Here is a 243,793-nt window from a genome sequence, read left to right on the forward strand (position 1 = left end):
ATAGCCAAAGCAGTCTTAAGGGAGAAAAAGCGAGCTGGAGGAATCAGACTCCCTGACTTCAGACTATACTACAAAGCTACAGTAATCAAGACAATATGGTACTGGCACAAAAACAGAAATACAGATCAATGGAACAGAATTGAAAGCCCAGAGATAAACCCACGCACCTATGGTCAACTAATCTATGACAAAGGAGGCAAGGATATGCAATGGAGAAAAGACAGTCTCTTCGATAAGTGGTACTGGGAAAACTGAACAGCTACGTGTAAAAGAATGAAATTAGAACACTTCCTAACACCATACTCCAAAATAAACTCAAAATGGATTAAAGACCTAAATGTAAGACCGGACACTATAAAACTCTTAGAGCAAAACATTTCTCTTTGACATAAATCACAGAAAGAGCTTTTTTGACCCACCTCCAAGAGTAATAGAAATAAAAACAAAAATAAACAAATGGGACCTAATGAAACTTAAAATTTTTTGCACAGCAAAGGAAACTGTAAACAAGACAAATAGACCACCCTCAGAATGGGAGAAAATATTTGCAAATGAATCAATGGACAAAGGATTAATCTCCAAAATATATAAACAGCTCATGCAGCTCAATATTAAAAACCAAACAACCCAGTCAAAAAATTGGGAAGAAGACCTAAATAAACATCTTTCCCAAGAAGACAGACATACAGATGGCCAAGAGGCACATGAATAGCTTCTCAACATCACTAATTATTAGAGAAATGCAAATCAAAGCCACAATGAGGTGTCACCTCACACTAGTTAGAATGGGCATCATCAGAAAGTGTAGAAACAACAAATGCTGGAGAGGGTGTGGAGAAAACGGAACCCTCTTGCACTGTTGGTGGGCATGTAAATTGATACAGCCATTATGGAGAACAGAATGGATGTTCCATAAAAAACTAAAAATAGAAATACCATATGACCTAGCAATCCCACTACTGGGCATATACCCAAAGAAAGCCATAATTCAAAAAGACACATGCATCCCAATGTTCATTGCAGCACTATTTACAATAGCCAGGTCATGGAAGCCACCTAAATGCCCATCAAGAGACGAATGGATAAAGAAGATGTGGTACAGATATACAATGGAATATTACTCAGCCATAAAAGGGAATGAAACTGGGTCATTTGTAGAGACGTGGATGGGCCTAGAGACTGTCATATGGAGTGAAGTAAGTCAGAAAGAGAAAAACAAATAACATATATTAACACACATATGTGGAATCTAGAAAAATGGTACAGATGAACTGGTTTGCAAGGCAGAAATAGAGACACAGATGTAGAGAACAAACATATGGACACCACTGGGGGAAAGCGGGGGCAGGGGGTGGTGGTGGCAGGATGAATTGGGAGATTGGGATTAACATATACACACTTATATGTATAAAATAGATAACAATATGAACCTGCTGTATAAAAAAATTAAATTTAATTTAAGAAAAACTAAGGCAAATTAAAGATTGTTTAAGATATGAAACAATAGAAAGGCTAAAAGAATTAATTAGCAGGAGACCTACGCTACAAGAAATGTTAAGAAAGTCCTCAGGGAGAAAGAAAATGATACCAGGTTGAAATACAACAGAATGAGGAGATCTAAAATGGGAACTGTGTGGGTAAGTGTAAAAGGTTTTTTTGTTATCACTTAAATCTTTTTAAAAGATATAGACTGTTTAAACAAGAATGATAATAATGGAGTATGGGCTTATACCATTTATACAAGTAAAATATATGGCAATAATAGCACACAAGTTGGAAGGGGAGAAATAGAACTATAATATTGTTTCTTATGCTATATATGAAGTAGTATATAATATCACTTGGAGGTAGACTGTGATAAGTTAAAATCAGTAAGAATATGGAAAATTTGAACAATACCGTTACCAACTTGACCTATTTGACATTTCTAGAATATTCCATTAATGTTTTATGATGAAGAGCAACATGGAGAGCAAATACACATTCTTGTCAAGTACATGTGGAATATTTACCAAATTAGATCATTTTCTAGGTCATAAAACAAATCTCAATAAATTCAAAAGGCTTCAAAAAGTTTCAAGTCATACTCTGATCACAGTGGAACTAAAGAAGAAAACAAAAATACATCCTCGGAAAATCTCCAAATGTATGGAAACTAAATAACACACTTCTAAATGACCCATGGGTCAAATAAGAAATAAAATGGAAACCTTGAAAGTATTTTTCATGAAATGAAAATGAAAATACACATACCAGAATTTTTAGGATTCCACTAAAGCAGTGCATAGGAGGGAATATATAGCATTTGTTGTAGTGTTTAGTGGAAAATTTTAACCTATATTAAAAAAGAAAAAAAGTCTCTAATCAGTGACCTCAGCTTCAACCTTAAGCAATAAGAAAAAAAGGAAATTAAATCCAAAGTAGGTGGAAGAAAGGAAATAGTAAAGATTAGAGCAGTGATTAATTAAATAGAAATTGGAAAAACAATAGAGAAAAAGCCATAAAACCAAAAACTAGTTCTTTGAGATGAATAAAATTGATTAACCTCTAGCCAGACTGATCAGAGGAAAAAAAAAGTTGCAAATGACTAATATCCAGAATGAGGAAGGTGGTATTTACTACAGATTCTAAAAATACCAAAAGAATAATAGGAGAATATTATGAACAATTTTATGCCAGTAAATTCAACAACTTAGATTAAATAGACAAATTCCTTGATAGACACAAGCTATTAAAGCTTACCAGGAAGAAATAGATAACCTGAATTCCTCTATATCTATTAAAGCAATTACAATTATAGTTTAAAAACATTCACACAAAGAAAACTCTAGGCTCAGATGACTTCTCTGGTTAAATCTACCAAACATTTAAGGAAGAAATAACACCAATTCTACACAGACTCTTCCAGAAAACATTACATTAATACTAAAACCAAACACATTACAAGAAAAGAAAACTATAGACTAATATCCCTCATGAACACAGATGCAAAAGTTTATCAAATTGAATCCAATAAGTTTTTTTAAGAAGGATAATATATCATGACCAAATGGGGTTTATCCCAGGTATGCAAGGTTGGTTTAACATTTTTTAATTTTTAATGCAATTCACCATTTAAAAAAATGGAAATAAAACACTTTGATCATCCCAAAAGATATGGAACAAACATATGGACAAAATCCAATACCCACTTCTGATTAAAAAAAAAAAAAAAACTCTCAGCAAACTAGGAGTAAAAGAGAACTTCTTCAACCTGATAAAGGGTGTCTATAGAAAAACCTAGAGATAAATATACTTTATGGTGAACGAGTGATACAACCTAAATACTCAATTATTGGGATGATTAAAATAATCACCATGCATCCATGCAGTAGAACATTTTAAGGGTATTAAAAATCAGGTATTTAAAGAATATTTAGAAGCAAAGAAGATTGTTTATGATATAATGCTGAATGAAAAAAAGACCTATATAAGCACATGATCCAATTGTGTTAAATACAGAGAGAAAGTAAAATCAAAAGGACATAGTATATACATGTTAACAGTGATTAACTCCTGCTGGGGAAAGGAAGAATGATATTATTATTAATTTGTTCTGTATATACTTTTCTGCATTTCTAAGTTTTTCTATCTTTAAAGTTAGGAAAATTAATGTTACTAACTTTTAAGAAAAAACTGACAAATAGTAGAGTGGAAAAAGAAAAATAGGGAAATTTAATGACTCCAAATTTGTATCTTCAATCAGTTCCCCTCAGCCTCTTCCAATATTCACAACTGGATGTAGCTCTTCTCAGATAGCTACAGATATTGAAATTTAAGAGGTCCACAATTAATCTCATGATATTGTTTAATACAGTTACCAACTCATTAATTTATCTATTCAACAAATATATTGAGCGTGTACTATGTGTCGGGCACTGTAGTAGGCAGTGGACATACAGCAACAAATAAGGTATGGACCCTGCCTTCAAGAATCCTCTGACAGGGCTTCCCTGGTGGCGCAGTGGTTGATAGTCCGCCTGCCGATGGAGGGGATGTGGGTTCGTGCCCTGGTCCAGGAGGATCCCGCGTGCCGCGGAGCGGCTGGGCCCCTGAGCCATGGCTGCGGGGCCTGCGCGTCCGGAGCCTGTGCTCTGCAACGGGAGAGGCCGCAAAAGTGAGAGGCCCAGGTACTGCAAAAAACAAAAGAATCCTCTGACATTGTGATGGAGATAGGCAATCATGCTTGTATTGCAGAGTAAAATGTAAGTGTTACATAATGGGAATATGAACAAGGTGCCACAAAACTATAGAAGAAAAACAATTAACCTAGCCTTTGGTGGTCAGAAAAGTCTTTCTGTAGCAGAAAATATATGAACTAAGTCACAAAGGATGAGAGGAATTAGGCAGGTAGCATGTAGTAACTTATCCAGGAAGAGATCTGTTTACACAAAGGCCAAGAGACTCACTCAGAGAACTGCAAGCAAACACTTGAAAATATAGGATCCTGATCATAAAAATCCTTGAAAATCATCAAGGAATTGGGACTTTATTCTATGGCAATGAGAAACTATTACAGGCTTTCACTAGCACCAAGTACCCATACATTCATGCAGTTTTAGATTCTGAGAAGCAAAGCTTCCTCTCCTTCTAACACCCTACTATTTTTGAGTCCATTAAGTAGGGCTAGATGGCTCATAAATGGGTCAAGTTATCAGCAGAGTGTGCCACCATTACTGGCCTCTGCCATGTTGAGGGTAATGGTAACTGTGCCAAAGATCTGTAATGTCACCACCTGCTTTGGGACACACGTCCCTGTTGATCACACTAACCTCTGATGCATTCAACCTTATAATAGCTCTATTGCTGGACAGTCTATTGTGAAATGAGAGAGAAAATTTCTCCCCTCCATGTGATGCTTTGGTGGGAGAGGGAGGGTTATCCTCACAGCAGGGTGGTCCGAAGATGTCACAGAATTTAGCAAGACTGCTTTGTTTGTTTGTTCACATGGCCATTTTGTCCTGGGAAACACTCCCACCACAGAGCGCTTGGGTCAGAAAAGTTTCAAGTAACAGCTATCGTTATGTTCCCAGCACAAGTGGCTGTCTTCAAATGCTTAGAACCTACTGTGGAGTCTGGATATTTATGCCAGACTCTTTCTTCCATCAGGTGGCTCTCTCGCAGGTAACCTTTTCCTCATTTTGATTTGGCTTGTTTTAGACATCCAGGGTCTACCATATGGGATATATCTGAATGTAACTTGCAAAAACCCTCTGAATACTTTCCCTAGCAGTTTCCCCAGCCCCCTTGGATGAATAGAGCTAAATAGATACCAGAAATTAGAAGTGGAGGGGACTCTCCTTGATCCAGGCTGCATCTGTGTCTCGGCTATGGCCTAACCAGGACACAAGTTGATCCTTACACAGTGAAAAGTATAAAGGTTACAGATCAAATGCTAATAATAGACAACACTGTGCCGTGGAATTTAGGGCGATATTTTTGTTCTAGTTTCTTCTTTTCATTTTCTAAGTTGTTTCTCAAAGACCATAATTACTTGTGTAAGAAATTTCGTAAAAATTAATAAGTACTACTATGATCAACAAGGAAAGGGTGGGGTGAGTATCGGTGAGGAGTGGGGGAAATAAGCACTCTCATATAAGTTAGAAGGGAGTGCCTTTTCTTTGAGAGCCATTTGGCAATAGCAGTCAAATCTTTGCCACGCTCTATGACCATCAATATATATATACCAATATATCCTGCAGATATATTCCCTTAAAACTGTACAAATAGATGCATAGGGATGTTCAAGGCAGCATGGTTTGCAACAGCAAATAACTGCAAACATCCTAAATAGTCATCGACAGAGAAATGATTAAGTAGATTTAGATACATCTATATCAGGGACGTGGTGCTAAAAATAATGAAGGAGATCTCTATCTACTGATTTGTGTTGTATTCAAGATGTATTGAGAAAAGGTAGGTTGCAGAATAGTTATATGTAGTGTGATATCACTTGAGAAAGATGGATAGGTGGATGAATAGATAGATTGATAGATGACATGATACATTGATAGATAGGTAGATAGATAGCTAGATAATTTGAATATGCATAGCAAGTGTCTGGAAGAATTCAGAAGAATGTTGTGACTTTTTACTCATCATCTTGCACTTTTTATATGGTGACTCATTTGTACTCACCCCATGGACCCTGAGTTCAGGCCAGTATTCTCCAAGACACCAGGTCTTTTCATGAACACTTACACATGCTGTTTCTCCTACCTGAAGTGCCTCCCATCTCCTCCATCCTCTCACAAACTCCTTTTTTTCCAGTAAGGGTCCAGCTCCATGTCACCTCTTCAGATGCTGTGTTTAGAGCTCCTACCCTGCTTTCATTATCTGTTAGCACTTTCCACATCTTAACGTCTTTTTTTTTTTTTTTTTAACATGCCTGTTTCCCTCACTAAAAGGGAAGCTTCTCCAAACAGGAAACCCATGACTTTTATTTCAGAACCTAGGTTTGTATTTCAGAATCTAAAGCCATGCCTGGTACCTAATAAATACCTGCAAAATGTTTGCTGTTAAAAAAAAAAAGAGTGACCTTTCTAAATATGAAAGTCTAACCTCCTAGAAAAAAGGAATTAGCCTCAGCACCCTAATCTGTTTATAAATCTGGAACTTCTTTTAAAATAAATGCCCATCTAAGGAAAAAAGAAAAAAAAGCCTGAAAGTCAGGAAGATATTGAGGTCTAATATTATTGAAGTAAGGTTTAATCAAAATGGATGCTTTGAATTAAGTGAATATCTTGAGTAAATGTTCAGACTTAGTCATTACTTTAAAGAAATTATTTTGTGTTAAATCTCAAGAATCATTTTCCATTTCAGCTAATTTCTCAACTTTTATTTATCTACATATATATATTTATTTATATATAAGATAAAGATACAAATGACTGGATTTTATTGGCATTTATCATTTCTAATTATAGATCTTATTTTTAAAAGAAGCATATAATCACAGCTTTGGTTAAAGGTTATATATCCTGTGATCCTTTCTTTTAAATGTCGAAACATCTATTCTTGTCTTGTTCTCTACTGTAGTTCAGACATTAGGAAAGGGGTGATGAAAGGAGCAAAATTTGATTGACAGCAAACACAAATGTTAACCAACCCTCCCCAAAGAGACTACAGTGAAATGTGAATAATGATATATAAATCATAATAGAAAGTGAAATGAGTCAGTTTCCACATATGGTATGTGCCGCTTGGTTTCCTGAATGCAGGAAGTGTTGGGATGATAGATGGGTATGTGTTGTGTGTTGTGTGGATCAAAGTGAAATGTCTCAGTCACCTCTGGCTTTTACAAATCACAGTGGAGTCCTTTTGTAATGCTAATAATGCAGTGATACAGATAAATGACAATGGACCCTGAGATTTCGCTGGACAGTTGTGATTTCATATATTTTGTCCAATTGACCCCTGAATATATCTTCCATACCATATGTCCCAACTTTTATTTCTGAGAACATAGCTTACTGGAGTTACAAACTAAATTAATACATAGTTTTGAAGGATATTGTTTTGTTTGGGGAGATAAGATTAGATCTGTTCTATTAAGTCTTCTAAATAAACTGTGGGACTCTTCTGTAATAAAAAGTGACCTTCATGGAAGAAATGGACTGTCCACAGATGACGGTCACTCCTCATCACTGCATATACCCTTAGTATTTAGTACTATTCCTTACACAAAATAGACTTTCAGTAAGTATTGCTGAATTAATTAAAAGACTGGAATTAAGGAGAAATGTCTCAAATCCACAAAGTGAAATTAATCTTCTCTTCTAATACTACTCTCAGCAAATGGCATTTGCTGAGAGGTGATAAATTTCTGGGGTTGTCATATATCTACTAGGACTTAGGCATTCGGTCCTACTCAATTCATTTCAAAGCCAGCAGAGAAGTGCTTGGAATTTCAACATACCAACACCCACAAACTCTGCCACCCACTTCCCACCCTGCTCACTGGGCCTCAAATAATTTCTTTGATACTCCATCCTTTTGCTTTTGTGGCATTTGTCCTAGAAATTAAAAAGTGTCTTTGTTCATGCTTTTATTTGATTTCAAAATTCAAATGTCTGGCATGGGGAAAAATATTGCTGAAAGTAAACTTTCTCTGCTTTGTCCCTAAATAACCCAAGGAAGAAATAGGATCAGCCGAATGTGACCTTTGACTTGTCATTTCTTACAAAGAAATCGTAAGCTTCCTCTGAGTTTTGGAAATTAAGAAAATTTTGGAGTGAAGATGTGTAATTGAATTTTTTTTTAACTTTCTATCATGATATGCAGATTTGAAAACTGTTTCACACAGCAGCCCAGGGGATCTCTTTAAAAATCTGATCACAGCTCTCCACTGCTTAAAGCTTTTCAGTGGTTTCCCATTGACCCAACAATATTCTCAACTTCTCACTGCAGCCTTGAAAGCCTGTGTGTCCCATCCCCATCCAATTCACTGGTCTCATCTTACCCTTTCTCCTCAGCCTGTGCACCCAGCCAGAGAAACCTCTTGCTGCTAGACATCCTTCTGCTAAAACCTCTGCCACCACCTCCAGCCACCTTCACGCCTTCCCCTGGCTGACTATTCAGCCTTCACCTCCTCACATAAAACGCTTTTGTTTCCACAGATTAGCAGTTCCTAATGCATCTAGAAGTTTCCCTTCACAATTTCTGTAATGTCTGTCTTCCTCACTGAATCGGATATTCTCTGAAGCTGGGGATTGTGCCTAACCTTGGCATTAGGGTGTCTTTAACTCAAGCGAAGTGCTCAGCACATAGCTGTGTAACAATGAATGAGACAATACTACTGCAGATGAAATACTAGAAACAATCGGGGTTTGGATGTGATACTTCTGTGTTTTAATCTAGATCTAAGTGACGGACAAACACTAAATAAGATTTTTCATCTGCCCATGACTCAATGCTTAAAGTCACAGTTGACTGAAAGGGGCTAAAGTCCTTGAAGCTGTGAAAAACAACAAGCCAAAATAAAAGAATAAAATCTTCCTTTAAAAAAAATTTAGCCATTGTCTACCTGCTGAGAACCCACAGACTTCAGCATTGCTTTTTAGTTTTTATTTAACTTTATGATGAGCTTAGTCACTTTAAATATTTCAGTATTTGGGGGATGAAGGAGAGGAGGGAAGTAACACTCTTCAAAGTGAATGTTGAGTCTCACTCACCTTGAACCAAAGACAGCTAGGTCTGTTGGGGACACAGCAGCCACACGTATCTCTGTGGGTATGGCTTCACCCACGGCTCTTACAGAAAGCCATAGATCTACCTGCTAGTCTGTGCACTCCTAGGACAGGAAGGGTTGGGACATTTGGTCTTTGTATCCATATGACTATCAAGGAAGCACATGACAAATGCTTGGGGAATAGTTTTTACTATACTGTATATCTGTTTCTTAGTTTAAAAAGTATATATAGCTTGTGTGAGTAATGTATATATAAAGCATATATATCTGTATGTATACCTTATATAGTAACAGTTTGTCAAGATAGAATTCACAAACCATACAATAGATCTATTTAAAGTATGTAATTCAAAGGTTTTTAATATCTTCATAGAGTTGTGCAACCAGTATCTCAATCAATTTTAGAATATTTTCATCACCCTACAAAGCAACCCTGTATAGATTAGCAGTCACTTCCCATTAATTTTCAACCCCCCAGCCCTAAGCAACAATTAGTTGACTTTCTGTCTCTATAGATTTGCCCATTCTGGACATTTCATATAAATGGAATCATACAATATTGTGCGCTTTGTGACTGGCTTCTTTCATTTAGCACAGTGTTTCATGATCCATCCATGTGGTAGCATGTATTAGTACTTCATTCTTTTTACAGCTGAATAGTATTCCATTGCATGGATATGCCACATTATATTTATCCATTCATCAATTTATAGACATTTGGGTTGTTTCACTTTTTGGCTATTATGAACAGTGTGGCTCTGAACATTCATGCACATGGTTTTGTGTGGGCCTATGTTTTTAACATGTCTTAGATATATGCCTAGGAGTAGAATTGCTGGGTAATATGGTAATGCTATGCTTAACCTTTTGAGCAACTGCCAGACTTTTCCAAAATTGCTACACTATTTTACATTCCCACCAGTCATGTATGAAGATTCTAATTTTTCCACGTCTTCACCACTACTTCCTACTGGTTGTCTTTTTGACATCATTCTACTAAGCATGAAGTGGTATCTCACTGTGGTTTTGATTGGTTTTATTTCTGATGGCTAATAATGTTGAGCATCTTTTAATTTGTTTTTTTCTTTGCCATTTGCATATCTTTTTGGATATAGTCTTCCAAAGAAAGCACTGTGCAGAAGGTTTTTCTCTCTCAAGGTTATATGCTAACGCTTTCCCATTACATATGATACATATGGTCAAAATCCATAAGTATACTTTGGCCTTCTTTCCTAATTTTATCTACATTTTCTACAAACTATGTATCTATTTTGAGCACCAATGTTATATCTCCTTCCTTATTGCTCACTTTAGTGTTTAAATATCTTTGGTGTCCAGCTTGGCCTCTGACTATTTTCCAATTCAGAACACCCTGTGGGGAAGGCAGGGTGGACTACTGCCTAAGTATTGATAGTAGACTGTGATATCTAGCAGAGAGAGTCTCCTTAGTTCCTAATGTCCCTCACTTGTTTACCAATTCCAGAAAATTGTTTACAAAGGACCAAGATAACATTGAATACAAACAGGAAACATGTTTGACTTTAAATTTATTGTTAACTGGAAGTGCATTTAGGTGAAATCCTTTAAAACTGTAAAGTATAATAAAAATAGTTTTTAAGATACACAAAAACAATAATAAAGTCTAATAATAATTTTTAACCATTAACTGTAGACACATTGAGCATCTGACATGGAAGGTAGTGAAAACAAATAGCAAAGAGGGGGCAGAATGGACATCTGTGTGATGGGGGAGGTTCATGGAAACAAGCAAAATATATAGGCTGAGGGTCCTAAAGATAATCTTTGACTAAGAAACCAATTTGCCTAGGAGACTAGATAGATAGATATGTAGGTAGGTAGGTAGATAAGTAAGTAGATAGATAGAGTCTCCTAGGCAAATTGGTAAATTTAAATTATAATGTATTATGTTATGTTATATTATTTTACTTAAGCAGTAGTCCACCCTGCCTTTCCCAAAAGATGTTCTGAATAAGAAAATAGTCAGGGCCAAGTTAGATACCAAATGTATTTAAATGCTAAAATAAGCAATAATAAAGGATATATATATATATATATACACACATACATATTCTTTATTTATTTATAGATACATATTTCATGAAGATAATATTTATGATTGTCTACTATATGCAAGGCACTATTCTTGACCCTGGGGGTATAGCAGTAAACAAAACAGAGGTTATATTATATTATATTATATTATATTATATTATAGTGGGAGTATAATGTTATATTAGATTTTACTGACCACAGCACCTAGCACAGTGCTACATCCTCTGATTCTAATGTGGAATGTTATCTGTATCAGTCAGGGCTTGGTGAGGGGAGCACAGTTCCCTAAGTATTATGGAAGAAGAGACCTCATGGAATTGACCTAATACAATTGTGAAGAGCTGGGGAAATGAAGGTCTCGTGGTGGATTTAGTCTAAGACACCAGACTCCTGGCCAAGAAGTGGAGCTGACCAGAGGCTACTGCCTTTGTGCAGCTATTGCCTCTGCAAGCTTTAATCGGCCTCTGGTGATGGCCCTGGGGTAGCTGTTGGCCAGCAGTTGGAAAGAGGAGCCAGACCAGCTGGAACTGGCCAGGCAGTTGCATATCAATCCATCACTGATCTGACCATGACATCCAGCAGAAAGTAATGGCCACCCCATCCCTTCTGCTTTCCAGCCTTGTGCAGCTTAACTAGGTTGACACAGCACAAAACTCCACACCTGCCATCAAGATAACGGTATGTTGTATGGATGTATCTCAGGGTCGTCTTCATGATTCCTACCTCCAGATGTCCACACCTTTGTAAAATACCCTCGACCTGAGTGCAGGTGGGACTTGGGACTTGCTTCTAATCAATAAAATACAACAAAGGTGACAACGGTCGTCACTCCTGTGACTATATTATCTTACGCAAGACAGTCTTAGCAGACTGGAGTGAGAGAGACTCTCCAGCTAGCCTTGGAGTAGCAAACAGCCATATGTTGTGAGCTACCTGTAGCAATCATCCCTTGCAAGGAGCAGGAAATCACGAAAGAAAAGTCCATCGCAAATTCTCACTTTTCAGCTTCTAATGGCACCTTTCTTGTTTCATCCTAGTACAGGGCTTTTCCTTCTTGGCACTATTGACATTTCAGGCTGGAGAATTCTGCGTGTGGGGAGCTGCCCTGTGTATTATAGGAGGTGCAGCAGCTCCTCTGGCCTCTACAAACTAATGCTATTATCTCACCACTCTCCCCCAGTTATGACAACCAAAAATGTCTCCAGACATTGCCAAATGTACCCTGAGAGGTAAAATTGCTCTGCTTGGTAACTACCATTCTAGTGTAAGAGCTATTGTAGCACTAAGCTCTGTGTCGCCAAAGGGAATTCTTAAAAAAGAGAAAGATAAGCCTTGGGCACAGTTAATTCACACACTAGAAAATCTATTTTCTAACCACACACCTTCAAAAGTCAAAGCTGGTGCTTGCAGCCCTAGGTCCAATGGCTTTTTCATTTTGCTTGCCAGCTGATAATGAAGAAAGTGCTCATGTGAACACATTACAAGTAAAATTAGTTTGGGAGAGAAAACTATATTTTTAACAATGCCTGTATAGGCATTTGACTCAAGCATTAAATAGCACAGTATAGATGTAAGTTTTATTCCAACAGCTCCTGTTCTGTGGGAGAATCTATGAAAAGACAGAACTTGGGAAACTTTTTATAAACAACTCATTATACAGTAGATCTTTCTGAAATATTTGCTTGGGGTTCCAGAATCCATTCTCATCATTATATTTTGGCATAAATTGTCGTGCTACATTAACTATTGTGGCCCAGGTAATGTGATAGGATATTAACGCTAATATGAAATCCTAAGCACAGAAATATCTTGAAACAGATGCCCAAAATATAGTGCTATTAGCTTAACAAGCCCTCTGGTAATAGAGCTTTTTTTTAAAAATAAAGTTGACCAAAGTATGGATGAATGAGTGAATGAATTCATTCTTGCAACCTGCCTTTCTTGAGAAACTACTACACATCAGGCACTGTGGTCATTGCTAAAGACATAATAGATAAGGGGAGAGATTTAATGGTTAAGGTTACAGGAATGCCAGGCTACTTGTTTAATGGAAGAGACAGAAGAATAGATGAATGAATAGATGTGGTATTATGATAACATCATGCATAGGGTACTGGCGTAGCAGGGAGAGAAGGCACCTAACTCAGCACGGAGATCACCGAAGTTTCCAGTCAGAAGTAAAGAATTTATTTGCATCTCTCGAGGGAAGGAGCTAGAAAAGTGTGCTCCAGCATAAAGAATGACATGAGTGAACTTGAGAACTGTGATACAAAAGGTGTATCCAAGCCATCGGAAATGAGTCTGTGGATTTCACACAGGGCTGTGACATGGTGGCAATTTGCGTTTCTGGAACAACTAGTCTGACTGAGCACGGACAGGACCTGGACGAATCCTGAGTCAGGAAGACTGCTAGGCAGCTAAGGCACAAATAGTGTCAAAGATATTCATGAAAGCTAGCACGGAGGCAGCAGAAATGGCGAAGAGAGGATTTGGGCATGTTCTCACCTCCTGGGGGTGGGTCTGTAAAGAGCCTCCCTCTCAGAAAGGGAAGAAAGGCGGAACGAGTTAGCCTACTTGGGTTCTACAGGAGGCGATACACATATACAACAGTCCTACACATCTTAAGTACTTAGAAATACACATCTAGAACACGTTCCTAAATGTCTTAAATAATTACTCATATGATAGAGAGTATAAATTTACTACCCCCATAAGAAAAGATGTCGTTTGGAGGACATATTCATTAAGAAGGAATTATCATGCTTCATGGAGTCCATCTGTCTGCGATTGTCAAATGTTGCCCTTTCTCTGAGGAAAATCACCAATGTAGACACGCATGTACACCACACTTCATTTTTCTCTCCTAAGTCTAGCTTGTAGACATCATTCGGTATAGCAAACAATAGGTAATCTATTTTATACATTCATGCCTAATAAAAATTGCTGGATTCAATTATATTTCAAGTGGCAGAGCAATAACATAAATGGGGAAAGTAGCAAGATGTTCAAATGAAGTAGGCAAACACAACTTTTCAGGAATATACTTATTGTGGATGTCAAGGTGCTCTTCTGCTAAATAAAAATCTTGTTTAGGTATATCATGCTACTGACTTGGCACCAGTTTGTAATTTTAAGCGAAGAGTTATTCCTCACCCATTTCAGGCCCAAGAAATGGACTCATTTTTAAATGATGGGAAGCAGAGAAAGAATGTGATAGCCTTGCTTATATAAATATAGCCCTGAAAGATTCAAGCATTTAGAGTTGGTTTGCCCAGAAACCACTAGAGCTATATTTACCAACACCTAAGTCATTAGAAATGAAACACATTCTAGATCAAGCCTGAACTGGCAGAATTGCCCCACTTGTTTCTATTTTCAAGTTATCTGGGCTGATCTAAAGTTTAAATACTTTTCAAGCTTAATTAGATGAAACACTTAAGTTATACAAGCATTTAATACTGAGTTGGAAATTGAAAAACAGATACTATGAAATCCCTAGGTAAAAAGAAAAATCAAGCAACATCTGCAAGTCCCATTTCTCTATCACTTGGGATGGATGTGTTTATACAGATCCAAATCTTTAAATAACCAAATGCCTCTGAAATGATTTTTTTTAACTTTTTGCACAGTATTGCTGATCTGTGGAAAGGCCTGAAGATCCTCACACAGCTGTTGTCAAAGAATGATTTGTGAAGGCGTCAGGAGGAGGTAGTACCCACTACAGGTGTTCCGATTATCGCTTCTTAGAATTTGGAAACTCTGGGAAGGTAGGAGAGCTCATGGGGCTGTGCCAGCATCCAAAGAGTGCTTGCTATTTTTGGTGTGAGTTTTATAGGGATCCATTTATGAAGATTTTTCTCCCTGACATTTAGCAGGGCTGTTTTATAGTCATGAGAAATGAGAGTGATTTTAATAAATTACGGGAAAATTATAGCACAGTGACTTACACTCACTCAATGCACGTTGCTGAATGAATACATGAGAGCACCCCTCCCTACCAGTAAAGCATAAGAAACAGAATTTGAAAACTGTAAGAAGCTTTAAAGATCATCTATCTTGGCATCCCATGGCACCCACAGATACCCAGTTTTACAGATGAATAAACTGAGACCCGGGGACTTTAAATAATGTGCCCAAGGTCATACAGTTAATTTAGTAGTGAGAACAAGAGATGCCAAACAAATAAGAGGATATTCATTTATTTGCTCACTCACCAGGGAGTCTGCTAACTTATTTACTTTTATAGATCACTAGGGCCTTCCTTTAGCCTGCACATTATAGGTACTCAATAAAGCCCATGAAATTCATTCATTCATTGTTTATTCATTCATTTGTTCATTCATTCAGTTAATCTTTATCTGAATACCTACTCTGTGCCAGGTATCAGGTATATGATCATTTGGATCATTTTCTCCTTCAAATAAAATGTATTAGAATCAAACACATATTTTCATTTTTTGAGTAAGAATTAATATTCCTATGTCAAATCATATCACTAGCCTGTCTAGTACTACACTCTGCCCCCAGCAGGATCTTCTAGCTGGGATTCTTGTAAGAAAGTTGAATCTCCCCATCCCAAAGCTTATTTAGCCCATTATGCAAGGCTGCACGCAACCATGAGGTCCTCGACTGACTTACTACCTCAGGCTGTGGGTTAATGCTCTGTTTCATGAGATTTGACTACCCTTGTTATGGTGGTTTATATAACCACAGATGTTCCCTGGTAACTGCAAAAGAATCCAGCTCATTCAAAATTGCTATAATGTTAATTCCACGAACAGCTCACTAAATTCCATGGTAATCATAAAATAGAATGTTTCTGTTTACCATTGTTATTTACGGCATGTGCCCTTTGATGTCATTACTTTTTTCTTTTATCCATCTTCCCTTTTTAATTTGATAAGTATTCATCCCTGTCCAGTTTCCACCTTTCAAAGATCAGATAGCCTAATTTAACACTTTATCATCATACATATTCTTGCTTATAATAACACAGTTTTTATTTCAAACATTATTAAATACTTTTCATTTGACATTGTAGCATTTCATACTGCATCCTTGTGAGATTACCACAAGCAAAGAGGTTTTATACTTCTTTGCCCTGAGTCATATGGTTCATTTAGGTTAACTTCCTATATCAAAGATAGCTTAAAACATTATAAAAAAGAATTCTATGTCTGTCAAGATGATATTAATCACTACACTTTTATTCCCTGTTAACCAGTAGTTCCCAAACTCATGAGAATCACCTAGAGGGCTTGTTAAAACACAGATTGTTAAGTGGAAGCCACCCAGTGTCCACTGATGGATGAATGGATAAACAAAATGTGGTACACCCATACAATGGAATATTATTCAGTCTTAAAAAGGAACAAAATTCTGACACATACTACAACATGGATAAACCTTGAAGAAATTAAGCTAAGTTAAATAAGCCAGTCACAAAAAGACAAATACTGTATGATTCACTTATTTGAGTTACCTGGAGTAGTCCAATTCACAGAGACAGAAAGTAGGATGGTGGTTGCCAGGGGCTAAGGGGAGGTGAAATGGAAAGTTGTTGTTTAATGAGTATAGAGCTTCTGTTTGCAAGATGAAAAGAGTTCTGGAAATGGATGGTGGTGATGGTTGCACAACAATGTGAATGTATTTAACACTAGTGAATGGTACACTTAAAAATGGTTAAAATGGTAAATTTAATATTATGAATATTTTATCCCAGTTAAAACACACACACACACAGTCCCAGATTGCCAGACTTTTGCAGAGATACTGATATTGTAGGTTCAAGGTGGGGCCTGAGAATCTGAATTTCTAACAAATTCTCAGGTGATTCTGTTGCTACTGGTTTGGGGTCTATAACCTGAGAACTGCTGAGATACACAAAGTTAGTGACAGCTCTAGAAGTTCTATATAAAAAGGGTTTATGGGTAATAATCTGTTGTAAGAAAGATGAGGGGATTTGCCTTTCCAGTTTTCATAGTGAGCACACTGCCTTCAGACTGCATGTTTATTTGGAGAAGCTTTAATGGGACAGCTGAAGAAAAAGAAACCTGCTGCCCACACCTCTGAGCCACCTCTTGGTGACACAGCTGTACCTACCTAATTGCTCAGGTCATCTCGTAAATCCTAAGTGTAAAGGGGAAAATTAAAGAACTTGACATTTTTGCACTTAACAGATACAATCTCTTTCTTTAATTTTACAGTTTTTCTTTTAAATTGGAAAAGAGCAAGTAGGCATTTTTTAAAAGAATAGAGGAAAATATGAAACATTAATCAAGTGAAGAGCCATATGTTGAGTACCTGGGCAAATTAAGCGTGAAGCAATGTGATAAGCTCTATCGAATTAAAATTCCTAATACTCCCTGGGGTGTGGTAGAACAGCAGTCTCATCAACTGCTGTAGGAAGTGCATACCACAAATACCCTGGAAAGATTTGACCATATATGTCGAATATCCATATCCTTCCACCCAGTAATCCCACTTACAGAAATATTTTCCTAAAGAAATAAAAATGTAGGATATCAGAATACTTACCACAACATACCACTTGTGGGAGTATAAAATGTCATAATCCTGATGGAAGGAGATTTGGCAATATCTAACAAAATTACATATGCATTTACCTTTGATGCAGCAAGTTCTAAGTCCTATCTCAAAGGTACAGCAGCAAAAATATTAAGACACATGCACAACACAAGCCTATTAATTTCAGTATATTTACAACAGGAAATGTTTGGAAACAACCTAACTGTCCATCAATGGGGGACTGATTAAAGAAACTAAGGAACATTCACACAATTGAATACTATGCAGAAGTAAAAAGAAATGAGGACTGTCTTGATATAGTATATTACATGGGGATCTCCAGGATATATAATATAAGTGAAAAAAGTAATGTGCAAAACAAAAACAGTGCTACCCTTTGTGAGATAAAAGGGTGTGTGTATATATATTTCCCCCTTTTTTGCAAAAATTAATAGAAGAATAAACCAAACACTAGTACAAATGATTAGTCATCAGGGAAAAACAAAAGTACAGTGGGATACCTACAAGAACAGATAATATTACTAAGACAGAAATTATCAGTATTGGCAAAGATGAAGAACAAATAAAACTCATACACTGCTGGATGAAGTGTAAATTGGAACATCCACTTTTAGAAACTCTTTGGCAATATATACGAAAGTCTGAACACACACATACCACATGACCCAGGAATTCTACTCTTGGGAATGTACCCACCAGCAATACATATGTGCACTAAGATGCATATATAGTATACCATAATTTATTTATCCATTTTGCTGTTGATGGAGAAAAGAGTTTCTAGTTTTTAGCTTTAACAAATAATGCTTCTTGAACATTCTTGTATGTGTCTTTTAATATAATAGAATACGTTAACAGCAATGAAAAAGTGAATACTTCTGCACACAGCAACATGGATGGATCTCATAAATAAATATATTGTTGCATTATCTTATTTATATATAGTTCTACATATGGCAAAACTAACCTAGTATCTGAAGTCAGGAGAGTGGTCGTCTCTGGAGAGAAGAGTGACATAGGAGTGGAAAGGGCACAAGGGCAATTTCTGGGGTGCTAGAAATATTCTACACTGTGGGTGCATGGGTATATTCAGTTTATGAAAAATCATCAAGCTGTATGATCATGATGTGAATATTTCACTGTATGTATAGTACACTTTTTAAATGATTTAAAAGCATAAAATTATTAAATCTAAAGGGAGGGAGGAAGCAGGGTGGAGGAGATGGCTGGAAAGCAAGACCTTTCTGAATCTATCTTGTATAGTTTTGCCTTTGGAATCAAGGACATGTTTTACATATTCAAAAAATAAATTCAATGAAATAAGAAAAATGTACAGATGAATGTATTAAACGGAGGTAATTTAAACTGTGTTTTCTCAGATGTTAAATAAATTCTGAGGTAGATAGATATAGATATAGATAGATGATAGATGTAAATAGATATAGATATATTTTTAAGGGTACTCTATGGCAAGCTATTCTTTCAGTATTTAACATAACTCTGAAAATGAACAAAGCCAAGTCCTCTGAAATGCTCGAATGATAATTCTAGATTTGGTCTAACAGCTTGAAAAAAAGTGATGAATGCTAAAAGCTCAAAAGCTCAAGCTGTAGGGAAACAAAGAAGGAAGATAGAAAAATGAACAGCTGGAAAAGCACTGGTTACTATCCAAAACAAAGAGATGTACTGCGGTTAGGCACATACTAACCTAATGGCCTTTGGAATTGACAAAAATGTGTTTGAGAAGCTGTAACATCATGGCAGGTGGCTCTGTGAGCTAAGCAGTAAACTAAATGCCCAGACAGAGCCCCCATTCGCTTGGCCTTGGCTGAGTCAGTTCAGAACATTTAATACTGACAGCTGCAGAACTGTGCAAAATGGTGAGTAAAAAGCAAACAAACAAAATGGTCAAGTGGTTCATAACTGTTTTCTATTATGAAATTTAGCAGCTCCTTCCAACTACTTCATGCCCAAGATTTTCCCAAATGGTCCTAAGCTAATGGAGGTGGGAGGATACTTGGAAGAAGCCTAGAATCCTCATCTTGGGGAGAGGCTAGAAATATAATTGTGTATGCAGTAAGCAATCTGATTTTAATCTGTAAAGAATTCTGACCCCCAGTGGATCTTATGCCATAAATGGGGTCAGAAGTTTGAACATCTTTCTAGTTTGGGGGTTCACATATAACTCTGCACCTTACTAATTTTGTGACCTCAACCATCTCTTTAATCTTTTTGGACTTCAACTTTCCTCATCTGTAAAATGATAAGGAACCCTGTTGGGTTGTTCTAAGATTAGATCAGATAAGGTACATGATGTATTTAGCACAGTGTAAGTATTTAAAACCAGCTAACATTTTACCATGCTACCACACTCTATCTTTTCCTCATGCATTACTAACTAGAAAAGAAGTGAGTGGAATGGATTAACATTTATTCACCACCTATTATGTGCTAGATGCCTCACTAAACATTTAAATAGTATAGTATAATTTTTGTTTATTTTATTTAATCTTTGCAAAACTCTCATGAGGTTACCAATAAGGTAATGACGTTCACAACTCCTATGTGGCAGCACAAGGATTTGAGTCCATGGTTCTCTGACTCCAGAAATTACTTCTCTGTGTCTACAAGAAAGTAATCATCAGGATGAAAAGAGAACCATATCAGGGGGATAGTCTGTGACTGCCAGGAAAGCATTGATTAGTCATTCATAAAATAGCTCAAACACACACTAAGAACTAAGCAAAGGGCTTACTCCCTCTTAGACTAGACAGAGACAGTTCTCTTTGGAAGATGGAGGCAGGCTGAACTGGACAATGTGTGGGCAAGTTGAAGTTGGTGACCTACAGAACAGTGCCTGGTACAATAAGTGAGTGAATGAGGACATTTAATATGGAGAAAATGTTCTTCAGTCACTATACGTCCTCTGGATGAAGCTGAGGTCAGAATTTAGGGGGCCAGGGAAAACAAGAGGACTTAGACCAATGAACATATATTCTAAACCAAAGTCAGGGATCATAGAATAAAATATTAAAATTGTCCTGAAAAATCCAAGCAAGACTAACAGTTGCTGTAATTATAAGAAGTAGGTGAGCTCATGTTGATGTTGAGAGCTCAAGGCTGGACAAGGGTCATAGGTGGAGGAGGAGACTATGAGTAAGGCATAGACCAAGGAAGTTCAGACTGGGCAATGGAATGAACAGAGAGGGAGGAAAATATAGACTAAGCAGGAAAGCACAATTAGTTTTCACCTATGGATCCCAGGACAGTGGCTGTTGGCCTATATTTCTGGTTTTAGGTAATTAATGTAATAAGAGTAGGTATTATTTCATGAAACTTTCAATGTATGCTCTGGATCACATTATAAAATGTATTTTTTTACTATGGGCCATGAAATCTCCTGCTTTAGGGAATTTGGGACCTACTTGAAAATTATACTCCTGTTAATGGTAGTTAGGGAAATAAGCTACAGCTGTTGATTAGGAAAGACCCATGGTCCAGATATGCCTCAAGGGGCAGCCTTACCTTGATAAAATCACCGTGTTCCAAGGTCTATTTCACCATTCCATGGGCAAAGGAATTTGATTGTGCTGCCCATGAAGAGATGTCTAGTATCTTAGGACTGACTCATGTATTAATATGCAAAGAGAAATATGGCTACATGAAGCTATTTTGATTATGAGACATGAGAATGTGGCTTGGTGCACATTGAATCAGAGTAACAGTAATTAGATTGATCATGTAAGTGGTAGTGATATCTGGGTGTGAAACTCTCTCTGGTAATAATAATTAATAACAGCTAGCGTTTATTGAGAGCTTACTGCATGTCAGACATTGTACTCAATACTTTATATCTCATTTAATCCTCACCCTGAGATTTTTCACTGAGGAGATACACCTGCCAAGCAGATGGCATGTTGATGTCAATTAGTCAACCTACCCTTCTTCTGAACACTTGCTAACAAATTGTCTCTTTGACTCCACCTTACAAGACTGCTAATCTTGCTTGATAACACTGTTCCCACACTTGCCTAAACAACACTCCTGAAGTCCCTGCAAGGAGCATCAGTGGGCACACAAGCCCTAGAATAACATGGACAATTTTCCAGAGAATCAATCTTCCTTGATTGTAAACAATTTCAAATATTTTATATGAAACAAACTGGGTATATTATGAAGCACAATACAAAATTTGAATGAATTGTAATTTCATCCTTAAAGTAAAAATCTTGATATCTCTCTTTTAGGGTACTTGGTGGAAAAGTTTTAAAATCATAGTCCAAGGGCAGCACAAAGCAGCTGAATGGGCCTAAATTTCCTGAATTATAATCACATATTTGCCACATTTCCTACTGCACTGCCCAGCTCACCTTGACTGAATTGGGTGGTTTAAATTTCATGAGCCCCATATTGACAATTAGCTCTTAGGTTCTGTCTATAGATAGCTAATTTTATCCAGTAATATTTTTTTCAAAATTAGAATGTATTTTCTTTCTCTGACTTAAAAAGGAATGCAAATTTATTGTAGAAAGTTTTGAAGATATAGAGACACATAAAGGACAAATCTTTAAGTGCCTTAAACTCACCAATATGAAGGAAATAAGATTGTTAACATTTTAACAAACAAATATTTTTGAGTATCTGCTATGTGTCCAGCAACTATTGTAAACTTTGGGGCTACACTGTGAATTAGACAAAGTCCTTGCCTTCAAAGACATTCTACTTCTTCATCCTTATAGATATAGATGATAGAGATAGAGATATAGAAATATACAAGTATATTTTTATAAGGCTGGGATACTACTCACATTCTTTTATTAGGTGGTTTTTTATTTAACAGTATGTTATAAACATGATTTTATTTTATTACACTTTCATCTACACCATAGTTGTTAAAAGCTGCCCAGTAACTTAGGGACACAAAATTTATTGTCTAATAAACCTCCAACTTATTGTTAGAGTTTAGGTTGTTTTCAATTTTTCTTTCTTATAAATATACAAAGATGAATATTTTTACAGACAAATTTTTGTGTATATCTATGATTATTTCCTTTGGATGAATTCTTTTCAGATTAACATCATCTTCTTTTGGGGTCAAAGACCATGCATATTTTCATGACTTTTAATGCATTATCAGAAAGAGTTTTACCAGCCTATATGTTCAAAAGCAGTTTATGATAATGTCTATTTTCTCATACCTCAACAACATTATGTATTATTAAAATTTTTAAACCAACTTGTAGGTGAAAATTGGTTTCTTGTTTTAATATATATATTTTTAAAATTTCTCATGAGATCAAAAACTCATTGGCTTCTGCAGTTCATCTTTTGTGAATTGCCTTCTCATGTCTATGCTTTGGCCATTTTTTTATTGGGGGTGGCTATTTTTTTTCCTCTCTTATTTGTAAGGGGTTTTCCTTTTAAATAAAGTATTTAATGACTTTTTGTCTGCCACATATGGTACAGCTATTTTTCAGTTTATAACTTGCATTTTAATTTATTTACTGAGTTGTGATGTTGAAGAGTTTTAAAATTTTATGTGGTCGATAATTTCATTTTATAACTTCTGGCTTGTAGCTTAGAAAGGCCTCTCCCACCTCAACACCTACTACCTTTTTAATTCTTTCTAATTCCAAAGGATAACATCACAAAATGTGTTGGACATATTCTGAATATCTCTCAGATTTGAGGGAAGAAATATGATCTTTCAATTTTCAGGAAAAAAACTTGGGGGGAGAGAAGGGTCATAGAGAGAGAAGAGGGGTAGGTAGTGCTTTGAGACATGCATGTTACTGTACCATTTTCTTCCCAGAAAGCAACTAGACTCTAATCCAGTGGTCTTGGGTAGGGCCCAAGAATTTGCATTTCTAACAAGTCCCAAGGTGAAGCTCATGGCTGCTCTAGTCTATAAAAATAGGTGAGAAGACTGGAATTCCTTAATATAACAACCAATTTGAATTGATTTACTTCATCCTTTTTCTAATCTAATAACTTTCACTAATATAACACAATAAGATAAATTTAAGAGTCTGAGCAAATTTTCTCTAGTGTACCTGTCCCCACTCAAGACCTGGCCAAATGAGAAAGACTGTATCCAGACACTGAATTTCCAGAAGGTCTCCATGGCTCCCTGAACACCTGAAATTCTCCTGAGGTCACTGGCCCACATCTGGTTCTGACTGAGCACTAGGAGAGGGTCCATTCTTTTCTGCTTTGGTAACTACTTTGTAAAAGTCTCTGTGGTGAATGGGATGTCAAACTCTTCTCTGAGTTACAAAGTGGGTTTTTTTCCTTTTTAAGTAGCAAACCAAATTCCCATGTCTGAGATTTATATTTGTTTTAAAACAAAAAATATTATGCAAATCAGACTTCAAAGCCAGCTAATACCACCATGCCTCTCATCCTCATCATCCTTATATAAATGCAAGCTCCCAAGGGCTTAATCTTCAATCCTCCCTTCTCTGTGCTTCCTCTCCAAAGACTGCTTTGCCAGGGCTGCTCACTTTCGCCATCATTTCCATTATGTTTTTCTGAAATCCTTTGTTCTACCCCCAGATAAGCTCTTCTACATCCTTCCATGTTTTTCCCACAGCTGGGAGTCATCCCAGACCCGTTCCTCATTCCCCACATCCAGACACAAGATCTAGAAGACCATGTCATCTCAACATCTCTCAAACCTGTCCATTCTTCTAATCCCTGTTGTTATTACCTTAATTCAAACCCTTAGGATCTGTCCCCTGGAAAGGCTACGTGGTACAGAAATGAATACACAAATGATTTGGTATCAGAGAGACTTGTTCTTGACTCACATCCACTGCTTATTAACGGCCTGACACTGGAACAATAACTTGACGTTTCTGAGGCTTCCTCCTCTTTAAAATGGGAATCGGCTCCATCTCGCAGGCATACCCTCTTGTATGTGAGAAGCTTAAATGCTGCTCCACCCACTAAGTCGTCAACAAATATGGGTTTCCTTCCCTACTCAGTCTTTAGTTCTTTGATTTTGATCAGTGTTTGCTCATGGGTCCCCTGTTCTCCAAAAGAACATTCACATTATCACCAGAGAAGCCTTCCTGAACCAGAAATCTGCTTTTCTTTTTTAAAGCAATTAGGGTCTTAGCATTGCTGGCAGGACAAAGCCACAGCAGAGGTGCTCCAGACACTGTCCTCCATCTGCCTTTACAGGCTCATCTCCTTTGTTTCCCCCTCTAGATGCTTCCTGAAGTGTGCACACTCCTCATAACACACCCAGCAGCTTCATGCCTTCCTGACTTCCCAAGTCTGGTCCCCTCTGGTCCCCATGGCCAGTATTCTTCTCTTTCCCCAACCCTTTTCACCTGACAGCTCCTTGCTATTTATTCCTTAAGCCCCACCTTAAGCATCTTAAGAAATTTTCTCTGAATTATTTATACAATTGATCTTACCTCCTTTTTTAAATCACTACTATACTTCATATAAAACGTGATTACACCCTTTATAACATAGTAGTATGTTAATTATTTGTATGTCCATTTTTCTTCCAGACTCTGAGGTCATTGAGAATTGAGATCACATACTAGGTATCTTTATAGAGCCAACACCTAACAAATAGAACCATTAACTTCAACTCTTCTAGACCTCCTCACACTTTGTATTGCATATATTAAAATGAACTCACATCACACAATTAATATAACTCTTTTGCTATGATATTTTGAAAGGATTTTATAATTTTGCTTTTAAAATTATTTAGCTACAAATGAGTGGTTTAATTCTCAAAGGGCAATGGTTTCTAGGCAATCATTAAGCATAATCATAATTCTCCCAAAGTGGGAAATCTGACCTAGAAATTACTTTTAAATATAATGAAATACTAAATTAACAATAATATTTTGCAGATATTTAATAAAATACTCATTTTACATTTTGTCATGTTTTTTCTTTCCATTTTTTTGGAACCAGTAGTGAACTTTTTCAGATCTCAAATATTTCTATACTGCTGAAAATTTTGTGGGCCAAAAGGACTGTTCTTATGGTACGTAATCAACACGGTACTTCTGCCAATACATACTAGGTGTTAAATAAAGAATAAGTATTTTGGTGAATTAATAAATAGCTCTGTGCCTTTTTTATTTTTTGCTACCATTTAGTTAGCCTTTGCCATGTGCCTGGCCCTGTGCTGTTATTCATATATATATTAACTCAATTGATGCTCACCATCATCTCCATTTTTATAGATGGAAGCACCTGATCCCTAAGGATATCAAGGAACTTATCTACTCAGTGCAGTGATGGCAGAGCCAAGATTCACTCTAAGGCCATGTCTCAACCACTACACTATATCATCTAAGGCCATGTTTCAACCACTATACTATATCAATCTGACTTACAGCTTCCTTGCCCATAAACTAAAGATAATTATATGTTTCTCAAAATACACATATATGAAAATGAAATGAAAAACGACTAGCATAGTACTTAGAACATAGTTACTATACAATAAATAACTTAAATAGTTTGCTAGGGACTGAAAATAATTCTCCTATGCTGAGATAACAGTAGGAGTGCTCAGAACTCCTATTATGTGCTCCCATAGCAGCTGGACTTTTCCTAAGGAGCACCTGTGTTGAATCTAATATATTTGCTTAATTGTCTCCCTGTCTAGACCATGAGCTCCATGAGGACAAGAACCATGCCTTCCTAGTCACCTTCATACTCAAGTTCCCAGCATATTATCTGACAGAAATATTAGCTACTTGAAATAAATATTAGTTGAATTGGTTAATTTAGTAAGCACCTACTTGGTGTAGATAACTACCAGGAAAGAAGTAGAAATCAAGTCTTTTGCCCACAAGTAGCCTATACTCTAGTTGGGTTAAAAAAAATCATAGCACAGTATTTTCTTTTCTTTTTTTTTTTTATTAGTCTCTGCTTTACAACAAAGTGAATCAGTCATACATATACATCTGTTCCCACATCCCCTCCCTCCTGTGTCTCCCTCCCTCCCACCCTCCCCATCCCACCCCTCCAGGTGGCCACAAAGCACCGAGCCGATCCCCCCGCGCCACGCGGCCACCCCCCACCATCCATCCACCCCACGCCCGGCAGTGTATACACGTCCATGCCTCTCCCCCACCCCGTCACAGCTCCCCCCATATCCCCAAGCCCACCCCCAGTAGGTCTGTGTCTCTATTCCTGTTTTACCCCTAAGTTCTTCATGACATTTTTTTCCCTTAAATTCCATATATATGTGTTAGCATACGGTATTTGTTTTTCTCTTTCTGACTTACTTCACTCTGTATGACAGACTCTAGGTCTATCCACCTCATTACAAATAGCTCAGTTTTGTTTCTTTTTATGGCTGAGTAATATTCCATTGTATATATGTGCCACATCTTCTTTATCCATTCATCCGATGATGGACACTTGGGTTGTTTCCATCTCCAGATAGCACAGTATTTTCAAAGCAATATGTACTCATAATTTGTATAGTAGCATCTCATAAGACCTTGCTGCTTTTTCTATTAATAGAATCCCATAAAGGATATAATATGAAAAGCATTCTCATAATTCTGCTAATATTCTTGCTAATATTCTTTTAGCATACTAAGATATCGTTAAGATGTAAGAAGAGGACAAAAACACATCAGGCCCATAATGATATGCAAATGATATTGATCTAATCAGTCATGTTTGCTGCCATAAAGAAGTCCACATGATTACAAAATATTTCACATATTGTGTGAACATTATTATAGACTACATCATCATCATTAAACACCCATCTGTGTGAGGCACCCCGCTAGGTACCATGTAAAATGCTTTAATTAAACAAGTACAATCTCTACACTTTGAGAATCAAATTTACTCAAATAATCCTCTCTTAAAAAAAGTTCTCTGATACTCTTAAAGTATTAAATTTAAGGAATAATTTAAGGAATAATTTAAGCAACTGGATCCTATTTTATTGACACTTTCATTAATTTTCATAAATTATCAAGTGTACAAGGTAAATCCTAAAGAATACGGATTCAATCAAGCTTTCATTTGTCATTTATTAATTTAAACTAGATCTGGTTATTTATATTTATACTGATTTTTATATAGTCTTTATGAGGACTCAAGACTTTGTCATGGCTTTCAATTTTATTTCTGAATTTATCATTTGATTTTCAACTTATTTTATGGCATCCTTTTCTCCAAATAATGTCATGCAGTCACAGTTTTTAGTCTTTTGATGCAGTTTCTGTCTTGCTGTAATGGTGTATTTTATTTTCATTCCTCAAATGGTTTAATCTTTTAGATTTAAATCTTCAGTTCATCTGGAATTTATTTTTTGGAAGATATTTTTTAAATGTTTTGCCAATTATCTTCACACCATTTTTTTCAAACTTTATCAATTATAAGTAATAACTTTTGCATTCCCAAATTTCTATATATACGTGGATCTATTTCTTGACTCTTGGTTCCATTCATTTATCTATTCTTTCTCCAATGCTGTATGTTTAAATTACCATGGTCTTATATCTCAGTTTCTGGTATGACACATTTTTGTTGCTATCATGAATAGGATATGCCCTTTTTCAGTTTAATTTTCTATCTTGTTATTAGGTCTGTGGAAAACCAATTGCATTTTATAAGTTTTGATCAGATTTGACTATATTTCAAGTCTTTCCTTTTAGTTCTGTTAGCTCTTTTAGTTGATTATATTTGGTCTTTTTAAAAATTTATTAATTTATTAATTTATTTTTGGCTGTGTTGGGTCTTCGTTTCTGTGAGAGGGCTTTCTCTAGTTGTGGCAAGTGGGGGACACTCTTCATTGCAGTGCGCGGGCCTCTCACCATCGTGGCCTCTCTTGCGGCAGAGCACAGGTTCCAGATGTGCAGGCTCCGTAGTTATGGTTCATGGGCCTAGTTGCTCCGCGGCATGTGGGATCTTCCCAGACCAGGGCTCGAACCCGTGTCCCCTGAATTGGCAGGCATATTCTCAACCACTGTGCCACCAGGGAAGCCCTATCTTCGGTCATTTAAAGAGACAATTTCATCCTCTGTAAATAATGATAACTTTGTCTCTCTCTTCCTGTATTAATACCAGATCTCTTTTCTTTTTTATTCTCATTGCACTGGCTAGAACTTCCAGATAAATGTTTGACAATAGTAGATACAATGGAAAATTTATCTTCTTTGAGAGGAAAGATAATCTAATTAAGAGCATTCTTAGCTCTTAATTATGCACTAGAGATAATTAGCAAATGGCCATGTGCTCTTCTACAACTATTGTGAAAATAATAGTAGTCATAATACTCTCTAATACTCTAATACATAATACTCTCTTCTCTGAGCAAGCAACTGTATCAGGCATTTCATAGGTTTAATTCATAATCCTTAAAACATCCTTCAAGTTAGGCCTATTACACCCATTTTGCAGAAGAGGAAAGGAAAGTTCTTATCTACTGAATAACTTACCCAAGGTTACCCAACTCATAAGTAGTGAATTCAGAAATATAACCTAGAGCTTTCTGATTCTAACCTCTTCTTTTGAACCATATTATCTGCATTATATAAATAGCATAATGACTTAATTCTGAAATATGTAAATGGAAATATTTGATTGGACAATTGGTGTAGGTTGCAATGATACACTTCAATATATTTTAAGTAAGTATTCAAGTTGTGAGGATTATATATTGACTTAGAATGAGATAAATTATAGTCATCACTTCTTAGTTTAAAAAAAAATTGAAATGAATTAATCTGATAAGTGTTAAGTACACACAATTAGTATCTTCATAATTATTTACCTAACTGTACCATATAAGCATATATTGATTGTATTGTGCCTTAACATTTAATAGATGCATAACTTCTCCCACAAACAGATTATGTATGTCAGAAATCTTGATAGAAACCCAACTCAAAAAGTGTCTCATGAATTTATGTGACCAGAAACACCCAGAAGTAAGGCTGACCTCAGGCATAACTAAATCTCCCTTTTCTGAGTTTCTCCAAGTGTTGATTTGAGGAAAGAAAAAAAAATTATCTTTCTCTTTGCTGTAATATATTTTTTTAGAAATCCAAAATTTTCTTGATTTAGGTAATATGCCTACTTCTTGGACCAATCACTGAGAGGATGAAGTCCTCTGATTGGCCAGGCTTGGGTCACATGGCCACTCCTATGATTTGAGAGTGTGGGAAGCATACCATGATTAGCAGCCCCACCAGAATCCAGTGCAATGAGTAGTGAGGGAGACATTTTCCCAAAGGAAGAGAGGGGAAGGAATACTGGTTAGATAAAAATAATAGGCATCCCCATCATCAATTGTAAGCTCTTCTAAGTCAACCAAGTCTCTTTCACCTAGTTGTATTCCCTCATAGCAAGACACAAAGTGGTAGATAGAAGACATTCATACAATGTAAATACAGACAGACAAAATACACATACAAATAATTGAATAGATTCAGAGTCAGCCATGAACCTCTGTTGAAACAATTGCATTAGCTTATAGGACTTGATTATGTTTTCTCCCTAAGGTAAAGAAACATATGATGTATGAGTCAAAGCCTTTCCTGTGTCACCTGGTGGGTTCTCTGAAAGGTGGACTCTGAGACAGTTCAGTGTAGGTATACTTGGATGAACACCTGTGAAAGGAAGGCAAGTAAGATTTGGCAGAGGGAGAAATCGATGTGGGACACAGGCCTGAATAACAGCCTCAGCTGTCCCCACGGTAGACTCTGGAGCTAAAATGGCCTCTCAGACTTGCTACATGGGCTGAAGTGGCTGGGCCTTTACATGTCCCTGCCCCATCTGTCATTTAACGTGGACCAACCTGTGAAGGGCTTGGGGCACATCTTTGGGCATGTGGGTTTTCTGCAGCTGACGTGATCCCCAAAGGACTGACAGCTGGAGTTCTTCTGACAGCTCTTCTGCAGCTGGGGCAACAAGTCTTTCCTTAAAAGGAGATTTGGGGAGTGCATCTGTACAGCCATCATGTTTTCTAAGGAAATTGAAGTTAACTGACAATGAGGAAAAAAACTAGAGTAATAATGTTTCAATGCTCTACTGTAGACAATTTATGTAAGTTGTCTTTTTTTTTTTTTTTTTTTTTTTTGCGGTACGTGGGGCTCTCAGTGTTGTGGCCTCTCCCATTGCGGAGCATAGGATCTGGACGCACAGGCGCAATGTCCATGGCTCACAGGCGCAGCCGCTCCGCGGCATGTGGGATCTTCCCGGACCGGGGCACAAACCTGTGTCCCCTGCATCGGCAGGCAGACTCTCAACCACTGTGCCACCAGGGAAGCCCTATAAGTTGTCTTTTAAAAGTATTTCATTTACTCTTAATGTTATTCTTTCCTGGTAGGGAAGTGGATTTACACATAGCGAAGCTGAACTGATGCTCTCCATTCCTTTTTCACTTAGTAAGTCCCCGTGCTACAAAACTATGTCACTGCAATATGTTGACAGCTAAATAATGACCGCGTACTACTAAATGAGTAAAAGAAACTCTTTTCTTACTCTTTTTAAATGTGTTTTTTATTTACTATTTTGTTTATCACTTTTTTATTTCTTGAAAGACAAGTTCAGAAAAATGTGCACTTTTCTATAATATAGTTCTACTGTAACAAAAACTACAAACATAGATTTTCCACAAATCCTACATTGTTAAAATATGCAGTAAGTTTGAAAATCATGGTGATGAGTCTGAGTTAAATAACATGTTATGGAGAACCCTTAATTGTGGTGACTTGCACTATAATTCATTCTGGTTGAATTGACCTGAGAGTTACAAAGCACTCTGTGTATGAAGTGTGGGAACGAGCAGGAGCTTTGCACTTGACCTGACTTGAACACTTCATAGTTATGGAGTCTTGGGCAGGTTAATTTAACCCCTCTTCACTTGTTTCCTCATTTGTAAAGTGGCGATGAAAATAATGACTCAAATAGGATATAAAGGACATAAAACACTGCCACATAGGCATGAGCGCAATAGATAATTGTTATTATTCACTATTATTACCAAAGCAGGATTTTTAAAAGACCTGGTCTTTCATATTTATAAGCAGCTGATATTTTAAAGAGGAATGAAGTGCCCTTTACTCCCTACCATGAAGATGGCATCACTTTAGAATGGACCATCAAGTTCTTGGATTTTTTTTTTTTTAACAGACAAAACAGTTTGCCCTGACTATCCCCAAGACACACACACACACACACACACACACACACACACACACACACACACACACACACACACACACACACACACACACACACACACACACACACACACACACACACACACACACACCCCTACTTCATCTTTGTTCCCAGGCCCCTGATCCTGATCATGTTTCATTCATTTGTGTAACAAAAGTGTCTTAGGGGCCTAGTATGCACTCTCTTCACTTGGTTTTGCCCTCAAGTCTGCCCTCCAGTATTCTGGAGGAGCATCAGACTCAGAGAGTTTTACCCTTTGCTTCTGTGCTTAATGGCTAATTCAGACACTCTTTTTTACTATAATGCCATAAGACTCCTCATAAAGACCTCTGCCCTCCAGGACTTCATGCCTCTCTGCCTATCCAATGAGCCTAGGATACCATATTGACACCATATATATTCACAATCTTTAAATTTTTTTTCTGTTTTCATATATTTAAAAATCTACTTTTGGGCCTCCCTGGTGGCGCAGTGGTTGAGAGTCCGCCTGCCGATGCAGGGGATACGGGTTCGTGCCCCGGTCTGGGAGGATCCCATATGCCGCGGAGCGGCTGGGCCCGTGAGCCATGGCCGCTGGGCCTGCGCATCCGGAGCCTGTGCTCCGCAACGGGAGAGGCCACAACAGTGAGAGGCCCGCATACCGCAAAAAGAAAAAAAAAAAAGAAAAAAAAATCTACTTTTGATGCCTGAGTAAAACTATTATTTTTTTTTTAGCTCGTATATAAATAGGAGAGCTGGAATTTGGAAGCCAGTTTGAAATGAGACTCCCAAAGGGTTAATTAGATATAGCAGCTGGCTGCTGTCTGTTAAACTCAAGTAGCTCAATTAGGGTCCCTGCCTGAAATCTGATTGCCCTTGGAAGAGCTTCTCAGCTGTAGCTTGTATATTCAAGAGTAAGAGTTCACTTCTAATTAGCAACATTTTTTCGCACTTAATTAGCTTTAATTTTAGAAGTCCACCAACTAACAACTTTATCTGTTTCAATACATGAGCCCCTACTATGAGTAGTATTTTGCCAAGTATTCCTGTACACAGCACCCTGGATTCTTATCTGCAAGTAAGTAGGAGATGGGGCTGGCAGTTGTGGTGAAAGGAGTGTTAAGATAAATATTCAAAAACAAATGATGCTATTGTGAAGCAGAATAGATAAAGGGCTGTAAGAGATAAAATGTTACAGGAATTCAAATGAAAACAGTTGCCTCTGTTTAAGGTGGAGAAGATAAATTGTAGTGGAAAAGGAGGATGTGAGATGGGCATAAAATCTTGGATTTGGGCCAGCAGAGATGGGAAAGGCATTCCTGCCAAAGCAGAGGGGTGGAAATGTAAACGTGCAAGATATGACTGATGTGTAATATCCCCACATGGGGGCGGGGGAGTCTTGAAGATTTTTGTGAATGACCTTGTGAATAGAGTCCCATAGGCAGTGAGGAGGCAGGGATGATATGACTGACATCTGGCATTCAGATGCACATGGGACTGGACAAGGAGACTTTCTGTAGGGCCAAAGGAAATGAGCAAGAGAACCCACTCCTATGAATGATATTGAAAAGGCAAATTTCAAGGGACCTGGGTGCAGGCTGTATCTGTTAGGGAGAGGGTAAAAGAGGCACAAGGGAAACCTGCAGGAGGGATAGAGCAGGGGCGTAGAAGCGATACATTTTATTTTAGATGTTAATTTGAGCTGTGAATGGGTTATCCAGATGGAGATATTCAACAGGAAGCTGAAAACATGCCTCAGGGGAGAGTAAAACTGTAGATACAGATGTGGAAGCACTGAAGATAGAACCCTAAGGGTCCATGAGATTCTTGAGAGAAACAGTGGTCTCTTCTCTGTCTACACTTTCTCCCTCAAAAATCTCTTCCATTCTTAAGTGGAACATTTTCATTTAGGAAGTGGGAGAAGATGACACGAGTTAAGAGGGCAGAGAAGGAACAATCAGAGAAGTAGAAGGCGGTCCTGGGTCGTAAAGTGTCAGGGAAATAGCAGGAAAGGAGAGGTTTAAAAGGTGGAGAGGCTAACCTCCTCAGACACTGCAGAGAAGTTGGATTGCTTGAACACTAAGACGTACCCTGCCACGATTCCATTGTCTGGTTAAGACTCCTGACATAGCATTTATCAGGTGATAATTTAATTGTTTATTATTCTCCACCATTAGGTAAGGGTAATTTGGTATTGTTAATTGTTTTATTACCAGCATTTACCACTGATAAATGAGTGAATGAATGAACAAACAGGAATGAAAATGTCAGTTGTGGCAGCACTAAAGCCTAGTTTGGGTTGAGAGGTGGGTGTGGAAGCCACATTCCGATGCCTAGAGTACATGAATGGTGGAAAGGACAGGGAGATCAACCGAGATATACAGGCTGTTTTTAATTTTTGTAAGAAACAACAACAAGAAAAAAACCCCAAACATGCAAATTCTTACAACTGTTGGCTTTAATTGTGGTGACTGAAAAAACATGAACTGCCCTTGTGTCAGGGAATGTTCTTTCTGGTGGGCAGGAGAAAGTGCTGCTAAGAATAACATTTCTGTTTATTTTGAGATTGTCTGTTAACCTAGTGGGACTTCAGAGAGATTTAGATTACAAGTAAGCCTCTGACAGATATCTATGAAAGCTAGATTAAAACAACAATACACACAATCAACTGTGGTCCAAGGGCTTGTAAACCAGGGCCAGTTGGAATGCTCAGAGAATTGGGAACAGTGATCTTTAGGCAGCCAGGTGAGACTAATCTGGGGAAGCTTTAGGAAGGAGATAAATTTAAGTTGTTTTGAAAGGGAACTATTCTAGTCAATTGGCAGAGTCTTATAGCACAGGATTAGGTATTTTAATTTGATTACTTGAGGTAATTTGGAGCCACCCCAATATTCTGAGAAGACTTGGTATAAAATGTTGTTTTGAAGATGACTCATTTCAGTAGTTTTTAACTCTGGCTGTATATTAGAATTACCTGGAGAGCTTTGAAAAATCCTGGTGCCTAGGCTATGGGGCAGAATGGTGAAACCTAGAGTTGGGACCTGGCTGGCAGTGTTTTTGTTTTTTTTTTTTTTTTTTTTTTTTTTTTTTCCTTTTTGCGGTATGCGGGCCTCTCACTGTTGTGGCCTCTCCCGTTGCGGAGCACAGGCTCCGGACGCGCAGACCCAGCGGCCACGGCTCACGGGCCCAGCCGCTCCGCGGCATATGGGATCCTCCCAGATCGGGGCACGAACCCGTATCCCCTGCATCGGCAGGCGGACTCTCAACCACTGCGCCACCAGGGAGGCCCGGCAGTGTTTTTTTTAATGTTTTTTAATTTATTTTTTGTTTTGTTTGTTTGTTTAAATTCTCTGGATTATTCCAATAAACAGCCCAAAGTGAGAAGTACAGCTCTAAGTGTAGAGAAAACTGCAAGCGAGAGAGAGAGACTAGAATTAGAAAGGTTAGCAAGGAGGCTGGAAATTGGTATCTGACCTAGCTTTGTGAACAGAGATAAAAGGGGTGAAGCTAAATAAAGTATTCTGGAGGAAAGCTTGGTTGGACTTTGTGGTGCGTGTCAGTTGCAATTTTTCATAAAGCTATATTCCAGGAGCATCGCCGATCTTATTATGATGGATTAGTTGAAAAACAAACAGGTAGGACATGCTAAGATTTGGGGCTTTTATTATTAGCAAAATTCTCAATTTCTGAAGTGCCAAAGCAACTCAGAAGAGAGAGAGAGAGAGAGAGAGAGAAATCATATTGAAAGTATAGAAGATTTTGTTTATATTTGAAGGCAGAAATAAAGCCAATGATAGATGCTCTGGAATTAAGAATCAAAATTCAGACTTTAAATTGAGTTACAGTTAGGAGAGATATTGGTCTGTGGCAAAATTATGATCCTCTTAGAGTAACCTTGAAGAAAATGAAAAGCCAAACCATTAAGGACACTAAAAGGAGGATTCCCCATCGTTTTCAATCATAACATTCCACTTTCTTGGAACAAAGAATTTGTAACAGGTATGGGAAATGGATGGGTAGTGTCTCAGAAATGATGACCTCTCAGAAAGGTGGGCTGGCAAGCAAAGTTCATATTAAATCACTTTAAATTTATTCTGGCATGTCCCACCTTTAAAGTTTAGAGGAAGGGCAGAATGTTGTAAAGTGGCACTATTATTTATAAAAGGTAGTGTTTTATAATATATCGTATTTGATAAAATATAGGCACTGAAAGAGAAACTTCACTGCCAAGAGCATCCTGAAGACAAGCAATTGAAGGCAGGTGTGGAGCAAAACCATTTTTTTTCTGTCTCTGAGGATGAGGCTGAGTCTTACAAGCATGGTAAGTCTCCATGTAATAGCTTTCATTAATTAAAGAACAGACTTGGAACTGTAAATGAAAGGTAATTGTTCCTATATTCCTGTTCCCAAATGCTGGGTCCCTGGTACATGCAGGGATAAGGGAGTTGGCTAGGACTGGTCCCAGCTGTAAGTCTGGGAGGGAGGACTACATGTGCTTTGAGGGGCAGAGACTCCCCTATCTCTCCCTCCCCAAAACTTCCTCAGTAAACTTCATCCTATTTTCAGGGACTGGGGGTGGAGTAGAGGGTTAGTACCTTGCTTCCAGAAGGCCCTCGAGAAAATAAAAGAAACACACCAGAAATGACGCTCATCCCCTCTCCCTCAGAGGAGCTCAGGGCACTCCCTGGGTAGGAGGGGGTGTCCTGAGGTTGAGCGTCAGAATGAAGAAGAGAATCGAAGTCCGCAGGTCTGGGTAGGGTGCAGCAGGGATGAGCCATCGGGTCTCCCGTGGGAAGCTAATGGGTCTGGGAAGCAAGGAGGAGGAAAAGGAAGACCTGAAAGTTTTGCTGATTCTCTGAGAGGAGAAACCTCATTCTTCCCTTCTGCATCTGCCTTGCCTCACTCTTGGGCATGGGGCACTCTCTACTTCATCTCATCCAGCTGGCCTGACTATGAGGGAGTGGGGGGGGGGGCTCAACATGTGTCCACAATTACTCTGTATCCCTTAGTACATTCAGGTGTCCTTAAATGCTTCCCATTTCCCTTCCTCAGGTTTGCTGTTCCAGGAAAGAAGGTTCTAAATTAATAGGCTACAAACTCCCCCTGCATGTTGGTTTGCAAAATTAATGATCCTAACGGAAAAGTAAATTAATCTTTGATGCTTGGTTGAGGCTAAGAGAAAAATCACTGTTTTGGGGGCTGGGCCTTCTTAATACACCTCACCCAAAGTATTCTCTCCCTCCCTTCTGTGCTAACCACACTCACAGAAATTGGGTGGCCGAGGGCTGTGGGGGGGCAGGGGGGGCTGTGGAGGGGACGGACACAGTACAGCTTGAAACTCCATCTCTGAATCCAAAGGGCCATGTTGCAAACATTTATCAAATGCCTGGTTTGTGCAGAACAGTTCAACTGTGCCCAAGAGAAGCCAGGAAAGGCTGCATAGAGGAAGCCACCTGACGGGATGTTCCTCCCATGTCAAGTTTTACTTGCACTTTCTACATTCACGGTTTGAAAAGACTGCAGTATACATTTTGTAAAATGTAAAGAACACGTTCATAGTTTCTTCAGTTTTCGGAAGAACAGCTTTGCCAAAAGCCCCCATCACAGGTCTGAGGGGTCACAGATCTCTTGGGATTAGGTAGATGTTAAGGGAATCAGAAGTTCTCTGATTGTCTTGCTGTGTTTTTCTAGCCAGAGCCTCTGCTGCACTGCATTGCTCAGTTTCTTTCAACTGAAAAAGTAAATCTGCGCTCCTGTCAAAACGTATCATCTGTACACCTGGTCACTCATCCCAGGTCACCAAGCTCTGGGCAGAGTCGAGGTGGAAAGGATGGCAGTCCCCATTTCCGAAGTCTGGGAAGGCCAGATGTTTGGGAGGATCTGAACAACTGGTGTCCTGGGAGTGTCCAGCAAAGCCGGCCCCGGGAGTTCCACGGGAGACCCGGGGCTATGAAAAGAGCTAGTGTCCGTCCATTTCCTAGCGTGTGAATCAGCCGGGTTGGGCCTTCGGGAGAAAATTCGTGAAGGACATCGTCAGAGCTATAGAACCTGCCAAATACACGTCAGAACCAGGGGTGTGAGTGTGAAGGGGGAGGGGGGAGATTTTCAGAGGCTTTCCTTCGAGGTCTATTTATCCTTTGTGCCCCACGACTGGTGGGCTCTTAGAACGTAAACTCTTGGTAAGGGCCGGGAGGAGCCTCTTTCGAAAACGCCGTGTCGGGGGGAGTACCTTGCTCATCAGTAAATGCTGAATGACAACGGCAATTTCGATCTGGAAGACCCGGGTCTGGTGACCCTCTCGCGGGCGCGGCTCGGGGCCAGGACCGGGGAGACCCAGGAGAGGCGTCGGGGTGCAGGCGGCGCATCCGGCCGGGACGCCGCCGTCTGCGGGCGCTCGGAAGGGGCTCCACCTGGTCGCCGCGCCGCGGCCGGAGGGGCGGGGCCCGGCTTCCCCGAGGCGGCGGCGCCTCCTCGCTCCCGAGCGCGCACTCCCCGGCGTCCGGCGCACGCGCGAGGCTGGGAGGGAGCGCGCCGCGGCGGCGGCGGGAGCGGGAGGGGAAGGAGGAGGAGGCGGCGGAGAAGGGCGGCTGAGGGGAGGCTGGCCGCGCGCGCGGTGGTGGCGGCGGCGCCGGCGACCTGAGCCGGGCGGAGTGGAGAGCGACGGAGGGGGCGGAGAGAGAGGGAGGCGGACGGGAGTGAGAGCCGCATTTCCAGTTCCCAACTACGAGTCCCGAGTTTGTAGATGGGGCTGCTCGGCGGCGTCTGCGGCTGAGGAAGAGCAGCGGCGGCGGGAGGAGGGGAGCGACGGCGGCGCGGAGGAAGCCGAGGTGCGAGCCGGTGAGTTGCCGGGGCCCCCACGTCTCTTGGGTAACGGTCTCGCCGAGCTGGCCGGGGGGCGCCCTGTTGCTTGCGGCTTCGCGCCACGCGGGGACCCTGGCCCGCCCCGCCCCCTCGGCACCTGGGCTCGGGCGGGCGACGGGGGCGGTGGGGGCTGCTCGGCTTGTCTCGCGCGGGAGGGGCGCGCTCTGCGGGGCCCCCGGTTCCCGGGCTGCGGGCGTGCGGGCTGGCCGGCCGAGCGCGGCAACGTGTCTGGCCCATGCTGCCGGCCGCCGCGCCCCGCTCTCCGCCCGCGCTCTCCGGCGCGGCCCGGGCGGGGGCAGGGCTGGGGCTGGGGGTGCGGGGCCCCTCCGAGAGCCGGGCGCGGGCGCCTGCACCCTCTGCGGCGAGAGTGGCGTTAAAGCATGAATGGAGAGCCGCGCCGGGGACGGCGGTTGCCGTGACTGACACCTTCGGAGTCGGTCCCCAGTGGGGGCGACTCCGCCGGCCTTTGGCTGCCTCTCGAGCTCCGAGTTCTTGGGTGAGGAGGCTTTCGGCGAGTACTGCTGCCACTTCCGAGGCATGAGACTCCAGTTGTTTGGCCAGAGTGGTTTGGGGCCGAGCACACGCTGCTCCGGAGGCGTTTGCGGCTGAGGCAGTGCTTTCCGATTCTGAGTACGTTGGTCTGGAACCAGAAAGGTGCTGGCTTTTTTTTTTTTTTTTTTTTTTCCTGGCTTTTTTTGGCGGGGTGGAGGGCCAGGAGCGAGTCGATGGAGGGATTTTACGGTCGGCTTGATGACAGGATGTGGATTGGTTGGTGGGTGTTTTGGCAGAAGGACTTTTTAACACTTTCTTGGGAGTTTAGTCTTAATCTCCCCAGCTCCTGGGATTACGGCTCGAGATTACATCCATTCAACTTCCATCAGGTGGGGCACGTAAAAGGGGTTGGGGCAGGCGAGGAAGGTAATTGAAGGCTGATGAGGAAGCTCAGGAAATTCTCCGCATTACTTATAAACAGCTGGTTAAGGTCAAGCTAGCCACGTTGTACTCTTTTTCAATGCCTTTGGGGACGGTTGAAATTTTACTTTGTGTTTCCTGACTTGGTCTTCTTGTTATATGGCTCGGAACAGTGGAGGTGCGTTAAAATCGCTCTTCAATGGGAGTATGGTTTAGCAGCCATTTCTTCCAGTGAAATCTTTCAGATGGTCGTTGGGAAACTTCCGTATGCCGAATATTTTAGGAGAGGTAACACGCTGTTAACCAATGCGGAGATAGTTGCAGTACGCAGGTGAAAACAACAGACCTCACGGTATTATTGTATCAGGCCTGATTATAGTCATGTCTTCTGAGGCCTGATTACAGTAAACAAAGAACTTTTGTGGGTTGTGTCATTTTGAGGTCATCTGTATCTGAAATCTATCATGTATTTAAATTCATGTTTAAATAAGCGTTTGCACAATGTATTACTCTTTAAGGTCTATGCTTCTTTTAGTTTAGACTAGGGTTACATAATATACAAGTGGCAACATTTTTAATAGCTCTGTTTTTGTCCTATAGAGATTGCACACTAAATATCTTTATGCAAAAAAAAAAAAAAAAAAAAAAAAACCATTCCGGGATGTGTGTGTGTGTCCTTTTCTAATTGATGCCACTCAGTTGCTTTTCCACTTGGAATTTCAAAGTGAATTTTTTCTTTTTTTACATTCTAAATTAAATGAACACTAGAAAAATTAGGGGCTTAAGCAAGTCTGGTAGCTCTATATAAGACAGCGTCATTTTTTGTTGTTCTGTAGGCCAACTGTTGGATTTTTTTTTTTAACGAATCATATTTTTCTTAAACATTCATGGGAGCAGTTTGCATTTTTCCTGAGTCTCATTTAAGGCTGAAATTGTTCCAGAAGACTACACAGCCTGCTTCTCTTTCTCCTCCCCCCACCCCCTCTTTTTAGCTTGGGATAACCAAGAAAATCATAATTGTGAGACTCCGTGTATGTTATCTATATTCTGCTTTTAAAACTGAAGTTGTTTGAGTATTTACCATCCCTTTATATACTTTACCATTTAATAATAGATGGTCAGCAGAAGACAACTGAGATTTTAATTAAATGCCCTTCACTTTTTTTGACATCCAAGCTTTGTTCAAAGTAACATCAGAAAATTATTGCAAGTTACAAATAATACAGGGTTAGTACTGGTCAAAGGCTACCTAATTACAAAAACACCGAGAAAATAAATATTAAAAGAGGCAAGAGGAGCCGTTTGTACTTTTTATGTCCCTTGCTGTATTATAAACTACCTAGTTCTAGGTGGGTTTTTTTTTAAAAGAGTGTCTTGAAAATTAGACATTAGGTTTTTAGCACTGGTTATAATTTTCTTTAACAAGGTGGTTCATTTGGTAAGTGACTAAATTTGTATCAGAACATCACTTCAGGTAGATGTAGTTAACTTGCAAGGGATGTGCTCGTATTTATTTCTGGGGGAACGAACACCTGCCCATTAGATAAAACAAATACTGGGCTGAGGATATCATTAAATTATTCCTAAAAAATTGTACTGAGAAAAAAGAACCTATAGATTCTTTCCTTCCAAAAATAGTGTTCACATTTATGATATCATAAGAGCAGAAAAGCATACGAGGTCTCTTCACTGATATGGTGCTAGTATTGAATTAAAGATTTGATTTCTTCAAATCTTTAGTTACCAGATTCTGCATAGATTACTTTTGGTCAGTCTCAACAGAAGCTGCGATCATTTCCCAACTCTTCCTGTTATTTGTATGTGAGACCACTGGGGGGAGACTTTACAATTTAGGTTGACCATATCCCTCCCTCCCATACACCGCTACTAATCATCCCTGAGCACTTTGCCAAACCGCTGGAAATATGTTGAGGAGGATGCCCTCAGAATCAAGTCTTGATCAAGGTGTCTAAATGACTTTTATTTCTTTAACTCACACCGCACTCAAAAAGTACCTCTTTTTATAGATTGTGTTATTAACAGTCTACTTTTTGGTTACGTGGGCTAACTAAATATCTAACATAGTGAAAGATGAGATTCATGAATACATTAGAGCTTTCAAAGATCTGACTTTACTGATATTAATCTTAGAAGCAGTGCAGGTTTAATTACTTGCTTTGCGTATATAGATATTAGTTGTCTGGAAAGGTCTGGAGAGAACACCATCTTATGTGAGCTGTACTGTATCCAAACCTCTTAAAGCTGATTGTTCTCCTAATTTAAAAAGCTTTCAGAGGAAAAGATATTGAAGCATCCTTTGTACCTAATTTTTATCACATAAGGGAAGTTCTTCCTTTATCATAATAATAGAGATAAGATCGAAACCCACAACTTTGTTGACCATTAAGCTGTAGCTATTCTCAAGAGGTACAATAAAGTCAAAGAAGTCTAGTTTCCAGTTTTCTCTTCTGACAATATTTAACTTTGTTAACGTCCAATTCAATAATAGTGAACTCAGCAAAGGATGTTATTTTTATGGCAGCTTAGAAAGGACTTAAGTTTTAAAGTTCTTCTTTAAGACCTTTGTGCAATCTTGATCATAGTATATAGATTCATTCACAGTATAATAAGTAGTACAGAATTTGAAGTAGTTTCTACCATCTTTCCTAGTTTCTTCTTTTTTAAGATGGCTTTGCATTTTTTTTCTTAAAATATTTCATAATCCTCCAGAAGAGAGATTTTCTGCTTAGGAAATGCTCATTCCTAGCTAACCTCAACATTGTGTTTAATACTTGGGTAGTAGTTTCTAAAGGTCTGTAAAGTTATCACTGATGCAAAGCAAAATGAGAATTAAAGACAATGTAGTGAGTTTTTCATAAAGCTGAAGTTATTTTCAAATCCTTTCCTCTGCCTACTAGTTCCTATACATGATCTGATTCCTACTTACTTTACCAACTTACACTTTTTCCTCTTAGGTCAATTACTCCATTACCACTTCTTTATCATTCCCCTTTGTTCACTATATTCCATCTATACTGCCCTTCTTTTTTTCCCTCAGAAATGACATGGCTTGTCCCTGACTTAGGTCTGTTCCTTCTGCCTGGAATTCTCATCCTAAAACACGACACAACTGTCTCCTCATCACTTCAGGTTTCAGTTCAATTACGTTCTCAGATGAGCGTTATTATCTAACCACCCTGTCAGAATGGCACCATCCTCATTTCCCTGTATCCCATTACTTAAATTTTTTTTCTGCAAACTGTTTATCATATCTGAAATTGTACTTTTATTTTATTTGTATACTCTCACTAGAATGCAAGGTCCATTAGAACAATGATTTTTTTCTCTTGTTTAACAGTATATGCCAAGAACTTAGGCTTGTTCCTGGCACACAGCTGTCATTAAATATAAATATTCTTTTTTTTTTTAAATTTGAGGTTCTATCCCTCCTGAGGCTTTGGTGTTAAAATGTTCCTTTATGAAATGATTTGAGTAGATGATAGTTGTAGTAAGTAGGCCACTTTTGGCTGTAAGTAATAGAAATCCATTCTAACTGGTATGAACAAAAAGTGAGATATACTGTAAAATGCAGGAGAGTCTAAAGGAATCCAAGGGTTCGGACTCTGGGACTCCAGTGCCAGCAGGATACACTTCATCTCTTCTCTTTACTATTCACTGTGCATTTGCTTCACGTCTTCTAATGCTGTACAGGACCACTTCCTAGTCCTCGTAATAGATGGCCACCAGCAGCTCCTAAGTTTTCCCTGCACCAGCCCAGACAACAGGAAACAGATTCATCCAGCACCCATCCCTCGCCTGTTCAACAAACTACACCATGTTATTAGAACTTGTTTGTACTTGCTGTAATCATGTGAAATAGGATTGGGCAGTCAACCCAAATAGGTGCCCCAGTAATAATTCATTTTCACCCTTGACCCCCCCCCAAAAGGCTGGTTTCCCCTCTCTTAAATTTTGCTGCTATATGTAGTTGGAAGATTAGAAAAGCACTGTCCTGGGTTTATATAAAAGAAATGTCCTTTTATGGAAGGAATTTACCATTTGGTTGAGGATAATATATACATGAAGGAAAGAAACAAAGTGGCATGAACTGAGGAAAATATTTGCAACTTGTATTACAGACAAAAAGCTAACTTCCTTAATATATGAAGAGTACCTGCAAATTGATAAGAAAAAGACCAACTATAAAGTGGGCAAAGATCATGAACAGATTATTCACAGAAAAGGAAATTCAGATCGTTCTTAAACATATATATCAAGATATTCAACCTCACACACAATATAAATATCAAAAAATTTAAACTATGAGATACTATTTTCACCTATTAGATTGACAGATCAAAAAAGTTTGATAGTACATTTAAAAATATTTTATATTGGAGTATAGTTGATTAACAATGTTGTGTTAGTTTCAGGTGTACACAGATTCAGTTATACATATACATGTATCCCTTTTCAAATTCTTTACCCATTTAGGTTCTTACAGAGTATTGAGCAGAGTTCCCTGTGCTATACAGTAGGTCCTTGTTGGTTATCTGATAGTACTTTTTTTTTTTTTTTTTTTTTGCGGTACGCGGGCCTCTCACTGTTGTGGCCTCTCCCGTTGCGGAGCACAGGCTCCGGACGTGCAGGCTCAGCGGCCATGGCTCACGGGCCCAGTCGCTCCGCGGCATGTGGGATCCTCCCGGACCTGGGCACGAACCCGCGTCCCCTGCATCGGCAGGCAGACCCTCAACCACTGCGCCACCAGGGAAGCCCCTGATAGTACTTTTGAAGAGGATAGAGACTAACAGATGATCTCACGCATTGCTGGTGGAAGTATATATCAGTAGAATTTGATGTGATTGAAATTTCTGAAGATTACTAAGGTAAAAAGAACTACCTGGGAATATGTATAAATTGGTGTAGCTTTTTATGGGAGAGGAAAGAACTAACTTATTTACCTGAACACTAACTTGTGTTGCTTTATTTTTGGCTTTAATCATGAAATATACCCAGGCTAAGGTAAAGCCAGCAAGATTCTAAAAAAAAAAAAAAAAAAGGGCTTCCCTGGTGGCACAGTGGTTGAGAGTCCGCCTGACGATGCAGGGAACACGGGTTTGTGCCCCTGTCCGGGAAGATCCACATGCCACAGAGCGGCTGGGCCCATGAACCATGGCCGCTGAGCCTGCAAGTCCGGAGCCTGTGCTCCGCAACGGGAGAGGCCACAACAGTGAGAGGCCCGAGTACCGCAAAAAAAAAAAAAAAAAAAAGGTTACACACACACACACACACCCCCGCCCCCCAACACACACACAAAGGAGATTTTTTTCAAAGGATCATATTCAGTTCCCCTTTCCAGATAACCTTTTCTTCTACCCTAGTACTGGTGAAGTTTGTCTAAATCACTGAGATTTCCATATACTTACTTTGTATCTTTTCAGAGCCTTGTACTTTGTTAGCTACTTAGTAACACTTAAGTAAAGATTGAAGCGAACAGGGCTTAGCTTATTAGCTTTTTATAGCCACTTCATAATTTTATGCTTTTGGAAATCTTTTGTAAAAAATGATTTATAATTTCACTTAATATATGTACTTCAGATTTTATTACAATAAATGGTCATAGAACACTTTTATAAGTTTATTATATATTAATGGAACTTTTACATGGTTACTTTGTTCTATGAAATATTGTTAGATCTTAGTTGGGTGGGGAAAATGTTGTGGAAAGATGGGGGAGGGCAGCTGAAATTCGTGGACCTTTTCTAGAAAAATTCGTGAGAAAGCGTGAGGAAGATGACTGAGCCGATCAGGGCCAAATGCTTAGGAAAGGAAAAGTAAAGAGTGAGGGATTTATAGAAAGTCTGTGGTGGAACCCAGAGGGGCCACATCTTGGGAGAAGTTTCAACCTAGGAAAGTGCTGTTGATTTAGTTGAATGCATACTTTGAGGATACATTATATTCTTCATGAGACTTTAATTCTGTAGGTCTTTTGCCATGAATTGGCTCTGATACAGGGGTTCTCTACCTGAGTGGGTATCAGAATCCTTTAGAGTTATCCCACACCAAAGGATTCTAATTAGTAGGTCTGGAGTGGGGCCAGAGCATGTTTATATTTTTTAAACCCCCAAGAGCCAATATTTGTAAAATAATACATCCTATAAAATATTCTTTTTAACGACTGAATCAGTCAGCATAGCTTTTATGGTCCTTTACCATTTAGATAACTAACCTCAGAAGGTCTGTCTCACCTTGGTCTCTACTTTAGCCAGATTGATAGCTCTACAAGCATCTAATTGATTTCGATTGCTCACTTTCATGCTTTCCCCTTCTTTGCCCCCTTGTTTCTTCTCTGCTAATAAATGTTTAAGCTTGCCTCCCCCAAGAAGCTGTCTTTGGCTGGCCTCATCCACCATTTATCTTTTCAGTATAGGACAAATTATAACATAACACTGACATAGCTGGTAGGTACACATCATATGAGGGGCTGATTCATGTGTTTTCACTCCTGAGTCTTGTGTATGTATTCCCCTGTTTTACTGTTTGAACATCCTTATTTTTTCCTCTTGCTGCCAAGAGCTTGGAGCTTAGACATAGTTGGCTTAGTATCGATCATGGCTTCAACAATATATTTGAATGCTTACTATGTTTCAGGAGCTTTGCTAAGTGTTCTCCACGCATTATCTCATTTGCTCATCAACAGTTTTTTAAAAATCAAAAACCCTTTTCTGATTGAGTTAGTTTCCTGTGGCTGCTGTAACAAATTGCCACAAACTTGGTGGCTCAAAACAAAAGAAGTTTATTCTCTCACCGTTTTGGAGGCCAGACGTCTGAAGTCAGTATCATTGGGCCAAAACAGGGTGCTCCCTGCAAAAGCTCAAGAAAAGACTATGTCGCTTGCTTCTTCTACAGTTGCTGGTGGTGCCAGAATTCCTTGGCTTGTGGGTGCATCACTCCAGTCTTCAAGGGCAGAATTTCAAATCTCCCTCAGCTCTGTTCTTCTCATCACATTTTCCTGTGTGGGAGAGAAGGAGAACTCTCTCCTTGCCTCTCTCTTAAGGACACATATGAGGCCCCCCCTACTGATCCAGGATAATCTCCCTGTCACAGGATCCTTAACTTAATCACAGCTACAAAGATCCCTTTTGCAAATAATGTGACATTCACAGGTTCCAAGGACTAAGACATGGATATCTTTTGGGGGGCCATTTTTCATTCTACCACTGTGATAATTCAGATGGTCCAGAAAAGGAGGGCTGGTAAAAGTCTTCTTGCCCCACCCTCATTCCTCTCTTTCTATATCAGTGTTTCTAAGCTAGAGACAATTTTGCTGTCCCCTCAGGGACATTTGACTGTCATAACTGGGAGGAGGTTGCTGTTGGCATCTATCAGGTAGAGGCCAGGGATGTTGCAGACAATATACAGGACAGGCCGTCCCTCACAAAGAATTATCCAACCCAAATATCATAGTGCTGAGGCTGAAAAACCTTGTCCTAAAGGTAGTTTAGGACAATAGTTTCTTGTATATCATTCCTGAAAAAAAAATCTTATATTAGCATATATGATGAGTGAAGCCCTCTGATATGATTTGATTATGTCTGGTGGTAGTTTTTGGTTGATTGAAAGTTGATTTAAGTGAAGAGTCATAAAAAATGACTCAATATACCTGAAATAACATTTTCACTTTCAAAATATAAATATACATGCATGCACCAATCTTTTCTTTGAGTATGTATCTTTTGACTGGAGCTCTGGGTCAACATTCTTATATAAACTTGTGTATTATCACCGATCCTAACTTAGGAGCAAAAACTTAAAAGTTTGTGAAGGAATCTGAGTGTAGGATCCTTGTAGTGTTTTGTGACTCCTGAATTGTTTATACCTGTCTTGCTTACACTTAATTATACAGCAATTTGGACTTTTTGTTTTCTTGTTTTGTCACTTGCTTTCTTTGGGTCTTTCCAAAGCATTCAACTTGGTTTTCACATGAAGAATAATATAACTCTCATGGCCGTGTATCAAATACAACATATATATATTTATATATATATATATAGGATGTGTGTTGCACGCACACGTGTATGTGTATAAAGAAATCCAATTTTGTACAGAAAAGAATGGCTCTCTAAGATATTGCAAGTACATCTTCCAGTTGTAGCTCATTTAAATAGCTTCTCATCTGGTGATACGGTGAGAGCTAATGTCACAGTTACTTCCAGATTTTGGGAAGTTTTAGAAAATTTTGTTTTAATACTATAATGACAGAGTTTATAAATTATATGATATTACCATAAATACTTTATTGCTGTTACCATCTTAATGCTTGAGTTACTTTTCATTAACTGTAACAAATATTTGGAGTTTCGCTTACTAGCAAAACATTTTCACTGTTTCTTATATAGTGAAATGATACAGTTTCTTGAAACCGGGTACTTTATTATTTTTTTACTCAGCAAGACAAGAGAGTTAGCAATATGGGTTGTAATTCCAGTTTTTCCAACTTCCAGCTCTTTTACTTTGTTCAGGACACAGAGCTCTGTGTGGTATAAACAATACGCTTGCTGGCAGAGATTATGGTGTTACTACTAAACTAAATATACCTTATCTCTAAAATAGGGATTATAACATCTACTTTATAGGATTGGTGTAAGATTTTAATTGGATAATATATGTAAAGTGTCTAGCACAGAGTCTGGTACAGTAAATATCAGTATCCTTTTCTTCTCTTACTGTTTGGTACAGTGTTATGTGTATGGTGGATAATATTTGTTGAACAAATATGTCTTCAGTGCCTTTGCTTGCTTCATACGTTCACTTTTTTCTTTCCAGTGTAAGAGCTATGTCTGTTAGTAAATATTTTTTAAAAGAACTTTGCTTTTAAAGTAGTCCAGTAAGTTATGTGCTGTTGACTAAAGTTAATAAGTCTTATTTTTATATGACATTTCAGTGTGTTTACAAAGGCAAGTTAAATATTGGGTGGAAAGATGACTATGTTACCTCAAAAATCCCTTCCAACGTAATCTAAAATTTTCATAAAATTCACACAATCCTGAGTTTTCCTCCTGCTTTCCCCTAAAATCTAAAGAAGTAAGTAGTGTTTGAAAATGTAGCACTTTGTTTGGAAGGAAGAAAGTGACCATACTTATAATATGTTCATAATGGTCCATTTATCATGTAATAGGAATTCTTTAGTATTTGGAATGAGTGTTGCTGTCTTCAAGTGGATTTGTCTTTTTATTTTACCTTGAATATGTATTTTTACATACATATAATAAAATGTTTTACGGGAAGTTTCATTTTACATAAAACTATTTGCCTTTTTATTCATCTATTAAATATCCTGTCTGGGACTTTGGTGTAAGAAACTAGGGTAGCTGAGTTAAAGAAATTTAATTCATTGAAGTTGCTTATTTTAGAAACTAAATGATGTTCATGCGTAATTTTATATAAGTTGATTCATATGTTTTTTTTTTTTTTTTTTTTTTTTGCGGTACGCGGGCCTCTCACTGTTGTGGCCTCTCCCGTTGCAGAGCACAGGCTCCGGACGTGCAGGCTCAGCGGCCATGGTTCACGGGCCCAGCCGCTCCGTGGCATGTGGGATCTTCCCGGACCTGGGCACAAACCCGTGTCCCCTGCATCGGCAGGCGGACTCTCAACCACTGTGCCACCAGGGAAGCCCGATTCAGATGTTTTTAATTTTCTTTTTTAAACTAGTATTTTGGAATGGGGGATAAATGAAAAAAAAAATTAAACCACGTTTTTAAGAAGGTTGGAACACCCTGGGAGGCACATGGGCAAAGCCATCATAGTATGCGCTTACCATTCTTAGCACTGGATTCTTAAAAACCCAAGGTAGAGAAATTTTCCCTGAAGGAATTTAAACTGGGGGAAATAGGATTAAGGAGTCTGAGATTGTGAATGAACCCTTAAAAACCTTATAAACTTTTAATGTCCTCCCAGTTAAAACAGCAAATATATCAAACAAATTATCAATGACATTTTATGCAATTCAGTTTGGAGATACCGGGTACTATACAACTAGTTTCCATTTACCACTACTTCCTTGAAAGAAATGTTTCAGGATTTCCAGTCTTGGGGTAGCGGGGGACAGGAAATGCTTCATAAATCCTAAGAAGCATTTTTAGGACGTCTTATTCAGAGCCTTTCTTATTTTCACTTAAAGATTACTAACTTCAACTTCTGTTTCTAACTATTGTTTTAGAGATAGCCTAACTTGGATATTTGAGGTAAAAGAATAAGCTTTTAGTAACCTTTATTTAACTCAGCTCGCTATAGCCAAGTGGGTATTTATAGCTCCTTTCGGTCCGTGGTAACTTCATGCCAGTTCATGTCAGAGCATGACATAGTGGGACACTGAGTTGGCTCTGATTGTCCTTCCATTCTCATCTCTGTTCTCTCCTTCCCAACAGACTGTGATTCTAGATCGAAGGCTGGAAATTTGTTTTGTCTCTGTTTCTATTTCTTTTAGGAGTGCCCAGCAAGTATCTTCTACTCTGCCATCTCTTTATTTCCCTTCCAAACCTGCAGTTCCCTCTCTTCCAAAATATCTCCAGAAATAACAGCTTAGAATTTGTTACACTGAAGTAGAAATCTTTACCAAAAGTAAATCTGTGTATATATGTATATACTGGAATTTCACATAATATAAAAGTTACTTTATATCGCTATTTGAGGGAAGAAATGGTCTTTGTGTCCCCTCAGCCAAGCATTGTCCCATGATTTTAGGCAATGCTTGATATTTATTATTGAGCAAATTAGGAAACCTCAGAAATTAGCATATAAGTAGTGGTTTATCATGTGCAGCAGACTGTAAGTTTTGAGATAGTTTAAGAAAAGAAATTCTTATCTGTAGGGAGGGACTTGCTGCTCATTTGATTGGATTAATTTTTGAGATAAGTCCTAAGATGCTTTTAGCTCTAAAACTTTGAATGTAAAAAAGCAAGAAGGGGGGGCTTCCTTGGTGAAGCAGTGGTTGAGAGTCCGCCTGCCGATGCAGGGCACACGGGTCCGTGCCCCAGTCCGGGAGGATCCCACCTGCCGCGGAGCGGCTGGGCCTGCACGTCCGGAGTGTGTGCTCCGCAACGGGAGAGGCCACAACAGTGAGAGGCCTGCATACCGCAAAAAAAAAAAAAAAAAAAAAAAAAAGCAAGAAGGATGCCATCAATTGATTAGGTATTGAATAGCCAAGAAAAAAAGAATATTGTTGGATGAGGTAACATGAATGAAGGCATTTGGGTGGGAATGAGGTAATGTGGTTGTAGGTATAGGAAGTAAAAAGATCAATGTAGGGCCTCCCTGGTGGCGCAGTGGTTGAGAGTCCGCCTGCCGATGCAGGGGACACGGGTTCGTGCCCCGATCCCGGAGGATCCCACATGCCGCGGAGCGGCTGGGCCCGCGAGCCATGGCCGCGGGGCCTGTGTGTCCGGAGCCTGTGCTCCGCAACGGGAGAGGCCACAGCAGTGAGAGGCCCGCGTACAGCAAAAAAAAAAAAAAAGATCAATGTAGTCAGGACAGAGTTTGTATTAGAGAATAGAGGAATTCAGTTGAATAGATGGAAGGCTAGATTTTTAAAAGAGAAATTTAAGCATTTCCAGATGGCAGAAAGCCCTATTTTTCTAATGCAGTATTGTCATTAAAATAATGTTTTAAGGTGATCTGTGTGATAGTCTTATGCTGAGTGGATTACAGCAAAGAAGTGAATAGTAATAGAAGACTTGCAGTTGTAATTTAAAGGTGAAGCAGCGAGAGCTTGGAAGACAGGTGGCAGAGAGAATGGGGAGTATAAGATGAATACAGGGAAATTGTGAATTCACTGTGGCTGATCAAATGGAATATAGAGGTATTTTTCAAGGTAGTTTTCAAGGGATTCCTAGGCAAAGGACAGTCCCTGGATTTTCAGGGTTTGGGGATCTTTTCCCAAGATAAGCCCTGTTGTTTTAAAGGTTCATTTAGGTTCTTATTTTTAAGTAAGTTGCTACATTCCTTAGCTTTAGGCAGGCTGTTCTCAACTATATTTGACCCTTTTTATTATTATTAAAGGATAGAAAAGTTCTTTTGAGACCACTTACCTGGGTATTAATTAGTAAGTCAAATTTCATTTGGACCAGCATGATATACTGTTAACTTTCAAAGGAAGGGTATTTACCATAATGATGATGGAGGCGCTGTGTGCATGTTGTCCTGGAGGGGAGGGACAGAGAAACTAAAAATTAGGAAAAGGGGAAACTTAGAAAAGCAAGATGCTGATAGTACTGATGAAGATGATAAGAATATTAAACCAGTAATATTAAATTTTAAAAGCATTCAAATGCCTGATAAACAATTAAAACAGTGTTAGAAGTTGTGGGGAAATACGAGAAGTATGTGATTTGATTTTTATTATCAGAAGGCATATATAAAGAATGGTCATGGGCCTTCCTCTCTGACCTTTTTTTTTTAATTCATCAAAAAATCATATAGTAAATACCTCTTGCAACCATGGTCATACTTTCTCTAGAAAGCCAAATTATTATGAGACATTTACTGGGTGATCAAGAAAAGTGAGGTGATTTTGATGCTACAAACGTCAAACTTTATTAGCTTGGTTTGCATTGTATTTCAGTGTATGTTGTGTAATTGTGTATATTGTATTTCAGTGTAATCAATGTATATTCTAAAATATACCACTGATTCTTTAAGGGGGGCAGTTTTGCTTCCCACGGGATATTTGGTAATATCTGAAGATTTTTGGTTGTCACAATTTGGATAAAGGTGCTTACTAGCATCTAGTGCTTAGAGGCCAAGGATGCTACTAAACAATTCATAGGACGGTCCCCCATAACAAGGGACCAAAATGCCAGTAGTGCCAAGATTGAGAAACCCTGGAATATGGAGTAGGCAGGTTCTTCCCGGGGAATTTTAGAGACCTGGTCAATTTATCATTTCCTTTTTTCTAGATTTGACGAGGTATTGCCTTCTGTTAATGCACTTTCTTCCCACAGCTTACAATACACTTGATTGTCACTGTTTTCTTTATTGTGTTCTTATCCTACGGCTATATCTTGGATACTTTGATTAGACAAATATTTCCAAATAACTTCGACCTGTCTTCTCTTAGGGTGACATTTTTCTGCTAGGCCTATGTATCTTGTGTTTCCTTTTACTAATTTAATTCTTGAGGGATCACCCTGTTTTCAAATTCTGAGGGCCTCTTGATACGATTTCTTAAGTACTTTCTTTTGTAAGAAGGCTTTTTCATGTGCTTCAAGTTCCAGGTCTGGGTTGAGCTAGTTCTTGAGTCCAGGTTTTTTTTTTTCTGATGATGTTTGTATCCATTCTAATATTTTCGTGCAAGGTAATTTTTTTTCTGACAATATTTGAAACTGTTGTAATCTTTCTGTTATACAAGTTCATTTAAATGAAATGTTTAACTCCTAGAAAAACCATCTAGGAGTTATTTCTTTTAGAATAATTTTATCCCTGCTTATAGATGAAGATTACCCTACATAAAACAGTTGCATATAAAGAGGTATTTTAAAAGGTATTTTAAAAGGTATTAGAATGGTTTCATAATGATAAGTGAAAAATATTAGGAACCGGTTTATTTTTTTCCTTAACATACCTCAATTTGATGTTCATCTAAACATATTGGCCATTTAGTAAAATATAAGTGCAGTATGCCTGTGTGTACAGTTGACCCTTGAATAACGTGGTGGGTGGTGGGGTGGAGGGGCTGATAGTCTGTGGATATTTATCATTGGCCCTCTGTATCTGTGGTTCCTTGGCACCTGTGGGTTCAACCAACCACGGATCGTGTAGTACTGTAGTATTTACTATTGAAAAATATCCATGTGTAAGTGGACCCACACAGTTCAAACCCCCATTGTTCAAGGGTCAGCTGTACTAGCTACTCGGTGTACAGGAAAGGAATAAGGAGGGAAAGCAAAAGTATAAAGAAATTATGGAGGGAAAGCAAAAGTATAAAGAAATTATGTAGTAGTCAGGATGTGATGGATCCATATTGTGTGTGTGTGTGTGTGCTGAAAATTTGTCATCTTTGAGAAGCGAAGTTCTGCAGTAAGTGTAGGGGTTTTTTTGTAGTAAATATTTTCTGTCTACTTGTAGTACACATCACTTATCTCTTAATCTTCCATTTTCATCTGTGCAAATGTTTCATTAATTGACCTTCCATCAATCTAAAACTGATCTGCCTCACTGATAGATCACTTGTTAAAAAGAGGCTTTCATTGGCTTGTTAAGCGACATATTCTGGAACTGCACAACGGAACCATCCTACCCCACCACTTCAAATGTGCGTAGTTATTGTTTTGAGTCTTGACTCCTTCCTTGGGCTTCTGTCAGCCGTGGAGAGCACTGCAGTTGCAGCTGCTGCCTCACAAAAGAGGTTTAGGATCCTCACTGCATGAGCACACAACCAGCATCGGTAAGTCTGTCTTAATTCAGGAGATACTTTGGCTAAGAAATATTTAAATGCTGGAAGAGACTGCTCTTCTGAGTCTAGGAATTGTAGGGTAGTCTGATGCACTGCTTTTATCCTTGGTGTGCTGAACAACCCAGTTTATCTAAAAGGAGAGATTTATGTTGACTGATGAGCAGGACACCTGTCCCTCCCATTACTTGTTTATATAAATTTCTTTTTAATTTTTAATAAATACTAATGATAAACAATTAAAATAGTACAGAAGGATGAATGTACAATGAAAGTTTCAAATTTTCTGTTCCCAGTTTTACTTCATAGAGTTATTCGTTGATAATAGCTTCAGATTTAGTCATATCAGTAAAGTGTTTCTCAACAATTGCTCTTTGGCATTTTTGGCAGTACTGTGCTTTGTCTTGTGGGATTGTGCTGAGCACCACTTAAAGTTTAGTGCCCCTGTTCTCTACCACAGCCATTGGAGCATCAAAGATGCCCTCACACATTTCCAAGTGCTCCTGGGGAGGGGAGCGGTACTTATCCTGGGTGAGAGTTTTGTAAATTTTAAAATTACGCTGTGTGTCTTAGAAAACATGTGTCTATTTTTTCAACTTTACCCAGTAACTATTGACTCTACTATAAAAGAAGAATATTTTGAGCACACATGCACTTCTCAAGGGAGGCCCAGAAAAAAATCCACTTGGGAAGAACTGCGCTAACCTCTGATGGCTTAGATTACAACATTTATTCAGTCTTACCTGCATTCCTTTATGATAGTATTACTCTTGTGTTTTCAATTACCTATCTTTTTTTTTTTTCTTTTCTCATGAGTGTTTTTTGTTATTTTCGAATTGTGAGCTCATGCTTGGCAGGGTTTTATTCAATGGATTCTGTGCAGCCTGGTTAGGAGACACATTCCTCCAGGGAAGATTTGCTAAGGGTTTTCTTTGGCACCTGTGTAATTTCTCAGCTTGGGGTTTTCTGAACTAGGTAGGTATATAGAAACCCTGGATCCTTGAGAGTAGGCTGTGGTTACAAATTCTCAGGTGGTATTTGCCCCCAAATACAGGCTCATTTCCTCATTGTCTTCCTTGGCCAACAGGGACATCTTTGCCAGGCCACTCTTTTACCAGGTGGGGCTTAGTCCTGTAACGTCCCTGATCTATATGGAGGGGTCTAATTGGCAATTCTTCTTTTTGAACAGACCAAGGCCTATACTGCTGCTTCTGAACTAGGTACTGAAATCTGAAAACACTCCATGCAGCCATGACTCAAGCACATGCTTACCAGTTTGTTTTTATCCTCTTCATGTTGGCCCATGAGGAGTTTCTTGAGGACTTACTCTTGTACTTGAGAGGATGTTTTTGGTACTTTGGTTACCATTCCTAGGCATTTTGTGAGAGAATTACTTTAGATTTTCAAGTCCATCTTTTTGCTAGACATGCAAGCCTCTTCACCAGCTTTCTGACTTCTAGTATTTCCTAAAATTTCTGGTTTCTAATCTTTCATTTGTCTCCCTTCTCACCTCTAGTACTGTTGGTGTTCTATTCTTTTTAAAAAGCATGGATTCTGTCATTTCAGTGGGACCTCAGGAGGGAGACGGTGTAGGCATGTGTGCTCAGCCTTCCATTGTGTCTGGAAGCTTGTCACATAGTTTTTAGATCTAAGCCCATCGATGCTAACTGACCTGAAGAAAAATAAATCTCTGTAAATGCCTTTTCATTTAACTGTGACTTTTTTTTTTTTTAAGTTTGAGCTTAAAGAGCTTGATGTTTGGCTATAAAAGAGGTGAAAGGACAGGGATGGAGGATGAAGTTCAGGCCATTAACTGTGCAGTTGAGCAAGGCCTTCCTGGTGTGGGGAGCAGTGTGGGGATCTTACCATGAAGTCTAAATATATAGGGCAAAATTACATTACAACAATGAGAAACTACAATTTTTTAAATTACATGCAATAAATGTTAACTGCAGTATGTTTGGCATAATAATAAAAATTAGAGTTCAAAGATAAATAAGATGCCATTTCTGCCCTCAGAGAACTCACTAATTTTGTGGTAGAGATAGACATGTAAATGCAAATACAAGCATTTCTCATTATTCATTTTTTGTAGTAGTTTTGTTCTGTAAGTTCTCTGTGAACACTGAATTAGGGAGTACTGAGCCATTGTTTCTAGACTAAAAGAGGGTTAGGTTCCTACAAGCCTCTGATCACATTTTCATTAACTGGTCAATACATAACCTTGCTTTATGTGTGTTTCTGTTTAAAGACACCTTGATATATATATATATATATATATATATATATATATATATATAGTTGATTCATTAACATTGAATGGCCAACAGCACTATAATTTCATGCCTGAAGGAAGCTCATCAGACACTGACATTTTCTCTGTAAGGCACATCACCCTACTTGTTTGTGCTTAGGAACAATGGACAGCACTTAAGCACTATGATTGGGAGACATTTCAGACAGTGAAATCACCATGAAAAAGCACAAAAATTTGAAAAATGTGACACTAAATAAACCATGAAAAGGATACTTGTTTTTGGTGTGAGAGCTGAAACAACAAGGTGGAGTGTTGCCTAATTGGACCTAAGCTGGGGATGCACACACTGGGCATGTTGTTTTTGCTGCTCGTGTCTGCATATGACAACAAAAGCACTGTGAGTATTGACTTTGAGGCTTAAGGTAAATTTTAACAAGTGGATGAATTCATAAATACAGAATCCGTGAATAATGAGGATCAACTGTACTGTTCATTCAGTAAGTGCTGTATGTTCTAAATCTTCTAGGATGGGTCAGGAAAGGCTTCATTTGAGACTATTAAGATAAAGTCACAGCAGTATGAAGCAATAGGTTTATGGATAGCAAATGGCTTGGTGTAGCTGGAATTAAAAGTGCCCCTTTAAGGGGGAGCAAGAGAGGATGTTTGAACAGTTAAAGGGGGGAATATAAGGTCCTTATGCCTCATATGGCCCTTATGCCATGTTAAATAATTGGAATTTTATAGGTGGTGGGGAGCCAGTGAATGATTTTAACCAGGAGGAAACATGGTCATATTTGTATTTTGGAAAGCTCACTCTGATGGTGGTATTGGGGATAAATAAAGTAAGAAAAATAAGTAGAAGGTGTTAGAAGTTAAGGTGAGAGAGGATGAGAGTATGAACTAAGGAAGTGACAGTGGAGATAAAGAAAAAGGGATGTGTTTGTAAGATATGCAAGACAACAGATTGAAAGGTCTTGGTGGCAGATTAGGTAGCAGGAATAAAGGAAATTGAACAGGTGTACCTGGGTGCCATTAATTGAGATAGGGAATACTGGAAGGTGACCAGCTTTAAGAAGTAATTTGATGAGTTTTGGGCATGTTGAGTTCATTGTGTCTGTGGGATATCTTTACAGAGATCAGGCAAGAAAATATCTGAAGCCCAAGAGATAGAGCTTTGAGAGACATTAACATATATTTGTTAATTGGTTGATGAATATCTGAATGCTGTCCTGTGTCAAAGCACTGTCCAGTGCTGGATGAGATAGAACAATGAGTGAATTTCTAGCAAGGGAGACAGACAACAAGCAAAGATACTTTCAGATGAGCCCTAGGATGAAAACAAAACTGATAGGAGGGAGAATGACTGAGGATGTGTGTGAGGGAGAGGAGCTTCTTTAGACTGGGTGTTAGGGTTCACTTTCTGGGTGACATTTATACTGAAACAAAAATAAAGAGGTTAAGGATATGCATGTGGGTATCTGGGAAGATCATTTCAAGCAGAGAGAACAGAAGATGGTAAAGATGGGAGATGAGAAATGGGAAATAAACTGGGCATGTTTGAAGAACAGAAGAAAGGCTGGTGTGACTAGAGATGAACGGACCATGGGGAGAGAGTTGTAGCAGATGAACTCAGAGGGATGCGCGGGGTGCCAAGTCATGAAGGCTCTAGGTCATGGTCAGGAGTTCGGATGTTTTTCTAAGTGCAGTGGGAAGCCTTTAGATGGTTTTAGCGCAAGAGTAACAAAATCTGTTTATGTTTTAAATGATGGTTCTAGCCAATCTGGAGAATATTGTTGAGAACTAGAGTGAAAGCAGGGGAGCAACTGAGTGACTACTGAAGTAAATGAGCAAGAGATGGTGGTGGCTTAGAGTAAAATGATAGCCGCCAGGGGAGAGTTGGATTTTGAGTCAGTTACTTAAGATTATGTACTTTTCTTCTATTACCACCATCATGGCTGAATTTAAAAACCACTTTACCATTGGATCTGTTTTGAATTCTACATATTTTTCTAAGTGCATGTAAAAAATAAGTGTTATCTTGAAAAAACTACCAATGAAATTTACTCTAAAATAATCTAGTTTGGGGGATACTAAAAAAGATTCAAATTTGCATATTTAATACAATCTGGCAGTGATGCTAAAGTCATATTTCATGTTTATTAGTGCTTACTGTATAAAAACTTTCAGACAATTCTGTTGGTTCAGTTATAATACTATGTATTTTCTTATAAAAAACCAATGGAGCCTTAAACTGCTTTATTAATTAGTGCTTAGGTCAGTAAAAATGTACTAAAAGCAGGGCTACTGCATTGTGAGAGCAAATTAGGAGCAGCACTATTTGAGCTGTTTAAAAAAAAAAAACTCTAGATCTAGCTTTTCTCAGGATGAGCTCTGTACTTTAACAAGGATGCTTCTGGACACAGCATGGAGCCAGGACCAGGGTGGGGAAAGATTAGAGATCAGTAGACCAGTTAAGAGGCTTTTAAAATAGTCTAGACAAGAGAAGATGAAAACTCTAAACCAAAGGTCAGAGGCTGGAAATTGTGATGAGGATGAATTTTTGAGACTTTTGTGTAGTAGAATGAGAAGGATTTGGAGAATTTGATGTCTAGGTTAGGGAGAATTTTAAAAAATCGGATGATTCTGAGATTTTAAGCTTTGGAGACAGGGTGGATGGTAATGTCATGATAACAAGAGCTAGAATCTCTAGTTAGGGTGAGTGACTAGTTTTGAAAATGGTAAATTGAAGGCACCATCTTTGGGGTTCCTGGGGAAAGTACAATATGTTAAGAAGGCAGTTGGGGAAAAGTGCCTGCTGTAACTAAGATTTGAAAATCATATTCAGATAGAAACTGGTTGAAGCCCTAGAAGTAAATATCATTCAAGGAAAGAATGAAGATCTGAGGAACACCAACAGGAGTGACAGCCTGCCCTCAGGCAGAATGTGGACAGAATATGTGCTTGATTTTTCAGTTAGCTTGTTCCTAAACATAGTTAGGAAGTTTGAGGAGAGGGGTGGCTAGGGAAGCCAGATAGCAGAGGCTGAATGGGAAGGTGGAGAACTGAAGAAAAGATGCCCAGGGTGAACTACTCTTTAAAGAAGCTTAGTAGCTGTGATGGGCAAAAGGAGAGAGAGGAGGGTGTGACTTAAGTGAATGGGGGGCTTCCCTGGTGGCTCAAGTGGTTAAGAATCCCCCTGGCAGTGCAGGGGACACGGGGTTCTAGCCCTTGTCCGGGGGGATCCCACATGCCACCGAGCAACTAAGCCCGTGCACCACAGCTACTGAGCCTGAGCTCTAGAGCCCGCGAGCCACAACTACTGAAGCCCATGCGCCTAGAGCCCGTGCTCCACAACAAGAGAAGAAACCACAATGAGAAGCCCGTGCACCACAATGAAAAGCAGCCCCCTCTTGCCGCAACTAGAGAAAAGCCTGCACACAGCAACAAAGACCCAATGCAGCCAAAAATAAATAAATTTTTAAAAAAGTGAAATGGGGTTCAAAATAGAGATTTAAAATATCATTACTGAAAGATGAGGAAGATATTAAAACTTAAAAATGTGGGAGTTATAAATGAAGAAAAAATACTGAAGTTACAGGAGAGGGATAACCCATGGGTCATGGTCCTACAGTGGGTGGAGGGACTTGATTCATCACACAGACAGCAGCTTTGTAGAGGACTAGGGGCATATTTTCTTGTGAGATTCGAGGAAAAAGAGGTAAGGAATGGTGCTGATACAGTTGATTCTACAAGTGGAGAGGAATTTCAGTAAATCATAAATGATAGCCTCTTTTTCTTTCCCTTCTGACAAAATCATCTGCTGACTAGGGTAGTAAATGTTTGAAATAGAGAATGTGAGAGAACCAAGGGGCAAGTAATAGAAGTGTGAAGCAGTATTTGGGACTTTGCTGATTTGGGGGGAAATAAGGAAGTTTGAGCATATTGAAAAAGCTGGGGATAAGAATAGGAAGGAGGGCACTGAAAGGAAGGAAAGAGCTGTGGAAATCAGAAGTGAGGGGAGATGAAGACAAACTTGATTCCCAGATAATTTTGTCTAGGGCTACATTTATTGAAATGAGTGCAGACAAGCTGTACCCAGGCTAGTGGGTGAATCTTTTCACTAAGTCTTAATGTAACTACACCATTAATGCAATTTTATCAAACCAAAGCATATGAAGGAAATTCTGTTAAAGCAGAAAACTGTCATTACAGAAAAGGACTTGTAAAAACTTTCTGCAATATTTGAAACAATATTTTTATGTAACCTTTTAAACATTTATGAGAGACACAAATTACCATATTTCTAGTTCATTTTGTTACCAGTGTTCTCAAAACATTGTATCCAGCTCCTTAACTGCTAGAACTGAAGGGCTGGCAAGGATATCCAGTTGTGTCTAGTGTTTATGCTTGCCATAAGGAAAATTGCAATGAGAAAAAGACTAAAATAGTACCAGGATTCAGTTGTCATTTTATCTATTTAGAATGTTATTTCACCACTTTGAACATATTGCATGTTCCTCAAGTTTCTTACAACCAGAAAGTCTTCCAAATAAGAAATGTGAGGTTAAAGCCTAAAATAATCTCTTCATTTTGGATAGGATATAGCTGCTCTCACCGAGGTAGGACTTCTTTGGGCTTTCTAAATTTCTAAAACTTTAAAAATAATTAGTAAGGCTATTCTATGCAGGGTTTCCATCTGGACATATAGAGTGAAGTTTTCTAATATTGTAGATTATGTTTGACATTCCATACATGGACTTCCTATGTGGGGAGACTGTGTTCCCCTGTCTTCTTAACCTGAGCATTCCTGCCCAGGAGACCTAGTTGAGTGGCATTATACCTTGGAGAAGAGAATGTTTCCTTCTTCTTTTTCACTGTTAGTAATATATATTGTGCTTATTTTTAATGCAGTGCCTTGTACTTTTATGTAATGTTTTGCTCAGTGCTTTAAAGGCTGATATAAGAAGAAGTGAACAAAAGCCTGAGAGTGTTGAGTGAGATAAGAATATTCAAAATTGATAGCTAATTCTAGTAGCTTATAAAATATTTTTACATTGAGAGATCTGTGTCATTTTAGTATAACAGTACTATAATCTGAATTGTATTTGATTACAAATCAGTGATTTTTGAGCCCCAGTTCCTAGTTGGAGTGGAATTAGTGGTATGTGAATTAAGGAAAATGATTTGGGTTAAAACTAGATAAACATGCCAGTAAATAGAAGAAGCAGTTTTATGATGAATTAAATAAGATTGATTAAAAAGTTTCCTTTTGTTAAAGTTATATCTGTACACTTATGAATGCAGAGAAAATACATAGCTTTTGAAAATTAAAAATATTCTTTATAGGTTTTTTAAATATTGATTTTAAATGTTATATTTTAATGGAATGTTTTACTAAAATACATTTCATATCATAATATATACAAAGAAGAATTTAATGAAGCATATCTTCCAAAGATGACTTGGTGTTTCCAGGCTTTTTCGCCTTCAAAGAAAAAGTCCTATTTGTTTTTAACTCTGCAAGAACAGTTGTAATTCTGATCTTTCTGTGTTCAAATCGGTTACTGTTTATACACAAGAGGCATATTTTTTGGTAGGTTTTCATATTAAAATTGTTAATGCATGTACAGATCAAAGACTGTCTTGCTCTTTATCTCTATTTCTTGATGGCTAGAGGCTACTACTTTGAACTTTTTAGCTGATTCTTTTGTCACTGAGCTCCATATCATTTATGGTATGCTTATGTGGCTGATTTCTTGATTGTTCAGTTTTAACTGTTACGGAAGATGAGGATTTAGCTCTTTTTTCCACTCTACCCCCTACTTTCTCTCTCTCTATATATATACACACACTTCTCATCCCTCAATTCTCCCAACATAATTATATTAATATTTTTATTAAATCAGTATTTATTAATTGACCCATTAGTAAATTGTAGTTACCTTTTCCATTCCTATGTTTTTATTTTCTTGGAGTTAATAATTGTTTGCTGAGTTTTCCATATATACTGCTTATCAATAATTCAACCCCCCAAATCTCTGCTAGTTTTTTAATTCACCTTTCAGTATGTTTATCCAAGTTTATCAACTTGATTTTCTTGAAGAGGTTGCTCCTGGGACCTTCTCACTGTCCAGGATAGACTCCTTATTCTCCATACCTGATACACACTTGTCACCATCTTCCTGAGAGTCACTTTTGCCTTTCTCATGGATTGCGTCTTCTAGTTCTTTTATCTCATATCTTTCCCTTTTCTATTTTGCCCCTTTGTTACATGCTCAGAGGGCAGCATATCTTTTTTTTTTTTTTTTTTTTTTTTTTTTTTTTTTTTTTGCGGTATGCGGGCCTCTCACTGTTGTGGCCTCTCCCGTTGCGGAGCACAGGCTCCGGACGCGCAGGCCCAGCGGCCATGGCTCACGGGCCCAGCCGCTCCGCGGCATATGGGATCCTTCCAGACCGGGGCACGAACCCGTATCCCCTGCATCGGCAGGCGGACTCTCAACCACTGCGCCACCAGGGAGGCCCAGCATGTCTTTTTTTTTAAATCTTTCTAAGAAAAAGTGTTTGTGGTAGAGTAGTTTTATGAAACCTTATAAACAAGTCTGAAAATTAATTTTAACTGTCCTCACGATTGATAGTTTGGCAGGGTAAAGAATTTTAGGGTGGAAATGTTTTTAGATGCATCATTTCATCATCTTTTATTTTTAGATGTCATCATTGAAAAGTTCAAAAGGAGTTTGATTCCTAATTCTTGACATGTGATTGTGGTTTTTTTCCTTTGTCTCTAGTGTTCTGAAATTTCACAATGATGTGTCTTAGTATACCTCTGTTTTCATCTGTTTCACTGCGTGCTGTATGCCCCATTTAGTCTAGCAACTTACCGCTTTCAGTTCTGGAAAATATTAAGTGTTTCATTAATGTTTTTCTCCCTTCTGTTTTGTATATTCTTCTTCCTAAATAATTCCTCTTATTTAGATGCCTGCTATTAGTCATCTGACTTTTTTCTCTTCTGTCTTTCTACCTCTAAACTTTTCTACTTTTTTTGGTATTTCCCCAAATTTATCTCCCATGATTTATATTGCATTTTTTATTTCTACTTTTGCATTTTTATTTTAGAAGCTCTTCTGTTTCCCCTGGATGTTCCTCTCCTACAGCAGTCTTGTTCTAGTTTGATGAATACAATGTTTTCATATTTCTCTGAGGATTTTAATGATTGTTTCCTTCAGCCTTGAATAGTTTTATTATTACAAGTAGATTTTACCTGTTTGTTTATTCTGGTCTCTGTCACTCAGCATCTGAGATCCCAAGGTTAATATCAGTAGCTCATTCTTTCTTCTTTTCTTTTTAATAAGCATGACTTTTAATGCATTTAACATTTATGTACCCTTAGGAACATAAAGAATCAGGTTTGTTTTTTTCCTTTCCTTAAAAAAATTTTAACCAAAAAAAAAAAAAGTACCCAGTTAAAAACAAGTAAGAGTAGAAAGAGATATATAATGAGAAGTCAAATTTTCTACTTCAGATCTGTTTCCCACGTCAACCACTATTAGTATTTTCTTATATATTCTTACATAAATATAAGCACACAAAAGCATATATAAATATGTAAGTGTGTGTATTACTCCTTCCCCACCTTCTTTTCTTAAACAAATGGGAGCCCAGTATACTCACTTTTTTTTTTTTAACTGTAGATGTTTCATTTCTGTAAACATGAATACAGCCCATTCTTTCCACAGGTATATATATTATAACTGAGCATACATACTATGAGTATATATATTATGACTTATTTAACCAGATTATTTCTAGTCTTTTGCTTTTTTTTTTTTTTTTTTTTTCTTTTTGCGGTATGTGGGCCTCTCACTGTTGTGGCCTCTCCCGTTGCGGAGCACAGGCTCCGGATGCGCAGGCCCAGCGGCCATGGCTCACGGGCCCAGCCACTCCGCGGCATATGGGATCCTCCCAGACCGGGGCACGAACCCGTATCCCCTGCATCGGCAGGCGGACTCTCAACCACTGCGCCACCAGGGAGGCCCGTCTTTTGCTTTTATAAACAATGTGGCATTGAAAATCCTTGAAGATACATACTTTTTAATTTATGTAGAAGCTGCCCCATTGTGTACCCCCAACTCCGTTACCAAACAGAGTTTTTGACCTCTGCATTTCTCTTTGGTTAACATTAGTATCTCACTGTTATTTTGATTAGCCATCCTCTATTTAGTTCCACTGATCTTCCCATTTCTACCTGAATGAGTACTACCCTGTTTTGATTAACACAGCCTTAAAATACATTTTAATGTCTGATAGGTTCAGTCTCCTTATATTTCTCTATAAAAGGATCATTTAAAAAATATTTTTAGGACTTCCCTGGTGGCACAGTGGTTAAGAATCCCCCTGCCAATGCAGGTGACATGGGTTCGAGCCCTGCTCCGGGAAGATCCCACATGCCGCGGAGCAGCTAAGCCCGTGTGCCACAACCACTGAGCCCACGCTCTAGAGCCTGTGAGCCATAACTACTGAGCCTGCATGCCACAACTACTGAAGCCCACATGCCTAGAGCCCATGCTCTGCAACAAGAGAAGCCACAGCAATGAGAAGCCTGTGCACCACCACAAAGAGTAGCCCCCGCTGCCTGCAACTAGAGAAAGCCCGTGCGCAGCAACAAAGACCCAATGTGGCTGAAAATAAATAATATAAATAAAAAATAAAATAAAAAATTTTTAGGACATTTCAGATTGCCTTAATGACAGACTGACCAGCACAATATAGTTATGCTCTCAGTATATAAATCCATCACAGACCTTGGAGATATTGCGGGTTTGGTTCCAGATCATCACAATAAAGCAAATATCACAAGGTGAGCCACATGGATTTTTTGGTTTCCCAGTGCATATAAAAGTTACATTTATACTATACTGTAGTCTAGTAAGTGTGCAATGGCATTATGCCTACATATCTTAATAAGGAAATACTTTATTGCTAAAACATGCTAACCATCATCTGAGCCTTGAGCAAGGTGTAATTTTCTTGCTGGTGGAGAGTCTTGCCTCGATGTTGATGGCTGCTGACTGATTACATTGGCCGTGGCAGTTTCTTAAAATAAGACAGCCATGAAATTTGCCTCATTGATGGACTCTGCCTTTCATGAACCATTTCTCTGTAGCATGCAGTGCATTTGACAGCAGTTTACCCACAGTAGAAGTGCTTTCACAATGGGAGTCAGTCCTCTCAATCCCTGCCGCTGCTTTATCAACTAAGTTTATATAATATTTTAAATCCTTTGTTGTCATTTCAACAGCCTTCATAGACTCTTCACCGGGAGCAGATTCCATCTTAAGAAACCACTTTCTTTGCTCATCCTTAAGGAGCAACTCCTCATCCATTAAAATTTTATATTTGTAACGGATAATGAAAAAGTTTGAAATTTTGCAGTTACCAAAATGCAACACAAAGACGCAAAGTGCAGTAGCTCATTCTTAACAGTAGAGAACTAAAACCATGGAACTCTGTTGGCATGTATGGGCTTCACTGTAGCCATTCTGTGACTGGATTGTTTGGGGGTAATGCCTGATCTTGATGTCTACGTCTTTCCGCTTAGGCTGGTCATATTCTCTAGAGAAGACTCTTCATATCTGCCTGGAGGGTAAAGATATGAAGGGTAAAGGCTTTTGATAGTCAAGAGGTAGAAACAGGTGGAAGGTTTGTCTCATCATTCAATAATCCCGTTTTCCATATGATTTCATTGTCCTTTGTCCAGTGACACTTCTTACCTTACTCTCTCCAGATCAACCCCTAGTTTTCAGTCCTGCATGGGTGAGGGTGAGGGGCAGCAAGTACCCTGCAAGGAGGGTGGGGTTGAATTATTGATAAGTAGTATGTATGAAAAACTAAGCAAATAAATATTAACTTCAAGAAAATAAAAATACAGGAGTGGAGAAAGGTAACTTCGGTTTACTAAGGGATCAGCTCATGAACACTGACCTAATGTTATCTGAGTCTCCTCATTGTAGTTCCCCTCACTTCGTGTACCTTGGGCTGCTAATTCCTCAGTCTTTGGAAGATTTTGTTTTGTAAATGAAATGATTTTCTGCTTTTCCTGTAGCTTGTTTAGAGTTTGACCTCTTGGGTCTGCTAAATCAGTTAATCCTTTATCCCTATGTTTTACAGCTTCCAAAGTCAATTTATCTCTAATTCTCCACATCTTTGTGCCTTTAAAAATAAAATAAAATCACACACACACATCTTTGTTACATTTTAGAGAGATTTTAGGTGAGAGCAAAAATAGATGAATTCAGTTTATTTTAACCTGGAAATACTGATATTTGTCCTCTTGAATAAAAATATTTGTTCATTTTACTTTTATTTTTGTATTTAATATTGTTTCAAGCTTGGCACTTAAATTTGTCAAATCCAAATATGCCAAAATGTTGGAGCCTGTCAGAGAGAAGGGTTTCTGCTTTCTAACCATGTTTATTTTTAATTTTTAATTATACCTTGGGTAAAAGGGTCTGTGTTGAAGAACACCCTTCAGCTTTCCCTTCCGAAAGAAGATTGTTTGCTCTAAGAGACACTACAGCTATCCATGCTTTGCTTTAATTTGAATTTTTCTTTAGACCTCTTCATTGTTAACACAAGAAATTAACAAGAGTTGGTTCCTTTGGGTACTGGTGCTATTTCAAACTCAAAGTAATCCCCAGGTGACTTTGTATTTTACTTTGGTATGTGTCAGTTGTTGATTATACAAACTTTTATCCCCAATCAGAGCTGAAAGCTAGGTAATATAAAGGAAAAATAATTCAGAGCGTTAGTTAAACACTTATTAAACATTTGTTGAGTACCTATTATATACAAGGCTCTCTACTGGGAGCTATAATGGAAGAGAAAGCTCTTGTTCTTGGAGAGGTTATCACATAACAAGGAGAAACAGGGAACAAATATGAAATAATGAATGCTGGAAAACCATTCTTTCTGCTTGTTTAACCAGATGTTAGTATTTAAAAATAATTAGGAAAATAGGAAAATTAATTATGAATGTATGTATTCCCTTTGGATCTTGACTTCGTTTTTTAGACATTATAATCTTTTTTTGGAATTATGTAATGTGGAGTGACATAATTAAAATCTGTACCTGTTAGCACTCTTCCTTCAGCATTTCTTGAATTCTTGATAATTGTTTTTAACCCTAAAAGATTACCTTAAGCAAAGAATATGAGAGAAAAAAGAAGGTCGGTAATTTGCAAAAAAAGGAAATGTTTTATATTTAATATATACTTTTTTCTTCAGATTTCAATACATACATTTGATTCCATGACTGTTTTATCTTTCACAATTCAGGGAGAAAGAGAGAATAAAATAGAGTGGTGAGAGAAGTATCTTAACCCACTGTTGGTCTGTAGCATCCAGCATCCCTGACTTCAAAGAGTTTCTAATGACCATTTCTGACTATTAACCTGGAGTTTTATTTCAGTCATCTGTTGTTCTTGCAGTCATTTATTTTAGTCATCTGCTGCTCGTGAGCATGTTAGTACTGGCAACTCATTTTCTTCCATCTTCCTGAACTTTGCAACTGCTTCCAAGTTTCACAAGGATATTTCTGATTCCATTACTGTGTCCAAACACTTGGCATGGCAGTAGAAATGATGAGAGATGGCTGGTGTTGACCAGTAGAAATGTGTGGCTACTATTTCAGGGCTAAAATCATAATAAAGTCATACTGCAAAGTGGCAAGACTGGGACTAGGAACTGCGTTTTCTCATGCCCAGTGTTCTCTCCAGTGACCAAACTGAATTGTTTCATGAGTTTTCTTCATATCTGCCACTTGTTGAAATGCAAGCCCTCTGTGACAGAACTCATGTCATCATACCCCTGTGCTTTTGGCCAGTCCCTTGCAAAATGTTCTGATTTGTTATCCTTTCAGTCGCTTGGACATTTCCCTTCTTTCTGTTTAGGGAAAATATTGAGAGTGATTTGTAGAGGGATCATATATGGGAAATAATCTGTGATTACAGCTGGGAAAGATGAGCATGGTTTGGGGCCAATCATTTACATTTATTATATGTAAATATGATGTACATATTTTTTTAAACTATTGACTTACCGCTGGTCAGTGTCTTAAATTTTGGGGCCTCATCTTTAAGATGTATAAGAGGGTATAATACTTATACCCTCCAGCTTATGGCAATTTTTTGAGACTGAAATGGGATAGAAAATGTAGGAAAATGTAATAACAGTGGTATGCAGGCTTGATTCAATGATGGAGGAGTTGTAAAGAGTAAGGGATTTAAGACTTTTATACTGACACCACTTGATGGCTTTGATTAAATTAGCGTGTGTGGGTGTGTTATATGAGCAGAAAAGCCTAAAAGAGCTTTTACAAAAGGGGCTCCTTAAAGCAGCAATAGTAAGAAATTCTTCCTTAGTCACTTAGTACAAATAGAAAAGATGGTCTATTTTGTCATTTTACAGTTGTGAGAGTAATACAGTATTATAAAAGAGAAGAAGCCTGATAAATATTTATCAAGAATCAATATAGAAAATCTTAGTCATCTCATACCAAATACCCTGGAGCTACATGCAGAAATTACAGTTTTCATTGTGTGTGTGCATGGCTAACAGTGGAAGGTAAGTTGTTTTCATTTATTCCCCCAGTGGCTTGGAGGCTTTGTTTTGAAATTTATAAAGGTCGTGATTAAGGTAAAAATGGGAAAAAAATATCTGATTTGTAGAATGAACATGTAAAAAATTAAGAGCAACTGTCAGTGAGTTTCATTCATTGTAATGCTTAACTCTAGGCATTAAAATAGTCTCATCACTTAAAGTGCTCTTGTTAAAATTATGAAAAGGTATTATTTAATGTGACATGGACTGAAATGGCTTACTAGGAAAGAAATCCATGATAAAAAGTACAAACTAATACATAAGGCATGAGGTATTTAAGGGATGAAGTGTTCTATATAAGGAGATTATCTTTGGAGAGACAAATCCATGACTTGAGAAATGAGGCTAAGCATTTTTACCTAATAAAATCTTGTATATAAGGCTACTTAATTTTATTAGGTAAGGTGGTTTCCTTTAATCCTTATAAGTCTGTACAGAAACCTCTAGGAACCTTCATGATATTGACTCTCCAGATATACAGTTCATAGTTTGAGCAGCTCATTTGTTCAGTCATTGTTTTGTTACACAGGTATGCATAAATATATTAATTTGGTAACAATTTTAAGATATTACCAGGTAGAGCCAAGAGCCCTTTTAACTAACCCTTCTTTCAATCTCTGCTCCTTCCCCAGGGGTAATACCTGTTATACTTTGCTTTATATCTTTCCAGACCGATTCCTGTATATTTGCATATTTGTACTTGTGGAAAAGATAAAGTTTTATGTGCTTCATTTCTCTCTATATGGCACAATACTATCTTTATGACACTTACTGTTTTCCACGGACAAACGTGTTTTGGAGGGTTTTACATGTGAGTGCATATAAAATCACGTTCTTTTAACGGTTGCAGATTATTCATAGGATGGGGATTTAGGCATTCCTCTGATGAGGAACATTGAGGCTATTTCTGTTTTTCCCATGTTTTCCAGTAACATCACAATGAGCATCCTAAAAAGGTGCCTCATTAGAAGCAATATTACCAATTATCATGACCATCTTTCACTTGATAATAAGTTGTGATGATGAAGGTTTAGTAGAGTTAAAACTTTGATTTTTCTTTTTAATTAGAAACATTACTTGAATTCTGGTAATGGTGGCATGAAGAGGCTGGCAGTTCCCCTCTGCAGAAAGTAAATAGAAAACCGGACAGAATTGTCAAAAACATCCATTTAGGGGTATTGGAAATTGATGAAAGGTAGTTAAAAAAACTTGATCTTGCACAACTGTTAGGGCTTGGGGTGAGAACAGTGTGAGTCTGTGGCCTTCTGGCCCGGGCCCTTCCCAGATACCTCCTCAGGCGTGCCCTGCTGTCCCCACCCTCCTCAGCTGATGAAAACTGAAGCTTTACCAGCTTGGGACTAGCTGAGAAACCCAGCAGCTTTGCTGCCAAAGAGGTGGCCGTGGGGAAGTAACTTGATTCAGGGAAGGGAGGAGTAAGAGGGGACACAAAAACCTGTGGCTTTGCAAGTACAGAGTGGTGGGTCCGGATGGAAAGAGAGGGAGAAAACCTGCTGCCTTGCTAGCTCAACGCTGTGGACCTGGTTTAGGGTGAGCAGTGGACCAGAAGAAATTTAATAGAGAAATTCCAGAAATGAGAGAACCATAGAAGGGCTGAGGTAAGTTCTCCATACAGCTCTGGTTGACTGGAAGCTACATATGTGAAGGGGAGACCCAAGAGAGGGGAGACCCAAAAAGTTCAACCCAAAGGAGACTAGAGAACTGGCTGCAGTGTTGAATGCATTCCCCAGTCTATACACAAATCAACTGGCAGAGGCTGGACATCTTACAGGCTTGAGGTGTTTGAGCACAACCATTGCCCAGGTCATTGGCTGACCATTAAGCTATACAGACACAGGCACACCCACTAGGAAGCCAGGCTAAAATATAAAAGTAAGAATTAAAAAACTGAACAGAGACGTCCCAACTGCATACAATGTAGGGAAACTGATTCTTCAGTTCAAGTCCAGATGAATTACTAAAAAAGCACCAGCATCTCTGAAAAATAAAATAAATTAAATTACCATAATATATTAAAGGTTCAGTTTTCAAACAGAAACTGCTGGACGTGGAAAAAGAAAAAATAAAACCTAGGAAAACGTGACACAATCACGAGAGTCAGTGGAAACTGACTGTGAGTGGGCTTGATGTAGGATTTAACAGAGACTTTGAATTGGCTGTTTTTAATATGTTCAAAGAATTAAAGGACAGTATATTAGCAACACTTAACAGAGAGTCCCAATAGAGAAACAAATTAGAAAAGAAGAATGAAATAGAAATTTAAGATTTCAAAAGTACAATAATTGAAATGAATAGGATAAGATTTATTTATCCAATAAATCTGTTATTGGATAGGCTCAATAACAGATTTGAGATGTCAGAGAAAACTTGAAGATCAATGAAAAGTACTCCAAAGAAGAGAGAGAGAAAAAAAATATTGTGAAAAGTGGACAGAGCCTCAGAGACCTGTGGGACAATGTCAGACATTTCAACATAGATGTAATGAGAGCTCCAGACAGAAAGGAAGGAGAGAAGGGACAGAAAAAATATTTGAAGAAATAATGGCACCCCCCCCCCAGATTTGGTGGAAAATAGTAAAAAGGGTTCCAGTAAGATGGAGTAAGCACACAATACCCCGTCTCTTCCACTGAATGCAGCCATAAACTGGACAGCATACAGGAGTAGCTATTTGCAGACTCTGAAAAGTCAGTAGTATCAGCCGGGTTAGAGAAGACAACCAGAAATTTAAGTACCATTGAATCAACGGTGAGTTTACTGTTCTTTTGTTTTGTTTTGCTTTGTTATCCCTGGACCTAACCCCAAACCCTAGAGCATCAGAATGCACAGCTAGAACTCCAAAAACTTGCTGGTTCTGGTTTAAAGAGCAAGATGCTCAACAGGAGTGCAGAGATCAATCAGTCTCTCTCTTCCCTCTTCCTCCCTCTTCCTCCCTCTTCCTCCCTCTTCCTCCCTCTTCCTCCCTCTTCCTCCCTCTTCCTCCCTCTTCTCTCTCCCTCCCCCCCCCCCTCTCTCCCTCTCCTTCTCTCCCCCCGCCCAGCCCCCAGGAAGTCCTTTGGCAGCATTGTTGAAGCAGCTACAACAGCTAAGGGGAGCATAACTAAAACTCCAAAACAAGAAACCTTCCTCTTCAATTGGAGGATTGTAGTTCCTGTCAGGTTTTTTTTTGTGGGTTTTTTTTTTTTTCCCCTCTGTTCTCTGGCTGCCTGAACCAGGTCATGAGCCCATTTATAGCAAGTACACTGCAGAATGGGTTAACTTATGCCCCAGATTTCTGGAGGATCAGGTAAAGAACATCCCAGAGAACCCAAAATGCCAGGCAGATTGCAGAGGAGCTTTGGCAAGAGACTTCTTAAAGTTGTTATGCACTCCTAGGCTCATCCTTGAGAGGTGCATATGTGGATCTGACCCTAAAGAACACATATAGATGTTTAGTACTGAAATACCAATAGACCACCAACTAAGTCCCAGACTGGCTAGTGAGTGGTACATATATGGGACTGATCAAATAACACTGCAGAAATTTTGAAGTTTACTGGTTTCTTATAAAGTTAAATATACACTTACCATGTGATCTAGCAATCCCATTCCTAGGTATTTACCTAAGAGAAATGAAAACAAGTTCACAAATAAGGGTGCAGATAAGCATGGACAGCTAAACTAAAATGGCACTGGTACCTTAGAGGGTCAGAATTTAGCTGAGTCAATTGCTTGCTGAAACAAAAATATCAACTCTCTCCCTAAGATTTCAACAAGACAGTCTTTATTTATTTATTTATTTGGATGCGTTGGGTCTTCATTGCTGTGCGCGGGCTTTCTCTAGTTGCGGTGAGCGGGGGCTACTCTTAGTTGTGGTGCGTGGGCTTCTCATTGTGGTGGCTTCCCTTGTCGCGGAGCACGGGCTCTAGGCTCGCAGGCTTCAGTTGTTGTGCCCCACAGGCTCTAGAGCGCAGGCTCAGTAGTTGTGGCACACGGGCTTAGTTGCTCCATGGTATGTGAGATCTTCCTGGACCAGGGCTTGAACCCATGTCCGCTGCATCGGCAGACGGATTCTTAACCACTACGCCACGAGAGAAGTCCAGCAGAGTCTTATATTATTAAAAATGTACAACATACAGTCCCAAATTCCTTGGCATATGGAGAACCTGGGAAACCTTAACTCAGATGGGCAAAGATAATCATGAGACACCAATACTGAGATGACAGAGATGTGGGAATCATCTGAGAAAGATTTAAAGCAGGTTTTATAAATATGCTACAACAATTAAGGGTGAGCTATCTTGAAATGAATGGAAATATAGAATGTCTCAGTAAAGAAATAGGAAAAAGAAAAACCAAATGGGAAATTTGGAACTGGAAAACATGATACCAGAAAACCTACTGGACAAGCACAAAAGCAGGATGGAGATGACTGTCCATGAACTTCAAAGTAGATCAGTAGAAATTTATCCAAATTGAAAAACAAAGAAAAAAATAGTTGAAAAAAAAAGATAATGAGAAGAGCTCGAGGGACCTATGGGATGATACCAGGTCTAACGTTATGTTTCATGAGACACTGAGAAGGAAAAAAGAAAGAATATGTACAGAAACAAGTGTTTGAAGAAGTAGTGGCTGAAAACTTCCCAAATTTAGTGCAAGACATTAATTTGTAGACTCAAGAGGTTCATTGAACCTTAAAAGGCATAAGCCCAGTGAAATCATGCCCAGAAACAACATAATGGAATTGCTGAAAACAAGACAAAGAAAAAAATACAGAAGGCAAAAAACAGAAAACCAGTAATAGAGTAACTATTTGAATGAATGTGGATGTCTCATCAGAGACCATAGAGGCCAGAAGGAAGTGAAACAATATTTTAAACATACCAGGGGTGGGTGTAAATCCAGTGAAACTATTCTCCAAGAACCTGCTGCTTTTTTTTTTTTTTTGAGAGGACTTCTCTCTGAAAGCATTTCACATAATAGAAAATTGTTTCTAAGTAAGAGTGCCAGGAAGTTACACTAGCTGCTTTTGCAAGGCATTTACTTAGTTCATAGTAGGAAGATTGATAAGTTCATTTAAAATGGTAGTTCACTTTCCTTTCTGAATTAAACTTGTCATCAGAGGATGACAGTACAAAGTGGGTCAGTTAACATTAAATTAGAGGGAAAACCCAACTATGTTCATTTAAAAAAACCATTGTTTTTAAGGTGGGAAAATTGTAATAAATTGCTGTTTTCAAGATTCATTTTTCACTGACAATTTAAATAACAGTAGTCACGATGAGAGATGGTTGAAGAGATTGAATTGCAGAGTGTTAGGTAAAGCAGAATATTTAGCATTTATATGTTTTTAGTAGATCAGTCATTTAAATTTATTGTATAACCTCATGAGTTATATCAATCTCATTTCTTTTTTTACAGATAAGGAAATAAGTATGTAGTTAAATTTTTCTTCAATGCTATAATGGAGAAAAAGATTAAAATTCAGAATTAAGCTCTGTTTTAATCACTTTTTGCTGCACATGTTCTCAGCATTTATATTGATATGTCTTTATGAGGCAATTCATTATTATTATAACAAATAATGAAATGAGGACCTCTTAATGGAGATGTAATTGATACAACCTGTTTATAAAGGACAGTTTGACACTATCTGACAATTGAAAAATCACATATCCTTTGATCTAGCAATTCTACTCTTAGTATTTACTTACTAATGATGTGTATGTAACTATGTATGTGTGTATAATTATAGGTGTTGATTGTAACACTGATTATAACAGCAAAAAATGGAAGCAACCTGTATATCTTTCAATAGAGGACAGACTAAATAAATGTTGATGCATCCATATAGTGAAGTGCTAGATATAATGAAAAGAATGAACTCCAGTATGGAAAGATTGCTAAGATATTTTATTAATAAAACAATCATTCATGTAAATAAAAAAGAATATATTCAAATACAGGGATAAATTTTGCTGGGACGGCTAGAAAGAAAATCTCTTTGGAGAAAATCAATTTTTATATTTATTTTAAAATATTTCAATATAATTAAACTGCCTTTCACCATGCATGTGTGTATATACACACATATACACATTTGTATATATATACATGTGTAAATATATATTGAGTTTTTAAAAATAGCATATGTAAAGTTTTTTAACTCATTTTTCATCAAAACTTTGACATTGTTACTCCATTATCTTCTGGTATTAAATATTACCAGTAATAAGTGGCATGGAAGTCTGATTATTGTTACTTTTACAAACTCTTTTCTTTCTGGAAATATTCATCTCCCCCTTTTTAATCCTCAACATTTTGAAATTTCACTTAGGTGTCCAGATCTGGGTCTTTTGCATTCATTCTGAAGTTTTGTTTGTCATTTAAATTCAGAGACATTTTCTACTATTATTTCTTCAACTATTTCATTCCCATCCTTGTCTCTGATCTTGTCCGATGAAACTCCTGATGTGCACTGTTGGATTTGATTATGTATTTTAAGTGTCTCATATTTTTCATCTTCTCCTCTTTGTTCTGCATTTGGGAGTTTACCTTGACTTGATTTTCCAGATTAGCAGTTTCAGCATTGTCATGCTATCATTTAGTCTGCTGTTTGATTTTTTTTTAAATTTGACAATATTGTTTTTAACTGCCAGTAACTTTTTCTTCTTTTCTGGTTGCTCCATTATCTGCCTCTTAGCAGCCTGTTCCTTTATGAATGCAGTAGCCTCTCTCATATCTTTGAGAATGCTAATAAAAATTAAAAATTTAAGTTCTATTCTCAGCATCATCTGTTTCCCCTGTAGTTTAGTTTGTTCAACTTTGTCCCTTGTCACTGATGTTTTCTTCAGATGTCTGGCAGTCAGTAATGGTTGGTTTATATTTATATGAAGGACTAGGTTGCTTAATCCAGAATATACCTCTGTTGAGGACTTCCTCTGTAGTTGTATAGGCTGTCCCCCCACCCACCAGCCCTCTGTCTGGAATGGCGGGCTTCTCCTTCAGATATCTAGGCAGAGAACTAGTGAGCAAGTTGGGAACCCTCAAATAGCTAAATTAAGAAGGAGGAGGAATTTACCCTGGCATTGGAACATATTGGTACAAGGCTGTAAGTTGGAAGAACAGAAGGGGAGAAGGCAGGGCCACCCCTAGGAGTGTTAGGCAGTGTGGTGAGGGGAATTTTTTGGTTATCAGAAAACCTGAGGAACACTGTAGGCATTTGGTGGAGAACAATCCTCTGCAAAAAGGATTATGCCAATAGTCTCCTGTTTGAGAAATACTGCTTTAGAGCATTCACTGTGGGATAGTCTCCCCTCCCCCTCCCCTCCTCATCTAGTGTCTGTTGTGAAGAACCAGATGCACCTCAGCCTCTCTGCTCTTTGTTTAGGCCCCACATACATGTAAGGAACCCTTCCCATGCAAGATATGTGCCCACTGTCTCTGGAAAGAACTCTGTGGTACTTAGGCCAAAAAGTGTGCCCTTGTGTATGGGGTTCCTTAATTGCTATGAGTGGCTGCCCATCCACTCACTGTGCCTGCCCTTTTCTTTTGTTGGCTCCAGGCTTAGATTTTCTCTAGGAATGCTTTGGGAAATAGAGCTCCATGTTTTGTTTCAAGGTTTTAAACATTGATCATAAATTTAAGATTTTCAGTAGGGTGAACTGTTTGGTTCTTTGCACTGGGATGCCTTCCACTGGGTGTCTCCCATTTTATCATCCCACCACTCCCATCAAAGAACCAGTTAACCTTTTACTCCTTTCCAGTATTCACTCAGTGTTAATAATGCACTAGAAGGTATTGTTGCAGGAGTTGCCACGTATTACTTAGTTGCAACAACCCTGTAAGAATAGGTAACTATTGCCGTTCCCCATTTAACAGATGAAAGAAACTGAATTGGAGAGGTTAAGTCATATACTCAGGTTTTCAGGACGAGTTAAGTGGTAGTGTCCAGGCCTTTAACCACTATGCTATATCACTTAATTCTCTGATTCCTTCATAGTGTTCTTATCATCATGCTTTATTCATTTGTTTACACATTTTGGTCTACTCTGCTAGATGTAGTTTTTGGAGGAAAGATAGTGTGTCTCTATTTTCTTCAGCATCAACCATCATGCCTGGCCTATAAGCACTCGGCTAATGTTGAGTAAGTTAGCTGAGCACATTTAAAGTTTAACTTTCTTCTTTGATTCAATATAACTAAACTAGAATTTCGAGATACTATTTTGAGAACTAAGGTATTGACTGCATATTGTCATTTTATAGAAAACAAGTGTTTTTATTGACCTAATGATTTAGATGAACTCTTGCTGTCAAATCAGTCACACGAGTCATGTGTCAAAATTTTATCATAAAGAAACCTAACTTGATCCAAATTTTTTTTTAATTTTTATTTTATATTGAAGCATAGTTGATTAACAGTGTTGTGTTAATTTCAGGCGTACAGCAAAGTGATTCAGTTATACATATACATATATCTATTCTTTGTCAAATTCTTTTCCCATTTAGGTTATTAGAGAATATTGAGCAGAGTTCCCTGTGCTATTCAGTAGGTCCTTGTTGGTTATTTTAAATATAATAGTGTGTACATGTCAATCCTAAACTCCCAATCTCACCCTTCTGCCCTGGTAACCATAAATTTGTTCTCTAAGTCTATGAGTCTGTTTGTTTTGTAAATAAATTCACTTGTATCATTTTTTTAAGATTTCACATATAAGCGATATCATATGATATTTGTCTTTCTCTGTCTGACTTACTTCACTTAGTAAAATAATCTCCATGTCCATCCACGTTGCTGTAAATGGCATTATCTCATTCTTTTTAGTGGCTGAGTAATATTCCATTGTATATGTGTACCACATCTTCTTTATCCATTCATTTGTCAGTGGACAGTTAGATTGCTTCTTTGTCTTGGCTGTTGTAAACAGTGCTGCGATAAACACTGGGGTGCATGTATCCTTTCAAAACATGTTTTTCTCTGCATATATGCCCAGGAGTGGGATTGCTGGATCATATGGTAGTTCTATTTTTAGTTTTTTAAAGAATCTTCATACTATTCTCCATAGCAGCTGTACCAATTCACATTCCCACCAACAGTGCAAGAGGATTCCCTTTTCTCCACACCCTCTCCAGCATTTATTGTTTGTAGACTTTTTGATGATGGCCAGTGTGACTGATGTGAGGTGATAACCTCATTGTAGTTTTGATTTGCATTTCTCTGATAGTTAGTGCTGTTGAGCATCTTTTCATGTGCCTGTTGGCCATCTGTATGTCATCTTTGGAGAAATGTCTATTTAGGTCTTCTGCCCATCTTTTGATGGGGTTGTTTGCTTTTTTTTTTTTTTTTTTTTGCTGTACGCGGGCCTCTCACTGCTGTGGCCTCTCCCGTTGCGGAGCACAGGCTCCGGACACACAGGGTCCGCGGCCATGGCTCGCGGGCCCAGCCGCTCCGCGGCATGTGGGATCTTCCGGGATCGGGGCACGAACCCGTGTCCCCTGCATCGGCAGGCGGACTCTCAACCACTGCGCCACCAGGGAAGCCCTGCTTTTTTGATATAGAGCTGTATGAGCTGTTTGTAAAATTTGAAGACTTATCCCTTGTCGGTAGCATTGTTGGCAAATATTTTCTCCCATTCTGAGGGTGGTCTGTTTGTCTTGTTTATAGTTTCCTTCGCTGTGTAAAAGCTTAATTAGGTCCCATTTGTTTATTTTTGTTTTTATTTCCATTACTTTAAGAGACAGCTCACAAAAGATACTGCTGTGATTTACGTCGAAGAGTGTTTTGCCTATGTTTTTTCTCTAAGAGGGTTATAGTATCCAGTCTTACATTTAGGTCTTTAATCCATTTTGAGTTTATTTTTGTGTATGGTGTTAAAGAATGTTCTAATTTCTTTTTTTTTTTTGCGGTACACGGGCCTCTCACTGTTGTGGCCTCTCCCGTTGCGGAGCACAGGCTCCGGACGTGCAGGCTCAGTGGCCATGGCTCATGGGCCCAGCCGCTCCGCGGCATGTGGGATCTTCCCGGACCGGGGCACGAACCCGTGTCCCCTGCATCGGCAGGTGGACTCTCAACCACTGCGCCACCAGGGAAGCCCTAATTTCATTTTTTTACATGTAGCTGTCATGTTTTCCCAGCACCATTTATTGAAGAGACTGTCCTCTGTTGTATAGTCTTGCCTCCTTTATCGTAGGTTAATTGACCATAGGTGCATGGGTTTATTTCTGGGCTTTCTATCCAATTCCATTGATCTATATTTCTGTTTTTGTGCCAGTACCATACTGTCTTGATTACTGTAGCTTTGTGGTATAGTCTGACATTAGGGAGCCTAATTCCTCAAATTCCATTTTTCTTACTCAAGATTGCTTTGGCTGTGCAGGGACTTTTGTGTCTCCATACAAATTAAAAAATTTTTTGTTCCAGTTCTGTGAAAAATGCCATTGGTAATTTGATAGGTGTTGCATTGAATCTGTAGATTGCCTTGGGTCATATGGTTATTTGGACAATATTGATTCTTCCAATCCAAGAACATAGTATCTCTTTCCATCTGTTTGTGTCATCTTTGATTACATCAGTGTCTTATAGTTTTCGGAGTATAGGTCTTCTGCCTCCTTAGGTCAGTTTACTCCTAGGTATTTTATTCTTTTTGATGTGATGGTAAATGGGAGTGTTTCTTTAATTTCTCTTTCTCATCTTTTGATGTTAGTGCATAGAAATGTAAGAGATTTCTGTGTGTTAATTTTGTATTCTGCCACTTTACTGAATTCATTGATGAGCTCTAGTAGTTTTCTGGTACCATCTTTAGGATTTTCTATGTATAATATCATGTCATCTGCACACAGTGATGGTTTTACTTCTTCTTTTCCAATTTGGATTCCTTTTATTTTCCTTCTCTGATTGCTCTGGCTAGGACTTCCAAAAGAATGTTGAATAAAAGTGGTGAGAGTGGACATCCTTGTGTTATTCCTGACCTTAGAGGAAATGCTTTCAGCTCTTCACCATTGAGTATGATGGTAGCTGTAGGTTTATTATATATGGCCTTTATTGTGTTTAGGTAAGTTCTCTCTATGCCCACTTTCTAGAGAGTTTTTATCATAAATGGGTGTTGAATTTTGTCAAAAGCTTTTTCTACATCTATTGAGATGATCCGATGGTTTTTATTCTTTAATTTGTTAATGTGGTGTATCACACTGATTGATTTGTGGATACTGAAAAATCCTTGTATCCCTAGGATAAATCCCACTTGATCATGGTGTATGATCCTTTTAATCTATTGTTGGATCCTATTTGCTAGTATTTTGTTGAGGATTTTTGCACCTATGTTCATCAGTGATATTGGCCTGTAATTTTCTTTTTTTGTGGTATCTTTGTCTGGTTTTGGTATTAGGGTGATGGTGGCCTCATAGAATGAGTTTAGGAGTATTCCTTCCTCTGCAATATTTTGGAATAGTTTTGGAAGGATAGGTGGTAACTCTTCTTCTCTAAATATTTGATAGAATTTGCCTATGAAGCCATCTGGTCCTGGACTTTTGTTTGTTGGGAGTTTTTTAATCACAGTTTCAATTTCAGTTCTTGTGATTGGTCTGTTCATATTTTCTATTTCTTCCTGGTTCAGTATTGGGAGATTGCACCCTTCTAAGAATTTGTCCATTTCTTCCAGGTTGTCCATTTTATTGGCATATAGTTGCTTGTAGTAGTCTCTTATGATCCTTTGTATTTCTGTGGTGTCTGTTGTAACTTCTTTTTTTTCATTTCTAATTTTATCAATTTGAGCCCTCTCCTTTTTTTTTTTTTTTTTTATGAGTCTGGCTAAAGGTTTATCAATTTTGTTTATCTTTTCAAAGAACCAGCTTTCATTTTCACTGATCTTTTCTATTGTTCTTGTCTCTATTTCACTTATTTCTGCTCTGATCTTTATGATTTCTTTCCTTCTACTACCTTTGGTTTTGTTTGTTCTTTTTTCTCTAGTTGCTTGAGGTATAAGGTTAGGTTGTTTATGTGTGATTTTTCTTGTTTCCTGAGGTAAGGTTGTATTGCTATTAAGTTTCCTCTCAGAGCTGGTTTTGTCGCATCCCATAGGTTTTTGGATCGTTGTGCTTTTGTTTTCATTTGTCTCCAGGTATTTTTTTATTTTTCTCTTTGATTTCTTCAGTGATCTAATAGTTGTTTAGTAGCATATTGTTTAGCCACCATGTGTTTGTGTGTTTTACAGTTTTTTTCTTGTAGTTGATTTCTAATCTTACAGTATTTTGTTGGGAAAAGATGCTTGATCTGATTTCAATTTTCTTAAATTTACTGAGGCTTGCTTTGTGGCCCAGCATATGATCAATCCTGGAGAATGTTCCATGTGCACTTGAGAAGAAGGTGTATACTGCTGATTTTGGATGGAATGCTCTATAAATATCAATTAAGTCCATCTGGTCTAATGTGTCATTTAAGGCCTGTGTTTCCTTATTGATCTTCTGTCTGGATGATCTGTCCATTGATGAAAGTGGGGTGTTAAAGTCCCCCAGTGTTACTGTGTTACTGTCGATTTCTACCTTTATGGCTGTTAGCATTTGCCTTATATATTGAGGTGCTCCTATGTTGGGTGCATATATATTTACAATTGTTATATCTTCTTCTTGGACTGATCCGTTGATCATTATGTAGCATCCTTCCTTGTCTCTTGTAACATTCTTTATTTTAAAGTCTATTTTGTGTGATATGAGTATTGCTACTCCAGCTTTCTTTTGATTTCCATTTGTATGGATTACCTTTTTCCAACCCCTCGCTTTCAGTCTGTATGTGTCCCTAGATCTGAAGTGGGTCTCTTGTAGACAGCCTGTATATGGGTCTTGTTTTTTTATCCATTCCATCAGTCTATGTCTTTTGGTTGGAGCATTTAATTCATTTACATTTAAGGTAATTATCGATGTGTATGTTCCTATTTCCATTTTCTTAATTGTTTTGGATTTGTTTTTGTAGGTCTTTTTTCTTCCCTTTCTCTTTTGTTCTCTTGTGATTTGATGACTAACTTTAGTGTTGTGTTTGGATTCCTTTTTTGTGTGTGTGTATCCATTGTAGATTTTTGGTTTGTGGTTACCATGATGTATTGGTATAGCAGTCTATATATAAAAAAGATTCTTTTAAGTTGCTGGTCTTTTAATTTCAAATGCATTTCCAGTAGCCTGCATTTGTGCTCTCCTCTTCTCACAATTACTGGTTTTGATAACATATTTGTGTTCAGATGTTTTCCTACCTTTACTTGATGTTGCCTTTACTGGTGAGCTTTTCCATTTAATTTTATTGTTTCTAGTAGTGGCCTTTTCTGATTAGATAAGTTCCTTTAGCATTTGTTGCAAAGCTGGTTTGTTGGTGCTGAATTCTCTTAGCTTTTACTTGTCTGTAAAGCTTTTGATTTCTCCATCAAAACTGAATGAGAGCCTTGCTGTGTGGAGTATTCTTCATTATAGCTTCTTTCCTTGCATCACTTTAATATATTGTGCCTTGTTCTTTTGGTCTGCAGAGTTCCTGCTGAGAAATCAACTGATAACCTTATGGGAGTTCCCTTGTATGTTACTTGTTGCCTTTCCCTTATTGCTTTTAATATTTTCTCTCTGTTTTTACTTTTTGTCAGTGTGATTACTATGTGTGTTGGCGTGTTCGTTGTTGGGTTTATATTGCCTGGGACCCTGCATTTCTTGGACTTGGATGACTATTTTCTTTCCCATGTTATGGAAGTTTTCAGCTATTATTTCTTCAGACATCTTCTTAGGTCCTTTCTCTCTCTCTTCTCATTCTGGGACCCCTATAATGTGAATGTTGGTGCATTCATTGTTTTCCCAAAGGTCTCTTATATTGTCTTCCTTTCTTTTCATTCTTTTTTCTTTATTCTGTTCCATGGCAGTGATTTCCATCATTCTGTCTTCCAGCTCACTTATCTGTTCTTCTGCCTCAGTCACTCTGCTATTGATTTCTCCTAGTGTATTTTTCATTTCAGTTATTGTATTGTTCATCTCTGTTTGTTTTTTAGTTCTTCTAGGTCTTGTTAAACAGTTCTTGTATCTTCTCAATCTGTGCCTTCATTCTTTTCCCAAGATCTTGGATCATCTTCACTATCATTACTCTGAATTTTTTTTTTCTGGTGGATTGCCTATCTCTACTTCACTTAATTGTTCTTCTGAGGTTTTAGCTTATTCCTTCATCTGGGACATATTCCCCTGCTGTCTAATTTTGTTGAACTTTTTGTGCTTGCAGTTTCCGTTCTGCAGCCTGCCGAATTGTAGTTCTTCTTCTGCTGTCTGCCTTCATCTAGTGGATAAGGCTTCTTCTCTCTTGTTGCCAGTCCCCCAGGCTGTGAAGACTGACAAGGAGCTCAAGACTTTCAGTCCTGTGGGAGAACTTCTCTGGTATAATTATTTTCCAGTTCATGTGTTGCCCACCCAGTGGGTGGCCTACCATCTTGTTGTTGCTTTGTCTTTGGATATAGGGTATCTTTTTTGGTGGGTTCCAGAGGTTTTTTTTGTTTTTGTTTTTATTTTTGTCAATGGTTGTTCAGCAATTAGTTGTGATTTTGGTGGTTTTGTAAGAAGGGGTGAGCCTTCTACTCTGCTGTCTTGCTGGCAAGTCAATCGAAATTTCAATTTCAATCCAGTTTTCTGTACCATTTCCTGGAAATGTATTTAAATTTTTTTTTCCTGCTGTATTGAAAATACATTAGAAGTAGTCCAAATGACTTAGATAATTCCTTTAAATTTTTGCTTAAATATTTCCAAATGCACACAGAATAAGGTTTTGTTTTTCATTTTCTGAATCTGCAAATTATGCAGTATGGTTCTGTCAAAAAAACTGTTATTCTATCTACAACGTATAAGAGCAGAAATAATTTTTAACATCTTACGAAAACTTAATTTACCTGTCATATTTTGATTGGGGATTTCAGTTTGTTGAATTAAATGGGAGTGAATATACCACAAATGTGATTACAAAAGGATTTTTAATACTGAAATAGACTCTAGTCCTAATTTATTAAAAACAGTTCATTTAAGTACTTATAGTTCTAAAACTGGGAAGAAATGCTTTTGTAAAACAGCTGTAGAAAGCTTTTGGAACAGAATATATGTGGGTAAATACCATTCATTTTATTAAATTTGTCTTCTTACTGATCTATATTGTAGAAAGTTAGAAATGTATTTATATGTAAGAAGTTCTGTAAAAGCTTGCCATTTTAGTAGACTAAGCATTGAAAGATATCACTTCTATCTTTGTTGCTTGTTATACAATTTGTGGAAAGTTAATAGCTTTAAGATTACTGCTTTGTAACCCATACCACATTTCACTGATTCCAAGTATTATACAGACATTTTATTTATAAATAACAATCTATAATTTGAAAACTATTCTTCATTTTAGTAACAGAAATATATTACATTTTTGTGACTGACACTCTACTATTGAGGACTTGTGATGTACCAGACTGTGGGCTAGTTGCTGGGAATATAAGTTTGAACAAGACAGATAAGATTTCTGCACTCATCAGACCTAAGAGTTTAGAAAGAAAATCATACATTAAATAAATAACAAAATATTTAATTACAGGTTGATCAGAGTTATAAAGCATAGACTACTACAAAAGTATATATTAGGAGAATTTATACTAATTGGTGCTGCCAAGGACATAGAAATTGTGCTCCTGAAGGATGCGTATGAATTAGGTACACCAAGGTGGTGGTAAGTTGGGGGGAGGACTTTGCATCAGGACAGGGGAAGGATTGGTGTGGCTAAAGCTACAAAGGGTGGTGCAGATTGTTTAACCTAGTAGTGTATTTTAAAGGCTCATTGACCATAAAATTTACATTTTAATTAATTGCTTGTAGGTGAGATATATATCACTGATAAGAAATCTGTATTATGTAGGAAGCTCTTGTATAGTCTGAGCAAGAAATGATGATGACTAGGACTCATGTTATTTGATTCCAGAAATATTTAGGAGGTAGAATCTACTGCTTCTTTGCTCCAAGTTAGTTTCTATTCCTACCACTTACATACTTTCAAATATTTTTGCTATTTTTTGGTCCGTTTTTCTTCCTCTTTTGCCATTCTCTTTTTTCTTGTGGGTTTTCCTTTTTTAACCTTTATTAATACTTTGCTGCTGTTTTAATAGAGATTCTAAAGGGAAGGACTATAAACTCAAGTAGTCAATCTACCATATTTAACTGAACCCTACCTCCCACTGATTTGAAATGTCACCTTTTGCATATATTAACTCCTATTTAGTTATGCAAGATTTCTCTGTTGCTGTCCCAGTACTGCACCAGTTTAATTTATAGTGTTTTTATACTTAATAGCACAGGCACCTCCTTTACAGTTATGCTTTTTTCCAGATGTATTGGTTGGTTTTACGTATTTTCTCTTTCAAGTAAATTTTAGAAAAACATTACCCCAAAATCCTGTTGGGATTTCTTTTTTTTTTTCTTTTTTAATTTATATTTATTTTTGCCTGCATTGGGTCTTCATTACTGTGCATGGGCTTTCTCTAGTTGCAGTGAGTGGGGCTACTCTTCATTGCAGTGCCCGGGCTTCTCATTGCAGTGGCTTCTCTTGTTGCAGAGCATGGGCTCTAGGCCCGCAGGCTTCAGTAGTTGTGGCTTGCGGGCTCTAGAGTGCAGGCTCAGTAGTTGTGGCGCACCGGCTTAGTTGTTCAGTGGCATGTGGGATCTTCCTGGACCAGAGATCAAACCCATGTCCCCTGCATTGGCAGGCAGATTCTGAACCACTGTGCCACCATGAAAGTCCCCACCCATTTTCTGATTGGGTGGTTTTTTGGTTTTTTTATATATTGAGTTGCATGAGCTGTATATTTTGGAGATTAATCCTTTGTCAGTTGCTTCATTTGCAAATATTTTCTCCCATTCTGAGGGTTGTCTTTTCGTCTTGTTTATGGTTTCCTTTGCTGTGCAAAAGCTTTTAAGTTTAATTAGGTCCCCCCCCTTTTTTTTCATTACTCTAGGAGGTGGGTCAAAAAAGATCTTGCTGTGATTTATGTCATAGAGTGTTCTGGCTATGGTTTCCGCTAAGAGTTTTATAGTGTCCGGTCTCACATTTAGGTCTTTAATCCACTTTGAGTTTATTTTTGTGTATGGTGTTAGGAAGTGTTCTAATTTCATTCTTTTACATGTAGCTGTCCAGTTTTCCCAGCACCACTTATTGAAGAGACTGTCTTTTCTCCATTGTATATCCTTGCCTCCTTTGTCATAGATTAGTTGACCATAGGTGCATGGGTTTATCTCTGGGCTTTCTATCCTGTTCCATTGATCTATATTTCTGTTTTTGTGCCAGTATCATATTGTCTTGATTAATGTAGCTTTGTAGTATAGTCTGAAGTCAGCGAGTCTGATTCCTCTAGCTCCATTTTTTTCCCTCAAGATTGCTTTGGCTATTCAGGGTCTTTTGTGTCTCCATACAAATTTTAAGATTTTTTTGTTCTAGTTCTGTAAAAAATGCCATTACTAATTTGATAGGGATTGCATTGAATCTGTAGATTGCTTTGGGGAGTATAGTCATTTTCACAATATTGATTCTTTTAATCCAAGAATATGGTATATTTCTCCATTTGTTTGTGTCATCTTTGATTTCTTCCATTAGAATCTTATAGGTTTCTGCATGCAGGTCTTTTTCCTCCTTAGTTAGGTTTATTCCTAGGTATTTTATTCTTTTTGTTGCAGTGGTAAATGGAATTGTTTCCTTAACTCTCTTTCTGATCTTTCATTGTTAGTATATAGGAATGCAAGAGATTTCTGTGTATTAATTTTGTATCCTGTGACTTTACTAAATTCATTGATTAGCTCTAGTAGTTTTCTGGTGGCATCTTTAGAATTTTCTATGTATAGTATCGTGTCATGTGCAAACAGTGACAGTTTTACTTCTTCTTTTCCAATTTGGATTCCTTTGATTTCTTTTTCTTCTGATTGCCGTGACTAAGACTTCCAAAACTGTGTTGTATGATAGTGGTGAGAGTGGACATCCTTGTCTTGTTCCTGATTTTAGAGGAAATGCTTTCAGTTTTTCACTATTGAGAATAATGTTTGCTGTGGGTTTGTCATACATAAGGCCTAATGTCTTTTTTTTTTTTTGCTGTACGCGGGCCTCTCACTGCTGTGGCCTCTCCCGTTGCGGAGCACAGGCTCCGGACACACAGGCTCCGCGGCCATGGCTCGCGGGCCCAGCCGCTCCGCGGCATGTGGGATCTTCCGGGATAGGGGCACGAACCCGTGTCCCCTGCATCGGCAGGCGGACTCTCAACCACTGCGCCACCAGGGAAGCCCAGGCCTAATGTCTTTTTAAAATAGTAGATTTTTGAAAGCCTTTTTAATTTCTTCTATTATGATCTGTTTTAATTTTTACTCTTTTTCCTAAATTTCAGTAATTGACATTTTCCTAGAAAATCTCTACTCGACTGGATTTTACAATAACACTGTTCACTGTGTTTTCTTTTGAATCTTCTTTATGCCTGCAGTTATTTTCTCAGTGCATTCCTAAGGTTATTTGTGTCTTCTCTTTTCTTGATCAGACTAGCCAAGTATCAGTCTCTTTTTATTGGACCTTTGAAACAGCCAGCAGGGATTGATCAAATCTATGGGGTTTTTTTTTTTCTTCTTGGATTAATTTCTGCCTTCTGTTTTAATTCTTTCTATTTTTGGATCTCCCATTACCTTGGAAATTTTGTTCTTTCATGATCCATAGCAGGTTTCTCATACTTTGCCCTTTTCTAGTGGGAAAATTCTTCAGTTTGATCCCTGATATTCCCACCCACAACCCACCCTATGATTTAACCTTTTTCTTTCTTTTGCTCTTTCTTTTCTTTTGTTTTAATCCCCTGGTAGATAGTAAGTCTGTTTCTTTGGCAGTTAATATTTATTTGTTGAATTTGATGAGTTGCATTCACGCTTTTAGTATTCATGTGTAGTGATCCTTGATGTGTAGTGATCATATTTGTAATTGAAGGGTCTAGATTAAATATATTAAATTTTCTCCAGTTTAAATAGGAACCCCATTTGTATGTCATTGAATCTGGCTTCTGATTAAAGAGTCCATCCTCCCGTAATTAAGGAGGAGGAGTGGAACTTGGAGGAAACTTACCTTCTGAGTTTTGGGACTTTCCTTTCTTCCTGGAATCTCTGAGTAAATTGGGACACTTCCCTGCTTCTCTGGCTCCAGCTCAACTTTGCAAGGTTCCCACTACAGAGAGCTTCCTGTTTCATATATTAAGCATTCACATACAAGAGTTGCCTTTTGGTAATCCGTGTCTGAGTGGTTATTATAGACTTAGTTAATTTTTTAAAATTAATTTATTTTATTTATTTTTTGGCTACATTGGGTTTTTGCTGCTGCGCACGGGCTTTCTCTAGTTGCAGTGAGTGGGGCTACTCTTCACTGCAGTGCATGGGCTTCTCATTGCGGTGGCTTCTCTTGTTGTAGAGCATGGGCTCTAGGCACACGGACTTTAGTAGTTGTGGTTTGTGGGCTCAGTAGTTGTGGCTCGCAGGCTCTAGAGTGCAGGCTCAGTAGTTGTGGTACATGGGCTTTGTTGCTCCGTGGCATGTGGGATCTTCCTGGACCCAGGCTCGAACCCCTGTCCACTGCATTGGCAGGCAGATTCTTAAATACTGTGCCCAGGCAAGTCCCAGATTTAGTTTATGTTTTAATATTTTATGAGGTTAATTCTCTCTCACTGCTCTTTGTTGTAATTTTCTCATATTGTTTATTTTTTTCATATGCTTTTAGGATGATTTAGTTAAAAAGAACTGTTGTATTTTTTTTGATAGTTAATGTTATTAGATAACTAATTTATAAGCCAGTGAGTTGGCTTGTGAGGGGCAATTATTTCTTCACCCTGTCCCATAATATCCCAATAAACGTGGGAGATTGGGATTATGCCAGGTGTTCGAACGTTATTAATTTTATTCATGACGGAGTATGGAGTAAAGGTGTTAGGGCAGATCCTTGCATGCCTGGGAAGTTATGCTAATGTTTGACATCCTGGTGTAACCGGAGCACCAGGGTGGGTTGTTCCACACTCACCCACCCCCTCACCTAACCTCCTCACCAGTTCCTGTCTGCTTTTCCCACCTGTCAACTCTGGGACTCCCTAAACCCAAATAGTTTCCATTCAAAAGGGGAAGATATGGAAAATAGCAAGTCCCCTCACCCCAGCTCTCACCTTTGGAATTAAATAGCCTGGAACGGGGAATTAAATAGCCTGGAACAGGGCAAGTGAACTGAGGACTTTTTGACAGTAAACATTAAGAATAAGATCTGAATTCAACTCCAGAAAAGAGTGCTACCAGGGGAAAATCAAGTCTTAGCACATGTTCTGAAACTGCCTGTAAAAAAGGGCTAGGGAATGATCCTCTAGGTATGAGCTCTAAGAGCTCTAGACTCAAAGGGGCTTCAGCTGGCCCACTCTGGGCCTGCAGAACCAGATGACCTGTGGGCTGCCTGGCAAGCACACTGCAGTGTGTCTGTCTCTGTCTCCCATGAGGTCCTTCAGTTCCATCGCAGAGTACTCCCCAATGTGTTATACAGTTGAACCTTGAACAACAGCACCCACCCTCCACACAGTGGAAAATCCCCTTATGCTGTCTCCACAGTTCCGTGTTGGCAGATTCAACCAACAGCAGATGATGAGTACTGTAGTACATGCTTACTGACGATAGTCCACACATACGTGGACCTGAGTAGTTCATATCCATGCTGTTCAAGGATCCACTGTAGTTGTCCTTAAAGCTCTTTGGTTTGAGGAAGTGTTTGGCATGTTTACTCTTCTGACTGTAGAGGAGGTGTGTCACTTGATGGCTGTTGGGAGACTTCAGGAGACTGGGTTAGGTCTTTGGCTGATGACGGAAGTGTTGCTGAGAGCTCCCACTTTGAGCTTTGACCACAGGGCCAGCTCAGTCAGGGCCCCCTGTTAGCACAGGTACTCTCTCCGGCCACAGACCCATGTCCCATGGCAGGCTGTCTCAGCCATCCAGCAGGGTATCAGTGAAGGGCTTGCAGACACCCTTGAAAGGATTACTAGTGTTTCGGAAGATCTAGCAGATAGGAGCCAAAAATCTTGCCCATTAAGGAATAGGGATGCCAGCCTTCAGCTCGAAGTGGGTTTTCAGAGGCACAGATGGTGTCCGTAAGTTTCATCCTATGCAGGTAGTTGTAGCAATTCTGACTTCCTTGGGTTTCCAGCTATAGCAGTCTTGGACCATCCTCCACAAGGAGTCAAGGTTTGTACTTGATATCCCAAAGTCTGGACAGTAGAATATCAGTCTCCTATTTGAAGATTTGGGGGGCATGTACCCCTCAGGGACATGAGGTCCCCTTCAAGATTTCATTGCGAAGCTCATGATTTACTTCTTCACAAAAATAAATGGCAGTAAAAATACCAGATTCCTGTCGACCTTCACCAGCACAACATTCACTCCAGACTGGCCTCCTTAACCTGTGTCGAGCTGCATCAGTTTACCCCACTGCCCTGCCTCCTCAGCCCAAGTTCCCTGGAGCTCCCCAGCCAGGCTATTTCCTTAGTGGAGGGAAGACCAAGCCAGAATTGGCCTGAAAACATGGTTCTATAGGGGGTCTACTGTATTTTTATTAAAGCTCCATTAAATATACCAATTAGTTTGGGAATGTTTGGCAACTTTATAATCTAGATTCCCTTTTCAGGACATGGGGTATTGACAGACTTACTAGTTTATAATTAAATTTCATATATTAAAGAATCAGTAACAACTTACAGAGGTCTTCAAAATAACCAAGGGTATATTTCACAATCTCTGCCACTTTTCTTCCCACTTAATTAAGCACAGATATAAAAATTCAAATGCCGCAAGACCAATATAGAAGATACATTTAAAAAAAAAAAAATCTTCAGTACAGGGCTTTCCTGGTGGCACAGTGGTTGAGAGTCCGCCTGCCGATGCAGGGGACACGGGTTCGTGCCCCGGTCCGGGAAGATCCCACATGCCACGGAGCGGCTGGGCCTGTGAGCCATGGCTGCTGAGCCTGCGCGTCCGGAGCCTGTGCTCCGCAATGGGAGAGGCCACAGCAGTGAGAGGCCCGTGTACCACCAAAAAAAAAAAAAAAAAAAAAAACTTCAGTACAACTGGAAATTTGAACACCAGCTATATATTTGATGATACTAAGTAATTACTGTTATTTTGTTAGGTGTGCTAACAGTATTGTTACATTTTAAAAAGAGTCCTGATCTTGTAGACATAAACACTGAAATATGACATCTGGGATTTGCCTCAAAGTTATGTAGGTTAGAAAGTATATGGGGGTATGAAACAAAATTGGCCATGAGTTGCTAATTGCTAGAGCTGATCATTGTTGGGTGTGTTATTGTCTCCGTTTGTGTATGTTTGGAATTTTCCGCAATAAAAATAAAAATAAAGACATACATAGAATCTCAAAGGAAAGAAAAAAGTAGTCATGAAAAGTAGAGTTAACTACGTTTATAGCCACAGGGTAAGAATACTTCTACAGATTGTTGATTCTTTTGTTCCCTGCCCAGAGTACACTTTGGACTTCAAGCAAAATTATGAAGTATACTTTGCTTATATTCTTTATTTCCTAGTGTCTTCTTTCTTCATCTTACCTCAATATCAGTTTTCCTTCTGCTTGCTGTAAATGCACATTTTTCTCCTGTTTACCTCTTTACTTCCAAAATTGTCACTCATTTATACATACTGAGAAGGAGACCTAAAAATGAACCTGTTCCAATTAAAGTGCGACAGAAAAATACTTGGGAGAGAGTTCAGGGTTAGAAGTCAGGGAATAGTTCTGATATTTGAGCATTTGGAAAAACTGATAGAATTGGGAGAAGTTTGTTGGAGCATTTGGGAAAAAACTTGTAGGAGTCCTATATGAAAAGCACTAACTGTTGATTTTATTTTAAAAATTGCCAGTCTGGGGGCTTCCCTGGCGGTCCATTGGTTAAGACTCTGCACTTCCAGTGCAGGGGGTGCAGGTTCAATCCCTGGTCAGGGAGCTAAGATCCCATATGCTGCATGGGGTAGCCAAAACAAATAAATAAATGAAAATAAATAAAAATTGCCAGTGTGGAGATAGGGGGAAGTAAAAGCATCACAGTAGTACTATTCTAACAAAAATAAATAATGTATAAAATGGGTAAATCAAAAAGCAATATTAGCACATTACCCAGAAATACAGCTGTGATTAAAAGAAACAACAAATTCAAAGTAGTTGCTTCTGTAGAATAGGATAAGTTGGGAAGGAGGCTGACAGCATGGAACAGAGAACTGCTGTATTTCATTATAAGCCACTTAGTAATACAATCTGACTTTTGACAACGTTTTATTTTAATAAAAAATGAAAATATTAAAAACAAACAACTATTAGTAGACTTATTCTAAAGAAGCATCAAGGGAAAATAAAATTAATAAAACTAATCTGAATAAAATTAATGCTATGATATTGAATGAAGTAGGGGTCTAGCTGTACCTTCTTCATATGCATATCCAGTTGTCCCAAATTCATTTTTTGAAAAGACTGTTCTTTCTTCCTTTGAATTGTCTTGCCACTCTTGTTGAAAATCTAATGACCGTAAAGTGGATTTATTTATGGACTCTCAGTTATATGTCTTTTTTTTTTTTTTTTTTTTTTTTTTTTTTGCAGTACGGGGGCCCCTCACTGTTGTGGCCTCTCCCGTTGCGGAGCACAGGCTCCGGATGCGCAGGCCCAGTGGCCATGGCTCACGGGCCCAGCCGCTTCGCGGCACATGGGATCCTTCCGGACCCGGGCACCAACCCGCGTCCCCTGCATCGGCAGGCGGACTCCCAACCACTGCACCACCAGGGAAGCCCAGTTATATGTCTTTATGCTAGTACCACACAGTCTTGATTACTGTTGCTTTTTAGTCAGTTTTGAAGTAAGTGTGAGTCTTCCAGCTTTGTTCTTTTTGAAGATTGTTTGGCTATACTGGGTTCATTGCATTTCCCATATGAATTTTTGTATCAGCTTATATAACAGTTTCTACCAGAAAGGGCGAGGAGAGCTGAGATTTTAATAGGGATTGCATTAAACCTGTAGATCAGTTTGAGAAATATTGCCATCTTAACAATAGTAAGTCTTCTATAGAATCCATGAATATGGGTATCTTTATTTAAGTCTTCTTTAATTCTTTCAATGATGTTTTATAGTTTCACTGTAAAAATCTTACAGTTCTTTTGTTACATTTATTTCTAATGATTTTTATTGTTTTAATGCTATTATAAAAGGAATGGTTTTCTTAATTTCATTTTCAGATTGTTCATTGCTAGTGTATAGAAATACAATTGATTTTTGTATTTTGATCTTCTATCTTGCAACCCTACTGAACTCATTTATTTAGTTCTAATAAATCTTTTGTATATATTCCTTAGGATTTTCTATATATGAGATCATGTCATCTGCAAAAAGAGATAGTTTTAGTTATTCATTTTTCATCTGGATGCCTTTTATTTCTTTTTGTTGCCTAACTGCCATGGCTAGACCCTCCAGTACAGTGTTGAGTAGAAATGGCAAGAGTAGACATCCTTGCCTTGTTCCTGATCTATGGGAAAGCATCCAGTCTTTCACCATTAAGTATGATGTTAGCTATGGGTTTTTCATAGATGCCCTTGAGGAAATGGAAATTTCCTTGTACTCCTAGTTGAATGTTTTTTGTTTTTGTTTTTTTATCATGAAAGGGTATTGGATTTTGTCAAATGCTTTCTCTGTGCCTATTGAGATACCATGTGGTTTTGTTTTATTACTACAGTGTATTACATTGATTGATTATCATATGTTGATAAACCACCCTTGCACTCCTGGGATAAATTGTACTTGGTCATTGTGTACAATCCTTTTTCATTCGTTGCTGGATTCAGTTTGCTAGTGTTTTATTAAAGATTTTTGCCTCTGTACTTGTAAAATATTGGCTGTAGTCTTCTTGTGATTTCTTTGTCTGGATTTAGTATCAGGATCTCACAGAATAGTTGGGAAGCGTTCCTTCCTCTTTTACTTTTTTTTGGAAAACTTTGTGAAGTAATGGTTTTAGTTGTTGAATTCACTGGTGAAGTCATCTGGTTCTGGGCTTGTTGGAAGTTTCTTGATTAATCTTTTTTTTATTGCTTTTTTATTGCTCTATTACAATTTTATCTTTCTTCTTGAGTAATGTTTTTAAATTTGAAAAACAAAAAACAAGTATAAGGTTCTAAGTATGCATTATATAGTCTGGTAAACCCCAAATTGCATGTAAAAACCTATCCCGCGGCTAATTCATGGGAAGTCCACTTGAAATTTCTACTGTTGAACAATTCAGTTCTTTAAATGTGACTTTTCAAAAGAGTGTTAATTGATAATGTCTTTTCACTTGAATTATTTTATAGTTGTATTCCGTAATAGCTTGGAATTTAAGGTTTGCTTTTTTTTTTTACTATTGCTTTTATCTCAGCAGCAATGCAGCAAGTGTTGGATAACCTTACGGAGCTGCCCTCATCTACAGGAGCAGAAGAAATAGACCTAATTTTCCTCAAGGGGATAATGGAGAATCCTATTGTAAAATCACTTGCTAAGGTATATTGGTTTATTCATAAGATAACTAAATTATTTTTTTTTATTCTTTTTACAGAGGTCTTTTCAGATTACTGTTTTAGAACCTGGTTAATATACCTTAGGCTTTGTTAGCAAATAGTAACAGTTAACAGTTAATGAGATCTTACTGTACACAGAAGTTAGACCACTTTTGCCTTTTCTATGCTGACTTTAAAGTTTTAGGGAAATAATAACTGAACAGTCATATTATAATGGAGGTCTGTGGAAAAGATTCTGGTCCTGTCTCCGTTTTCAACAACAAGGTACCGACTTTCTTCTTTTACATTGGACCATGTACCTGTTTTTTCATTTCAGTTCTTGACTTCCTATATATAGTACTTTTTGAAATCTTGTTTTTTCTTGGTAACCCTGACATTTTGAGTCTGTTTCCATAATCAACTCTCTAGTAATCTTTTTAACTCATCCATAAATATATTTTTACAACCATTTTTGGCCCAGTTTCATTTCAGTTATACTATTTCCCTGTAATAATTTTTGTAAATGTCACTAAAGCTTAGTGTATTAACTGTTTCACAACTGTGCTCTTCCATTCTTCAGATGATTCTTGCTTTCAAGAACCTGTGCCATATACCCTCTCTGACTTTTTCTTTTCTTCCCTTTTATTTCTCTTACAAGATACTGAATATAGTTCCCTTTGCTATACAGTAGGACCTTATCGTTTATGTCTCTGACCTTTTCTTCATGTAACCATCTTGTCATTCCTAAAATGTTGATTTCACCCTCTCCTGTGATCATTTTTTAGCCAAAGTCTCTTACTTGTCTTCTTCTAAGAGTTCTGAAAAATCATACTTTTTACAAAGTGTTCTATTAGTAGGAGTGAGTTAATGATGCAGATTCTTCATTTTATTCATCAGTGTAATCATTCTAAGGTCATATGACATAAAAGCTTTGGTTTCTAAGTAGAAACTTATCCACTTGCATATCACCTAACTAGAATTTTTATTTTAGTCATTTTTGATTGTAGTCTTTCAAAAATTTATTAGATATTCCTTTAATAATAATATATAAGATATGATTTTCCTTCAGATACAAGCTTCTTGTCACAAATATCAGTCACTATACTGTGTTGAGATAAAGTAATAGTTTCAGGGTCTGTTGAAATAAGTAAGGGCTGTTTAAGCCTGTTAATTAAATTGCTCGCCCTGAGCTCTTATTGCTACTTTAAAAGTAGTGTTTACTTCTCCCTTGATATCATACTTACTGTTGGTTGTCAGTTTTTTATTGCCAGTGTATCTATTACAACCCATCCCCATGTTTATTTAATTTACAACTTTTAGATGTAGATTTCAAAACTAGATAATATTATGTAAGGCATCTTACAATGTGCTTATTGTTTATAAGGGTTTTTAAAATATACCGTTTCATCTTTGCAACAACTTTATGAATTGAAAACTAAGTTTTAAAAATAGAAAAATTATTTGCCTAGGGTCACTTAGCTAGTAAATGACAAAAATATTTAGGCCAGATCTTGTTTCTTCAAGTTCTGTGCTGTTTCTACCACAGCACAAGCTGTGTTTGTGTGTCTCTCTGTGTGTGTGTATTCCTAAGAATTTATGTGCGTAAAAAATTATTGGCTTTTGTGTCACTGATATTGGCCTTTCAGAAGATTATCTTGTTCACTGTTCTTAACAAGTGAAATGGCTGGATGACTTTTGCGCAGCTGAAGTGCTACTGTAATCTTTTGAAGATAAAATTGAAATTAGGAAGAGAATCACCCAGTAGTATCCAACATTCAAGCAGCTTCTCACAAAATAAAAGCAATGGTAGTTGGGTATTCCTTACATTGAAGGCACAGAAATCCCAGGAGGAAGGGAGGACCTTCTTCCAGGAAAGAGAAAATAAGTCACAGCAGGCCAACACTCCCAGCACAAGTAGGGAGAAAAATGGATAAATTGCTGAGGAAACAGCGAGCCAAACATTGCTAGACCTGTGGAAAGGCAGGAGCATGTGACTAATAATCATGAGGAAAACAACAGAAGCAGTCCCATAGATGACCCTTTTATTAAAGTTTATAAACAAAGATTTTTTTTTTTTTTTTTTTTTTTTTGCGGTATGCGGGCCTCTCACTGTTGTGGCCTCCCCCGTCGCGGAGCACAGGCTCCGGACGCGCAGGCTCCGGACGCGCAGGCTCAGCGGCCATGGCCCACGGGCCCAGCCGCTCCGCGGCATATGGGATCCTCCCAGACCGGGGCACGAACCCGTATCCCCTGCATCGGCAGGCGGACTCTCAACCACTTGCGCCACCAGGGAGGCCCATAAACAAAGATTTTTAAAGAACATATTTTTTTAAGTGATACCTTGTTTTTGGAGGCTTGAAAAAATATTTATTTATTTATTTGTTTGTTTGGCTGCACTGGGTCTTAGTTGCTGCGTGTGGGATCTTTAGTTGAGACATGCGAACTCTTAGTTGCGGCTTGTGGAATCTAGTTCCCTGACCAGGGATCAAACACCGGCCCCCTGCATTGGGAGCTTGGGGTCTTAGCCACTGGACCACCAGGGAAGTCCCTAAATAGCATTTTTTTTTTTTTTTTTTTTTTGCGGTATGTGGGCCTCTCATTGTTGTGGCCTCTCCCGTTGCGAAGCATGGGCTCCGGACGCGCAGGCTCAGCAGCCATGGCTCACGGGCCCAGCCGCTCCGTGGCATGTGGGATCTTCCCAGACCGGGGCACGAACCTGTGTCCCCTGCATCGGCAGGCGGACTCTCAACCACTGTGCCACCAGGGAAGCCCGCATATTTTTAATAGAAGAAAAAAGCGGGAAAAAATGAAGACATTTAAAATATTACTAGAAAATAAGAATCAAAAACAATCAAATGGTTATTCAGGGACTCAAAAATACAATATCTGGTTAAGAGCTCATTTGATGGGTTTAATATTGGGTTGGCAAAAAAGTTCATTCGGTTTTAAGTAAAAATAAAAGACACATTTTTCATCTTCACCAGGAATTTTATTGAATAACATATTTGTTAACCGAATGAACTTTTGGCCAAGCCAACAGAAGATTAAACACAGCAGAAAAGAAGATTAGTGAATTTGAAGACAGGTCAACAGAAAACATCTAAACCGAAATTCATAGAACAGTATGTCTGGAAAAGACAATATATGAGGCATTCTCAAAAAGATCAAATACACATGTAATTAATATCCCAGAAAGAGGGAGAAGGGGAATGCGACAGAAGAAATAGTTCAAGACACAATGGCCAAGAATTTTCAAAACTAATGAACAACAACATCAACTGATAGATTCAAGAAGGCAGGTGAACCCCTGGCAGGGAAAATACAAAGCAAAACATTCCTCAGAATATCACAAACTCCTGAAAATCAAAGATAAAGTAAAAATTTGTAAAGCAACTGGAGAAGAAAGACACATTAAGGAGAAACACTAAGACTAATGGTTAGCAATAAAACAGGAACTATGGAAGTCATAACAGAGTGGATTGAGATCCTTAAAGTGCTCAAAGAAAAACACTGCCAACCTCAAATTCCCTTTTCAGGGCTTCCCTGGTGGCGCAGTGGTTGAGAGTCCGCCTGCCGATGCAGGGGACATGGGTTTGTGTCCCGGTCTGGGAAGATCCCACATGCCATGGAGCGGCTAGGCCTGTGAGCCATGACCTCTGAGCCTGCACGTCCGGAGCCTGTGCTCCGCAACAGGAGAGGCCACAACAGTGAGAGGCCCGCATACTGCAAAAAAAAAAAAAAAAGAAAATCCCTTTTCAGCAAAAGCGACCTTCAGAAATGAAAGCAAAATAAGGATTTTCATTTCAGACAAAATCTGAGAAAAATTGTCTCCATTTACTCAACAATAAATGCAAAAGGAGGTTCTTCAGGCAGAAAGAATGATAAAATAAAGGGAACATTAGTGAGTAAATATAAAATAATACTGATTTTTAAGATGAAATAATAGTAGTGTCTTGTGGCATTTATAGCATGTATATAAATGAAATATGTGCAGATGATATACCAAAAGGAAGGACTTAGTGATTCAGACAATTGTAAGATGCTCTCATTATTCAGGAAGTGGTAAAAGTAATGTCTTAATGTCTTAAGTAATGTCTTTAATGTTGTATAAAAAGTCAGGGATGCGGGGCTTCCCTGGTGGCACAGTAGTTAAGAATCCACCTGCCAATGCAGAGGACATGGGTTTGAGCCCTGGTCTGGGAAGATCCCACATGCCACAGAGCAACTAAGCCCACACGCCACAACTACTGAGCCTGTGTGCCACAACTACTGAAGCCCGCACACCTAGAGCCCATGCTCTGCAACAAGAGAAGCCGCCACAATGGGAAGCCTGCGCACTGCAACCAAGAGTAGCCCCCACTCGCCGCAATGAGAGAAAGCCCACGTGCAGCAACGAAGACCCAACACAGCCAAAAATAAAATAAATTTTTTAAAAAAGGGATGCATATTGAGATCTCTAGGGTAGCCACCAAAAGTAAAATCATAAGAATGAATAAATTCCACCCAAGCTGTAAGGGAGAGAAAATAGACTTGAATTACCCTCACTCCAGAAACTAGAAAAGTTAGCACAAAGGTAGAGGGGGGTGACAATCTTCAGACGTGGGACAACAGGCAGCACAGGATTGTGATGCCTGAGAGAAAGGAAAGAAATGAGGTGAGCATTATGAAACTGAGGGTGGTTTCCATGCTGCAGTGCAGAAAGAAGAAGCACAAACAGCCCAGCAGTCTTAGTAGAGTTTGGCATTTGGGGAGGTGGAGGTGACTGGAATTTGTGTAGCAGAGTATCAGGGAGGAGGAAGCTAAGTAGATTTGCTTAGGGGTGTCCTCAAATCTCTGGCTGAGTGCTGATTGTGCATATGTGAAGCACAGCTCTAGAGTCCAAGGAAAGACCCACTGGAAAGCACAGTAAGCCAAACAACTTCCAGGGCTCAAAAGGGATGGAGAGTAGTTTAGTTGGCATTCCCACCACCCTGAGTGGAAAGTCCTCATAACATGCGGGACATTGGGCAGAGTTCACACTCAGTTTGTTATAACAGACCTAGGAAACTAGTACAGATTACAGCAAAATCAAACTAAAAATTAATAACAGTTATTCCCCAAATCCCCAAATATATGGAAATTAAACAGCATACTTTGAAATAGCCATGGGTCAAAGGAGAAATCACAAAGAAACATAAAAAATATTTTGAATTGAATGAAATGAAAATACATGTCAGAACTTGTGGGGTGCAGCAAAGCAGCGCTTAGAGGGAAATGCCTATATTAGAAAAGAACAATATTTAAATCAATGATCATGTGTATACCTTGAGCAAATAGAAAAGACAAATTAAGCTCAAAATAAGCAGAAAGTAGTAAATAATAAAGATGAGTGAATATAAAAAAGACAAATAGAAAAAAATCAGTATAACTCTTAGTATATTAATACAATTGGTTAACCTCTAGCTAGACACAAATTATCAGTATCAGAATGAAATAGAGGACGTTGCTACAAATCCAACAGACATTGCAAGAATAATAAGAAATAAGAACAACTTTATGGCGGCAATAAATATGATAACTAGATGAAGCTAATTTCTTGACAGATACAAATGACTAAAACCTAGATAAGAGTAGATAACCTGACTAGCACTATATCTGTTTTTTATAATTGAATATTTGCAGTTTAAAACTTGAAGCTCCATGGGCTTCCCTGGTGGCACAGTGGTTGAGAATCTGCCTGCCAATACAGGGGACGTGGGTTTGAGCCCTGGTCTGGGAAGATCCCACATGCTGCGGAGCAACTAGGCCCGTGAGCCACAACTACTGAGCCTGCACGTCTGGAGCTTGTGCTCCGCAACAAGAGAGGCCACGACAGTGAGAGGCCCGCACACTGCAATGAAGAGTGACCCCTGCTCGCCGCAACTAGAGAAAGCCCTCACACAGGAATGAAGACCCAACACAGGCAAAAGTTAATTAATTAATTAATTTTAAAAAAATAACTTGAAGCTCCAGCCTAGATGGCTTCAAAAGAAAATTCTATCAAACATTTAAGGAAGAAATAATCCCAATTCTACATGATTTCTTCTAGAAAAAAGAAAGAGAAGGGAACATTTCCAATTTTGTTTTACTAGTCTTGGTGTTACCCTGATAACAAAACCAGCTAAAAACAGTTCAGTTAAAAAGAACTACAGAATAGTATCCCTCGTGAACATAGACTTCAAGTTCTTAAGAAAATATTAGCAAATCAAATCTAGCAACATACAAAAAGGATAATACCTCATTACCAAGTGAGTTTTGTCTTAAAAATACAAGCTTCTTAACATTTGAAAACCAATAAATGTCACCATTTTAATGACATGATAAGCAAAATCATTTGATGATGTTCATAGTTGTGGGAAAAACATTTTACAAAATTGAATATCCATTCCTGCTAAAAACTCAGCAAACTAAGAATAGAAGAAAATTGCCTCAACCTAATGAAGGGCATCTATGAAAACCCTACAGTTAACATCGTAATTCATGGTGGAAGATAGAATGCTTTCTAAGATCACTTCTGTTCAACTGTTATCACTTCTTTTCGACTTTGTACTGGGAGTCTTTGCTAGAGCAAAAAGGCGAGGAAAAAAATAATAAAAGGCATACGGATTGAAGAGGAAAAAATTAACTGTCTTTATTCAAGGATGACATTATCATCTATGCCAAAAATCCTAAGAATCTACCGGAAGGAAGAAAAAAAAAAGAAAAACCCTCTAGAACTAATTAGTGAGTTTAGCAAGGACACAAGATAAAAGAATAATCTATATAAATCCATTGTATTTTTATATACTAGCAATGAACAATTGGAAATTGTAATTTACTGAAAAAGAAATAAATTTTTAAAAATATGTGCAAGACCTGTACACTGAAAACTACAAAACATTGCTGAAATTAAAGGCATACATACATACATAGGGCCTAGCCGCTCCATGGCATATGGGATCTTCCCGGACCAGGGCACGAACCTGTGTCCCCTGCATCAGCAGGCGGACTCTCAACCACTGCGCCACCAGGGAAACCCCTCAATAATCTTAAAATGTTAATTCTCTGGAAACCGAGCTAAAGATTCAGTATAATCCCAGCCAAAATTTCAGACTGACAAGATGATGAAGGACCTAGACCAGACAAACAATTTTGAAAAAGAACACAATATGATCTCTTCCACAACCTGATTTCAAGGATTACTCTTGTCCTACAGTAATGAAGACAATGCAGTATCAGCATACAGATCAATGGCACAGAATAGAGTCCAGAAAGAGACTACCACTTACATGGTCAACTGATTTTTGTTAATAGCACTATGATAATTCAATGAAGAAATGATAGTCTTTTCAATATATGTTCCTGAAACAATTGAATATTCATATGCAAAAAAATGAACATTATCTTTTTCCCCACTCTATATGCAAAAATTAGCTAAAGATAGATCATAGATCTAAATGTAAGAGCTAAGACTAAAAAAATTCTAAAAAGACGCATAAGGGAAAAACTCCTTGTGACTTTGGATTAGAGAAAGACTTCTTAGATAAGACATAAAGAGCATAAGGCATAATGAAAATTTTGATTAATTAGATTTCCTCTGCAAAAGACACCATTAAGAAAATGAAAAGGTGAGCTACAGACTGGAAGAAAATATTTGCAGAACATATATCCTAAAAGGGAAGCTGCTCATTTATTGGTGGTAGCAGTGCAAAATGGTATAACTACTTTGGAAGACAGTCTGGCAGTTTCTTACAAAGCTAAATATAGTGTTACCATACAATCCAGTGATTGTGCTCCTTGACATTTACCCAAGTGAATTGATAATTTGTGTCCACACAGAAACAAACACATGAATGTTTATAGTAGCTTTATTCATAATTGCCAAAACTTGTATGCAACCAAGATATCCTTCAATAGGTGCATGGATAAACAAAGTGTGGTACATCCATAAAATGGAATATCATTCAGCAATAAAAAGAAATAAGCTATAAAGCCATGAAAAGAGATGGAGTAACCTTAAATGCTTATTGCTAAGTGAAAGAAGCCTGTCTGAAAAGGCTACACACTGTATGATTCCAACTATATGACATTCTGGAAAAAGCAAAAGCTATCGAGACAGTATCAAAAAAGTCAGTAGTTGACAGTTTGGGGAGTATAAGGGAGGGATGACTAGGTGCATCACAGGACATTTTCAGCAGTGAAACTATTCTGTATGATACTTTTAAGGTATATGAGTGACATTATGCATCTGTCAAAACCATTGGAACTGTACAACATAAAAGTCAAAATCCATGGAAATGTGAACTATAGGCTTTAGTTAATAAGGGTGTATCAATATTGGCTCATTAATTATAACATTTCTCACATTAATACAAGATATGAATAAGGGAAACCAGGGGTAGGGGAGCAGATATGTGGGAATTCTCTGTATTTTCTGCTGAGTTTTTCTATAAATCTAAAGCCTTATTAGCTAAAGTCCATAGTTTACATTAGGGTTCACTCTTTGTGTTGCACATTTGATGGGTTTTGATGCATGTATAATAACATGTAATGTCTTTTTTCTGGTTTTGGTATTAGAGTAATGCTGGCCTTTATAGATTGAGTTAGGAAGTGTTTCCTTTGCCTTCTAGAAGAGACTATAAAGAAATGGTATAATTTCTTCTTTAAATGTTTGGTAGAATTTACCAGTGAACCCATCTGGACCTGGTGCTTTCTGTTTTGGAAGGTTATTAATTATTGATGTAATGTCTTTAACAGATATAGGGCTACTCAGATTATCTGTATCTCCTTTTATGAGTTTTGGTGGATTGTGTTTTTCAAGGAATTGGTCCATTTCATCTAGGTTATCAAATTTATGTGCATGGAATTGTTCATACCATTCCTTCATTATCCAAGACATCAGTAGTGATGGCCTCTTTCATTTCTGATATTAGTAAATTCATGTCTTATCCCTTTTTTCTTAGTTAAGCTGGTAAGAAGTGTATCAATTTTATTAATCTTTTCAAAGAACCTGCTTTTGGTTCTTTGATTTCATGTTTTCAGTTTCATTAATATCTGATCTAAATTTTATTATTTTATTTAATTTGGATTTAATTTGATCTTCTATCTTGAGTTTCCTAAGCTGAAAGTTTAGATTATTGATTTTAGATCTTTCTTCTTTTCTAAATATGCATTCAGTGCTATAAATTTCCCTTTAAATACTGCATTCACTGCATCCCACAAAATTTCATAAGTTGTATTTTCATTTTCATTTAGTTCAGATTTTTTCAAAATTTCTCTTGAGATTTCTTCTTTGACTCATGTCTTATTTAGAAGTGTGTTGATTTGTCTCCAACAAATGTTGCTGGGATTTTTATTATACTTTTTATAATCTTTATTCTTATAAACTTGTTAAGGTATGTTTTATGGCCCATACTGTAGTTAATCTTGGTGAATGTTCCATGTGAGCTTAAGAAGAATGTGCACTCTACTGTTGTTGGATGAAGTTGATTGATGGTGCTGTTCAGTTTAACTCTGTCCTTTCTGATTTTTCTGCTTGCTGGATCTGTCAATTGCTGATAGAGGAGTGTTGAGGCCTCCAACTACAATAGTGGATTAATCTGTCTCTCTTTGAAGCTCTATGAAATTTTTCTTCACATATTTAGATGCTCTGTTGTTAGGAGCATTTACGTTATAGATTGTTATGTCTTCTTTATTATGTAATGTTTCTCTTTGTTCCTGATAATTTTCCTTGCTCTGAAGACTGCTCTGTCTGAAATTAATATAGCTACTCCAGCTTTCTTTTGATTAATGTTAGCATGGTATGTCTTCCTCATTATCTTTACTTTTAATCTACCCATGTCTTTATATTTAAAGTGGGTTTTTTGTAGACAACATATACTTGAGTCTTATTTTCTTATTGTTTGGTCTTCTCTTTTCTGCCATCTCTGTTTTAATTGAGCATTTTATATGATTTCATTTGTTTCTCCTCTTTTAACTTATATCAGTTGTATTTTTTTAAAAGATTTTAGTGGTTTCCCCTTGATTTTGCAGTGCACATTTACAGCTAATCTAAGTGCACTTTCAAATAACACTATATTACTTCACTGTAGTATAATAATACAGTAGTTACGTGAAGTAACTACCTCATAACAGAGTATTTCCAATCTCTCCGTTATAGCAGGCTGTAAGTCATTTCATTTATCCATAAGCTGTAATCATCAAATACACTGTTGCTGTTATTTTTGAAGAGTTAATGTACTAGATTAATTAAGAATTTTTTAAAAGATTTTATTACTTTCATGTATTTTTTCTCTAATGCCCTTTTCTTTACGGAGATTTGAGTTTTGAACCTATATTCCTCTCTCTGAAGAACCTCTTCTAACATTGTTTTCAAGGCAGGTCTACTAGCAACAAATTCCCTCAGTTTTTGTTTGTCTGACAAAAAGTCTTTATTTCTCTTTCACTTTTGAAGGATAATTTGACTGTATAGATATAATTCTAGGTTGGTAAGTTTTCTTCATTCTACACTTCTTTCCTATCTGAATGCCTTTTATTTATTTATTTTCTTTTTTTTTCTTTGAAACATTCTTCATTGGTTCTTTTTTATTTATTTTAATTGAAGTATAGTTGATTTACAATTTTGTGTTAATTTCTGCAGTACAGCAGAGAGACTCAGTTGTACATATACATTCTTTTTTATATTCTTATTTGGTTTTCTCTCGACTAATTGTCCTGGCTAGAAGATTCAGACAAATGTTCAATAGAATGATGAGAGCAGACATCCTTATCTTGTTCACAATCTTAGGGGAAAAGCACGTGTTAAATATAATATTATTCACTACTAAATATAATAGTAGCTGTGGGTTTATACTTTCTGTTCTAAAATTTGATTTTTTTTGCATATGATTCCATATCAGTACCTACAGAGAACCTTCATTCTCTGTAAAAGTGGCATAATATTCCATTGCATGAATATAACAAAAATTTTTTAGTCAAACTTCTGGTAGATATTTAGGTGACTTTTTCACTTACAAGTCATGCTGTAATATGCAGTCTTGCTACATGTTATTTTGCATATGTATGTATATCTCTAGGATAAATCTTAAAAGAATCATTGTAATTTTGGTAGATATAGTCAAACTGCTCACTAGTGTGTTCCCACCAGAAAAGAATGTGTGAGAATGCCTGTCTTCTGCCATATTCTCACCATCATGGTATGTTACCAGAATTTTATCCTTGCCAATCTCATTTTTTAAAAAAAAGTATTTCAGTGTAGTTTTAGTTTGCACTTCTCTTATCATGAAGGAGGTTGTATATCTTTTCATATGTTTAAGAAGTATTTGAATTTCCTTCTTTGTGAATTTTTCATATTCTTTGCCCATTTTCCTTAATGTGTTGCTGATCTTTTTCTTACTGGTTTATAGAAATCCTCGCTCTCTCTCTCTCTCTCTCTCTCTCTCTCTCTCTCTCTGTGTGTGTGTGTGTGTGTGTATTTATATATATGAAAATTAACCTTTGGTCTGCAATATGATTCATAAGTATTTTGACCCTAGTTTGTCATTTGTATTTTGACTTTGCTGATTTTTGACAAGAAGAAATTTTAAATGTTCAATTTTAAATGTTCAATGCAATTTATTTTATTGGGCCTGTTTTTGTTTGTTTAAATTATAGCTTCCGGATTTGGCATTATATTTTTGTCTTTCCCACTCAGTGATTATAAAAAGATTCTTTTATATTTTCTCTGAATACTATTAAAGCCAAGCTTTTTAAAAAGCCCTTTCTCCTTTTAAAAAGTATAAGATTCCCATTTTTAGTTTTTTGACATCTGTGTGGGTCTCCTAATTCTACAGGTATCTCTGAGAGTGGCTTAGCTCCCTGAGAGCCTTGAGATATAGTTTATCTAATCTAAGAATTTGAACTTTCTTTGGTTAACTAAATGACAAGTTCTTTACTCATTAGAGAATTCAGTTCTAATTTAGTTACACTTATTTCATCCATTTTTTTCAACAGAACAGATCTCATCCTTTTTGATATCATGTATGCAGAAGCAAAATAAAAATTGAATTCTCCATTCTCTCTGTCTCATTTCTACTTTCTGCTCAAATTCTTATTTTTTGGTTACTTGTGAACTTCTCTTTATCTTTTTTCAAAAGTCTCTAGAATAAAAGAAGAGGATGTCTCTTGACCACAGTCAATCTTATCTCCTGTTTACTTAGCTTTTTCAAGAAATACTTAATGAGCAACTACAATATACTTAACCATGTTCTAAGAAGACAGAAACAAAATTAATGATATTTTTGTTTTTAAGGGAGAAAGATAAGGTTACTACACATAATCGCAATTCCATTATCATTACCAGTTATTTGTCACTTATAGTGCATAACTTTTGTTAAAATTTTTTGTTTGTTTGTGTGCAAGCATAGATGGACTGTGCTTGGGTAAAATACCCAGAAGTTTTTTTTTTTTTTTTTTCTTTTTGCGGTATGTGGGCCTCTCACTGTTGTGGCCTCTCCCGTTGCGGAGCACAGCCTCCGGACGCGCAGGCCCAGCGGCCATGGCTCACGGGCCCAGCCGCTCCGCGGCATATGGGATCCTCCCAGACCGGGGCACGAACCCGTATCCCCTGCATCGGCAGGCGGACTCTCAACCACCGCGCCACCAGGGAGGCCCAACCCAGAAGTTTTGAAAGAACTTTTCTTCTCTGCAGTTCATTTTTCTAAAGTGCAGTGGTGAATAGGATTCTCAGAACTGGACATACAAGAGGGCTTAGGCTATATTTGTATCAACTCCAAGTCTACAAAGCCAGTCATGGCATGTTCTTCCAAGCACTTGTGGCAGGTGACATATATTTTTATTGAGTTGTGCTAGCTTTCTAATAATGCTTTTTCTTAAAGGAAGCAAGTCCCATTTATTCAAATAGCATGTGATTCATATCTGTTTCTCTGGTCCGTTTTCAGTATTTCCTTTGTCTTTTTTGTTTGTTTGTTTGGTTAGTTAAATTCAAGTTGGTACTTGCCTCTTGAAAGCTACTAAATAAATTCTGACTTTAAAGTGAATAAAGGTCTCAACTTCTTTCACATTATCCTATAACTTAAAAAGTTACATATTAACAAATATGGACCTGTATTTGCTTTCTTGGAAAAACTAAAATTGATCTTGATTGAACCCAACAATATCTCAGAAATTAATTTTCTGTATTAATTATAACTGCAGTTTCACTTAAAAACTTTTTCTTCCTCTGAGAATTTATGTATTGTGTGGTGAGATTTTTTTTCCTACCATAAAACCAGTCTGTACCAGGTTTTTGATGTGCAAAAACCTTCAGGTATATTTGTTTTTATAGCATAATCTGCCCTCCACTTGACTTCCTCTTTCTCTCTTGCCATCAGTCTTTCCACATTCCCTCCTGTTCTCTCCGAATTTGGGAGCAATAAGGTAAGTGAACATAGAAAGGAGGGGAAGTGTATTAGAGTTTTCAAGTCAATGATCGATTCTGTTCCTTTACTTTTCCCAAAGACTTGAATTTAATCAAAGTCTACCAATATGTAAAGTAACATAGGATATTGTAGAAACTATATTGGCTTAGTACCTGAAAATTTTAAGCCAGTCATTATCTGTTCCCTGGAGAAACAGGTGATCTTTATAGCTCTTTGAGCAAACAGGTGAAGGTTGAAAAGGGTGGGTGGTATTCTTGAACCATAAGAGTATAACTTAACACATCTAGACTGGAAGAGCCATGCTAAGAAGCAACAACTCAACTAGCAGTCAATGAGAGCATATATCACACATTTAAATGAGTGAGAGTAATGCATAATGTTTTAGATTAAATAACTGCAAGATGATGATAGAGTAGCTGGCTGTATAGTGATAAAGTTGAATAAGCTTTAGTATGTAAGAGCTCAAGCCTTGATGTTGGACTACCTGACTTAGCCACTTACCAGTAGTGTGAACTCAAGCTATTACTCTGTCTCATTTTGCATCATCAGTGTCTGTGTCTATAAGGTAAAGATGATAATAACATACCTACCTTTGCTGAATACACACACACAATCTCATACTGTGCTGAGAATATAGTTCCTGGCACAAAACAAAAGCCCTCAATAAATGTTAAAGTTCTTTTCTTCCTTTTTTTTAAGATTTCTTATGCTACCATAAGAGTATTAAAAGTATTTGCAAGGTTAACGATGCTACATTAGATTTATTAACAACGAATATTTGTATTAAAACAATTAGCAATTCTAGCTTGTTTTGTAAGAGTTAAGTAATTGTGTACATTACTTTTTTTCCCAATGGTGATAATCATTCCATGATATATGTTGAATGTCTTCATCATCCTGTCTTTATTAGGCTTGTATTACACTTTAAGAAAATTATAGATTTACCTATTCTCACTCTTTGAGGCATTCTCTAGTCTTCTTAATTTTTTTCTTATCTAAATCTAATACAAACTCATTCCTCTGTTTAAATTACATTTGAGGGCTTCCCTGGTGGCGCAATGGTTGAGAGTCCACCTGCCGATGCAGGGGTCACGGGTTCGTGCCCCGGTCCGGGAAGATCCCACATGCTGCAGAGTGGCTGGGCCCGTGAACCATGGCCACTGAGCCTGCGTGTCCGGAGCCTGTGCTCTGCAACGGGAGAGGCCGCAGCAGTGAGAGGCCCGTATACCGCAAAATAAATAAATAAATAAATAAATAAATAAATAAATAAAATTTGGTCTTTTGACATTTTTCTTTGTTTTATAACAGTTATAATTTCTTCTGTATCAGTTTATTTTCGTATGACTTAAAATTTCCTTTTCAGAGGTGTTTCTTTAAAATGTTGCTAATGTATAGCCCCTCTCTTCTACTTAAACTTATTTCAATCTTGTGAATTACCTGGAAAAATACATTTAAATGTAAAAATGCATTTTTAAAATTAGAAAGTGTATCATTTAGAAGATGACATACAAAAACCAAGATTGTTAGATGGCTCATTAAAAATTTTACATTGATACATGTGAAATGATATTTTTGTTTAAATAAATATAATTTAAAAATAAAAAACATTAGAAGATGTGTTAGAATTCTGAAGGATCCACTCTGTATGGTAGAAATAACATCTAAAGTATTATAGGGATAAGTTAAAGTTTGATACTGTTGCCGCTTGAAATTTGGATTTTTCGTCACTTACTGAATAGAATCTTAAAATGTTAAGTGTGGGATTTGTCATCTTGCATGTTTTCATTTATAAACTAAATCTTTATAGTTATGCTCTACCTGTCTTCAAAATCGGACAGCAACCATTTATCAGAAAAACAACACTTAAAAGATAGAGACTGCTTAGTGTTCATTCTAAGTCTGAATTTAAAACTCTGCTTTACTCCCACTATTAAAGGATAATTAGGACTACGTATTTCCTGTGACAGTATGATTCATGGTTCATTTTCTTTGGAAAAGGTTGTGAGATTAAAAAAAACAGATCAGCATAAGATATGGAGACATAAGGAGATCATTCCCCTAATGAGATCATATGGTCCTTCAAGGCTCAGTTCAAGAGTTGCCTTTCCTGAATTGCCTTTTTCTGCTGAATTTTCAAAATTGGAAAATGGTAGCTTTAGCATTATCATTTGGGGTTCTCAAAATGATTTTCATTATTTTTTAATGACAATCCATATAATGATTACGTTCCTATTTTTTATTTTTATTATGCTTAATCATTTAATAAAGCATAAACAGTATCATTTAGAGTTTGAGTCTGGACTAGAAAGTCATTAGGAAATTCTGTCAGGTAGGAAATATAATACATTTTTTAAATTATCATTGGCCTATTCAGTTTTTTCATGGTTTAGTTATAAAAATGAGTTTTCCATTACTTTTAGGGTAGGAATAGAGGCCAAGATTTATTATATTACATGATAACATTTACTCTGAAATCTATATATTACCTCTCATTGAAAGATTTGGTTGCAATGAATCAAACCTTCAAGTAATATCTTTTAAAACTTTCTTTATAAAAAGGAAACAAATCAAGAAGAAAACCGCAGTCTGGAGCAAAACAGTGTGTATTATTATTTTAATATACTGTTGTCTTTTCAGGCTCACGAGAGGCTAGAAGATTCAAAACTAGAAGCTGTCAGTGATAATAACTTGGAATTAGTCAACGAAATTCTTGAAGATATCACTCCTCTAATAAATGTGGATGAAAATGTGGCAGAACTGGTTGGTATACTCAAAGAGCCTCACTTCCAGGTAAACTTTCCCTATTGCTCTTCTTTCCAAGTCCCCTGTATTCCCCAAATATTCTCCTTTAGTAGTTAAGTTTCAGTTTAAGATGATGTTTTTTTAAAGATTATTTAGGGCCATATTTTGCAAATTACAACTTAGATATTTTAATATCCCTTTCTGCTGGGACTACATAAACAGACACACATACTATACAGATGTATAGGGTCTGTCACAGAAATACATCAGAATGGATTTTTCTTTGTGTAATTAAAAAACAACAACAACAACAACAGCCCTGCTTCACCTTCACACCACATGCTGGGGACGTTTTTCTCCCTGTGATAGTGCATTTTTCTTCCTCACTACCACTGTTTCCCAGCCCTCCTTGTGACCAGCTGTATACATTTTCAGTATTGCTTCTAAGACTGGGGTGCAGTTGATGACCTTGGAACTAAAGAGAGCTGTATGATGATAGAAACTATGACATAGCATACTTTCCATAGGTAAAAAAAATAAAAATGAATGCAATTTAAGCATTTGTCTGTGTAGGTGAAGAGTTAATCAGTTTACCAAAGAAGAATCAGTTTCAGAAGAAAAGGAGGTCGAGGAGACTTCTTATAAACCTGTAATTCAGACAGTGTGGTATTGGGGCAGTATTAGAAAAATAGAAACCCCAGAAATACATCCACAGACAAATGGCAACTTGATTATGACCGAGATACTACATTTTAGTGGAGAAAGAATGGACTGTTCAATAAATGGTCCTGGGATAAAGTGTCACCTGCTTGCCATTGCACATCTTAGCATTAAAAATGAAATGGCAACACCCCTTTGCTTTTTCTCAGAGACTTTCTGTGACTCTCTAACAGTGTTACTGCAAAAATTATGTACATTTATAGTGAGATGGTTCCTACGTAAATCTGTATCTTAGGTACAAAAAATACAAACACATGTCAAAGACACCTTTGTGAAGAGGCCAGTTAGTTGAGGCCTTATAAGTCATACTAAGTTATTTGGACTTTATCCTGAGGACATTGGGAAACTTTGGCTTGGGATTGCAGCGGTGGGTGGGTGGTGATGGTTATTAAACAGGGAGAGGTCAGATTGTGGAGCCAGATGGTTTTGTACCAAGGCAAGAAGTTGTGACGGCAGTACAGATAGTGGGAAATGTGAGGATTTTCAAGTTCTAAGCAGCAAAATCAATAGGGCTTAGTGAGTGGTTACATGTGACAGCTGCAGAAGAGAAATGTGGGAAGTTGATAAGGACAGGATTTCTGACAGACAATTGATGGCATCCACTCTAGGAGAACTGTTTTGGACATGTTAATGTTAAGATAACTGGCCATATTAAGTTTGCAGTACCTTAGAAGCATCTGGTAGAGTTTTCAAGTGCGCTATATTTTTTATATGAGTATATAAAATTTAATGCATAAATTTATATAAAGTTTAATAAATACATAAAATTATGAAATGGCAACAAGTAAAAATTAAGACATTGCATTTTTACTACCCAATCCACTACTGTACTACCATAGTGCATATTCCTCCATACTTTTTCTAGGCATAAATGTACATACATATTTTTTTCCTTTACTGATTGTGATCATTTTGCACAAGCTATTTTGTAACTTACCCTTTTTTTCAGTTGTTGATTTCCACTTTTTTATTTCAGTGGACCTCTGTCTCATGTAGTACACATTCTATATTCACACATCTCCATTTCCCCCAAAATATTCTTTATAGCTGCTTTGTGCATATGAGTTTTCAACCTAGGTCCATGTGTGGCATCTGGGTGGACCATCCCTTTTTCCCTTGATTATGATGTTGACCCATGGAAGAGACCAGGCCATTTTCCTGCAGAATCCACTCCCTGGATTTATCTGGTTGCTTTCCTGCTATGTTGTTTAGTTATCCCTTCTATTTCTTATAAACAGAAGTTTTACCTAAAAGATGATTCAAATTAATTATTTGGAACTAGAATGCATCTTAAGTAAGGTGATACAACATAAATTAATCTACATCAGACAACGTATAATACCTGGTTGGTCCATCACTCTTGATGCTGAGATTAGTCCTTGATTAAGAGCAATGACAGCCTGATCCTACCCTTGAAAGCCTTTCCACTAGGAAGTAATCTAGTATGTTATTATTCTAGCATTATACAAATGCTGTTTCCTTTTAACCATTTACCTACTGACAAACATAAATTAATAATCCTTGCCTGAATCAATATTTTCATTAGAGGTTGCAAAATGACATTTTTCAAATTCTCTCATTCTATATTTATTAGCTGGTGTTCTTATATAAAGTAGAGCTTTTCCTCATCAACTGAGCTGTTCAGTTAACCTGTAATGCATTTCCTACTGAAAAGTTAGGGAAATGCTAGATTCTTTTCTTTACCAACTTTCAAAGTAAAGAATTGTTTAAAATAGCAATCTCAAATGGTAACAAAGGAGGTTTTTTCAGTCCTGTTTTTTAAATAGCATTGTGGACTTAATGGAGTTTTCATTAATTCAGTATGTTTCAGTCCTCTACAATCCTTAGTTTTGTTTTGTTTTGTTCTGATTTGTCAAATTATCATGACTTTGGCCAGTTGTGGGCAAATTTTTAGTATATGAATCTGAAGCTCATGAGAGTTCTGGACCAAGGGAGTTCTCAGTGTATAAGCAGTGGTTCAAGTCACAGGAGTAGATAATATTGCCTAAGAAGAGTATATATGGTAAAAACTAAGTAGCCCAGATTAGTGATTTGAGTAACTTCCAGCATTTATAGGAATAATACTTATATATGGATTTGTGAATATTTTTCTTCAGTCTCTTATACTATTTTCATGAAATGACCAAAAATTACCAATTAAACCTGTATACTGATTGCTTCTGTTCTGAACCTGTTGACATTTTCCCCCTTTTATTTTGATCTTTTTTTTTTGTTTGAATTTGCACTCCCACCATTCAAAAAAAAATTTTTTAATTTAGTTTTAAGCTGAGTATACACAATTACAGTATAAATGAAAAATAAAAATAAATATAACCCTCCAAATTATAAGAAATTCCTAGAAAGCTAGATCAAAGTCATCCATGAAGATAGCACATATACAGTAAATGTAGGAGGTAAAAGTGTATTATATTCAGAACCATTACTGGCTCTTTTTCCCCCCCCAAAATGTAAATTTTATACCTTTATTAGTCATATGAAATTTCCTATCACTGATAAAAGATACTAATTTTTATTCACTGGATATCTTTTTAAGATATCCAGACATTTTGTACATGTGAAAAATATGTGATGTTGCTAACAACAGGCTTAGGATAAAATTTACGGTCCTTGCCATTTGAATTTGTATGATAACTGACAAATAGGAATTGATAAATATTGAGTGATGGTGATGACAGTGGTGGCAATGAAATTCATTGCCTCTATTGCAGCACAGTTGGGCATCTAGGTTCAGTTTCCATTAAACATAAGGCTTTAAAAAAAAGTCACAAAAGGAATACAGGGCTTCCCTGGTGGCGCAGTGGTTGAGAGTCCACCTGCCGATGCAGGGGACACGGGTTCGTGCCCCGGTCCGGGAGGATCCCACGTGCCGCGGAGCGGCTGGGCCCGTGAGCCATGGCCGCTGAGCCTGCGCGTCCGGAGCCTGTGCTCCGCAACGGGAGAGGCCACAACAGTGAGAGGCCCGCGTACCGCAAAAAAAAAAAAAAAAAACAAAAAAACAAGGAATACAATATTGTTTGATAGTAAGTAAAATGATACATGCTTATGTGTCGTAAAAAGATTCTGTGCTTGATTTAACTCGTATTTGGGAATTTAATAATTGTGCCTTGGAAATTTTTAGTACTCTACTGGGATAATGAACTAAGTTATATTTTAATAACTTATTCCATCTGTAATTAATAACCACAGGCTGTTTTGAATCCTTCTAGTCACTCTTGGAGGCCCATGATATTGTGGCATCAAAGTGTTATGAGTCACCTCCGTCAAGCCCAGAAATGAATAATTCTTCTATCAATAATCAGTTATTACCAGTAGATGCCATTCGTATTCTTGGTATTCACAAAAGAGCTGGGGAACCACTGGTGAGTTGATAAGTCAGTGCCCTCTTAAATCTGAAATCTGACATACTTGTGGCTGAGTCACTACTCTCTATCTCATTTTTTTTCTCTTTCATAATTTGTGTCATTATGAAAACTTTATTCATGTTTGTTTTATCAGTCTTTTTTGGCCTGTGTATAAAATACACAGCTGATGCTCCCTCAACTTGATTTAGCATGCAAAATTAAACCACAGTTAAAAGTTAAACTGAAATAGAGGTGAGAAGAAGTTTGCCGATGAGTAGCAAAAATTTCAAAAGATAACTGTTTTTTTCCAATACCCTTTGAAGAAATAAACTCAGGTTGCTTACTATAGTATCAGAACACAGAAGAAGGTTGTTATGAAAAATTGAAGTTACTATACTATACTCCAATAAAAATTAATTAACAAAAATTGAAGACGTTGGTAGGACTCTATAAGTAATGAAGTTTACAATTTCCTGCTAACATGCTCACCTCTGGGCTCTGACTATAAGAACAGTGAAGTGGAAAAATGAGAAAAGCCGGGAACAAGGCCATCAGAATGCACAAATACGTTTTCTTGCTCCTTCAAGCTTCCTTTTATCCTGTGGAATGCAACCTAAGATATGTTTCATTTTCAGAGTTACCCTTACCATGGAAGTCCTTTTTTAAGGGATGGTATATGTCAGCGGTCCCCAACCTTTTTGGCACCAGGGACCGGTTTTGTGGAAGACAGTGTTTCCATGGGGTTGGGGGGGATGGTTCAGGTGGTAATGGGAGCGATGGGGAGCAGCAGATGAAACTTTGCTCCCTCACCCGCCACTCACCTCCTGCTGAGCGGCCCGGTTCCTAACAGGCCATGGACCCCTGGTATATGTTGTCACAGTTGCACATGGTTTAATGAGATTAAAGTATTGAGTCAGGAGAGAACATGGGAAAAGTAGGAATGATTCACTTACCTACTTTTGGAATTATTTTATTATACATACATGTTCATGACTATTTAAGATTTCTTCTTAACAACCTAAAATCAATAATTCCATTCCTTATTTCCTTTAGGGTGTAACATTTAGGGTTGAAAATAATGATCTGGTAATTGCCCGAATCCTTCATGGAGGGATGATAGATCGACAGGGTCTGCTTCATGTGGGAGATATCATTAAAGAAGTCAATGGCCATGAGGTTGGAAACAATCCAAAGGAATTACAAGAATTACTGAAAAATATTAGTGGAAGTGTCACCCTGAAAATTTTACCAAGCTATAGAGATACCATTATTCCTCAACAGGTTAGTAATAAAGTTCTTGCTAATATTAAGAATGCTTTTATTTCTTTAATCACACTGTTGGGTAGAGCCACCAGTTGCTACTTTTTTGCTAAGGAGAAGAGAAGAGAAAAAACTATCTGGTTTAATTGTTCTAAAGTGCCTTATTTCATCATGGGTGAATTTTTGGATTTTTAAACAATATCATCTTACTATTCAAAAGGAATTAGGAAAGAAATCTCTTTGTGAACACCATGAACCCTAGCATTTCAGTAACCTACAGCTAGGTATGAGAAAAACCATAAAGCCTTTTAGTCATTAATCTAGCAAATGTTTTTGACACCTGTTATGTTCCAGGCTGTGTGAGAAAATAAGCATGTAGTCCTTATTACCTCTAGCTAAGTGTTCCTGTGATGGGTTAAATAGAGAATGAGGCCAGAGAGAGAGGATGGGTCCAAAATGAAAAGAATCTTGAACACCTGATTTGTACGCATTTGATCTACATTTTGTAACTAATTTTTAGGTAAAATAGATTATTAAGCAGAGGAATGTTTTATTGACAGTGATCATCTAACCTCATTATGTTGAGTGAATTTCAAAAGGGAGAGAGATGTGATCGTGTAGTCAGAAAGCAGATTTTTGAAGGTGTGGGGTAATTTGTGAAAGGCAACTCTAATGGAAGGCTGTGACAACTGCTTTGGTTCAGATACCTGTGCCACCACTTATTAGATTATTCTCTCTGTGCTTTGTTTTCTCATCTGTAGAGTTGGGATATTTCTTTTCTTAAAAGATTGTTGTAAGGATCAAATGAGTTAATTCACATTAAGCTCTCACAGCAGCACCTGGCACATCCTGAGTGCTCAGCAAGTAGCTGCTGCTATTGTTGTGATGCTGGCGATGAGGTGGTGGTGTTGTGATTGTAAAGAAGTGGTAAAGAAGGAAAAAGTAATAAAGTAATGGCAAAGGAACAGTTGACAATTATGGTAAGCATGTTGGAACTGAGGAGAGAGAGGGTTGTTGAATCTAGATACTGAAGACATAGGAAATATCAATGTTTTAGATGCCTTTAATTATTCAGGTTTATTTCATAAATTTATTATTTCATGTGTGAATAAAATTATAGGTCTTTTACATAAGGTACTGCCAGTATATTTTATTTTAATATTGATAATATAATTTAAAAGACTAGTGTTTATATTTCCATACAATTCTTTGAAATAAGATGTGTTGAATACCTGCTTTATATTCTTTGGAGGATAAGAATAGTCAGTCATGAATTTTAGTATGTAAATTGGATTTCTGAAAATACAGAAGCTTATAGTGAACTTTGGTTCAAATGAAGGGTAGAGACCTTGCCTTCAAGGAAAAGAATCATGAAAGAACTGGTGTTAGAAATTAGACATTTTAAATAACTAGTACCTCTCAGACTACCTTTTTTCCTCAGTTGACACCTGAGTAGATTGGAAAAGTAGAACTTAAGATTTATGTACTTATTTTTAAATTATATATTAGTTGTGATAGTTAGAAAGATTTTTTTTTCCCCCTGTGGTTCACACTTCAGAATTCCTACCAGCTCACCATGGCTATGATGGACTTTTATGGGAAAAAGTAAGTTTTGTGATATTAGTAGCTAGGGCTTTGGCCCAAATTCCTTTGTAGGTTCTGCACCTCGTGAATTGTCTGAATGATGTGAAATGCAAGGGTATTTAGCCCTATCTTAGGCATACATTTTTGTCCATCCTGTGCCTTCTCAAACTCTGCTTTTTATTTAGCCTTCAGAACTGGGAGAGGGCATTGAAATGGGGAAGGAGAGGCCTTCCATCCAAGCCTGAGGCAGTCTCAGACCTATCTTACCATAAAAAAGAAGACTCTAACATGAAGCTTTCCAACAGGAGAGAGAAAACACAGCCAAACTGGGACATTTTTAAAGTGAGAGGGGGAATGATTACTAATTATGCTGGAATACAACTGTCCTGGGCACACTGTGGTCCTCTTACGAAGAGACACTAATGGGAATCAAGGGCTTTCAGCTTTTCCAACTCTGCCCCTCTTTCACTCACTGGAAGCTCCACCATGTAGTCCTGCTGGGCCTGTCTTAACTCTTTCTCTTATTGCCGTGAGAGCAGATGGAAGCCAGGAAGTCTCCATACCAGGGTGCTGTTTTTCAAAGCATGGTCAGTGGATCATCTTTATCAGTAACATTTGAGGTGCTTACTAAAAATCCAAAATCTTTCATGAGACCTAAGAATCTATATTTTTAATTTGAAGATCAGGATGGGTTAGAAGTTGCAGCTAATTCTGAAGTTCTCCAACTTACATGTATGTTGGGTTTCCAAAGGCTGTTTAAAATTCCATTTCTTTATTTAAGGCCAAATTGATGGGAATTCTCTCTTTGAGGCCATTATGACCCAGGTGCCAAAAATGTTATGAAAAGAAATTACAGTTTTATTTCACTCAAGGATATACATGTAAGAATTCTCAGTAATATATTAGCAAATGAAATTTAACAATATATAAAAAAGATACTACAACATGTCCAAGTTGGATTTATCCTATGTATGCTAGGATAGTTTCATGTTAGAAAATCCATATATGTAACCAAACACATTAACAGATTAAAGGAGAAAAATATCAGTAGAGAATTTGATAAAATTCAATACTTATTTATGATTTTTTTAAAAAAAGATTACTAAATTAGGAACAGGAAAGAACCTCCTTAATCTTATATTTTTAATTAAAAAACCTAAAACATTCTCAATAGTTGACTGTTAGAAGCATTTCTCTTTAAAATCAGGAACTGGAGTCTAAGCTGGTCTGCCTGAGACTACTTGAGTGCCAACCCCAGGCCCCTGTGAAGCCCACTTTCCACCCTAAGATGAGAAAAACCCACCATAAACCAAGAGAACTTGCCAAACTTCAGGCATAATTGTGAGGATAAAAAGGAACCACCCTCAGATGATATATAGATTAACAGATGATATTACAAATATCTGTTACCACAGATGATAAAAAATCTTCAGTTCTCCTTAAAGAAACTAGGAATAAACAGTATCTCTGACTTTTTTTTTTTTGCTTTATAACAAATTTAATCAGTTATACATATACATATGTTCCCATATCCCCTCCCTTTTGCGTCTCCCTCCCACCCTCCCTATCCCACCCCTCCAGGCGGTCACAAAGCACGGAGCTGATCTCCCTGTGCTATGCGGCTGCTTCCCACTAGCTATCTACCTTACGTTTGGTAGTGTATATATGTCCATGCCGCTCTTTCACTTTGTCACAGCTTACCCTTCCCCCTCCCCATATCCTCAAGTCCATTCTCTAGTTATCTCTGTCTTTTAAAGAGGTAAATATATTTGCAAACCAAGGAGTGATGATCCACCTTAACAGTCCTAACGCTCAGAGGTCTCTGGCAGCAAACACTTTTACCATTACCAGCCATGCTGAGACAAAGCCCTTGACCGAAAGGTCACCCCAATCTTAGACCAGCTTGGTGTCAACAAGTTTTCAAGATCCTGGCATAAGCTGGATGGAAAAGCTCCACTTGCTATTGGGGAGGAGGGTGATCTTGTTCAGAATTTTGATGAGGCTTCCAACAGTGAAGCAAAGGGAATTGACCACTTCTTTGAAAAAAAAAGAAAGAAACTTCAAGAATTTTGACTCCTAAAAAATTTTGTTTAGGATATAGTGAAATATCAAAACCTGTAATATTTTAAATTCTGAGGCTCTTGGACACTGCTGCTTTTAAAATTATTGTTTATACAGTTATTTATTTGCAGTTAATTAAGCCAAAGAAGCCAGAACATAAAGTTTTAAAACAAGGATTAATAAAGTCATTGCTTTGTTAAAAAAATTCAGAACTAGAGAAGGATGTTCATTAGCGCCACTTATGTTCAGTATTTTATGGAAAGTTCCATAAGTGCATGAAGAAAAAAATAAATTAATTATGGAAGCAAAAGACTTGGAAATGAGAAAATAAAATATTATTTTCAAATAGTAAGATTTTTTATTTGAAACCCCCCAAACTATAAATTATTAGAAATCATTTAGCAAGATACTTGAAAATAAGATTAATATACAAAAGTCAGTTGCATTTCTATATGCCATAAGTAAACATCTAGAAATTAACTAGGATATTTATAATAGAGTCAGAGAATGTCACATTTATGTCTAGGAATAAATCTGACAAAAATATTCAAGACCTCCATGCACAAAAAATTAATAAGATCTAAGTAAACAGATATATCGTGTTCATGGACAGGAAGACAATATTATGAAGATATCAGTTTTCCTTAAATTGACTTGTAGATTCAGTTCAATTCCAGTGAAAATTTCAGTAAGTTTTTTCATGGTATTTGATAAGATGCATAGCCAAGACACTTTTGAGGCAGGAAAGCAGGAAGAAGGGGCTTATTATTAATGTGTAGGAATTAAGATAGGTGGTATTATTGGCTTAGGACTAGACAGAATGAACAATGGAAGAGAGAGTTCAGAAAGAGACCTACACACATACATTTCTTTGATATCTGACAGAGATGATATGTCTTTCAGTGAGAAAGACTATTCAATGAATGAAATTGATTATTCACAGGATAATATATGAAACTCTACATACACAAATCAAGTAAAAGGGGATAACATGATCAGTAAACATATGAAGAGATATTAAAAGTCACAATGTGAGATACCATTTTATAACATTCAGTTGGCAAAAAATGTAGCTGTGAATATAGAGTATTTCTTCTACATTGCTGGTGGCAGTGCAAATTGGTATAACCACGTTGGGAGGAAAAAGGTTTAGCATTATTAGGGTTGAATGTTTACATATACTAAGACACATAATTTCTTAGAGCAATATGTATAGCTAGAAACATGTTAACAAGCATGTCAGTTCCCCAAAAGAGTACATGCACAGAGCATGATACTGTCTATTTTAAGTTTTAAATAACCATATATATATACTTTTACAGATTACATATAGGTTTAATAAAACTATACAAAAAGGAAAGCAAGGAGTTTGTGGACACAAGATTCAGGATGAGGGTTACCTTCATTGTTGGGAAGCGAGGGTGGTGGGATGGAATGGAATGTGGGCAGGAGGACCATGTAGGTTTCTAGCCTCTGCTTTGAGTGGCAAGCTCATGGCTTTTATTATATTTTTAAAACTAACAAAATAAAAAAATAAAAGCAGGCCTTGCATGAACTAATGACTCAAATGTAATGTCAATTAAGAATTATTAGTAGTATGATTTCAGAGCAGCCAGGTTAATAAATTTTTTTTAATGTATTTTTTTTAACTAACAGAAGCTTAAATTTGTGGCCCACATATGGTTATTTACCATACATAAGTGTGAACTGCCCCTGAAAGCTTTTTAAACCAAATATATAATCTAGTTTCCTTGCTGATCTCAAAATACGTTGTTTGTGTGTGTGCATTTGAATAGGCTGAGTTCATACATTGAAAATCTTTAGAAAAAGAACATTCTCCCTTAATTATCTGTTACTATTGTAGAGAACTTCTTAGCAACTCTGATCACTGCATTCACTACCTTGTCACTTACTCTGATGTGCAAACTCAGGTGGACCTGAAACTATGGTTTGAGACTGAGAGTGTGTACGCAGCACTTGTACCATGTTCAGCCAGCACATTCCCAAACGAATTACCAGCCTCCTTCTGATTTACGACAAAGGTCATGATTGGAGATGTTTCTCCAGCCTTTCATCCATTTGATGATTTTTCTTCTTCTGCTAATTACTATCCTTTGCATAGGCGCAGCATACTCCTGTGCAATATTTTATTTTGTCAGTACTTTGACTAGTTTTAGCTTTCCTTTTTAAAGGTACCTTTGAGGTAAAGTTTGTATAAATAGCATATACTTAAAGCATACAGTTAATAAATGTGGACATATCTATTATGTACCCATGAAACCCTCAACACAGTCGCGACAGTGACAGTATGTATCACCCCCAGAAGTTTTCTTGGGTCCGCTGTAATCCTCCCCGCCTGCTCCTTACCCCCAGCCCAACCTTCATGCCAGGCAAGTACTGCTCTGCTTTCTGTCACTATAAGTTAGCTTACATTTTCTATATTTTTATATAAATGGATTCGTACAACATGAATCCTTTGATTTTGCTTTTTTAAAAAATCTGACTTCTTTCACTCAGCATAATTATTTGGGGATTTATGCATGTTTTTATGTGTATCAGTAGTTGATTCCTTTTTATTAACAAGTAGTATTCTATTGCATCGCTGTACCACAGTTTGATTATCCACTAACTGGCTAATGAACATTTTTGTTGTTTCCAATTTGGGGCTATTATAAATAAAGATGCTATGGACATTTACATGTAAGTCCCTCAGGTAAATTACCTAAGAGTTGAAGTACCGGGTCATTTGGTAGGTATATGTTGAACTTGTAAATGGCCATACTGTTTTCAAAAGTGGTTGTACTGGGCTTCCCTGGTGGCACAGTGGTTGAGAGTCCGCCTGCCGATGCAGGGTACACGGGTTCATGCCCCGGTCCGGGAGGATCCCACATGCCGCAGAGCGGCTGAGCCCATTAGCCATGGCCGCTGAGCCTGCGCATCTGGAGCCTGTGCTCCACAACGGGAGAGGCCACAACAGTGAGAGGCCCATGTACCGCCAAAAAAAAAAAAAAGTGGTTGTACTAATTGCATTCCCACCAGGACTATAGGAAAGTTGCAATTACTGTACATCTTCACCAGCATTTGGTGTGGTCAGTCTTTATAATTTTAGCCATTCTAATAGGTGTGTCATGGTGTCTCATCATGATTTTAATTTGCATTTCCGTAATGACTGCTAATATTGAGCATCTTTTCATGTGCTTATTTGCCATGCTTATGACTACATTGGTGATGTCTTCAAATCTTTCATCCATTTTTTATTGAGTTGGTTTTTTCCTTATTATTTAGCTTTGAGAGTTCTTTATGTCTTGATACAAGTACTTTATCGAAATTATGATTTACAAAGATTTTCTCCAAGTGAGAAGGGGCTTGTCTTCATTCTCTTAACAGTAATACAAAGAGCAGACATTCTTAATTTTGATGAACTCTAATTTGTCCATTTTTTTTATGGATCATGCTTTTGTTCTGTGTGAAAAAATCTTTGTACAACACATGGTTATAAAGATTTTTTCCTATGTTTTCTTCTAAAAGTTTTATAATTGTGTACTCTACATCGGGCTCTGTGATCCATTTACACTGCGTTTTTATGTAGGGTATAAGATATGGATCAAAGCATTGGTTTGGGGTTTTTGTTTTTGCATGTAGGTATCCAATTTTTCCAGTTTCTTTTCAGTTGTTAAAAAGAGTCTTTCATTAGATTTGGACATTTTTTGATTGTTATTACTTGGAATATTTTTTCTGTTCCTCTGTTACTCCTGTCCTTTGGTGACACCAGTTATACATGTTAGGCTCCTTGAAGTTGCCCCATAGCTCACTGATACTCTTTTCATTTATTCAGTCTTGTTTTCTCCCACTTTTTCATGTCGGACAGTTTCTATTGCTTTGTCTTCAAATTTATTATTATTTTTTCTAAAATGTCTAATCTATTTATCATACCCAGTGTACTTTGCATCTCAGATATTTTTGTTTTCATCTCTAGAAATTTGAATGGAACCTTTTTATATCTGCCGTGTTTCTACCTAACATGCCGAATCCTTCCTCCAGCTTCTTGAACATATGACTACAATATATAAAGTTTAAAATAACTATTTTATTGTCCTTGCCTACTAAATCAGTCCCATTTGTCATTTCCAGGTCACTCTTAATTGGTTCATTTTTTTCCATATTTTAGGTTGTATTTTCCTGCTTATTTGCATGTCTGGTTATTTTTGATTGGCTTCCAGATACGAATTTTACCTTGCTGAGTGCTGGATATTTTTGTATTCTTAGAAATATTCTCAGGTTTTGTTCTAGGATAGTTACATTATGTGGGAGCAATTAGATCCTTTCAGATTGTGCTTTTTAAGCTTTGTTAGGTGCAACCAGAGTAGGATTAAATCTAGGGCAAAACCCTTCCGAACACTGAATGCTCCATGAATTATGAAGTTTTTCCACTCACACTGGTGATAACAGAAACTATTTCTGACCCTTCATGACCTCCTGATATTGTTCCCCATAATGCTGATTCTTTACCTGATCATACTCATGACATGCACTGATCAGTATTCAGCTGAATGCTGGAGGGAGTCCTCTAGTTCTTGAGCCCTTTCTCTGTGTAACCCTTTCGTCACTGTCACTCTGTTCTGTGCACTGTAACCCCCTTGATCTCCCTGTCTCTCAGCTCATCTCCTCAATTTGGAGACCACCAGGCTCTACCTAGAGTCCCCCTTCCTGGGTTACAACCTGCAAACTTTTTCTGTGCAGTTAATTGGGGCAATTGTGTAGTTCATCTTGTTTATTTCCAGTTTTTAGGGATCACTGTCTTTGTTGTCTGATGTCTTGACAAACATTTCATATGTTTTGTCCAGTATTTTAGTTGTTTCAGTTTAGAGGGTGAGTCCTTGTTACTTCTCTTAGTCAGAAGTGGGAGTCATTTTATCTCTACTTTCAGTACCATAAGAATTTAATTTTTGAATAGGTGAATCATTCCCATGGTTCTAGAAGTCAAGAAATAGGAATATGTATTCAGCTGAAATCTCCCTCCTAATCTACTACCAGTCTAGTCCTCACCCCCTATTGTTAAACAGTGAAGATTGCTTCCAATCTTTTGTGATTAGGACATATTCAATTGTTAATAGTCTTCTACATAAGTCATTTTGCACATATCTGAGTAACACTGCTGTTGAACACATTCCCAGAGGTGGATTACTAGGTCAGAAGTTTTTTGCATTTATAATTTTGATAGCTTTGCTGAATTGTCCTCCCAAGGGATTAAACCAGTTCTTCCACCAACCTGTTAGGACTATGGGCCAATAGGCATTTTCCTATCTACAGAATGTTATCAAATATTTGGATTCCTGCTAATGTGACAGGAAGGAAATGTTATTATAATATAGTTTTAATTTGTATTTCTACTCTGAGTGAGGTTAACATCTCCTCCTGTATTTAAAAGCCATTTGTACTTTCTTTTTTCTCTTCCTTCTACTTTAGATTGTTGGTTACTCAGTTCTGTTAGAGATAAGAATATGAGATTGAAATATATTAGCCGGTTGTATTTAGTAACTTCTTAATAACCAATGAACAGTTAACATCCATAGCCTATTAATGAAACACTTTAAAATGTACTTAATAAAATACAGTTATACTAAACCTAGTCAAAACTCTGTGATTTAAAGGTCATTACAAAATGTTTAGATCAAAGGTTGGGTTCATTGATTTTTCAGACAAATTTTCAAAGTTCAGAGTAAAACTAGTTTAATCTGAGTTTTTGAGCTTGAGAGTAATGTTCCAAAACTAATTTGGTTAATGAAAAAATAAAATTCCTTCTTCCAGAAATCTTTTACATTGGAGAGATGTGGTTTGTTTGACAAATAATGACATTTCCAGAACAATTTGATGAGAGTAGGGAAATGAATATTTGAAACTTGGACTAACTCAGAAAGTCTGAGCCTTTTGTTACAAAATATATTCTGTCCCACAGATAAGAATAATAAACACATTCATGGTTAGATGACAGGATCCTCTTACTATTAATTCAGTGCAGCTTTCTTGAGAAGTAAGGAGTATCCAAGTATTTTTACAACTTTGCATATCCATCCTTCTTCTCTGCCTCATCTCAAACGCCTCTAACTTTTGCTTGTATCATTTTCAGGTGTTATAGCCTATGGACAATTAGGGAAGTAGTTGCTTTACCAAATGAGTGAAGTAAAAATGGGCCAGTAGTTTGTTTGTATTTTGTTAATTTATTATCAGTTTAAAGTCTGGCTTTATTTATGCAATGAAAAATGTATTTTTAGAGTTGCATCAATATGGAGAGGCATCCATCACACGTCCGTCAGGTATGATGTCATTCCAGGACATTCTCTGGTACTCTGTTTTTCTGTCTTATCAGCCAGCTAAATTTACCTTAATTACACTTAATCATTTTGGGTTTTTTCCATTGCCAAAACATTGAGCTGCATGCCATTGTCAAGTTAGCCAATTGTCACATTTTAGCGATCTTAATACTGTTTGTATGCTTGCCTTTGAGATACTTCTAAAATTGTATATCAGGAAAAAAATTATTGGCTTACTGATTTTTTAAGCATTAATATTTAGCCTTTCAAAAGTTATTGAAAATATTCTGAATGCTTTGTATCAAAATCATCTAGTTGTAAGTAACTAAAATTTTGTCATGTTCCCAAATTTAGTTATTTTTAAATTATTTTAATGTGCATCCATCACATTACATTTTAGTACACTAATAATGTAATATATCTGCTTGTGTTATTTGAATATCTTGTTTGGTTATATTTATAGAAGTATGATAAATAGAAAAATAACATTGTTATTTTGACTAATTATGTGCTTTCCTGCTTGCTAGTTTACCTGCTGATTAATACTAAGTCAGTTCCTTAGCAGATAAAATTTGAATTTCTATAAATATGCCTGAAAAAAGTCTGTATTAAGAAAGTAATTGCTCTGAACTTGCCATCAAATACTGAAAATGCTTAACTTAATTAGAATTCAAATTAAAATTAATAAACTAAATATTTTGGATATTGGAGATCATAACTAATAGTGGTAACTGACATACTTTTATTAATAAAACAGATTTGAAGGAAATGTGTGTGGTTAAATGAATTTAAATTGGAAAATAATTTCAAGGCTTTTTCAGTATTTGTCTTACAATTAATTTAATGGTGATCATTTACATCAAAGCAAGATGATTCCAGAAAAGTATTTTCCACACTAATTTTGGCTAGTGTGAATCTGTGTGATTAAAGATATATGTTATTACCAGGGATGAAAGTGGGTTGTATTTTGTTTTTTGGTTTTTAAGTTTAATAAATATATTTCAGGTCTGATTTCAATATGAACTTTTAGTATGTAATTTTTGCTTCAGGAAACTTTTAAGAAGTCAATCCTATTATATCTGAAATACATGCCTTAAATCAGCTGCATATATTAATTCAGAATGTTAATTAGAAAGTAGCATTTACTTGCATAAAAATTACGCAGTGTTGGTTGGAAAATCACATGAAAAGATTGGGAGAAAGAGTAAGGATGGTGGAAGAAAACAATTGTCAAACTCCATTGATTTACAATTAGAAGTTAAAAATAGAAACAAAAACTTAATGTAGTACTAACATTTATTTCTTATTTTCTTCTCTGATACCAAATTATTAATGTTCTAATAATTTTATACTTATTTAAAGAAAACAAGTTCCTTAGTTGAAGTGCTTAATACATTGTCAGTTACAATTAAATCACAGTGCTTTGAAAAAGATTTCAGAAATCCCGTGACAAATGATACATCTCTAGTATTTTTAATTGTGCTGTGTTTTAGGTATTTGTGAAATGTCATTTTGATTATAATCCATACAATGATAACCTGATACCCTGCAAAGAAGCAGGATTGAAGTTTTCAAAAGGAGAAATTCTTCAGATTGTAAACAGAGAAGACCCAAACTGGTGGCAGGTTAGTATGCTTCTCAAAATTTCTTCAACTGCCTTTTTATTTTTAATCTTAGATCTGGCCAATATCTGAATATTCAGGAAGAAGGTATTAGCATTTGTTCCAATGATTTTTCCTGCATGAACAGCTCCTGCTTCATGGCTGCTAATTTTGTGGACAGAAGACCAAATTGAGAGGGAATTTGTGAGTAGCTGTTAATAAATGCAGAATTAACTAGCCTGTGGTGCTCTTCCTTTGGTTTAGAGACTAGACCAGTCAGTTCTTCCACATGTGATTACAGTAAAATATAGTATTGGGTAGGAACAACTCACTTGGGGGTCATCCCTTTTTAGTGTTTGTTCCTCTTAACTAGGAGTCTTTTACTGTAGGTAGAGTAATCTCCCTCTTGTCTCCTCTATGTATACATTCACGACAAATAAAATGTAATTTCTTAAGGCCTTAAATCCATTTGCCCACGTCTTCTCAGTAATTGAGAAATGAAGGCTTGCTTTATCATCCATGTTGTTTGGTATTGGATTGAAATCTGTGTGTATGGAAAGGGATGTGTGTTATCACTGTCTTTCCCCCCTCCATTTTCCAGAAGATGTGCGTGATGGTCTTCCTTTTCCTTTCCACTAATACAGTTTTCAGAAAACTCTAGCATAAGTAATAAGTCCGGTTTTGTAATTGTTCACATCGACTAGCAACCACAGTATTCAGAACTGGAGAAACAAAGTCTAAAATCTCTTAAACTGTAAAAGCAAAAGAGAGTCTCACTAAGGAACAAAGTGTGAAAGAAAAGGACCTGGTACCTAGCACTAAGTTCTGAATTAAATGGAGATCTTAGTAACTCACATTAGCTCTAATAAGTTATATTGACTTCTAAGGGGGAATGAATTATAAGAACAGTCTTGCTAATATGTCCTTAAATTTAAATTAAGACATTATGATGTATAAGGGCACAGTGTGGTGAGAGAACTAAGAAATGAGTAATTTAAATGGAATCCATGATTTCAAGAGGTTTCCACTGAATTTCTTAGAACTCATCTAAAAAAATCTGCTTTCTGTGGCAGTGTCCTTTTTAAAACTTTCCCAGTTTTCTCTTTTTTCCCTTCTCTGTTAATGCCATCTCTTAGTTTTCTCTTCTAACCCTGTCACCATTATCTATCTCAATCTCTTCCTGCATGTTTGTCATCTATTACTCTAATTGTATTTTTCAGGATTTTAATTGCTAAAAATGATACTGGATTTTTCTGTGCTAGCTGTAAGGATAAAGTCACTAATATTGTGGGATAAGCTGTTAGTAGCCAGTTCTCCAGGCACTATTTTGAAATAGCACTTCTTTGGCTTTCGTTTTAAGTTAGTTTGTTGACAGTAGGTGAGGTTTTACCTATTTTAAACTTACTCCCCCTCAGGATATTCAGATTCCTGGTAGCATGAACTAAACTCTCCACTCTGTTCTCCCAGTGCTGTCTCTCTTTTTTTTTTTTCCCCATTGATTTGGCCTCAGGAAATACCAACGTAGTAGGATTATTGGATAACAAACACCTAACTAGGTGCCAACACATAACAGCATGTATTCCTTTCCATTCTCACTAGTTTAGTATTATAAATAAAAAGTTTGAGTAATTTAAAGAGCCTGTATACCTTTGTATTTTGGTCTAAAAATTCACTACTAAATAGCACACTGGTTAGGTACCCATTGATTCCTTGGTACTAAAGTGTTTCAATATCCTGACGATGCCATGGATTTAAATATCAAGGTCAATTTCTTAAGATCAAATGTGATTTTTTTAACTGACTATTGCTTGTCCTACTTATTAGAATGTGGTCTCAAATTTTGATCACTGAGATATACAATTCATTAATTTGATTCTAGGCTAGCCATGTAAAAGAGGGAGGAAGCGCTGGTCTCATTCCAAGCCAGTTCCTGGAAGAGAAGAGAAAGGCATTTGTTAGAAGAGACTGGGACAATTCAGGTGATGAACCCGATACAATAAGTAACAAGTTGTCCTTTGTGGCCACCTTTCTTTGCCTCTTTCATCTGAATTAGCTGATGAATTTATTTAAAATATATCTAGAATTAATCCCTCTCATCTGCTTTAGTGTACTGCTCTCAAAAGTAAACTTTTTGTTCCCTTTTTGCCACCTGCTGGTATTGTATCAGAATTCAGTGGCTCAACTCACCCCTGCCTGCTTCTGCTTTGTAGGATGCAACACTGGGAAGATAATTCTCCCACCCCTATAGAACACCACAGGGCAATGTATATAGTCTGACATACTGTTTAAGTTATGTTTGCCTTGTCATCCTTCAGGACCTTTTTGTGGAACCATAAGTAGCAAAAAAAAGAAAAAGATGATGTATCTCACAACCAGAAATGCAGGTATGTTTTAAATATATTTTTGAGAAATCCAAGTAAAGTATGAAATAGCTTTATATCATTACTCAGTGTGGCATACACTCTAAATGTATAATTTTAAATGAATTCAGATGAGTACCCAGCTGCAAGGGACTGCCATGTGAACACTTGGTACAGTAATATACAGGCATTATTTAAATCCTGATATATATACTTGCACTATCACTAGTGAGCTTTATTTTATACTCATAGTTTATAATAAAATGAATTGGTTAGGATTTATGCTTATATTAATGAAGAAACAATGTGACAATTGAAACTATTGGTTCAAGAACTTTGATAGAAACTTGTGTCATTTCTACAGAACAGAATGCCTTTATAAAGATAATAAAAGAGTTATGATTAAGGGCAACCATATTCTGCCATAACATTGTCCATGATACTTTTGGAAAAATAATACTGGACCAAACAAATCTTAGCCTGATCTAGTAGGATTCTTTCTTAAATCTTTTAGACTTAAAGAAAGATAAATATGACACCTACCACAGTTATTCCTTTCAGTTATAAAGGCTGATAGGAGTGAAATGCAGCTCTTTGAAGGCTCTGGAGGCTTACTCAAAAGAACTGATAATTTTAAAGTGCTTTCTTGACTTCAGAGCTACCTCTATATTGGTAATAAACTAAACAGCACATTAGAAAGGAAATAATCTAATAATGTACTATAATAATAACATTATAATAAGGGGAAATTAGACTCTCCCTTAATCTATTGTGGAGAAATTGTGCAAAGAAAGTGTTGCTGTTAAGATAATAACCTAAGGAAGAAGTGTCATTACTATAGATTGAGAGTTATAGCCATAATAATAGGTAATATAATATTTCAAATCCTCTGGCTTTATTGTTCATTAAATATATATTCTTAAAGCTTTCTTGCAAAATGGAAAATTTCTAATTTTCCCATTGATCATAATTTTGGAATGTGTTTCTACTGAAAATAGTTAAGACCCAACATTTTATTTTATACATAAATTTAGAATCTTAATATTTAAATGTTAGTATGTTGTCTATATGCATTTTATTAATCAAACTAATATTTGCAGAGTTCACCACACAGTATTTATTCATTTATATCATTGGAAGGGGATACTCATTCTATGAAACTTATTTAAGCAGCCACTCTAAGTGTACTGCTATCCTCCATATTTGATACTCACTTTTTAGTGGAATAGATTACATAAACTAATTTGCAATTTGATTATATTAAGTAATTATTTCTACTGATGAATTGATAAGAAACAGGTTTTAAGGGATAGATTATCTGATAAGGATAAATTAAGGGTATTTTTCTAGTTTTGTTAGACAATTTTTTAAGGCAAATGAATAGAAGCAGGTGTTTAAATCAGGGTACAAAATAATTTATTGTACTTTACCAAATTTATTTTTAAAAATCTGTACTAAGTCAGTACAATTCAAGTGATACTTAACTATCAAGACAACTAAGCCATTACTGAACAGAATAGCAGAGGTTTTTCATCCATATAAAAGATAACTGAGGGACTTCCCTTGTGGCGCAGTGGTTAAGAATTCGCCTGCCAATGCAGGGGACATGGGTTCGAGCCTTGGTCCAGGAAGGTCCCACATGCTGCGGAACAACTAAGCCCGTGTGCCACAACTACTGAGCCTGTGCTCTAGAGCCCGCGAGTCACAACTACTGAGCCCACGTGCCACAACTACTGAAACCCACACACCTAGAGACTGTGCTCCACAACAAAAGAAAACACTACAGTGAGAAGCCCGTGCACCACAACAGAGTAGTCCCCGCTCGCCTCAACTAGAGAAAGCCTGCATGCAGCAACGAAGACCAAATGCAGCCAAAAATTAATTAATTAATTAATTTAAAAATAATAATAAAAAATAAAAGATAACTGAATGTGATGTTTTCCCATTTCCTTACTTTTAGAATTTGATCGTCATGAAATCCAGATATATGAGGAGGTAGCCAAAATGCCTCCCTTCCAGAGAAAGACATTAGTATTGATAGGAGCTCAAGGTGTGGGACGAAGAAGCTTGAAAAACAGGTTCATAGTGTTGAATCCCACTAGATTTGGAACCACAGTGCCATGTAAGTTTTCCGTTTCCTTTACTATTTAATTGGAAAGAAGGAGTGGGGGTGGGGCGGATTATTATTATTTTATTCCCAAGTAATTTCTAATTATGCCAATGAAAATGAACAAGCAGATGATATTGAAAAACTTGGCGACTCTACAGCTGTCTTGAAATAGCATTGTGGGCCCTGTCAGCTGGCTGCCTGGTGGCAATTGCTTCTCCAAACTCTTCAATCCAGAAGTGTTCATTAAATGCAAGTATTAAGAGTTGTGGCAAAATCAGCATTAACTTTGCATTTTCTTGTACAGTTGATGTGTATCTGAAAAGTTGTAGTTTCACCCATTTTCATCCAGCTGGGGAAACCTGCTGGATCCTCTGACACTCGTGATCTGGCTTGTAGCTTTCAGTCCTGTAAGGTCCTAAACCTGATTTTTGATAGCACAGCAAGAGAGATTCCTCTTCCAGAGCAGGCAGCATTAATGAAGGTCACATTTATTTATATACAAAATACAATACTGATGGGAAATATAACCATTAAATGAACCAGACACTCATTTTATGATCTTTGTGTTCTTTCTCTATTTGCATATTTACAAGGAAAGTTAAATCATGTCAGAAGCATGCTTGATGAGAATGGAGTTAGAGCAAGGAGTTAAATACAAAGGTATATTAGTCCTTATAAGGCAGTGATAGCATTCATTTTGGAGATATATGAGCCTTTACTTGTGGGAACTTACATGCGCTCTCCCCTGAACACAAGCCAATGTTGCCTTTATAAGTCCCCTTTCTGTGCTTCCATTGCTGACCAAGCCCCCTTTAGATTAACACAGAATTTCTGTAGGTATTTTAATGCCTTTAAGCTTTCCATGTCAAATCTTAGCCTAACATCACTCCATCTCTTTTGGATGAGTTTTAGAGTTTCTCTGCTTTCATCCAGTATGCTTTGACATTTAGTTCTCAGTGAGTAATCTTATTGCTAACATTTTTAGGGGTGTATTGGGGCAATAACGCTGTCATTGTCCTCATGTGCTGTTTGTAATCCCTTCAGGGTAAGACTTGGAATTCCATTGTAGGCACTGTAAATCACTAAATAAGACAAATCATAGTTAAGTAGTTAAAATAAAAATCTCACTGTGATCAAAGTATTTTAAGTATTTTAAAGTTTTTCATTTTTATCAAATTAATACATGTAGCATATTTTAATCAAGTAGTTCTTAAAACTATGTAATGAAAAATAACTCCATTTTCCTCTACCCCACCTCTGGCCTACTTACCAGAAACAGTCACTTTTCAATCTCTCTGCTATTTATTTTGTTAGTCTTCCATATTTCTTAATAATGTCTTCATTCTGCTATTTCTTGTTCTGTCCAGTGTAGGCCTTACCTCCTGACTTCCTGAGTATCCTCCCAGCATAAAGATAGCTCTAGTTTCAGTTAATTCAGTTTCACTTTCTTGAACAGCCTCTTCCTCTCCCCCAACCCAGCAATTTCTAGAGTTCATTTTTTTCTTCCCCTCTTTATCTTGTCTTACGTGTTCATGCGTATAGTTTTGTATTAAACCAAAGAACCTCTTATTTAGTAAGTCATGCTTTTTTCTTGGAGACCTCTGTCCCACAACCCTCAGTCTTCCTGCTTCAGTGAGGGTACACATTCTCCACTCTGGCTGCCCCACGATCACATAGGGATGTTTCCCTTTGTTGCTGTCCTGGGTTGAAGCTATTGTTCCTGGGTCCTATTCTTTTTCTTTCTTGGTTTATTGCTTTGTTTTGCTACGGCACATGCCTTGTAACTTGACAAAAAATGCTGTATGGGATGTAATTTCTGCATCTTTGTATTTGAAGTTGTATATTTTTTTGTCTTCTATTTGATTGATTATCTGAGAATAGAAAGTCTAGATTGTAAAACCCAAAAGATGTTACTCTTTAACCCAGTTTTGTTAAGAAGTCTAATGTCATTCTAATTTTTGTCCTCTCATACATGACCTGATTTTTCCTTCAGTCTTTTTATTTTGTTGGTTTTCATTATTTTATAATTTAATAGTGATGTGCCTTTGTGCGCATCTATTTTTGTTTATTGTGCTGATGATTAGTGAGCTCTTCAGACTAGAGATGCATGTCATTCAATTCTGGGGAATTACTATTTCTTGGATGATTTCTCCCTGTTTTCTCTATTCACTTTTTCTAGAATTTCTATTAGCTGGATATTGAACATCCTGGATTCATCTCCTCAGTCTCTTACTTCTTGAAATCATGTTGTCCAACCCTTTATCTTTTTATTCTACTCTTTAAAAGATTACCTGGAGTTCTTTATCTTCTATCTCATCAATGTTTTATCATAAGTAGTCATATTTTTCATCTTAGGATTATTTTCTGTTTCCTGTTTTTTCCTACAGCATCATCTGTTTGTGGGAGCTATCTCTTCTGTATCTCTAAGAATATTAAGTAGTGAGTGTAATTTTTTTTTCTATAGGATGATAAAAAGGTTCTGGAGATGAATAATGGTGATGGTTGCACAACAGTGTTATTGTACTTAATGCCACTGAATTGTGCGCTTAATAATGGTTAAAATGATAAATTTTATGTTATGTATATTTTATCATGATTAAAAAACACTAAAAAAATTAATTGTGTTAGCTTTTTAATATTCCAGCATATAAGTACACCATGCTTTACTGTTATCACCCATTTATATGGTTTGGGTGGCTTTTTTGTTATAAATAAAGAGATGATAAAATGTGTATACATAAATCTCAGATGTAAAATTATTAGACCAAAGGATGTATAGAGAGATTTATAAATTAGAAGTATTAAATATATTTATTTCAACTTCTTGATTTCTTCATGCCAAATTAATTTCCAGAAGAGGTACTATTTTACCTTTCAAGACTTATTTTTAGTAAAGATTCGAGTCTGAATTTTTATATAGAAAGATTTATGTATATCCATACATTGTCAAGTATCACTTCTTCATATAATGTAGGTGTGTTTTACTTTTCTTTAAATCATTCATATTTATATAGTGTTTAGTTTGTTTGTTTTAAGCCTCAGAATCAACACACACACAAAAAATACTGATGAAGTGTGACAAGTTTGCCTAATTTTTGATACACAGTCTTGTGCTACACATTGTCTGGTGGGCTGGTTGGGGAAGTCTCATAGGGAAGGAAGTAAATGCTGGTGTTGGATTAAATTGACTTAGTTTTCTCTTTATATTGTGAAATGGTCCTAAAATAAAATATAAAAAATTATTAACCCAGGTGGACAAGCTACCTTATGAATCATGTTTTCCCTTTAATATATCTTGGGATAGTTAACAAATAAAATGTTACTTTGTTGATTATTTCCTGACTATTTGAAGAGCTACTAAAGATTAGAATTTTGCCTATCAATCACAAAACTTAAATTCTAAGCAATCGCATTACTTAGTTGCTTAGCATATAAGCCTAAGGAATCAGCTGTAGTCAATCCACCCTGTTCTAATTTCTCTGTTCTAGAAATGGAAAGGGGCTTAATTATGTGCCAATGTAGATTTCTTTTTTGGGTCTTCACTAGAGAATGGTATTGTCATTAAAATTCACTTGTAAACTAAAAACATTTCACCAAGAATTTAAGATTCCCTCCACATGTTGGAGGTAGTGTTGGGGGGGGGCAGTGTGTGTGCCTGTACATATTTATTTCAAGCAGCACGTTCCTGTATATGGTTTCACTGTAGTGCCTCCCCAAAAGTCGTACTCTTCTAAAATTATCTTTACAGATATTAAGCCAAGTCCTAGTATGTATGTATTTGGGGAGTTTAAAATTGCCTTAGGAGTTTTATCATACCACCTTTGGTGAATAATCCCAGAAACCTTAGAGATCACACATTTTTGAATATGAAAAGCATCATAGCATCTTGAAGCTCTTTAAGTGACTTTATAAATCTCTCCACAGTGGTCTGGAATGAGCCAGAAAACAGCAGGGGAAAAAGGGAATCCTCTTGTACATAATAATCTTATTTATGAATTAGACCCTTATTATTGAGCTTGAACTTAAAGATTTTTTCTTATAAAAGTTTTCTTGATGTGTTGTGCTTATTTCAAATAGTCAAAATTCTGTCAGTTTTTCATCTGATTACTTTGTAACTTTAATTGCATGTGGTAATGATTTTGTCAGATATTCTGCATGTATAAGTACTTGATTAATAGAAGTAGAATACTGTTTTATATCTAATCTAGGCAAACTCAGATTAAGGCTAAACTTGAAAATAACACACATACATACACAAATTACTTTTCTTCCTAGGGAGTGCTAGCAAGTTGGCAGAGAATACCTAACTCTGCAGCTTTGCAACAGTTTGAAAAGTGATAATCGTCCACTCCTAGCATGGCCAAGTTGCAAAGGAGTTGTATGTCTCTAAAATACCTGACAAAAGGATGTTTTAAGTTTTTGACTTGGTCTCTTCTCTCTCATTCTCAGAATACTTCAGGTCAGAGTAGAGAAAGTTACTAGACCATAATAACATCCAGGTGGCTAGGTCCACCGAGGTGCAACACAAAACAATTAGCATTTGGGAATGTTAATTAGAAGGAAGCTAGAAGAAAAGTTTGGTGCTGGGGCAAGATAAAGGATAGATAATTTATGGGTAAAACTACACTTCAGAAAATTGATAATACCAACTAAGAATAGAATTTTGCTCATCTGTTGGACACTCAATTAGGAAATGTTCAAAGAAGTGTGAAGAAAGGCTGTAATTGATATTCCTTAAGGAGAAGGGGAGTGCTGGTCAGCTGGAAAAGATGTTCACTTGCAATATACCTCACACTTATTAGCTCTCACCATAGTTAAGAATTTAACTTTAGGGCTCTGCTTCTAGGTAAATAAATATATTTTGAGTTTCAAACTGACTTTATAAAGCACATTTTTTGGATATAAATTGTATATTGGAGACTACCTATTAAAACATTCCTAATCAGGGGTCAACAAACATTTTTATTCAAGGGCCATGTATAGTAAATATTTTAGGCTTTGCAGGCCATCTAGTCTGTGTCACAACTATTCCGCCATTGTAAAACGAATGAAACCATAGGCGATAAAATGAATGAACATGGCTGTGGCCCATAAAACTTTATTTACAAAAATAGGAAGCAGGCCAGATTTGGTCATAGGCCATAGTTTGCCAACCCCTGCACTAAATGGAAAAGACTTAGGCTACCCTGTGCCTTTTAGTTTGTTTTTTAATAGCCTGCACTGTCTCTGTACAAATTCTCAACGCTATTTTATTTAGTTACTTCACGGAAACCAAGGGAAGATGAAAAAGATGGCCAGGCATATAAATTTGTGTCACGATCTGAGATGGAAGCAGATATTAAAGCTGGAAAATATTTGGAACATGGGGAATATGAAGGAAATCTCTATGGAACCAAGATTGACTCTATTCTTGAAGTTGTCCAAACTGGACGAACTTGCATTTTGGATGTCAACCCACAAGTAAGCTGCATGATTCCAAAGCTATTTTTTAAGTTTTATTTCCTGTGGAGTTTTTGTTTCTTCTTCAGATTATGAGGGTGGCTCTTTCCCTCTATTACCTGTGATGATAGAGAACCTTATTATGCATCAACAACTAGTTAAGTAAATCTCTGATCTATTAGCCAACAGAGGCATGGATAGCTATAGAAGCTTGATAGAAGTTTAGTATTTATTTATGTGCTTAAGTAATATATAAATGCATGTGTTAGGAAATGTTAAATTTAAAATTTGAACAAGGCTGAAACATAAGGAATAAAAATTAAAGTCACACCCCTTCCACCCAGCACACACCCACCCACTCACCATTCATTTCATTCTCATTCCATGTCTCCCTTATTGACCCCTTCTCACCATTCTACACTCAACCCAATGGGTTTTCTATTTTTGTTATTGTTTCTCTTATACATAAATGGAAAAATTCTATACTGATTCTTTAACCTTTTTTCATTAAACAGTATTTCTTGAAGATCTTTTCATGTTAGGTACTGTAGAGCTTTTTTTGTTCTTTGTAATTGCTGCATGGTATTTCATAGTGCAGATATATATTTATTTATATAACCACTCCAATTAATGGACACTGAAATTATTTCTGCTTTGTCAATATTAACAGAATTCTACAATTAACATGGAAAGCATTTACATCATTCTGGATGATTTGGGGATCATTAAGTTTAATACTTTCCTTGGTTCAAGGGTACCAAAAAGTAGTGAGATTGAGGTCAGAACAAAATTTAATGGATCACCATTTTAGGAAAGTACTGTATGGAATCAAAGGGATAGAAGGGAGGGGGCGCGGATAGCAAGTATTAAATTATGTCCTTTATCTTGAGGAAGAGGGCAGATGGACTTTGATTATTTAGTATAAACTAAAGGGTAACATAATTCAAATTCTAATCCTGTATAAATTGGTTTGTAATTGTTCTTCTACATAGGCCCTGAAAGTGCTGAGGACATCCGAGTTCATGCCCTATGTTGTGTTTATTGCTGCTCCCGAACTAGAGACGTTACGTGCCATGCACAAGGCTGTAGTGGATGCTGGTATCACTACCAAGCTTTTGACGGTAAGCAGTTCTTTTCAGGCTAACAATACTATTTTCCTCCTAAAATTGTTCCTTTTTCTTTTGGGCATGTTTAATTCTATCCATATTTATGAAATAAACACACTGCATAAGGTGTTGGAGAATAAAAATTTGTTCCCTAGATGTAGTTAGGATTTGGAACAGTATTGCTTTTACTTAGAAACCATTGTTCACTCTATTTTAAAACCAAAGTTTACTCCCCCTATGTAAATGAAATGGGCCAATGTTAAAAAGTGCATATTAATCTAACTCCCTCATTTTACTAATGTGGAAACTGGTCCCAAAGACCAATAACAAGTATGTTCATCATAAGGTTTACTATTGGTAGAGTTAGGTGTTCTGACTTTTAGTTGTTATGTGTCTTTTTCTCTTGTTCTTCCTCTCTTTTCTCATGTTACGGAAAATTTTAAATATGTACAAAAGAGGGAAGAAATGAACTCCCAAGTACCCATCACTTAGCTTCAATAACACATGGCCAATTTTGTTTCATTTAGACCTCTCTTCACTTCCTCCCTTACCATGAGTTATTTTGAAGCAAATCTTTGATATCAACCATAAGTATTTTAGTATTTATCTCTAAAAGATAGACTTTTTGGACATAACCATAACACCATTAGCATATCAAACATGAGGAAGAGCAGCTTCTTCTCAATATCCTCAATATACAGTCTGTATTTGAATTTCCTCAGTATTTATCTTTTTTTTTTTTTCACAGTTTGTTCAAATCAGGATCCAAGCAAGATTAACATGTTGCATTTACCCGTTGTCTTCTAAATCTTTTCCCCCCAGCTTGAGGTATAATTGATACACCATAAACTGTACATGTTGAAAGTATACAACTTGATAAGCTTGGGCATATGTATACACCCATGAAGGTACCGCAGTCAAGATAACAGGCATGTCCCTCGTCTTCATAAGTTCCCTTGTGCCCCTTCAGAGTCCCTCCCTCCTCCTTCTACCTCTTCCACACTACAGGTGATAAGCCTTGAGATCAGGTAGTTTTAATCCTCTTTGTTCTTTTTCAGGTTGCTCCATGTCTCTACTGAACTTTGTGAATATCTGAGATATAGTTATCAATGTTTTTATATCACTGTCTACAAATTCTAACGTTTGCATCACTTCCGGATTGGTTTTGACTGAATGACTTTGCTCCTCATTATGGGTCTTACTTTCTTGCTTCTTTGCAATCCTGGTAATTTTTTATTGGATGCCAGACATTGTGAGCTTTGTCCTGGATGCAGTTATGTGGAAACAGTTTGTTCCTTTCAGATCTTGCTTTAAAAATTTGTTAGGTAGAACCAGAGCAGTTCTCATTCTAGGGGCAATTATTCTTCACTACTGAGGCAAGACCCGTTTGAGCACTCTCCCAGATGGCCCATGCGACATGAGGTTTTCTGTGCTGCCTGGTGGGCATGGGTACTATTCCTGGCTCAGAAAGAATACCTCTCATCCTTTCTGGTGGTTCTTTGGCGACCCTGGGTAGTGGTAATGTGCACAGATTGGTATTCAGCTGAATGCTGGAGGGGGACCTTTACATATCTCCAGAGTTCTCTCTCCATACTGCTACTCTATCCAGTATTCTGTCCTGCAGACTCCTGCTACTTTGTTCTCCCTGGGCTCTCAGCTCTGTCCCAACTTAGAGTCCAGGAGTGTCCTCCTGGGCTCCACCTCACTGTGTTGCAGCTTGGAAACTCTTTCAAGCCAGTAACCTGGGGTAATCGTAGGGCTCACCTCATTTGTTTCCTGTCTCTCTGGAATCCCTGTCTTCCATTACCTGATGTACAGTGTCTTAAAAAGTGTTGTTCCATATGTTTGGTCTGTCTTAGTTGTCAGGCAGGAGGGTTAGTCTGCTACCTGTTATTGCATATTAGCTGGAAGCAGACCTCTCCCTTTAGACTGTTTTAATGTGTAAGTCTTCACTGCCTCCCTCCCCTCTCTTTTAACCTTCTAACTTAGTTGTTTAAAAAAAAACTGGGTCATAGAAAAAATGGGGCCTGATCTGTAAAGGTCCTCAGTAGCTCTTTACCTAATGATCTTAGCAATTTTTATTGATCTTTGCCTGGCTCAGTTAATTTTTTAGGAATTGTTAAGTGGTGGTTTTCCAAGTTTGTCATTTGTTCTTCATTTATAAACTAGAATTCTTCTAAATAATAACTTTTCCTTATCAACTAGTTGATGACTCTGAAGTAGAGTATATATAGGAAAGTCAGAACATAATGCTTGATACTTCCCCTTTAAGGGTCAGTTTTCAGAATAATGGGTTTGTTCAGTAACAGTCTCCAGAGGCGACAGGTGACCAAATAAGGTTTGTGGTTTTTTTAGTTTCATCATGAGCACATGGATTTAAACTTCCTTGATGTGTTTTACTCTTTTGCAATTATTATTCTTATTGATGTTCAAATTGCCCCATCTTTGACCAACAGGGGCTTAAGTTGGCCCTTGAGACCTATTTCATGAGCCTAATCATCTCAGATAGCTTCCTTGCTATATGACAAATGCTCCAGGCTCATCCTGTACATTTTCTATTCCAGGCCAGGAATCAGTTACTTCTCCAAGAAGCTCTGGTTCCTTTTAGAGTAAATGGTATTTTAGGACCGTAATACTAGGGGTGCACATTGTCGCAAGATTGATCATTGTTTCTAGCTAAATGCACCTTTTAGGTAGACAGAACTAGTTCGGTTATATGCTTTTCTGTTTGTATGTTTGAAGGAAATTATATCATGAATATATATTGATACTTCCCAATCAAATTCAGGATTACAGGGTTTTATTTAACCTCTTTCATATATATAACTCCATTCTCCTAGGCTGAGTATCCCAGTTCTCAAAAACACTGGGAGTGTTAGAATATAGCACATAATTGCTCATTTGATTTATCTCACAGTACACACACTACAGTCTGAAAATAAATGTACAAATACTACCAGGTATGATTACTGTGAACTGTCTCTTTCTCCTTAGGGTTTATCCCACTAAGTATATACAGTCAAATCAAATCGCTGTGTTTTATTTATTTTTATTTTTATTTTTTTTATTAGTTTCTGCTTTATAACAAAGTGCATCAGTCATACATATACATCTGTTCCCACATCCCTTCCCTCATGCATCTCCCTCCCTCCCACCCTCCCCATCCCACCCCTCCAGGCAGTCACAAAGCACCGAGCTGATCTCCCTGTGCTCTGTTGCATCTGCTTTTTTTTTTTTTTTTTTGCGGTACGCGGGCCTCTCACTGTCGCAGCCTCTCCCATTGCGGAGCACAAGCTCCGGACGTGCAGCCTCAGCGGCCATGGCTCACGGGCCCAGCCGCTCCACGGCATGTGGGATCCTCCCAGACTGGGGCACGAACCCGCGTCCCTTGCATCCGCAGGCGGACTCCCAACCACTGCCACCAGGGAAGCCCAAATCGCTGTGTTTTAAAGTCACTTGGAATACTGTCTCTCTGTGTACTTAGGTCAACTATTACTCTCTGATGTTTAAATTGTCCTGTCTTCAGCTAAGAGGAGCCTATTCATCTTGTTTTCTGAGTCTTTTTAACAGAACCCCATAAACTTTGATGTGCTTCCTGGTATGACGAGCTGCTCCAGGTTATCCTTACACATTTCTTGGCCCAGATCTGGAACCAGCCTTCCAAAAGGCCTGGTTCCTTTTAGTGGGAAATGGTATTTAGAGGTAATACAGATACTAAAGGTGTGCATTCAACTCAGTTTGTCATTGTTTCTAGGTCTTCCCAGTGGCCAGATGAAGGAAAATATTTTCCCCTTTCGGAAAATACACATCATTAATTCAGTTTGATAGTTCCAACTCACATTTTACATTTTTACTTCTTGGACTATGTTTATCTTTTTTTCCTCCTATGCTGAAAGTCTTGGTTCCTGATGACATTAACATAATTTCTGACTTTACATGTATAAACTAAGCACATACTATATATATAATTTCTGAGTAACAATATTAACAGTACGATTATTGAAAAGTTTTAAGTTTCAGACTTAAACTTTTTTAAAAAAATTGTTCTTCTGATATATCCCTTGAGTATTATTTTATTTTAAAGTCGCTAAAATAATTATTTTCTGTGGTTAAGGCATCAACTTGAAACACAGATTTGTTTCATTTTGCTTTTGCTTTTTAGGTATTGCTCTTTTTTATTTGAATTTGATTTTGTTGTAATATAATTCTATATGTTTTCATAGTTCCAAAGTAAATCTTAAAAACAAACAAACAGGGGCTTCCCTGGTGGCACAGTGGTTGAAAGTCCGCCTGCCGATGCAGGGGACACGGGTTCGTGTCCCGGTCCGGGAAGATCCCACATGCCGCGGCGCGGCTGGGCCCGTGAGCCATGGCCGCTGAGCCTGCGTGTCTGGAGCTTGTGCTCCGCAACGGGAGAGGCCACAACAGTGGGAGGCCTGCGTACCGCAAAAAAAAAAAAAAAAAATCTAGCTTTTCCCTATCCTCTCTACTCTATTACCTCCTACCCACATAGGTAGTCATTTTTACAGTTTTTTTTTTTTAATACAAGCAAGTATGTATGTGTATCCTCCCTCCCCCATTCCTTACATAAAAGGTAGCTTATTACATACAGTAGTCTGCCTGTGTTTTTCACTTACTAATATATTCTGGAGATCATTCTAGAGCCATACATAGGGAGAGATTTTTTAATTCATTTTTCCATCTTTATGGTATACTCCATTATTGTTACAGGATTGTTAACTGTCAAAAAAGAACTTTTTTTTTTTTAACAAGACAAATTGCTAATGACTGTACTAGGTAAGATTTGTTTACAAGTTGAATTGTGGCCTATTTATACATCTATAATAAAAGATATTTTAGTTGTTTCAAATTGATTTTGAAATCTTAGTGAAAATATTAACTATAGTACTAGTATCCCTCAGGCTTAGTTGGGAACCCATTTCTCTCTATATACATTCCTTTAGGTGTTTTCACAAATCCATTAACTTACATATCGTTGTTATGCTGATGATTCCTAATTTATATGTAGATAACCCAGACCTCAGAGCTCCAACTTATATAACCATTACCTATTTAACATTACATCTGCACTTGGATGTCTCACAGACATGTTAAACTTAACATGTACAAACAAAGTAGAATGTTTTGTTTCCCCTCACCAATATCGTGTTCCCCCCGACCCCAACTCTGCATCTTCTGCAACCACCAATTTATTCAAGCTAGAAACTCGAGCTATTTTTGACTCATTCATATTCCTCACTTTTCATATCCAGCCCATCAGTTAATCCTGATGATTTTATCACCAAAATATATTTCTAGTCTGGTGTCATTTCCATCTCCTCTGCCACCATCATAATCCAGAGGTGTCTTTCCATTGCATCTTGGTCCTCCATGACCTAGCCTGGGCTATCTCAACTTATTACCCACCCTCCCTAAGCCTCCATCCATCTTGGTCTTTCAGTATCTTAAACACATCAGGGTCATTTTCCTCCTGAACTTTACATTGCTATTTCCTCTGCCTGGAATGGTCTTTCTCCCACTATAGTTCTCAGTTTAAATGTCATTTACTCAGTTTAAATATCATTTATTCATTTGTAGAGTCTTTGTAAGCACTCTAAAGTAGATCTCTTAAAATTCTTTGTTCCTGGTTGGTTTCTTTCATAGTATTTATTACAACTTGCAGGTTTTTGTTTATTTGCCCTTTATTTGTCTCCTCCACTGGAGGGTAGGAGCCCATTCTCTCTTATTCATTTTTATATCCACAAATTATGAAATATAGTAGATGCTTTAATAGGAACTCAGTATTTGAAAAACATGTAGAAGCATTATGAAATTTCAAAACACTTGCAATTTAATGAAAAGCTTTACTTGCTCATGCAAAACCCAATACTTATTTATTCCCCCACATTGTTCCGAAGTGACTAGAAATATTTTATGAAATATAAACAGTACTAGCTAAAAAAATAGATAAAAGTGTGTGTGTGTTGTTGGGGGTGGGGAGCATGGACAGGCAGCCTTCAAAATACATTTCTGAGATTCTTTTTCTTAGAGAAAGGCAGCAAATTTGGCTTTGAGCTTAACAGCCGCTGCAGGTTGGGTTCCATGAGTTACAGAATCCATACGATAAAAATACTTTGAAAAGGGTGATGCAGTTGGGCTAGAGACCAGTCACCTACAAGAATTCTTTTATTACTTTGGGTTTCACTCCAAGATATTGTCAGCAGTCTTTTAATCAGGAATCTTACCTTAGTATCAGTGAAACAGAAGACACAGAATACTCATAAATTCAAACACGAGTGCCAGCTGGAAAGACTAGGATATGAACAGATGGTAATGTCTTTTTTAACAATCTATATAGATTAGATTTTGAGGATTAGTATCAGAATCACAACAAACAAATATCCAACCTACTTATTTCACTTTGAGTTGGTTTTGAGCAATTAAATATACATTATGTAAACTTTTCCTTTTAAAACTCTTTGACAGGACTCTGACTTGAAGAAAACAGTGGATGAAAGTGCACGGATTCAAAGAGCATACAACCACTATTTTGATCTGATCATTGTAAATGACAATCTAGACAAAGCCTTTGAGAAACTACAAACTGCCATAGAGAAACTGAGAATGGAGCCACAGTGGGTCCCAATCAGCTGGGTTTACTGATGATTCAGTAAGGTTCACAATTAAAATAAAACTTTCAAAAAGTGACTGCAACAAATAAACCTTCTACTGAGAAAAAACATGCACAGATAGAAGATATCTGCCAAGTCCAGGCATTTTTATTGTGTAGATTGAGGTACCAGTACACTATTCTGGATTTTTATAGAAAATGTGGTTGGGAAGGTGTACTAATATATAATTTATCTTAATTTTTCTAACTTTTTATGAATAATCTTTCTATTCATATCACATAAAGAAATGCGTTGAAGCATTTTGTATATGTTTTGATTTAGTACCCTTGCCTTTTTCATCAAAGGAATTTTCAAATCATTCACTCTAACATTGGTCTCACATTTTCACTGTGATAATGAATACTTGAAATAGTTTTGTAAAGCTGTTATTTAGTTCAGTATTTAGTGAAGGGTCAGCTACTCTTATTAGGAGAAAATAATGGTTTATTGGCCTTCTTTCCTAATATGTATAATTTCTTACAGAAGCAGAATTTTAATGTCAGTGCTACAGCTAGTCTACTACCATCCAATACTGACATCAGGAGTCTGCTCAATGCTACATAGTTTCATTATTACAGAGATGTATAGCTATCCACTTTAATTTACACAGCTATATTAGTTTTTTCCCTTCATTCTCTCTCTTGTGAAAAAATGAAGAGCAATACTTTGCACTCTCATTTGTTGCAGTGACGGGCTGATGATTCGTTAACATGTACACAGCAAGCAAGGCCGTGCTGGCTGAGAGAGTGCCTTATCCTGCAAAACCTACAGCAAAATGACTGAAAATTGATTTATTTGTACATGTAAAAGTTTAACTGACAAAAATGAACCTATTGCTTTATACAGTTTTTTTATTAGGATATGGTCAGCAAATGTATCACGCCTCTGAAAATTTCTGTGACGCTGAAAAATGCCTCCAAGTTTGCAGTTGGGGGGTTTTGTGAACAATCAGTGTGCTTTTGAAGTGTGATGTGATCATTAGGGTATTTTTTCAGTTTGTTATGTTGTGAACCAAATTCACTGAACAATTTATGAAATTTGGAAATAATTGTCAGCTGTTTTATCTCAATATAATATATACATTATATAATATGTACATTGTATGTATTATATAATATATATTAAATAATGTATTATATATTTTTTACATTTCTGTTAGGAAATGTACTTGTTTGTTTAATGATTGGGAAAACAGTTCTCCGTCTTTAGATGCATTAACATATACAAATTTCCAAAATTAATCTCAGTATATTCTTTTAGGATTCTTAGATGGTATAAATTCTTCCTAAAACATATTCAAGATGCAGGTCATCATTAAACTAATTTAGCCATATTTTATATTGCTGCTAGCTTTTCACATAAACAGTATTCACACTTAAAGGGTTAGGTGCTTAAATACTGGTGGTCATCTTTGTCTGGTGCTAGGCACCAGACACCTGGCTGCTGAATTTGTTTTCCCCTCACCAAAGCTGTCACACAGAATGCGGCCGGGAGGACTCAGAGGGAAGAGAAAATACATGGCATTAAGCAGCATGCACACACTGTCCTTCTTCACAATGAGACCGAACACCCAAGTTGCTGTATGGTTAAGATTGGAAATCCATAGTTGTTTTTTTTAATCCAGCATTTCATATCCAGAACACAAATTCATGTTCTTTGTCCTAGGATAGGAAATTGGTGGCAGAATGGATCACACCCTTTTAATAACTTTGGTAACTTTTAAATCACATATATTTACATCAAATTCTTGGCTTCTCAAAGCAACATGAATCAAAGCACAGTGTCGAGATGATGTCCCAGGACTTAGTGTCTCAACACACTGTAAGCTTTAAGAGAATTTTACTTCCACATTCTCAGGAAATGTGCTGTCTTCTGCGGTGTGCCTTCATGCTGCTGCGTGGAGCCTCTTTGGAATCATTGTAGCAGCTCAAGAAGTTTATACACAAAATATTTTACCCATCTTGACACAATAGAGATGATTTTTACATCATATATATCTTAAGCCTTATCATATGGTATAAAATGCACATTATTTAGAAAACAGATTACACTTAAAGGAATTATTTCTGTTATAAATGGTATTCATGACTAACTACTTAGTTAATATGAGATTCCTCCTAATATAAAATGGAACAGTGCAGTTGATTTCATTTCAGTCGAGACGCCAGAGCTGAAGAGAATAAATTTAGAAAAGTTCGTTTATCTCAGTAAAGAGTCATTGAACTTGAAACTCAAGTCCCATCTGGGTCTGCAGGAACCAGCAGAGCTCTGCTGGGGCAAGGAGTCCCAGAGGCTCTGGGATTCTCCTGAGGCAATGAGAGTATAGTTGTGATCAACGAAATGTGAACTTCTCTTGTAGGAAAGGTCTAAGATAATTAGCTTTACTAATGAGAAAACGGTTTAAAGTGATGTTGAACAATTGGTAATAGTTAAAATATACATGCACGTGCATATGCTTTTGGGAAACAATGTGCCAGTACACTAATGCACCTGAGGATTCCTTGTGGACAGGTGAGTATCCACATTCAGCATTCAGGGCATGACTATTTATATACAGCTAAATATTATATATATTTTTTATTTTTAAATAGACAGATACCCCATATCCATAGAGTTGATGTCCCTGGATAAATCATTTAACCGTAAGTAGTAGAATATATGTGATGCACTCAAGTAGAATTTTACTTTTATTACAGCCATGCCTCGATTATGCAGTCTCAATTTCTGTTTGATATTTGGATAGTATCAAATAAAATACTATCCAGTACATCAGAACTTTGTTTACTTTTGCCAAGTCTAACCATACCATTGCTGAAGATAGCTTTCTAAAGTAGAAATCGTATCATAAACCCAGTACAGCAATAGTAGCCTGAACCCTAGATTCTAGAATCTAGTAAATTTAATATAATAGCTTATAAGGACAAGTTTTCTTTAAAAGAGCAAATTGGATATTAACACAAATTTAGAAAATAATGCAAATTAGCAATAAAATATGTTAGTGTAGCATTATAGACTGGCCAGATACTAACTGCTTTGACCGTACTATCCCAATGACAGTAGAGGATGATCGTTGCTTTAAAGATTCATTGAAATTTGTACTTATTTTTATGGATAACAGTAAGTGTCATGATCCAGTAACTGGGGTTGATTTTTATGATGGATAGCCATGGAGTTAGGTACAATTATCTTAAATTTGTAAACACTGAACATAAAAGTTTTGAAAATTGGTCAAAATAATGACCTACTTAACATTGTACTTACACGGCTTCTGAAACAACACCCCGTTTTCCAGAAATCACAGGCTAGGGAGCCAATAATTTTATAGTAATGAATCTTTATACTAAAAATGGAAAAAGCAATCCTGAAGTTTTATGTGTATAGATAGCAGGTCATTTTTTAAACGTTTGAGTCACCATATATATTATATATATATATTATATATATATATATATACACACACACAGCTATGTGTATAATATGTAAAATTCTCCCCAGATACATGAATAGTAAAATCTGTTTACCCATGTAATTATAACTAGTGCTCTTACATTTTTAATTACTCACAATTCTTAGACATTATGAAACTTTTTTCACATTGTTTTCATAGGCTCTGGCTTTACCTTGAGGCAGATACTAATCCCCTTTCTGAAAAATATATTTGGAATTAATCTCATAAAATTATATAACTTAGTTTCCTTAGGGAAAAAGGATAGAGTCCTAGATGGAAGGCTCTTGGGAAATACTTATTTAAACCTTCAAATGAGTTTGTGATATGGTTCAGGCTTAGAGATTATGGTACCTGTCCTCCTCTTGTTTCATTGGATTTGTTGTGAGAATTCATGTAATAACATCTGTAATGGATTTGGAGTTCTTGGGAGAAATTCAGAATTTTAAATAATAGGATTATTGTATATAGTACAAGTTAATATTATTCACAGACTTTTAAGAATACAGTCGACTAGTAATTCATGAGTTTTTACATATACATTGTGCATCTGCGGAAGATAACAATTATATATTTTTTTTAAGGTAAGATTATTTTTTAACTGCATTTTTGTTAGCTTCAAGTTTTATTCATTTTTAATATTTCCCATAATTTATCATGTTACTTTGTGTGTTCCTGGAATGATTTAATGCACAGAATCAAAAATGAGTCCTTAAAAACACTAGAAAGTGAAGGAATGATATCTCATTTCTAAGGTAAGAATTTAAAAGCATGGTTTGCACTACTTCTGCAATACACTGTACTGCTTTCTTTAAAATAGTCTCTCTTTTGATAAAAATAGAGCTGGTGTACTTCTACTGGCTGAGATCCTAATTCTGACTCTTGACCATGTGACCTTTGATAAAATTTATATCTCCCTTTAGTTTTAATATTATACTTGTTAAATAGGCTAACTTAATATTTGTCTTCACCTTAAATTACAAGAAGTAATTTATAACTCTGATGTGATAAATGCTAAATTGGAAAATCCTTATTAAGCTACTTTATCTGTTTATTCACTTACCCTGAGGTTGCTTATCTTTTAGTTCTTTTAAAATGTACCTCTTTTGGAGGTAACATAGTGATTGGTGCACACCATTCAGAAATTCTACCTTCAGTTTTAAAGCAGCTCTGAGGATGCATTGATAGTTCCAGCCTGGAAGAGGATGTGTTCTGCTCTCTTAGTGGTCCTGGTCAGGAGGTCCTGAGTTCAGAATCCTACTCTAAGTCCAAACCTTTAGCAAATCCTTGCTACCTTGACCACTCACAAGTCAAACAAAATTTAAGTAGGCAATCCACAATTTAAGTAAGCATCCGAAGACACTCTGATGTTTGCCCCTTATAGCTGCCCTACCTTATGCCTGAAGTTTATCACTGCAGCCCTATTGTTTAGTGTAAGTTTAAAAGGCATCTGTTTCTTTAAAAGGGGAAACACATTCAGTTAGGTCCAGTTAGGGGACGTTGAATCCAACATGAATGCATTTTAGATTTGTTCTCTAATTGCTTCAGGGTCATTGGCTGATACTGTAGTGCTATGATAAATCTAACTTGCCTCCACATGCCAAAGTCAGTCAGAAGTGACAATTTTTTTTTCCCTACCAGCTTTTACTGTTTTCTAATCTCTGGCACAAACCGAATGAACACATCTACAGGTAATGTAAATGCCACTTACAACTTGACAGATTAAATGCCTCAATGCTTGCAAACCTGTCTTGAGTCCCATTGAACAGGTATTGTCACTACCACAGAGTAGAAGCCAAAAGGTCTTATTTTAAAAGTTGTAGATAGATGTCTTCACTGCACTTCAGCAACAGCATGCCAGGTGTAGAAACATACAAATATGACAAGCCATGCCTGAAATTTGACCTTCCTCACATCAGTCAAGGTGGCCTGGCAGCTTGGAGGAAGAGGGAAACTCCTCTGCTATGTATTACTAACCCAGAAGTTATTAGCAGTTAAAATGTGTGGTTCTCATCTTAAATAGGAGAGGCAGGCAGTGGTATGAGTAACCTTACTTTGGAGACATAAACCTTGTTCTGGTAAACATGGTCCAACTGAGAGATGCCTTAGTCTTTTCAGTAAAACCTGATTTGAGGAACAGCTGATCTCCATCTGTAACTGAAAATACAAGATAAATATTTTCTTTGGCTGTGTCCACTTTAAAAAACAGCTGCTGACTCCTGTTTTTTCAGTAACATTGATTTTTAAGAAAGTGGTGTCTTGAATTTTGCTATAGAAGAATGAGCACTGGGGTTCAGCAGCTGGTATAATTTCCATGTTATGTTAGCTCTGTTAGAGCCCATGATGAGAATTGGATGTGAAGACTTTGGGGGACTTTTTTTCCATCTCTCTTGGTATATATTTATTTTGAACACATATGCTTGCTCCTTTTAACCTCTGGTCTTTGAAATGATTGTAGAAGAGACCTTTTTTGTTTTTGTTTGTTTTTTAATGGAGGGCAAAATGCTTGTTAGCAACCAAAATATCAAAGCTGAACAAGCTGCCAAAGTTAAGTTTCTGGTGAAAAAGTTTAAAAATAAAATTAATTGCTACTGCTTTCCAAGTAACTGTATTACTAGTTCCTGTATAAAAGAAACATTATTGCTGTCCTTGTATAAATAAAATTTTCCTGCAGTACAATTAAGTATTGATTTCTCAGAAACTGTCCCTATAAATTTTTCTTTTCACATTATTTCCATATGTTGTCCAAAATGAAAGTTACTGAAATGTCCAATCTGTGAGATTGCATACTCCTGGTAAAATATTTTTGTATATGTAAAGAAATAAATATTTAATATTGGGAAAATGAAGTGTTTCATTTATAGGTAGAACTAAGGCTTGGAGATAATACAGAGAGTATCAGATTAGCTTCACCAATTTCTTTTAAATGCTAATAGTCTTTGTTAAAAGCCTCTAATGTTATTTTAGATTTTTCCACCAAAATAGATCAATTTTTCACCTGCCTCCCTCTTTTCACAAGGAAATCCTAATTATTGTTTCATCTATCCCAGCCCAAAGATTTCGTGGCTTTCAAAGACGACTTCCTCAAGGAAAGATTTCCAGAGACAGGGAAGGTTAAAATACAGGATCAAGAAAAGACCTCTAAGCTTAGATGGCATGGAATACTAGGACCATTTCCCAGCTAGCCAAGAAAGAGAAACCCTGGTGGGAAAGACAGTGCCTGCTGTGGCGCACAGCTCAGCCCTGAAGCCTGCGGTGAGAAAGGGAGGTGGACCCACCAGACTGGCCAAGGGATGGAGGCGTGAATGTGGGTGAGTGCAGGAAACCTGTTTCCAGAAAAGGTACTTTGGCAACTCTTTCCCAAGCTAGTTTCCAGGATTCTATACCTCATACTTCAGAAATTGCTAGTCTAGTGTATTCCTGGTATTTCTGAAAGAATTAGTCTTTTAATTGAAGTATAGCTGCTTTACAATATTGTTAGTTTCAAGTGTACAGCATAGTGATTCTGTATTTTTACAAATTATATTCCATTATAGGTTATTGCAAGATAATGGGTATAATTCACTATGCCATACAGTAAATCCTCACTGCTTATCTATTTTACATACAGTAGTTTGTATCTGTTAATCTCACGTCCCTAATTTTTCCCTCCCCCCTCCCCTCTCCCTTTTAGTAACCACAAGTTTGTTTTCTATGTCTGTGAGCCTGTTTCTGTTTTGTATATACATTCATTGGTATTATTTTTTAGATTCCACATGTGATATCATATAACATTTGTCCTTCTTATTTCACTAGGCGTAATACTCTCTAGGTCCATCCACATTGTTGCAAATGGCAGTATTTCATTCTTTTCTATAGCTGAGTAATATTCCATTACATATATATACACATCTTTTTTTGAATTTTTGAATTTTATTTTTTTATACAGCAGGTTCTTATTAGTTATCTATTTTATACACATCAGCATATACATGTCAATCCCAACCTCCCAATTCATCACACCACCACCACCCGCCACTTTCCCTCCTTGGTGTCCATACGTTTGTTCTCTACATCTGTCTCTGCAAACTGGTTCATCTGGACCATTTTTCTAGGTTCCAAATATATGCGTTAATATATGGTATTGGTTTTTCTCTTTCTGGCTTACTTCACTCTGTATGACAGTCTCTAGATCCATCCACGTCTCTACAAGTGACCCAATTTCATTCCTTTTATGGCCGAGTAATATTCCATTGTATATATGTACCACATCTTCTTTATCCATTCGTCTGTTGATGGGCATTTAGGTGGCTTTCATGACCTGGCTATTGTAAATAGTGCTGCAATGAACATTGGGGTGCATGTGTCTTTTTGAGTTATGGTTTTCTCTGGGTATGTGCCCAGTAGTGGGATTGCTGGTCATAATGGTAATTCTATTTTTAGTTTTTTAAGGAACCTCCATACTGTTCTCCATAGTGGCTGTATCAATTTACATTCCCACCAACAGTGCAAGAGGGTTCCCTTTTCTCCACACCCTCTCCAGCATTTGTTGTCTGTAGATTTTCTGATGATGCCCATTCTAATTGGTGTGAGGTGATACCTCATTGTAGTTTTGATTTGCATTTCTCTAATAATTAGTGATGTTGAGCAGCTTTTCATGTGCTTCTTGCCATCTGTATGTCTTCTTTGGAGAAATGTCTATTTAGGTCTTCTGCCCATTTTTGGATTGCATTGTTTGTTTTTTTAATATTGAGCTACATGAGCTGTTTATATATTTTGGAGATTAATCCTTTGTCCATTGCTTCGTTTGCAAATATTTTCTCCCATTCTGAGGATTGTCTTTCCATCTTGTTTATGGTTTCCTTTGCTTTGCAAAAGCTTTGGAGTTTCATTAGGCCCCATTTGTTTATTTTTGGTTTTATTTTCCATTACTCTAGGAGGTGGATCAAAAAAGATCTTGCTGTGATTTATGTCCAAGAGTGTTCTTCCTATGTTTTCCTCTAAGAGTTTTACAGTGTCTGGTCTTACATTTAGGTCTCTAATCCATTTTGAGTTTATTTTTGTGTATGGTGTTAGGGAGTGTTCTAATTTCATTCTTTTACATGTGGCTGTCCAGTTTTCCCAGCACCACTTATTGAAGAGACTGTCTTTTCTCCATTGTATATCCTTGCCTCCTTTGTCATAGATTAGTTGACCATAGGAGTGTGAGTTTATTTCTGGGCTTTCTGTCCTGTTCCATTGATCTGTATTTCTGTTTTTGTGCCAGTACCATATTGTCTTGATTACTGTAGCTTTGTAGTATAGTCTGAAGTCAGGGTGTCTGATTCCTCCAGCTTTGTTTTTTTCCCTCAAGACTGCTTTGGCTATTTGGGGTCTTTTGCGTCTCCATACAAATTTTAAGATTTTTTTGTTCTAGTTCTGTAAAAAATGCCACTGGCAATTTGATAGGGATTGCATTGAATCTGTAGATTGCTTGGGGTAGTATAGTAATTTTCACAATATTGATTCTTCCAATCCAAGAACATAGTATATCTCTCCATCTGTACACCACATCTTCTTAATGCAGTCATCTGTTGATGGGGACTTGGGTTGCTTCCATGTCTTTGCCATTGTAAGTAATGATGCTGTGAACATTGGGGTGCATGTATCTTTTCAAATTAATGGTTTCATTTTTTCCAGATAGTGGGATTGCTGGATCACGTTAGTTCTATTTTTAGTTTCTGAGGAACCTCTATATGGTTTTCTGTAGTGGCTGCACCGATTTACATTCCCACCAGCAGTATACAAAGGTTCCCTTTTCTCCACATCCTCTCCAACACTTGTTATTGTAGGCTTTTTGATAATAGCCATTCTGACCAGTTTGAGGTGATACTTGATTGTGGGTTTGATTTGCATTTTTCTAATAATTAGCAGTGTTGAGCATCTTTTCATGTGCCTGTTGGCCATCCCTATGTCTTCTTTGGGAAAATATCTATTCAAGTCTTCTATCCATTTTTTGATTGGATTTTTCTATGATTGAGTTGTATAAGCTGTTTATATATTTTGGATATTAACCCCTTGTCGACAGCCTCATTTGCAAATATTTTCTCCCATTCCATAGGCTGCCTTCTGTTTTGTTGATGGTTTCATTTGCTGTGCAAAAGCTTTTAAGTTTAACTCAGTCCCATTTGCTTATGTTTGCTTTTATTTCTTTGGCCTTGGGGGACTGATGCAAGAAAATAGTTATGCTTTATGTCAAAGATTGTTTCACCTATATTCCAAAAAAAATAGGTTTTATGTAAAGTCATCCCTTGGTATGCATGGTTGGGCATCCGTGGATTATACAGTGCTGTAGTATTTATTGAAAAAAGTCCCCATATAAGTGGGCCTGTGCAGTTCAAACTCCTGTTGTTCAAGGGTCCAACTGTGTGTGGTTCATTCTTCCGTCTAATACTACTTGTCAGTTTTCTATCACTGAAGTAACAAATTACCACAAACTTAGCAGCTTAAAATACAAACTTATCATCTCAGTTCTGTAGGTCTGAAGTCCAACCCAAGTTTCACCAGGCTAAAGTGAAGTTGTCTCCCAGGCCCTGCCCTGGCTCTTACCTGCAGGTCTGGAGGAGAATCTGCGTCCAGGCTCTTGCATGTTGTTGGTGGACTTCAGTTCCATGAAGTTGTAGAACCGAAGTCCCCACTTTCTTGCTGGCTGTCTGACCGACTGCTCTCTTGTCCTTGAACTGGCCCGCTCTGTCTTGAGAGCCAGTGACAGCACTGAATTCTTCTCATGCCTCATCTTTCCTGCATTTTCTTTGGCCAAATCCCTCTCTCACTGACCCTTCTGCCTTCTTTCTTTTAAGGCTCCACCCAGATAATCCAGAATAATCCGTCCATCTCAAGGTCCACAACCTTGAGTTTGCCAGGTTCTAGGGATTTATTAGGTCATGAAACACATTTTAGGGGCCATTATCAGGCCACACCACACCAGCTAATCATGTCAGCATTTCTTCCTATATCCATTTATGAAACAGAAGTGGTTGTGGAAACATCAGAGTTAAGGTGGTGGTTCTGTTCTAGGAAATACTACTGTATTTACTATCTGTTTTCTGGGATACTAAAACTTGTTTCCAAATCTAATTATTAAAAGTAGTATGGTTCTGGATCTCAAGCAGTAAATCAACATACATTCAAAATTAATAATATTTAATGATGAGGAAACTAGTTAGTTAGAAGAACCTTTTGGAGGCCCAGTCTCACCCTCACTGTAGTCCAGCACTACTTACTACCTCACCCACCAGATCCCAATGGGGGTCTGCTGTAGCAGCATAAGGCTATATCTTTTTTTTTTAACATTTTTATTGGAGTATAATTGCTTTACAATGGTGTGTTAGTTTCTGCTTTATAACAAAGTGAATCAGCTATATGTATACATACATCCCCATATGCCCTCCCTATCCCACCACTCTAGGTGGTTACAAAGCACTGAGCTGATCTCCCTGTGCTGTGCGGCTGCTTCTGGCTATATCTTTTTCAATAGCTAATGTCTAAAACACAGTCCAGCAGGATAACTGGCCAGTCTTAGACAGATTGCCTTAGTTGCTGTTTGATGTAACCCAAACTTCCAGCACTTGCTTAGGTGATGGCATCTTTTCTTCTATCTTAAGCCTATCTTTAGTTTTTGATGTTTTGGGTTTTTTGTTGTTATTTTTAAGACATACACAATTCTAACAGGAATAGAAGGGTGAACCACTCCCCCCAGTGCCTCTTGCCCCAACCTCTAAATCCTTTCCTGTTTCTTGTGAACTCTTAAATGTGAGTTCCCATGCACTGTGATACATGTATATCTTTTTCACACAAGTAGATTCATATCACACATTCTGTCTGTAGTATGTTCTTTATACTTATTTCAGAAAACCAGACAAGAGGCATGTATAGTACCACCATCTTAACACAACTATCTTGACTTTTGCATGTTCCTTTCCAATTTGTGAATAAGGTGCTTACTTTCTACATTGTTGCCACCACTCTGTGTCCTTTTTTTCTTATATATCATAAGTATTTACATAATTTTGTCTCATTTTAATAGAGGTCATGAAAGGGTTATTTCCTTCATTTCTTCCTTATTAAACATTCATTAAAAGCTCAAGTGCAGAAAGGGAATAAGTAAGTGATGCTGAGGTAAAAAACAGGTACTGAGTAACATAGAATGTTTCTAACAACTGCTTACCCTCCTGCTCCTAAAGTAAGAAATTCTAGCAGTAGGTCTCAGCAACTTCTTGCTAAGGGAAAGCAGAAGTGGCTTCAGAGCCCCAGTGGCATCAGGAGACAGTCCAGGCTATTAATAGGAGAAGGATAGGAAAGCAGAATAAAGAAGAGGAATATACACAATTCAAAGTTTCCTTTTTACAAATTAAACATCCAGAATGCATGGGAAATCCACACATTGCTCTAGACATAGGATTGGTACATTCATCAAAGCAGGGCAAAGTCAAACTGGATATAGCTTGACCCTAAGGAATAGTGTCCTGCTGTTAGAGTCTTCTGCTAAACAATAACCTCTGTACTCTAGTGGCATTTACAGTTCATTTTTCAATCACTGCATAGCATACAGCACATTCAAAATGGAGCCTTCTATGAAGAGAAATTCCTCCCCACAGCATTCAGAAATTTTTGGATCAAAGCATCAGCCTCATCTATTTTTAACAGGAAGTGGGAACTAGATGGACCCATTTTTCTGCAGAGAAAAGGTCTGAATGTACTCTGGCTTACAATTCTCAACCCTCCTCCAGCTCTTTATGTGCTGGGGTCTAACATGGACACTGGGTTACCAGCACAAGAGGACCTCCTGTGAAAAAGACACTGTACACAGAGTACCTGGTGGCTAAATTTGAGGCGATTCATATGCAAAAAGTCCACTTATTAAACTGTTCAGTAAACTCATCTCCTAGATCAACCTTTAATGTGGTGATCTAAGCCCCAAAGGCAGTATCTTAATGATGCTGAAAAATACCCAGGCTTGGCTGATAATGCGTACAGGCAGACCTCAGAGATACTGTGGACTTGGTTGCAGACCACCGCAATAAAGCGAGTCACACAAATTTGTTGGTTTTCCAGTGCATATAAAATTTATGTTTATACTATCTTATAGTCTATCACGTGTACAATAGCATTATGTCTAAACAATGTATATACCTTAATTTAAAAATACTTTATTGCTAAAAAATGCTAACCATCATCTGAGCCGAGTTGTAATCTTTTTGCAGTAGTATCATCAAAGATCACAGATCACCATGACAAATATAATAATAATGAAAATGTCTGAAATACTGGGAGAATTATCAAAATGTGACACAGAGACACTGAGCAAATGCTGTTGGAAAAATGGCACTGATAGACTTGCTCGACTCAGGGTTGTCACAGACCTTCAATTTGTTAAAAAAAAAAAAGTGCACTATCTGCAAAGTGCAATAAAGCAAGGTGTACCTGTAATCCACATATGACACTGTTACTGTGCTCTGCCCAAAGCACCGAGTCCATTCAGGCTTATATAAAGAATCAGTGGGAAAACGTTAGGGTCCTTCCGGGTGGCAGCTTTCACAGAAGGTTGCAGTCTCTCCAGGTTAATGTCAGCTGAGGCAAACAGACGCTGCACGATCCCAAACCTTTCTGTATCTTTCAGTGGAGCCAAGACTGGGTCTTCAAGATCAGACACACCATCATCAGACAGAGCACGGAGCTGAAATGACACATGTAAACAAATCCACCAAAAAAGGTGATAGAAAATCGACATCATTGGATAATAATGTTAGCACATCTGACTAATTATGGGGGGAAAATTAAGTTGTTTACATTCCCCAAATAGAGCAGGGAAAACCCTTAAGCTGCAACAGGATATATTTGGCCCAGGCCAGGACCTGCACTTCGCCTGGAGTCCTCTGACCAACTCCCTACTCTCTGAACTCTTATCTTCTACTGGATCCACTAACTCCAGTAGATTAGAAAGGTCAGAATATACCTTTCTTAGACACACAGTGTGTAAGGTTTGTTTTTTTTTATTTTAATTCACCTATTAGAATGTCTTACATGTCTGCATGAACCCCTCAAAGGTTAGGTACCATGGTTTATTTAGTGATGCTTCTTTGCCTTAAGAACCTTTGCCCTTGCTCTTCCTTCCACCTGTGACATCCTTCCTCCAGAGCTCCCCGCAGAACCTTCCTTCTCATCTCTGAGCTGTCGGTTGAAATGCCACATCAGAAGGGCCTTTCCTAATCCTCTCTCCATCCAGCCACTGGCTCCCCCCATATCCCAGCCACTATTACATTATTTTATTGTCTTCATATGCTTGCTGTATCTGAAATTATCTTCCTGACATTCCCTGTTTACTCTGTTTATTAAAACCTAAGCTGCCCAGGAGAGCAAGGACCTGGTCTGTTGTGCTTACCTTATACCCTGCCTAGAACATCGACACTCAGTTGAACGTTAGTTCTTCAGAGAGGTCACATCAAACAGTGCTCTAATTGCAACTGCTCAGAACCTGTGAAACTTTGCTCTTAGGGTCTTGAGCAGTGCCTCTGACACAGTTGTTTTTAATCTTTAGTAATTACAAATTTGCCAGTAGATTTGAATTTTAAACAGGCACTCAGAACCAGATCAGATTAATAATGTAGAGAGTAAAATTTAAAATAAAATATGAAGACTTATAAGGTATGCATGAATTTTAACTGAATCTGAAGGGAATCCAAAAGAATTCCAGACATGCTCTGAGCACTGATACTCTTTCTTACTAAAAGTAATAAGCAACTTGTCCCAGGGGCTGAAGTGCAGCACTCATTTGCATATAAAGGAACTCGTGGGTCTGTTACCACAATCAGCCTTACAGATCTACACCTTGTAGATTCACCCAATGCAACTCACACAGTGTAACCACAGGTGTCCCGTTACCACGTGGCCTAGACTGTAAATTGTAGATGATGCTTTAGAGAGTGGATCTGGCCTGCTTCTTTAAGCATGAGCACCACATCCGGTGATTTAAGAATGAGCTCCACGGGTGCAGCACAGCGGGCTGTGTCCTGGGTCTGGTGGAGAAGCACCCAGCAACATCCTGCCTTCTTCTCTGAACATCTGCCAACCCCAAGTGCCCAGAGGCACTTCTCGGTGTAAGAGAGATTACAGTCACCCAAAGAGGCGGGGGTGGGGGGGTGTGAAATTAACATTCCCTCCAGATGATTCTAACTTACTTTCTTACCAGCTCTTTCACCAGTTTGCAAATGTGTTTGTGTATCTGACGCTGTTCTTTCAAAAGCCCTTCAGCAAGCCTCTCAAAGTTACTCTGGCCACCAGACAAGACAAGACAGGCATGCAAGGAGATATTTGTACCCTGCTCTAAGTAAATACCTATAGGAAACATAAGATACCCAAATTCCTTCAGGAGGCAGGAGCCTTGCGGTCCTAACAAACGTTGTTATGAGCTCTAGGGGAGATTAAAGACCTTCCTGAGTGTCTTCACATAAAGAAAAATTACTTCTTTATGTTGAGCAGCCCACAAAGGCAAACAGATGACTCTATGGGTGGGTAGTTTTGCACCAAGGTAGTATACCAGCTGTGCTGGGACTCCAAGTGCATCCTAATGGCTACTCCCGGAACATCAACAGAGCAGAACTTGGAAGCAACCCAAAGATCAAGTCCTAGAGCAGACCTGCAGGGAGGATGACAACTAACTGTCAGCTGGTTGGGAGAGGGAGTTAGTTAGCTAATGCAGTCTCAGCAGTATTTTCTTTTTTTATATACTTCCTGAATGCAGTTGATGACTTTGTAAATACATGGTGAGGGCTGACTTGGGAAATGCTAAATACTTAGTTGCTGCAAAAGGGAGCTAAGCTAGAAAGCAGAGTTACTGTCGTTGCAGACAATTATATAATGATACATATCGTTTCCATGACCAAACTGCGCCATCAGCCTTTACCCTCAGCTGGCCGCACCACAGTGGCATGCTGGCTCATTTTCAAGTAGTTCAGTTTTTGTGGTCAAAGTACAGGAACACAGCATGCCTCTGCAGAGGTAGAATCTGCTTTCGGTTGTGAATGACATCTAAACTGCTCCTTGGAATGAAGCCTTGCTGCAGTCTCTGGATGTCTTTGCTATGCCAAGAAGTACCAAAGGCACTAACTACAGTGCTCAAAGTTCCCAGAGTAGATGCATAACAAACTGCAGGGTCCTATCTAGGCAGTCTACCCCAATACCTGCTTCCCAGATCTGGGGGCAGAGCTCTGAGCTTTGGTCCTTTGGGTCTACATAGCACGCTGGCCTCAGCCCTTAGTAACCAGGCCTCAAAATAACAGCTGGGTATCCTCTGCTTCTCTGCCCTAGGCTGAGCAACACCTGCAGAAGCTACAACAGAGGAGCTGCCCCAGCCTACTGATGGTTCCTTCTATTGATGACCCGGTTTGTAATTTAAAAAGGAAAAGCTTAACCTTGACTTTCAGGGCTAAGCTCATCATTACCTAGCTCTTGCTCTTGCCATGGCATTTCCTGAGGGCATGAAGCTAATGATATTCTTAGGAGAAAATGAAACGTCTCCCTGAGACAAAGCAGTCCTCTTGAGTACCTCCCTGTTGAATTTGATGCAGAGCTGAATCAAACTGGTCCAGCCACAGAACTGCCATTGCAAATAATGTGGTGTCAGGCCCCTTCCCTGCAACACTGAACCAAGCCTTGGCCAAAATTCTCTCCAAAAAATGCAAAAATCATGAGATTTGGAGTATAAATATAAGGCTTGAGTCCTAGCCCTGCTAGCAAGTTCTTCAAATAACTCCTTTCCCTCTGAGCCTTAGTCTTCCTATGGGGTGTGTGATGTGGGCAGGGTGTAAAAAAGAGAAGAGATTGTAATACCTGTTTTAACCTATTTTGAAGGGCTGTTGTGGATGATAAAGCCTAGTGAGTTTTATCAGCTGTTAGGTGTCCATCTCCTCATCACTTCCCTGTTCCTGCCCATCCCCAGGTCCTCTCTGGGAGGTTCTTACCAGATGGCACAGTGTAGGAATAATCTGGAGCTTACAACAAGTGCCCAGCAGAACTGCTGCGTTATCTGGCATTTCTGCAGGAGGAAAAAAAAAATCAGTCACCATCAAAAAGCACCCATGGAAACAGAGCCAGCCCCCAAGCTGTACCTAATTTATATATCATCTACCAGTCGGGCAGAGGATATGCTCAGTAATTGTAGAATAAATGAATGAATGGGGCTAAACCGGCAGCAAAGGCCTTTTAGAAAATAGATGTAGGGACCAGGTAACCAGCTCTGTGTTCACCAGAGGATATTTCTTACATGCAATTTGCCAATCAGAAAGAACGGTAGACCCAGGGAAAAGTGAATCAGCATGGAAAAGTAGAAAGAACCTGGGGTTTGGTGACAGAAGAGCTATGTTTGAGCACCACTAAATATTTGGGAGCGACCTTGGGTATACCTCTCTCAGCACGTTTCCTCATTTGCATACTATAGATTTTCTTTTTTTATAAAGGGTTATACCTAGGTCACTAATCATTCGGGGGAGAAAAATGTAATGTGGTCTAGTCAAGGGGTGGCACAGTAGACCTCCTGAGCCTAGGACTGTGCAGGGCCCCCTGGCCCACGGCTAGCTCAACACAAGGGTACCCATGGCAGAGAACATTGGCACAGAGCTCTATAAGGCTGGGGGCTGCCCCAGATGGGTCCTGCCAAGCCCCAGGAAAAGGAAATCCAGATCAGTGTTAGTCAAAACCAGTTTTAAATACCTCCCAAGGTAGAACAGATGCAGCTGCTAAAAGGACCCAATCCCTTGGGATACAACCTTTGCACTGAAAAGGCAAAAGAGAAAAGAATCGTCTGCTCCGTCGTCTGGCACAGGGAACACTCAGGAACCCCCTCGTCTCCTGCATTAATTAGCAGCCTTATTTATATAAATGGCAGCGTGTCACTGAGGCTGTGGCCCAACAGAGCACAACGAAACACGGCCTTCTCCCAAGAGCAGAAGGCTGCTGGGGTGGTGGGGCAGCCCCGAGGTCTGAGCCTGCCGGAGAACCCCCAACTGCGTTTAAATGTGCTTTTGTCTCCAGAGAGTCCCCACCGTTTTCAGCAGATCCTCAAGGAAGATGGTAAAGGTATGGGGCCTTGTGGAAAGATCCACAGGGCTGTGAAGGGCAGGGACAGAGTCCCCTGGGACCTGATGTCCTGGCGGAGCTACCGTCACAAGTCATCTCACCCGTTCAGGTTTCCATTCCTCACTTCTCAGGTGACTCCCAAGTCCATGTAATCATCATCATCCCTTAATTCTTGTAAAGACTTTACTTCCATGTTACTCAATGGTCATTCACTACCTTGAGCATAGTGCTAGGGACACAGCTCTACTTTACAGCGCTTACCACCTAATTTCACTGCTTGACTGTAGTTCCCTTGAGGGTGGGGATGATGATTTTCTCCTACCTCAGCATCTAGCAGTGCCTAAAGCACAGTAGAGGCTTCTTCAGCATTTCTGGAATTGAAATGATTTCTTTTGATCTTTCATATTCTAACTATTTTACAAATGAAACCTGGGAAGTTCATGCTTAAGGTCACAAAATGGTAGGGGAAGTGTTCCAGGAGATAGGCTAGATGCTGAGACTGAAGTGCTTTAAACAGGAGGAGGGCGGTTCAAGATGGCACCGTAGGAAGATCCGGAACTCACCTCCTTCCGTGGACAAACTGAATCTACAGCGACATATGGGACAGTTTCCTCTGAAGAAACCCCAAACTACCTGAGCGACTCCCATACATCAGGTGAACAAGGGAAAAAAACCCATGGCAGCAGGTAGGAGAGGCTGAGCCAGTCTCCCTGTAAACCCCACACCCCTGGTGCAGTGACCCACAATCAGGAGGGAACTCAAAGCCCGAGCTTCTCCCTGTGGTGAAGGATTTGAACCCCACCCTAACTTCTAAGACCACCACACAGATGAGCCCCCCAAACATCTGGCTTTGAAAACCAGTGGGGCTCACACCCACAAGACCCACAAGCCTATAGTGAACTGAGAAATCATTCTTAACGGGCTTGCACGGGGACTTACCCACTCCTAGGACCCAGCACAGAAGCAGCTGTTTGAAAAACCCCCATACTCTCTATGAAAGAGGCTTATTTGTTATCATAAAGCATCGGCTTGGGGGTAGGCGTCTAATTTAACACACACCTAGGGACCTGCTGGTGTACTCTCTGGGGACCGAGGCCATCAGACACCATCTTTGCACCCTCCCTCTGCCACACTTCAAAGCACCAATATTTCCCAGAGAAGGGCTATGACACATCTCTGGTGCCCTTGTTTTTGTGGCTGCCACCCAGGAAACACCCCTTGATCGTCTGGCTCTCATAGCCAGCAGGGCTTGCATTCCTGGGTCCCTCGGGACTGTAACAATCAGACTGTTCTTGGCCAGCTACCACCCCCCAAGGCACTGTCACGCAGCAAACTGAAATACACCCCTAGTCTTTCTGTGAAAGAGGCCCATTTGCTTGGCCTGAGGGGCATGCTTCTGGTTTGACATACGTCTAGGGGTCTGCTCTCGGAAAAGAGGCCAACGGATGCTACCTTTGTGCTCTCCATCTGCCTCATTCCAGGTTGCTGGTATCTCCTAGAAAGGAGCTTATACAATCGTCTGGCTTGTGATTTCTGTGACTGCCACCCAGTGACACTTCTAGGTCACCTGGCTCTACTGGCTAGCAGGATTTACACTGTGGTCTGTATATACTTGTATACTTTAAAAACTGCTGCCTGAAGGTCTGGCTTCTAATCAGCCTAAATCTAGGTGCTGACTGAGATCCTCTTTGGGGCACTGACAGGTGTTGACAAACCCTCAACTATTGGGAGCCACTAAAAATAGGCTGCTTGGACAATCACAAAGGTTTGAGAGACAACAAAGAGCCAGGGTGAGGTTGAATAAGGTCCTCTCTTACATGAGACCACTCCCTCATGTGAGAGGAGACTATTTTACCTTCTGCATGGAAACAAACACAGAGTGTCAAGGAAAATGAAGAAACAGAGAAATATGTTCCAAACAGAGGAACAAGATAAAAGCTCAGAAAAGGTCCTGAATGAAAAGCATATAAGTGATCTATTTGCCTGCTAAAGAGTTCAAAATATCATAAAAATGCTTAATAAGCTTGGGAGAAGAATGGATGAACACAGTGAGAACTTCAACAAAGAAAGAGAAAATATAGGAAAGGACCAAATAGAAGTCACAGAGATGAAGAATACAATAAATGAACCAAAACAGACACTAGAGGGGTTCAACCACAGACTAGATGAAGCAGAAGAAATGATCATTGAACTCAAAGACAAGGCAATGGAACCCACCCAATCAGAGCAGGAGAAAGAAAAGAAAAGGTGGAAAAAAAAGTGAACACAGCTTAAGAAACTATGCTACAACATCAAGCAGACCAACATTTGAGGTAAAAGACCTGTACACTGAAAACTATAAGACACTGATGAAAGAAGTTGAATAAGACACAAATAAATGGAAAGATATTTCATGTTCATGAATTGGGAGAATACTGCTACAATGTTCATACTACCCAAGCTACAGATTCAGTGCAACCGCTATCAGAATGCCAATGGCATTTTTCACAGAAATAGAACAAACAATTATAAAATTTGTTTAAAACTATAAAAGATCCTGAAGAGCCAAAGCAATCTTGAGAAAGAAGAACAAAGCTGGAGATATCACATGCCCTGATTTCAAATTATATTATAAAGCTACATTAATCAAAATAGTATTGTATTGGCATAGAAACAGACACATTGGTCAGTGGAACAAAATAGCCCAGAAATAATCCCATGCATATATGGTCAATTAATTTACAACAAAGGAGCCAAGAATATACAAGGGAGAAAGAACAGTCTCTTCAATAAATGGTGCTGGGAAACTGGACCACTATCCTACACCATACAGAAAAACTAACTCAAAATGGATCAAAGATTTAAACATAAGATCTGAAACCATAAAATTAGAAGAAAACATAGGCAGTAAGCTCCTTGACATCAGTCTTGGCAATGATTTTTTGGATTTCACACCAAAGGCAAAGGCAACAAAAGCAAAAATAAGTGAAACTACATCAAACTAAAAATCTTCTGCACAGCAAAGGAAATCATCAACAAAATGAAAAGGCAGCCTATTGATGGGGAAAGAAATATTTGCAAATCGTATATCTGATAAGGGGTTAATCCAAAACATATAAAAAACTCATACAACAACTCAGTAGCAAAAAAAATCCAATTTAAAAATGGGCAGAAGGGGCTTCCCTGGCAGCACAGTGGAATCTGCCTGCCAGTGCAGGGGACACGGGTGTGAGTCCTGGTCCAGGAAGATCCCACACGCCACAGAGCAGCTAAGCCCATGCCCTACAACTACAGAGCCTGCGCTGTAGAGCCTGCGAGCCATAACTACTGAGCCCGTGTGCCACAACTACTGAAGTCCACACACCCTAGAGCCCATGCTCCACAACAAGAGAAACCACTGCAATGAGAAGCCCACTCGCCACAGCTAGAGAAAGCCCGTGCGCAGCAATGAAGGTCAACGCAGCCATAAATAAATAAATAAATAAATTTTAAAAATTTAAAAAATGGGCAGAACACCTGAATAGACAGTTTTCCAAAGAAGACACACAGATGGCCAATAGGTACATGAAAAAGTACTCAACATCACATCATCAGGGAAATTAAAATCAAAACCACACTGAGGTATGACCTCACATCTGTTAGAATGGCTATTATCAAAAAGACAGGAAATAACAAGTGTTGGCAAGGATGTGAAAAAAGGGAACCCCTGTGCACCGTTGGTGAGAATTTTTTAAGGCTACTCAAAAAATTAAAAGTCTTACTACCATACGATCCAGTAATTCCACTCCTAGGTATTTATCCAAAGAAAATGAAAACACTGACTTGAAAAGATGCACCCCCATGTTCATTGCAGCATTACTTACAAAAGCTAAGATAGGGAAGCAACCTAAGTGTCCACCAATGGATGAATGGATAAAGGATATGTGGTACACACACAGAGGACTATTATTAATCAGTAAAAAAAGAAACTTGCCATTTGTGACACCATGGATGGACCTTGAGGGCATTATGCTAAGTGAGATAAGTCAGAGAAAGACAATGTATGATCTCACTTATATGCAGAGTCTTAAAATAAAAAAAGGCTCATAGAGCAGATTGGGAGGGGTGTGTGTGGGTGGGTGGGTAAAATGGGTGAAGATGGTTAAAAAGTACAGACTTCCAGCTATAAAATAAGTCACGGGTATGTAATGTGCAGGATGGTGACTAGAGTTAATAATACTGTACTGTATATTTGAGAGTTGCTAAGAGTAAATCTTATAAAGTTTATTTTTCTTGTGATGAAAACTTTTAACTATGTATGGTGATGCATACATAGTTAATGAGACATATATACAAATATCGAATCATTTTGTTGTACACCTGAAATTAATTTATATACGTGTCAATTATATCTCAATTTTTTTTTCAAGTAAGTGCTATAGAAAAAACTAGTGTTATTATTTAGAAAGCTGGAAACAGGCCTCAAAAAGGGGCCATTTTCTGTTCTAGCACCTTTCCCAGATTCTGAGAAAACTGTTGCAGGAGGAAAAGGTCAACTCAGAAGGGCCAAGAATAAACAAGAGCATTAGTGAAAGAGCTTACACCAATGCGAGCTCCACAGTGACTGACACATAAATGAGATCTGAGATGCAGAAGAGCACCGTTGGTTTAGAAACAGGCTGCAGATATTTTCAGCTGCACTTAAAGATTTCACTATCCCTGAGCTTCCAGCTCAGACACAGTAGGTAAGTCTCACGTTATGTGTCAACCCCAAGTGGCTGCCTGTGTGCAAGGCTGCAGAGAATTTGAGGCTGTGTCCAGGCTCAGGAAAAAGGGGACTGTGGTGCATTCACAGTGTTGGCCATGTGTTACATATTTGACATCACTGGTCCAGCCTATTGAGATTAAAACCGATAGCTAGTGGGAAGCAGCCACATAGCACAGGGAGATCAGCTCGGTGTTTTGTGACCACCTAGAGGGGTGGGATAGGGAGAATGGGAGGGAGGGAGATGCAAGAGGGAAGAGATATGGGGATGTATGTATATAACTGATTCACTTTGTTATAAAGCAGAAACTAACACACCATTGTAAAGCAATTATACTCCAATAAAGATGTAAAAAAAATTTTTCAATAAGTAATAGGGTATGTGAAGAAAGGGCTTCTCGCAAGCTAGAGAACTCTGGCCTGTAGATTAGCTCCTGATAGAATGCCTGTAATTAAACTCTGATATACCAATTAACACTGGGAAAAGGTCTCCAGTGGAGTTCCACAGGGCTGTCTTATGTCCTATCCCAGTCAAAATGTTTACCCGTGACTTGGAATAAGGCATAGAGTGTACATTCACTGGCATAGGGAGCTGGGAGAGGCATTTGCTCTGATTAATTGTTTAAAAACTGGAGATTCCTGGGCCTTTGTTCCCATGTGGTGCTGGGGAGGAACTCTGAATGTATCAGGAGCTCAGTGCCCTGACTAACGTCACCTTGAAGGGAAGTTGTGGGGACTAAGACTGGGCTGCCTTGCCAGGTCTTGCCTTTCTGAGAAGGAAGTGAAAGCCCAGCTTCCTCATACAGGATGACCACATTCTGGTACCACAGACCCTCTGGCCAGGTGCGTTCTGGATGGGAGTTGGCAAAGAAGTGTCAGGTGGGGTCCACTGCTCAATACTACTTGGATGGCCAGGATGCGTGTGGAAGTTGTGGAGCTGCTGGGCCCAGCAACCTAGTGCATTGGGATGCTCTCTACAGCCTCCATGCCCTAATGGCCACAATGCTGCACTTGGGGTAGAGCCATAAGTTTGCAAAGAGGAACAAGAGGATCAGAAGGAACGAAACACTGGGGGAGAGAGCAGTAGCCAAATGAAAGCCATGGCCACTCAGCACTGCCAGGCAGCAAGTGTGAATCACTGGCTGTGTCTGGGGAAATTGATTTCCTGTGTTTGTGAGGGAGTGTGCCCACAGACAGCCCTCGCTGGGGGAGGAAAGGGAAGTCCTCTCTCCAAGAGAGTGGAGGAGGCTGGCAGCAGACAGGCCTCCTTCATACTCAAGTCCGTGACTTCACGGCAATCCTGTTAACTTCCTCAGTCTTCCACTGCTTATCATCCCTGCACTGCTTGAAAGGGAGGGAACCTTATGTACCAAATCGTCCACAAAGTAAGCAAAGTAATTTCAGGGCAACAGCATTTCTTCCCCTTTTTTTCCATACCTGCTAGCGCACTGACCAAGAAGTAGGCCGTAGAAAGGAGTTTCTGGTTGTGGACCACATCCTCTGGGCCTGGACGCTCGCCCTGCACACTGTACCCCACTAGCCGCAGGAAGGCCACGAGGTCCCGCTGCTGTGAAGGCTTCAGCTTCCCCAGCACCGCCAATGAGGGTGACAGGCTGCTGACTATGTCCTCACACTGTGGGGAGAGATGTGGGGGCGGGGAAGAGAAAAGAGACAGATTGAGTAAAGCCACAGGCCAAGCTGGGCACAACACAGGCCTCTGCCCCATGACACACAACCCTTGTAGTGAGATGGGGAGTGGTCCCCCAAATATAGGTCCACCTGGAGATTCAGAATGAGACCTTATTTGGCATCTTTGCAGATGTAATTTAGGTAGGGATCTCGAGATCATCCTAGATTGGGGTGGGCCCTGAATCCAATGGTGGGTGTCCTTTAAGAGACAGGAAAGGAGATGGCCATGTGAAGACAGAGTAGAGATTTGAGCAATGTGGCCACAAGCCAAGGAATGCCAGGAGCCACCAGAAGCTGGAGGAGGCAAAAAAGGATTCTCTCCTAGAGCCTGTGGGGAAGCATGGTCCTAATGACACCTTGCCTTCAGACTTGTGGCCCCAGAACTGTGAGAGGAAACTGGAGTTTGTGGTCATTCGTTACAGCGGCCCTAGGAAACCAATACAGCCTTCTGTTCATCACATCAACTACCTCTCTGCAGTTAGAAAACTAAGGACCTGGGAGAAAGAAAAAAAGAAGCTTTAGGGTTAAAAGGAGGTGGGGAAATTTTAAACACCATTTTATCCCAGCTCAAAGCCTTATCCCAAGAGATCTAGCCCGTCCACATCTCCAGAAAACCATGCGGAGACACTACCTTGAGATGCCTCCGGTCTTACCACTTGCTCCAGAACCAAGAGTAACTCTTCATCAAACAGGACCGCCTGGAGGACGTCGTTCAGAGCTCTCTTGCTGCTCTGGCAGCTCCACAAAGGGATGGAAATTCCTCTCCAAGAACAGAGTGGCTGTGAAAGCAGCAGAACATACCCAGTCTCGTGACTTATCTCAGAACGAGGACCAGTAACTCTTGCTTTTTATAGCTAATTGTCCTCTGTTCTTTCATAAACACTTCCAGCTGCACAGTCTTGGAATTCAGAAATAAAGGACGCGTTAAATACCACCCTGCATGTTTTTCACTAACCAGTCAAACTACTAAAGGAAGAAAGAAGGAGGGAAGGGAAGAGAGGGAAGGGAGACAGAAAGAGACAAAAATACAGAAAAGAGGGAAGCCAAGTTTTGTTTCAGACTTTATCTTCCTGCTGACTCACTAAACATTAAGTCTAATCAATTATTTTCTGGAAAAGTCATTTAGAATTATTAAATTATCAAGGCTGAATTACTAAACATCAGGACTTTTACAAACCTTCAAAGTCATTGTGCAAATTCCAAAATACATTCTTTTTCATATCTTTCTAATACACTACAGATTTTGCATCCCTTAATATTAAATGCATGCTTTTCAAGGGGCTGGCACAATTTTCATTGGGCAAACACAGATACTCCACTTTCTCCATTCTTCTTCACCCGTCCTGGAGAATGGGTTAGAATCCCAGCTGGATTACTAACATCCTCTTCAGGATGCTTGAGCCTCTCCCCTTAAAATCTTCCGTTTTCATTTTAAGATAGTCAAAAGTTTCTAGTAATTTAAGCCCAGTGGGAATTTAAAAACAAGATTTGATAAACCAAAGCTTTCATATACAGGGATGCAGACCAATACATAAATGCACCCTCTGCTGATGTCAAATTCCAGACAACAGTTATACTCAAAAACTGCTCTATAAACACAATTAGTTCCTCGCCAGCCCCAGCCTGGAGAGAAGGGCTGTCCTGGCTGGTCTAGGGTCCAAGTGCACAGAGGTGGGCGCCCACCCTACTCCTGCCTAAACTACCCAGCCTCCCCACTCCATGCCAGGCTGACTGGAATGACCAACTTACAGGGTGGACTGGTGGGTAAGGAAATTATAAGAAAGCTCAACCTGTCTTGTCACTTCCCTGTAGTGCAGTTCAAGGCTGTAGCACCACTGCTGATGTGATTGTAACCCGTGACATTGACATCGCTTAAGTGGCAGCTGAAAATCACACCCAATGACTGGGAGGGGGCCTGCAGCCCTAAATTAGATGGGAAAGCCTTAAGATTGGGCCTTCACTGCCAATTCTGTCAACATTGATATTTTTGCTACAGAAACAAAAGCATCTATATTCTGGTCTGGGACTCGTTGAAGCCCCACTGATGAGTCTCTCCTCTTACCCTCCAAGCCAGAGACATTCTGAGCTGGTCCTAGCTCTTTTTCCCTAAGCTCTTAATCATTCGTTTCTCTTTTTCCTTGTCCATCTCCTCTTCCACTATATACTGCACTCCTACTAATTCCTGCCCTACCCCCTACAAGAAACTTTTTTAATTAAAAAACACAAAATGCTGTGGGGAGCGAAAGGAACTGCTGCAGGCAAGTCACAGGTACTGCCCTCCTCCTCGCTGGATGCCTTGGCATCACATGGCTTCATGCCATGTGGATAAGGGCCTCCAAGAGAGCATTTTGCGATGCTAACGAAGCATTGCCTGCCTTGGCAATGAAGCCTGGAATAAATGAAACAAATGCAAAACTTGGGTTCTCTCTCCTTGCTGCTGACTAGCTCTTCTTTGTAGTCAGCAAGACTCCTGTGGTTCAGATGAAAAAATGTTAGGCCCCTAACTCTTCCCCTCCTCAGCCTCCTACCCCTTCCTTAAAACAGGCCATCCAAGACCTGAGGTTCCCTAAGATCTGACCAAGGTGAGTCCTGATGAGTGAACTAGAACTGATTCAGGCACCGTCCTGTCTGTCCTCAAATGTTTCCCATGAAGTCACTAAGGAGTCACTGCTTCTGAAGGGCGCATCACCTCCTGGGGTACAGCACTCAATTACCCAACAGCTCACCATGCCCCAGCCTGCTGGCAATACCTTGTTTTAAAACACTCAGTGGCCCATCCGAGGCAGGCAGCCCTTGCCCAGCATCTGGCATGTCCCAGAACGCAAACTCTCGTAAGGGCAGGAGGTCCAGGAAGGCAGAGTCACTTCTCCTCTCCTGCTCGAAGCCCCCGTGCTTCCCTTGCAGGAGACAGAATTCTGTAATGCGGGGGAAAAGGACAAGCTGCGCATTAGGGTCAGCCTTGTTGGCACATCCCAGACCGGGCTTTACCTAAATCAAGCAGGGCAGGGGGACATGTCCACCCTCTTCCTCATACACCCATTTCCTACACATTATGCTATTTGACCAAAACTCAGCCACTTCCTACAAATACAGGAGAAATGGTTGTTCTTAACATAAGGTTCTTGGAACAGGCAGGAAGCAACCTTTCAAACATCAGAAGTACTTCCTTAGCCTGACTGGAACAAACCAACTCCAACAAACAACCCACCATATTTAACTGAGAAAATTGGAATTTGATTAATAAATCTGATTTGACTGAACTGATACAGAATTATTGACAATATATTTAGGTGCACAAGTGGTTACGTGGCTCTTGGAGAGTCAGTTATTCTTCATAATAAACTATTTTCTGCAATTATATGAACGAACCTTACAAACATGTTGAGAGGAAAATCCATACACAAAAGAATATATTCTATATGAATCTATATGAAGAGACTAGTCTTTTTTTTAAAGCCTTGTCTTTTAGAGATATTTCAATATTTATAGACAAAATAATATAATGCCTACAATTTGCTTCAAAACAATTGAGTAGGGATGGAGAGAGGTGGGAAAGTTATAGATGAAACATGAGTTGCCCTAGTTATTGAAGCTGGATGGTAGGTACATGGGGTTCATTATATTACTATCTGTAGTTCTGAACGTGTGTAATTTTCCATAATAAAAAGTTTTTAAAAATTATAAAAAGAAATGCCCCTTAAATACTTCCATATTTGAGGGCCCAACTAAGGTAACTAAGTTGTAGGTAAAAATGCAACTGTGTCCTTGCTAAGTAAAAACTGTGTGAACTCAAGAATGAGGGTTCTCCTCTGACCCACCTCCTACAGTAATAAAAATAAAAAATAAAAAAAACAAGTGGCACCTAATTAAACTCAAAAGCTTTTGCACAGCAAAGGAAACCATAAACAAAAGGAAAAGACAACGCCAGGATGGGAGAAAATATTTGCAAACGAAGCGACCAACAAAGGATTAATCTCCAAAATACACAAACAGCTCATACAACTCAACAACAAAACAAACAATCCAATCAAAAAATAGGCAGAAGAACTAAATAGACATTTCTCCAAAGAAGACAGACAGATGGCCAAAAAACACACGAAAAGATGCTCAATATTGCTAATTATTAGAGAAATGCAAATCAAAACTACAATGAGGCATCACCTCACACCAGTCAGAATGGCCATCATCAAAAAATCTAGAAACAATAAATGCTGAGAGGGTGTGGAGAAAAGGGAACCATCTTGCACTGTTGGTGGGAATGTAAATTGATACAGCCACTATGGAGAACAGTATGGAGGTTCCTTAAAAAATTAAAAATAGAACTACCATATGATCCAGCAATCGCACTTCTGGGCATACACCCAGAGAAAACCATAAATCAAAGAGATACATGCACTCCAATGTTCACTGCAGCACAATTAACAATAGCCCAGATGTGGAAGCAACCTAAATGCCCATCAACAGAGGAATGGATAAAGAAGATGTGGTACATATATACAATGCAATATAACTCAGCCATAAAAAATAATGAAATAATACCATTTGCAGCAACACGGATGGACCTAGAGATTGTCATACTGACTGAAGTTAGTCAGAGAACAAATATCGTATGATATTGCTTATATGTGGAATCTAGAAAGATGGTACAAATGAACTTATTTACAAAACTGAAATAGAGTTACAGATGTAGAAAACAATCTTATGGTTAACGGGGGAAGTGGGGAGGGATAAATTGGGAGATTGGCATTGACATATACACACTACTATATATAAAATAGACAGCTAATAAGGACCTACTATATAGCACAGGGAACTCTACTCAGTACTCTGTAATGACCTATATGGGAAAAGAATCTAAAAGAGTGGATATATGTATCACTGAATCACTTTGCTGTACAGCTGAAACTAACAAAACATTGTAAATCAACTCCAATAAAAATTTTTTAAAAAGAATGAAGGTTCATTTTATGCTTCTATTTAATAATTTGTGTACAGGCTATGGAATGAGAATGTGGCTGAGCCTAGTACTTGCATGACATGTGAAAGGCATGGGTATTAGCACGTATTTTCAGTTGCTGTGGACACTAATAACATCCATAACGACAGGATGGCTGTCTAAAGACAGAGAAAACAAGCTTCCTTTACTCACCCGAGGACCCACCCACACTCCTAGTCATCCAGGATGCCCCTGGCTTACTCCACCCTATGCACCAGGCACCGAGGTGGATAAGCGTGAACTGACCCCCAGGGAAAGCTCCCCAAGGACAAGGACCATGACCATGAACACAGCCTCAAATCCTGCCAAGAGCCCTGTGGGGCTCCCAACCATATTTTGGGAGTCCAAGACCCTAGCACCACTCTTCCTTTACATATATGCACAGCCCCCCTGAAGGCACTGCCAACTCCTTCCCTCTTTGCAGCATCAGGCCCTGCAAGGAGCCAGAGATTCAACAGGACCACAACCTAGGCCTTGACAGTAAGTGTGATATGAGTGGAAGAGGCGGACAGGTCACTGAATCCAGAGTGGCAGGTGTGGAGAAAGAAGCAGAAAAGGATTCTTGGACGAAGCAGTATCTAAGTAGCCCCCTAAAGCCTGGTAGGAATTAGCTGGGCCAAGAAGCAGGGAGCACACTCCAGAGGCTCAGGATAAGCGAGAGTAGAGGGTTCCCAGACGGTGGGTTAACCCGGGCTGGATCACTACGTTGGGAGGCGCTGGTGATGAGAAGCAAGGCTGGACACGACGTGCCTGGAAGGGCAGACTTTATCTTGGGACAAAGGGAGCCTCAGAAGGGTGTCTGAGCAGGTGAGTGAAGTGACCAAATATGTTTTTTGGGTTTTTTTTGCGGTACGCGGGCCTCTCACTGTTGTGGCCTCTCCCGTTGCGGAGCACAGGCTCCGGATGTGCAGGCTCAGTGGCCATGGCTCACGGGCCCAGCCGCTCCACGGCATGTGGGATCTTCCCAGACCGGGGCACGAACCCACGTCCCCTGCATCGGCAGGCGGACTCTCAACCACTGCACCACCAGGGAAGCCCCAAATGTGTATTTTTAAACAATCACATCATCTACAATGCTAGGATGGGAAAGATTCAAAGCAGAGGAGCCAATTAAGAGTCTGTGATGGGAACGAAGCGGGGGGTGCCGGTGTCGGCCTCTGGACCTGCAGAGAAGTGCACAGACCCGGGAGGGTGGGAAGCACAGGTTCACGTCCACAGGTGCCCAATCAGAAGTTCGTGCTGAAAGGACACTGGTAAATGCCTAATTCGACAAAGCAAAGGCTAAAGTTCAAGACAATAACATGATGTTTCTGATTGGCCATAAGGGGGGGGGTGGTCTGTTGGCAAAGGGAGGGATCGTGGCTGAGAGAACCCCTCGTCAAGGACGGGCTCACAGATGCCTCCCCCAAGGGACACGGAGGGAGTGGCCTCCTCTCGAAGTTTCAGAGGACAGCCAGGATCCTCGTCAACTGTACTCCCACCCAGAAGGTGGGAGGAGAGATCAAGCAGCCTCTTAAGGGCCCTTCCAGCCCCTGTAGGGCTGTTTATGAAGCCAGATCAGAACGCTCTGCAGGAACAGCAACAGAAAACAGAGATGGGGGGGGCTTCCCTGGTGGCGCAGTGGTTGGGAGTCCGCCTGCCAATGCAGGGGACACGGGTTCGTGCCCCAGTCTGGGAGGATCCCACATGCCGCGGAGCGGCTGGGCCCGTGAGCCATGGCCACTGAGCCTGCGCATCCGGAGCCTATGCTCCGCTATGCGAGAGGCCACAACAGTGAGAGGCCCGTGTACCGCAAAAAAGAAAAAAAAAAGACAGAGATGGGAAAAAGCAGCAGAACTGGCTTAAGAATCAGGCAGTGTGTCACACAAACAAGGGCCTGACCACCAAGCTGCACAGGTAGGGCAGGCAGCAGCATGAGAGGGCAAAGGAGAGGGCTTCCTAGGCCAGGGTGTGGGAAGGGAGCCAGAGGAACCCTGAGAACTCCCCAAGGCACCTCTGGCTCAGCAGCACAAAGAGTTTATTTTCAAGACAGCAGAAGCAAGCCAAGATAAAAGGCTTGAAACTGAAATGCAAACAGGAGAGCCTCCCCAGGCAGGCTTTGTCTTTCCAACCCCATCTGAGAAAAGAGACGCTCCCTGTGGGAGCGACAGGTGCCCCAACAGAACTGCATGCAGGGCAGAGCACCTCCACCTCCTCGGAGAAACAGGGAGGGGCTCCCGGGGGCCCCAAAGCCTAGAATGGCAACCCCAGCCTGGGCCCCAGCCACCAAAGGGTCCTCAGAGCACTCATGGGCATCCTCGGTGCGGGCCAAGCTTCCCAAGAGCCTGACAAAAGCAACACCTCCACCACCAATCCATCTGGACAGGATAACAAAGGCCTCAGCAGCCTGGGCTGGAGTCACACAAACCCACGTGGTCACACAGCTTATCACATGCTGATGACAAAAGCTGGAGGGGCAACTTAATCATCTAATAGGCAGTTTGTTCAGTGGATGGATAGTCTTTTAAAGAGAAAGAATAATCATCATGCCCAGGATGACACAAATTTGGAACCTTGGACCTAAAGGATGCTGGTCACGATTCTTGGGATTCCTGGTATCCCATGCGTCCCTGGCCCACCCCTAGACCAACTTCCTACAACTGGCACCTTCACTTTTTGTCTCCCCGCTGAAACACAGGCTGCTCTACATGCGAAACGAAAAAGGGAGGGTCGGTGATTGCCCTTCACGTCCCTTGCACACCCGCGGGCTTGTCCACTGTCCCATAGGACAGTCAGCATTCCGAGCGCCCATGGTTGTAGCTGAACGGTGGTACCTCGCGTGGCTGAGTGAGCAGAAGGCTGACTCCCGGAAGACACCCGCATCCCTGGCCTGGTCGCCGCCACCTGACAGAAAACAGCTGGGGGAAGGGCAGGAGGCAGCCACAGACATGTATGGCCCGTCGTGGCGCCCCTTTACAATGTTCTCATCGTGGAGAATTGAAAGTGCACAGGGATGCAGAGAGTAGTACAGGGAGCCTCCGCACATGCATCGACCGGCTGTGATGACCTCCCCCACCTCTACCCACCACACACACACACCTCACTCTCCGCCATCGTGCTTGAAGCAAACCACAGACATATTTCCATTTCATCTGTGAAGAGTTCACTGTAAATCTGTAAAAACTAAGATGACGCTTTTCATAAACATAACCACAACAATGTGACCATACCCAAAAAGTTAATTATTTATGATGTTACATATATTAATTCATGTCCCCAAGAAGCAGTCAGACAGTTTTCTTGGGTTTGACACAACCTTTTCCTGAGAAGAGTGTGAGGGAAGAGCCGGGAGTATCTAAGACAAGCCACGCCAACTATAAAACCCTATTTTCTCCAAGTGATGCAGTGACCTCCCGGCTTTGAACACACTGCTGATCAGACAGCAAGGTCAAGTGCAGCTTTTTGGGCTCCCTACAGGGGACGGGAGGTAAGATGATCACAACGATGACAGTATTATTAATAGCTAAGGTGAGTACTTAACAAGCCACCGCCGTACCAGGCACTTCACACACCTCATCTAACTTGGTCCTCACCGCAGCCCTGTGAGGGAATGTCTTTCCCCTCCCAGACACGGGAAGCTGAGGACCAGGCGGCTTCAGCAAGCTGCCTGCGACCTCACAGGACCCTGGGCACTGGGGCCGACGCCCAGTCCGTCCGACTGCAGAGCCCACGTTCTTCGCCCTGTGCCCTGTCGGTGAAGCACGCCCCACACCGACATCTGGGCATTCCTCACCAACACCCTCCCACCGCGGCCCTCCATCTCACTTGTCGTGAGACATCCCCAAACTCTTCCGATCTCTCTTTCTTCTCAATCCCCAGAGCAGAGGGGGATCCTCTACAAGTGTGTTGCCTCAGGAGAAGATGGGGTGTCCCTCCACGATGGCTCAACCGCCTCCAGAGAGCTCTGAGCTGAGGCGCACTCACCGAACTGGCCGTCTGCTCTCACGTACAGCTCGATGACGCCGCAGGCGATGGTGGTGGGAGCCGGGATTTCCAGCACCACATTGCTGTCCCTGATGATGTTCCCATCCTCCGCCGCTGACACCTGTGGGCGAGGGCGCATGCTCCCACCTGTGCACTCAGGCTCCCCCAGGCTTCTCCTGCCCCCATGTGGCCAGCCTAGCGCCTGTGCACAAAGAGTGCCAGGCAAATGCCTGTAGAACGGAGCAGAAAAAGGGACCAGCCGGCAGGGGTCAGGATTTAATCCTTCTCGGCCTCATGATGTCCTACACGTATTCCAAAGTCAATGGCCAACCTGGTGGCACAAAGGCGAGATCCCAGTTTGGGATACAATGAAGTTAGGTCTATGGTGCTGAATAAAGAAGACAGTAAACAAGATAACTTCCCATTTCCCTCATGGAAGATTATGGAAACAACTCTGAAATCCTCAGAAAATCCTCAGTGGTAAGAGAGCCTGACTAGGAGAACCTAGCTGAGAGCAAGACCCCCCGAGCACTGCCTCCTGGACCTCATGGATGGCACACTGTGCAGTCAGATAAAACCAGGGGAGACGCACAAGGATGAGAGAAGGGTGGGCAGGAAACGCCGAGTCAGGCACCAAAGCTCTCTCCTTCCAACCCTGTCACAAATATGACCCTTGCCCACCATGGCCTGCAGAGGAAGAAGAGAAGCTATTCGTTGCCCAAGTGCTAGAGATCAGAGACATCTTTAGCAACTTGATCCTGGTCACAGTGTGATGCCAGCTGGTCTCCTGACTCCCAGGCAGGCTCCAGGCCTTTGGTGGGGGTCACCGTGGATAGAAACATCGGCAGGGCCAGCGGAAGCCATCTCCCATCAGGCCTCATCACTCTGTCCGGCCTGCCCACCCCAGGGAGAGTCCAGCCCCGGACCTGTATCTCCACCTCCTACATACAACTTTTCTGGGTCCTCTAGTATAATTTGAAAGTTACCCCAAGAAGTAAATCTCTAAGAAAAGAATATCGGGCACCATGGCAAGCTGGAGGGGAGACAGTCTGGGGTTGCAGCCTCCTGTCCCAGTTCCGTTCCACTGAAGCTCAGGGATCAGCTTGGTAAGACTGTCTGTAACTTAATCCAGAAGCATCTGTGTATGTATATAAAGACGTATGTACAGATCTTTACCTTCCCTAACTCAATCCATTAGGGATTTAAGGCAGCTAAAGCAAAGGAATCATTTTGAGACCCTTGGCTCTGAGGGGCTCTAGGGGTCATCTGTGCATCAACCTAGCCAATGCTCATTTGACCCATTTTCTTTTGGGAAAGCACCTGATCCAACCCTGCATGGCCCATCCAAGTGTCCTATCACCCCGGCCTTGGGTTTACTTCAGGAATGAGCACGGACTGGGATGGTCCAGTGAGTGCCAGCCCTGAAGCACTCTTTCCACTGGGGATGAGGTGGGAAGAAAGCCAGGAGCTGCCTCCCCACAAGCTTATATGAGAGGGAATCTACCCCAGGGAAGGCAGCCACAACCTTCTCTTGAGTCCTGGATCCAGAGGTGACTGAAGCTAGATCACCCCAAATGTTTCAGTTACATAAGCCAATAAATTCTTTCTTGTTTAAACCAATTTGAGTTGGATTTCTGTTAACTCACTACAGAAAGAATCCTGACGAATGAAGACCCCACCCAAAGAGGCCCCTGACCGAGGCCTCCGTGGCCTCTGACCCGGCACCTCCACCCGCTGGGTGCGCACCTGCACGGTCTTGGTCTGGAACCCCACCATGCCACCGCACTTCTCCTCGATCTGGACGTGCTCGGATATCACGCACTTCCGCGTCGTCACTATCTTCTGTGTCAGGACACACAGGACCTCATTCTTCCTCTCCAGCACCTGCTGCAGCACTGGATTCTTCAGATTTATTGTTCTGAAAAAGAAAAACGCCCGTGAGTGGCCTCGTGCCTCAGGGGAGATTGATGCAGCGTGAATTTTCGCCTCTCACACAGCTGGCAGCTGAGGAGCAAACAGGTGACAACCAGCATCGTTTATTTTCCAGTGATGAGAGAGGGGGCAGTTCATCCGGAAAGGCAGAAACCAAAGTCTCCCAAGGCCACCTCAGAGCTGCCAAGCCTCCGGAGAAAGGCTGGACACCGGGGGGCGGGGGGAGGCACCTGTCAAACAGGAGCAAGAAACCAGCGGGCATGGCAGCCGCGGTCTATCGGCCCACACCGGGGACTCCACCCTGTCATTTAACCAGAGGCTGCGGGACCACAGACGTCACAGGTGTGGGCACTAAATACAGGATTACTCTGGGGGGAATGCTGACCAGTGCTTTTCACAGAGGAGAAGGGAACAGGCTTGAAGCACGAACAGCAAGGAAAAAATTGGACTTGAATTTAAAAGGTACTTTTTAATCTGTCTGTCCAGGAAGGACATGTAATCTCTTAGAAGGGATTTTACATCATTTTACAGATGGGGAAACTGAGGCCAGTTAGGCGTGGCCTGCCCAGGTCACCCAGCAGAGACTTGGGGCTCCCAGGTGGCTCCTCTGGGGAACTTCAAGAACAAGGTAAATTTCCATCTACGGAAGATGATTTGTTGCTTAGAAGCAAACGATGAAGTGCCCCCTCTGGAGGTCTTGTTCCATGCTGTGAGTCTATGGAGTGGACACGAAGAAAACCAAATTAGAGTTAGTGTCAGCACAAGAACAATTACAGTGTTCATCCTGTGCTTTTTAAACAATCCCAGGTTAGTTACCTTGAAAGCTCACCACCATCCCCAACAGTGGTGGTCACCCCGCCCCGCGGGCAGACGCAGGTTCTCCAGACTTCAGCAAGCATCCCCACAACAGAGGCAAGTAGCTGGAAAGGGCCCATCTCCATGTAAAAAGCTGCCTGGGGTGGAAACAACCCGTATCCAGAAACAGATGAACAGATAGGCCAACGTGGTCCATACACACAATGGGACCTTCCTTATTCAACCGCAGAATGGAATAAAGCTGACACATGCTACAACACAAACGAACCTTGAAGCCATTATCTTGAGTGAAAGAAGCCAGGCACAAAAGGACAAATATTGGATGATTTTACTTATATGAAATAACTAGACTAGGCAAATTTAGAGCCACAGAAAGTAGATTTGAGGTTACCAGGAGCTGAGGGAGAGAGTATGTGGGGTTCTTGCTTGACGGCTACAGAGTTTTTGTTTAGGGTGATGAAAAAGTTCTAGAAATGGATAGTGGTGATGGCTGCATGACAGTGTGAATGTACTTAATGCCACTGACCTGTACACCTAAGAGTGGTTAAAATGGCAAATTTTATATTTTATCACAATAAAAAAAAGTGAAGACAGGAAAGACTTCAATCTCAGCAGTGGTCAAAGAAATGCAAATGATAACAATGTTTCACACATATTAAATAAGTCATAAAGATAAATTGACAACAACAATGAAATCTGGCTACAAACTTAAAGAAACGCGTGCATGGGAACCCCAGAGGATGGTACACCGTGTGATCGGGAAAGGTTTCTAAAACGCACCTCATTTTTCATCTCCTGGTGCTCGGGTTCGCCGTTCCAGCCACTTTACTAACAATCTCCCAACTTAGGAGAATCAGCACCTTTAACCTCCTGTTTCGTACAGTTTGCAATTTGTCCAGAGGATGAACGGGAAGAGGGGGAACCAATGAGAGACTAGCTCTAGGTGTTTGGACGGGCACATGTCACTCTAATTTCCAATCAGGAAGAAGAACTAACCAAAGGCTCAGCCTGCCCCCCGGAACCAGAGTAGGGCCTGAAGCAATCCTGCGGTTTTGCGGCCAGCTCCCAAAGGGCTGGACCCAAAAGAACACATCTGGAGGCGAGGGCAGGGGAGTACACACTGAATGGGGGAGAAGAGCGCCCCTTCCTCACCCAGCGGAACTGCTGCTCCCCCCAACCCCGTTCTCCCATGAGATCACCTGCCTCCCACGTGCCCACAGCTCTGTGCAACACAGACATCTGCAGTCAACGTGCAGGTGGGTCCCAGCTTCATCTCCTCCTCGCTGGGTCACTGCCTCTCATCTCTGAGCCTCAGTCTGCACATGTGTAAAGTAAGGGCTGGCTACGAGGCTTACCTGTAGTGACCCACACTGTACCCATGTGAAAATGTTTCTTTCCTTCCACTATTGGCAGGGAGGCCAAATCAAGTTCCCTCTCCAGGCTGGCCAGAGATATGGCCACAGTTTTCAGGGGAGCCTTCAGCGGGGGAGCAGACCCTCCAAGCAGCTAAGAAAACAGCTACCCGGATACAGGCCAGGAGTTCCTGGGGGAGGAGAGCAGGCAGGAGCTGCCGGAGGCAACAGGTGGGGATGCACTAGGAAGCGTGGCTCCACGCCCGGCACGGCTGCCAGGGACCAGGCTGTGGGCCAGGGACGCCAGCGGGAACAGAGGCTCCTCTCCTAAGGTACCTGAAAGCTCCCCAGGCCCAGCCCTAATGAAGCTGCCTCCTTCCCAGTCTGAAGCTTTAATTTCCATTCTCTTTACTTCTAAGGCTTGGAAAGCCAAATGCAAACCAGACAGAAGAAACCCAGAGAAGACTTTTAAAACTCTAACAATATCCAAAAGGAGGGACGCAGTTTTCTTTCCCAACACATAATGCAGCCCCCAGGACCCCTCCCACAGAGACAAGGGGAGGGCATGCTTTCCAAGCAGACCCCCATCCCAAACTCATTCACTCCACAGATAACTGGGTCATATTATGTTCTGGGCTCAATGCTGGAGATTCTCAGTGAGCAAGACCAAGGTGATCACTGTTGCCATGACCCTCCTGTGTAATAGCCCTTGATCATAACATGTCCTAGAGGAATAGGGCTTCACATGGAGTTCTGACAAGGCTCTTCAAAAAGTAGTGTGCGTCCTGACGGAGTAGGGGCAATCAGCTCTTAACCTGTCTTCCGTGGAGAAATTATGAAACTACAAGGGCCCCAGGGGACGACTAGTTCTGAGATAGAAAACCAGTTTCATCTTGAATACCACCTCTGATGGATCCACCAATGATCGCTGCCTAGCTACTGGGAAAGGAGTCTAAGACTGGGTCTAGGCAAGGAGGCAGTGAGCAGCGAGGAAGCCATGACTGACTCGCAACATCTGCACAGGCCTGGGCGGGGACGTGGTCCTGATCACCCGGATCTAATCCAGCGTCTGTGCTCAGAAAGGGAGACTGCGGCCCTCAGAGGTCACAGACTGGCCTGGATCCCACGGCACACATCTTCTGACTCTCAGACCAGTGATCTTTCCACTACACTGCTCTAAAAACTGACGGCAAGAGGCTAGGGTACAAACGCACTCTGAAGAAACCGTGCAAGACTGCAGGGGGTCTGTTCCACCATCTCTCCAGGAACAGAGATCGGGACATTATAAAGAGCCCAAAGATGGTGGCTGGCCTGATACCGCAAAAGTATTAAGCAAGAATTACTAACCCACAGAAATGCAGCTATGTACTGACGATTAAGGCTTTAGCAATTTCGGTATTTCTCCTAAAGGGTTTTGATTTATTGGCTAACACTAAAGGAGAAGTGTGTTCGCAGACCAGCTGTACAGTGGAAAAATTAGAAAGGCTGTGGAGGTTAGGTCCATGCACGTTGCTTGTAAACTTGGCTTTGCTCTTCTAACACTTCATTAAGCAGCAAAGTCTGCTTCTCTCTCTCTTTTTTTTTTTTTTTTTTTTTTTGCAGTACACAGGTCTCTCACTGTTGTGGCCTCTCCCGTTGCGGAGCACAGGCTCCGGACGCACAGGCCCAGCGGCCATGGCTCACGGGCCCAGCCGCTCCGCGGCATGTGGGATCCTCCCGGACCGGGGCACGAACCCACGTCCCCTGCATCGGCAGGCGGACTCTCAACCACTGCGCCACCAGGGAAGTCCAGTCTGCTTCTCTTTTGATAGCCAGCCTCCTCTAGTCTAGAGACCTGGCAAAACACCCCACCAAGGCCGTGACTAGAGTTTAATTTCGGTGACCACCTCCTCAAACCCTGAAGCACGTGCCTCTGCTTCTTCCATTGCCTGCTTATCCCCCCGGGGGACAGTCCTTGCCCGGTTAGAGTCTGTACGCTCCCAGAGTGGGCAGGGGAGGGGGGAGCACTTCCACCACGTCCGTTTTGTTTCTGCAGGCACCGCACTGAGAACCGGGGGCCTGGAGGGCTCTGACACCCCCTGAGTGTGATGAACCACTAGCTGCCTCCCCCGATTTTGTTCAGGTTTGGGAGCCTGGTACAAGGGCGTGGAAGGGGTAGCCCAGACCCACAGATGAGTCTTGGCCCTTCCTGGTAACTCTGCTGTTCTGGTCAGGGATTGGGGAGGATGGGCCATCCATGGCAATTCTGGCCATTGAGATTTGAGGAAAAGTCTGCTGGGGGTTCCTGGGAGGCTCTTTCTCTCTCTTAAAGAGAAGCACAAGGAACAGACTACTTTTCTGCCTCTTGGCTTCATCTGCAATGCAGTCATTTGGGCACCAAAAGGAGAACTGGGCAGCTGGGACAAGAAATGCATGGAGACTACCACAAAGGGGTTCCACGGGGCCACTGAATTAACCAGCCACCGGGAACCTCAGGTGAAGGTGACCCACCCTACCTGGGGAGGTTTTCTTATGTGAGGTAATAACAGATTTTCTTTGCAACTAAAGACACTCTAACTGGTCCATGAAGTTACTGTCACCTTTATCTTACAGAGGGACAGAAGCAAAGAGAGCTCGTAAGCCAGTGACCCAAAGGCACACAGCTGACCAGGGCCAGAGGGAGAATGCAGCTGGGCCTATCCAACCCCGAAGCCCTATGTCTTTCCATCTTCCATCTCCCTCCTTGACTTCCTCTGGGCCCTGTACACAGAAGGTGCTTCATGTGTGCTCGAGAACGAACAAGCAGCCTCTCTACTCAACCCTCCTGGGAAAGCTCCCCAGAGACTAGCAGCGGATCCTCTTGGAAACCCAAGCAGCCACCACCGGCTGGCTCCTTCCCGCCAACAAAGTCTCCGTTTCAACCATAAAAGGAACTTCCCACACACCCACCAGAGATGATCGACCTGGAGCCAGAGCCAGGGCCAGGAAGTCTCTAGAAACTTGAGCTGCTCTGCCCTGGGGCTCCACTTCCACATGGTGAGGAAAACCCTGCTCTGTGTCACAGGGCTGTGACTTCAGGACTGTAAACTGCCTGAAAAAAATCAAAATCAGGGCACAACGCTAACCACATATTATTAGCAAAGTGACGGGGTCACCCTCACGTCTGTGCACACCGCCGTCTATTCAATCCCTTATCTCACTCACTCAAAACCAGGGAGAGAAAGGAGAAAAAGGACTAAGCCATTACAGCCTTTCAGCCTTTCAGATGGAGTAACTAATTCACTGCCACCTGCAGATGCAGCAGGTCTGAGAGACGATAAATGCGAATGAGGCTGATGCAGGGAGTTGAGCTCACACGGGAGCCTGTGGGCCAGGTTTTGCCTTTCAAGCTCTGTGCATCACAGCTGGATGGAAAAATCACGTGTTTTGTGGACCTGGGCTTCCATCTCGAGTCCAGGCAAATTAATTATCCTCTGCATCTCAGATGCAAAATGAAGATGAACCAAGTATTCTTCCAACCCAATGGTGCTGACTGTACTGCAGGCGCCATGTGGGTGCAAAGGTGAGCAAAAGAGGATGTTCCAGGAGGGACACAGACACGGAATCGGGCAGTTATGACAAGCATTACCCCACAACGGGGTTGGTGCCCCCGTAGGGAAACCGTGGCGTGACATGGCTGCTGAAGGAAACGACAGCACATCTGAGTTGCTGGGCAGGTGAAGCAGAGGGACGGAGTCTGCGTGTGGACCCTGTGTGCCTGTGCGGATGGGAGTGACGGAGCCTTCAGACAGGGCTAGGAGGTGAGAGAGCCTGGGGCGTCGACGCCCGGGATTGAAATACGTTCAGGCGACTGGCCTGGAGTGTGTGAGGGGAGGAGGGCGTGGATGTCATCCCAGGGCAGTGAAGAGCACAGAAGGGCACATGCCAGGCAGGGACACCACCCGATGGGCTGCCGTGCAGAGAATCAAGTGAGTGCAGAGGGACCAGCCGGGAGACTCCTGGGACATCCAGGTGAGAGACGGTGGAAACCTGCACCAGGGCACTGGTTGTGAGGCTGGGGCACTGGGAACAGGCAGGACAGATATTCAAGAGGCAGAATCAACTAGCGAGAGACTAGGTATGGAGGGAAAGGAGGGAATGAGCCCCGTCTGGTGCTCAGATTTCTGGCTGAGATAACTGGACTTAATGCTGCAGCAACCGGCACCTCCGAGGGAGTCGGGCAGCAAAGCGGGTATAGAGACAAGCAGCTCAGTGATGGGCGTCAGACATGATGTGAAAGCCCTGGTGGAATAAACACCTGCTCGCCTGAACTCTAATCCCTGACTCAGTCCAGCCAACACAGTTTTGTATCAATACATCACATCTTGTCAATTTTAAAACACACATGTTTTTCACATCTCTGAAATCAGGATGTTTTTCAAATGACATGGTTTAGTTGGCAGTATTCTTTCTTAGTGGTACATAAAATAGTGGTGCTTCTTACGATGGATGAAATCTTGGATTTGACGAAATAATGTCTATCAACCTTAGAAGAAAATAGTACGTGAATGTCTCTCCTTATGACTTAAATCCTACCTAGTTCCAAAAAGATCTGAAGTAGCCTTTCACAATAAAGCTCGTAGGACAGGATGATTTCTGTAAAAAGACAAAAACTACTCCTGGGATCGAATATTGGAAAGAATGCTCAGAAGGCCCTCTCTCCCACAGGAGGGGTTCAGCTCAAATAAAAACAACAGAAGGTCAAGCAGCCTTTTAGAAGCTCCCAATCCTAAGAACTAAAACCCAAACCAGGAGACAGAAAAATCTAGGGGGAAAATTTTTAAAGCAGCAGTAAACTGACTGACTTTCAGACATCACAGAGATGGGTATGGCCTGGGGGTCTCAGGAAAGACATCTTTTAAAAAGAGTGGATTCGGTGGGGCCTTGAGAGCTTCACTGTTGCTCTTCCCAAAAAGAATATGACGAGAGACAGGGCCCATTAATATGTTACTGATATTGCTCAAGAGCTTCTTACATCTTGACTCGAGAACTGAACAAGCATCTCCTGTGACAAACGAAACATTCTGAGAGAACAGCCTACGTGCTTTCCAGACTTTTCTGAGGCACAGCACGTGCCTGGGTCCACTCTCACTTGGGGGGAAGCCAGGCTGCTGCCACATGCAGGAACCAGAGCCTCTCTGACTCACTGAAGGTATGAGTCCTTCCATGGTGGGGTTCACGATGCAGACCACACGGCTGCCTGCCTCCCCTCCACAGACGAACGAAACAAGGGCTCCAAGACGTCAGCATCAGAAACCCCAAGGGCTTCACTTAATTTCTCTTCTGAAACTGCCTCTCCCACCCCATCACCAAATGCTAAGTTACCCCTTACCTTCCCACAGCTCTGACCTTTCCCAGTTTCTGTAAACAGGCTCTATTGGGGGCTAGTCAGAATAGCAATAATTATGGAAGTGTTCACACTAATAGCTACAATTTTTGAGAACCTGCCATGTGCCATGCTTTGTTTATATGCCCTCATTTAATTCTCATATAAACTCCTTGGGAACAAGAATCCCGTTTTAGTAACAAAATCCTGGGCGGTGAAGGCAGAAAAAGATGGTTCCTATATCTTGGTTTTAAAAAAATAGATCTTTTTTAAGCCAGGAGTTGGGGGGTGGTTTATTAGTGTTTGTTATATACTTCTATATTTCCACAACAAATTTTTTCGTTAAAAAAATATTAAGCCTGAAGTTTACTAGTCAGCCTAAAAATACCACCAACACTAACACCAAGAGAAGAGCAGGAAAAGGTGCTGATTGACACTGATACCCCCAGACCCCGAGATGCCTTCACCTAGTTTATTTTGACTACTTAAAGGCTGCCCCTGGGGAGAAACAAAGAAATAAGAGAATAAGCAAAAGACCAAGATTCAGGAAACTCTTGTTCTCCAAGTACATGTGGCCAGAGGTCTTTAAATTGTTAGGCACAAAACCTATTAAAAATAATGGTGTCACTGGTCAGAATGGCCATCATCAAAAAATCTACAAACAATAAATGCTGGAGATGGTGTGGAGAAAATGGAACCCTCTTGCACTGTTGGTGGGAATGTGAATTGGTACAGCCACTATGGAGAACAGTATGGAGGTTCCTTAAAAAACTAAAAATAGAACTACCATACGACCCAGCAATCCCATTCCTGGGCATATACCCTGAGAAAACCATAATTCAAAAAGAGACATGTACCATAATGTTCATTGCAGCACTATTTACAATAGCCAGGACATGGAAGCAACCTAAGTGTCCATCAACAGATGAATGGATAAAGAAGATGCGGCACATATATACAATGGAATATTACTCAGCCATAAAAGAAACGAAATTGAGCTATTTGTAATGAGGTGGATGGACCTAGAGTCTGTCATACAGAGTGAAGTAAGTCAGAAAGAGAAAAACAAATACCGTAGGCTAACACATACATATGGAATCTGAAAAAAAAAAAAAAAAAAGGTCATGAAGAACCTAGGGGCAAGACAGGAATAAAGACGCAGACCTACTAGAGAATGGACCTGAGGACATGGGGAGGGGGAAGGGTAAGCTGGGACAAAGTGAGAGAGAGAGTGGCATGGACTTATATATACACTACCAAATGTAAAACTAATAGCTAGTAGGAAGCAGCCGCATAGCACAGGGAGATCAGCTCAGTGCTTTGTGACCACCTAGAGGGGTGGGATAGGGAGGGTGGGAGGGAGGGAGACGCAAGAGGGAAGAGATATGGGGATATATGTATAACTGATTCACTTTGTTACAAAGCAGAAACTAATAAACCACTGTAAAGCAATTATACTCCAATAAAGATAGATAGATAGATAGATAAATAAATAAATAACAAAGAGTCATGTACCAATGTTCATTGCAGCACTATTTACAATAGCCAGGACATGGAAGCAACCTAAGTGTCCATCAACAGATGAATGGATAAAGACGATGTGGCACATATATACAATGGAATATTACTCAGCCATAAAAAGAAACGAAACTGAGTTATCTGTAGTGAGGTGGATGGACCTAGAGTCTGTCATACAGAGTGAAGTAAGTCAGAAAAAGAAAAACAAATACCATATGCTAACACATATATATGGAATTTTTTTAAAAAAATGGTTCTGATGAACCTAGGGTCAAGACAGGAATAAAGACACAGACAGAGAATGGACTTGAGGACACAGGGAGGGGGAAGGGTAAGCTGGGATGAAGTGAAAGAGTAGCATTGACATATATACACTACCAAATGTAAAACAGATAGCTAGTGGGAAGCAGCTGCATGGCACAGGGAGATCAGCTCAGTGCTTTGCAACCACCTAGGGCGGTGGGATAAGGAGGGTGGAGGGAGATGCAAGTTGGAGGGGATATGGGGATATGCATATGCATATAGCTGATTCACTTTGTTATAAAGCAGAAACTAACACAACACTGTAAAGCAATTATACTCCATTAAAGACGCTAAAAAAATAAAAATAAAAATAATGGTGTCAGAGAAGGACGTGAGCACACCTCCTCTCATGAAAACACCAAAATCACAACTAACTGCTGAACAACCATCGACAAAAAAACCACTGGAACCTACCAAAAAAGATATCCTACATCAAAAGACAAAGAAGAAGCCACAACAAGACAGTAAGGGAGGCATAACTGCGATAAAATCAAATCTCACACCTCCTGAGTGGGCGATCCACAAACTGGAAAATAATTATATTGCAGAGGTTCTCCCAAAGGAGTGAAAGTTCTGAGCCTCACATCAGGCTCCCCAGCCTGGGGGTCTGGCATTGGGAGGAGGAGCCCCCAGAGCATCTAGCTTTGAAGGCCAGAGGGGTTTAATCGCAGGAATTCCACATGACGGGGAAAACAGCAACTCCACTCTTGGAGGGTGCACACAAGATCTTGTGTGCACCAGGACCCAGGGGAAAAGCAGGGACCTCATAGGAGCCTAGGCTGGATCTACCTGCTGGTATTGGATGGTCTCCTGCAGAGGTGGGGGGCAGTTATGACTCACTGCAGGCACAAAGGCACCGGTTGGCAGTAGTTCTGGGAAGCATTGGCGTGAGCCCTCCTGGAGGTGGTCATTTTCTCACCAAGACCTAGCCCCACCCAACAGCCTACTGGGATGCCTCAGGCCAACCAACCAACAGGGGAGGAACACAGCCCCACCCATCAGCAGACAGGCTGCCTAAAGACTTCCCGAGCTCACAGGTGCCCACTAAACACACCCCTTGAAACAGCCCTGCCCACCTGAGAGACAAGACCCAGTTCCACCCACCAGTGGGCAGGAACCAGTCCCTCCCATCAGAAAGCCTGCAGAAGCCTCTTAGACCAGCCTTATCCACCAGGGGTCAGACAGCAGAAGCAAGAAGAACTACAACCCTGCAGACTGTGGAACAGAAACCTCAATCACAGAAAGTTAGACAAAATGAGATGGCAGAGGAATATGTCCCAGGTGAAGGAAAAAGATAAAACCCCAGAGGAACAGCTGCAATCTACCCGAAAAAGAATTCAGAGTAATGATAGTAAAGATGATCCAAGATCTTGGGAAAAGAATGGAGGTACCAACCAAGAAGATACAAGAAATGTTTAAAAAAGAGCTAGAAGATCTAGTGAACAAACAGAGATGAATAATACAATAACTGAAATGAAAAATACACTAGAAGGAATCAATAGCAGAATAAATGAGGCAGAAGAATGGATAAGTAAGCTGGAAGACAGAATGGTGGAAATCACTGCTGCAGAACAGAATAAAGAAAAAAGAATGAAAAGAAATGAAGACAGGGACTTCCCTCGTGGTCCAGTGGTTGACTCCACACTCCCAATGCAGAGGGCCTGGGTTCAATCCCTGGTCAGGGAACTAGATCCTGCTTGCAGCAACTAAAAAGACCTTGCACACAGCAATGAAGATCCCACATGCAGCAGCTAAGACCCAGCACAGCCAAATAAATAAATAAATAAATTTTTAAAAAAACAGAAAAGAAATGAAGACAATCTAAGAGACCTCTGGGACAACATTAAATGCACCAACACTCCCATTATTGGGGTCTCAGAAGAAGAGAGAGAGAAAGGGGCTAAGAGAATATTTGAAGAAATAATGGCTGAAAATTTCCATAACATGGGAAAGAAAACAGTCCAAGTCCAGGAAACGCAGGATCCCAGGCAACATAAACCCAGGAAGGAAAATGCCAAGACACAAAGTAATCAGATGCATTGCCCAGGACGAGGCAAGTCGGGTTCCAAGCGCAGGGCCGGAGTGGCCTCCCCAGAGTCCTTTGCACGGCACCTGGCGACAAAATAGCTGCCCAAGGGAGACGGGTGGAGCCTCCAGGCCGGGAGGCACCAGGCCCCGCAGGCAGTGGTGGCAGCGAGAGCCGATGGGCTGAGTCAGGGCCCAGGACGTCACCCGAGAGCGGGGATGATGAAGTGTTGGGCAGAGGTTTGAGCCCAGTGTCGGACGGTGTGAACTTGTTCACCAACAGCAGCAGCTTCCTGGAGCTGTTCAAGTGAAAGATGGAGGAGGAGCAGCAGCAGTGGCAGGAGGAGCCACCCCCAGGCTCACAGTGACCCGACCAGCCGGCCACTGCCGCCACCACAGGTCCTGGGGATCTGAAGAGGAAGGGCAGCCCAGGCCCCACACTCAGCTTCATGGGCAAGTGCAGAGGTGGGAACAAACTAGCCCTGAAGACAGGAATAGCAGCCAAGAAGAAGATGGAGAATGAGGTATTAACAAGTAAAGGTGATGCATGGGCCAAGTACATGGCAGAGGTGAAAAATTACAAAGCCCCACCAGTGCAGAGATGATGATAAAACTCAGCACCTGATGAAATGATCCCCCCTCCCTGCCTGGCCAAGGCTTGGGACTCTCTGCGATGTATATAACTATGTAATGCAGCAGCAGCACAGCAGCCTTTTTCCCCCAAGGACTTATACACAGAAAGAAACCGAGATTCTTCCCACAGCTGTGGATGATTTTCCAGGACTCTTTTTTACCTTGAGCACTTGCCTCCTGAGACTTCACAGAACAGTGGTCTACTGTCCCCTCTCTTCCCATCTCCTCCCTCTTTCTGATTCTTTCTGTCTTCCTCTTCTCACCCTCCCCTCCCTTTAGCCATCACTTCTGGGAAGTAAAGAACTTGACTTAGTGCTGGTAAAAAAAATAAAAAAACAGAGAGAGAGAGATACATAGTAATAAAACTGACAAAAATTAAAGACAAAGAGAAAATATTAAAAGAAACAAGGGAAAAGCAACAAATAACATACAAGGGAATTCCCATAAGGTTATCAGCTGATTTTTCAGCACAAACTCTGCAAGCAAGAAGGGAGTGGTACGATATACTTAAAGTGATGAAAGGGAAGAAACTACAACCAAGAAGACTCTACCCAGCAAAGCTCTCATTCAGATTTGATGGAGAAATCAAAAGCTTTACAGACAAGCAAAAGCTAAGAGAATTCAGCACCACCAAACCAGCTTTACAACAAATGCTAGAGGAACTTCTCTAGGCAGGAAACACAAGAGAAGGAAAAGACCTACAATAACAAACCCAAAACAATTAAGAAAATGGTCATAGGAACATACATATCGATAATTACCTTAAACATTAATGGATTAAATGCTCCAACCAAAAGACACAGGCTTGCTGAATGGATACAAAAACAAGCCCCATATACATGCTGTCTACAAGAGACCCACTTCAGACCTAGGGACACATACAGACTGAAAGTGAGGGGATGGAAAAAGATATTCCATGCAAATGGAAATCAAAAGAAAGCTGGAGCAGCAATTCTCATATCAGACAAAACAGACTTTAAAATAAAGACTATGGGCCTCCCTGGTGGCGCAAGTGGTTGAGAGTCCGCCTGCCGATGCAGGGGATACAGGTTCGTGCCCCGGTCTGGGAGGATCCCATATGCCGCGGAGCGGCTGGGCCCGTGAGCCATGGCCGCTGAGCCTGCGCGTCCGGAGCCTGCGCGTCCGGAGCCTGTGCTCCGCAACGGGGGAGGCCACAACAGTGAGAGGCCCGCATACCGCAAAAAAAAAATAAAATAAAATAAAAATAAAAATAAAATAAAGACTATTACAAGACACAAAGAAGGACACTACATAATGATCAAGGGATCAACCCAAGAAGAAGATATAACAATTGTAAATATATATGAACCCAACATAGGAGCATGTCAATACATAAGGCAAATGCTAACAGTCATAATAGGGGAAATCAACAGGTGTTAAAGTGAGGGACTTTAACACTTACACCAATGGACAGATCATCCAGACACAAGATCAATAAGGAAACAGGCCTTAAATGACACATAACACCAGATGGACTTAACTGATATTTATAGAGTATTCCATCCAAAATCAGCAGTATACACTTTCTTCTCAAGTACAAATGGAACATTCTCCAGGATAGATCACATCTTGGGCCACAAATCAAGCTTCGGTAAATTTAAGATAACTGAAATCACATCAAGCTCTTTTTTGACCATAACACTATGAGACTAGATATCAATTACAGGAAAAAAACTGTGAAAAATACAAACACATGGAGGCTAAACAATGTTACTGAACAACCAATGTATCACTGAAGAAATCAAAGAGGAAATCAAAAAATACCTAGAGACAAATGACAACGAAAGCACATCAATCCAAAATGGATGGGATGCAGCAAAACTAGTCCTAAGAGGGAAGTTTATAGCAATACAATCTTACCTCAGGAAACAAGAAAAATTAAAAATAAACAACCTAAACTTACACCTAAAGCAACTACACAAAGAAGAACAAACAAAACCCAAAGTTAGTAGAAGGAAAGAAATCAGAAAGATCAAAGCATAAATAAATGAAATAGAGACAAAGAAAACAATACAAAAGATCAATGAAACTAAAAGCCCGTTCCTTTTTTTTTTTTTTTTTTTTTGTGGTACGTGGGCCTCTCACTGTTGTGGCCTCTCCTGTTGCGGAGCACAGGCTCCGGACGCGCAGGCTCAGTGGCCATGGCTCACGGGCCCAGCCGCTCCGCAGCATGTGGGATCTTCCTGGACCGGGGCACGAACCCTCGTTCTCTGCATCGGCAGGCGGACTCTCAACCACTGCACCACCAGGGAAGCCCTAAAAGCCCGTTCTTTGAAAAGATAAATAAAATTGATAAACCTTTAGCCAGACTCATCAAGAAAAAAAAAAAAAAAGAGAGGGCTCAATTCAATAAAATTAGAAATGAAAAAGGAGGGATTTCCCTGGTGGCACCATGGTTAAGAATCCACCTGCCAATGCAGGGAACAAGGGTTTGATCCCTGATCCAGGAAGATCCCACATGCCGCAGAGCAACTAAGCCCATGCATCACAACTACTAAGCCTGTGCTCTAGAGCCCATGAGCCACAACTACTGAGCCCGTGTGCCACAACTACTGAAGCCCATGCACCCTAGAGCCCATGAGCCACAACTACTGAGCCCACACTCCACAACAACTGACGCCTGCATGCTCCAGGGCCCACATGCCACAACTACTGAGCCCAAATGCTGCAACTACTGAAGCCCGTGTTCCTAGAGCCCATACTATGCAACAAGAGAAGCCACCACAATGAGAAACCCACACACCACAACAAAGAGTAGCCCCTGCTTGTCACAACTAGAGAAAGCCAGTAGGCAGCAACAAAGACCCAAAGCAGCCAAAACAAAAAAAAGAAAGAAAAAAAGGAAATCATAAAGGAGAAGTTACAACAGGCACCACAGAAATACAAAGGATCATGAGAGACTACTACAAGCAACTATACGCCAACAAAATGGACAACCAAGAAGAAATGGAAAATTCTTAGAAAAGCAAAACCTTCCAAGACTGAAACAGGAAGAAGTACAAAATATGAACAGACAAATTACAAGTACTGAAACCGAAACTGTGATTTTAAAACTTCCAACAAACAAAAGTCCAGGACCAGATGGCTTCACAGGTGAATTCTATCAAACATTTAGAGAAGAGTTAACACCTATCTTTCTGAAACCCTTCCAAAAAATTGTAGAGGAAGGAACATGCCCAGGCTCATTCTATGAGGCCAGCATCACCCTGATACCAAAACAAAAGCTACCACACAAAAAGGAAATTACAGAACAATATCACTAATGAACACAGACTAAAAAATCCTCAAAATACTAGCAAGCCAAATCCAACAATACATTAAAAGGATCATACACCATGAACAAGTGGAATTTATCCTAGAAATGCAAGGATTCTTCAATATATGCAAATGAATCAATGTGATAGACCATATTAAAAAATTAAAGAATAAAAACCATATGATCATCGCAATGGATACAGAAAAAGCTTTTGACAAAATTCAACACCCATTTACAATAAAAAAAAACCTCCAGAAAGTGGGTATAGAGGGAACCTAGCTCGACATAATAAAGGCCACATATGACAAAACCACAGCTAACATCATTCTCAATGGTGAAAAGCTGAAAGCACTTCTGTAAGATCAGGAACAAGATAAGGATGTCCACTCTCGCCACTTCTATTCAACAAAGTTTTGGAAGTCCTAGCCCCAGGAATCGGAGAAGAAAAAGAAATAAAAGGAATCCAAACTGGAAAGGAAGAAGTAAAACTGTCACTGTTTGCAGATGACATGATGCTATACACAGAAAATCCTAAAGATGCTACCAGAAAACTGGTAGAGCTCATCAATGAATTCAGTAAAGTTGCAGGATACAAAATTAACGCACAGAAATCTGTTGTACTTCTATCACTAACACTGAAAGATCAGAAAAAGAAATTAAGGAAACAATCTCACTGACCACAACTAGAGAAAGCCAGTGGGCAGCAACAATAAATCACATCAATATCTTTTTTGATCTGTCTCCTACAGTAATGGAAATAAACACAAAAATAAACAAATGGGACCTAATTAAACTCAAAAGCTTTTGCACAGCAAAGGAATCTATAAACAAAACGAAAAGACAACCCTAAGAATGGGAGAAAATATTTGCAAATGAAGCGACCGACAAGGGATTAATCTCCAAAATATACAAACAGCTCATGCAGTTCAATATTAAAAAAACAAACAACCCAATAAAAAAATGGGGAGAAGACCTAAATAGACCTTTCTCCAAAGCAGACATACAGATGGCAAAGAGGCACATGAAAAGATGCTCAATGTCACTAATTATTAGAGAAATTCAAATTAAAACTACAAAGAGGTACCACCTCACAACAGTCTGAATGGCCATCATCAAAAAGACTACAAACAATAAATGCTGGAGGGGGTGTGGAGAAAAGAGAACCCTCCTACACTATTGGTGGGAAGGTAACTTGGTAAAACCACTGTGGAGAACAGTATGGAGGTTCCTTAAAAACTAAAAATAGAACTACAATATGATCCAGCAATCCATCCTGGGCATATATCCAGAGAAAGCCATAATTCGAAAAGATATATGCACCCCAATGTTCATTGCAGCACTACTGGCGATAGCCAAGACATGGAAGCAACCTAAATGTCCATCAACAGAGGAATGGATAAAGAAGATGTGGTATGTATATATATATACACACACACACACATATACACGTACACATACACATAATGGAATATTACTCAGCCATAAAAAAGAACAAAATAATGCCATTTACAGCAACATGGATGCAACTAGAGATTATCATATTAAGTAAAGTAAGTCAGAGAAAGACAAGTATATGATATTGCTTATATACGGAAGCTAAAAATAATGATACAAATGAACTTATTTACAAAACAGAAACAGACTCACAGACTTAGAAAACTTATGGTTACCAAAGAGAAGGGGGGGGATAAACTGGGAGTGTTCAGGATTGACATATACATACCACTATATTTAAAATAGATAACCAACAAGGACCGCTGTAGAGCAAAGGGAACTCTACTCAATATTCTGTAGTAATCTAAATGGAAAAGAATTTGAAAAAGAATAGATATATTTATATATATAAGTGAATCATTTTGTTGTACACCTGAGATTAACACAACATTGTAAATCCACTATACTTCAATACAAAATAAAAAATTTTAAAAAGATGGTGCCAGCACTGAATTGAGCACAAATGTAAAGAGAATCATTTCAAACTATCTGCTGGGGACTTCCCTGGTGGCGCAGTGGTTAAGAATCCGCCTGCCAATGCAGGGGACATGGGTTTGAGCCCTGGTCTGGGAAGATCCCACATGCCACGGAGCAACTAAGACCGTGCACCACAACAACCGAGCCTGCACTCTAGAGCCTGCAAGCCACAACTACTGAGCCCACCGGCCACAACTACTGAAGCCCACGCACCTAGAGTCCATGCTCTGCAACAAGAGAAGCCACCGTAATGAGAAGCCTGTGCACCGCAACAAAGAGTAGCCCCCACTCGCCGCAACTAGAGAAAGCCCACATGCAGCAACAAACACCCAATGCAGCCAAAAATAAATAATAAAATAAATAAAATTTTTTTTAAAAAACAAAACATCTGCTGGCCACAGGGAAAGATAACAAGTAGAAAAGACCAGTTCCAACTTTGCTGCATGGTTTTTTTGTTTTGTTTTGTTTTTGTTTTTTGCGGTACGCGGGCCTCTCACTGTTGTGACCTCTCCCGTTGCGGAGTACAGTCTCCGGACGTGCAGGCTCAGCAGTCAGGTCTCACGGGCCCAGCCACTCCGCAGCATGTGGGACATTCCTGGACCGGGGCACGAACCCGTGTCCCCTGCATTGGCAGGCGGACTCTGAACCACTGCGCCACCAGGGAAGCCCGCATGGTTTTTTTTTTTTCAAGAAAGAGATAGGCCCCCAAATCCCTCCCCTCAAAATACTCCTAAATAAAGAGTTGATGGCACATCGAAATTTCACTCAGGAGAGCTATTGCGGTAACTTTAGAGGTCAAATGTGGGCCATAACAAATAGGAGCATTTAAATTTTTTCTTGTGTGTAAAACTTGTACAATTTGTAAATATTTAGATATAGTAAGACTTTGCGGGTGTAATTTTAAAATAATTTAAATAATTATGAAGGTTCATCATTGCCATACCATTGCTTGCATGATATATTAGTTTCATATAATTTATGTTAGAATTCTTAATGAAGAACCAAACTTCTAATTATCATGTATTCATAGAAAAATGTAATTTTTTCTTTACCACAATTTGCCTTACAATAAACCAGAGAATAAAGTGGGATCTGCCTGTACCATAACACCCCCCCTTAACCCCTAAACAGTCAGGAAAGCACAAAATGGCACCATCTCTGGAAATCAGCTGAAACCAAGGCCCTGAACTCAAGGGGAAGGAACTGATGAGTCCACTCACTTCTACATTTAGCCCAGAGAAAACCCTCAAAGATCCTCTAGTCCAACTATTCCACCTATACCTGGCAGGGACAGAAGCGACCTAGCATGTCTGCAGAAGTTATTTTCCAGGAATAAACTTCCTCAAACCCTAGGAGATTAGAAGCAATAATCAGTGGCAGAGATGGGGAGGGTGTGGCAGTTATACTTAAAGCATTGACAAATGGCAGCTGACAATGGAAGACAAGGTGGAAAAACTAAAGAGTTTGTCTCAGAATAATACTGGATCTAAGGAATAAAACATGAACCTGAGTCATTATGGAAAGGTCTTAGCCTGTTTTCCATCAAGAATGTTTTAAGATAAACATAGAGCTCTCATTCAAAGGGGTCATGTCCAGGTGTCTGGAAAGTTAAGTCCTGTGGTCCTATGGATTGCCTTCATGCTCAGCAATGCTACATAACTGTTATATATGAACGCGCCTGTTTTATCAAGGACAGATGAAGTTTGTTTTTGAGATGTGCACACGTCTCACTGACAATAAGACAAATACTTTGAATTCCGAGGGCTAAAATAACTTGTTATCTAAATGACCTGAAATAAAAATGATGGCAGATATATATATACATATGTATATGTATAACTGATTCACTTTGTTATAAAGCAGAAATTAACACACCATTGTAAAGCAATTATACTCCAATAAAGATGTAAAAAAAAAAAATGATGGCAGATAAGCCCTCGAGAAAGACAGTACTTAAGCATTACTAATCACCACCCCCAAGGCTACGCGTGTCAAACAGCCAGCCTTATCAATCTGATGATGTTGTGGGAGTCCAAAAACAGGCAGACCATGTAGATTAGAATTTATTATTCCAGCGTGAAGTAACAAGAATGTTAGTTTTACATGATCTCCATCCTATGGTCAAGTCTTCCTCCTCTTCTCTCCCCTGTTGCTCAACTTTACCTCTTAGCAACAAAACAAGGAAGTGGTGACTCTGCGATAAGATACCTCTTCCATTTCTAGACTTTAAATTTGTTCTTTACCATGTTCCTGGTGTTGCCCCTACCCCTCTTCCCCTACCCAGGCCATCCTTTCCCAATCACCTGTAGAAAGAACAGAATGTCTAAACTCTCCCCAAGTGATCTCATGCCCTCGTGTGGGCATCTCCAGGTGGGCAGACCAGCTATTCACATGTGCTTGTTCAGGACAGCGCCTGCAACACTGTACACCCCCTAGGTACCCTCACTGGGGACCCAGATCCATGCCTCTGCCTTTATATCTTCTGCTATAATTTTAACTATTTTTATCTCAGCCAATTCCTTTGCTTCACAGTCACTTCAAGAATCACGTAGAGGAAAGAACAGGAGTTTTGGAGCCAGAAAATCCTGGGATGAATATCAGCTACAGCACCCAAATTGAGCTCCGGGACTGAGAACAAGTCACTTCCTTCCCTGAGCCTTAAATCCTCAAACCTAAAAAGAGACAGCTGTGCAGAGTAAACGAGATGACGTCTACAAAGTGCCTGGCACACAGTAGGTACTCAGCAGACGCCTATCTCCCTCCCCTCCCTCTCTCCCCCTTATAACTGCTGGCCCTAGCATCTTTCTCCGAGACGACTTTTTCCCATCTCTACTCACTGACTTCTCCCCATATGCTTCCTATTGGCACTATCTTCTACACCTGAATCACGAAGAGTGTTTGAGAAACCTATAACGGGAAACGTGATTATAGAGCATTGCCAAACTGTGGTTTTTCAAATAGAAATAACAAGACTGCAGAATAGGATTACGCTATAGAGGGCTGTCTGAAGACTGAGGGAACAGCCAGCCCTCCTGTCCCTCTTCCCCCATATTTGCCAGACTTAGCAAATAAAAATATAAGACCTCCAGTTAAAATTTCATTTTCAGACAAACAACAAATATCTTTCCAGTGTTGTAGTAGAGAAGGAAAATGCCTCTCTAGCAAAGAAGAGCGGTAGAGAAAAGATAATTAAGGTCATGACTATCAGAGAAAGAGGTGGCTGTCCCTTCCACCTGGTGTCACCAGAGAGAGCTTAAAGTTCTCTGACCGAGAAAGGGAATTCCTGCCCGAGTCCTAACTCAGTAGAGTCCTGCAGTTCTAGAAAGTGCCAGGAGGCAATAGTCAAATAACAACCATGGTCTTTCAACTCCATTAAGCGTCAGCTTAGTGGAGAGGTGAATGGGTTTTGAAGATTTCAGTTGCCCAAGCATCCTCGATATCTGTACAAAATCCACCCACCAAATGCTTGATACATGAGTTTTATGGTATTTTTTACTCATTAATTTTTAAACATTATTTTATTCAACGAGCAAACCTATTTTATATTTCATATAATCCTAAGAACATTGGAAAAGAGGAGATAAGTTACCTATACTTAACACAAGTGAGTTTTCTCTTAATTTATTTGGGTTGACATTTTCCATTTAAAAGAAAAAGGGTGATAAAATTGCACATGAAAATGCACCTATGTTACTGTACAAATGGAAATATCATCTCTTGTCAGGATGACTACAATAACCTCTCAATTGGACTTCCAGCTCCCACCCATCCAGTCTCTCCTCAGCCCAGCGGCCAGAAGGATCCTTCTAAAACGTAAGTCAGATCCTGTCACTTCCCTTCTCAAAATTTTCCAGTGGCTTCCCACCTCACTCCGAGGAAGAGTTCGTCTTTCCAGTGGCCTGCAAGGTCCTACGGGACCTGCTACCGTTCCTTTACCCCCTCTGACCTCACCTGCCCTTGACCTATTAACTCAGCCCCAATCACACCGCCTCTGCCTACAGCCTTCTTGCCCAGGACACTCCTATGCTCGCTCCCATCCCCAGCTTCAGGTCTTTGCTCTGATGCCATCTTCTCCAGGATGCTTTCTCTGGTCACCTTTTCAAATCATAGCCCCCATTCCTGGCATGTTCTATCCCCCGTCTCTGCTACATTTTTCTCCATTCCAGAGAGCACCATCAACCTACTACATATTTCACTTAGTTGCATGTTTTGTGTCTCTCCCCCCTAGAATACAGGGCAGAAATGTTGGCATTCTGTTCACTGCAGCATCCCCAGCATGTAGAACAGTATGTGGTACATCGTAGGCACTCAGCAAAATTACTTATGGAATGTTGAATAAACATAAGATAAAAATAATGAGGTATTATCATTTTACTGGGGTAAAATGTATTCACTGAAATCTAAACAACGAATAAACGTGGGGTTTTCTTTAAGACTTCAGAGTTAAAAACCAGCTCTTCCCCTGAAGCCCCCCACACCTGCTTTCTCCTTTTCCTAATCAGAAAATCATAAAGAGCCAGGGCAGAAGGGGGATTTTTCTACTTCTGATATTAATATTCAGAAATGTAGGATGGAGCGTTCTCACTGTTGGTATTTTATAAATCATATGATTTCCTTAAAGTACACATCTGTCTGAAGTAACATCCTTTTAAAATGCTTCCCAAGTCTCCCCTCTCAGGCTAAGAACAGTCAACGTCCAGACTAAAGGATGCACTGCTCATCAAGTTTCAGCACGTGGGCATTTGGTAATGTTTGCTGATTGGCCAAGATCCCAATGTCACCCTTCTAGCCAACGCCCCACAGAACGACCTTTCAATGAGAGACATGTCAAAATCCAAAATGCCAAGCAGAATTCCCATTACCTCTCCTGGGCAACTCCAATGAGCTGCTGCAAGTCCACCTCCTGCTTCCTCAGGGTTCCAAACGAGGACTGACTCTCCACGAGGCCTTTGCCACCAATGTTCAGCTTGACCTTCCCCAGTGCCGTCTCCAGGGTCCCACTCACATGGTTTTCAAACTTGCCCTCGTACTTCACAAAGTCCGACTCCACGACCACTACAGTGAATGAGACATGCAGAGGAATCTAATGACAAAACGGCCACCTCTGTGCCTCGGGTCACCTAGCATTCCAATCCTGCAGAAACCTGTGGGAAACACGAGGTCTGCACCCAAAATGGAAAGCCGGTGGCCGCGCTGTGTGTATGGGCAAAAGAACCTGGGTGCTAAGAGCGTGGCATGCCCTGGTGGCCAGGGACTCTACTGGACACTTTTTTGTTTTTTCATCTTTCAATTCCAATATACACACATATAGACAAGTGCACAAAAAGTATCTATAGAGTTTCATGAATAATTTTAAAGCAAACATCTGTTTAACTACTATCCAGGTAAAGAAATAGGACATGTTAACTATGTGCTTTTCCAGGATGAAGGAACTAGATGAGGATGACACCAAAGCACAGAGAAGATAGCAGCCCAGCACCCTGCCCACCCACCCAGGGAGTGGCCTGCCTGATTCAGTATCTGGCAGGTCAGGTGCCTGAACCTGTCCTTGGGCATCCTCCCTTCTCACTGGTGGCCTGGAAGAACACTCCCCTGGCCTTCATTACCGTCTCCATTGAAACAGTTCTCCCCATATTTACCTGTTTATATCTGACCTCTACCCAGTCTTTCAATACCTTATCAAGCAATTCCTTATCTCTGTGTTCCTGATAAAGTCAGTGGGCATGGCCTTCCTCCCTGCTTCAAACACCATCTTGGAACACACAAGCTCCAGACTCTCCATTCTTCCGTCCTGGCTTCCCAGACACTAAGAAAGATGCCCCCACCCAGCTGGTGTCCCAGCTTCAATCAACTCCCCTAGAAGCTGCCACGCTCCTCATCTGGTCATACCAGGCGATTGCTATCAGATTGCCTTCAGGATCTGCCCTTTTTTGTCTGAACACTAAAGATAAATATCTGAGGATCTCAGACATGAACTGCTAGCCTTCACATGTCTCCAGATTTCTACTGTTCTCTTTTTTTTTTTTTTGCTGTACGCGGGCCTCTCACTGTTGTGGCCTCTCCCGTTGTGGAGCACAGGCTCCAGACGCACAGGCTCAGCAGCCATGGCTCACGGGCCTAGCTGCTCCGTGGCATGTGGGATCTTCCCGGACCAGGGCATGAACCCGTGTCCCCTGCATCAGCAGGCAGACTCTCAACCACTGCGCCACCAGGGAAGCCCTACTGTTCTCATTTTTAATTGAACCAAATACTACCATAAAAATGGTCTCAGTCACCATCATTCAGGAAGGTTACATTGAGAGTCTCTTAGGAACTTCATACTTGGCCCTTTCCATTTTCCTGACCCAAGGCTCTCCTGGGCTCCTGGCGGTACTTCATAAGGGATTCAAATCCAACTGGAGTCTGAAACGTTTCTTTCCATCCAGCCACTGCCCCCAACACCTGTATTTCTTTCACCCCAGGCAACAAAACCTATACCTCAACCAGGGTTAATGAGAATTAATCACCATTCATTATCTGTGAAATTTGCAAAGTAGAGAATCATCTCCATGAAAAATAAGAAGCTTATGAAAATGCCCCCTAGTCACAGCCTTCTCCTAGTCACATCTTGAGAACACAAACACTCTGGGAAGTGCTTTCGGAAGCAGCATATAGCAGCTGTTAAGAGCTCAAGATTTTATCACTAGTCTAATATACCTAGCTGGGAGACCTTGGGTAACATCCATCACCCTGAACCTTAGGTTTGTCATATATAATTTGGAGATAATTAATAATACCTACCTGATGGGTTCTACTGGAAGTTGATGTATGTAAAGCATGTAATACAGAGCCTGGCACATAGCAAGTGCTCTATCTATCCACTGGGTATGGGCCAAAGCAACATCATTTCCTGATAAACAGGACAGTCCTAGATTGTATAAAGTACTACACAGACAGAAATTCTACCCTTAGATCCCAGTTCCGGTCCCAATCAGGCTTATTACCCCTCCTGAAAACTCTGACCCCAAAACTGGATCCCACAGCAGGTAAGGAAAATCAAGACTGTGTACTGCAAAATGTCACACTAGACACACCTCCGAAACAGACATCATTTGTGCACACGTCTGCATTGAGTTATCCACTGCTGCAGGAGGAAGGGAAAAGTGAGGAAGCCAACAGGCCATCGGTAGGACAACCAAGTCACCACCCTCCAACCTCCGCACCCCTGGGCAACATAACACTCCACTGTTGTTGCCAGGGGCAAGAATAACAAAGGTGAGGCGTCATGAATCTGCTCAGAAGACAAAGTAGAGGGCACCTCTCATCACAGCCCTAACAGCAACAGGACACAGAACCAGGCATGAGCTCTGGCCTCAGATGATGAGCATATGTTGGACTTCCTAATCTGCAGGGACTGCAACTGGCCTGACCCATCTAACAACAGCTCTCAGGACACCACCAAAGAAGCACCTCAACAGCACAGAGTGGTGAAATTCCAATTACTCAGGGGTCCATGGTCTGTTCTGTGATTTTTTTTTCTCTTGCCTTTCCTTATATTTAGTTATTCCACTACTCAGTAAGAGTTCTACCAGACATCCAGGGGAAAATATGACACAAAATTAATATCAATTCACTTGCCCATTGCTTGACAGCTCTGATAATGAGCCTGGCTGAAGAAAGTATTGGCTAGAATGCTGGGCTGGAAGAAAGGGGATTTGTCAACTCATATTATCTCCTCTATCACTTTTTCCCTTTAAGGGAGATGCAATCACAACATTAGAGAACTTTAGGGCTGAAAGAAGACTCAAACATCATCTAGTCCAATAATTAAGAGCTGATGGTGCTTTCATATATCACCATGTTCCAAAAAGTAGCATAGGAATAAGTACCAAAAGTCTTCAAAAAGTTCCCAACCTCTGGTCCAGTAATTCTATCTTCACGAATCTATGCCACCCCAATGTTCATAGCAGCATTATTTACAATTGCCAAGATATGGAAGCAGCCTAGGTGTCCATCAACAGAAGAATGGATAAGGAAGATGTGGTATATACACACACACACACACACACACAATGGAATACTACACAGCCATAGAAAAGAATGAAATTTTGCCATTTGCAACAACATGGATGTACTTGGAGGCTATTACGCCAAGTGAAATAAATCAGAGAAAGACAAACACTGTATGTTATCACTAACATGTACAATCTAAAAAATAAAACTAGTGAATATAATAAAAAAGAAACAGACTCACAGATATAGAGAACAAACTAGTGGTTACCAAAGGGAAGAGGGAAGTGGGGGAGGGGTAAGACGGGGGTAGAGGATTAAGAAGTACAAACTGCTACGTCTAAACTAAATAAGCCACAAGGATATATTACACAGCACAGGGAATATAGCCAATAGCTTCTAATAACTATAAATGGAGTATAATCTATAAAAATTTTGCATCACTACATTATACACCTGAAACTAATATAATATTGTAAATCAACTATATCTCAATAAGAAAAAAGGGAGACCTTCAAGATGGCAGAGGAGGAAGACGGGGAGATCACCTTCCTCCCCACAAATACATCAGAAATACATCTACATGTGGAACAACTCCTACAGAACACCTACTGAACGCTGACAGAAGACCTCAGACTTCCCAAAAGGCAAGAAAGTCCGCACGTACCTGGGTAGGGCAAAAGCAAAAAGAAAAAACAGAGACAAAAGAATAGGGATGGGACCTGCACCAGTGGGAGGGAGCTGTGAAGGAGGAAAAGTTTCCACATACTAGGAAGCCCCTTCACTGGCAGGGACAGGGGGTGGGCAGGGGGAATTTTCAGAGCCACGGAGGAGAGCACAGCAATAGGGATGCAGAGGGCAAAGTGGAGAGATTCCCGCACGGAGGATTGGTGCCGACCAGCACCCACCAGCCTGAGAGGCTTGTCTGCTCAACCACCAGGGCAGGTGGGGGCTGGGAGCTGAGGCTCGAGCTTCAGAGGTCAGACCCCAAGGAGAGGACTGGGGTTGGCTGCGTGAAGACAGCCTGAAGGGGGCTAGTGCACCACAGCTAGCCAGGAGGGAATCCAGGAAAAAGTCTGGACCTGCCAGAGAGGCGAGACCTTTGTTTCGGGATGCGTGAGGAGAGGGGATCCCTTCCCAGTGTGCCCACAGAAGGCAGAGCACCGCCTGAAAGAGCTCCAGAGACGGGCGCGAGACACAACTATCAGCTTGTACCCCAGAGACGGGCATAAACTGCTAATGCTGCTGCCGCTGCCACCAAGAATTCTGTGTGCAACTGCAGGTCACTATCCACACCTCCCAGGAGCCTGTGCAGACCGCCACTGCCAGGGTCCCATGATCCAGGGACAACTTCCCCAGAAGACCACATGGTGCGCCTAAGGCTGTTGCAACATCATGCCGACCCTCTGCCGCCACAGGCTCACCTCGCGTTCCAATTATGACTACCAAACCCCTCCCTCCCCCAGCCTGAGTGAGCAAGAGAGCCCTAATCACCTGCTGCTTTAATCCCTTTCTGTAAGGGTGAGTAACAGACTCCTGAGGGTGACCTACGCGCAGAGGTGAGGCCAAAACCAACCCTGAACCCCAGGAGCTGTGAGAACAAAGAAAGGGAAATTTCCCCACGCAGACTCAGGTGCAGCAGATTAAATCCCCACAATCAACTTGATAAACCCTGCATCTGAAGAATACCTGAATAGAAACCAATGTTCCCAAAACTGAGGCAGTGGACTTTGGGAGCAACCCTAGACTTGGGGTTTGCTCTCTGCATCTGATTTGTTGATGGTTTTATGTTTATCTTAGTTTAATATTTAGTGCTTATTATCATTGGTGGATTTATTTATTGGTTTGGTTGCTCTCTTCCTTTTTAATATATATATATTTTTTCTACTCTTTCTCTTTTTGTGAGTGTGTTTGTATACGCTTCTTTGTGTGATTTTTGTCTCTGTAGGTTTGCTTCTACCATTTGTCCTAGGATTCTGTCTGTTTTTTTGTTTTTGTCTTTTTGTTTCTTTTTCTTTCTTCCTTTTCTTCTGAGCTGTGTGGGTAACAGGGTCTTGGTACTCCAGCCGGATGTTGAGCCTGAGGCTCCAAGGTGGGAGGGCCAAGTCCAGGACACTGGACCACCAGAAACCTCCTGGCCGCACATAATATCAATCGGCAAGAGTTCTCCCAGAGATCTCCATCTCAACACTAAGACCCAGCTCCACCCAACAGCCAGCAAGCTCCAATGCTGGACGTCCCATGCCAAACAACTAGCAAGACAGAAACACAACCCCACCCATTAGCAGAGAGGCTGCCTAAAGTCATACTAAGTTCACAGACACCCCAAAACACACCACTGGATGCAGCCCTGCCCACCAGTAGGACAAGATCCAACCCTACCCACCAGAACACAGGCACTAGTCCCCTTCACCAGGAAGCCTACACAAGCCACTGAACCAACCTCACCCTGTGGGGGCAGACAGCAAAAATAGGGAACTACAAACCTGCAGCCTGTGAAAAGGAGACCCCAAGCACAGTAAGTTAAACAAAATGAGAAAACAGAGAAATATGCAGCAGATAAAGGAGCAAGGTAAAAACCCACCAGACAAAACAAATGAAGAGGAACTACACAGTCTACCTGAAAAAAAATTCAGAGTAATGTTAGTAAAGATGATCCAAAATCTTGGAAATAGAATGGAGAAGATAAAAGAAATGTTTAACAAGGACCGAGAAAAACTAAAGAGCAAACAAACAGTGATAAACAACACAATAAACGAAATTAAAAACACTCTAGAAGGAATCAATAGCAGAAGAACTGAGGCGAAAGAACGGATAAGTGACCTGGTAGATCAAATAGTGGAAGTAACTGCCTCAGAGCAGAATAAAGAAAAAAGAATGAAAAGAATGAAAAGAATTGAGGACAGTCTCAGAGACATCTGGGACAACAGGAAACACACGAACATTCAAATTATAGGGGTCCCAAAAGAGAAAGAGAAAAAGAAAGGGTGTGACAAAATATTTGAAGAGATTATACTTTAAAACTTCCCTAACATGGGAAAGGAAATACTCAGTCAAGTTCAGGAAGTGCAGAGAGTCTCATAGAGGATAAATCAAAGGAGAAACAGGCCAAGTCATGTATTAATCAAACTATCAAAAATTAAATTCAAAGAAAAAATATTAAAAGCAGCATGGGAAAAGCAACAAATAAAATACAAGGGAATCCCATAAGGTTAACAGCTGATCTTTCAGCAGAAACTCTGCAAGCCAGAAGTGAGTGGCAGGACATATTTAAAGGGATGAAAGGGAAAAAACTACAACCAAGATTACCCAGCAAGGATCCCATTCACATTCAGTGGAGAAATTAAAACCTTTATACACAAGTAAAAGCTAAGAGAATTCAGCACCACCAAACCAGCTTTACAACAAATGCTAAAGGAACTTCTCTAGGCAGGAAACACAAGAGAAAGAAAAGACATACAATAACAAGCCCAAAACAATTAAGAAAATGGTAAGAGGAACATGCATATTAATAATTACCTTAAATGTGAATGGATTAAATGCTCCTAGCAAAAGATACACGCTTGCTGAATGGATACAAAAACAAGACCCGCATATATGCTGCCTACAATGACCCACTTCAGACCTATGGACACATACAGACTGAAAGTGAGGGGATGGAAAAAGATATTCCATGCAAACGGAAACCAAAAGAAAGCTGCAGTAGCAATACTCATAACAAATAAATTAGACTTTAACATAAAGAATGTTACAAGAGACAAGGAAGGACACTACATAATGATCAAGGGATCAATCCAAGAAGAAGATGTAACAATTATAAATACATATGCACTCAACATAGGAGCACCTCAATACACAAGGCAACTGCTAACAGCTATAAAAGAGGAGATCGACAGTAACACAATAATAGTGCGGGACTTTAACACCTCACTTACACCAATGGACAGATCATCAAGCAAAAAATTAATAAGGAAACACAAGCTTCAAATGACACAATAGACCAGATAGATTTAATTGATATTTATAGAACATTCAATCCAAAACCAGCAGATTATACTTTCTTCTCAAGTGTGCATGGAACATTCTCCAGGAGAGATCATATCTTGGGTCACACATCAAGCCTCAGTAAATTTAAGAAAACTGAAATCATATCAAGCATCTTTTCTGACCACAATGCTATGAAATTAGAAATCAATTACAGGGAAAAAAACATAAAAAACACAAACACATGGAGGCTAAACAATATGTTACTAAATAACCAAGAGATCACTGAAGCAATCAAATCACTGAGGAAATCAAAAAATACCTAGAGGCAAATGACAATGAAAACACAACGATCCAAAACCTATGGGATGTAGCAAAAGCAATTCTAAAAGGGAAGTTTATAGCAATACAATCCTACCTCAAGAAACAAGAAAGTTCTCAAATTAACAATCTAATCTTACACCTAAAGGAACTAGAGAAAGAAAAACAAACAAAACCCAAAGTTATCGAAGGAAAGAAATCATAAAGATCAGAGCAGAAATAAATGAAATAGAAATAAAGAAAACAATAGCAAAGATCAATAAAACTAAAAGCTGGTTCTTGGAGAAGATAAACAAAATTGATAAACCATTAGCCAGACACATCAAGAAAAAGAGGGAGAGGACTCAAATCCATAAAATTAGAAATGAGAAAGGAGAAGTTACAACAGACACTGCAGAAATACAAAGCATCCTAAGAGACTACTACAAGCAACTCTATGCCAATAAAATGGACAACCTGGAAGAAATGGACAAATTCTTAGAAAGGTATAACCTTCCAAGACTGAACCAGGAAGAAATAGAAAATATGAACAGACCAATCACAAGTAATGAAATTGAAACTGTGACTAAAAATCTTCCAACAAACAAAAGTCCAGGACTAGATGGTTTCACAGGTGAATTCTATCAAACATTTAGAGAAGAGCTAACACCCACCATTCTCAAACTCTTCCAAAACCTTGCAGGGGAAGGAACACTCCCACACTTATTCTATGAGGCCACCATCACCCTGATACCAAAACCAGACAAAGATACTACAGAAAAAGAAAATTACAGACCAATATCACTGATAAATATAGATGCAAAAATCCTCAACAAAATACTAGCAAACAGAATCCAACAGGATCATACACCATGATCAAGTGGGATTTATCCCAGGGATGCAAGGATTCTTCAATACATGCAAATCAATCAATGTGATACACTATATTAACAAACTGAAGAATAAAAACCATGTGATCATCTCAATAGATGCAGAAAAAGCTTTTGACAAAATTCAACACGCATTTATGCTAAAAAACTCTCCAGAAAGTGGGCATAGAGGGAACCTACCTCAACTTAATAAAGGTCATATATGACAAACCTAGAGCAAACATCATTCTCAATGGTGAAAAACTGAAAGCATTTCCTCTAAGATCAGGAACAAGACAAGGATGTCCACTCTCACCATTATTATACTACAGAGTTTTGAAAGTCCTAGCCACAGCACTCAGAGAAGAAAAAGAAATAAAAGGAATACAAATTGGAAAAGAAAAAGTAAAACTGTCACTGTTTGCAGATGACATGATACCATACACAGAGGATCCTAAAGATGCCACCAGAAAACTACTAGAGCTAATCAATGAATTTGGTAAAGTTGCAGGATACAAAATTAATGCACAGAAATCTCTTGCAAATGATGAAAAATATGAAAGAGAAATTATGGAAACACTCCCATTTACCACTGCAACAGAAAGAATAAAATACCTAGAAATAAACCTACCTAGGGAGACAAAAGACCAGTATGCAGAAAACTACAAGACACTGATGAAAGAAATTAAAGATGATAACAACAGATGGAGAGATATACCATGTTCTTGGATTGGAAGAATATTATGAAAATGACTATACTACCCAAAGCAATCTACAGATTCAATGCAATCCCTATCAAAATACCAGTGGCAGTTTTTACAGAACTAGCACAAATCATGTCAAAATTTGTATGCAGAAACAAAAGACCCGAATAGCCAAAGCAGTCTTGAGGGAAAAAAACGGAGCTAGAGGAATCAGACTCCCTGACTTCAGACTATACTACAAAGCTACAGTAATCAAGACAATATGGTACTGGCACAAAAACAGAAACATAGATCAATGCAACAAGATAGAAAGCCCAGTGATAAACCCATGCACCTTTAGTCAACTAATCTATGACAAAGGAGGCAAAGACATACAATGGAGAAAAGACAGTCTCTTCAATAAGTGGTGCTGGGAAAATTGGACAGCTACATGTAAAAGAATGAAATTAGAACACTCCCTAACACCATACACAATAATAAACTCAAAATGGATTAGAGACCTAAATACAAGACAGGGCACTATACAACTCTTGGAGAAAAACATAGGTAGAACACTGTTTGACATAAATCACAGCAAGATCTTTTTTGATCCACCTCCTAGAGTAATGGAAATAAAAACAAAAATAGAGAAAAGGGACCTAATGAAACTTCAAAGCTTTTGCACAGCAAAGGAAACCATAAACAAGACAAAAAGACAACCCTCAGAATGGGAGGGAATATTCGCAAACGAAGCAACAAAGGATTAATCTCCAAAATATATAAACAGCTCATGCAGCTCAATATTAAAAAAAAACAAACCATCTAATCAAAAAATGGGCAGAAGACCTAAATAGACATTTCTCCAAAGAAGACATACAGATGGCCAACAGGCACATGAAAAGCTGCTCAACATCACTAATTATTAGAGAAATGCAAATCAAAACTACAATGAGGTATCACCTCACACCAGTTAGAAAGGGGATCATCAGAAAATCTACAAACAACAAATGCTGGAGAGGGTGTGGAGAAAAGGGAACCCTCTTGCACTGTTGGTGGGAATGTAAATTGATACAGCCACTATGGAGAACAGTATGGAGGTTCCTTAAAAAACTAAACATAGAATTACCATATGATCCAGCAATCCCACTACTGGGCATATACCCAGAGAAAACCATAATTCAAAAAGACATATGCACCCCAGTGTTCATTGCAGCACTATTTACAATAGCCAGGTCATGGAAGCAACCTAAATGCCCATCGACAGACGAATGGATAAAGAACATGTGGTACATATATACAATGGAATATTACTCGGCCATAAAAAGGAACAAAATTGAGTCATTTGTTGAGACGTGGATGGATCTAGAGACTGTCATACAGAGTGAAGTAAGTCAGAAAGAGGAAAACAAATATCATATTTAAATGCATGTATGTGGAACCTAGAAAAATGGTACAGATGAACCGGTTTGCAGGGCAGAAGTTGAGACACAGATGTAGAGAACAAACGTATGGACAACAAGGGGGGGAAACCGCGGTGGGTGGGGATGGTGGTGTGCTGAATTGGGCAATTGGGATTGACATGTATACACTGATGTGTATAAAACTGATGACTAATAAGAACCTGCAGTATAATAAAACAAACAAAAAAACTAATACTAAACTTTCTTTGGGTTATTTGTATGGAAATATGTTAATATAAATGTTTCAGACATTACATGAAATTTCTAAAAATCTTATATATTCTGGTAATAATGTTATAAGTCATAATTCTAGATATTACTTTAAAATGTATATCTCAGAAATAACTAAATTTCCTTGTCAATTGCATTATTGTGAAATTTCATCAAATCTTTAACCGTGGTCATTTTTAAGTCTTTTGTCATTTACGGACAGTTCTGGGTGTACTCTGATGCTTTCACAAAAATGTTCCTATAAAAGGGTTTCATCTTCAAGGAATTCATGGAAAAGACTCTGACAAGTACAGGTTTCTGGTAACTGAGTATACTGCTGAACTGAATGAATAAGCATTTTCAGAACTCTAATGGAAAACTAATGAATTCATAAAAGTGGTTACAAAAGATCAAGATGAAAAAAAATTAATTACATGGGACTGAGTGAACTGATGAGGATGATTATAATTTTTGTGACTTTGTTTGAATAAAAAAAAGTAATCCCACAAGGACTCATAGGCAAAAAGTATACAAATCAATTTTCATTGCAAAGTAAAGGAGCTGTTACAGTATTGGATTACTGGACTGAATGTCAATATTATGACATAGTATGAGTGTGTTTCGTGTTCGGTAATTGCAATCGTTGTTGCTTTTGTTGTGGTCATCCATTTACAATGCTTGGTGTCAGTTTATTTATCTCTTGTAAAAATAAAATACAGTGTGTATGTGTTTGAGTTGTGGGGAAAAAGAAGAAAAAAATTCTTTGTTATTACATATTTTTCCTACTGATTAAATTTAGAATGAGATTTTAAAAAAGAAATTGAAACTGTGATTAAAAGTCTTCCAACAAACAAAAGTCCAGGACTAGATGGCTTCACAGGTGAATTCTATCGAACATTTAGAGAAGAGCTAACACCCAACCTTCTCAAACTCTTCTAAAAAATTGCAGAAGAAGGAAAACTCCCAAACTCATTCTATGAGGCCACCATTACCCTGATACCAAAACCAGACAAAGATATTACCAAGAAAGAAAATTACAGACCAATGTCACCAATGAATATACATGAAAAAACCCTCAACAAAATACTAGCGAACAGGGGCTTCCTGGTGGCCCAGTGGTTGAGAGTCCACCTGCCGATGCAGGGGACACGGGTTCATGCCCCAGTTCGGGAGGATCCCACATGCCGCGGAGCGGCTGGGCCCGTGAGCCATGGCCACTGAGCCTGCACGTCCGGAGCCTGTGCTCCGCAACGGGAGAGGCCACAGCAGTGAGAGGCCCGCGTACCGCAAAAAAAAAAAAAAAAAAAAAAAAAATACTAGCAAACAGAACCCAACAACACATTAAAAGGATCATACACCATGATCAAGTGGGATTTATCCCAGGAATGCAAGGGTTCTTCAATATATGCAAATCAATCAATGTGATACTCCATATTAACAAATTGAAGAATAAAAACCATATCATCATCTCAATAGATGCAGAAAAAGGTTTTGACAAAATTCAACACCCATTTATGATAAAAACTCTCCAGAAAGTTGGCACAGAGTGAACCTACCTCAACTTAATAAAGGTCACATACGACAAACCCACAGCAAACATCATTCTCAATCGTGGAAAACTGAAAGCATTTCCTCTAAGATCAGGAACAAGACAAGGATGTCCACTCTCACCAGTATTATTCAACAGAGTTTTGGAAGTCCTAGCCAAGGAAATCAGAGAAGAAAAAGAAATAAAAGGAATACAAATTGGAAAAGAAGAAGTAGAACTGTCACTGTTTGCAGATGACATGATACCATCCATAGAGGATCCTAAAGATGCCACCAGAAAACTACTAGAGCTACTCAATGAATTTGCTAAAGTAGCAGGATACAAAATTAGCACAGAAATCTCTTGCATTCCTATACACTAATGATGAAAAATCTGAAAGAGAAATTAAGGAAACACTCCCATTTACCACTGCAACAGAAAGAATAAAATACCTAGAAATAAACCTACCTAGGGAGACAAAAGACCAGTATGCAGAAAACTACAAGACACTGATGAAAGAAATTAAAGATGATACCAACAGATGGAGAGATATACCATGTTCTTGGATTGGAAGAATCAATATTATGAAAATGACTATACTACCCAAAGCAATCTACAGAGTCAATGCAATCCCTATCAAATTACCAATGGCATTTTTCACAGAACTACAACAAAAAATCTTAAAATTTATATGGAGACAAAAAAGACCCCGAATAGCCAAAGCAATCTTGAGGGAAAAACATGGAGCTGGAGGAATCAGACTCCCTGACTTCAGACTTTACTACAAAGCTACAGTAATCTAGACAATATGGTACTGGCACAAAAACAGAAACATAGATCAATGGAACAAGATAAAAAGCCCAGAGATAAACCCATGCACCTATGGTCAACTATTTCTGACAAAGGAGGCAAGGATATACAATGGAGAAAAGACAGTCTCTTCAATAAGTGGTGCTGGGAAAATTGGACAGCTACATGTAAAAGAATGAAATTAGAACACTTCCTAACACCGTACACAAAAATAAACTCAAAATGGATTAGAGACCTAAATACAAGACAGGGCACTATACAACTCTTAGACGAAAACATAGGAAGAACACTCTTTGACATAAATCACAGCAAGATATTTTTTGATCCATCCCCTAGAGTAATGGAAATAAAAACAAAAATCATCAAATGGAACCTAATGAAACTTCAAAGCTTTTGCACAGCAAAGGAAACCATAAACAAGACAAAAATACAACCCTCAGAATGGGAGAAGATATTTGCAAATGAAGCAACAAAGGATTAATCTCCAAAATATACAAGCAGCTCATGCAGCTCAATATCAAAAAACAAACAACCTAATCCAAAAATGGGCAGAAGACCTACAGAGACGTTTCTCCAAAGAAGATACACAGATTGCCAACAAACACATGAAAGGATGCTCAGCATCACTAATCATTACAGAAATGCAAATCAAAACCACAATGAGGGCCTCCCTGGTGGCGCAGTGGTTGAGAGTCCGCCTGCCGATGCAGGGTATACGGGTTCGTGCCCCGGTCTGGGAGGATCCCATATGCCGCGGAGCGGCTGGGCCCGTGAGCCATGGCCGCTGGGCCTGCGCGTCCGGAGCCTGTGCTCCGCAACGGGAGAGGCCACAACAGTGAGAGGCCCGCATACCGCAAAAAGAAAAAAAAAAAAAAAAACCACAATGAGATATCACCTCACACCGGTCAGAATGGCCATCATCAAGAAATCTACAAACACGGGACTTCCCTGGTGGCAAAGTGGTTAAGAATCCGCCTGCCGGGCTTCCCTGGTGGCACATTGGTTGAGAGTCCGCCTGTCGGTGCGGGAGACACGGGTTCGTGCCCCGGTCCGGGAGGATCCCACGTGCCGCGGAGCGGCTGGGCCCGTGAGCCGTGGCCGCTGAGCCTGCGCGTCCGGAGCCTGTGTTCCACAACAGGAGAGGCCACAGCAGTGAGAGGCCCACGTACGGCAAAAAAAAAAAAAAAAAAAAGAATCCGCCTGCCAATGCAGGCAACACGGGTTTGAGCCCTCGTCCAGGAAGATACCACATGCCACGGAGCAACTAAGCCCATGCGCCACAACTACTGAGCCTGTGCTCTAGAGCCCAAGAGCCACAACTACTGAGCCCACGTGCCACAACTACTGAAGTCCGTGTGCCTAGAGCCTGTGCTCCGCAAAAAGAGAAGCCACTACAATGAGCAGCCTGCACACCACAACGAAGAGTAGCCCCCACTCGCCACAACTAGAGAAAAGCCCGTACACAGCAACAGAGACCCAACACAGCCATAAATAAATAAATAAATAAATAGTAAAAAGAAAACACTCCCAATCTAAAAAAACATAAAAATCTACACACAATAAATGCTGGAGAGGGTGTGGAGAAAAGGGAACCCTCTTGCACTGTTGGTGGGAATGTAAATTGATACAGCCACTATGGAGAACAGTATGGAGGCTCCTTAAAAAACTAAAAATAGAACTACCATATGACCTAGCAATCCCACTACTGGGCATATACCCTGAGAAAACCATAATTCAAAAAGAGACATGTACCATAATGTTCACTGCAGCACTATTTACAATAGCCGGGACATGGAAGCAACCTAGGTGTCCACTGACAGATGAATGGATAAAGAAGATGGGGCACATATATACAATGGAATATTACTCAGCCATAAAAAGAAATGAAATGGAGTTATTTGTAGTGAGGTGGATGGACCTAGAGTCTGTCATACAGAGTGAAGTCAGACAGAGAAAAACAAATACCATACGCTAACACATATATATGGAATCTAGAAAAAAAAATGGTTCTGATGACCCTAGAGGCAGGACAGGAATAAAGATACAGACCTAGAGAATAGACTTGAGGACATGGGGAGGGGGAGGGGTAAGCTGGGGCAAAGTGAAAGAGTAGCATTGACATATATACACTACCAAATGTAAACTCGATAGCTAGTGGGAAGCAGCCACATAGCACAGGGAGATCAGCTCAGTGCTTTGTGACCACCTACAGGGGTGGGATAGGGAGGGTGGGAGGGAGACGCAAGAGGGAGGGGATATGGGGATATATGTATACATATAGCTAATTCACTTTGTTATACAGCAGAAACTAACACAACATTGTAAAGCAATTATACTCCAATAAAGACATTAAAAAATAACAAAATTTTTTTAGAAACAAAATTTTAATTAAAAAAAGCATCTATGCTAAAGCAATTGCTTAAAGGAAAAACAAAAACAAAAATTCAGATAACAATATTCATTGCAGCCTTATGTATGAAGCACTAAGTTGGACTGGTTAAGCAAATTAGGGTGCATACACACTGTTGAAAACAGTACTAAGAAATATTTAAACCCAGGAAGGAAAACATATAAGGTTAAATAAAAAATAAGTGAGGAGTATATAAAAATTATATGTAGTATGTTTCCAATTTTGTTTTTAAAAAATTAGATGCAGAGAAAGAAAAGATACAATCCAAGTGTTAATGGGAATTAACACTTGATGGAGGAATTTTTGTTGATTTGTTTTCTTGCCTTTCTATATTTTATAAATACTCCTCTGTAATAATGAGCCAAACCCCCCATTTTTGATGTTTAATGTTTCAAGCCCACCACCCCCTCTTTCCTTTCTGTTACACATCTGGGCAATAGGGTGAGAAACCCCAGGTGCTCCCTCCATTGGCACCAGCAGGAAATTGAAACCTTGTAAGCCCCAGCCTACATGCAGAAAGAACCCTCACCACACCTCCTATTCACTAGAGAAGCTGAGCCCATCTCTTATCCCCTCCTTCTCTCTAGCTATTTTTGGACCAGCCTTGGGAACCTGCCATGCTGTCCCCAGAAAAGCTTCATTATGTGAGTAATAAAACTTTTTGCACCCTCCTGATGGATACGTGGCATCATCAAACTCAACACCAAACCAAATTTGGGGAGGTAAAACCAACCCACTTATGCTGAGGGGCCACAACATCTACAAATGAGCATGTTGTACTTTTAAACCAAAACTGCAATATTATTTCTTAAATATTAAGCTATAACTTTTCACGTCAGGCCTGCAGAATTTGCTCATTTTACGGAAGGATATGTTTTTAAAACAGTAGGCAAGAAACAGGAGAATTGATTATAAGGTATCGCCTTAGAGACAACATGTGTCTAAAAGAAGAATCATCTCCTGTTCTGGAACTAATTGTAGAATATAACCAAAGAAACATACCTGGACTCAGAAACTGGTCTTCTGTGAGTACATCTCCCAGGGTGACAGATAAAAACTGGTACTTGGGTCTCTGCCAGCACCACAATCTCTTTTTTTTGGTCACCAGACTTAGAAGTTGTAATTTATCAGAGTCATTCAAGTTTGATACTGTGATCAGGTTACCTCCAGCATCGACTTCTCTAAGAAAATTCCTTGTTGCTTTGGCAAACATTTTGAGAGCTCCAGATTACCTGAAAAAAAATATATAGGAAGTTGTTATTTCATGACTTTTTTCTAAAATTACCTTATTTCTCTCTAGTATCAATCAGTCCATGAAAGAATACCTTCTCCTTAGAGAAGCCTCTAGTTTGAGTTCAGCTGATGTCTAAAAAATCAAATTGAAATACTGAAAGAGAATATGTATATAAATCAGGATAGGCTAGGTTATGCCTCCAAATCTCGGTGGCGTATAACCAGTTAGTGCTCACACTACACGTCCAAAATAGGAGGACAGGAAGGCTTTGCTCCTCGTAGCCACTCAGGGATCCAGGCTGAAGGGGCAGCCACCATCTTGAATATCATGTCATCAGCCAACAGGAAAGAGAGTTCTGAAAAGTCTCACACCAGCAATTAAATGCTCTGGCCCAAAACTGACACACGTCACGTCCACTCACAATTTATCAGAACTAGGCAGATGGCCTCAGCCAACCACAATGGTCAGGAAATATAATCCTACCAAGTATTTGGAAGGCAGAGACCTGGGAATATCTGTTGAACGGCATACTGACTACCCCAATTTGTATCTTACTTATGACCACTTCTTTGAAGGGTCAAATGTGCTTTTTCTCTACACTGTGTGACGTCCCCTGTTCATAAATGGGAAGTGACTAGCTATTACTTTTAACCCCAGAAATGAAAGCCCAGTCACTCTTCAGCCAGAGGGGAAAAAAAAAAGAAAGAGACATGTTGGAAGATATAAAAGTACTACATTCAGTGGAAGATGTATATACTATTCAATAAATGGCGTTAGAACAACTGGCTAAACATCTGGAAAAAAATAAAGTCAGATCCCTAACTCATGCCATACACAAGAGCAAATCCTCAATGGATTAGAGTGTTTTTAAGGAAAAGTAAAACCATAAAGTACTAGAAAAGAATACAAACAAATATTTGTACAACTGTAGGATGAGAAAGGCCTTTAGGAAGACAAATGGCAAACTGAGAAAATACTTATAAAACAAAGAACCAGAACATTTAACATATACAAAAAACTTTTACAAACCACATCAAGTTTTAAAAATACTGTAGTAGATACATGGGCAAAGGTTATAAACAATTCACAATATATAAACTGCTCATAGCTGTACATATTCATATGAATATACACATATGTGCACACACACACATAATCATTATTACTCAAAAAAAGCACAAACTGAAAGATTTTTTTAAAACTATCTATAGTCAACGGTTAAAATGTCTAATGCACAAGAACTGTGTTTTATTTATATTTGTATCCTGGTGTCTGGCAGTCACATAGATAACAAAATCATAGAATTTAAGAGCTGAGATAATCTTAGATGTTAATTAGTTCAACCCACTTTCTTTACCATGAACCTTCTCAAGGGCATAAAAAAAATTGTTTTACTATCACTAGTTCTTCTCTAAAGTACCTTTTCTTATATTATGGTATAGCCAACTAACCCTGTTCTTATATCAGAGCACTCATTTATTCATTTATCAAAATATTTATTGAATCGGTGTACAAGGCAAGATTTGGGACCAGCAAGGTCATGATGTCCAGGAGACATGGTTTTGTGTAGATATGCCCATCACCAATCCTTGGACAGACTGAGAGTTGCCCTGCAAGCTCTGGGACTGGTTCCTGCACTGGACTGCCAGCTTCTAGAGAGGGGAAGCGCAAAGGATAAGGATGAAGAAGGCTCAGTCCTGGTCCTGAAGGCCTGTGCCTCCTCTGGGGGACCAGGGCAGCAGGAGCCACTGGAGGGGTTATATAGGGAGCAATGTGGTCAGAGCGGTCACTTAGAAAGATCTTCTGGAGGCAAAATAGGAAACCAGCTGGAAGGGAACAATTAGACAACACACAATGATGCTGAACTACGTTGGTGGTGTAAGGGTAGCAAAGATGCTGGTTTGGTGGTTTCCCCAGAAGTCTGGTTGGATGTGAAGGTCCTGATGACAGAGAGGAGACTCCCCAGCTTGGCCTGCAGCTAGCTCAGGCCTGGGTCGGCTGGTGAGATGGAGATGCCAGCTACCAAGAGAGGGATCCAGAAGGAAGCAGACTGCTGGGGACAGTAAGACAGTAACTGCTGAGAGTGCATCTAGGATAAGGTGTGAGGTTTATTTTGTCAAACACAAGGAAAGAACTTTTAAACAAAATAAGGTCTCCCAATGACCTGGGGGATTTTACCCTGCTTGTCCAAGAGAAGAGCCACAGCAGAACCTGCCTCAGTTCACCATGGTTATCAGGATCTCCATTTTTATGGTTTCTATTCTTTCCTGGGACAGCCTGGAAGGGAGTTCACTAACTTGCCTTCAGATTAAACAGGTTTCTGAAGAAGCCAAATCAGGCTTGCCATTAAAAAGTAATAAAATAACAAAACCCAAACCCATCTGCTATGGGCAACGAAGCCTTAGTAATGACACCAATCCTCCCCAGAGGGATTAGAGGATGAAGAAAGAGAACTCTTAAATTAATTTTTAGTTTTCTTTTTCAATCTAGCATCAAATATGGCCTCTTGACAGTGTAGGCTGCTTTAAAAAGAGTTAATGGAAGTGGCTATTGCTTTGGATGTTTTTATAAGAATCAGGTTTATTCAATCAAGGAACTCAGAATATTCTCCTTGTGAAGGTAAAGTTAGAGGCTTTTTTTTTAAATTACTATGGTTGAATACACAATATATTTACATGGCTCTAATATCTAAACTATGGAAAAATATACACACCGAGAAATCCCATTTCTACCCAGGTCCCATCTACCTTTTCACTCCACTCCCCTTCAGGTATATCACCTTCCTGTTTCTTTATACAAATATAAGTAAAAAGGAGTGTACACACTTTTCTGCATCTTACTTTCTGTCATGTGGCAATATATCCTGGAGATCTTTCCATGGTTAGAACCTTCTGCATAATACAGCTTCATAGTACCCTTCACATGGATGTACCATTGCTTATTTAACCTGTCCAGTATTGCTGATCACTTGGGTAATTTCTAAGTTTTTATTATTATAAAAATGCCACACTAAATACTGCAGAATGTATGTCTTCTTCCTACATGGGCAAGAGTATCTGAAGGGAGATTTCTAGAAGAGGGATTGCTAGACCAATGGTAAATGCATCTATAATTTACAGGTTGTACCATTTTGCAGTCTCACCAATAAGGTATGAAAGTATCTGTCTCAGCAACAGAGTATGGTATCAATCTTTTGTATCTTTTTTCAGCCTCATAAGTGAGAAATGGTATCTCAGTATAGTTTTCTGTTTTTTTGGTGGGGTCGTGTAAATCAGTTGCCAATATATTTTGTTTTCTTTTTTTAATTAATTAATTAATTAATTTTGGCTGCATTGCGTCTTCGTTGCTGTGCATGGGCTTTCTCTAGTTGAGGCGAGCGGGGGCTACTCTTCGTTGCAGTGTGCGGGCTTCTCGTTGCAGTGGCTTCTCTTGTTGTGGAGCATGGGCTCTAGGCACGCAGGCTTCAGTAGTTGTGGCGTGCGGGCTCAGTAATTGTGGCGCGCAGGCTCTAGAGCGCAGGCTCAGTAGTTGTGGAGCACAGGCTTAGTTGCTTCGCAGCATATGGGATCTTCCCAGCCAGGGCTCGAACCCGTGTCCCCTGCATTGGCAGGCGGATTCTTAACCACTGCGCCACCCAGGGAAGTCCCTCAGTATAGTTTTAAGTCATGTTATTTTAATACAAGTGAAATCAAGCATCTTTTGTTTAAAGCCTTTTTATATATCTTTTTCCTAACTGTTTGTGTCCTTAGCCCATTTTCTATTGTTTTTTTTCCTTATTCCTAGGATCTTTCAACGGAATAGAGAGATGAGCCAAAGTACAATATATGCTAGAAATTTAATACAATACAGTTTATCATGTGGCATTGGGAGCCAAGAAGCTGTTGTCTGACTCTCAAACACCTAAAGTAACTGTCCAGCCAGGAAAGATTAAATAATATGCCCAGGGCCCACCAAAGGATCTAGAACCCAAGTTGCCTGTCACAGACAAGCACAATAATGTCTCAAGTAGAAGTTAGACTTCTGATTCAAATTTCCAAAATGCTCCAACCTGGAAGTAGACGAAAATGGCCTCATGAAAGACCAAGCTCAAAATGCTCATGGCCTAAAACCCCACTGCACTTCACAGCTGTACCGAAGATCCTGGGCTCTCTCATTTGGGGCCTGAAGAATTCCATTAGCAAACAGTTCCTACTTGTCTGCCTATGTGGCTTCCCAGCTTGAAGCAGATTAGAACTCAGAGAGCCAAAGTGAAGGTGGTAAGGATATACAAGCTTGAATGAGACTCCTGGACAAAAGACATAAGAGGAAGAGACCACGAAACCAAGACAACAACACAAGGACAGAAGAGTACATGGTCAACTGGGACCACTGGCTCCTGGAAACAAAGACTCGTAAAAATAGTTGCCAAGGTAATGATAGCATAAGAAGATACTACAATCACTTGTGTCCATCCTCAAGACAGATTCAGAGTGATGGAACGATCACATCTTTGAGTTGCAAAGGACCCACTTCTTCCTAATACCCAATTCAGGATTCTTCTCTGGGGCAGCTCTAGGTGATCATTGGGCCTCTGCGTAAACAGTTCTGGGAAAGAAACCTGACTGAAATCCACTAAAAGGGCAGGGGAGGGAGGCGGGGGGCAACTGTATATCGAGTACCTGCTGTGTGCCAGGTACCGGGCTAAGTCCTTTCTACACATTTCCTCATTTAATCTCCATGATAACCCTGAGTACGCACTGTCCATATTTTACAGATGTGGAAAGTTCAAAGTTCAAAGATGTTAAGTAACTTGCCCAAGATAACAAGAAAAAAAGCAGCAGCCCTGACATCCAAGAGCCTGCCTGGTACCATGAGCTAGCCCTGGGGTTGCTGGCACTGGCCTGGTGTTTTCCTGGAGAACATGAACATCACAGAATGTCAACATCTGGCAAGGGCACTCTGTGGTCATGATAAATCAAGACCAAAACAAGACCTCTCATAGTCTTATCTGACCACAGACAAAATATGAACACTGTCCAAACCACAAAAATGACCCAACACTCCCACCATCCCCACCAACTCTAAACACAAGTGACTGCGGTTCTCAGCCAACCACAGTTTTAGCCTCACTCCTTTCAGATAAGATTTATGAAGATACTCCAGAGAATTTCCCTCACTTTCTGACAGCACCCAATTCAGAGCAAAGTCCTAGCTCCTTAAACTCTCCCCCAAATCGCCTACAAGCCCAAATCCTGTAACTCCCTTCTGCACTCAGTTACGGAGACGCCCAGGGTTCCCCATGGAGCGAAGTCTTCCTCATTCAGCAAGCAATGATCCATCCCCTTCAACTCCACCTGTGTTCCCAGAGGTCTTTGACTAGAAGGCACTGAATGTCAAGTAGAGAAACAGTGCTGAGCCCAGATTCCAAACGAGGTCCACCTGCCTCCCAAGCCCGAGCCCTGGACCACCCTGCTCTGCCGACTCCACAGTCAGGTTTTGTTTGTTTGAATTTGGACTACATATAATTTGTTTTGTAAAGTAAGAAAAGGTGCTCAAAAGGGTAAACTTCAGTTATGGTGGAAGCAAAAACCATGGCTATAAAACATGTTATTTCTTCATATCTAGGAAAATGAGACACCACTGTTAGCACTTGTCTCCTAACAACTTCAGCACATTTTGAATTTCGTTTTCTAAATACAGTGAAATTGAGTCTATTCAATTAAAACAGAGGTGCCATCCTTCTGTATCTTCCGGTGCTTACAGCCCAGTACCTTCATTTTTGTAATAAGAAGGCAAATTAAAGACAAGGTACTCCATCATTTCTTTCTAAAATAAAAATCTGAAATAAAAAACAAATGATCACAAGACAGGCATGAGATTGAAAAAGGAGTCAGGGCAAGGCAGCAAAGGCTTTTAGGAAGTGGAGTGGCTAACAGGAGACTGATTAAGAATAAAGAATCCTCTGGTCCCCTTGAGGGTTCAAAAAGAACAAAAAGAAAAGCACTTCTGGAAACCATAAGGCTTCCTCCTAAAGCAGGCGAGCTAAGGGCAGCAGCTGGGGGCTTGGGCCGCATTTCTCAGATCTCTCTAATTGCCTGGGCTCACCTTCTCCCGGCTGTTTTCCTTTACGAGAAGAGTTCATTGGCGGTGGCTTTGGAAAACGATTAATTTACTCTACATTTATTCAGCTGTTTCTCTGACCTAACAGCAATATTTCATTCCACTCCAACTAGACTATCTCTTAAAGGCATCGATCCCAAGGCATCCGTCCCTCTGAACAGTCCTCTGAACAGAGCAGACTCTCAATGAGAGGTTTTTTTTGAACACTCTACAACCAGCGCCTTTCTAAGACCGCCCTCTGGTCTTTCCCGGTCAGGTGCAGATGGGAAGGGGTCTGGGATCCGCACGTTGAGGCCCCGTGAGCAGCGGTGATGTCATCCCACCCAGGCCGAAAACTCCCGAGGGGCTTGGCCTCCTCCACAAGCTCGGGGCCCAGTATCCCGTACCCCAGGGATGGGGAGTTGGTCCAGCCCAGAGAGTGAATTCCAAGCCGGCCCCCGCCTTCCTTCCACGCACATAAAACGCCCCAGCGCCCGGCCACGGACAGCCTAGCGCACCCGGAGGAGAAACCGGAAGACAAACAATGAAGAAGTGGGGAGAGGGCGCAAAGGGTCGGGGAGAGGACAGTAGGTACCCACTGCCCTAGCAACAGCCAGGGAAGGAAGTGGCAGTGGGAAGGGGGAGGAGAGGGGATGAGAAAGGGGTCGGGGGGACAGAGACGGGGGCTGGGAACGCGGACGAAGAGGGGACGCCATGGGGCCGCTGGTCCAGCTGCGGGCAGCCCACCCGTTCGAACCCCATAGGACTAAGGGGCAGACGAGAGGGTGTCCCCTAGAGAAAGAGCCGCGCGGGCTCGGCTCCCCAAGGTCAGGGCCGGATCCGGAGCCGAGCCAAGCCGAGCCGCCCGCACTTACCTCCCTGCAGCCTCGCGCCCCGCGCCCGCAGCCTGCCGAGTCGTAGAAGCCCCGCGGGTTGGGCCGGGCCGGGGCGGGGATCGCGAGGGAAGAGGGCGGGCGGCGGGACCTTTGATTCGTCCCCGCCCCCTGGAGCCGGGCGGGGCGGCCGGAGGAATGAGCTCTGAGAATTTGCGCTCAGGAGTATTGAGTTCTTCAACAGGGCCTGGAACGAGGCCCCCATATGCTCTGGGCATATCCTTAGGTTAGTTACCCCACGTTCTTATATTTTTGTCAGTAAAGCTGTCCCTGACTATTCAAATTAAAAGTACAGCCAGTCCACCACCCTACAGGAACACACCCTAGTTCCTCGCCGGCTTTATCTTCTTTGCACTAATCACCATCTGATAGACTATACACATCATACTTATTTCATGCATTATGTTTCTCTTCCCTAGAATGTCAGCTCCACGAGGGGAGGAGCTTTTGTCTCTTTTGTTCACTATACCCCGCAACCAGCATAGTACCCGATGGATGGATGGTTGATAGTAAATAATTGTTGAGTTAATTAATGCATCCTCTTGTTTCTCCTACTAGACTGTAGGGGTCTCACTCATCTTTGCAGTACTTGGCACAGGGTAGGTGAACAATTAATTAATCGTTGTTGGATGAATGAGTGACTTGAAATGGTCAAGAGAGAGAGGTGGTCCCCTTTTGGTCCCCTGCCTGGCCGAAGAGATTAGACAGTGGAAGAAAAAGAGAATCACTGTCTTGGCCCTGTCAAGAGACTTACTAATCTATGCTATTGCTTCTCTGTCCTCAAAATTATACAGTGATGACTCTGACTTGTTACAGAGATTATTGTCTCCTGACCTTGGCCATTAACCTCAAGAACATCCTTATAAGCAGCATGTTCATGAAGTTCCCACCAATAAGCCCAGCCCTCTGTCTAGGTAGGTAACCACTTGTAACTGAGAGTACCTGAGATTTTTGGTGCAACAGTTACTCAATGGCTTCAAATTCTTCGCTTTATTTTTTTGTCCTGTCCACTGGCTTTCAATTAAATGCTTGAGGAAGATACTATAAGATCAGCAGCTAATATTTATGTAGCACTTTCTAATTACTGTCACCAAGCATGGTTCTAAGTACCTTACATGCATTGATGGATTCATTTACTTCTCACAGCAACTGGTTGGAGGTCCAAGTTACAAATGAGTAACCGGGGGCAAAAGATGGGAAGCCCACCCACCTGAAAAGAGAGCCAAGATTTAAACCCAGACCATTTGACACTGTAACAGAGCAGGATCCTATGGGGCCTTCTGGGAATAGACCCCCCCAACCCTCTGCTGTAGCTCCTCTCAGCAGTACTGAAGGAACAGTATCTGATGCACATTTCCTGAGTTGTTTTACAGATGCCTAAACCACCACCAGATGGAAGAAATTAACTACTTGATGACCATGACCAGACCTACTGGCAGCTAAGGATTGATAATGTTAACCCCTGTGACACCACCCTGTTACCTCACCATCACATACCCTGGAACACCCCTCCCTCACCTGGCCTTTAAAAATGCTTTGGTGAAACCCATTGGGGAGCTCGGGTGTTTTGAGCACTAGCTGTCCTGAACTCCTTGTTTTGTGCCCTGAAATAAACACTGCACTTTCCTTCACCGCAACCCAATGTCAGTAGTTTGGCTTTACTGCGTGAGAGTGAGCGGATCCAAGTTTGGTTCGGTAACAACACCATCTGAGCTTTAAAACCACCAGACGGTACAGACTCTTCAGAAAATAAGAAGCACAATAAGAGTTACCCCACCAAGCAGTGTTTGACCATGTATGTGTTGGGAGAGAGGGATGAAATGTGTCTAGGAAAGTTCCCTCCGTCCCCTTCCCCACGGCTACGTTTCCTGTCCCTGATGGGTGGAATCAGGATTCTGGCCCAGCCCAAACTGAGAGTTTCAACTTTTCTGTTGTATTTTTTGAACAGTTGTGCTTATTATTATTACTATTATTATTATTAAAGTATTTGAAGACTTCAGACAGACAAATGCAAGATGGGAATTTTAGCCCAACTAGGAAAAAAAAAAGAATAAAAAGATAACATCCAACCCCAACGCTCTCACCCCACTGTAGATGTATCCCTTTAGGAAAATGGAGCTATGACAGAATTCTGCAGGAGATAAATTGGGGTGGTCATAGTGATGGAAGTGTTTGCTTTTAATAAGATTCCCTCTGTGGACTATGTTTCAACTTATAGAACCCACTGAAACACATCTATGGGGTGTTGTGTATTTCCTACTCTTTTCCCAGACCCTTACTGAATAAGCAACTTGTAAAGGTCAGCAAAAATTGATAAAATTTATTACTGGGGTGTATTTCATAAATGAACATGCTAACAAACCGGCTCTGCATGGCTGCTGTTAACTACTTCCAAGTTCTTTGGGAGCCACTTTTGAAGAGAGAGACCTGCACTCTTTTAGATAAATAGCCTCCATGGTGGAGAAATAACACACAGGCTTTGGATCAGTTAGATTTGGGTCAAATCCAGCCTACCACTTACCGCTGAATGACCTTGGGCAAATTTTTAACTTCCCATTTAAAAATTGCCTATAGAGAGATTAAAAGAGAAGATGTACGAAAAGCACTCAGCACATAGTAGACCCTAAATAAAAGTTCATTTCCTTTCCTTCACTAATTACTTTTTGGTTAATGTCACTTTTAAGTTGAGCCTAAAAATTTTCACCTATGTATAATTTTGTCTTTTACCATATTGACTGCTTCCCAGAGGAACATCGCTACTAACATAACTTAAAATAAAATTTGGCATACATTGATCTATATTTTTAAACCAATTTAATTTACTTCCCTGAATCCTAAAAGCGGTTTTTTTTTTTTGCAACTGGAGACTGCATTGCCAATGCATATTATCAATTACCACTCTAAAATAAAAAGCTTAAGGAAGGTTAAATATGGCCCAGAATTAACAGCCCATTTCTCTCAATGTCCCAACCATCTCTTATTCAATTGCAAGGTACAGATACAGACAGAAGAAGAACTGAAATTTACTTGTTGGCCAGCAAATGATCAACCAAAATTGTCCAAATTTAAAGTCTCAAGGCAAATATGATTAGACAAATAAGGAAATAAAGTAATTTGTTGTTCAGTTATTATTTACAGCACTACAAACTACCCTAAAACTTAGTGGCTTGAAACAACAATCATTTTATTACATCTCACGATTTTGTGGGTCAGGGCTCAGCTCAATGATTCTTCAGTATCATGTGGCATTGACTGGGATCACTCAGCAGAATTTAGCTAGTAAATAGCCTAGTCTGGAAGGTCCAGGATGGATGACTTCACCCACATGTCTAACACCTTGGCAGGGAGGGCTGGAAGGCAGTGCTCAGCTGGGGTTATGAACCACACCCCTTACATGTGGCCTCTTTATCATGGTGATCTAGGGGAAGTCTTACGTAGAGGCTCAGGGCTCCAAAAGCAAGTATTCCAAGAAACAAAGCAGAAGCTATGTCTTATGACTTAGGGCCTGAAAACCCAGAATGTAACTTCCACAGCAATCTATTGTTGAAGCAAGCCCAGATTCAAAGACAGGGGAATTATACTCTACCTCTCAATGGGAGAAAGAGTGAAGAGTTTCCAGACATCTTCATTCTACTATACTTGTTTTTATGAAAGAGAATGCCATTAAATAACAATAATAAACAAATAATAAAAAGTTAGTTTAAAAGAAAAAAACAACTCCTATATTTTCTGTTCATTGTTCATGTAGAAACACATACCATTGCCAGCATAAAGGAGATTTGCAGTGAAGACTGGCAGTCATCTACCAGAGGTCAGGTTTCTAGAAACATTCAGGAATAACATTATTGCTGCACAAGTTTTTCTCACCCCATTATCATTATACTTAAAGATTACTCAGCGTCCAAGTTGCTATCCCCAGCATAGAGAAAGGCAAAGTCCATGCATCTGACATTTTGTTAATTTAACAAATATTTATTTAGGACCTACTATGTGCCAAGCACTACATTAGAAACTGGGGATATACTGGTGAGTGAGGGAAACGTGGTCTATGCCCTCATGGAGCATGGAGACTACCTGGGAAGGCAGACAGATAAACACTAAGGAGGAAGTGTGGGAAGTTCCATGGTCAGATGCCACGGGAAGGCTTAGCTAGAGCATGTAACATGGTGAAGGAGGAAAGGTAGCCAGGTCAAGGAAAGGCAATGGGTCAGGGTAAGTGAACTGCCAAAACAAATAAAACCTCACATTACAATGGCTCAAACATCACAGCAGTTTATTTTTTCTCAGTGAACAACCTAAGGTAGTTCCTGAGTGTGGGAAAAGGAGGTCAGTCTCTGTTCCTTCAGGAACCAACCTGGAGAGGCTCTGCCATTTGCAATTCAAGGCCGCCAAGGATGCCAGGCATTGGCATCTCCAGAAAGCTGAGAAGGAAAGAACCTGGAGGCTCCCTTGTGGGAGAGTTTCATGGGCCTGGCACTTTGCCTGTGTACCTTCCTCTGCCTAGAAATCAGTCCTGCTCATCACAAGGGAGGCAGGAGGATGTAGTCCTGGTGCCCAGGAAGAAAGAGGAAATGGGTTTCTGAGAGCAGTAGTGGGCTCAGCTTCAAAATGCTTTTAGAGGACAAATAGGCATTGGACAAATAGGTATAGGACAACCTCAAAGCTTTTATAAAGAATCCCAGGTCTTCCCTGGTGGCGCAGTGGTTGAGAGTCCGCCTGCTGATGCAGCGGACACGGGTTCGTGCCCCAGTCCGGGAAGATCCCACATGCCGTGGAGCGGCTGGGCCTGTGAGCCATGGTCGCTGAGCCTGCGCATCCGGAGCCTGTGCTCTGCAACAGGAGAGGCCACAACAGTGAGAGGCCCGCGTACCGCAAAAAAAAAAAAAAAAAAGAATCCCAATTAGGGGACAGCTGAACTGTTTTTAGTTTAAATCATTTATTTTTGGATTATTTAATGCATACTATGAAAAAATTTAAACTTTTAAAATCCTGTGCCGGGTTTAAAGGATATCTAAGAAAACATGGAGAAACTGGTGATAGAGTTGGGGAGGGATACTTTATCTTTATTAGTGATAAAACTTCTTCTCTGAGTTTTAACTGGAGGGGGAGAGTGGGAATTGAATACACATTTGTTATTTGGTGAGGTCCTTAAAAAGGCTAATTGCAATGGAAAAAACAATTTGGCAAGAAAAAAATATCTTGGCACCTGATTCAATCTTGACTGATTGCTAGAAGCACCCGTGCAATAAATTTGTCAGCCTGAATGAGGAGAAAACGGCTTCAGAAGTTCAGCCCCTGCCACTCCCTGGGCACCTTTGACACCATGAAAGATTTTACATTCTTCCAAACTGCTGGTAGAAGTGGATTTTTTTTTTCTAATAGCATACTTTGAAATCTTCAAGCTTCTCTTTTTGTTTTCCAGATGACCTGCACCTGTCACCTCACTGCAAGGCTGGGTTTCTCTGAGGAATCTAGACAGCCAGTAGGAAATGGATACACAGGGACTTCAGAATTCAAGTAGGCTTGCCTTCTGAAAGTAAATCCATCTTCCTCTGCTAATGTTCACATATTAAAAGCAATAAAGGGGCTTCCCTGGTGGCGCAGTGGTTGAGAGTCTGCCTGCCAATGCAGGGGACACGGGTTCGTGTTCCGGTCCGGGAAGATCCCACATGCCACGCAGCGGCTGGGCCCGTGAGCCATGGCTGCTGAGCCTGCGCATCCGGAGCCTGTGCTCCGCAACGGGAGAGGCCACAACAGTGAGAGGCCCGTGTACCGCAAAAAAAAAAAAAAAACCAATAAAAACATCAACACTGTGATAGTTAATTTTGTGTGTCTACTTGACTGGGTTAAGGGATGCCCAGATAGCTGGTAAAACATTGTTCTGCATGTGTGTGTGAGGGTTTTCTGGAAATAGATTAGCATTTGAATCTGTAGACTGAGTAAAGAAGATCACCCTCACCAATGTGGGTGGGCATCATCCAACCTCTTGAGGGCCTGAATAGAACACGAAGGTAAAGGAAGGGAAATTTGCTCTCTCTACCTGAGTTGGGACATCCATCTTCTCCTGCCCTCAGACATTGGTGCTTCTGGTTCTCCAACCTTCAGACTCAGACTGAACTATACCACTGGCTTCCCTGGTTTTCCAGATAATAGATGGCAGATCTTGGGATCCTCAGTCTCCATTATCATGTGAGCCAATTCCTATAATAAATCTCCTCAAATAAAGATATAATCTATATATCTATATATAGAACCAAACAGAACCAATAGGCTATATCTCTGTATATCTATATAGATATAAAGAAAATTTTTCCCAGAAAATTTTATATATCTATATGGATATATCTGTCTGTATATCCGTATAGATATAGCCTATTGGTTTTGTTCTCTGGAGAACCCTGACTAATACACACACTGAAAACCAACCAAACAGGCAAATCCCAGAGTCACTTAGGTGGCTGATTAAGACTTGGCAGTTTCATGATTTTGGAGCTGGCACAAGCACTAAGTTTGGGTCCCATCTCTGCCTCTTACTTGCACTTATTACTCCTCCAAGCCTCAGTTTTCTTATCTGTAAAGTGGAGCTGATAACACCTAACTCACATGATGACTGTGATTCATCTGGCACCCAGTAGATACTTGAAATGGTAGCTGTCCTTATTTTCAGGTTCTTTGGAATTCCATTCCATTTTACAAATATCACTGAGTGCCCACTATGTACCTGAATAATGGCATTCTCTGCCCTTAAAAAGCTCACAACTACTAGAGGAATGACCTGCTGAAAAAGTTTAAAAAGAAGCCAGTAATTCTGACTTGGGAGGGAAAGTTGGGAAATGTGTCCTGGAAAGACTAGCCTTTGATCAAGGACCCTGTGGCAAATGATCCAGAAAAGAACAACAAACATCTTTGAAATCTCTCTAGATTCCATTTCTCATTGCTCTCTCCTCACCAAAAAAAGCCCTGCCCACACAGGGTAATGACGAACATTCCCCCCAGCTATGAAATAAGCCTCACATTCTAGAATCAGAAATATGCTTGAAATGTAGATATCCCTAAAGGAAGTCACAGGTAGATGAGACAAACAATCACGTTAAAGCATAAATGTTAGCCACAGCAATCAGAGAAGAAAAGGAAATAAAAGGAATCCAAATTGGAAAAGAAGAAGTAAAGCTGTCACTGTTTGCAGATGACATGATACTATACATACAGAATCCTAAAGATGCTACCAGAAAACTACTAGAGCTAATCAATGAATTTGGTAAAGTTGCAGGATACAAAAGTAATGCACAGAAATCTCTTGCATTCCTATATACTAATGATGAAAAATCTGAAAGTGAAATCAAGAAAACACTCCCATTTACCATTGCAACAAAAAGAATAAAATATCTAGGAATAAACCTACCTAAGGAGACAAAAGACATGTATGCAGAAAATTATAAGACACTGATGAAAGAAATTAAAGATGATACAAATAGATGGAGAGATGTACCATGTTCCTGGATTGGAAGAATCAATATTGTGAAAATGACTCTACTACCCAAAGCAATCTACAGATTCAATGCAATCCCTATCAAACTACCACTGGCATTTTTCACAGAACTAGAACAAAAATTTTCAAAATTTGTTTGGAAAAACAAAAGACCCCGAATAGCCAAAGCAATCTTGAGAACGAAAAACGGGGCTGGAGGAATCAGGCTCCCTGACTTCAGACTATACTACAAAGCTACAGTAATCAAGACAGTGTGGTACTGGCACAAAAACAGAAACATAGGTCAATGGAACAGGATAGAAAGCCCAGAGATAAACCCATGCACATATGGTCAACTTATCTTTGATAAAGGAGGCAGGAATGTACAGTGGACAAAGGACAGCCTCTTCAATAAGTGGTACTGGGAAAACTGGACAGGGACATGTAAAAGTATGAGATTAGATCATTCCCTAACACCATACACAAAAATAAACTCAAAATGGATTAAAGACCTAAATGTAAGGCCAGACACTATCAAACTCTTAGAGGAAAACATAGGCAGAACACTCTATGACATAAATCACAGCAAGATCCTTGTGGACCCACCTCCTAGAGAAATGGAAATAAAAACAAAAGTAAACAAATGGGACCTAATGAAACTTAAAAGCTTTTGCACAGCAAAGGAAACCACAAACAAGACCAAAAGACAACCCTCAGAATGGGAGAAAATATTTGCAAATGAAGCAACTGACAAAGGATTAATCTCCAAAATTTATAAGCAGCTCATGCAGCTCAATAGCAAAAAAACAAACAACCCAATCCAAAAATGGGCAGAAGACCTAAATAGACATTTCTCCAAAGAAGATATACAGACTGCCAACAAACACATGAAAGAATGCTCAACACCATTAATCATTAGAGAAATGCAAATCAAAACTACAATGAGATATCATCTCACACCAGTCAGAATGGCCATCATCAAAAAATCTAGAAACAATAAATGCTGGAGAGGGTGTGGAGAAAAGGACACACTCTTGCACTGCTGGTGGGAATGTGAATTGGTACAGCCACTATGGAGAACAGTATGGAGGTTCCTTAAAAAACTACAAATAGAACTACCATATGACCCAGCAATCCCACTACTAGGCATATACCCTGAGAAAACCATAATTCAAAAAGAGACATGTACCAAAATGTTCATTGCAGCTCTATTCACAATAGCCCAGAGATGGAAACAACCTAAGTGTCCATCATCGGATGAATGGATAAAGAAGATGTGGCACATATATACAATGGAATATTACTCAGCCATAAAAAGAAACAAAATTGAGCTATTTGTAATGAGGTGGATAGACCTAGAGTCTGTCATACAGAGTGAAGTAAGTCAGAAAGAGAAAGACAAATACCGTATGCTAACACATACATATGGAATTTAAGAAAAAAAATTGTCATGAAGAACCTAGGGGTAAAACAGGAATAAAGACACAGACCTACTTGAGAATGGACTTGAGGCTATGGGGAGAGGGAAGAGTAAGCTGTGACAAAGTGAGAGAGAGGCATGGACATATACACACTACCAAACGTAAGGTAGATAGATAGTGGGAAGCAGCCGCATAGCACAGGGAGATCAGTTCAGTGCTTTGTGACCGCCTGGAGGGGTGGGATAGGGAGGGTGGGAGGGAGGGAGACGCAAGAGGGAAGGGATATGGGAACAGATGTATATGTATGACTGATTCACTTTGTTATAAAGCAGAAACTATTAAAAAAAAGTATAAATGTTGATATCCTTTCTGGATAGCAGTTTGATCAGGCAGTTGTAAGATACACGGGAGGTGTACAAAAAGGAAACCACTATTTTGCAACTTTGCTACTTTTAGTTTAGTTAGAAGAGTGGGGCACCAGGTTCTGATATCTATAATTGCTACATTTTTTTGAATGCTTACTTTGGGTCCAGCATGGTCTTTAATAAACATTATTTCATCGACTCTTTGTACAACTCTATAAAGTATTATTATCCCTGTTTTACAGATGGAAAACAAAACAAAACAATCCTCAAGAGGCAGCCTATAAGTCTGGCACAATTGATACTAGGATTTAAGGTCTCAGGTCTCAGTCCAAGCCTTAACTTTTGATTACTGCCTGACAGGTGAATTTTGGGAGAAGTCAAACATTTAAACACAATCCTAAAAGTTCAACTTTTCACCTTCATGTTAATTAATTTTCACTCACTCAAAACAGATAGTTATTTCTTCTATTCTTGAAGGCTTTCTGGAATAGTGATTCCTAAAACAACCCCTGCAATCCAATGTAATGATTTCTACTACCCTGATATTAAAATATATTATTTTTATGCCTTCTAGAAATCTCTTTTTCTAAGAAAGTGAGGAAGTTTGCTTGGGCTGAATTTTCAAGGGAGGAGGAAATTGTAGGGACTTCCTTTTGTTTCTACTAAAGCTTTTGTCATTTCTTCTAAAATTGCCACAAAACAGTCATTATAAGGCTAAGAAATCTGAGATAAAATTGCATTTAAAATCTTTTATTATCCATAATATGCACAAGAACCTAAAACATTTTCTCAGATCACAATTTAGAGGCTGATTTCCTCTTTTATGTCTTGTCTGACAATTCTCCACTATTAGGGAGTCCAGAAAAAATGCTTTTGATGGCTCTTCAGGCATGTTTATATAATACTTTATTAAATGCCATCTGCTTTTGCTTTATTAATGTTTTATTAAGGACCATGTGGCTGTTGCTAGATCATATAGACTCTCCAGTGAGTCAGTTCTCACCTCTCAATAAATTATCACGAGTCATCATTAGCATAAAAGATGAAATCGGGTAGTGGAAAGAGGAGGAAACCAGGACACCTATGTCCCAAGGCTGCCCCTAACTGGTGCTGTGGTCAGCATGGTCCCTCTACCTGTCTGGGCCCATGTGTGTCACCTGGAAATCAAAGGTTGCACGCAATCTCTGAGATGACTTCAAACTTTAAAATTCTAGGTCAAGGGCCTCCCTGGTGGCGCAAGTGGTTGAGAGTCCGCCTGCCGATGCAGGGGATACGGGTTCGTGCCCCGGTCTGGGAGGATCCCATATGCCGCGGAGCGGCTGGGCCCCGTGAGCCATGGCCGCTGAGCCTGCGCGTCCGGAGCCTGCGTGTCCGGAGCCTGTGCTCCGCAACGGGGGAGGCCACAACAGTGAGAGGCCCGCATACTGCAAAAAAAAAAAAAAATTCTAGGTCAAAAGCTCAAATGCAGTGCTGTGGGCCCAAAACCCCAGGAGCATGGGGGAGGGCATGTAAACACCTTCCTGGATACAGCCTGGACAAAGAACTGGTAAGATTTAGGACAGGTGGGAGAGGGACCAGCATATCCTCAGCCAGGTGGAGACTTCTGTAAGGTCTGGGGCAGGAGTGGGGACCTGAGATGGGAAAGACAGGCTGACAGCAGATGAGGGAGGGCTTTTCCTGACGATGGGAAATTGTCAATTACATCTTTTCTCCACATCATTTTTTTCCCTTCTTGTCCTCAACAATCTATAGTCCTTGGGAGCCAGCCATTCAAATAGGTCTAGGCAAACAGATTGGTCTCTTTAGTGCTTTAAACATCACGCTTAAAACAAGAGTTTCCCAAATGGTGCAGCATGCAGTTGACAAGAGGACCTAGAAATTGAAGCCTTCAGCCCTGGAGATGTGAGTCACTCACTGGCTGATTCTTGTATGAATACTTTTATTTTCTTATTTTTAAAAAAATTTTATTGGAGTAGAGTTGATTTACAATGTTGTATTCGTTTCTGCTGTGCAGCAAAATGAATCAGTTATACATGAAGACTTTTATTTTCTAGGTGTGCCATGATATGACAAAGATTGGGAGTGCTACTCTAAAGCAATCTTATCCACCAAATTAATTTGCTTAGCTAGTGTTACTTATCAGCAGTTAAAACATAAACAGCATTTGTATTAAATTGTTTTTATATACTAATATATAAAACATATATTATATATTTAATATTAAATATAATTATGTATATTTAATATATATTAAATTCATATTGCTATAGCCTGAATGTATCACCCCAACATTCATATGTTGAAACCTAATCCCTAAGTGTGATGGTATTTGGAGGTGGGGCTGTTGGGAGGTGATTAGGTCCGGAGGGCAGAGCCCTCATGAATGGAGTTAGTGCCCTTTTAAAAGAGGTCCCAGAGATCTCCCTTCCCCTTCTTCTTGTGAAGACAGAGCAAAAAGAAGTCCACCATCTATGAATCAGGAAGTGGGTTCCTACTGAGGCCGCACTCCTTCTCAGATGTGACTCGAACCCAGCTTCACCTCAGGTTGGGACTTGAACCCACAATCCCTGACTTAGGAGGGGACTTGAACCAACTGTCTTTTAATTGAAACCATTAACCTGGTGTCAGGACTTACTGAAGCTCAGGTTCTTTTATCTGGATGAAGAAAGAATTCAGTGTGAGGCAAAGAGTGAGTTTATTAGCATAGGATGCTTGAGACAGATACAAGCCGTCAGGAGAGGGAGCACAGCCAGAGAACAAAGAGGGCTACATTTTTAAAATCAAAAAACGTGGGGAGAGGAGAAGACCACCTTCTTTCTCATTCTTGGGCAGACATCAAGGCTTACATCATTAGTCCCTCCTTTAACCCTATGTCGTCAAACTGGGACTGTCATGGTGCTATTTAAATCATATGTATATTAGCAAAAGGGTGGTGACATATTCTAAAATATGGTAATTCATCTCAGGTTTCGGTATAATGTCCCCTTTCACCTAGTTTCTTTCCCCTTTCACCTATATTCCTGTCTTGGCTACATGCAGAAATGCTACTCTTCAAGGACAATTAACTCCCTGACTTCATGTAACAAGATGTAGACCCCATATCTATTTTCTTGCACTTTAACCACATATGTAGATTGTTGTTTGGTTACTGGGTTCTTTTCTTGAAATGACAAATTAATAGGGAAATAAAGAAAATATACGTGCTGTTTGCAGTCTGGCAGGTAAGGAGCTTGAAAATCACTACTGCATCCTAACAAGTAAAAAGCTGAACAAAGTGAAAAATCAACAACTCTTCTTAGATTTGCTAGAGAGGTGAGGCCATAGAGCAAAATGCTATCTTGGAGAGACAGACATGCAGGTACAAAGAATCACAACTTACCAGAGCAGAAACCTCTGCAGGAACCAGTGCTGAGGTAGGAAAACCCGAACTGTAATAGACCAATTGCTGGAGGCTCAGAGGGGATGAGTCTAAAAGTTAAAAACTTTCCAGCACTGGTGAGTTTTACCTCTAGGACCTCTACAAGGTTCTCACAGTTAATATCAGAGGAAAATCTCCTCTTGCATCCAGAAGGGGAAGGGGAAAAATACTCATTTTGAAATTTACCACTGCATCCATTTCTTCTTAAGAAGGTCTGTCTTCAAGAAAAACTATTTCACCAAAGCCTAACCTATTGAGATTTTATCAAGACACTGACCTGGAGGAAGGGAAATACCCAACTTCAGCCCACTCTAGCCGCCCTGTCCTACCCAAGGGAGGAGAAAGAAACTGAGATACACTTGTGCAATCCCAAATCCAGAGGTTCACTAAGGGTCTGAGATCCAATCACAGTCTCCCAAGGCAAAGGAAATAAAAGCAAAAATAAACAAATGGGACCTAATCAAACATTCTTTTTCACAGTGAAGGAAACCATAAATAAAATGAACCGACAACCTACGGAATTGGAGCAAATATTTGCAAACGATGTGACTGATAAGAGCTTCATTTCTAAAATATACAAACAGTTCATACAGCTCAAACAATCCAATCAAAAAATGGGCAGAAGACCTAAATAGACACTTCTCCAAAGAGCACATACAGATGGCCAACAGGCACATGAAAAGGTGCTCAACATTGCTAATTATTAGAGAAATGCAAATCAAAACTACAATGAGGTATCGCCTCACACCGGTCAGAGTGGCCATCATCAAAGTCTACAAATAATAAATGCTGGAGAGGGTGTGGAGAAAAGTGAACCCTCTTGCACTGTTGGTGGGAATGTAAATTGGTGCAGCCACTATGGAGAACAGTATGGAAGTTCCTTAAAAAACTAAAAATAGAGTTAACATATGATCCAGCAATCCAACTCCTGGGCATATACATGGAGAAAACTCTAATTTGAAAAGATACATACACCCCAATGTTCATAGCAGCACTATTTCCAATAGCCAAGACATGGAAGCAGCCTAAGTGTCCACCAACAGATAAATGGGTAAAGAAGCTGTGGTATATATACAATGGAATATTACTTGGCCATAACAAGGAATGAAATAATGCCATTCGTAGCAACATGGACGGAACTAGAGATTATCATACTAACTGAAGTAAGTCAGACAAAGACAAATATCACGATATTACTTATATGTGGAATTTAAAAAAATGATACAAATGAACTTATTTACAAAACAGAAACAGACTCACAGACATAGAAAACAAATTTATGGTTGCCAAAGGGGAAATGGAAGGGAGGAATAAATTAGGAGTTGGGGATTAACAGATACACATTACTATATACAAAACAGATAAACAAGGACCTACTGTACAGCACAGGGAACTATATTTAATATCTTGTAATCACCTATACTATAAAAGAATCTGAAAAAGAATATATATATATATATCCGATATGTATATGTCCAAATCACTTTGCTATACACCTGAAGCTAATATAATATTGTAAATCAACTCTACTTTAATTTAAAATTTTTTTAATTAAATAAAAGACTGAGATCTAATCATAGGTCTATAGAACACTTTCCTTCCCTGACACCTTACTACCACATCACTGAAGGCCTATTTACTGCAGTTTCTTTACCCAAGACATACATCATGCACAGCTTTCAACAAAAAATTACAAGGCATACTAAAAAACAAAAACACAATTTGAAAAGACAGAGTAAGCATCAGAACCAAACTCAAATATAGCAGAGATGTTGGTATTATCAGACCTGGAATTTAAAACAATTATAATTAATATGCTAAAGTTTCTAATGGGTAAAAGTAGACAACATGCAAGAACATGGATAACTGTGATATTAAAAAAAAAATTTGGTCTTGTCCCTGGCTCCTGGCACAGAACTTGTAAAACTCTTGGAATCTCCTGGGTCATGACAGTGTCTTTGGTGTGTTAATAAAATGACTTTTGGCTGAGGGATGCCTAGATAGCTTCAGGATGGGGGCTGGGCACCAGAAAGACCAAACCATGTGATCAGAGGGCTGGAAATTTCAGTCCCATCCCTGACCTCTGGCAAGGGGAAGGGACTAGAGATTATGTTCAATCACCAATGACCAATAGTTTTAAACAATCATGCTTATATAATGGAACCTCCATAAAATCCCAATAAACAACAGGGTTTGGAGAGCTTCCAAACACACTGAGGTGCTAGGCAAGTGGTACACCCAGAGAGGGCATAGAAGCTTGGTGCCCCTCGCCTCATACCTTGCCCTATGCATCTCTTCCATTTGGATGTTCCTGGGTGGTGTTCTTTATAATAAACTGGTAATAGTAAGTAAAGTGCTTTCCTGATTTCTGTGAGTTATTCTAGAAAATTATCAAACCTGAGGAGGGAGTTGTAGGACTCTCCAAATTTGTAGCCAAGTCAAACAAAACTGTGGGTAACCTGGGAACCTGATACTTGTGACAGGTGTCTGAAGTGGAGACAATATTGTGGGACTGAGCCCTTAACCTGTGGGGTCAGTGCTAAATCCAGGAGTTGGTGTCAGAGTTTAACTGAATTATTGGGCATCCAGTTGGTGTCAGAGAACTGGAGAACTGGTTGGCATTAGAAAACACTCCTGAAAGAACCTGATAGTAGTGTAAGCAGAGAGATGGAAATTCTAAGAAAGAATGAGAAAGAAGTACTAGAGATCAAAAATGTTGTAATAAAAATGAAGAATGCCTTTGATGGACTAATTAGTAGACTGGACATGACTGAGGTAAGAATCTCTGAGCTTGAGGATATGTCAATAGAAACTTCCAAAGCTGAAAAGCAAAGAGAAAAAAGACTGAAAAAGAGAGAACTAAATATTCAAGAACTGTGGGACAATGAAAAAAGATACCAGAAGGGGAAGAAAGAGAGAAAGGGCCAGAAGAAATATTTGAAACAATAATGACTGAAATTTTCCCAAAATTAATGTCAGATATAAAACCACAGATCCAGGAAGCTCAGAGGACACCAAGGCAGCTAAATGCCAAAGAAACTATACCTAGGCATATCATATTCAAGCAGAAAATCAAAGAGAAGGGAAGAAATCTTGAAAGATGAAAATATAAAGCATGTTAGATAGTGGTACATGCTAAGGGGAAAAAATAAAGAAGGGGCTAAGGAATTGTACTGGGTGGGAGGGTGGAGGGGACAGGGGTTGGGTGGGGGGCAGGGCGAAGTTTGGAATTTTCCATAAACTGACTAGGGAAAGAATCCCTGGATAGGGGAGCTTACAGTCAAATTACTGTGAGCTCTTGAATTCATGGTGGACACATTAATAATGCCTTTCTTTATTTGGAGACTGTAACAGGCTCCTTGGTGCAGTAGAAAGGGTATAACTAGGCTGGCATCCTGTTCTGCCACCCACTGACTGTGTGAGCATGGGCAGGTTACCTGATTGTCTGGGCCTCTGTTTCACATCTACAGCTGAGCTTCTTCCTAAAGGACCTAGATCTGCAGGGACCCCCCTGTCCCCAGCTCAGGGTGGCTGCCCCGTGCCTATCTTCAGGTCTCAGCTTAAACTTCACTTTCTCTTGGCAGCATTCCCCAACCCACAGGTTTAGTAAGGTGTCTCTTATTTAGTCTCATATCTTCCTTCATAATAGTTTTCTCAATTCTGATTAATTAGTTGGTTGTGTAACTATTTAATGTCTGTTTTTCCTGCTGAGATGCAAGCTCTGTAAGAGGGAGAGCCATGCCTGTCTTTGTTCACTGCTACATCCCTAGCACTTCTCACAATGTCTAGCACAGAGTAGGTACTCCACAAGTATCTTTTGACTGCACAGATGAATAAATGAACAGTCGAGCGGTTATGAATTAGAGATAATTCTAGGTTAAGTAATTGGCACAGTGCCTGGCATATATTTGGTGCCTAGTAAATGATAGCTGTTGATTTCATGGACATATTTCTCATCAGATGTTAGTAGTTTCCACAACTAACTTGGTTTTATGTCTTTGCAAAGGCTGTTGGGATTTTTGGGATGGGTTTCTATATAGTTCAGTAATTTTTCAGAAATACAATCACTAGAACTTAGAGAAGGTTTTTGTTTTGTCTTGTTGGTTCTTTGGGTTTTTTTTTTTCCCCCTCTGGCCTGTTGCTTCTCCTTCTATATGGTAATGCGTCTTTTACCTATGAAGAAGCCATGAGATAAGACTTGAACTTCAAAGATGAAGAATCTAATTGCCAGGACTTGGATTATTTCAAGCAACAAAGCACCCAATAACTTTTAAGGACCTGTTGGAATGGGGAGGGGCAGACATACCAGGTGCTGGCTAGGTTATGGGATTGCATTGTCATGGAACACCAAGCTTTTCACCTGAGCTGCCTTCCTGGTCTGAGAGGCTGTAGGTGGAAATGGTGTACAAGATAGCACTCAGCAACACCATATGCTTTTCTTTCTCCCACCTTCATTCCTGAAGGGTCTGTCCTTGGTCTCCTGGAAACTCATCCATGACAATAAAAATTTTTTTCCTTCTACAGGCGTACTTTGGAGATATTGCAAGTTCAGTTCCAGATCATGCAATAAAGTGAATATTGCAATAATGCTAGTGACACAAACTTTTTGGTTTCCCAATTTGTATAAAAGTTATGTTTACACTGTACTGTAGTCTATTAAGTGTGCAGTAGCATTATGTCTAAAAAATGTACACACCTTAATTAAAAAATACTTTCCTGCTAAAAAAAAATGCTCACTACCATCTGAACTTTCAAGAAGTCATAATCTTCTTGTTGGTGGAGGGTCCTGCCTCGATGTTGATGGCTCCTGACTGATCAGGGTGGATGGTTGCTGAAGGCTGGGGCGATTGTGGCAGTTTCTTGAAATAAAACAACAATGAAGTTAGTTGCACCGATTTTCTCTTCCTTTCATGAACCATTTCTCTGTAGCATGCAATGCTGCCTGATAGCACTTTACCCACAGTAGAATTTCTTTCAAATTTCTTTCAAAACTGGAGTCAATCCTCTCAAACTCTGCCACTGTTTTATCAGCTAAGTTTATGCACTATTCTAAATCCTTCGTTGTCACTTCAACAATATTCACAGTATTTTCGTCAGGCGTAGATCCCTTCTTAAGAAACCA

At 39.6% G+C, this 243,793-nt stretch overlaps 2 protein-coding genes and 2 pseudogenes across 6 annotated transcripts; 2 read left to right on the forward strand and 2 right to left on the reverse strand.

Annotated features, from left to right (window-relative positions):
- The first annotated feature begins 38,603 nt into the window (after nt 1-38,603).
- Nucleotides 38,604-146,481, forward strand: PALS2 (protein associated with LIN7 2, MAGUK p55 family member). 5 transcript variants are annotated; one of them, XM_060107870.1, is made up of 12 exons: nt 38,604-38,860; nt 94,614-94,735; nt 110,784-110,936; nt 114,836-114,988; nt 116,024-116,251; nt 127,680-127,811; nt 129,667-129,766; nt 130,103-130,171; nt 132,108-132,269; nt 137,515-137,717; nt 138,689-138,817; nt 145,289-146,481. In XM_060107870.1, the coding sequence occupies exons 2-12, from the start codon at nt 94,619-94,621 to the stop codon at nt 145,463-145,465; spliced, it is 1,623 nt and encodes a 540-aa protein (XP_059963853.1). In that variant the 5' UTR covers nt 38,604-38,860; nt 94,614-94,618; the 3' UTR covers nt 145,466-146,481. The 5 variants fall into 5 exon arrangements, with proteins under 5 accessions (XP_059963853.1, XP_059963852.1, XP_059963854.1 ...); XM_060107869.1 differs by having other exon boundaries at nt 94,617-94,735; XM_060107871.1 differs by having other exon boundaries at nt 38,835-38,850; nt 94,617-94,735.
- LOC132495785 (protein C1orf43 homolog) lies at nt 89,428-90,597 on the reverse strand (annotated as a pseudogene).
- An 11,556-nt stretch (nt 146,482-158,037) lies between the features above and the next one.
- Nucleotides 158,038-226,046, reverse strand: GSDME (gasdermin E). Its single transcript, XM_060108274.1, is given in 11 exon segments — nt 158,038-158,612; nt 161,896-161,969; nt 169,170-169,365; nt 170,075-170,141; nt 170,143-170,200; nt 172,172-172,336; nt 178,381-178,501; nt 180,127-180,298; nt 202,414-202,606; nt 218,797-219,026; nt 225,982-226,046. Coding segments are annotated over 10 exon segments (1,488 nt in total). The 5' UTR covers nt 219,008-219,026; nt 225,982-226,046; the 3' UTR covers nt 158,038-158,381.
- On the forward strand, nt 185,780-192,303 carry LOC132496410 (telomerase RNA component interacting RNase-like; annotated as a pseudogene).
- Nucleotides 226,047-243,793: the final 17,747 nt, after the last annotated feature.

The sequence above is a fragment of the Mesoplodon densirostris genome, chromosome 9 (assembly GCF_025265405.1).
Source record: "Mesoplodon densirostris isolate mMesDen1 chromosome 9, mMesDen1 primary haplotype, whole genome shotgun sequence".
NCBI classification, from domain to species: domain Eukaryota; kingdom Metazoa; phylum Chordata; class Mammalia; order Artiodactyla; family Ziphiidae; genus Mesoplodon; species Mesoplodon densirostris.

What these genes read in the sequence shown, in the direction of transcription:
- PALS2 (XM_060107870.1), top strand. Translation starts at nt 94,619, where the DNA reads ATGCAGCAAGTGTTGGATAACCTTACGGAGCTGCCCTCATCTACAGGA. An exon ending in TTGTAAAATCACTTGCTAAG is followed by an intron (nt 94,736 to 110,783) that starts GTATATTGGTTT and finishes TTGTCTTTTCAG; the next exon opens with GCTCACGAGAGGCTAGAAGA. An exon ending in AAGACCCAAACTGGTGGCAG is followed by an intron (nt 127,812 to 129,666) that starts GTTAGTATGCTT and finishes ATTTGATTCTAG; the next exon opens with GCTAGCCATGTAAAAGAGGG.